General features: G+C 39.6%; 2 protein-coding genes, 1 non-coding gene and 2 pseudogenes across 7 annotated transcripts; 1 reads left to right on the top strand and 4 right to left on the bottom strand.

Moving 5' to 3' along the window:
* The first annotated feature begins 518 nt into the window (after positions 1 to 518).
* LOC131923819 (cation channel sperm-associated auxiliary subunit beta-like) lies at positions 519 to 171,418 on the top strand. Of its 5 annotated transcripts, none has more exons than XM_059279004.1 (27): positions 521 to 686; positions 5,705 to 5,783; positions 12,333 to 12,421; positions 18,641 to 18,781; positions 26,035 to 26,095; positions 36,781 to 36,876; positions 51,132 to 51,281; positions 68,508 to 68,603; positions 68,731 to 68,849; positions 69,742 to 69,774; positions 82,334 to 82,400; positions 82,758 to 82,804; positions 83,458 to 83,607; positions 84,958 to 85,116; positions 87,973 to 88,117; positions 104,479 to 104,633; positions 106,358 to 106,512; positions 112,739 to 112,932; positions 129,560 to 129,742; positions 144,334 to 144,473; positions 145,818 to 146,015; positions 147,278 to 147,388; positions 153,021 to 153,131; positions 167,114 to 167,249; positions 169,925 to 170,025; positions 170,596 to 170,670; positions 170,956 to 171,418. In XM_059279004.1, exons 2-27 carry the CDS (start codon positions 5,705 to 5,707, stop codon positions 171,145 to 171,147), a joined length of 3,183 nt encoding a protein of 1,060 aa, XP_059134987.1. In that variant the 5' UTR covers positions 521 to 686; the 3' UTR covers positions 171,148 to 171,418. The 5 variants fall into 5 exon arrangements, 4 of the variants coding, with proteins under 4 accessions (XP_059134989.1, XP_059134987.1, XP_059134986.1 ...); XM_059279003.1 differs by having other exon boundaries at positions 129,407 to 129,742; XM_059279005.1 differs by lacking the exon at positions 129,560 to 129,742.
* LOC131924844 (U6 spliceosomal RNA) lies at positions 98,623 to 98,729 on the bottom strand. Its single transcript, XR_009383098.1, has one exon. It is a non-coding gene; the product is annotated as a U6 spliceosomal RNA (small nuclear RNA).
* LOC131923824 (14-3-3 protein theta-like) lies at positions 138,064 to 138,752 on the bottom strand (annotated as a pseudogene).
* A 13,647-nt stretch (positions 171,419 to 185,065) lies between the features above and the next one.
* LOC131923927 (protein disulfide-isomerase TMX3-like) lies at positions 185,066 to 193,904 on the bottom strand (annotated as a pseudogene).
* A 17,973-nt stretch (positions 193,905 to 211,877) lies between these two features.
* LOC131923815 (chromosome-associated kinesin KIF4A-like) lies at positions 211,878 to 216,139 on the bottom strand. Its single transcript, XM_059278995.1, has one exon. The coding sequence runs from the start codon at positions 216,065 to 216,067 to the stop codon at positions 212,381 to 212,383; it is 3,687 nt and encodes a 1,228-aa protein (XP_059134978.1). The 5' UTR covers positions 216,068 to 216,139; the 3' UTR covers positions 211,878 to 212,380.
* Positions 216,140 to 243,793: the final 27,654 nt, after the last annotated feature.

Below are 243,793 nucleotides of genomic sequence, written 5' to 3'. Positions count from 1 at the left end.
CTTTACATTCATTTGTGACTATCTGGTACTGGGGAAGTCGTTCAGATTCATTCTGGCAACCCGAGTCTGACACCCAACAAAGAGCATCCACACAGCAGTGAATATGGGAGAAAATTAGCAAATTCTATGCACACACAGCTCTTTATAACCTTTGCACCCTGTGTGTTTACTTGTTTATCTTTCAGTAAGTTCATTTGTCAGTCATACCTTTTAAGTCCTATTTATTTTTCAAGGCTAGTGTGAAGCTCTTCATGACAGGTTGCCTTGAGTGTCAATGTACAGAGACAGGATGACCTTTTGACTGTTATGTTTTCCCTTATGTACTCAAATAAGCATTTGAACACTCTAAGATGGATATTATATTAAAGATGATAGGTTTGGAAAACTACTACTTCTCATAGATTTTCAAAGAAAATCTGCTATACTCTTGACGGAGGCAGTTAGTTGGAAATTCCAACTGCCTATCCTTTAGATTTTTCTTAGCAGGCTTCTGTACTTAGTAGCAGCTGATTGGCTGTTACCAAAGTTAAGTGGACTGTTAAGGTAGTCAACTGTAAAAACTCAGCTAAGGCAGTCAACTGTGAAAACTCAGCTCTTGATAGTTGGATCTTTAATCTATACAGAAGAAACAAGGCTAAAATGTAAACAACAAAACAGAAGACAACAAGGGAGACATACAATTAAAGGTAATTATAGTAATGAATACTAAAATAAGCTTCCTGCCATAATATTAATTGATGTAATCACTTTTCTGTAACAATCAAATAGCTACAAATGAGACAAATGGGGAGGAGACAGGCTTGTTCTTTGGTTGAATTCACAATGTTTGTTGTCACAGACTAGAAACACCCCAAACACACTGTCTCAGACAGTTGTGTAAATTCAGTTCTTGATACTGTCTCTGCAGTCTGCAGTATAGACTCTACACAGAAGAAACAGGAGTAAAACATAAAAAGAAAAGGCAACCAGGGGGGAATTAGAGGTAATTATTATAATAATGAATATTAAAATAAGCTCCCTGCTATAATATTAATGTGGTGTAATCACTTTTCTATGACAATGGAATAGTTACAAATGAACTGGGTAGGGAGAAGGTAGGATCCATCTTTGATACCATTTGCAGTGTTTGGTGCCAGAAAAGAGGGAAATTCCAAATGTCTGGTTTGTCGTAGACAGGTATATAAAGCTCATAATAAGTAAAGGTATGGGTAACTAGAGATGTCTAACTGTTGTCAGTTTAACTGTTAAGTGAGTTGAAAAAAAAGTAAAAGACATTGCCATTTACAGTTCTGTAGATTCCAAGTTTGACTCTGACTAGTAACAAAGATAGTATAATTGTCTGATGAGACATCTGAATTTAATAAATTGAAATTTATGTAACTGAAGAAAGAGGTTGTAGAGGTAATCAAATACTTCCCTGTAAAGAAGCTGTCAGATATAATAAGCACAGACAGTGTAGAATAACTATGATATTAATCTTAATTAATATTAATAGTAATACTCAGTATTGCTATTAATACTGAAAAAATGTGAACATAGAGAAACAACTAACTGAAAAAAATTTCAATTTTGTTCAAGATTCACTCAAACTAAAATCTCTCTAGATACGAGGTGCCAGTTGAAAAAAAAGGGAATATCAACTTAGGAAAAATGGTTACATTGAAGGAAAAATGAGATAAAGATGTGTATCACCAGTTAAATGATAGGTCAAATATAATTATTCCTGATACAGTTGAATTTTTTTATTTTGTGGTATCTTCATGTGTTAAATGAATCTGTTGAGTCCAAAGATCTTGTTTCTAAGCTAATCTGTCACTAGGTAGTAATGATCTTGAAACATGCTTTTATTAGTCACTTTTTTATTGCTGTGATAAAATGCCATTGCCAAAGCAACTTACAGAAGAACGAGTGTATTTGGGCTTCTAGTTCCAGAGGGTTAGACACTATGATGGCAGAGCAAAAGCATAGGGCAAGAGCAGGATGCTGAGGGCTCATATCTTGACCTGCAAACATAAAAGAGAAAAATTGAACTCTCAAAGCCTGCCTTGAGTGACATACTTCCTCCAACATAAACCTCTTAAACAGTGCCATCAATTGAGGACCAATTGTTTAAATGTCTGAGACTATAATAGGCAAATCATTCAAACCACCATGGACCCTAAAGTGTATTTTATCACTAAACTAAAAGAGTAAGTAAATACGGTTGAATCCTGAAAAAAGGGCTATGCAGTTAGTAACAGAGCCATAGGAAACCTGAGATCACTTCTGCTGTGTCTCCCTTGAATTAACTCTCTCAAACCTGTTTCCTCCCTGAGTGTTTAAAATCTTTCACAGTAAGTTCTTTGTTCTTTGGTCAAAGATAAACCATACCATGATTCTATAAAATTAAAATAACAGGGGCTGGAGAGATGGCTCAGTGGTTAAGAGCACTGACTGCTATTCCAGAGAACCCTGGTTCAATTCCCAGCTCCCACATGGTGGTTCACAGCTGTCTGTGAATCCAGTTCCAGGGGAGCAAACACCAACCGCAAAACACCAATGCACATAAAATAAAAAAATAAAAGATTTAAAAAAATAAAATAAAACAACAATTTTATGCCTACTTAATAAAAGGAATTAGAGAAATATTGGGGATAACAATAATATAGGTCAACCAACCTGGAGACCTAGAGTACAATGCATTTCTATTAAACTAATGAGCTTATGGGTTCTAATGGTGTTATATCATTTAATTTGAATGTTTAGGTAAACAATACAAGATTTTGATAAGAGCATTGTTTTCTAAATTAAACAATGACCGCATCTCAACTTAACACTCAGACTATTCTTACAAAAAAATATAATTGAGCAAGCACCATGCTGGTATACTTTATCATACTAGTTGTTTCCTCTTCCCTGTGACAACTTGTTTCTTAAGGTGACTGAAAGCATGGATTTTTTTAAATAAAAAAATGTTTTCATACAAAATATGATCACAGTTTACCCTCCCCCATCTCCTCCTTAATCCTTCTCATCTCTCCACCCAACTCCATGCCTTTTTAGCCTCTCTCCCTTTAAAAATTGGACAAGTAAATGAAAGAGAAAAAACACAAGAAACACACATATACAGATACACAAAACCATAAAACCCCAAAACTGGAAATCATAATATATAAGCCAAAGAGCAGTAGGACCAAAAAAAAAAAATATGCCTAAACAAAGCAATATGAGACCAAAAGTCCACAAAAAATGTCATTGAGTTTGTTTTGTTTTGTGTTGGCCATCTACTACTAAGCATGGGACCTACCCTTAAGTTTGGTTAATATACCTAGTGAGACTCCATTGAAGGAAATTAATTTTTCCTATGCAAGCTGATGTCAATGGGCGATAGCTTTTTGGTTAGGGATGGGAGCCCATGTCCACTCCCCTCCTTCATACTGGGATCTCATCTGGCTTAAACCTGTCCAGGTCCTGGGCATGCTGCCATAATTTCTGTGAGTTCATATCCTGTGGATCTGTTCTGTTGTGTCTGGAAGACACTGCTTGGAGTGATCCATCAGTTCTAGCTCTTAAAATCTTCCCACCTCCTCATGTGCAGAGCTCCTTGAGCCCTAAGGGGAGTAGTTTGATGAAGACATCCCATTTAGGACTGAATATTCCAAATTCTCTCACTCTCAGTGCATTGTCTAATTGTGACTCTCTGTGTTAGTTCCCATCTATTACAAGAGAAAGTTTCTCTGATGATGACTGAGTGAAGCACTGATCTATGGCTATAACAGAATGTTGATAGGAGTCATGTTATTGCTATGTTCCTTTAGCAGAACAATATTATTTGGTTTTACGGTAGGCCTATGACCTATCCAGTCTCAGGCTCTTGGAAAGCTGAGCAGTGTTAGGGTTCCATCTCATGGAGCAGGCAGATCACCTTTGTAGATCATAGGGTTTGTAGCTGGGTTCGTGGTTACCTTTCTCTACTGGTAGCTTGATAAGTACCTTTCAGTACCATGAACTCTAGAGAGCAGGGGTGAAATCTCTAGTTAGGATCAGCTCAACATATCTGTAGTCACTGAGATATGTAAGCATTGTCTTCAACAATAGGGCCTTGCCATTAGTTTGTGGAGAACAAATAATACATGAATTTTTCAATTTTTCCAAGGTTGTTGTGATGGTGCATGCCTTTGATCCTGGCACAAGGAGGCAGAGGCAGGAAGATCTCTGTGGGTTGAAGAACAGACTGGTATCCATAGTGACTTGCAGGCCAACACAGTGACACTCTTTCTCTAAAAATAATGAAGTAAAGAAAAAAATAGACCTTCCTGAAAAATATAAAAATGGTAAATTCAAAATCCAATGGATATTTGAACATTCTGCCAATAAATATTCCTAAATAAGCAAAGCAAATTTTGAGGGAGGGAACATACTAATTAGTTGAGATGTTATCAGGAGCCTGAGATTTCAGTCTACTTGAAGTTGTCAAGTCAGGCTTATACCTATTTTCTTGGGTCCTTACAATAGACATGAGATTGCTAGGTTAGAGACAAAAGGCATCATTGCTCACAGAGAGAAGCATAGCCAGAATATCAGCATGAAGCTCTTTCTAATTCCTTCACTCCCAAAGTCCAACAGCATTTCCTAGGGTTCCATAACAAAGTACCATACACTGGGTAGATTAAACAACAGAATGTTTTTTCACAATTCTGGAGGTCAGAAGCCTGAGGTCAAAGTGTTACCATGGTTGATTTCTACTGAGGGCCCTGAGAGAATGATCTAGTCTGGCCTCTCCCAGGAGTTTATAGATGATTGTCTTGTCCCTGTCTTTGCTTTATCTTCTCTTTTTGTAACTCTGTGCCCAAGTTTACTCAGCTTTTAAGGATACTAGACGTTTTCAGTTAGAGCATCTTTCAATGACCTCATTCTCTAAATAGGATCTCATTCTAGAGGTTAGAACTTCAATATGTGAGTTTTGTTATAAATGACTCAGTCTATAACAGATACTTACACAGGCCATGAGATGCATCACAGGGGAAGAACAATGACATTAGGAGAGTCCCCATGGAAACTGGCCTGCTGTTGCAACTCCCTCACATCTTTTGGCTGCAAACATAACCCTGAGAAAAGCCCTGGATCAAGAGCACCAGAGACTTGCATTCTTACTATACTCAACAAGAACATGCAAGGAAGCTTGGGATCATGTAGACTGCCTCTAAATCTAGGTGTTCAAAATATCGTCAAAATAGTAAAAGAAAAAAAAAGATTGTCAGTTTTATCATCCTTAGAGCATTTACTGATCTAGGCCGGTTCTTGATCTTATAGTTAACCTATAAGATCACGAATCTTATATCATGAATCTCACTTCTCCCACTGTTACCTATATTGAAGAAAATCTCAAGCCCCAACCTCTCTGTCTCTCAGGATGACCATATTTTACATATTTTAAATACACAGTAAGAGATAAACTAGAATGTAGTCATGTTGCGTGTCTATTTCAGGGATTTATTGGTTGGCCAATTGTTAATTGGGCACTGGGGATTAAACCCAAGGTTGTGTGCTTGCTAGGCAAGCACTCTACCTCCCTCTTTATTATCTGCTTTTGTCCCATGATAAAAAATATTATTAACTTGAAAGGGTGTTTTCTTCACCTCTCTGTAGTTGTTTTTATGTCTAAAAATGCAAAATAATATTTTCAGAGTAACTGAATAGAAATAACTTACATTTATTCCAACAGATGGAATCACCGCTTATATATATTATGATTTTACTTTTGAATGTGTTCGAATTTTCATCAGGAGTGGCATATAATAAACGTAAGTATCAGACTGTCTCCTTTGCAGGAGTTTTATTCATAACCTTTCCTCACTTACAGTTCAAATATTGTCCATTTAATATTTTTTCTTGACAATATTTTCCCATTGTTTTCATGTATTACTTATTTGCTCTGGCCCAGGTATCTAGTAATGTCATTGTGAACCCATTATTACCAAGTTGTATATTCAAACTTCTTTTAATAACACTTTGTCACTTCCAAGTCATAGAATGTTCACCATTAACAGCAGATTAATCATGGCAAATATTTTATTATTTAAACAGATATAAAATTTTTCTTTGATGTATGAATTCTCAGGCTATTAAAGTAAAAGGAAATTTTCCTGAAAAAAATACGTGGATAGAATTAGTTCACAAAACTTTAAAAACAGAAAAATTTTGTTAAGGAAAAAAATCTACTTCCATTGTATACACATTTTTGAGATCTTTCTGCATCCTAGAATGCATGCTAGAATACAGTAGTGTTTGATAAATGGATAGACAGAAGAATTCAGACTATCTATTCACAAATGTGTTGCAGAATTTGATGAGATATGAATTGTTCCAGTTCTTAGTTCCAAACATTGTAGTAGGGGATTTCTGACATATCTGTGGATATAAGCCAACATTGGAGAGTCACAGAAGGAGAGGTGTCAGAGAAAAGAATGATTGTATCTGGCTGTGGAAAAGCAGGTTGTTAGGGCCAGCTTTATATAAAAGCAAACAGTCTGTCTAGGTCTTTAAAGTGGGTAAAATTTGCATATGCATGTATGAGAAAGTGTATGTTTCAAAAGCAATATCAGGACACATGATAAACAATAGTTTGGAGATAGTAAATTGAGAATATGTGAGGGAAGCAGTGCATAGTTCAATCTGATGAGAAAGAAGGGATACAATTAAACTATTCTGAAAGACTGGGAGCAGTGCATTTCATAGAGGTGCTTGCACGTGAGGCAAAGAAATACTGATTTCAAACTATAATCATCAGGAGGCATTTACACGGACATGCTTACATAGACAAATTTAATAATAACACTGAAAAATTATGTTGTACAAACAATATGCAGTATAAAGTAAACTTATTCTTAGTTCTTATGTAAAACTAATTAAGTAGGTGGAAGAGTAACATACTAGAGCTATAGTTTGGATCAATATGGCAGAATAGGGTAAGGAACACTTTTATCCTGTCCTGTTAGATTCTATGGCTGATGTTTGTGATCTAATGAAAGACAGACAAACAGGAGAAAAAGCATGTAATTTCACTTGATTTCAACATTTTATGTGTTATTGAGATCTTTGTAGAAAGAAGTGAGATTCTAAAGAAGTGGTTAAACCCATGGGTTAATGTACCATTATCAATGAAAAGTAACAAGTTGGGGAGAGAAGACAAGAAAAAAAAAGGGTTTGGGGATGATAAACAGAGGAAGTCTGTTAGGAAATATATAAAGATAAACACTTTTAATACATTTGAGCAGACTCAGTATCAACTCTCTTGCTGTTGATGGGGGAAATTTGGTTTCTTTTAGCTTAAAATCATCCCAGTGGTAAAGTGCCTTATGTGCAGGGTAGCGTGTTTGATCACTTCCAGCAGCAGTATGTGAACTAAATTTTTGATGGGAGGTGTTTTGTTGTTTCTGGTTACATCTTCATTGCTATACCTGTGTAACTGTGAGCAGAACAATGAGTGCATATAATAAATGACACTGTTCTACAAGTTTGTCCCAGAGTGTCTCTTTATTCCATTTAGAGCAGACACACCCTCTTTTGTGATGTCTAAAAATGTTAAAGATGCCACATCTCTGGTTCCATCTTTCTAGAGACACTTAGATATTATTGTTATGATCCTAGTGTTAAAGTCTAGCAACTCTATGCTCTAAGAGTTTCTAGACAGAAGGATCCTTCAGGCAAAGGCACACACAGAGTTGGAATTTGCTTCCGTCTCTGGCCACATTTTTTATGACTTCCCCTGACTCATCTTTTATAACCCAACATCTAAAGAGCCTGTTGATGTGACATTTAACTCACAAAATGATACAAAAGTCAAGGGCTATCAGTTCATTTCATTGAGACAAATTGGAAATAGCTTTTATTTGAAGGAGCTCTCAAAGTGAGTTAAAATCTGAGCAAAGTACAAAAGTCAAAAGAATCTGTAAGCATTGTGAATGGGCTTGAGTGTAGGTTTAGTGCAAGACAGTGAAAAGAAGGCCTGGTTGTTGAAAGGTTGTCTGGGAGAAGAGATGAAGAATAGACCTTTCTCTAGTCTGACTTACTGTCAGATATATAACCTGTGACCCCAATGTCCCAAATCTTGGTTGCTTTTTAAAGTGGTAAGGTGTAATAAAGTATTGTGGGGATATTGTAACATGGCATGTAAACCCTGTGGATGGCTCAAAGTATGTAATTCTGAACAGCTAGGCTTTTTGTTTGTTTTTCTTCTCTTTTTTTCACATTTATTCAATAAGTATAATCAGTGAGGTTTTTTGTTAGTTTTTTAGCAGAGAAAAAATTTGGACTTTAGAATTCTATTATAGCTTAAAAATAAGTTTGGGAGCACTTTCAAAGATAGATAAAGGAGATAAATGTATGATCTGAAAGTGCTTTGAAAACTGCTTAACATAACTCTTAGACACACTTTATGCTGTACTTGCCATGCTTACACTGATAGTCTGACATACACAAATTCACAAACAGCATTGAAACATTTATGTTGTCCAATCAATATGCAGCATAGAGTAAATTTATTCTTAGTTCTTACTAAAATCTAATCGTGAGTTTTATTCTAATTCTGTTTTAATATTCAGGTCCTTCCTGGGAATGTTTTGTTGTTTTTATTTTTTTAACAATCCAATCCTTTTCCAAGCAATGGAAACATGAGTTTGAGTTCTGGTAGTTGGGACTACAGTCTCTAATCTGATGGAACAGTCCAAAGAAAACTCTGTTCTGTAATAGAGGCTTTTTTCCTCCTATTTGGACCATGCTGCAAGAAGCCTGAATTGTGCCTTTCCTTCTCTGTTTAATGTTTCACATCCACTTCACTTTCTGGCATTAAACTTCAAACTTTTATGCTTCACACTGTAGGGAAGGAGGGAGAAGCCATAAATTACCCCAGGCCTTACCTAGCAGGCCCTGAGATGACTACAACACAACTGTACCATCCAGATCCAGGAGATGTAAAGCTTACCCTTGATCTGTAGTTGTTTGATAGGTCCTTCATACCCCCTTCAACCCTACTGTACTATGCCCTACCTACAGTATTTCCAACAAGGACAAAAGCAATTCCACAGCCCTAATAGTCATATATTCTTTCATCAGCTCCTAAGATATATTCATCCGTATCTTGAAATGCTTTCTGCTGAGGTCCAGCTATGATTCCAAAACTTCCATTTTAAAGATAAGGCATGCGTAAAGTATCTAGGCTGGCTTAATTCAGCAGTCCCTTCCACAATCCAGTGTCTCTCAGCAGCTGTCATTTTCTGTTCATTAGCATTCAAAAATTTAAAGTCAATAAAGCACCATACAGGATCCATATACCTTCTGTATTTCCCATCTTTATGTGGCTTTTTCTTATATATTATTATATTCTCTTTTTAAAGACTATATTATTTTAAACTGTTTTTTCTACAACTGTCTATACCCATTTTCATTTCTCTCTTCAGCATCTAAGCACATTTTTAAATATATTGTACCGTTTTAGGGGTTTCCTGTGTCTGTACCTGGCTTTACTAAGCATCTGCAGTGTTCTCTGATCACATGAGATGAATCTTAAACTGCTATGTCTTAAACTACTTGGCATGGTTCACCTTAGTGCATGGTGCTGGTGCATGGCACTGGTGGCCAACTCCATCTTGCAGGCAGTCTTTGTACAGTGAGCCTATCCAAGAAACTGTGTCAGCAGGATGCCCTGCCAGGAAGCTGAATTTGACTCAAAGTTTTGATTTTTTTTTTTTTTTTTAGCTTTCTCAGGCCTTATGCGGATATACTTGGTTGGATTTTAGACATCATATGTAGACAGATTTTTTTCATTGTGCCACCAACTCACAAAAAATAACATGAGACTTATTATTAATTATGAAAGCTCTCCCTTAGCTTAGGCTTGTCCCAACTAGTTCTTTTTTTTTTTTTTTAATTTTTCGAGACAGGGTTTCTCTGTGTAGCTTTGCGCCTTTCCTGGAACTCACTTGGTAGCCCAGGCTGGCCTCAAACTCACAGAGATCCACCTGGCTCTGCCTCCCGAGTGCTGGGATTAAAGGCGTGCGCCACCACCGCCCGGCCCAACTAGTTCTTATAACTTACATTAAGCCATATCTTTTCATCTACATTCTTTTACATGACTTTGTTACCTTTACTCTGTACTGCCCATCCGGCTTCCTCTCCATCTGGCTGGAGACTCTGCCTTTCTTCTTCCCAGAGCTCTCTGTCCAGAAGTTCCTGCTATACCTCCTGCCTAGCTATTGGCCACTTAGCTTTTTATTAAACCAATCACAGTGACACATCTTCACACAGTGTAAAGAAATATTCCATAACAAGGCTCCTAAAATAATAGTCTTTCTCACAATGCCATGCTTTGTCCTGTCAGACTAATCAACCCTGTTCTTTTGCTAAGTAGGAGTCCAAGCCTGTGTTTCAAACTATAGGGTTACATGTTACATTTTTCATTGTACCCATTACAACCTCTTTTCTCCAAGGTAAGATGGAAGGATCCTCTTTCCAACCTCTTCCTGCCAGTAGCTCTCTATGAGAGCAAAAACTCCATCTCTAGCCTGGTGTGATGGTTTAAATCTGCAATTCCAGCACTCAGTAGGTGAAGACAGGAAGATGGCAGTTATTTTGAGCACATCCTGGGTGATATAGCAAGTTCAAGACAATCCAGGACAAAATTATGAAATCCTGTCTCAAAACTTTCTCTGCTCCAGTTTTTAATCATCTTATGCTTATAACAAGAGTGAGGAACTGGAGAGTTTGGTAAAGTCCATAGTTTTTGTCACCTTCTGTATTCTTGACATCATGGTCTAGCATATCTTGCACTATATTTTAATGCTTTCGCCAACCCCTCCTTTTATGACTCCTAATAGCATATCTTTAAGAAGAAAAGAAAGTGCACAGTTTGGGTTTTCTCTAAACACAGTGAGTTCAAAATTACAATTCTGTTCTGTAGAGGATGGGAAGGTAATTTAGACAGAATCTCATGTAGCCTAGGATGGCTTCTGACTGTTGATCCTCCTGCCTCCATTTCTTGAGACCTAGAATTGCATATGTGCAACTCCACACCCAGCTTTAAATTTATAATTCTTTTCTTTTTCAAGACAGGGATTTTCTGTGTAGCCTTGCCTGTCCTGGAACTCATTTTGTAGACCAGGCTGGCCTCAAACTCATAATGACCCATCTGCTTCTGCTTCTTAAGTGTTGGGATTAAAGTCACGCACCACCACTGCCCAGGTTATAATTCTTATTCTTTAAAAGGTGACATCACCCAACAGTATTGGCACACACCTTTAACCCAAGGGAAGGAAGGGAAGGGAAGGGAAGGGAAGGGAAGGGAAGGGAAGGGAAGGGAAGGGAAGGGAAGGGAAGGGAAGAGAAGGGGAAAGGGAAAGGGAAAGGGAAAAAGGGAAAGGGAAAAAGGGAAAGGGAAGGGAAGGGAAAGGGAAGGGAAGGGAAAGGAAGGGAAGGAAAAGGAAAAGGAAGGGAAGAGAAGGGAAAGGGAAGGAAAAGGGAAAGGGAAGGGAAGGGAAAGGGAAGGAAAAGGGAAAGGGAAGGGAAGGGAAAGGGAAAGGGAAGGGAAGGGAAAGGGAAAGGAAGGGGAGGGGAAGGGAAGGGAAGGGAAGGGAAAAGGGAAAGGGAAGGGAAGAGAAAGGGAAGGGAAGGGGAGGGAATGGGAAAGGGAAGGGGAGGGAAGGAAAGGGAATGGAAGGGGAGGGGAGGGGAAGAAAGGGGAAGGGAAGGGAAGGGAAAGGGAAAGGGAAGGAAAGGGGAGGGGAAGGGAGGGAAGGGAAGGGAAGGGGAGGGGAGAGAAGGGAAGGGAAGGGAAAGGAAAGGGAAGGAGAGGGGAGGGAAGGAAAGGGAAGGGAAAAGAAGGGAAAGAAAATGGAAGGGAAAGGAAAGGGAAGGGAAAGGAAAGGGAAGGGAAAGGAAGGGAAAGAAAATGGAAGGGAAAGGAAAGGGAAGGGAAAGGGAAGGGAAATGAAGGGAAAGGGAATTGAAAGGGAAGGGAAAGGGGAAGGGAAGGGAAAGGAAGGGAAAGGGGAGGGAAGGGAAGGGAAAGGGAAGGGAAAGGAAAGGGAAGGGAAAGGAAAGGGAAGGGAAAGGGAAAGGGAAGGGAAGGGAAGGGAAGAGAAAGGGAAAGGAAAAGGAAAGGGAAGGGAAGGGAAGGAAAGGGAAATGAAGGGAAGGGAAGGGAAGGGAAGGGAAGGGAAGGGAAGGGAAGGGAAGGGAAGGGAAGGGAAGGGAAGGGAAGAAGGAGGGAAAGAAGAAATTGTGTTTTATCAGTTTGAAAAATATGGTACTTTTTATGTAAGTTCTTCTGTTTTGACCTGTTTCTTGTTGTTGTTTAGGTGAGAAGGAGAACCACTTTGCTTGTTCCAGTGAAGAGGTCCCCACAGACAATCAAATAATCAAGTTGTTTCTGTCCGTGGACAGTTTGGTAAAGTTCACTAACTGTATGTATTATAGCCTTTTGGGCCCTTTTAAGGCCAGATATAAATGCAATGGCACTGTAGTCTCTCACATGCCTTCTACTGTCCAGACAGGAAGGTGAGATTCTATGGAATTGTGTCTATAGTTGGATAGGTGTAGACAAATTTCTAAACAGTCTTGTTAAATAAGAAACACAGAGCCATGTACAGAGGTAATCGCCTCTGAACTAGCAAACAGCCACGACTACCTTATCTTAACATGTCTTTGCCATCACTTCCCCAGAGAGAGCTTTTTTCTGTGTAACCTGTGTTTTTATTGCCTTTCTCATTGGCTCTAAGCCCAGCCACATAACTTTTTTGTCACTGCCTGTCTATACAAACCTCCAGGTCTCTATGGTTGGTACTGGGATTAAAGGCTCATGTCATCATGCTTGACTGTGTCCTTCACCACACAGAAACTCTGACTGCCATGTGATCGGATTAAGGGTGTGTGCTACCACTGCTGGACTTCTGCTTATGTCTTGCTATGTGACCTCTGATCTCCAAGCAAACTTTATTTATTTACGTACAAATAAAATCACATTTTAGAACAATTAAAATATCACCACAGATAGGGTAGTATATTTCATTTAGTCACTGAGCATCCTGGGAAGCCATGCTATGTGAGCATTGTTAATAAAGGATGCCTACCTCCCTTTTCTAGACCAGCTGCAACAATCTTCAACTGATATGGAACCAATTTGTTCTTTTAAAGTTTGATAGAAGTAGCCTGTCAGAAATATACCTACATTGGTGCAAATATATACATGCATGCCTGATGCCCATGCAGGGCAGAAGAGAGCATTGAATCTGTTGGAGTTACAGAGCTGTCAGCCACAATGTGGGTTCTAGGAATTAAACAAAAGTTCTATGGAAGAGCAACAAGGCTCTTAACCACTCAGCCATCTCTAGTTTCCATTTTTAGTTTTAAAGTTAGTATTCTAGCCCATTTTTACATAGTTATAGTGAAGTATATGTCACCTTGGCATTGTTTTAAATCATTACTTACATCTTTAAAGTGTTTGTGTGTACAATCAAAGTGTTCTGTGTTCATTATGAAGCTTAATTTCATGCATGGCCTTTTCTGAGGGAAATCTTTTGCTCTGGTGACTCTATTAAAAATAGGACTTATCAGACCAGATCAGCAAGATATCTAGTAAGTAAAGGCAGTTGCCACCAAGCCTGATGACCTGGGTTTGATTAATAGATCCTATATGGTAGACAGAACTGATGGCCACAAGTTGTCCTCTGACCTCCACATGCATGCTGTGGCAGAGGTGCTCATACATGCATACGTGTGTACACACACACACACACACACACACACACACACACACACACACACACAAATAAAATGTAATTAAAAATTTAAATCAGATGTACTTCCTCAACAGCTGTGTTCCCACTCCCCCTTCACTGTTTTATTCTATGATTGATGTTGTATTTACTCTCTTGGTCTGTCTTTCCCTTTATCTATCTATAACTTCACCCACTAATCCATCTAACCAGATTGTCTGCCTGACAACCCACACTAGACTGTAAATTCTTGAGTGGCAGGGATTATGTCAGTTTATTCTCCTCCACATCCCTAACACCTTCTACTCTGCCCAACATATGGTAGATATTTTTAATTTTGTTGTCAAGCCTCCCCCTTTATTTTCATTATTTAGGCAGGACAAGGTCTACCACTTAGCTCAGAATAGCCTGGAATTGGGTATTCTTCTACCTCGACCTTCTGAGTAGTAGAATTATAGGTGTGTACCTCTGAGCCATTTCCCGATTTTTAAGGGAGAGAACTTGAAATTTAGGAAGCTCCCAAAGTATTCTTTTCTATTAAGATTCACTTATTTCATTTTCTGTGCATGCATTTTTTTCACTGCATGTATGTATGTGTATCATGTACATGCCTGGTGCTTAGAGAGGTCAGAAGAGGGTGTTTTGGTTCCCATTACTGTAGTTACAAACTATTGTGGACCTCCATGTGTGTGCTGTGAACAGAACCCAAGTTCTCTGCATGAGGAGCAAGTGCCTCTAACTGCCACACCATTTTGCCAGTCCCAGACAAAGTATTCTCAATTAGTAGGAGAGACAAGAGATAAATCTCAGTGTCTTAGGTTTTCAGTACAATTCAGCATTCATGATGTGACATTGCCACATTCCCTTTTAAAATTTTTTGTTAACGCACCTTTTTATTGATTCTTTGGGAATTTCACATCATGCACCACAATTCCACTTATTTCTCAGTTCCTCGGTATTAACTAAAAAAGAAATAATAAGATAAAATAGTAAATAAATAAAATAAATATATAAAAATAAAATAAAAATGCAAATAAGAATATTAATTTAAAAAAGAACAAAAGCAAACAAACTCCACTTCATTCCTCCATCTTTCCCACCTCTTCATTTGTCTTGGTGGCCTTGGTACCTGCTGTGTATCATACACTTTTGTCCAAACAGCTTTACTTGGCAAATTTAATTGTGTAATGTGTTGTTGGTCAGGTTCAAGGCCTCTGGCTTCTGATACTCCATCAATACTGGACTCTCAATGAAACTCCTCTCAGATATCCTGCAGTTATGATTCCATAGGACTAGTCCATTCCCATGCTCCAGGGGATTATACATGGGGTAGATTTTGGAGAGTGTCCACTCAAAGCCCTGGATGTGTGTCTGGGGGGTAGTCGGGTTATTCTGACTAGGCTGCTGGAACCACCCTCTGCAGCCTAGGAGTAGAGCTAGCTCTCCTACACCCAAGGTGAGGGGTGGGAGCAACTTTCCCAAGTGTGTGTATGCCAGGAGAAGTGGAGAGCAGGCTTTCCTATTAGGGGTAAGGCTAACTTTCCAGTGCTAGGGTAATCAAGGTCCCTTTACCCCAAGGCTGGCAAGGGGTGGGGCTAGCTCAGCTTGGGCCCTTGTACTTCAACATAGGTTTCAACACATGGTTCTTATAAGTAAATTTGTTGTAACTCTGTGGGTTTGGTCCCAGGTTTTGAAACCAAAATGTGAGTTTTGCGACTCTGAGGAAAGGTATCCTGACTACCTGGGAGTCCGGCAACACCTTGAGCTGCTTAGGACAGTTCTTGTGGCTGGAGCTACAAGGAGGCAGCCCAACCCTGGATGGGTGAGGTATCCTGGACACCTCTGCTCTGGCGGTGTCCTAGATACCTGGAGCTGCTTAGGACAACTCTGATGGCTACAAAGAAGCAGCCCAACCTAGGAAGGGAAATTTTCTGACTGCTAGAGAGAGTCACACCTGGAACTGCTTCAGCAGGGAAGGGTATCCTGACTGTTGGAAAGTCAGTCCTGGAGCTGCCAGGATCTCTGCAGGGAAGGATATCCTGACTGTTGGGGAGTCAGGCTATACCTGGTGTGATGGGGGATGGTCTCCCCACAGGACATAGCAATCCTGCTCCTCTCCTGGAAAGCCACTACAGCTGAGCTTTGCTCAGCCTCCACCTAAGGGGGTTCCCTAGCAGAGCTCTGCTTCTCTGGCCTAAGAAATTGCAAAAATGTAGTGATCTCCTCCGGCTCCAGAGGAAAGTGTTACTTTTTCAGCTCTCTCTTATTCTGTCCACTGAGAGACATCTCAGCAAGGATCTTCTGTTCAGCTCCCTCTTGCTCAGTCCACTATGGGACGTCTCAGCAAGGTTCTTCTCTATGCCAGTGAATGAAAACTCTTTTGAGAAAGAGATTTATTTGGGAAAGAAGAGTCCAGGGGAGTAGCTGCCTCTTCCAGGGTGAAGAAAACAGCTCACAACTGACCAGGCAGGGCGGTTTCTATAGGATGTCTTGGGGGTGGAGTCACCAGTGATTGGTTAGTTTTTTTACTGTCCAGGGATTGGCCAGTTTTATGGGCTAAGGACAGAGATGACCCCCATTTCAAGGCCAAACTGTATTTCTTTCACTGGCCTTTCTTGGCTTTTTGACACTACCTCTAAGGCCAGGGCACATTTCTTCCATTGACTCTGATTCTAGGGGCCAAGATTGTTTCTTTGGTACTGGTTTCAAAGTCAGGGCATGTTTCCTTGGTTCATTTCTCTGGCTCAGGTCCCAAACCCAGGCTGTTTCTTTCCCTGGTCCTGGGCCCCAGGGTCATGATTCTACTGCCTTGCTCTGTGATTTGTTGGTTTCACAAGTCCCTTAGCCAGGATCAGAGATGGCTCTGATTTGAGCCAAACTGTATTTTTTCACTGGCCTTATCTGAGCAGTCTTTCCCTAGTTCTGTGCTCTAGGGTCAGGGTGGGTTTCTTCTGCCAGCCCTTTTCCCTACATTTCTCATGGACCCCTGTGGTAACACAGGCAAGAGAGATCAACACAGACCCCAGCTGCAGCAGAACCATGGACCTAGATATGCCATCAGCCCCAGCTTAAACCTGGATGTTACCATGGCACTGGGTAGCAGTGCAGGCTTCTCAGATTGACCTGGTCCCCAGACTCCAACATGGCCCCATGTGTCACCTCAGACCACAGGCAGTGGCATAGCCTTCAGTGACCTCAACACAGACCCCAGCTGCTTTAGGATTGCAGACCCAGACATGGCCCATCCCATATCTTGGGCCCATACATCAACACTGTCCCCAGTGGCAGCAAAGGCCAGCCTAATCTGTTTGGCCCTGGTGGCAGCATGACCCACAGGAAACCACATAGCCTCGCGTGTTGGCCCATATCCCAGGCATCTGTACTGCCTTTGGTGGTAACCAGAGCCATGAACATCAATGCAGACCCTGGCTGCAATAGGGCCATGGGCCCAGACATGGCCCCCAGCAGCAGCTCATTCCCAAATGACAACATAGCCACTGGTGGCAGCACAGGCCACTCATGTCCACATGGTCTCAGCAGCAACACAGCCCTTGGACCCCAACATGGCCATAGGTGGCAGCCCAGAAGCTGGGCATCCTTGTGGCCTTTGGTGACAATGTGGGCCATGGACATCAACCCAGATCCCAGCTGCAGTAGGACCACAGACAGACCTAGATATGGTCCTAGACAAAAACCCAGGCCTGGATGCCATCATAGACCCAGGTGGCTTCAGAGGCCACTCAGATCTGCATCAATCTGGTGGCAAGGTGGCCCTCAGATAACAAAATGGCCCCAGAGGGGGGCCCAGACCCCAGCATCCACATGACCTTCAAAGGTGCCTTGGATATCAACACAGACCTTTGCTATGGTAGGTCTACAGACCCAAAGATGGCCCTCACCTGTCTCCATGGCTCCAGATGGCAGCCCAGTCCATGAGATTGGATGGCTTCTGCTGTGGCATGGCCCTCAGACACCAATGTGGCCATATGTGGTAGTGTTCCAGACCTTGGGCATCCTCAGGGTCTTTGGTAGTAACAGGAGTTATGGATATCAACATAGACTGGCTGCCGCAGGGCCACAAACCCGGACATAGTCTTTGGCAGCAGTCCAGGACCCAACACTACCATGGCCCCGGGTGGCAAGCAGGCCTCCTACAGTATCCTGTTCCTCATCGCCTTCACCTCTTCACATCTGTGTCTCTCCACCGGACAGGAACTATTCAGCCTCTCTCTCTCCCCCATATTCCACCATGTGTTTGCTCACCATAATTGTGCTCAACTGCCTGGCACAGTAAGGCACTGTGTGAGCCTGTAGTTATCTCTCCCTGTCTAGGGCAAATCACCTTAGGCAGGTGTGTGTGTGTGTGTGTGTGTGTGTGTGTGTGTGTGTGTGTGTCCATCACAGCCCACTCGGTCCTAATGGCACCTCTCAGGCCTATAGTTTCTTCTCCATGCCCAGGGCAAACAGCCCTGAGCAGGCATGTGTATGTCCATCTCTGCCTGCTCTCCATGTCCCTTTTAAAACTGGGAAGTGGACAATAAATTTAAATCTTTTTCAATTTAGTCACAAAAAAATACTTTTAATAAAATCATATTTTCTACATGTGAGACTAGTTGGTTTTCATTTTATAGTTATGAAAAATATAAACTTACCATTTTTATGACTAAAACATTCACATAAGGATGAATTGAAAAACCTTAGGAGACTAGATAGGTTACTGAGTTCCAAGGACATGCTTATAAAAATAGGTTTTCCTCACTGGAGATGGTAATTATCAAAGATAGAAATTTCTTATCAGCAATTATTTTTCTCAAACTTTTCCTCACTAATAATGTAATATGCTTCTCCATATCAATTTCTCATTACTTGTTGTATTTCTTTCTTCCCTAAAGAAAGTCTACTGTTTCTTTCGAAGTAAAAGCGAAGATACTTCAAGGGCTTTTTTGAGTGTATTTACATCAGGAGGCCTTGCTCCCAAACTGATAATCTCTAACAGTACATACCATGATGACTTCCACTTTAACTTATCTCTGGTAATTATGCTTTATTTTATACTATGTTATGTTAATGAGAAGAAGTATATTCTCACTTATTGGATATCTTTTTACAAGTTGGAAATTAAGTAATGTTGTATCTCTATAGATGTTTTAAATCCAATAACACATGTTATAGAATATTCACTTACACTGTGTGAAGATATGTTACTGTGACTGATTTAATAAAAAGCTAAATGGCTATTGCTTGGCAGGATTTGGGGGCAGAGATGATGCTGGGAAGAGAAGGGTAGAGTTGCAAGGAGATGTCAGGGATGCAGAGCAAGCAGCATGGGCTTTACAAAGTAACCAAACTACATAAAAGAATATAGACTAAAAGATATGGGTTAATTTAAATTATCAAAACTAGTTAGAAACAAGCCTAAGCTATCAGCTAAGCTAGCTTCGAAATTAATATGAAGTCTCTGTGTAGTTTTGGGAACTGGCAGGCAGGATAGAAAAATCTGCCTACAAATACAGTATAAGCTGTTAATTAAGAAGTCATATATTTTTCAAGTACCTAGAACACATTAAAAAAGAAAAAATGATGATGGTGGTGGTGATGGTGATGATGATAATGGCACATGCCTATAATTCCAGCATTCGGTAGGTAGAGACATGAGGATTGCTGTAAGTTCAAGGCCATTCTGGAATACAGAGCAAAATCCTTTCTCTCCACCCCCTTTAAAAAATAAATCACTTAGAAAAAAATGCATTTGAAGTAATTAATACTTCTGTTGCTTCTGAAGATCTGACATCATTTCTGCTAACTTCGATTTCTTCCAGCATTTTCAGAGGCAGTCAAATGGCAGTGAACTAGAGTTGATCTCTACTATCTGTAAAAATTGTACCTTAATTTTAAACCAATTTATCAAGATAAATTCACATACCATTCAACTCACCCATTGAAAGTCTATATATAGTTCATTGGTTTTTAGTATATTCAGAGTTTTACAGGCTCACTAGTATATAATTCCAGAACATTTCATCATCTTGAAAGACAACATGAAGTCATTAACTGTCACTCCTCACACTTCTTCCAATTTTCAGCCCTAAGCAACTACTATTCTGCTCATGTTCTCTCTCCCTCTTCATAGATTTTCTAATTCTTCATAGCCCATATAAATAAAATAAAATAAAATACCTAGTATTGGTAGCTACTTACTTCAGTTTTCATAGTGTGCTCAAGTTCCATATACAGCATGGGAAATGTCAATGCTTTGTTCTTTCTATGGGTAAATAATACTCTACTGTAGACGTAGCACATTTTGTTTATCCATCAGAAGGTGAATATTGGACTTCTTTCTATCTGTGGCTCTTATAACTGCTACTGCTATGTATATGGTTCTTTTTGTGGAAATAGGTTTTCATTTATTTGGAGACATATCCAGGAACGGAATTATTGGGTTTTATGGTGAGGATCTGCTGTTTTCCAAGGTAGTAGTACTCTTTTCTTTTCCTATCCCTGACTACTTGGTCACAATTTGTCTACATCCTCACCAATGTTTACTATCATCTCCAAGAATATATAAAATGCTACCTCATCATGGTTTTGATTTGTATGTATTTAATGCTGTCTATCACTTCTTGGGCTTATTGGTCACTTGAAATTCTTCTTAGGGGAAATGGTTATTCCAATTCCTTGCCCACTGTTAATGGGGTTTCTGTTTACATTGATAAATTATCACAGTTATTTATATATTCCAGGTACAGCTCGCTTATAAGATAGGTGATTTGCAAATATTTTCTTCTACTCTACAACTTAAAAGTTTTGTGACTTGTGCATTTTGTGTCATGTGTAGAAAAACCATTTCCTGATCCAAGATCTTAAAGGTTTACCCCTATGTTTGTTCCAGGATTCTATAGCATTTGCTTTCCTTTTTGCACATTGAAAACTTTGTCATCCATTTTTGTATACTACAATATATAAGACTCATTTTTGGAATAGCTATGGTTGATATATTTAACATTGAAAAATGAAAACAATTTTGGGGTCCTGTTAAAATATTTAAATTACAGACACAGTCAGGACAGGAAGGATCTCAGGCCAATTCCTGAGGTGGGGTGAAGGACTTGAGCCCAGCCTCCATCTGGAACAGGCTTCTCCTTCAAGCTGAGATATGTTCAAGAGAGGAAGACCTCAGCCCCATCTATGTGAGCAGACAACATTGAGAAGCTGCTATTGCTGGCCAGAGCTCATTTCTTCTTCTTCTCTGCGGCCTTATTTTCTTGGGATTCTGTTGCTCTATGTTTTATGTCTGGGAGATCTGAAGAAACAGCAAGAGCAGCCTTCCTTAATAGAACCTGATCCATATCAGGATCTTGGTATCAGAAGTGGCACAGACAGGGTTGAAGAAGCTCAGTCCTGGGGTCACCTATGTAGGATGCTCCACTTTGAAGGAGCTTTCAGAATCCTGGTTCCACTCAATAGTGCACAAGCTATCTTGTTCTTGCTGGCAGTTCTGGCACTTGGTGGGGTCACATCCTCAGGCCACACTGCAGTCCAAACCTTGTTTCCTGCACCCATTAGTGTTTGTTCCTATACCGTCCTCTACATGAACACTTTTGGATGGTCTTCCTGGACACCTTAGCCTGTTTCCTTAGTTTCCACTCTTCATCATTGGCCTCACCATCTTCAGACTCATTTACAGAATGCTCTGAAAGATATGTTAGATACTCAGTGTCTATGCTCTGTTCCAGGAACTTGTCTCCAACACGGGATGGTTTAGGGAGAGGTGGAATGTAGTCAAAGGAAGAATCTGGAGATTGAAAGTCATCCTTAGGAAGATGAGATATCTGGCCTTTGGCACCTTAAAAGATGCTATGTTTCTGTCTGATGGTTTCATTCTCTTGCAAAAGCTGCTGATTTTGCTCACATACTTCTTGCATTTTCCTAAACTGTTCCTCCTGACTCTGCAGTGTGTTCAGCAGCTGCTGCTCCATTCCACTGATCGACACATCCAGCTGCTTCTCTGCTCTTTGGCTTTGCTGCAGCTGACTGAGAAAGTTGAGCACCTTCTCTTTGTGCATTTGCCCTACCTTGAGAAACTCAGCTTTCCATTCTGTATCTACCACAACATGACTCTGCTCCTCAACCAGCACCTTCTGCATTTTAGAATAGCCGGCCTGGCTCTGTTTCAGTTTGCTTTCAAGCTTGAAGACCGACCCACAGTTTAGAGGAGACCAGCTCTCCAACCAAATATTTTAGGGCACATTTGGCTTCCAGAGTAGTAGCAATATTCTCCCAGTGTCATTTTGACCTGTCTTCACTTTCTGCATCCAGGAGCTTTTCCTGTAGGTCAGCAATCTGAGCACTCCTGAATTCCATTTCAGACTCTAGGCTTTTAATCTGCTTTGTCATAGAAACCTCTGGCTCTGAAACATGACCATATACTTCATTACTAGCGAATGTGCTCCTCTAGAGCTTAGGGTGTGGGTTCTCCCCAGGTTCCTTGTTTTTTTTTAAGTTGACCCACATCCAGAGCTAGGATCTTTCACTCTTCAGGAAGGTCATTCAGATGGTGTTTGACTTCCTCGGTACTGACCATAACTTCAATTTCATTTCTAAGCCAGTTCTTCACTCGTGCTTCTGTGCCTTCTATTCCATGGCTCTGAGTTTCTTTCCGTTTATCTGCGGCTTCCCATTGCTCTTGGAGAGCATCCTTGAGGCGCTTGTTGGCAGCTGCTGCCTCTTCAGTTTTCCTCCTGAGCACACTGGACTGTTTCTGGAAGTCTCTTTCAAGTCTGAGCAGCTCGTATCGCCTTTTACGGTCTTGATCTTTTAACTGGATTACTTCTTTGTCCTTTTGTTTCTTCCACTGTCTAGACTTCTCAGCATCTTCCTTCATCTCACACACTAACTTTACTCACTGGGTTTTCATCATCTGTATCTCCAGAGTCAGTTTGGAGACAGTCTTCTCAGTGGACTCTTTCAGTTTCAGAAGCTTGGACTGTTCGTTTAGTTTCTTCTTCAAATCAGCTATTTGAGTCTCCAGCTCTTGTAGACATTTGTTGTGTTGCTCATTCAACTTGGCCTGGTTGACATCCTTCTTGGCTGCCTGAAGTTCCAGAAGCAATTGTTCCTTTTCCTTCTGCAGACTGCTGACTTCTGATTCTAGACTTTTGATGTTCGCCTCATACTGGCACTGAGTGGGCTGTTGTTGGCCATCACTGAAAGTTATCTTCCTAGCTAGGGCCTCTTTCAGTGCAAGAGCTTTTATTCAACTCAGCAAGTTCCTTAGACTCTGAGCTTGATATAGAGTGTGCTGTGTGGTGAATGCATCTGAAGACCTACTAGTCTCTGGACTGATGACAACTTGACCATCTAGTTCCATTGCCGATTCTGTGGCTGCAGCTACAAAAGCAATAGTTTCATCCGATAGAAAAAAAATAACTTGTTGCAGACTGCGAATTAGCTCTGCACTTTCTATTAATTCCTGGTCTTCCAAAGTCTCTATTAGCTTTTGAAGATCCAGTTTACAGGCTGCATGATGCCTGAGCTCTTGTAGCTTGGTGTTACTTTTCTCATTTGCTTGTTCTGTAGCAATGATCCTTTCCAACATCTGCACTCTCTGACCAGCTGTCTTGCTCAGAACGTGACTTAAATTTTCATTCTCTTCTACCAGGGACTACTTCCTTTATATCAGAAATTGGAGAGTCTCTTTTGGTTCTATGTTTATAGATCCAGGCAGATTACTTACACGGGCCTGGAGCAGCAAGACTTGTAGCTGTTGAACCTGATACTTCAGATGATTAAGTTCAGCATATTTCTTTCACTGGCTGTGATTCTAGGGGCAAAGTATGTTTCTTTGGTACTGGTTTCAGAGTCAAGGCATGCTCCTTTGGTTCTGGGTTCTGGGATAAAGTATTTTTTTTCATTGTCTTGGGTCTCAGATCCAGGGTGTGTTTCTTTCACTGGTTCTGGGATCCAGGGTGAAGGTGGGTTTCTTTAGCTGGCCCCTTTTCCCTACAATCCATTACCTGTTAGCCAAACTGAGTCAATTGACTCTATATTTGCCCCCATAATATCAGTGTTAGGGTCCTGGAGAAGTCCCACAAAAGACCACCATCCACATATGCAATCAGCAAGACCATTTATTTTCCAGCATGCTGGGGCCATCCATCCTACTCAAAGGCAAAATGGCAATGACTCCAAGAGAAGCTCCCAGGCTTCTTTTAAGCCCAACCAAGGGGAGTTCCTAGGGCAATTAGTCATCTCAGATATGATTGGCTTAAGCAAGTGGCAATCATAGTAGTATGTTCTAATGGGCTAGGGCTAGTCACTGGCTGGTTAAGGCTACAGCTTTTCCTTTTGGGGGCAAGCCTGGATGAGTCCCAGGCTTTGTCCTTATTTGGTTATTACCTTGAGCTATTGACTGCAGAGGCTGGCTTGCCTAGTATGTGTTAACTGTTGAGGCTGGCTCAGGCCTGGTATGTACTATCTCCCTCACCCCTGCTGTCAGAGGTGTTGAAGATTGATTGTCCTTTGTTCATGGCTCTTGCTCAGAAACTACCTCCTCGGTTCCAAGAAGCAGGAACGGAGACCTAGTTCTTAACTGAGTTATTAGAGCAGGCTGTCATGATATTTGGCTGGCCCTCTCAATCAGTTACATTTGCCTTTTCCCCCCTATTGTCATTGTTTTGGTTGAAAACTGGACATGATAGGCAGCATGTGGCAACTCTGGATTCTGGTTCATTCTTCTAAAAAATGCTATTTTTTTAATTTTTTATTTCATAATTTAATTTAATTTAATTTTACATATCAGCCACAGATTCCCCTGTCCTCCCCCCTCCCTCTCCCCTTGTCTTCCCCCCAGCCCACCCCCCATTCTCATCTCCTCCAGGGCAAAGACTCCCCTGGGGATTCAGCTCAACCTGGTAGATTCAGTCCAGGCAGGTCCAGTCCCCTCCTCCCAGGCTGAGCCAAGTGTCCCAGGGTCCCAAACAGCCAGCTCATGCACTAAAGACAGGTCCAGGTCCCACTGGCTGGGGGCCTCCCAAACAGTTCAAGTTAATCAACTATCTCACTTATCCAGAGGGCCTGATCCAGTTGGGGGCTCCTCGGCTATTGGTTCATAGTTCTTGTGTTTCCATTAGTTTGGCTAAAGAAATGCTATTTTTACTGTTAGTCTAAAAAGCAGATAATTTCCTTGGTAAAAAAGAAAAAAAAAACTGCAAACTGTCTTACCTGTAGTTCTGATGGTTAATATCCTGGTAGTTTTTTGTTTTGTTTTGTTTTTTTCCTTTGCCTTCCACTGCTTTTTGTTAGGGTCCATGAGAAATCTCATAAAAGACCACCACTCACATATGCAATCAACAAGAGCATTTATTAAAATTACCAGCATATTGGGGGCTGACCATCTGACAAAGTGGCAATTGGTGAAACCAAGAGAAGCTTGTCAGCTCCTTTTTGCAGGGCAAGGGGAATTTCTGGGAGGAGAAATTAGTCTGGGGGATGATTGGTGGAGAAAAGATTATTCTAGGGGCTGATTGGTGGGTGGCTCTTGTGGTTAGGGACTTTCCAGCAACAGAGAGGGAGAGCCATCTTTAGCTAGCAGATGGCTGTGAGGTGCCTGTTGATTGGTTGCCCCTGAGTTGTGGTCTTCCTGAAAACTGTTTGTTCAACTTCAGTAAACCGAAACTAAAGCCTGGTCCCTGACAGGGCTATTAGAAACCTGTCATGGCTCTGGTCTGGCTCCCCCACCCTCTTAGTTTTCCTTTTAAAGCTGTTCTGGGAGTGTTTTCTACACTGGTGTAGCAGGAGGATTTAGACATGTTTTTTATGTGAATTTTAAAGCTCCCCATTCTTAATGCTCTCCTGTTCCTGGAATTTTCCATGTTAAATTTCCAAATGTTTTGCTAGCTCCATGCCTTGATTCTGTAATGATTTAGCTTTGTGCTTCCTAGGCTGTTCTAACATGTCTTACTAGCATTGCCAACAATATGCTATTACAAATAATGATGCAATATGTGTGTGTGTGTGTGTGTATGTGTGTGTGTGTGTGTGTGTGTGTGATTTCACTCATATGTGGGTGTAACATGGGGAAAATTCCTAAGAGTGAAATTTGCTATTGAAAACCCTTTATCTATAAGTGGATTTTTTATAAGTATATATAAGTGGATATTTTTTATAAGTATATATATTTGGGTATTTTTGACTAATTTAATTTTTAAATTATTGGACAGGATATGCCAAAGTAAGTGCTGTTATTAATGTTGTAAAATAATGTATGCTGATTTCTTCTTTCTTCAAGTTCAACAATCGGGCTCTCTGGTTCATTGATATTCCTAGAGAAAGCATCACAGTAAACACAGGTAAGAGGCATCTGAAGTAATTCTTGTACTCATGGGTCTGTATTGCCAAATTTAGCAAATAAAAGCATTGACTTCATGTAATAAATTACACCTTATCTCATGTGTTGTTGACAGACATTTCCTGGGGAGATGCAACACACGTGTCTACTCACCCCAGAAAGGGAGCCAGCAGCAGACCAAAGTAACTATTGTACCAGTGTCCATTTTGGGGAACCATTGAGTTTTTTCAGGGGCTTCCTAAACAAGTTATGAGGGGTTCCTCATGAGGAACAGGGATAACTCAAGTGTGGCTGCATCACCAGAAAGCTCATCATAACTTGGGTTGTAACTCCCCAAACCTGCAGCCCTGTAGCTTTCTACTAGCTTGCTGCAGCTCCACAGTCAGGACATCTTTCTTTCCTGGGATGTCTAGTCAATCTCTACCCTCTGCAAATGTTTACTCCCCCTTACATAGTTGGGTGGAGGCACGAAGAATCTTCCACAATTCTGTTCTGGATTTGTACCCTTTGGTTTACCTACTGAAACTGGTGAGCCAAGGCCTGCCCCCTTGAGGAAATGTTTTGATTTGGAGAGAACATTATAATTGGGAGGAATGTTCCATACAACATCATATAAATGCCTCATATAATGTGTGTGACATACTGATAATTATTTGTGGTTTATCTAAAATTCAAATTTAACTGGGCATTTTCTCTGGCAGTCTTACAAGTTGACTGGGCTAACATGTTTGTATTATATAGCAGTATGTATTTTTATACCATCCTTTATTTAAAACAAACCCATTTTCTAGAAGTTGGAAATTGTAATACTGAGAAAATTTGGCCTTGATATATGTTATTGAAGTGGAATTAATTTGAAAATGTTACAGGATGTAATATGTGATGTATTATTTTGTTATGGAATCTACTTATAAGTAGTGTGTGGAAGTAAGTATAACATCACATACTGCTATAAATACCCAGAGGGAGAGGAGGAGGAATATCAAATTCCAGGAGTTGAGAATATTGAGCTAGTGGACCAAATTAATACCTTTTCAGTTGTGGGATATACTCCCATATGTGAAAAATGGTGGGACTCTTATGATATATGCAAAATAAATACTGAATTAATTCTGCCTATAGAAAATAAAAAATATTGATTTTTTATTTTATTTTTTATTTCAACATCTCCCTGCCTCAGCCATCATAATTGTCTATAGCCATTCATCTAGGGATGGAACATAATTCTCCCTTCAAAAGTTGTCATGTGGACTGGTGCTGTTATTTATTATTCAGATTTGTTTTGGCAACCATATATTTGAGATTTCATGAGTGCATCTTTCCTGTCATATAGAAGATGCAATCTTGCAAGTAACATCCTGGTCCTCACTAGCTCTCACAATCTTTCCATCACCATACCAGTGGTTCCACAATGTTCTCTGAGCCTTAGGTATAGGGGTTGTGTTATACATGTAGCTGGGCACTCTATGTGCAGCCAGAAGTTTTCCTGTGTCCTGCAGCCACTTGGTTCCAAATAAACACACAGAGGCTTGTATTAATTACAGACTGTTTGGTCTATGGCTCAGGCTTATAGCTATCTAGCTCTTTCATCTTGTATTTACCCAATTCTATTAATCTGGGTATTGCCACATGTCTCGTGACTTTACCAGTGTTCCATTTCATCTTGTTCCCCTGGCAGCACTCAGTGTCTCTCTGACTCCACCTTTCTTCTCCCTGTATCTCTCTTGGATTTCCCACCTGGCTATATCCTGTGTTGCCATGGGCCAAAACAGCTTCTTTATTAACCAATAGTAACAACACATATTCACAGTGTACAGAAAGACTATTCCACAGGACCCCATGGTCTGTTGTTCTCTACATTTTGACCAATTATGACTTTCTCTAATAGTCTTTGCTGCAAAAAGAAGCCTCTTTGATAAGAGGCAAGAGCTACATGTATCTGTGGCTATAAGGAAAAGTACTAAGAATGCAGTTAGAAGTCAGCACTTTTAATCTCAGCACTAAGGAGGCATGGGCAGGCAGATCTCTATGAATTTGAGGCCAGTCTACTCTACAAAAAGAGTTCCAGGACAGCCAGAGCGGTTACACAGAGAAATCTGTCTCAAAAGGATGAGAAAGAGGAGGATGAAGAGGAGGAGGAGGAGGAGGAGGAGGAGGAGGAGGAGGAGGAAGAGGAGGAGGAGGAGGAGGAAGAGGAGGAGGAGGAGGAGGAGGAGGAGGAGGAGGAGGAGGAAGAAGAAGAAGAAGAAGAAGAAGAAGAAGAAGAAGAAGAAGAAGAAAAGAATACAATTAGAGATTATAGTGATTTGGAAAAATAGTAGTAATAGGTCCTCCTCTAGATTCCATGGCTTCATGAACCACAGGTAGTTAGCTAAGTGCACAATACCCAGCATTATTTCCCTACTACTGTGTGAGCTTTTAGTCCAATTAGTCAGCTGTTAGCTACTACCAAGATACAAGTGCCACTTTGGCACCTCTAGGGGTAGCTTGCTGTGCTGGTCATTGTTATGATTTGCAGGCATCACAACTTGGTAGAACTACTGATTGGGTTTCTCTCTTGGCAGTTTGCATAACTCCTTCCATTACTATGATGGGTAGTCCTCAGGGAGGAACCTTTGGATCAGATCCAGTTTTATTCCTTCAAGTTGTTTTGGAATATTTGTACACTGTGTGATGATATATTGCTGTGATTGATTTAATGAAGAGTTGAATGGCCAATAGCTTGGCAGGAGGTATAGGTGGAATTTCTAGGGAGAGAATGGAAGAGGAGAAGGAATCTAGGGACAGGAGAAGCCAAATACACAGAAGGGAAACAGGAGGTACAAGATGGAAGAAACATAATGCCATGTGATAGAACATAAATTAATATAAACGGGTTAATTTAAGTTATAAGAGCTAGTTAAGAACAAGCTTAAGCTATATAGGCTGAGCTTTCATAATTAATAAGAAATCTCCATGACATTATTTTGGAGCTGGCTGGTGAGACAGAGAAATCTTGTTACATATGACACCTAACATGGGGTTTGAATATCCAAATATAGGGCCTGAAAAAGCTAAGAAAAGTTCTGGACAAGGAGCCAGATGTGGATTCCTAGTCCTGCAGTCTCTCAGGTGGGCCAGTACTCAGCAACATACAGAGATTCCTGTCTGCTACCTGAAGCCTGGAGCTAGCTGCCATCCCCATGCACCAGTGCCAAGTGCTAAGCTGAGTCACTCAGCAGCTGACAGCAGTTTAAGATCTGTCTCATGTGGTCAGATTATGATGCAGGCACTTAGTAAAGCCAGGTCCAGATACAGCAAACCTCTAAAAAGGGACCATATGTATAAAAACGTGCTTAGATACTGAAGAGAGAAAAGAAAATGAGTATAAACAATCATAGAAAAAAATAGTTTAAAAACAATAAAGTAAAATTTTTAAAGAAAGAATAAAGTAATATAAAAAATAAGCCACATAAAGATGGGAAATACACAGAGCATCTGGATCCTGCATGGTACTTTGTTGACTTGGAATTTTTTGAATGTTGATGAGCAAATAACAGCTGCTGAGAGACATTGGATTATGGAAAGGACTGCTGGATTAAACCAGCCTATATATTTTAGAAATGTTTTGGCTTCAGGATGGAAGTCGAGAAATGAATTGTGTTAGGGGAGAGGTTATGCCTTTGTTTCCACAGGAAATGAAAGGCTGTGGATTCCTTCAAAGTAAATAGAGATCAGATTTGACCAAGGGGGACCTCCTGATGATCTTGGCTACAGACATGAGAAAGGAAGACAGAAAAGACAAGACAGGTGACATGTATGCTGATCCCTCAGCATGGGAACAGCTCTGAGACTGGATGAGACATGATGAATCTTGTTTGCTACAGAGTCATCATGACTTATTAATTACATGCCATCCTTTTATATGGATGGAGATTTATATTACAGTTTGGTTATCGGGTACAAAGTACAAACAAACTTGTAAAGTTAACAAATAACATTTACCTGCTCAAACATAAAACAAAAAAAAAAACATCTTTAGCTGACTTGTGCGCACTGTACATTCCATACTTGTACTAATGTGTATAATATATATATATATATATATATATATATATATATATATATATATCCTTTAAATATTTGTGTGTTGCTGGGTGGTTGTAGCACATGCCTTTATTCTAAGCACTTAAGGAGACAGAGGCAGGTGGATCTCTGAGTTCAAGGCCAGCCTTGTCTAAAAAATGAGTTCTAGGACAGATAGAACTGTTACACGGAGAAACCCTGTCTTGCAAAAAGAAAAAATGAAAAAAAAAGTTTGTGTGTTTTCAGAAAAAAAAGGACTTTACACCAATAAAAACAAGTAGCCCAGATGATATAGCCTCTCAGAATGCCTCAGTTGCAGTTTTCTCAGAATTCTGCATCCAGAACAACTTCAAAGCTGCTAGCCAAGATGGTCCAGCCTCACAGAGTATTCCAGCCAAGAGTTCAGATCAGCTCTACACTTTCCTATCACACAGAGACTAAACAACAAAAAAAGTAATACAACTAGTTTTCCCAGGACTTGACCATTATCTCCATTTTCTCAGAGTCCTCTAAAAAATCTATCATCCTCAGGCAGCAGGAAGTAATTTTAAGAATACAATGCCCACATACCAAAGAGGAGGGATGGGTGGGTTTTTGTCATTTGGTGGTTTATAGATGTTTTTCATTGTTTAGGGAAACTGATTAAAAGTTGTTATTGGTCATGGTCAGGAAAAGAAGCTGAACAAAGTAAATTAGATTCAGAGATCTAGTTCTGAAAAGAAAATGAGGTGATATAGAAATTATAGATAAAAAGGTAAGGGTGGACTATTGAATCTACTTTCAAACTAAAAAAAAAAACTACTAGTCTCAAATACTTGTATGGATTTTTGTGTATTGATACAAATTAAGGTTATTTTTGTCAGAACATACTCTACATATATTTCTACTCTTATTTAAGATATTTTTGTATATAGATAAAAATTTAGTTATTTTTATTATGAATGTGTGTGTGTTTCCACTTTTGCTTAAGGTATTATACTTATGCAGCTCATTTAACAATGTAATGTAAACTTCTAGTCCATGAAAGTTATTATTACAAACTATTAGGATAATTAAAAACCCATTTTAATAGTTAGTTATCTATAATAGTCAAACCTGTAATCATGTTAGGTATGTTTTCAAGGTCTAACAGAGATATATTTTAAATAGATAGATGGTCTTCAAACACTTCAATGACCTACAGAATATGACATTTAAAATGCTTTAAGAACAATAGGCTTTTCATGACAGTGAGATACATCTGTTCCTCAAAGCACCAATCTACTTCAAAAAAGGATAATGGGAATCAAAGAACCTCCATATGGAGTTTACTTTTATTGTGGCAAAGTTACCCACTGGGCAAGAAACTGCCTTAGCCTTGACTGCTGACAGTATGCTGTCCGAATTGGACAAGCAGGACACAAAAGAAGAATACAACTGACCTTTGTGAAGACAAGATTGGATAGTCCTTCAAAAGTTTCCTGATTCACAAAAAAGTCTGTCAGATAGTCTAAGCCTGTAGGCAAAAGATGGATGTCCCAACATTGCAGAGGAACCTTGGGTGACTGTCCAGGCAGCCAGCTGTTTCTGTCATTTCTATAGGTTTGAAAGTTGCTTGATTTCGTATTTACTTCGTATTTACTCAGGTAATGTATTTCTCTGGGATCTTTGATGGGGTCAAATACTATATAGTTATAGTTACAGTTTTTCTTGTTAACAAATTCAGAAAAGAAACTCAAAAAAGAAGTATAAAGTATATAAGGTTGAGAGGCATAAAAGATTGAATTGTTTATCTAAAAAAATGTTTTGGGGAACTAAAAACATAGTTTTAGGATGGTAATACAAGTTTTAATAGCAAATGGCTTAGGTATAAAACTTTAAATTCACCAAGATAGGATAGATAAAAATACTTTCTCCAAAGTTGCCAAATATAAGTGGAATGGGCATTATGAATGTAATTCTTACCTGATAATTATTCTTATTTTATATAGTCTTACTATGGTAGCATTAAAACCTTTCCTTTTTATTTAGATAAGAAGGGGGAAATATTGTGGGATATTTGTACACTGTGTGAAGATATATTGCTGTGATTGGTTTAACAAAGAGCTGAACGGCCAATTGCTAGGCAGGAGGTATAGATGAGATTTCTGGAGAGAGAAAGGAAGAGGAAGAGGAAAGGGGAAGGAGAAGCTAGGAGACAGAGAGAGGAAATAGAGGGTGCAAGATAGGAGAGAGGTAATGCCATGTGATAAAACGTAGATTAAGTTATAAGAGCTAGTTAGGAAAAAGCCTAAGCTATAGGCTGAGTTTTCAAATTAATAATAAGTCTCCATGTCGTTATTTTGGAGCTGGCTGGTTACACCAAGTCCCATAACTAAAATATGTGGTGTCTTCAGAATCAAGGACTTACCTTCAGATTCTGAGAGACAACCAAAGGCAACTGTAATAACCTATATTGTTTTGGGAGTTGCTTGGCCTCCTTAGACCAACAAAACCTCAAGAGGAAGTTTCTCATGCCTGGTTCTGAAGTTTTATTAGTCTGTGGCTAATGTGGAAAGCTTTAGCACCCCAAGTAGAGTAACTTCATTTATCCTATGTGTATGTGCATGTTGTGTGAACATACACTTCCATATATTGTATGTAATTCAGGCAAATGTAAAATAATATGATTCCCTATGGCTTTTTTAATCCTTGGTGTTATACCTCTTCCTTCCTTCTTCCCTCAGCATTGCCCTCACTCTGCACTCTGCAGTAAGGCATCCTCTCATTTTTTCCATTTTAAATTTATTTCATGTACTTATTTGCTTATATATTTTAGGGACATGATCTCCCTATGTAGCCCTGGCTGGCCTGGAATTTACAAAGGTCTGCCTTCATCTGCCTTCCAAGAGTACATACCACAGCTAAGAAGTTTTAGTTTATAGAAACCAATGGCAAAAATGCAGCCACGTTACACAAAGGAAATATAAATAAGAAATAGAAAGCAATCAAGAACCCAGGAAATACTGTCACCATGCCTTGCTTAACTTTTTATGTTTTCTAGAATCTATTTTCTTTCTCTGAAGACTGGCTTTCTAAAGCTAACTTAGTAGTTTTGAATCTTTATAAATTTTTCCTAGAGATCAGCCCAATTCCAGATTCCCAGGAGACTATAATCACTTTGCTCATTGTTGATCCAAAATTTACTTACGTGCCAATAAAATATGCATCCAAAGGAACACTGGGAGACTGGAATAGGACTTGTGCAGACCTACCTCTCTAACTATGGGGTAACAGTGTGCCCTACTAAATGAAGAGGGTGAGGATAGGGCAGAAGTAACAGATAAGGAAAGGTCAGCAATAAAGACAGAAGCTGTAGCTATGAGATGTAGCAGGAAATTAAAGGGTCTTATTAATTAAAAACAAACTTGGAGCCAGGTATTGGGGTGAATGTTGGAAGATGAGAGAAGCAGAACAAGCCACAGCCACCTCACCTTGCCAATTCCTCAGCTAATCCTGTTTTCTCAGACTGGAAGTCTCTGAGTCTTTATCCAGAATGAATCTCAGCTGAACTGCTTCTCGAAAACCTAAAAGCTTAACCAGCCTCTAGTTCCTCATCCTCACACCTTAAATACCTTTCTGCTTTCTGCCATCATTTCTTGGGACTAAAGGCATGAGTCACCATGCCTGGCTGTTTCCAGTGTGGCCTTGACTGCACAAGAGATCCAGGCGGATCTCTGCCTCTGGAATGCTAGGATTAAAGGAATGTGTGCCACTATTTTCTGGCCTCTATATCTACTGGCTGTTCTGTTCTCTGACCCCAGGTAAGTTTATTAGCATGCACAATATTTTTGGGAACACAATATCACTACAGTGAGAGATGACATGGACTATATCACTATCTTTATCTTTTATTCATCTACTAAAAATTGACTCTACAGTAAAATGCTTTCCACACAAGCATGAGGAGCTGAGGTCAGAGCCCTAACAGCCATGTAAAGCTTGACTTTGTAGTGTGCACCTGTATTCCAGTGTTCCCATGGAGAAATGGTAGTAGAGACAGGAGAATCCCCAGAGACTTCAAAAAAGATACCATGCTTCAAACAAGGTGAAAGTCACAGATTGAAACCCAAGGTTGTCCTCATACAGCCATACTGCATGGAACCTACAAGTCTGAACTAATGGAGGTTTTTTTTAATGTTTTGTGATTTATTCATTTATTTATTTTTACTAAAAGCTCATCTTAAATTTTACTCTTTAAATTGTACTTTCATTAGTGTAAAGTGAAATATTTTTTACTATAGACACAGTTTTGACAATTAGTTCTTCTATTGTGTATCCATAGCTTAGGCCAATCTGACAGGGGTAAGATAAAATCTGGAAGTAGATTTAATTTGCATTTCCCTGATATCTACATACTTTGAGCATTTTAAAGTATTTCTCAGCTATTTCTGTTTCATCTTTTGAGAACTCAGTTTTTCAATTGTTATTATAGCCCATTTACACTTAACGCAATTGTTTATTTGATTCTATTGAAATCTACCAGCTTGCAAATGGAACAAACAAAGTTTTACTTACCTGTTAGTTACCTTCAGATTTACTATTTCCCCTTTTATGTCTTCATTTTATGTAAATTTCTTTTGTGATTCCATTTTACCTCTACTATTGGGACATTATGTCTTCATTTTTTCAATGTTTTACTATATATTTTAACTAATTACCATCTACTCTTATACAATATATTTCAGGGATTTTATCCTTAGTGAAATATTAGCCCTTCATATTTTATTTTATTTTGAAACTGAGTCTAACTATGTAGCTCAGATTGACCTGGAATTTGGCTTTGAAGACACAGAGATCTTCCTGCCTCTGCCTCCAGAGTGCTGGAATTAAAGGCATGTGCCAAACACACCCGGCAGTATTTTATTATTAAAACAGCCTTACTGAACAATTGTACAATTATCTTTCAGTTCAATTTTACATCGTTTCATCACCAAGGGCAGAAACTCTATGGCCATCTGTAGACATCACCAAGTCTTCTCTCCTCACTACCTATCATCTCTCCCAAGGATATCTAACTCCAACAATATCTCATTTATTTCTGTCTCTGTTTATCTTCATATTCTGGCCCTTTCCATCCTCCCATCTATAATATAATAGAATAATTATGTGCCCATGACAACCTCCTATCTCTCCCTAGCACCTAACCACTCAATCTGGGAACCACCATTCAGTTCTGTCCTATAAAAGCAACTTCTTTATATTCTACATATAAATGAGTATGCCTGGGTTATTTCACCTAATATAATGTTATCTAGATTCATCCATATTGTCTCAAATAATAAGATTTCATAGTATTCATATGAGTGTGGGTATACTACATTTTCAGTATTCATGCCAATGAAAATGGATATTTTGGGTGACTGTTCTGATTATGGTGAATAGTACTACAAAAAAAGATGGCAGCAGACAGGCATCTCCTTGACACATTGATCTCACTGCCTTTGCCTACACATCCAGTGGTAGGATTGCTGGATTATTTTTAATATTTTGAGAAGTCTCCACACTGTTTTCCCTGATGGCTACATTAATTTACATCCCTATAACAGTGTTGAAGGGTTACTAGTTCCCAACATCCTTACCAACACTTATTATCTTTTGTCTTTTTGGTTATGGACATTCTATTATTCATAAAATGATATCGTGTCATGGTTTTGAATCACATTTCCATGGATATTAGTAATGTTTTATATACTAGCTGGCCATTTACATGTCTTCTGAGAACTGCCCATCTTAAAATCTATTTGCTTTCTTGTTATTGAACTATCATTGAAACTCTGAGATAAATCCAATGGTGAATGATCATTTTACTGTGCTAGTGACTTATGTTTTCTAGTATTTTTAAAGATTTATTTATTCTTATTTTATGTGAGTGTTTTGTCTACACATATGCATGTGAACCATGTGGGTATAGAGCTCACATAGGTCTGCATAGAGTGTTTGAAACCCTGGAAATGGAGGTACAGGTGGCTGTGGTAGCTCTGTGGTTGCTGCCAACTGAACCTGGATCCTCCAGAAGAGCAGCAAGTGCTTTTAACCACTGAGAAATCTCTTCAGTTCCTGGTATTTGTTTGAGGATATGTTACTTTAAGGTTCATCAGGAATGTTGACTTGGTGTTTTCTCTTTATGGTCTTCCTGTATCTGATTTGGTATCAGGGTGATACTGACCTCATACAAAGTGTTTAGAAGTATTCCTTCTTCTTCATTTATGGGCACTAATTTGATAAGAAATGATGTTAATCCTTCCTTACACATTTAGTCAAATTCATTACTGCCACCTTCAGGTCCTGTACTTTTCTTTGACAGGTACTTTAAAATAATATACTGTTTCACAAAAAAGATATGATATTTTTTTCCTCACTGTAGCTGTTGGAGAGAAATTAAGATCTAAATTTATTAGCACTAAGATATATTGCTGTGGTAGTAAAATCATTTCATGATTCCTTTCCATTATTTCATCAGAAAATAACTTTCAGAAAAATATGCAAAATGTGACACATAGATGTAGTGAAAATGATTGTAAAAAGAAAAAGTATTGTTGGTAGTGTTCACATTCTTCCATTTCCATGACATGTAAAAAGTTGTTTATCTTTTATTTTTAGACATCGCAGCTGTAGAAGAATGGACAATAAAGGTCACAATGCATAAAGGATTAAACATTTATGATACTGAAGGGACCCTACTGGATCTTGTCCGAGGTAAATATCAACACATAAAGTAGAAAAGAATTCACATACTGTTTGGACAACCTTTGATGACTACCACACAGTTCCAAACCCTAGAGGGTCACAACCACAGTCTGATGGCACAAACAAGGAATATACATACATACATACATACATACATACATACATACATACATACACACACACACACACACACACACATATGTATATACATATGGCAGTATGCAGAAATGAGATTAGTCTGTTTGAGGAGCTGAGAGGACCCCTTCTTGCTGAAGCACAGAAAATGATGGCATGGTTGGTGTCCCCTGAGTTTGAAAAGGCTGGCAGGGATTGTGGGAAAAGTGGGGGCTTTTTACTAGCTATAACAAAAAGGCATCAACTGAGTACATTGAGTAGGAAGGTGATACATTCTGACTTAAGCTTTGGAAAAGGTCCCAGGGTTGGGTGCTTGTCAGCCAGAGACCTACTCTTGGGGAAGGATGGCAGGAATGGAATAAAGGCCATGGCTAGCAGCTGTTGTATCACCACACCCAAGAGCTGCCTGTAAACCTCAGGCTGTGGTGCATGCAGTGCAGAAGGTGAGCAGTAGCAGCCCAAAGAATACACTTTGTAAGTAGAGCAGATGGGATTCCTGATAGCCAGGGATGAGGGAAGTAGGGCATCAAGGATGAACACTCTGCTTCTTCTGGAGCAATCAAGCAGAGCAGTATCAGTTCCTGGAAGTTAGAGATAGGAGGAGCAACACAAGGAAGTGGGAGTCAAGGAGAAAGGTGAGGGTGTGGTTCTAAGTCTTTATTCACTACTAACCTCACAAGAGATGCTTAAAAATCCTGTCTGTGCTGCTTCATATCTAATACAGACTGCAATAGACCCAAGCTGTGTGTCTAAATTCTGTGTCGTATACATAAACTGTTTTTAATCACAGGTCAATAGTGACCTTCACATTGGTCACTACTTTTCTCTCTCTCTCTCACTTGGCAGTAGACAAACCTTAATTGCTCTCTAGTTTTTTGGGGCTTTTTCCCCCAGAAACAGAATTGTTCTTTAATCAGAACAATTGAAGAGCCTCAGTCTCTGCAGGAGTAGAGACTGTGCAAGTGGCAGATGAGGGGTTAGGTACTTCAAACGACAAACAGGGGGAACTTTGGGAATGTAAGTTTCCATAGGCAAGTCAGTTCCCCTGCAGTTGAAAAGTGGTAATTACCAAAAAGGGTCAGTGTGTTGATCCTACCAGAAGCTTACCAAAGGTGTTTATCAGTCAAATCAACATTCCTAATCAATTTCTCACTCACCTGAGGCTTTTAGATCACTAACACTCTCTAGTTCTTACCACTTAAAATACAGCATCTGACCCCAAGCAGCTTTTCCTTTTTCTTCTTTTTTTAAATTTTCTTTAATTTTATAATTTGATTTAATTTTACATATCAGCCACAGATTCCCCTGTCCTCCCTCCTCCAGCCCCCCCCCACGTTCCCCCCAGCCCACCACCACCCCCCATTCCCATCTCCGCCAGCGCAAGGACTCCCCTAGGGATTCAGCTCAACCTGGTAGATTCAGTCCAGGCAGGTCCAGTCACCTCCTCCCAGGCTGAGCCAAGTGTCCCAGGTTCCAAACAGCCAGCTCATGCACTAAGGACAGGTCCAGGTCCCACTGGCTGGGGGCCTCCCAAACAGTTCAAGCTAATCAACTGTCTCACTTATCCAGAGGGCCTGATCCAGTTGGGGGCTCCTCAGCTATTGGTTCATAGTTCATGTGTTTCCATTCGTTTGGCTATTTGTCCCTGCGCTTTTTCCAATCTTGATCTCAACAATTCTTGCTCATACAATCCCTCCTCTTTCTCGCTGATTAGATTCCTGGAGCTCCACCTGGGGCCTGGCTGTGGATCTCTGCATCCGGTTCCCTCAGTCATTAGATGAGATTTCTAGCACGACAGTTAGGGTGTTCGGCCATCCTATCACCAGAGTAGGTCAGTTCAGGGTGTCTCTCGACCATTGCTAGTAGTCTATTGTGGGGGTATCTTTGTGAATTTCTGGGGGCCTCTCTAGCACTTTGCTTCTTCCTATTCCCATGGGGTCTTCATTTATCATGGTCTCTTTTTCCTTGTTCTCCCTCTCTGTTCTTGATCCACCTGGGATCTCCCGCTCTCCTAAGCTCTCTTTCTCTCGGCCCTTGCTCTTCATTACCTCCCCTGCTCACATCCAGTTCGCTCCTGTAGATCTCATCCATTCCTCTGTCATTGGGTGATCCCTGTGTCTTTCTTAGGGTCCTGTTTTCTAGGTAGCCTCCCTGGAGTTGTGAGTAGCAGTCTAGTCATCTTTTGTTTTACATCTAGTATCCTCCTATGAGTGAGTACATACCATGTTTGTCTTTCTGAGTCTGGGTTACCTCATTCAGGATGATTTTTTTCTAGATCCATCCATTTGCCTGCAAACCATGTGATGTCATTGTTTTTCTCTGCTGAGTAGTACTCCATTGTGTATATGTACCACATTTTATTTATCCATTCTTCAGTTGAAGGGCATTTAGGTTGTTTCCAGGTTCTGGCTATTACAAACAATGCTACTATGAACATAGCTGAGCATGTGCCCTTGTGGTATGATTGAGCATTCCTTGGGTATATGCCCAAGAGTGGTATATATATATGGTATATAGCTGGGTCTTGGGGGAGATTGATTCCCACTTTTCTAAGAAAGCACCATATTGATTTCCAAAGTGGCTGTACAAGCTTGCATTCCCACCAACAGTGGAGGAGAATTCCCCTTGCTCCACATCCTCTCCAGCATAAGGTGTCTTCAGTGTTTTTGATCTTAGCCATTCTGAGGGGTGTAAAGTGGTATCTCAGAGTGGTTTTGATTTGCATTTCCCTCATGATTAGGGATGTTGAGCAATTCCTTAAATGTCTTTCAGCCGTTTGAGCTTCCTCTTTTTCTTAAAGTCAGAGGCACTGTCAATCCAGAACAAATAAAACTTCCTTGTTCTCTAGGGTCTGGTATGAATGGCCTGCAAACACATTGCAGCCTATGAAGTCAGCTCCTTACCAGAAGATTCTCTGAAGTCCTGAGCAACTTCCTGCTGAGTTACTGTAGTTGACATTGTTTCTTTCCCCTTCTGGCTATAGCTAGACTGCATAATAAGCAAACAGAGAGAAATTGAACTGCTTTTCTCACTTTACACAAAGTAGAGGGAAGGGAAGAGGAAGTTTCCCAAGGTATTTGGGTCTAGACACAGTTGATTTTTTTCTGAAAGTTTGAGGAGCTAGAACTGCATTGTAGAATATAAACAGCTAAGAACTGATTATTAAGTTTCTCTGTTGTTAGAACTGCATTGTAGAATATAAACAGCTAAGAACTGATTATTAAGTGTCTCTGTTGTTAGAAGTTCTTTGACTGTTTTTTAAAATCACATAGTAGTATTCTTATAGAAGTTTGACTTTAGCTTCAAGTAATTTCATATCCATGTAGGTATTGTAAGTTTTAAAGTTGTAGCCCTTGTCTGATTAAGTCTTCCAAAGAGGATCATTGCCTACTCCAGCCTGGTAAATAAGAGTTCCAGTGATGCTCAGGAATACACTGAGATCCTGAGGAGAGCCCCACCCATTCTTGCATTTCATGGAGTGCTTCTCATAGAGGGAAGAACAGATATGGAGAAAAGCAGGAAACTTCTGAGTGAGAGCTTGGTGAAAACAAAAGCAGGGGAACTTAAAAAACAAAACAAAAACAAAAAGCACCTGATTTTCCATAGGAAGGTGATATGCAGTGTTTGATAGGCTGAAGATGTCTCACATTGGATTTTTTTTTTGTACTGTTAGTCCATTCACAACTTCTACCTATTCCCTAGAGACCTTGGTCTCTTGTTCACTGATGAAAACATCTCTTTTCTCTGTATATACTCTGGGTTTATTCTCCTTTTTATTTACCTACTGTTGTTTTGATGGGCTTGCAAAAGAAGAGAAAGAAAATGTATGCTTTTGAAACAGATCACTCAATTAAAAATATCCCTGTTCTGTGTTCCAGCTCTTGTAATGCTAAGCACAGACCATGTTACCATATATTTTCCATATATGGCTAAATTACTAATTTTCATCCTAAGTGTTCTTCAGCAGTATGACCTTTCTCCAAGGTATTATCAAGAGAATTTTATTCTTCCTCCTTTGCATAATAAAAACTGACCCATTTTTAACTGATCAAGACTGAATCATATTATACCAACATATAAAGTTTTTATGTTTATAAGTGTTTTCCCAGTACACATGTCTGTGCATCAGCTGTGTGCCTGGTGCCCTGGGATGTCAGAAGAGAGTACTGAATCTGCTGGAACTGGAGCTTCAGACAATATTGAGCTGCTCTGTGGGTGCTGCGAACCAAACCTAGGTCCCCTCAAAGAGCAGCCAGTGTCTTAACCACTGAACTATCTCTCCAGCCTCTACTATATCCCCTACCTGCTTTGGACAACCAAATATTTCCTTGTCAATGTAATTCTAAACGGTCTTATTAAATAAGAAACACCAAGCCAAATAAGAGTTAAAAGCCCAGAGATTAAGCAGTAGCCAAGAGCTAAGACCACCTTATCTTACCACTCGCTGCTGTCCTTCCCCTGAGAGAGAGACCTTCCTGTGTCCTGTCTTTTTATTGACTTTCTGTTCTGCCTTCTCATTGGCTGTAAACAGAAACACATGGCTTCTTCGTCACTGCCTGTCTATATAGAACTCCAGGTCTCTATGGTTGGTACTGAGATTAAAGGCATGTGTCACCATGCTGGCTGTGTCCTTGAACACATAGCGATTCTGCCTGCCATGTGATCAGATTAAGGGCATGTGCCACCACTACCAGACTCCTGCTTAAGGGCTTACTCTTAGCTCTGATCCCCAGGCAACTTTATTAACATACAAATAAAATCACATTTCAGCACAAATAAAATATCACCATATTTCTCCCTTCTATTCTAATAAAAAGAAAAAAAGGAAAAAAATTATAAGAAAAACTATATACAATAAGTACAATAACTATATACAATATATACAAGCAATAAATACCTAAACAATGTCTAGTCCATTTGCATTTGACAAATTCAGAGAAAATAATTCCATTATCTATCCTATTTTTGAAAGTCCAAAATGTACCTGACTCACTTTCTATCCTAACTTATATTACTAACAGAACTATCTTATAATGTCTTTCAAATTTATACACTTACACTTCTTTAGAGAGTTTCTTTTCTGAAATTCTTAACAAGGAAAACTATAACTATCTAATCTTTTAACTATAACTATAACTATCTAATCTTCAACTATAACTATAACTATCTAATCTTCAACTCCCTCAGAGACCTAAGAAGGAAATAATATTATCTAAAAAAAATAAAAACGGGAAGTGCACACAAGCAGCTTCCAAAAAACTTGTGAGTTGACAGAAACAGCCAGCTGCCTGGACATCACCTGAGGTTTCTCTGAAGCATTGGGGTATCATCTTCAGCCTATAGGCTTAGCGTATCTGACAGACTCATTTGTGAAGTAGAATGTACACAAGGCCAACAGTTCAACATCACATTTGGTAAGAGTAGTCCATGTACCAGAAACACCTGAATTCTACTAGTGTCCTGTCATGATTCAGGATTTTCAATTCTGGAAATTGTTGATGTTTTTTTAATTCAGTTGTCCATTGTTCTTGGCTTGTGTGTGTGGCTTCATCTTGGCATCCATCCTTCGCCGCATCCCTCTATTAAATGCCAGTCTACCATTGAGAGGTTAGACTCTGTCAGCTTAGTTACTCTTTCAAGAATAACTGTTTCAGCTGCTGTTGCACTGCACATCAGAAGCCATCAGTCCACTGCTGGTTCAGCTGCCTTCAAAGAAAGGGGCAATGTACCTTTTCCAGATTGTAAAGGCCACTTCAGGGATGGTACCATATTGTACTGGCCTCAGAAGATGCCTTTTGTTAAAGCCACCACCACACTTGTCTTGGCAAGAATCGGTGGTCCTTTGTTTCATGTCCTGTCTGTCCATTTTGTCCTGTTTGTCAGCAGTCAATTCAAGGATACTTTGTTGTCCAGTGGCTAACTTTTGCCACAGTGAAAGTTAACTCCGTACGCAGTTTCTTCAATGCCCATATTTTCTCTGAAGTAGATTGGTACTGCCAGGAGCCGACATGTCTCATAGTCATAAAAAAAAGAAAAAATTTCTAAGTTATTAAAACATTTTAAATGCCATATTCTATAGGTCTCTGAAGGGTTTGAAGATGACCTGTCTATTTAAATATATCTGCTCAATCTTGAAAACATACCTAATATGACTACAAGTTTGATTATAAGGTCTGACTAATAACTTTCATTGCTTTATATCCTAATAGTTGGTAAAAATAACATTCAAGAATCAGCAAATTGCATTACATTGTTAAATGAATTGTATGAGTACAATATCTTGAACAAGATTAGAAATATACGTATAGCATTTTCTAACAATATCAATCTCAATATACAATATACAAAAGTCCAATCCAAGGTAAAGTATTTAAAACTAGTAATTGTCTTTTAAAAGTAGATTCAATAATCTATCTTTTAATCTATATCATCTCTATATGTTCTCTTTATTTTTCTGAGTAGATTCAATAATCTACCCTCTATTCCATCATTTCCATATACCCTTTTTTAAAAAAAAGCAAGAACCTTAAATCTAATCTCCTTTGCTTAGCCCTTTTCATAACCCTTAACAACAACTTGTAGCCAACCCTCCTAAACAATGAAGATTATCCCAGGCCCAAAACCCATTAAAAGACCAAAAACCACCAGCCCTACGCCACCTCTTTGGGAATGTGGGCATTGTATTCTTAAAATTGCTTCCTGTTGGATATGGGTGAAGGTATCTTTATTCTGAAAAGAAAAATTTTGGGTTAATTGTCAAATTCTAGGAAAGGTAGCTATATCTTTTGTTGTCCAGTCTGTGCATAATGCCAAAGTTCAGGGCTTATCTCAAGTCCTTATTCAAGTAGTCTTTGAGACTGGATCATCTCAGCTAGCCCTCTCAGAATTGCTCTGAGCAGTTTGTAGTCCAAAGCTGATCTGTAGATGATGTTTGTCAGCTTAGTGTTATTATTATGGTCCATGTGGAATTGTTGTTGTTGTGGGGCCCCATCTTCTTCCTGGAGACTTCAAATCTGATGTTAGGCCTGGCCATGGTTTCCTGCAGAAAACTGATAAAGACTTGAACACAAAGACATGTACAGGCAGCTAATTGAAGACTTTTTTCTAGAATTAGTTAGTACTCTGTATAACCATTAATATCTTAACAAAGTTTAAAATATATATATTAATCTTGTAAATTTTGATATAAAATTCATATTTTAAGAAAAGTTTAAAGAGTCAGAATAGAATCAAAGAATTGAGATTAGTAGTAATAGAATATTCCCTTAAATTTATATTTGTTTATTTGTTTGTTTTCTCCTGTCCCATTATCAGAAGATGGCTCTTTCTTCTGGCATGATACAGGGAATTTGCATTTTCCTTTTAACAACATGATTGGGTTTAAAGAAGGAGAGGGCCATTCTCCAACTCCAAAGCCAGCTTTAATTTTAATTGAACTGGGACTACAAGAAGACCAATAGTGTTCAATGTCTTTAGAGAAGAGCAGAAACAAAAATTTAGAAGAGTTATGAAATTTTATAGATGATATACCAATAGGCCTTTTATCCTTTTTCTTGAGACATTTTTTAGATGATTTGTCCTTTTTCTTCACTTGTCTCATTTGTCCAGTGTTCTTCAGATTCCTTAGCTTTCATTCTCCTAAAAGACAAAAACAAAAGCCTTTCCCCAAGACTAGCTTCGTGGAGGTTCCCTTTTGGCAAGTTATATCTGATTAAATGAAAAGGCATGTGTTAATGGTATAAGTTAGTTTCAATTGGATGGTCAAACTGGATGATAAACTATCATCTCTTCTAATTAAGAGGTCTCTCTTGTTCAAATCAAATCTTTATCAATTTTGGTGATATCCACAGCTTATCTTCTCCTGTAGAAACAAAAGCAAAACCTCATCCCCAATGTAACACATATCCTGGTTTCTATTCTGATGTCAACACATCCTTAAAATATACAGGCTGATTTAATTCTATAGTTTTTTTTCTATTATCCAATGTCTCTCTGCAGCTGTTGTTCCTTTCTCATTAGCATTGAGAAAATTCAAAGTTAATAGAGCATTATGCAGTCTATTTCGGGGGGGTTTGTTACCCCTTTCTGTTTATTTAGCATATCCTTTAGAGTTCTGTTTGATCTTTCTGTAACTGCTTGGCTTGTAGGATTATGTGGTATACCTATAATATGCCTTATATTTTAATAACAAAGAACTGTTTCATTTTAACAGAGACATATGCTGGAGCATTGTTAGTTTTAATTTGTGCAGGTATACCCATGATGGCCATAACTTCTAGCAAATGAGTGATTATAGAATCAGCTTTTTCAGAACTCAAAGCAGTAGCCCATTGAAATCCTGAATAAACATCAATGGTATGGTGTACATATTTCAGTTTTCCAAATTCTGCAAAGTGAAACACATCCATCTGCCAGATTTCATTCCTCTGAATACCCTTTGGGTTACATCCTGCTGGTAATGGAGTCTAATTGTAAAAGGAACAAGTAGGACCTTTCCTTACAATTTCCTTGGCTTGTTGCCAGGTTACGGAAAATTCCTTTTTTAAACCTTTACTATTGACATGATGTTTTTTATGAAATTCTGAGGCCTCCAGCACATTTCCTATCAATAATTTATCAATCTCATCATTACCTTGTGCTAGAGGGCCTGGCAGACCGTATGGGATCAGATATGAGTTATATATAAAGGATAACTCCTAGTCGTGATTACATATTGTAACTGAATAAATAGTGAAGTTAATTCTGAAGCATCAGGGATAAATTCTGCAGTCTCTATTTATAATACCACTCTTTCAGCATACTGAGAGTCAGTAACTATGTTGAGAGGTTCTGAAAACTCCATTAATACTAACAGAATAACATACAATTCCAATTTTTGAACTGAATTATAAGGACTTTGAACCACTTTACTTAAATTTTCTGATTTGTAACCTGCCTTTCCTTTTTTGTTTGCATCTGTATAAAATGTATGAACTCCAGACATGGGTGTTTCCCATACAATTCGTGGCATAATCCAATCAGCTCTCTTTATAAGATCAATTCTATCGCTTTTGGGATATTTGCTGTTAATCTCTCCCAAAAAATTACTGCAAGCTCTTTGCCAAGGATCACTTACTGCCCATAATTTTTCAATGTCCTCCTTAGTTAAAGGTATGACAATTTCTGCTGGGTCTATTCCTGCTAATTGACGAAGTCTCAATTTTCCTTTGCAAATCAAGTCAGAGATTTTTTTCACATAAGTTTTTAATTTTTTATTTGGTTTATTTGGTAAAAAAAAAATCCATTCAAATATAATATGTTCCCTCTGCATTAAAATTCCTGTAGGAGAATGCCTAAAGTGTAAAATAACCAAAGTGTAATCCAGCTGTGGATCAATACAATCTATGTGTTCTTCATATACTTTCTTTTCTACCAGGGTAATTCTTTCTCAGCTTCAGGTGATAATTCCCTTGGACTATTTAAGTCCTTGTCACCTTCTAAGGTTTTGAACAAATTATTCAGCTCATTATTTTTTACCCCAACAATAGTTCATAGATGATAAATGTCTCCAAATTATCTTTGAAAGTCATTAAGGGTCCATAATCAGGTCTCAAGGAAGACTTATTCCCAATTTTCTGAAAACCGCCATACTGATTTCCAGAATGGCTGTACAAGTTTGCACTCCCACCAACAGTGGAGGAGTGTTCCCCTTGCTCCACATCCTCTCCAACATAAGCTGTCTTTAGTGTTTTTGATCTTAGCCATTTTGACAGGTGTAAAATGGTATCTAAGAGTTGTTTTGATTTGCATTTCCCTGATGACTAAGGATGTTGAGCAATTCCTTAAATGCCTTTCAGCCATTTGAGAGTCTTCTGCTGAGAATTCTCTGTTAAGCTCTCTAGCCCATTTTTTAATTGGATTGTTCAGTATTTTGATGTCTAGCTTTTTAAGTTCTTTATATATTTTGGAGATCAGCCCTCTGTCAGATGTGAGGTTGGTGAAGATCTTTTCCCATTCTGCAGGCTGTCGTTTGGTCTTATTGACTGTGTCCTTTGCTCTACAAAAGCTTCTTAGTTTCAGGAGGTTCCATTTACCAATTGTCACCCTCAGTGTCTGTGCTACTGGTGTTATATTTAGGAAGAAGTCTCCTGTGCCAATTCATTCCAGAATATTTCCTACTTTCTCTTCTATCAAGTTCATTGTAACTGGATTTATGTTGAGGTCTTTGATCCACTTGGACTTGAGTTTTGTGCATGGTCACAGACATGGATCTATTTGTAATTTTCTGCATGTTGACATCCAGTTATGCCAGCACCATTTGTTGAAGATGCTTTCTTTTTTCCATGGTACAGTTTTGGCTTCTTTGTCGGAGATCATATGTTCATAGGTGTGTGGATTAATATCAGGGTCAGTTATACCACTCTTGGGCATATACCCAAGGAATGCTCAATCTTACCACAAGAACACATGCTCAACTATATTCATATCAGCATTATTCATAATAGCAAGAACCTGGAAACAACCTAGATGCCCCTCAACTGAAGAATGAATAAAGAAAATATGGCATATATACACAATGGAGTACTACTCAGCAGTAAAAAACAATGATATCATGAAATTTGCAGGCAAATGGATGATACTAGAAAATAACATCTTGAGTGAGGTAACCCAGACTCAGAAGGACAAACAGTATTTACTCACTCATAAGTGGATACTAAATGTGAGGGAAAGGATGGCCAGACTGCGCCCACAACTCCAGAGAGGCTAGCTAACAGGGACCCTAGGAGGGACACATGGATGACCCTGTGAAGGAGAAGTGGATGAGATCTACATGAGTGGACTGGGTGTGGGGGTTGGCAGAGGATGAGGAGTGGGGGATGAGAACATAGGGAAATGGGAGAGTCAATTGGAACAGGGACAGAGTGGGAGGGCAGGGAGGAAGACCATGATAGATGAGGACATCATGGGAATAGGAAGAGGAGGATGCTGGGGAGGTTCTCAGGAATCCACAAGGTTGACTCCAACTTGGTCTGCTGGCAGTGGTCCAGAGGGTGCCTGGACTGGTCTACTCTGGTGACCAGCCTAGCAAATAACCTAGCTATCATCATAGAGCCTTTGCCCAGTGAGTGATGGAGGCAGATACAGAGATCCACAGCCAGGCACCAGGCTGAGCTCCAGGAATCCAATTTATGAGAGGAGAGATACTGCAGGCAAGGGATGTTGAGATCACGATGGGAGGACATGCAGAGATGACTGGCAACAATAGTGGAAGCCCATGAACTGTGGACTGGTGGCTGTGGAGCACCCATGGGACTGGATTAGGCCCTCTAGATAAAAAGATGGTTGTTTGACTCGAACTGTTTGGGGGCCACCCAGGCAGGGGGGATTGGGATCTGTCCCTGGTCTATGGGCAGGCTTCTGGAATCCAATGCCTGTGGTGTGACACCTTGCACAGCCTTGGTGCAGTTGGAAGGGGTTTGGACCTGCCTAGGCTCAGTGTGCTGGACTCTGCTGACTCCCCATGGGGGACCTTGATTTGGGGGATATGGGGATGTGGGGTGGGGTGGGAAAAAGTGCTTGGGGGTGGAAGGAGGGAGGATGGGTATCTGTGGATAGTATGTGGAATGTGTAGAAAATTTCTTAATAAAGAAAAATGAAAACAAAAAGAGTCCATAATTGATCTCTCCTAATTTGCACCTTTTGGGATCTAATTTTTTGTAGACCTATTTTATATCCTAAATAATTAATAGAATCTCCTCTTTGTATCTTTTTAGGAGCAAAATTTTCTTTATTTTTTCAAACATTCTTTCTAAAGTATCTGCATTTGAGTCAGCTAGTAAACTATCATCCATATAATGATAAATTTTGGATTTAGGAAATTTTTTACCTATTACTTCCATTGGCTGTTGTACAAAGTATTGGCACAGGGTTGGGCTTTTCAACATTCCCTGTGGTAGTACCTTCCAATGATATCTCTTAACCAGTTGAGAATTATAAGTAGGCACCGTGAAGGCAAATCTTTCCCTGTCTTTTTCTTGTAAGGGTATTGAAAAGAAACAGTCTTTTAAATCAATAACTATAAGAGGCCATCCTTTAGGTAACAGAGTAGGCAAAGGAATTCCATATTGTAGAGAGCCCATTGGCTGAATTACTTTGTTAATTGCTCTAAGGTCTGTTGCCATTCTCCATTTACCAGATTTCTTTTTAATAACAAATACAGGAGAATTCCAAGGGCTGGTTGATTCTTCAATATGCTGAGCATTTAACTGCTCTTCTACCAGCTCTTCTAAAGCCTGGAGTTTCTCTGTTGTTAAAGGTCATTGCTGAACCCATACAGGCTTGTCTGTTAACCATTTTAAAGGTAGAACTGTTGGTGTCTTTGGAAGATCAACAGTTGTTGTGCTCTGTTCTTGTACAATCTGGATGGCTGGTGACCGCTCATTAGAATAATACCTTCTAACATTTCTCTCAGAAACATATGTTACTTTATGGTTTGTTTCTGAGGTTGGAGGGATGTTAATCTGAGTATTCCATTGTTGTAACAGGTCTCAACCCCACAAGTTCATAGCTATGTTAGCCACATATGGTTTTAATTTTTCTCTCTGTCCTTCTGGACCTATACATTCGAGCCATCTTGCACTCTGTTTCACTTGAGGTAATGTTCCAATTCCTAACAGCTGAACCTTTACCTCCTGAAGAGGCCAAGTTGGATGCCACAATTTTGGTGCAATTATGGTCACATCAGCACCTGTGTCTACCAGACCAGACAACAAAACATCATTTATTCTTATTGTTAATTTTGGTATTTTTCATTTATAGAAGTTTGCCAAAAAATTGTCTTTATGTTTTCTCCTGAATTTTCTGTTCTCTCTGTCTCAGCTGTTCCATCACCCTGAGCAGCCTGGTTTATTCCAATAGGCATTTGGTTATTTAATTGCTCTGAGTAGGGGTTTCTTCTACAACTGCAGGAAAGGTCTGAACTGGATTTATTGTGGGGGCTGAGGCCTGCCTGAGGTCGCTCTGTGAGTTTCCTGACTGATGCAAAACAGCTACCTAGCATCCAAGATGGGAATCCAAAGAGCAAGGGAGAAAGAAAGAAAGAAAAAGAAAGAAAGAAAGAAAAAGAAAGAAAGAAAGAAAGAAAGAAAGAAAGAAAGAAAGAAAGAGAGATGGGGAGGGAGAGAGGGAGGAAGGAAAGAAGGAAGGAAGGAAGGAAGGAAGGAAGGAAGGAAGGAAGGAAGGAAGGAAAGAAAGAAGAAATGTAGCCACTCGTTCTGGCTAAAAGCTGAAATCCAGCCATGTGCTCCCACTTGAGCTGATTCAGCCTGAGCTGCGGCTTCCTTAAGCTCTGACCATGTGAGTTGGTGATTCGGCCATAAGCAGCTTCTGCTGCAGCTACATTCGAGTGCAGCTCTGAGCATGAACAGTAGCTCCGGCAAGGCCTAGGGCCTGTAAACTCTGACCGAGTCGGGGCCGAACAGGGCCGAGTCGGGGCCGAACAGGGCCAAGCCGGGCCGAACCAGACCGAGCTGGGCCTATAACCACCAACGGTTTTTAATAAATTCTTGCCACATTGGGCACCAAATATAGATGTAATTCTAAACAGTCTCATTAAATAAGAAACACCAAGCCAAATAAGAGTTAAAAGCCCAGAGATTGAGCAGTAGCCAAGAGCTAAGACCACCTTATCTTACCACTTGCTGCTGTCCTTGCCCTAAGAGAGAGACCTTCTTCCTGTGTCCTGTCTTTTTATTGACTTTCTGTTCTGCCTTCTCATTGGCTGTAAACAGAAACACATGGCTTCTTCGTCACTGCCTGTCTATATAGAACTCCAGGTCTCTATGGTTGGTACTGAGATTAAAGGCATGTGTCACCATGCTGGCTGTGTCCTTGAACACACAGAGATTCTGCCTGCCATGTGATCAGATTAAGGGCATGTGCTACCACTACCAGACTCCTGCTTAATGGCTTACTCTTAGCTCTGATCCCCAGGCAACTTTATTAACATACAAATAAAATCACATTTCAGAACATATAAAATATCACCATATTTCCTTTAACTAGTTATTCCAAAACATTTAAAGAAAAATACTGATGTTCTAGTTTCAACAGTACTGCCATGTTTAAATGCCTAAATTTGTCTTCCACAGAGCCTATTCTACAGTGGACTCTTGGATCTGAAATAAGTAACTCACAGGTCAAATTATTTCTTCCACATGTGATAGACATCAAAGTGGCAAAGTGCCCCTGCGCCAATGATGTGGCATTATTTGGCTTTATTTTGAACTCAACATATAATGGTAAGTTTACAGTCTGATTGGACGTTAGAAATAACCAGTTTTATATTTGTTAAGTGTGATTTTAAGTAGAAATACACAATAAATGCATACAGAGAGTAAAATTTGTTTGTCACTCCACCTCTTCTACTTGCCAGTGTAATATGCTAGGAGAGATACTCTTTTGTTGTGGCCTTTTGTCATTTGAATGGTAACTTCAAACTGGGCATGATGGTGTATGCCTAGAATCCCAGCTATTTGGCAGTCTAAGGCAGAGCAGTTGAGTTGAGTTTAAGGTTAACCTGAGCCACTTATTAGAGCTTGTTTCAAAACCAATTAACCAAATCAATCAACCATTCGGTAGCTACCTTGATTCACCTGTCCTCTGTTCTTTGTAAGCTTGTTGCATCTTCCCAGAGCTTGTTTATTGCTTCTAGTCTGTCTCCTTATTTCTTCTATGCATAAATCAATATTTTATTCCTGAGACACTATCTTATTGTATTTATACATATGTATTTTTCAATTATTGTTGAATATCTAATAGCATATGGAGGAAAAATAGCTGTTTTTCTCTAAATGCTTGTTTATCACAATTGTGGCATCAAATATATGGATTTCTCACACTGAGCAATTTTTCTGTTTAATGAAGATGCCAAGTGGGTATCCTGTGATTCACTTCAACTCTGGCAATAGGTAGAGTCAGCATCAACTCTCACAAGTTAAAAAGACTCTACCTCCTATTTCAGATTCCAGTAACAAGTGCCAGGTTGTGACCTGTGCTTCTAACCTGGCTGTTATAAATTGAAGAATCCCATAAGTCCCTTCTTAAATTCAAGATTTTGTTAGACTGTTCAAAAAACTTAGGGAAACTCTCATGCACATTTACCAGGGTATTGTCAAGGATGTTACAAAGAATGTAGGTGAAGTGGGACCAAGAGTAAGATCTAGACAGGTTCTAATCACAGGAGTTCTGTTCCATGGCATTGCATTACACCATCTCTCAGGACATGGATATGTATGTCAACCTAGAAGCTCCAAATCCTATAATTTACATAATCTCATGAAGGCTTCACTTCATAGGAATGATCAGTCATTGACTCAACTCTAACCTCTCTCCCCTTCCTGAGTCAGAATATGTGTGAAGCTACAAGTTTCAACTCAAGGTATGGTTTATTCTTGGTTGTATCAAAATGAAGATGAATATCTCCTTTCCAGTTACCAGTTTTTAGAAACTCATCAAAGTAGACAGTGAATGCAAACTTCGTACTTCCTATGAGAAGTACATAATCACAAAAGTTGCTGCTGGTGCTCTGGGTGAAGAATGAAAGGATTATATTATCATAATGACAAAGTTTTCTCATTAAGCAAAGTGTCTGGACCCATTGCAGAGTGTGCCTGCTGTTGAGTAAGGGGCATTCATGTTATAGGCCAAGAAGAATGGAGGAGAGAATGTGCAAATCTGTTCAGGGATGCTTTGTGGATGCCCATCTGAGTCTTATCAATTGGGAGAGACAAGAGAGAGAGAGAGAGAGAGAGAGAGAGAGAGAGAGAGAGAGAGAGAGAGAGACAGAGAGAGACAGAGAGAGATAGAGAGAGAGAGTTGGTCTGATGACACAATTCTACTTTTCCAGTTGAGGCCCTAAAGAGCTAGCAGAATATGTACACTTTTCAATCTCTCTAAAGAAGATAGTTTCCCTCAGTGTTGTGTCAAAAAGCCTTTAAACAAAGAAGGTAAGAAGCCTAGATTGAAAACTCCCAACATTCATTTCTTTTACTACATGTGCCCTGCAACAAAAACACTATGAAATTGCTATGAAGAACCAACACACCAAGAAAAGTGACGCAGAGGCTGTAGAACAAATAAAACTGTGGTATAAAAGAATGAAGAAAGTCAAAGAAAAATACCTGCAACAGATTTCCCGGAAACATAGATAGTCCTCAATGAAAGCTTTTGCTTCATTTGTTGTTGTTTTGAGACAGGATCTTAGTAGGTAGCCTTGGCTGGCCTGGAGCTCACTCTGCAGTCCAGGCTGGCTTTAAACTCAGAGATCCACCTGCCTCTGCTCTCAAGTCCTGGGATTAAAGATATATGCCACCAATCTAAGGAATAGTTTCTCCTTCTAAATCTGAATGCAGTCAAAATTAAGCATCTTTAACAGTAACAAATAAATGATCAAACCTTGAAAAAATTGAGAACAAAACATAAAACTTTCCTTAGTGTACCTTGCAATATAGTAATAGATTCAGTCAATGTATTTAGCATAGTAATAGAAAAATAGTCTTCTTCCAAATTAGTATGATTTCCTAATGTCTTAGAGTCTGTTACATACCTCTAGGTCTAAATGTTTTCTGCTTCTGAATCAGTTTAGTCATAAATCATGTTGTCTTACTTACCTCTGCTGTCCCTATACTAGACACTATGTCAACCCAGAAGGAAACTCAGCCCCTTTCCTTCTTTGTTCCATGGATACCTCTTTCTCTTTATTCAGCCACAGATACTAGCTGTCCATCCACCAAAGTAGAGCAGCCATGCTCATCTCCTCACGTTCTATCAGACTGTCTATGTGGTAGTGAGAGGAGGCAAGGACTAGTCTTGACTTCCTGAGTCCAACTCACCTTTTAAGAACATAATCAGCTTCTGTAACCTATTTGTTAGATAAATCTTCTTCCCCTGCCCAGATACCCACCACTGTTCTGAAGCCAAATCAAGTTGCCACAGCCTACCCAACAGTTCCTTGATGAGGCCCTGGTTAATCCTCTGACCACTTGGATTCAGTGGTGAGAATAGCAAACTTCTTACCAGCATTCCCTCTACAACACTCTTAAAATATCCCCTTGAGTCCCCCAGCAGTCACCACTAGAAATCTCAGCCTCTCAGATCACTTGCTACATCCCATTGCACATGGGGCATTCTTTAATCTGATTCACATTTCTTACCTAACTCGCTATTCAAATTCTTTCACTAGAAATTGTATTCTGGGAATGGGGCCAGGCTTATGCCTGCTGGCTGGCTCCTGGCATGGAGCCACTGCAGCTGTGACCAATGCTGCTTGCCCCACAGGCAACAAGCACAGAAGTCCTGCCCAGTGGTCAGCACCTATGACAGGGAGATGTCCTGGTGCTCACTCAGAAAAGTCATAACTGAATAGGACAGTCAACCCCCAGTACGGAGCCATTGCAGCTGCAGCCTGAGGTGCTTGCCCTGCTGGGAGATGGAGAGTGCTGGGTAACAGAGCTGCCTGCAGGCTACAAGCATCAAGGTCAAGCCTGATGAGCCTTGGGGTGGCAGACATAGAGGGCAGGGAAGTGTGTGACAGCCAGGAGCTTGCATAGAACCTGCCCCAAGATACCCTGCCTAGCTGCAACATCACCTTGACTCTGGGCAACAGCAGAATATCTGAAACTAGTATCTTGGCAATGGTCCAGTATTTATGGTGCTTCAGAAACCAGAAACCTAGACCAATATTTGCATGCAACTGTCTGTGATATATATATATATATATATATATATATATAATGTGATACACTATAGTTTCCCATGCCACTATGATGAATGAATATTTTCAGGGAAGGTGGGAAGATAGAGGAATGGAGTGGTGGAGAAAAGTGGAACTAGAGACTCAATAGTGGTGGTAATTGTGATAGAAGGCTTCAGAGGATGGGGAAACATGTCATGACTGAATAGGGCCAACAGAATGGTGTACAGAAGTCTGGAGCTTACATTCTTATTCAGCCCCTCAAGAGCTTCCCAGCCACATGATCATCCTGGTTCTGAGCAATGACAGGATTTCCAAGATGAAGAATGGTTCATTTTCTCATTTGGACCTCCTCAAAAGACCTCTATGGTCCATGATGGCCCTGGAGGCCACTTTAGTACCTGTGATCCACTGCCCCAGGCCCTGCTAAAGCTGGAGGTTCATGTGGGTGTCCATGGTCTTACAGCAGCTGGGAGCTAGGTTGATATCCCTGGCCAGAGATACCACTCAAGACCAGAAAGATATCCTTGGTCTGGTAAGCTGTCTAAGACTATTCTGAAGTCTGTGAGCTGTGCTTCCACCAGGGGCCATGTTGATGTGGGTAGTCTCTGCTGCCTATTGAAGCCTTGGTAATGTTCAGGTCTGGGCTGCCTCAGAGGGCCAAGTCTGGGTCTGTGGCCCTATGGCAGGCTAAGTCTGTGTTGATTTCTGTGACCCATGTTGCCACCAAAGGCCATGGGGATGTCTGTAGTGTGTGCTGCAGCTTGAAGTGATGTTGATATCTTCTGGCTATGCAACCGCTGGGGTCCATATTGATGTGGGTGGTCTGCACTGCTACCTAAGGCCATGGAGATGTTTGGGTCTGGGCTGCTGCCAAGGGCCATGTCTGAGTCTATGGTCCTACTGCAGTCAACATCTGTATTGATGTCCATGGCCTGTGGTACCATTGAAGGTTATGCAGATATCCATGGTCTGTGCTGCTGCCGAGGGCTATGATAGGGTCCATGGCCCATGCAATGTCAGAGGTCTGTTCTGCATAGAGACCATACTGAGGTCTGTGTCATGTGTGGACACTAGAGACCAAGGGAAAAAAGTGTATTGCCATTAACAAAGCTGAAAAAAGTTAGAGACATGAAGAGCTCTTTAACATCAGATATGGAGTTGCAGAGTTTGAAGTTTGCCCAGCTGGTTTCTGTTCTTGCTTTGGTCCAATATTTCCTTACTGTGCTCCCTTCCCTACATTGTGGAATGGTAATATGTATCATGTGCCATTATATGTTGGAAATATGTGATCTGTTTTTTTCTATTTTGATTTTATAGCAAGTTACAGTTAAGAGATTACATGAATCTCAGAAGAGATTTTGAACTTTGAACTTTTAAACATTGTTGAGACTGTTATAGACTATGGGGACTTTTGAAGTTTGACTAAATGCATTTTACATTATGATATTGTTACAGGCTTATGGGGGTGGGGAGTGTAATGTGGTAATTTGAATATAATTGGCCCCTATAAGCTCATAGGGAATGGCACTATTAGGAAGTGTGGCTTTGTTAGAGGAAGTGTGTCACTATGAGGGCAGGCTTTGAGGTCTCATATATGCTCAAGATACCACCCAGTGAGACACACCACTTCCTGTTGCCTGTAAGATGTAAGACTCTCAGCTACTTCTCCAGCACCATGTCTGCCTGCATGCTGCCATGTCCCACCATGATGATAATTGACTGAACCCCTAAACTGTAAGTAAGCCACCTCAATTAAATATTCTCCATTATAGGAGTTGCCATGGTCATGGTGTCTCTTCACAGCAATAGAAACCCTCACTAAGACAACTCTGTTATATGAGGATGGTATCCAGCACTCAGAGCCTGAAGCAGGAGTATTGTTGCCGGCAGCTTATCTGACTTAGTGAATTCTAGACTATGCTGAACAGTAAGAGGGGAAGAGCAAGCAAGTGAATGAGAATGAGAGAGAGAGAGAGAGAGAGAGAGAGAGAGAGAGAGAGAGAGAGAGAGAGAGAGAGAGAACAAATAGTATGAGAAGACAGGAGTGAAGAGAAAAGGATTTAGCAAATATCTTTCTTTCTTTTTGGAGTGTGTGTGTGTGTGTGTGTGTGTGTGTCTACATATTCCACTGTGTACAGGTATATATAGAGAGGCCAGAGATTGACCATAAGAAGTATACTTACTCAGTTGCTCTTCAGGTTATTTTTGAGACATGGTCTCTCACTGAACCTAGATCTGACCAATTTGGCTGAACTGATGATCCTTTCTGTGCCTCCCTAGTCTGGGATTATAGGTATGCCACTATACCTGATTGTTTTTTACGTGGGCACATGGGATAGAACTCAAATTATCAACCATGCATGGAAAATACCCTACTGATTGAGCTCTCGCCACAAATCTTTTTAATGTTTTTAATCAAAAATATTAAAATCCCTCTTTGATTTTCTTATTCAGTTTTTTTCCTTGAATTCTTGAACTGCTGACTAAATTGAATTCTTAAACTAGGAGTATCTTTATGTTTACAGGGGGAAAAGATTTTCTTTGTACCCATATGTGCACTAACTGGGGTCTACATATTATTATAACAAGATAGACTAACAGATCAAAGGGTACAATTTATTATGGATATTGACATAAACAAGAATTCACAGAAGATAAAAATTAAGTGATTAAATTTGAGTTTATGCATCACTTAAACAAAGGAAATGAATCTCTTTTGAAGGGACAGTATTTTGTTGATAGAAGTAATTTGTCCATATGTGAGAAAACTAGTGGAAAATACAGACATGTGTAACCACACCACTTGAGGAGTGATAATGAGAAGATCATGAGTTCAAGGTTATCTCTGCCTACATATCAAGTTTAAAGTCACCTGTAGCTACATAAGACCCTTCCCCTACCTCCCATGCTGACTGATTTCATGTTAACATAACACACCAAAGTTCATTTGAGAAGACGGCTCTCAATTGAGAAAATGCTTTTATAGGATTGGCCTATAGGCAACTCTGTTGGGCATTTTCTTAATAAATGGTTGATGTTTGAGTACTCAATCCACTGTGAGAAATGTAAACCCTGGGAAGATGGCCTTGAGTCATATAAGAAAGCAGAATGAACAAGCCATGAGAAACAAGCTGGTAAGAAGCACTTTTTCATGGCTTCTGCTTCAGTTTCTGCTTTCAAGTTCCTGCTTGAGTTCCTACCCTTATTACCTCTCAGTAATGGACTGTTACCTGGAAATGTAAGATTAAATAAACTCTTTCCTTCCAAAGTTGCTTCTGGCCAGTGTTTATCACAGCAAAAGAAACAGTAATTCAGATGCACACCATCCAAAAGATACTGATTTTTCCTCAAGAGGAAGGAATGTAGGAAGGAAAAATATAAATGAATGAATGAGTGAGTGGGAATTATTTTAGTAAAATCTGTTTATGCCAACTTGTCTTTGTGTCTGTGATATTTGAAATTGATTGATTGTTTAAAGTGAAGACATGGCTACTCAAAGTATAGTTGAAGTGAAGGTTTTTATTGTAGATATGAAGGAGAGTATAGCCAGAAGCATCTGCAAGAATAAAGAGCAGGAAGAGAAAGTAGTAGATTGAACATGGTCAGAAGAATGGAGCAGGCCATTAGAGGGGTTAGGAGAGAGCAAGAGAGGAGTACCAAGAGAAGGGGGTAAGAGAGAGGACCAAGAAGGCACATGGCCAAAATGTTAGGTTTATAGAGGAAGGAGAAGCTGGGAGAAGGGAAGCCTGTGAGCTGAAGAAATGTAGGGTGGAGGGAGGGTGTGTAAAGAAGAGTTGAGAGCTGGAGGAGTCAGCATGCTCTTTGGTATGTTGACAGGCATCACAGTTAGCCATTTGTTCCCAGTTTCTTTTGGACCAGACAGTGATCTTGATAAGATTTGGAATCACAGGAGGGATGAACCTCTGTGCATGCCCCTAAGGGATTACTTAGATTAGGTTAACTGAGGTGGAAAGATCCATCTGAGCTGTGGGTGGTACCATTCCACAGGTTGGGGTCTTATATGGAATAAAAACAGGAAGTAAGCTGAGCACAGGCATTATATATCTCTGCTTCATGACCATCTGCCTCTTCAAGTTTATTTTTCTACCATCAAATAAACCAATCTGGCCAAATAAACCCTTTCTCCCTTAATCACAGCAACAGGGAAAGTAAGTGCTCCACTGTCTATCCTCTGTGTCCAGAAATGAAAGTCCTCTTTATTTCCCACAAGAGGTAATTTATGCCATACTTTTAGGCAATAAAGAAGGTCAGAGCCTTCATCTCTTGATTCTGTTGCTTTTACCTCAAAATAGTCATTAAGCCAGAGTTGCATAGTCTGTAGTGGCACATTGTGGTCTTCTCCAACATAAACAAATACTTACTAAAATATAGCTTAAATGATATTTTTAGAATAAACCAATACATTAAAAGGATTTATCCTAAGAAAGTAGTACTCACAGAGATAACTATTCTAGGAATCAATGAGGTGATTCATAAAATCCTGTGGTGTACCGTGCAACTACTTCATCCTCTCAATGCGTTGGGAAGTGAAAGTGAGATTCAAAGACAAGAGATGAGGTTCTGTGATGGCTATTCTTGGTTGCCAACTTAACTGCATATGTAATTAACTAAAACCCAAGTAGATGGGTAATTCTGTGAAAGATTTTTCTTAAATAAATTATTGGAAGTAGCTAGACCCACCTATAATCCAGATTATGTGAGGAGGGAAGATCCACCTTTAATCTGGGCCATACCTCCTGATGGCAGCCTTTGTAAAGGACACAAAAGAAGGAAGTTTTCCTCCTTCCCAGCTTGCCCTTGCTGTCACTGTCAAGTCTATTCCTTCACTGACATTAGACCCCACTTCTTTAGGATTCTGGTATACACTGAAAACCAGCTGAGACATCCAGACTTATGGAGTAAACAACTACTGAATTCTTGGACTTTCTGTTGGTAGATAACCATTGTTAGACTAACTGCACCACAGCCTGCATGATATAGATAGATAGATAGATAGATAGATAGATAGATAGATAGATAGATAGATATAAAATATCTACATATAAAGTTTGGCTCCTCTAGAGAACCCTGACCAATACAGATTTTTATAACAGAAACAGTTCTAGAGCAACTGAAATAGATGAATTCTTTAAGTATGTGGAACAGGCTTTCCAATTTACTGACACCTACAGTTGCTGAAGGTTCCCCTAGAAGATCAGAGAATACTGAAAGCCCTGGTGTAGCTTGAGTTTTCCTGCCTGACCCACAATCAGGACAAATCTCTCTCACCTGCCAGTCCCACAGCCACTCAGACCCGACCAAGTAAACACAGAGACTTATATTGGTTACAAACTGTATGGCCGTGGCAGGCTTCTTGCTAACTGTGCTTATATCTTAAATTAATCCATTTCCATTAATCTATACCTTGCCACATGGCTCGTGGCTTACCGGTATCTTCCCATGCTGTTTGTCATCATGGCGGCTGGCAGTGTCTCTCTGACTCAGCCTTCCACTTCCCAGTTTTATTCTCCTCCTTGCCCCGCCTATACTTCCTGCCTAGCCAACGGCCAATCAGTGTTTTATTTATCGACTAATTAGCAACACATTTGCCATACAGAACTTCCCACAGCACTTCTCCCCCCCCTTTTTTTTTTTCAAAAAGGAAGGTTTTAACCTTAACAAAGTAAAATTACATATAATTTGGGAATTTGGGCGTAGCTTCTCTTACTACTTCCTGCTGGAGGGGGGCGCTGTATCTTATGGGGAAACAAAAAAAATTTTAGGATTATGGAGTAGTCCAGGAGGCTGTATTGTCTGAGCCAGTCGCCTTGAAACCATTCTGGATGTTGGATCATCTGGGCCATGGTGTCATCAGAGATCTTTCAGGGGGTCTTGGCTGGTCAAACCTGATGTATCTTAATCTTGAACAAATCCATAGCCTCTGGCTTTCTGTGGAAACAAAAGAGACTCTTTTCCAAAGTAACATATCCTTATATCCAAATTTTGAAGTCAAGGTACCTTTAAAATATACATTTTGGCATAACTCAACAGTTTTTACAATCAAATGTTTTTCTGCAGTTAAAAATCCCAAAGACAACACAATCCAGATTTTCTGTGTAATATCCATTTTTACGTGGCTTTTTTTTTATACTACCTTTACTGTCTCTTTAAAGACTTTATTTTTTAAAACTATGTATTTGTTTCTATAACTCTATATATCACCTTTTTTGTCTCTTTCAAGCCTACGTATCTTTTACGCACATTGTAAACTATTACATCTGAATCTGTCTTATTGTGAATCTCTTGCCTTAAACTGCAGCAGCTGTGGCTGCTGGCTCCGCCCACCTCAGCTTCCCAACATGGCTACATTTACCACCAGCTCTGGGAGCTATCGTGGGTCTATGCTTTTATCCAAGCAGCGTGTAGTCCAGAAACCTCTTTTTTTGTTTTGTACCTGCAAAGGCTAAATCCACCACACAGCTTAATGTGCCATTTGCAGAGGCCTCATTCCCGCCAAACTGCAGGTCGAGCGCACACACCAGAAACCCACAAGTAGCTCAAACTGGCAGCTGCCGCTCATTTGAGAGAGACAATTAGGAACTGTTTTTAGCTCCGTTTTAGAATCTTTTTTTCAGGTTTTAGATGGAAACTCTTGCCACCACGTTGGACGCCATTTGTAGCTTGAGTTTTCCTGCCTGACCCACAGTCAGGACAAATCTCTCTCACCTGCCAGTCCCACAGCCACTCAGACCCGACCAAGTAAACACAGAGACTTATATTGGTTACAAACTGTATGGCCGTGGCAGGCTTCTTGCTAACTGTGCTTATATCTTAAATTAATCCATTTCCATTAATCTATACCTTGCCACATGGCTCATGGCTTACCGGTATCTTCCCATGCTGTTTGTCATCATGGCGGCTGGCAGTGTCTCTCTGACTCAGCCTTCCACTTCCCAGCTTTATTCTCCTCCTTGCCCCGCCTATACTTCCTGCCTAGCCAACGGCCAATCAGTGTTTTATTTATCGACTAATTAGCAACACATTTGCCATACGAACTTCCCACAGCACCCTGGTGTGAATTATTTTACAGACTTATCAAGATTAATGCATTTAATTATACTGCTTTGCTGATTTAAGGAAGCAAGGAATTTCGTGACTATATAAAACTTCTGACAATTTGTGAAAAAAAAGGAAAATAATGATGCTGATTGGTTGATTCAAGATCTCTGGATAAATTGACAAAGGAAAAGAATGAGCTTTGTGATAAGATCAACCAACTTGGAGCATCTAGGAATGTGTTGAAAGACAGCAATGAACTAAATGTAAAATTGACTAACATCGGATGTGCATAAACAGTTTAAAGATTTCTAAGTTTGCCCTAGAAGAGAATCTTTTCTCCAGCAGTCACAGAGCTCAAGTTACAGAAAATCAAAATGAAGCCTCATCATAAGACTGACAGGATTACAACAAAAATTCATGTCCCAGCTGGGGGGGGGGGTGGGGATTGGTGATTAAAATAGGGGCATTAATTGGTAAAGAATAGGATCTTGTATCTTAGGATTGAGATGCATGGGAAGACCCTACTGAGGCTGGGAACTTTGAAGCCTCAGATTCTCAAGGGTTTATCTTACCCACCAGTGATCTTACCCAAGGAAGTAATCTCTCTACCCTCAGCAGAAGATATATTCCCACCCTAACCCCTCAAAAATTGCCTTATCCTCCTTTGAATGAGGACATTATTCCTTAATAGTCTGCTAAATCAGCAGTGACATTCCCTGAAGGAGATGCCAGGTAAGACATCAGGGTCCAAGAGTTGCCTCTAGACCTATAGCCAGATTTAGGGCCAAGCGGGCTTCTGGAGTGGAGGTAGAAAGTGTAGTCCATGAGGATGTGTTCTACATCAATAAAGAGCCTAATGAGTTTGCTAATTCATTCAATCAGAAGTCTAGGGAATATGTGTGGGAGGAGATTTTAAGGGTGTAGAATAATGGTGGAAGGAACATAAAACTGAATCAGGTTGAGGTTATTAATATTGGCCCATTGTGTGGAGATTCTAGATTTAATGTGGAAGCTCACACAGTTCAAAAGAAAGGTGTCAAATGTTTGTTTGAATGGTAGGCTGAGGCATTTGTCAAAGGATGGCCTACCTGAAAGAGGTTGGGGATGCCTGATACTGCTTGGCTTAGAGTTGATAAAGGGCTTTTAAGGCTGAGGGAAATTGCAATGTTAGAGTGGGTATGCTGTGTAAAACTTAATCCTTCACAATGGAAAACCCAGAATGCCCACCAGTGATCTTTTAAGATGTAAAATGGGGAGGGGGCACTGTAGATGTAACCAACCGTCTTATTAAATAAGAAACACAGAACCAATGCAAAAAGGAAAGCCAAGAGATCAGAGCTAAGAGCCTTACCCATCTGCAGCAGCTAACCTCTTCAGCCAAGAGACCTCTCCGAAAGAGACCTACTTCCTGTCTGTCTTTATATGGACTTCCTGTCCTGCCTTCTCATTGGTTGTAAACCCAACCACATGACCGCCTCGTCACTGCCTGTCTGTACAGACCTTCAGGTCTTCTATGGTTGGTATTGAGATTAAAGGCGTGTGTCTCCAATGCTGGCTGTATCCTTGAACACACAGAGATCTACCTAGTTCTGTCTACCAAGTTCTGGGATTAAAGGCATGCGCCACAAACGCCCAGCTCTGCTATGGCTTGCTATTAGCTCTGACCCCCAGGCAACTTTATTTATTAACATACAAATAAAATCACATTTCAGTACAAATAAAATATCACCATAGGGCACCAGCACATTTGAAGAGCTTTGTTGTCACCCTTCTTCTTGTGCCAGATCTTTGGGTTAGAAACATTGCCTGCTCAGTTGGATGAATTCAATGCGTGGGTTTAGTTGGGACTTGAGTAGCAGGGGGACTGGTAGCAGCAATGAATTGCCAAAGACAAGGCGATCGTAATTATCATAATGGACAGCATAGACAAAGCAATATCCATAATAACCTGACCCATAATGGGCAGCACAGGCAGAATGATTTTTATGATGGTATGACTGGTGTGGACCTTTAATACTTGCTAATCAATCATGATATTTCCAGGTATGAAATAGATAAGATGCCTACTGCAGTTTTGTTTGATCTATGTAAGTGGAAACATTCTCAAATGAAAGAAAGGCTACATTCTTTCTGGATTGTGGCAAAAAGAAACCCCGAGCTGATAACCAAGTTCCAGAGTTGAGCCAGAACCCCTTGAATGAAGGGAAGGCCAAGTCCTCCTTAGGAAGGACTTTGCTAAAATACCTAGGAGTTTTATGATTAGCCTTTGTCCAGTCTTTCCCCAAAGCAACATATGGCGTTTTTCAAGGACAACTGTACACTAGGGAAAAGAGAAAATATCAGGCTTTTCAGGGTCTATTGGATACTGGTTCAGAACTGACACTGATTCCCAGTGAGCCCATGAGGCATTGTGGCCCTCCAGTTAAAGAAGGGGCTTAGGGAGGTCAGGTGATTAATGGAGTTTTGACTGAAGACAGGCATACAGTAGTTTTCTGAGTCATCCTGTTGTCATTTCCCACTTCAGAATATATAATTGGGATAGATATACTTAGAAGTTGCCAGAATTCCCACTGGTTCCCTATTTGTGGAATGATAGCTATTATGGTTGTAAAGGCCAAATGGAATCCACTGGAGTTGCCACTGCCAGGGAAAATAGTGAATCAAAGACAATTATCACAGCCCAGGAGAAATTGCAGAAGTTAGTGCTGGTATCAAAGACTTGAAAGATGCAGGGGTGGTGGTTCCCACTTCATCTCCCTTTTACTCTCCTAACTGGTCAATGCAGAAGACAGATGTATCTTGGAGAATGACAGTTGCCTATCAAAAGCTATCAGTAATGACTCTGATTGCAACTGCTGTACCAGATATTGTATCCTTACTTGAGCAGATTAACACATCTCCTGGTACATGGTATGCATCTAAATGCCTTTTTCTTAGTACCTGTCCATAAGGACCACCAGAAGCAATTTGCTTTCAGTTGTAAAGACCAGCAGTATACATTTACAGTTCTGTCTCAAGGACATATTAACTCTCCCATCCTGTGTCATAACTTAGAAAAGATCTTGATCATCTGTCTCTTCCATAAAATATCACATTGGTCCACTATCTTGATGACATTATGCTAATTGGACCAAGTGAGCAGGAAGTAGCAATAATTTTGGACTTGGTGATAACACATATGCATATGAGGATGGAAAATAAATCCAATCAAAATTCAAGGGCCTTCTACCTCATCGAAATTTTTAGAAGTGCAGTGGTGTGAACCACACAGAAATATTCCATCTAAGGTGAAGGATAAGTTATTGTACCTGGCCCTTTCAAACACCAAGAATGAAGCGCAAAGTTTAGTGGGCCTCTGGAATCTCATTCCTCATTTGAATGTGTTATTCTTGCCCATATACCAAATGTCTCAGAGAGCTGTTAGCATTGTGTGGGGCCTGAAACAGGAGAGGCTCTTTAACAGGTCCAGGCTGCTTGAAAGGCTGCTCTACCACATGGACGATATGATGCAGCATACCCAATGATACTTGAGGTGTCAGTGGCAGATAGGGATGCTGTTTGGAGCCTTTGTCAGGCCCCTACAGGAGAATCACAGAAGGAACCTTTGGAATTTTGGAGCAACACTCTACTGTCATCTGTAGAAACCATTGTGTCTTTGAGAGACAGCTCTTGGCATGCTAATGGGCTTTGGTGGAAACTGAACATTTGACAATAGGCCACCAAGTTACCATGCAAACTGAACTGCCCATCCTGATCTGAGTGATTCACCAAGCCATAAAGTAAGATATGTACAGGTCAATCTATTAGCAAATGGTAGTGGAATATATGTAATCAAGTCTGAGTAGGTTGTGAAGGCACAAGCAAGTTACATGAAGACGTTTCCAAAATTCCTGTGGTTTCTACTTTTATCACATGCTACTTGCTCCTAAGTATGCTCCTACAGCTTTATGGGGTGTGCCCGGTGATCAGTTGAATAAGGAAGGGAAGACTAGGGCCTGGTTTACCAATGATTGTAAACATTATGCAGGCACCATACAGAAGTGGACTGCTGCTGCATTACAACCTGTTTGTGGGACAATACTGAAGGCACCAGCAAAGGGAAATCTTCCCAGTTGACCGAACTTCATGGAGCACACATGGTCATATATTTTGTTTGGAAGGAGAAATAGCCAGATGTGTTATTGTTCACTTGTTCATGTGCCATAGCCAATGGATTGGCTAGATGTCAGGGACTGGAAAGAGGATGGTTGAAATCTTTGTGAGAAAGACATCTGGGGAAGAAGTATGTGGATAGATCTCTCCAAATGAATGAAGGATGTGAAAATACCTGTATCCCATGTGAATGCCCATCAAAAAGTGACTTCAGAAGGGAGGAGTTCAATAATCAAGTAGATAGGACAATCCATTCTATGAACAGTTAGTCTCTTTCCCCTTCCAATCTTGTCATTACCCAATGATCACATGAACAAAGTGGCTGTTGTGGTAGAGATGGAGGTTATACATGAGTTTGACAACATGGACTGCCACTCACCAAGGCTGACCTGGACACAGCTGCTGCTGAGTACCAGATCTGCCAACAGCAGAGAACAACACATTGCCCCACATATGGCAGCATTCCCCAGGGGGAGCCCCTATTGGCTGGTGGCAGATTGATTACACTGGACAACTTCCTCAAGAGAAAGGACAGAGTTTTGTCTTCCTGGAGTAGGTACTTATTCTAGCTATGCATTTGCCTTTCCTGCATGCAATGCTTCTGCCAAAACCACCATCTGTGAACCTACAGAATGCCTTATCCACCATTATGATATTCCACACAGTATTGCTTCTGACCAGGGAACTTACTTCACAGCCAGAGAAAAGTGACAGTGGGCCTATGATCCTGAAATCCACTGGTCTTAACAGGTTCCTCAGCATCCTGAAGCAGCTTGCCTAATAGAATGATGAGATGGCCTTTTGGAGACACAGTTATAGCATAGATTAGGTGGCAGTAGCCTAGAGGGCTGGGGCAAGAATCTCCAGAAGTTGGTATATGCTTTTGAATCAGCATTAAATATATGGTATGGGCTCTCCCATAGTCAGGATCCATGGATACAGGGATCAGAGGGTGGAAAAGGGAATAGTACCACTCACTATCACCCCTAGTATCCCAATAGGAACAATTTTGCTTCCTATTCCCATGACCTTAAGTTCTGCTAGCTTAGAAGTTTTGGTTCTAGAGGGAGGAGTGCTCCTGCCAGAATGCACAACAAGCATTCCACTGAGCTGAAAGCTCGGGCTATCCCCTGGCCACTTTGGGTTCTGATGCCCTTAAGCCTACAGACTAAGAAGGGAATAACAGTGTTAGCAGGGTGACTGATTCAGATCACCAAGGGAAAATTGGATTGCTTCTTCATAATAGAGGTAAGAAAAATTATGTCTGGAATGCAGAAGATCCTTTAGGGTGTCTCTTGGCATTACCATGTCCTTTGAATAATGTCAAGTGGAAACTGCAACAACCTAATCCAGGCAGGTTGATGACAAAGGACACAGGACCTTCAAGAAGGAGAGTATAGGTCAATCCTCCAGGAAAAGAGCCAAGGTTTATAGGAAATACAGAAAGGGTAGTTGATGAAGACAGTTATAAATACCAGCTATGGCCATATGACCAGGTGAAGAAACAAGGATTATAATTCATGTTTCTGTGATATTTTGTTAAGAATGTATTTTGGCAGATATTTGTGTTTTCTTTCTTGATTTCTTTATATGCAATATAACATCAATTAAGAAATATTAACGGTTATCATATTTTTAAGTTTTGAGATACTAAAAGAATGTCCCTCAAGAGCTATTACCACCTATCCTAATATTTAGAATGTGTTTGCAGTTGTGTGAGGCATTATTACAGCATGTTAGGACTAATTATGACCTGGTTAAATATACAATGTGTTTGTGGTTGTGGGTGGAAAAGTTATATCATGTGAGGCATAATTATGACCTGGTTATTGGTTTCATTTGGAAATTAAGCATGACATAGGAGATATGAATGTTTATGAAGTTGACAAGGGGTGGACTCGTGATGGCAATTTTTGGTTGTCAGCCTCACTACATCTAGAATTAAAACCCAAAGTGCCAGGTATACCTGTGATGGATTACTCTTAATTAAATCATTTGAAGTAGTAGACTTACCTTTAATCAGAGCTACAACTTCTGGTGGCATCCTATATAAAAGACATGGAAGAAGGAAGCTTTTGTTCCTCGCCTACTTGCCCTCACACTTGTAGCAAGTGCATTCTTTCAGTGGCATTATAGCCTATTTCTTCAGGATTCTGGCATATACTCAAGACCAGCTGGGACATCCAGCCTGGTGGACTGAACAACTACATTTCTGTACTTTTTGTTGGTAGACAGTCATTGTTGGATTAACTGGACTACAGCCTGTATGCCATTCTAACAAATCCCCCTCATATAATATGTATGTATTTAAAACTGTACACATATGTTTGTTTTCATTTGGAAATTTGGGTTTTTGATGGCTAAATGTATATTCCATAGATAGATAGATAGATAGATAGATAGATAGATAGATAGATAGATAGATTCATTTTATCAATTCTAGAGAACTTTGACTAATTCAGAATGGAGGAACCTGGGTTAGAAGATGGAGTAGGTTTGTGTTCACAGAATTGAGGTCTGCAAAATTGCCTGACTATAATTTCTTTTTCTTTCATGGTAGGTGTTTACATAGGCAAAACCATTTATGGATTTAGGAAATATAATGAAACCACATGGCATAACCTGACAGATATCATCTATTCACAACTTAAAGATGGTAACTTTTCTGGCTGTCTTTATCATCATCATTTTATTTATTTTGAAACTCATTCAGTATTTCTGAAATGTCATTCTAAAGATCTCTCTGTTTCTAACCTATTGTGTGATTTGATTTCTTTCTTCAGAACACCAAGGGCTTACAATAATAGATATGGTTTTAACAAATCATTTTTTAGTCATCCTCACCTCGTTGGGTCTTTATGTAAGCAGTGATCTTCGTTATCCAGTCACTTCACACATACAGGTATGAAAATTTCTTTGTAATCCATTGATAACTCTTAATATCTTCTGTGGTATAAAAAGAAATAGTTTTCAATTCAGTTATGAATGGTATATCTTAGAACTAAAATTAAAAAGATGCAAAGCATGATATCACAACCTTTTCCTTTACTTCATAGAATTTGAAGTACATGTTGAAATTGGCATTAGTTTTATTGCTGTACCATTTATGGTAAATTTTAAACATATACAATGGGAAAGACATCATCTATCTGTGTATTTATTTATTGGATAATATGTTTCCAAAATGCTATAGGGTAACTTATATTGCTAGATGTTATATTAAAATTAACAGAAATTAAATGTCAAAGAAATGATACTAGCCTAAGATGATGGAGATGCCAACTACCCTGATAATTACATACTGTACAAAAATATTGAAATATCATGCTGTCCCCATGCATGTGTAAAATTACAAGTTAATCAAAAATAAAGCAGACCCCAAAATTCTTCATATACCTGAGAATCAGTCCTGTTGGGAAATTTGTGATAGGGCAACTGAAAATTATTTGACAAGGAAACAAGGAAAAGTGAGGTTGAGACTGTTTATCCAGGCCTAGCTACAGGGACTAGATAGTTTCCACAGGCAGAAAGACAGAGGAAGAAAAGATAACATAACTGTGGGACAAAGAGAAGAAAAATATACATACCATGAAGTTCCATCAAGAGACTGGAGAAGAAACTACATTAACGTTTGGCCATATACCTGCTGGAATACAAAAGAAAACAAAGGGTGTTTTTGTGTGAGTGTGTGGTACAGCCTGAAATACAAAGGTTTGTTACACCTTTTGAAAAGCACCTAAATTTTTAACTTTGTTTTTTTTTCTTCTTCTTTCCTCCTCTTCTTCTTCCTCCAGCTTTCAAGAGCAGACTTTTGTGGTTTTGAAAGGGTAAGACTTTTTATTTTCTAATATGGTTTAGAAGATACATATTCACTTGGTAACTTGCAAAGCAATAATTCACAATCTAGATATTTCTTGCTACCATAAAATTATTTTCAGTTTAAACTAAAAACATACTTCCATAACTATCAGGCCCTGGTCATTTCAGCGGGCATCTTTCCTCTAATGGGTTCTCTCTTGGCTTGTGGAGATTGCTCAGGCCATGTTCTACACAAAGATGACCAGAAGGAGAGGGTGAGGCCTGGAATCTGGCAAAAAGTTTTACTTCCCAATCCACCTGCCCTGACTCTATCAAGGAAAAGGAGCCCTGCCATTTTGGACAAAAACTGCCATGGGATCTGACCACAACTCTACTTCTGTCCTTTGGGGCACTCTTTCCTCTATTAGTTTGCTTCTCTGTTACAAAATCAGTCTGCCATATAAGGCCATTCTCAACACATAAGCATACATGTCAGTTTTGAAACTGCAAGGAAAATTATAAATATTCATTCCCAGGCCTTGAGATGTCCCCTTCCATTCTGTCCTGTGTTGTACACAGTCGCTACAAGAAAGAAACCAAACTTACTTCTCAGGAGCCAAATAGAACTAATTGTGATATCTAAGTATTGGTGGGAGGAAAAGTGAAATAGAGAACTGGGAAATCAGTAGAGAAAATAAGCAAATGATGGAAAGAACAAATGGAAATATTTTATCTCTTATCTCAAATTCATATGCTCAGATTCAGGCAATGACCAATCAAAATGTTGTGTGCTAATAATATAGCCTTGCATGCTTGGGCTCTGAGTTCAATTCCCAGCAACACCAATGTACTCAGTGTATGCAAACATTGACTTGTGGTTTTACTGAAATAGAATGTGGAAATTATTTCCCCAAACTCAGGGCACTCTGTTTAAACAGTAGAATATGAACTACAATAATGAGATCATGTCTCGTGGCAACACAGGGCAGCAAAGTCAAGGCAAGTAGAGGATCCTGCAGAGAGAGCTCACCCACAGAACTCCAGGAACTATCAAACTGTTTTTCTTATCAATGGGGGGGGACTTTGAGAGACCAGAGAGAAGACTGCTAGAAAGGAGAGCTGAGTTTTTTTTGGAGCCTCATGTGACAGGCTGAAGGACACCTTCAGGGAAAGGCTTTCCATGGTGAAATTCCAATGTGTGGAAACAGCCACTCAAAGAAGTAGAGAGCATTGCCTTCTCACATTCAGGCATTGCCAGAGTTTGATGTATTCTGAAAAGCACTCTTGAGTTCTCCCTTCAAAACTATGTCTGAGCTCATCTGGGGTTCCAGCAGAACACAGTCATTAAAATCAAGGATGTTTAAGAATGGTAGTGGTGAAGTAGAGCAACAAAATTTAGCTAATAAATCATGAGCATACACAGAGTAACTACTATGCTCATTGTTATTGACTCTGAAATGTTAAAAGAAAATAGGAACACTGAGTACTACCATGTTCATTGTTATTGACTCTGAAATGTTAAAAGAAAATAGAAACACTGAGTTATTACTATGCTCATTGTTATTGACTCTGAGATATTAAAAGAATAAAGGAAGCATGACATGGTGGCACATGTCTTTAATCCAGTACTTGGGAAGAAGAGGCAGGCAAGATCTCTGTGAGTTCAAAGCCAGCCTGGTCTCATCTACATGATGAATTCCAGGATAGCCAGGACTGAAACACTATCTCAAAACAAACAAAAAAGAAGAAGCAGAAGAGAGGAAAAGAAAGGAGGAACAGAAAAGAAAGGCAACCAACATGCATTAGGAGTTCTTGTAGCACAAAAAGACATTCTGGGACTAAATTCCACAATTAATTAAAAGTAAAATAAAATGATAGATAGCATAGCCATTGAGTAGATGCAGACTAGTGCTACAGAAGGTGAAGATGAAGAAACATCTCCATGTTTGGGGGAAGTTGCTAGAAATTTCACAGCAGTGATGATCCTTCAAGAAGTGGTCCAGAAGTTCTACAAAGTGAGTGATACAGTTCTCAGAAGGGACACCAGGTCCCTCACACCTGAGAACATCATAAAACCTTTGCTTGCCTGTCTCTGATTTGAATATGATTGGAAGTTCTTTCTCCCTGCATGTTGGTTCTTTTATGTTCAAGTAGAAGAAAAAGTGTCTTTTTCCTTCTTCCTGTGAATTACATCTCTCTCTGATTCTTGTGATGATGAAGGAACCCACTGACTTGGCAACAGAGTCATACTAAAGTAAGCACTCAGTAAACATTGTTGAACAAATAGATTAGCAGTTTACTTTGGAAGAGAAATAGAATTTTCAGAAAGAAAAGAAAACAAAGAGCAACAAAATAATAGAAGACAATTGCAGTGAAATTGAAAATGATCCAAGTCTAAGGATCTAGATCAGTTGGTAGAATATGTGGCTAACATACACTAAGCCCTGGGTTCCATTGCCAGGACTTCATATATTAGGCACGATTATGCACAACTGTGATCCCAGCACTCAGGATTACAAATTCATCCTCATGGCAAGTTAAAAGCCAACCTAGGCGACATGAGATTCTGTCTTTAAAAATATTAAATGAATGGCAAGCTTGGGGAAAAAAAGCATATATACTCAAATTCTAGTAATTCTCCTAAACTGGAAGATTAGAGAGAAATGGTACACAAGTTTACTGTGCTCGTTGATTTTGATTGTTAACTTGACTGATATGATAGATTCCTAAAGCACTTGGTAAAGCACACTTCTCGATATATCTGTGAGGGTGTTTCCAGAGTGCTTCAGTGCAGATCCTAGAAAGGGGATAGCCACCCTGAAGGCATGTCGAGCCATACAGTACCCTGGGTTGAACTAAAAGTAGGAAAGACAAGCTCACGTGAAGACAGGCTGGACTCTTCTTGGTGGGGAGCAGGTATTTGTGAATTTTTTCTCTGCCACCATGGACTATAGGAGAACATCAGATAGCAGATTCTCCAGCCTGTGAACATGGACTTGAATCAACAATTCCCCAGGTTGCTTCCAAGTCTTCTCTTTGGACTTGGGTTGTGTAATTGGTCCTCTTTTGTTCTGAGGGTTCCAGCTTCTTGGCCTGAGAAACAACTGATTTTCTAGCTCTCTACTATGTGGAGCCATGGGGGACAAATTAGTCTGTGACTGTATAATCCAATCTAATAAACTGCCTGTTGTGTATGTTATATTGATTCTGTTCCCTTAGGAAACCTCACCTAATATTGTTCTAAATAGGGAGAACAAACACAAAACATGCCTCACTGTTAGATCCCATTAAAATAATCGCTGACACTCAAAGACAGTGAAATCAGTATCTACACACTATTGATACAAAAGAACAAAGTCCAGAACAAAAGAAATGAATGAGAATGTGTGCTTCAATTAAGTAGAAGGCAAAAAGTTGAGGAAATAGTGATGAGCAGTGACTGGCTGGTTCAGTGTCTGGTAAGGGACTGCTTCCTGGTTCACAGACATCTGTCCCTTCCCTATGACCTTACTTGGCAGAAGGGGTGGGGATAGATCTCTGTATTCTCTATAATAAGGGCACTGGTCTCCTTCAAATCAAGAAAGGCATCAAACTCTTCTACCTAATCACCTCCCAAAGGCTTGCCTCCAAATATCCTCTTGAGGACAAATGACAGAAACCAAACTAAACTGATTTCAGCAAAAGAGAGGTAGCTGTTGGCTCTTTGAAATCATAGGGAATTTAAAGGGTGAGTCTGACTTCCTGACTAGCTGGATTCCCTTGAATATCAGATGTCCATGGGTCTCTGTCCTCAAATTTGGCTTTGCTGTTCTTTACACTAGCTTTATTCTAAGTAACTGTGATGTCCACGGCTCTCTGTCCTCAAATTTGGCTGTGCTGTTCTTTACACTAGCTTTATTCTAAGTAACTGTGATGTCCACGGCTCTCTGTCCTCAAATTTGGCTGTGCCGTTCTTTACACTAGCTTTATTCTAAGTAACTGTTCCCCATCCATTAGTAAGAATAGCTGCCAGACTTGTAGCTACGTTTGGCTGTCCCAAAAGGAATAAAAAGTCTTTCCTTCATCTCTAAGGGGGGTTTTGATTGCTCATGTGATCCAAGTCATGTGTTTATTCCTAACATGCGACTCTGGGTCAGGACAGTATTCTGGACTCATCCTTGGCATGAGGTCAGTCTCATATAAATTAAATCATCCCTAAGGACAATCACTTGGCTGTTTCAGTTTTGATTCATGTAGAAAAATGCAGGAATAATCTAAACAGAAGGAAGAGGCATAATTCAATGCCCAAAGGGTTCTATAATAATTTCCCAGATTAATAATAAAAATACTATCCTGAAACCTGAAGTCTTTTATGAGAATCCAAAAGTTTTATTTTAACAGCTTAATTTGAGTGATGATATAGCATAATATAAAAAAAGTCATGGGCCATTCACTCTTAAATGGCCTTTTTGTTTGATTTATGTTTTTTCTTTAACTTCATCAATATTTTTTCTATTAAGAAAATTTTTTCATTCATTTTACACACCAATCAAAGACCCCCCTCTTCCCTCCTCCAGCCCCCAAGCCTCCCCCCTCACAACCTACGTGCCCCATTTCCCCCCACATGAAGGCAAGGGCCTCTCATGGGGCAGCACATCCAGTAGGGGCAAGTCCAAGCCCTTCCCGCTGCCTCAAGGCTGCACAAAGTGTCCCATCATAGGTAGTGGGCTCTGGAAAGCCTGCTCATGCACCAGGGATGGATTCTGATCCTACCACCAGAGGGGCCCCCAAGCAGATCAAGTTACACAACTGTCTCAACATGCAGAGGGCCTAGTCCAGTCCCATGCAGGCCCAACAGCCATTGATCCCCCTTCATTAGTTCCCACTAGTTTGGTTTGGTCGTCTTTGCAGGTTTCCCCATCATGATCCTGATGTACTTGCTCATAGAATACCTCTTCTCTCTCTTTGGCTGGACTTCTGGACTCTGCATGATGTTTGGTTGTGGATCTCTGAATCTGTTTCCATCAATCATTGGAGAAACGCCCTGTGATGACAGTTAGGTTATTCACCAGTCTGATCACTGGGGTAAGCCAGTTCGTTTCAGGCACCTTCTCCACTATTTCTTATAGACCAAGTTGGGGTCATCCTTGGGAATTGCTGAAACTTCCCCAACCCAGTTTCTACATCCCCATGATATGTCCCTCTATCATGGTATCTCTTTTATTGCTTTCCCACTCCATCTCTGTTCCAGCTCAACCACCCCTTTCCCTTATGTTCTCATCCCTTATCCCCTACCTTCCATTGCCCACCCCTCATCCCCAGTCTACTCATGGAAATCTCATCTATTTCCCCTTCCAAGGGTAGTCCATGTATCGCTCTTTGTGTCATCCTTGGTAGCTCACTTCTCTGGAGCTGTGGCATATTGTCTAGTTTTCTTTGCTTTACATCTAGTATCCACTTATAAGTGGCTACATACCATGTTTGTTTTTCTGAGTCTGGGTTACCACACTCAGGATGATATTTTCTAGTTCCATCCATTCGCCTGCAAATTTCATGATGTCATTGTTTTTCTCTGCTGAGTAGTACTTCATAGTGATATGTACCACATTTTCTTAATCCATTCTTTGGTTGAGGGGCATCTAGGGTGTTTCCAGGTTCTGGCTATTACGAATAATGCTGCTATGAACATAGTTGAGCATGTATCCCTGTGGTATGATTGAGCATTCCTTGGGTATATGCCCAAGAGTGGTATAGCTGGATGTTGAGGAAGACTGAATTCCAATTTTCTGAAAAACTGCCACATTGATTTCCAAAGTGGCTGTACAAGTTTGCACTCCCACCAACAGTGGAGGAGTGTTCCCCTTGCTCTACATCCTCTCTAACATAAGCTGTCTTCAGTGTTTTGATCTTAGCCATGCTGACAAGTGTAAGATGGTATCTCAGATTCGTTTTGATTTGCATCTCCCTGATGACTAAGAATGCTGAGCAATTTCTTAAATGACTTTTGGCCATTTGAGCTTCTTCTGTTGAGAATTCTCTGTTTAGCTCTATAGCCCATTTTTTTTTAATTGGACTGTTAGGTATTTTGATGTCTAGTTTCTTGAGTTATTTATATATTCTGGAGATCAGCCTTCTGTCAGATGTGGGGATAGTGAAGATCTTTTCCCATTATATAGGCTGTCGTTTTGTCTTATTTACTGTGTCCCTTGCCTTACAGAAGCTTCTCAGTTTCAGGAGGTCCCATTTATTAATTGTTGCTCTCAGTGTCTGTGATACTGGTATTATATTTAGGAAATGGTCTCCTGTGCCAATGTGCTCCAGACTATTTCCTTTCTCTTCTATCAGATTCTGTGTAACTGGTTTTTATGAGGTCTTTGATCCACTTGGACTTGAGTTTTGTGCATGGCAATAGATATGGATATATTTGCAGTCTTTTACATGTTGATGTCCAGTTATGCCAGCACCATTGTTGAAGATGCTTTCTTTTTTCCATTGTACAGTTTTGGCTTCTATGTCAAAAATCAGGTGTTCATAGGTATGTGGTTTTAGGTCAGGGTCTTCAATTTGATTCCATTGTTCCACATGTCGATTTTTATGCCAATACCAAGCTGTTGTTATTACTATGGCTCTATAGTAGAGTTTGATGACACCAATGGTGATGCCTCCAGAGGTTGCTATGTTGTGCAGAATTCTTTTAGCTATCCTGGGTTTTCTGTTTTTCCAAATGAATTTTAGTATTGTTCTTTCCTGATATGTGAAGAATTGTGCTGGGATTTTGATGGGGATTGCATTGAATCTGATGATTGCTTTTGGCAAGATTGTCATTTTTACTATGTTAATCCTGCCTATCCATGAGCATGGGAGATCTTTCCATTTTCTGATATCTTCTTTAGTTTCTTTCTTCAGAGATTTAAAGTTCTTGTCATATAAGTCTTTTTCACTTGCTAATTTAGAGTTACCCCAAGGTATTTTATATTATTTGTGTCTATTGTAAAGGATGATTTTTCTCTGATTTCTTTCCCAGCCCATTTATAATTTGTACATAGGAGGGCTACTGATTTATTTAGCTAATCTTGTATCCTGCCACATTACTGGAGGAGTTTATCAGCTGTAGGAGTTCCCTGTTAGTGTTTTTGGGGTCACTTATGTACACTATCATATCATCTGCAAATAGTGAAAGTTTGACTTCTTCCTTTCCAATTTGTGTCCCCTTGATCTCCTTTTGTTGTCTTATTGCTCTAGCTAGAACTTCAAGTACTATATAGAATAAATATGGGCAGAATGGACAATCTTGTCTTGTTCCTGATTTTAGTGGAATCGCTTTGAATTTCTCTCTATTTAATTTGATGTTGGCTGTTGGCTTGCTGTAAATTGCCTTTATTATGTTTAGGTATGTTCCCTGTATTCCTGATCTCTCCAAGACCTTTATCATGAAGGGGTGTTGGATTTTGTTAAAGGCCTTTTCAGTATCTCATGAAATGATCATGTCATTTTTGTCTTTCAATTTGTTTATATGGTGTATTACATTGACAGATTTTTGTATGTTGAATGAACCTTGCATCTCTGGGATAAAGCCTACTTGATCATGGTAGATAACTTTTTGATGTGTTCTTGGAGTCTGTTTGCCAATATTTTATTGAGTATTTTTGCATCAATGTTCATGAGGAAGATTGGTCTACAATTCTCTTTCTTTGCTGCATCTTTGTTTGGCTTGGGAATCAGAGTAACTGTAGCCTCATAGAAGGAGTTTGGTTACGTTCCTTCTGTTTCTATTGTGTGGAAGAATTTGAAGAGTATTGGTATTAACTATTCTTTGAAAATCTGGTAGAATTCTGTGTTGAAACCATCTGGTCATGGGCTTTTTTTGGTTGGGAGACTTTTGTGTTTTTTGTTTTTTGGTTTTTGGTTTTTTTTTTTTTTTGGTTTTTCGAGACAGGATTTCTCTGTGTAGCTTTGCGCCTTTCCTGGGACTCACTTGGTAGCCCAGGCTGGCCTCAAACTCACAGAGATCTGCCTGGCTCTGCCTCCCGAGTGCAGGGATTAAAGGCGTGCGCCACCACCGCCCGGCGGTTGGGAGACTTTTAATGACTGATTCTATTTCCTTAGGGCTTATTGATCTATTTAAATAGTTTATCTGGTCTTGATTTTACCTAGGTATGTGGTAGCTATCCAGAAAAATTATTCATTTCTTTTAGATTTTCAAATTTTGTGGAGGACAGGCATTTGAAATATGACCTGATGATTCTCTGGATTTCCCCCATGTCATTTGTTATGTCTCCCTTTTCATTTCTGATTTTGTTAATTTGGATGCTCTATTGGTGAAATTATTTAGGCCACTCTACGTAGTTAAAAGGAGATTTATTTAATGGCGTAACTTACAAATTAAGGGATAGGTAGGTCGCGGGGTCTGGGGAAGGTGTATCATAGTCCAGCGGTGTTCTCTGGAGCTCTCCTCTGTTCACCTCCACCATCCAGCGTCCTAGAACCAAGAGAGCGTTCACCGATCCCGATCTCGGGTCCCCAGGCGCCTCCCTTGGCCCCGCCTTGTAGGAGTGACAGTTGCCGAAGTCTCAATGGGGGTTGGAACTTCGAGAACAAAGCTGGAATGGCTACCCACTACAATGCTCTCTCTGCCTTTTGGATAGTCTGGATAAGGGCTTGTCTATCTTGTTGATTTTCTCAAAGAACCAACTCTATGTTTTATCAATTCTTTGTATTGTTCTCTTTGTTTCTATTTTATTGATTTCAGCTCTCAATTTGAATATTTCCTGGCCTCTATTCCTCCTGGGTGACTTTGCTTCTTCTTCTGCTTCTTCTTCTTCTTCTTCTTCTTCTTCTTCTTCTTCTTCTTCTTCTTCTTCTTCTTCTTCTAGAGCTTTCAGGTATGCTGTTAAGTCACTAGTGTGAGATTTCTCCAACTTCTTTATGTGGGCATTTAGTGCTATGAATTTTCCTCTAAGCACTGCTTTCATAGTGTCCCATAAGTTCAGGTATATAGTACATTCCTTTTCATTGATCTCTAGGAAGTCTTTAATTTCTTTATTTATTTCTTCCTTGACCCATTAGTGATTCAGCTGAGCATTATTCAGTATCTATGAGATTGTAGGATTTCTGTAATTTTTGTTGTTGTTGAAATCTTACTTTAAATCATGATTGTCTAATAGAATATAGGAGGTTATTCCATTTTTTTGTATCTGTTGAGATTTGCTTTGTGACCAAGTATGTGGTTGATTTTAGAGAAGGTTCCATGAGGTGCTGAGAAGAAGGTATATTCTTTTTTTTTTTTAGGTTGGAATGTTCTGTAGATATCTATTAAGTCCATTTGAGTCATAACATCAGTTAAGCCCCTTATTTCTCTGTTATATTTTGATCTGGCAGATCTGTCCAGTGGTGAGAGTAGGGTACTGAAGTCTCCCACTATTAATGTGTGGAGTTTTATGTGTGATTTAAGCTTTAGTAATGTTTCTTTTACATATGTGGGTGCCCTTGTGTTTGGGGCATAAATGTTCAGAATTCAAACTTCATCTTGTTGGATCTTTCCTGTGATGGGTATGTAATGTCCTTCTTAACCTCTTTTGATTGATTTTACTTTGAAGTCTATTTTGTTGGATATTAGGATAGCTACACCAGCTTGCTTCTTAAGACCATTTGATTGGAAAGTCTTTTCTCAGCCTTTTATTTGAGGTAGTGTCTATCTTTGATGTTGAGTTGTGTCTCTTGTGTGCAGCAGAAGGATGGGGCCTGATTTCATATCCATTCTTTTATCCTGTGTCTTTTTATAGGTGAATTAATTCCATTGATATTAAGGGATATTAATGACCAGTGATTGTTACTTCCTGGTATCTTTTGGTGTTCGTGTGTGTGTGTGTGTGTGTGTGTATTTCTTTTATTTGGGATTTACTGCTGTGGGGTTATCTATTGCCTGTGTTTTCATGGGTGTATCTGAATTCCTTAGGTTGGAATTTTTCTTCTAGTGCTTTCTATAGGGCTGGATTTGTGGACAGGTATTGTTTAAATCTGGTTTTGTCTTGGAATGTCTTATTCACTCTGTCTAAGATGATTGAAAGTTTTTCTGGGTATATTAGTCTAGGCTGGCATCCATGGTCTCTTAATGTCTGTATTACATCTGTCCAGGTCCTTCAGGCTTTCACAGTCTCCATTGAGAAGTCGGGTGTTATTCTGATAGGTCTGCCTTTATAAATCACATGGCCTTTTTCCTTGCTGCTCTTAATATTCTTTCTTTATTCTGTATTTTTAATTGTTTAATTATTATTGTCAAGGTGACTTTTTGGGTGGAACTAGTCTGTTTGGTGTTCTATAGGCTTCTTATATCTTCATAGATATTTCTATCTTTAAGTTTTCTTCTGTCATTTTTTTGAATATATTTTCTGTGCCTTTGAGTTAGTATTCTTTTCCTTCTTCTATCCCTATTACTTTTATTTTTGGTTGTGAGCCTAGCCTTTAATGGCTGAGCCATCTCTCCAGCCCTCCCTATTACTTTTAGGTTTGACCTTTGCACGGTGTCCCAGATTTCCTGGACATTTTGTGTTATGATTTTTTGGCTTTGGCTATTTTCTTTGACTGACAAATGTATTTCCTCTATTGTATCCTCTACACCAGAAATTCTCTCTTCCATCTCTCAAATTCTGTTGGTTATGCTTGCATCTGTGTTTCCTGTTCATTTACTCAGATTTTCTATTTCCAACATTCTTTCTGTTTGTGTCTTCTTCATTGTTTCTGTTTCACTTTTCAGGTCTTTAATTGTTTTCCTCACATGATTAATTTCTTTTTCATGGTTTTCTTGGCTTTTTTTTAAAGGTATTTATTGATTTCTTCCAATTTTTTGTTTGCTTTTTCTCAATTTCTTTATTGATTTCTTCTAATTTTTTGTTTGCCTTTTCCTAAATTTCTTTAGGGAAATTTTTTATTTTTTCTTGAAAGACCTCTACCATCTTCATGAAGCTATATTTATGGTCGCTTTTTTCTGCTTCTTCTACATTGTGATGTTCAGGTCTTGCTGTTGGAGTAGGGCTAGGTTCTGGTGATGCTGTATTGCTGTTTATGTTGTTGTATATATTTTTGCATTGACATCTACCCCTCTCTTCCTTTAATAAGTATAAGAGGTGACTGTGTCTGAACAAGTTGCTATTGGTCCACTCTTGTGTTATTGTGTGTCTGTATCTCAGGGGGCCCTTCTGGGTCCAATCTTCACTCTTGGTCTAATTGGAGCTGGCAGATTCTGTGTCTCAGAGAGCTGCTCATAACTCAACCCAAGTTAGTTGATTCTGTAACTCATGGAGCCATTCTTGGTCTTATTAGGGCTCTTGGTCCATTCAGAGAAGACAGAGTCTATGTCTCAGGAAGCCTCTCGTGGTCCAGTGAGAGCTGGCAGATTCTATCTCTCAGAAACCACTCTTGGTCTAATGAGGTCTGGTGGATTCCCTGTCTCAGGAAGTTACTCTTGGTCCAATGTTAGCTGGCAGTGTGGTTTCCCTGCCTCAGGAAGTTACTGGGGTCACAGGTGGTTGGGTATTGGGGCAGGATGTGGAACTTGTAGATTGCAGGGTCCTATGGGGGGGGGGGGGGTGTGGGGTGTGGTCTTCCCACAGGAGTTTACCCTGCTGGCCAGCAACTAGGGCAGAGTTGGGTAGGAATTCCTAGGGAACTATGTCCCAGGGCCTGGGTCCAAGGGGAAGGACTCTCTGGGTTTGAGAAGAGTCACTCACCTCTTGGTCCAATGAGAGCTGTTGGTTTGGTTTCCATGTCTCAGGAAGTTACTGGGTTCACAGGCAGATGCGTATTAGGGCAGGGTGTATAGAATACAGGGTTGGTTCGATGGGGGGTTTTGGTGGGGGAGGCTTCCCGTAGGAGTTTACCCTGCTGGGTGGCAACTGAGGCAGAGTTTGTGGTGAAAAGTTTAAGGAGTTTCTTGTGGGGGAGTCAGAAAGATAATTCATAGCCAAGAATATCCACATGCCTTTGTATTTCCTTCCATGACTGGTGACAATGTGCATTCCAGTTTCTTGCTCCCATTCTGCAATCTCTTACATGTGTACAGTTTTTCTATCTTAATTTGCCTCACGGCCACAGATTATCAAAACCTTGGAATTTTTAAAGTAAATTTATAACTGAAAGTTTTCCTGTGTCCCACCTGGCCTGCAGTCAGGACAAATGTCTCTCACTCACCAGTCCTGCAGCCACTCGGACCCAAATAAACACACACAGGCTAATATTATTTTTAAACTATGGCCATGGCAGGCTTCTTGTTATCTAGTTCTTATATCTTAAACTAACCCATTTTTATAAATCTATACTCTGCCATGTGTCTTGTGGCTTACCAGTACTTTTACATCTTGCTTCTCATGGCATTGGCTGGCCTTGTCTCCTCTGCTCTGTCTTTCTCCTTCCTCTCTACCTGTTTGGATTTTCTGCCTGGCCTGCCTCTAAGCTGCCATGCCATAGGCCAAATGGCTATATTTATCCACCAATCAGAGCAACATATTATCACAGCATAAAAGAAAGACATTCCCCCATCATAAATTTCTTTCTGTTTAAAATCCTAACTTCAGATATGACCCAATTACTATTTTCATTTATGTATTTTTATAGGTTGACTATATCAAAGGAAAACTGTGGTATAATGAAAAATGTTTTGCAAACAGAGAAAGTTTTGAAGGTAAATTTTATGTCATTAGTAGACTTTTATCACTATAGATTACATAAAATGCATTAAATTCAAAATTTAATAAAATGTGATAATGATTATATATGAATTAGTGATCTGAAAATGTGAAAGCCAGGCTTGGTAGTGGTTTATACTTGTTATTCCTTTAACACTCTTGAGGCTACCCTGGGCTACATACTGACAGCTTTTCTAAAAATGAATGGGAATGACACTCCTGCCTAAATGATCCATTAATAGATGGTGCACAACTGGCATTGGTTTTATGTGGGCAGCTTTACTAACACTAACTCTTCCTAAAGCTGTACGTGTAGATATCATTCATAATTTCTTCACCTTTGTACTTTACAGTTGATTATGTTACTATCACTTTTGACAGAAACAGGACCCTAAGTGAGGTATGATATAGAACACTTTCAAAGGTAGGACATTTTGTTAAGCGTAATTTCAAGAATTGTTGTTCATCTAAAATATGGTACTTAAACACACAGAAAAACTTAACCACCCCCAGTGGTGTCTCCTGGTAGACTTAATAGCAGATACCTACTTTTGTTAAAACCCAGTGACTTTAGCCAAATAATCCATACCAGAGAAGAAAGTTTCTTTAAAATGTCTTCTGAAATTGAATCCACCCCAAAGAAAGCAATAGATATTAAAGAATTAAAACTATGATTTGTGAGCCAGGTGTGGTGGCACACAGCTGTAATTCTAGCAATCAGTAGGTGGAGGCAGAAGAATCACAAATTCAATATGAACTTGGATGAAAGAGTTCTAGGCCAGCCTAGGTTCACATAGTAAGAACATGTCTTAAAAAGCCTTTGTATGCTTGTGTGTGTGTGTGTGTGTATGTGTGTGTGTGCGTGCGCACGCATGCACACACACATGCACATGTACATGTGAGAGAGAGAGAGACAGAGAGACAGAGACAGAGACAGAGACAGAGTGACTGATTTATATGTGGCCTGTCAGAACAACACAATGATTCATTAGCTTATTTTCTACAATAACTAGTTGTGTTAACAATATTAACTCCTCTTTTCTCTGTTTATAGTCCAGTTCTTGTTTTTATAGTAAAGAACCATTTCTTCACTGGTTGCCTTGCTTACCTTCTACTTTTAAAAGAGCAAACTTTCTTCCACATGTGATAACATTTCTTATTGACCAAGAAACTAAAACTGGAATTTATCTCTTCCATGATCAGGTAAGTCTTACAGCTCAGAGCTGTTTGCTCTATCACCAAGCACTTCAAATTGTCTTAGCAGACATCATTTCCAATTTGTCATGATCTCAGGAATAGAAACTGATAAAATTACTTAAGATCTATAGAATAGTTTGGCACTGAAGTTTTTTTTAATTATTTGTCATTCAAGCTGATGAAAATTAAAGTCATGATGCCAGTTGCTTCCTGATTGTTCTACACTCATTCTCCAGGGGAGTATACAATGAATATTTTCCATATAAATCTAAACTTCCTTGAAAGGGTTAGTTTAGATGAACAATAACAAAAAAGGGAACCCACGCCACAGATACATATTTTCTGTTGTATAAGTCCTTAAATGTGGCTATTAATTAGAATTATTCTCAGAGTCATTAGAAAATTTAGGGGTTCTCTAAGTGGCTGTTCACTCATTTCTAAGTGAGACATATAGATCACCCCTCAAAAGCCCATGTAACAATAAAATAAGCTGTTTTTTCAGCTGCATTGTTTTCAAGGTAGGGTCTCCCTATGTAGCATTGGGTATCCTCGAGCTCACACTGATATGCCTGCTTCTGAGTCTGAGTGCTAGGATTAAAGGCATGTGCCACCATGCCTGCCTATGATGAACATGCTTTAGATTAAACTGATGTTTTCCTGGGGGTAAAAGTTACTTTTATGGTAGAAAGGTTTCAGGAGAACAACAGGAAAGGGGCAGGTAGTAGTGTTTGTTCATGTAGGTATCACTCTCAGAGCCATAAGACTCCCCTGGAAAAAAGATTTAGGAAAGATCTTATTTGCTCTCTTTTTTTTCTGAGAGTAGATCTGCTGTGGAAATGGTTGGCAGTTTCATTTTCAAGAATTTGCTGCTTTTAGTCAAACAAGAAAAGAGCTAAGACAGCTTTCCCCCGCTGTGTATCAGTGAAAGTCTTCATCTTAACTTTATCTTTATACCAAGATGGCATTTATAGGGTGTCACAGTCTTGTTCCTTCCAAGACTATGACCCAATAGAATTGGGATTTTTGCCAGGTACCCACATGTGTCATGAAAGGCATGAACATGGACAGTGAAGTCTATCTAGTTATTTTAGTAATGACTTACAAACCTCTCAATGCCATTTATTATACAACTTTGAACAAATTCCTGAGTTTCCTATACTACATCTCAGCATCTACAAAATGGACAGGAGGGGGAATGAGTAGAGTTACCAGTGATTGCTAATCTTTCCATTTCTTTGATGTGATAAAGGGTATGCCCCGGTCTTAATTTAAACTGAGTCATGAGAAAGTCTAGAAATTATTACATGGACAAAGAATGACAGAATAAGTCTTATGACTTCCTTATGTTTTATCTAGAATTCCAAAAGAACCTCTGTCTCTGTGTCAGTGCTCAAGAATGACATACCAAATTCTCAACCAAAATTTCCAAATTTCCAATTTCCCTCCTCATTCTCTTATCCAGTTGGAATGGTGTTCCATCCCCGAAGCCACTTTCTGTATGTTTATGGCAATCAGGTATGAAGCCATAAAATTATTCTTTTGTAATTAGAGTAAGTAGTCCTGCTTCTTTAGACTGGGTGACTATGTACATAAAGAACAGGAGGACTCTGCTGATCTGGAGGAGAGAAGTAGACGGGAATACAATACATGTTTATCCCCTGTTTGTTTGGGTTAAGCTTAGTGGTCTGTAGTCAGTTGTAACCTTTCAATTTGTTTACTGGCTGATAAAAATGAGCAATGGAGCACCATGGTTCTGAATATTGTCAGGTGTAATCTATTTACAACTCTAGGACCTAGATTTTGCCATTAATCCACTGAAAGTATGTTTTATCTGGTATTTCTGGCACTTGACATTGCCTTCTCTCTCTCTCTCTGACTTTGTCTATGCATTCTCTTCTGACTCTACTGCTATCTGAGTTCTTTCTGGTGATGTTCTCTATTCTCGGGCCTCCAGTCTTGGTAGCCTGAAAGCTTTGTAAAGCTTGGCAAAACACCTCTGTCAACAAAGTCAGGAGCACAAAATATGACACATGAAGAAATTCAGTACCAAGAAAGCACTGTGGTGACTTCCAGTGAATGCACACAGTTCACTTTCACAGTGGGATTTCTCCCCTGGAAATGAAAATTATGATGGCTGCAGTTGGCTAAAGTCAAGAAAGGGAACAGAGTTTCTCTGTGAGATTGTGAGATCCACATGACAGGTTACAGTTTTATTTCAAAGATACAAGCTCCTCAATCATTAACTTCAAAGTGTGATTTCTATTTTGATAGAAAGTAGCTAAAGACTCCCGAGATTGACAGTCTAATCTAGAATTGCTGTTCACTTGATGACTATCTCAGGACATCTATTGCTTATGAATAACTCCCTCTAGCAATCACACATATGGAAAGACAAGCAGTACCAATTTAAACTCACTGAAAACAATCAGGGAAGCAAAACACAGTGACTCCCACCTGGGATCCCAGCAGACTGGAGGCTGAGGTGGGTGGACTGCTGTCAGTCCAAGGCCAGTTTTGGCTCCAGTGTGAGATTCTGTCTCAAAGAAAAACAACCTGGGCAACAGACAAGGCCTACCAAAATTTGTTCAGGTTGATTTTTAGCACCTTACCTCATTGTTAATTCATTCAGTCTCTGTCACCTTGACATAACACATACTTGATTTCTACTGAATCTGTGCTTCCCAACTTGCAAATCTAGTGTATATGTGCATAGAAACCATTTTTATTTTAACAGTGCTTATGATTTCTTGTCTTACAGTCTCTACTGTATACAGAATTGCAGATGTATAAGGTGACATCCTGGCATTAGGGCTTCTTGAAACTCTTTTATTTTAGTTCCTATACTAACAGTTCAGAACCTCTAAGTTCTCCTCTGGCCATTGTCGTTTTTACCCATACATCCTACTGTGTCTAGATTGCTTCACACATCCTTTAAGCAAATGTCTAACACCCCTGAGCTTGCTTTATCTCAATCTCTGTCCATTTTGATTTTTCTGTATTACCCTGACTGAGGTAGAATTCCAACTTTAGCTAAGTTTGCTCTCATTTTTTGCCTTGTGACTGCTTCATGGTATTTTGTTCTAGAATTCTTAGGCTGTGTGTATAAAACTGATTTTGGAAGAGTTTACTGTACCTGTCAGATTTCATGGCTAGAATGTATGTAAATCAGGGATATTGTCAATAGACTCTATGATTCAAATTTTTCATATGTGTATTTTGACTATGGGCAATAAATAGCTGGAAGTGAATAGGCTTTAGATGGTGTTCATAAAACTAGTCTAAGAAATGAGACAGGGTCTCATCCCTCATAATGGACTGAGGAATTAAGAGACCAAACAATCAGAACAACTTTTGTGGAAACAAATATGTAATGGCTAAGATTGATGTGATTTTAAGAATGCTGGCCAAAAAAGCCTTGTTAACATAAGCTATAGTGTGAGTGATACTTATATTGGGAATAAAAGAGCTGGTGTATTACTAGTCACTTGGGCTTGTGTTCCTATATTTTGTTTTTCTTTGAGACAGAGTATTACACTCTAGTACAGGCTAGCCTGGACAGCACTATATAGATGAAGCTACTCTTGAACTTGCCTGCTTCAGCCTCCCAAGTGCTAGGATTATAGAATTGTACCTCTATCCCTAGCTTGGAGAGATGAAAAACACATATAGATGCCACAATATTTAAGGAATACAAGGATATAGGCCTGACATTGGAGGGGAGAATTAAAAAAATAACAATAATGAAAGAATTCATGCAAAATATTTTTAACAGGAAAACCTAATAGCTAAAAGAGAAATTACAAGAAGAGGCATTTCAGTGAAATGAAGATAGAAACAAACATGTGAAGAGATGGTACAGTTCCTAAGTATCGTAAAAATATAAATTGAAAATGCAGTATGTGGGGCTGGGAAGTTGGCTCAGCTGGTTTCACTTGCTCTGAAAGCATGAGGACCTGAGTTTAAATCCCCAACACCCGTGTAAAAGGCATGTAAAAAGTATGACTGTGCATATATATAACAACTGCATTAGGAAGCAGAGACAGACAGATCCAGAGAGGTCACTGTCCAGCCAATACGTCCAAAGACTTTGTCTCAGTAAGGTAGAGCGCACAATAGAGGAATCCATTGAATGTCATCCTGTAGTTTTCCCATGCATGTAAGACACACACACACACACACACACACACACACACACACACACACACAAACACGCCCGCCTGCCTGCATATGCGTGACTGAGTTGGTGATGGATATAGAGATATGAAGAAAATAGTACTGCATGGTTTTTCTTTTGTAGGAAAACTAGGCTAATAGCTAATTTTGAAAATTAGAGGCAGTTGTTAGCAAGGTATTATCTCTTTATTCCTTTAGGTATGGATTTCAATGGATGGTGGCAATACTTTTGAATTAGTGTGTGACTTTCTAAGTAACTATGTAAGGAAGACTGCTCATAGTTTTTATACTTCAGAAATATCTTTAATTACAAAAAATGGAAGGATTTACATGACAAAGGCAGGTAAGGAATTTTCAATTTGGGGTTCTAAATTCGTTGAACATGTGGGTCACAAATGTTTAAAAAACATATTGTATTAATCAACTAATACTAAGGCCTCAAATATAGTGGGTAATGGATTCGTTGGATCCACAGAGACAAATCATATGAACAGCCATAAAAAAAGAAGAACCCTGGGTTAGCATGCTGTATTCTCAGTGCTGTGTACTTTTCCCAAACCAATAATTGTGCATGCCACAATGGAGATAGAATTTTGCTCCACATGTTATAGACAGCATATCATTTAATACTCACGAACACAATGCAAAAGAAGGTGGTGTTTGCTTTGAGCTTGCTGATAAAGTAGATCATCTTAGGTCACAGAAACTTAAGAGGTGCACTATATGAGTGATTGTTGGCCTCCATCTTCTCACAGTGCCCTTGATCAAGCAACAAGGCTGTCAGCTAGTTGCACAATGAAAGAAACAGCTAGTAGTGACTGACCTAACCTACCGTTGCCTGTTCCCTTCCAGTACAGTTGAATGCTGCCAACCAAACTCGGGACCTGAATCATGAAGGGAATGGTCCTCATATCTCAGTATGCCTCTGATCTGCATTTTCATTTTCTCATTCTCTCATTGAGTTTTTGAAATCTTCTTGCAGTGAATTATTTTTTCTATTTTGTTAATGATTTTTATTAAAATATGATTACATGGTTTTCCCTTCCCTTTCTTCCCTCTAACCCCTACCATGTATGTTGCCCCTCTTTCTCTCAAATTCCTATCTTTCATTAAGTGTTGTGAAATATATACCCATAGGCACACAATCTGTTCAGTCCATATACGGTATATAATAATATATAATATGATACTACACACACACACACACACACACACACACACACATAATTTCGCCACTAACCACTTGATATGGACAAACGTATCAGGATACTCTTTCTTGGGGAAGGCTATTTCTCCTTCTCTCAGCATTCCTTACTTGCCTGTAGTTCTTCCTCTGTTGGTAATTTGTTCAAGTCTTGTTTGGGAGTCATATTGTTGGGACTTCATAGGTATATCTCCCCTGATATTTCTAGTGGGTACACACAGAAGATACCCTGACTCCCCTTTCTGGCTCTTCTACTCTTTCTTCCACAATATTACCTGAGCCTATGGTGCAAGAGTTGTATTGTCAGTGTATCAGTTGTAGCTGAGAACCACATGACCATTGTTCTCTGCCTTTTGATTAGTTGTGCTTCCCTGTAATGGCTGTCCATTGAAAATAGAAATTTCTTTGACAAGGGGTGAAAGCTACTTTTAACTATGGATATAATGATAAATATTTAGAATAGAATTAGGAATTATGCTGGTTTAGTAAAGTGGTGGTTATAAATTCCCATCCAAGATCCATGATCTCAGAAACCCAGAGTAGTTACTTAGATTTCTACCAGTCGTGACTTCCCTCTTATTGATAAGAATAGTAAGAGAGCTGTTGATTACCACCAAGGTATGTGTCTTAGGGATTCTATTGCTGTGAAGTGACACCATGACCAAGGCAACTCTTATAAAGGAATACATTTAATTGTAGCAATTCATTTACAGATGAGAGGTTCAGTCCATTATCATCATGGTGGGATATAGTGGCATGCAGGCAGACATGGTGCTAGAGAGGTAGCTCTTGCAGACAACAGGAAATGGTCTGACTCACTGGGAGTAGCTTGAGCATAGGTATAGACGAAATTCTAAGTGGTCTTATTAAATAAAAAACACTGAGCCAAATATAGGGGTGAAAGCCTTAGAGATTAGGGAAATAGGAATAGTCACCAGCTAACCTTACTTCACCACTCCACAGCTTCCAAAATGAGTTACTTCCTGTCTACCTGCGCCTTTATTGCCTTGCTGTTCTGCCCTCTCATTGGCTCTTAGCCCAGCTACCTTACTTCCTTGTCACTGCCTGTCTGTACAGACCTCCAGGTCTCTATGGTTGATACTGGGATTAAAGGCATGTGTCACCCACCACGCTTGGCTCTGTTCCCTAATATGGCCTTGAACACACAGAAACCCTGCCTGATAAGTGATCAGATTAAGGGCATGTAAATGGCTTGCTATTTCCTCTGATCTCCAGACAAACTTTATTTATTAACATACAAATAAAATATCACCACACATAGGAGACCTAAAGCTTACCCCCACAGGGACACACTTCCTCCAACAAAGCCACACCTCCTAATAATGCCACTCCCTTTGGAGGCCATTTTCCTTCAAACCACATGCCACTATTGTACCCTTAGGGTTATCATGTCATGATGGTAATTGTTGTAATTCATAGGTTTGATAGCTGTGTGGAACTAATGGCTGCTTCCCTCCCTTGGAAGCTTGCATGGTACCTTCTGGATGCTTTCAAGTCAGATCCAGCATGGATCCTCTGTTCAAACTGCAAGGTGACTTCAGCAATAGGACTTACCATCACCTCTGGGAAGCAACCAAGGGCAACAGCAATAGCCTATAATGCTTGGGAAATTTTGGGGCTTCCCAGACCAACAACTTGAGAGTTTCTCATGCCTAGTATTGGGGTATTTGTTAGATAGTCTGTGGCTCTTGGAGCATTATCAGCCCAGCAGCCCAGGTGAGAAACTTCATTTCAAAAATTATATGTATGTTTAGATACACACACACACACACACACACACACACACACACACACACACACATAATTTTTGGTAAATAGATAATAATATGATTCCTTATGATGTGGTCATTTTAGAAAAGCTTTCATATACTGCTGAGTAGAAAATGTATTCCTCAGTGTTTAGACAGAATGTGATGTAGAGATCTGTTAAGTCCATTTGATATATGATGTCATTTAATTCTGATGTTTCTGCATTTATTTACATCCAAATGACCTGTCTGTTGGATAAATGGGTTTTGAAATCACCTACTATGGATGGATTGATGCTAATCTGTGTCTTTAATTCCAATAGTATACTTTTTATAAAAGTGTATGCATTTGAGTTTGGTATGCCTATGCTTAGAAGGATAGTATCTTCTCAGTTAATTGTGCCCTTGATTAGAATGAAATGTCTCTCTTTATCTCTTCTGGTTAGTTTTAGTTTCAAGTCTATTTTGTCAGATATTAGTATGGCCGCTCTTACTTGATTCCTGGTCTTATTTGACTTTCTATCACCATTTCACTTTATGGTGGTACCCATCTTTAATGCTAAAGTGAATTTCTTGTAGACAACAAATAGGTGCATTTTGTTTCTTGATCCATTCCACCAGCCTCTATCTTTTGATTGAAGAATTTAAGCCATTAATATTTGAAATTATTCTTGAAAAAAAATCTATTTGTTGTTTGCAGTGATACTGTTTGTGTTTCATGTTTCACTAATTATAGCTTTTTTTACTTTCTTTGTAGAGTCTCCTGGCTGTGCTTATTCCTCTCTTCAGCTGAAAGTATTGCTTCCTGTATTTTGTTTAGGATTGGTCCACTGGGTATAAGTTCTTTAAGGCTGTTTGGATTACAGAAAGATTTTCTTTCTCCTTCAACTATGGCAGCTAGTTTTACTGGGTACAGTAATCTATGCTGGCAGTTGTTGTCTTTTGGAACTTAGAATATATTGCTCCAGGCTATTCTGGATTTTTAAGTTACCCTGGTAAGTTTTCTTTTATATGTGACTTCTTTTTTTCTCTCTCTCTTGTAGGTTTCAATAGACTATCTTTATTATGTATACTTAGTGTTTTAACTATAATACGCTGTGTGGATTTTCTTTTCTGGTCTCTTTTGTTGATTTGGTGTTCTATGTGCTCCTTGTATTTGTATGGGTGTGTCTTTCCTTAGTTTGAGGAAGTTTTCTTCTATGATCTTATAGACGATATGGTCTATACCATTGACCTGGGATTCTTCTCCCTTATCTGTTCTTACAATTCTAAGATTTGGTCTTTTCATAGTGTCCCACGCTTCCTCTACATTATTTTCCTGTGTTTTTAAAATGTGTTCCTGTTTTTTCTTATTTGGTCTAGATCCTCTACTTTATCTTCAAATCCTGATAGTCTGTCTTCTGCTTGATTCATTCTACTTGCAAGACTTTACAATGTTCTAGTTGTGTTATTGGGTTTTTCAATTCCATAATTATTTTAGCTTTATTCCTCTTCATTGATTCTCTTTATTGAATTCTGTTCTCAAATTCTGGGTGTCCTCATCATTTCTACAATCCTTAATGTTTGTGTTTTCTTGGCATCACTCAGGCACTTACTCTCTTAGTGTTTCTCTATGAGTTTACCAATCAGTTTGTGTGCCTTCTTTAAACTCCTTGAACTCTTGGTGATGTTTATGATTGTCCTTTTAAATTCTGTGTCCTGGGGTTTGGCTAGGTAATTTTTGTTGGACAACATTTCTATGGAACTGGTGGATTTGGGAGAAGGAAATACTGCCCTGATCTTTCATAGTATGTGTTTTTGCAATAAGATCTAGACATGTGGACTTCTTTTGTTAGTTCTGTGTCTATATTAGATGTCAAAGACTATTACAGAATACAGAATATGTGTGTCAGGTTTAGGCTGCAGATTGGATATGGCTTAGATGGAATGAATTCAGAACTCAGGGGCAAGGCCGCTGTGCAGGATGTACATCCTGGTTCAAGCCTATAGTTTGGGGGTAGACCTGGGGATTGGGGAGGGTGAATGGAAGGAAAAATCAGGTGTACTCACCACTTAGTCCCTGTCATAAGATGTGCAGGACCTGGTTGAGTGAAGAGGTTGGTTGTGGCATAAGAGGTGTCAAGGTCCTCTATATTGAATTCATTAATGAAGGTCCTTTGATGAAAAATATTGAGGAAAGATTACCTTTTATTGTGGGATATACTTGGTCTCAAATTGACTTTTTATTAATTAATTAATTAATTTTATTAAAAATGTTAACATACAAAATGTGGTACATATAAACAATGGAGTACTACTCAGCAGCGAAAAAAATGACATCATGAGGTTTGCCGGCAAATGGATGGAACTTGAAAAAATCATCCTGAGTGAGGTAACCCAGACTCAGAAGGACAGGCATGGTATGTACTTACTCATAAGTGGACACTGGATGTAAATCAAAGGATAACCAGACTGCAACTCACAACTCCAGGGAGACTACCTAGTAAAGAGGACCCTAAGAAAGACACAGGGATCACCCAACAACAGAGAAATAGATGAGATCTACATGAACAAACTGGGGTGGGGGTGGGGTAATGGAGGGCAAGGGTCATGGGAAAGAGAGCTTAGGAAAGCATGAGGTCCCAATTAGATCAGAAACAGAGTGGGAGAACAAGGAAAGAGAATCCATGATAAATGAAGACCCCATGGGAATAAGAAGAAGCAGAGTGCTAGAGAGGCCCCCAGAAATCCACAAAGATACCTCCACTGTAGACTATTGGCAATGGTCGAGAGAGTGCCTGAGCTGACCTGCTCTGGTGATCGGATGGCCGAACATCCTGGCTGTCATGATAGAATTTTCATCCAGTGTCTGATGGAAACAGATGCAGAGATCCATGGCCAAGCCTCAGGTGGAGCTCCAGGTGTCCAATCGGTAAGAGAGAGGAGGGATTGCATGAGTGAGAGATATCGACACCATGATTGGAAAAAGCACAGGAAAAAAAGCCAAACTAGTGGAAACACATGAACTGTGAACCAATGGCAGAGAAACCCCCATGAAACTGCACCAGGCCCTCTGGAACAGTGAGACAGTTGATTAGTTTGAACTGTTTGGGAGGCCCCAGGCAGTGAAGCCGGGACCTGTCCTTGGTGCATGGGCTGGCTTTTTGGAACCTGGGGCCTATGCTGGGACACTTTGCTCAGCCTTGGTGTAGGGAGGAGGGCACTGGACCTGCCTCAGCTGAGTCTACCAGGCTGGGCCGACTCCCCAGGGGAGACCTTGCCTTGGAGGAGGTGAGAATGGGGGAGTAGATTGGGGGGGAAAGGCTGGGGGGTTGGAGGAGGGAGGACGGGGGAATCTGTGGCTGATATGTGAAATTAAGTTAATTATAAAATAAAAAGGGGTTGGGGATAAGCTCAGTGATAGAGCACTTGCCTAGCAAGCGCAAGGCCCTGGGTTCGGTCCTCAGCTCTGGAAAAAAAAAAAAAGATAAAATAAAAATATTATAAAAAAAAAAGAAAAAATGTTAACATACAAAATATCTTATTATATTCTTTACCTTCCCCAACTCCTCCCAGATTCTATCCACCTCCCTACCCATTCAACTTCATGTTCCTTCTCTCTCTCTCTCTCTCTCTCTCTCTCTCTCTCTCTCTCTCTCTTTCTCTCTCTCTTAAAAAACCCAAAAAATAAAATAAAAATTAAGGCAAAATACCAAAATGAAACAATAAACACACACACACACACACACACACACACACACACACACACAAATGGAGTCTGTTTTATGTTGACCAGTACTCCTGGGCAAGGGACCTGCCAGAAATTGGATAGAATCTAGATGTTCATCAACTGATGAATGAATATTGAAAACAAGCAACATTTGCACAATAAAATAAATATTATTCAGCTGTTAAGAACAATTAAATTTTTAGAAAACCAGATGGAGCTAAAAGAATCATTCTGAGTGAGTTAACCCAGAACCAAAAAGACAAATATAGCATATTCTCCTTTATATGTGGATGTTAGCTTTTAAGCTTTGGACATGTTTGTTTCAACTTGAATAACCACAGAGGTTAGGTAGCTATTAAGGGAACTGGTGGGAAAGGAGGTCCAATTTCTGGCTATTATGAATAGAGCAGCAATGGACATGGATGAGCAAGTATTTCTGGAGTAAGATATAGAGTCCTTTGGATATATGCCCAAGAGTGGTATAGCTGGATCTTGCTGTAGATCTATTCCCAGCTTTCTGAAGAACTGCAACATTGATTTTCATAGTGACTATACATGTTTGCAGTCCCATCAGTAATGATTAAGTGTTCCTCTTTCCCCACATCCTCACCAGTATGAGCTGCCATTTGCTGTATTGATGTTGCCCATTCTGACTAGTGTAAGAGGAAATATCAAAGTAGATTTAATTTGTATTTCCTTCATGACTAAAGATGCTGAACATTTTTAAAAAGGTTTTCTCAGCCATTTGTGTTTCATCTTTTAGAATCTCAAAGTAGTTTTGATTTGCATTTCCCTGATGGCGAAGGATGTTGAACATTCCTTTGTGTGTTTCTCAGACATTTCTGTTTCATCTTTTGAGAAAACTGTTTAGTTTTAATATGCTTTTTTAAATGTTTTTTCTTGTTGAAGTTTTTTTTTAGTTCTTTATATATTCTAGATACTTACCCTCTATCAGATGTATAATTGGTTAGGATCTTTTTCCATTTTGTAGACTGCTGGTTTTTTCTAAATGATAGTGTCCTTTGTGATACAAAGGCTTCCAGCTCCACAAGGTCCCATTTATTAATTGTTGGCCCTAGTACCTGTTCTATTAGTGTTCTGTTCAGAAACTCTTTTCCTGTGCCAATGAGTTAAAGCATCTACCCCACTTTATCTTCTTTGAGGTCCCTGATCAATATGGAGTTGCGTTTTGTACAGAGTAATAAATATGGATCTATTTTCATTCTTCTACATGGAGCTATCCAGGTTGACCAGCACCATTTATTGAAGATGCTGTCTTTTCTCCTCTGTGTATTTTTGGCTTCCAATTTTGTAAAAAATAGGTGTTCATAAGTTGTGGAATTATGTCTGGGTCTTCAACTTGATTCCATTGACCAATGTGTCTGTTTTTATTCCAATACCATGCTAGAGCTCTGTAGCCCATCGTGAAGTCTGGGGTGCTTATACCTTCAGCAGTTCTTATATTATTTAGGATTGTTTTATCCATCCTGGTTTGTGTGTATGTGTGTGCATGTTTCTATATGAAGCTGAAGATTTTTCTTTCAATTTCTGTGAAGAATTGTGTTGAAATTTTGATGGGGATTGCATTGAATCTGTAGATTGCTTTTGATAGGATAGCAAAATTGTTTTTACTATGTTGATCCTACCTATCCATGAGCATGGGAGATCTTTCCATTTTCTAATATCCTCTTCAATTTCTTTCTTCAAGGACTTAACGTTCTTGTCATACAGGTCTTTCACTTGTTTGGTTAGAGTTACACCAAGGTATTTTATGTTATTTGTGGCTACTGCAAAGGTTGATGTTTCCCTGATGTCTTTTTCAGCCCATTTATCATTTGTATATAGGAAGGCTACTTATTTTTTTTTATTTAATCTTGTATCCCATCACATTGCTGAAGGTGTTTATCAGCTGTAAGAGTTCTCTGATAGAACTTTTGGGGTCACTTATGTATACTATAATATCATTAGCAAAATGCAAAAGCTTGACTTCTTCCTTTCCAATTTGTATCCCCTTAATCTCCATTTGTTGTCTTATTGCTATAACTAGAATTTCAAGTACTATAGTGAGTAGACATGGAGAGAGTGAGCAGCCTTGTCCTGATTTTAGTGGAATCATTTTGAATTTCTTTCCATTTAGTTTGATGTTGGCTGTTGGCTTGCTGTAAATTGCCTTTATTATGTTTAGGTATGTTCCTTGTATTCCTGATCTCTCCAAGACTTTTATCATGAAGGAGTATTGATTTTGTCAAAGGCTTTTTCAGCATCTCATGAAATGATTATGTGGTTTTTTTCTTTCAGTTTGTCTATATGGTGGATTACATTGACAGATTTTCAGATGTTGAACCAACCCTGCATCTCTAGGATGAAGTCTACTTGATCATAGTGGTTGATTTTTTTCTGACATGTTCTTTGATTCAGTTTGCCAGTATTTTATTGAGTATTTTTATATCAATGTTCATGAGGGAGTTTTGGTCTGTAATTCTCTTTCTTTATTGTGTCTTTGTGTGGTTTGGGTATCAGGGTAACTGTAGCCTCGTAAAAAGAGTTAGGCAATGTTTCTTGTTTCTATTGTGTGGAACAATTTGAGGAGTATTGATATAGTTCTTCTTTGAAATTCTAGTAGAATTCTGCACTGAAACCATCTGGTCCTGTGCTTTTGTTTGTTTGTTTGTTTGTTTGTTTGTGGGATGTTTACTAGATGCTTCTATTTTCTTAGGGGTTATAGGTCTATTTAAATTGTTTGTCTGGTCTTGACTTCACTTAGGTATATGGTACCTATCAAGAAAATTGTCCATTTCTTTTAGATTTTCCAACATTATGGAGTACAGGTTTTTGAAGTATGACCTAATGATTCTCTGGATTTTCTCCATGTTTGTCATTATGTCTTCCTTTTCATTTTTGAATTTTCTTGATTTGGGTATTCTCTCTCTGCCTTTTGGTTAATTTGGATAAAGGTTTGTCTATCTTGTTGATTTTCTCAAAGAACCAACTCTTTGTTTCTTTGATTCTTTGTATTGTTTCCTTTTATTGATTTCAGCCCTCAATTTGATTGCTTCCTGCTGTCTACTCCTCCTGGGTGAGTTTACTTCTTTTTGTTCTAGAACTTTCAGGTGTACTGTTAAGTCAATGTTGTGGGATTTCTCCAAATTCTTTATGTAGGCACTTAGTGTTATGAACTTTCCTCTTAGCACCACTTTCATAGTGTCCCATAATTTGGGGTATGTTGTGAATTCATTTTCATTAAATTCTAGAAAGTCTTTAGTTTCTTTCTTTTTTTCTTCCTTGACCCAGTGATGATTCGGTAGAGAGTTGTTCAGTTTCCATTAATTTGTAGGATTTCTGTAGTTTGTGTTGTTGTTGAATTCTAACTTGAAACCATGGTGATCCAATAGAATACAGGTGGTTATTCCAATTTTTTTATATCTGTTGAGACTTTCTTTGTGACTAAGTATGTGGTCAGTTTTAGAGATGGTTCCATGAGGTGCTGAAAAAAAAGGTATATTCTTTTGTGTTTGGGTGAAATGTTCTGTAGATGTATATTAAGTTTATTTGAGTCATAACAACTGTTAGTTCCCTTGTTTCTTTGTTAAGTTTCTGTCATACAGACCTGTCCATTGGTGAGAGTGGGGTGTTGAAGTCTCCCATTATTAACATGTGGGGTTTGATGTGTGATTTAAGCTTTAGTAATATTTCTTTTACAAATGTGGCTGCCCTTGTATTTGGGGCATAGATGTTCAGAATTGAGATTTCATCTTGATGTGTTTTTCCTTTGATGAATATGAAATGTCCTTCTCCATTTCCTTTGATTAATTTTAGCTTGAAATCTATTCTGTTAGATATTAGGATAGCTATACCAGCTTGTTTCTTAGATCCATTTGTTAGAAAATCTTTTCCCAACTCTTTACTATGAGGTAATGTCTGTCTTTGAAGTTAAGGTATGTTTCTTGTACACAGAGAAGGATGAATCCTGTTTACATATCCATTCTGTAAGCCTGTGTCTTTTTATTGGTGAATTGAGTTCATTGGTATTAAGAGATGTTAATGACCACTGATTGTTAATTCCTGTTATTTTTTGGTTTTGGTTCTGGCGGTGGTGGTGGTGGTGTGTGTGTATATGTGTGTGCGTGTTTCCTTTCTTTGGGTTTTGCTAGTGTGTGATTATCTATAAAAATATTGAATGCTTCACAAATTTCTGTGTCATCCTTGCACAGAGGCCATGCTAATCTTTTCTGTATCGTTTCAATTCTAGTACATGTGCTGCTGAAGTGAGTAGCATTTTCCAGTCTTGAACAGTTTTTTTGTTTGTTTTTTGTTTTTTTGTTTTTTTCCAGATAGGGTTTCTCTGTGTAGTTTTGGTGTCTGTCCTGGATATCGCTCTGTAGACTAGGCTGGCCTCAAAATCACAGAGATCTGCCTCTCGAATGCTGGGTTTAATTTGTTGCCTTCTTCTATTTGTTTGTGTTTTCCGGGAATTCTTTAAGGGATTTATTCATTTCCTTTTAAAAGACCACTATCATCTTCATACAGGCAGTTTTAAGGTCTTTTTTTGTGCTTCAGCTGTTAGAATATTAACAGCCTGCTGTGGTAGGGTTGCTGGGCTCTTACTGGAGAATATTGTTCTGGCCATTATTGATTATGTTTTTACACTGGCATTGCAGCTTTTGGGATTGGGATAATTACAGGTCTAGGTGGTGATTTCTGATTGTCTTTGTTGGGTGAGTGTTTTGTTCCATATCTGTTTCCTCTCTGGATTTTAGGAGGGTGTGATGGCTGTGTGTTATCTGGTACAAAACTTTCTGTGAACCTCATAGGTGTGGGCACTGGGGGTTCCAGGTAAATGTGTTTCTGGGTATTGGGTGCTGACCTTTAGGAATGAGGATAGGCTAGGGGTCTGAAGGGTTTCACAGGAGAGAGCTGAACAGAGTCTTCAACCAGGCTTTTCTTATTTAGTCTTCTTGGAATGGGGGTAAACAGTGAAGAGAAGTCACAGAAGGTCTGCTATAGTGCTGGGGATGAGACGGGGGAGATTGGATCTGGAGAAACAGAAGGAAAGGGGAAGATAGATCTACAGTCAGCCTACCTACTTCCCTGGCAGGAATGGCCTGTAGGTAATCAGGGAGTGCCTGCTGAAGTTGCAGGCTGAGATAAAGCAACAAGTCCAAGAGGGGCATTAGGAGGGGAAGATCTGTGGGATCCACAGTAGATGGAGGTGGTGGGAGAAAAGTGCTACAGCAGGTGTTCTAGGGATGCTGAGCTAGGGATGAGACTAGGAGATAGGATTTGGAAGAGAGAAGGGAGTGCTGAAGGTCTTCAGTTAGCTTACCCAATTCTACCACATCCAAGTCCCATGTGAACATTACAAGTATTTCAACTGAAATGATACAGCTGATAAAAAATGAATTTAACAAGCAAATAACACCAGATGAGTAAATCCCAATTCAATAGCATAAGAAACACACAAACACGTGACAACATAACTCAAAATTTCTTAATCCTACGGTTCTGGCATCTAATTAGAGTGAGTTATTTGAATTCCCAGACAGAGAATTCAAAAGAATGGTTTAAGTATGTTCAAAGAATAAAATGAGTTCCTGATTATGTACAAAAAAAGATGAATGAAAATAAGGAAGGCAATACAAGATATAAAAGATGAAGTCAACAATGGTAGTAAAACAATCTGAATTGCCAGAAATGAAAAACATAAGTCAAATAAAAAGCCCTCCAGAAAATCTCCCCAATAGAACAGATCAAGAGGAAGATGAAATAGCTGAGCTTGAAGACAAGTGATAAAACTAAAACACTAAAACAAGGACAAAAATGAAATAATAAAAGGACAACAGTTGCAATTTCAAGATATATAAAATACTCTGAAAAAGACAAAATTTGTTGATAATAGGCATAGAAGTAGAAGAATCTGGTTCTAAAGACATAGAAACCATTTTTAAAGAATCATAACAAAAACTTTTCTGAGGCAGGCAAAGAAATGGCAGTCTTGATGAATGAAGCATTTAGACACTAAACAGACAGACCTGAAAGGAAACTCCCCATCTCATTGGTAAGATGTATTGTAAGCTTTAAAAGACAATAGCAGCCAACCCCAGACTACTATTTCCAGCAAAGCTATCTGTAATAATTGCAGGAAAAAAATAAAACTTTCAATGATAAAAAATAGGCCAGCATAGCATATGACCACTAAGTCAACTCTACAGCAAATACTTGAAGTCCTTCATACTGAAGAGTCTGGCCCCAGACATCTCCCTCTCTTTCTCCCTTGTTCTCCTCCTCTGTTCTTGAGACTAGATTCCTCTTCCTATTTATTCTCTCTGCCCATTAGTCCCACCTATCCCTCTACTACCTAGCTATTGGCCATTCAGCTTTTTATTAGAATAATCAAGTGCCTTAGGCAGGTAAAGCAACACATCTTTGCATCATTAAACAAATGCAGCATAAACAAATGTAACACACCCTTACACAGTTAAAGTAATATTCCACAACATACATCAAACAAATACTATTAGCTGTTAAGCCACAGATTAACCCTAGAACAAAAGTAGAGGGCAACTTCTCTAGCTCATTCTTGCCAACTGACAAGTCTTCCCAACAAAAATTAGACAGAAAAGCATGCAAATTCAATGACACCATAGGTCAAAAGAACTGAGCAGACAATGCAGAATGTCCTATCCAAATGCTTCAGAATACATTCTTCTCAGCAATCCATGGAACTTGCTCCAAATAAACCACACAAAACAATCTCAACCATTACAGGAAAACTGAAATTGTTCTATGTATTCTACCTGATCACAATGGAATAAGAATTTGAATCAACATCAAGAAGAACCATAGAGCATACAAAAACTAAAAGACTAAGTAACATACTAATGAATGAAGAAAACAAGAAGAACATTTTAGTTTTTTAATTTGGATTTTTATAGTTTATCTGTATGGGTGTTTTGCATGCATGTATATCTGTTGCACGCATGTATATACAAGTTGCATGTCTGGTACCCACAGAGGCCAGAAAAGGGTCTTGGACCTCTTGGGACTGGAGTTACAAATGGTTGTGAGCTGTCCTGTAGGTACCAGGAATCAAAACTGATCCTTATGGAAGTCCAGCCAGTGATCTTTTATCACTGAGCCATCTCTCCTGCCCCTATAAGTAGAAAAAACTTTAAACCCTAGAATCAAATAAAAACGAAAACATAGCATATCACAATTTATGGGATACAGTGTTTCAAAGAAAATGGTCCTAACTGAGTAATTTATAGCTCTAAGTACCTAAAAACCAGAGAGAGTCCTCTTTGTTACCTAGCTTCTCTGGAACTGTGGGTTGTAGTCTGGTTATCCTTTGCTTTACATCTAGTATCCACTTATGAGTGAGTACATACCATGTTTGTCTTTCTGAGTCTGGGTTACCTCACTCAGGATGGTATTTTCTACTTCCATCCATTTGCCTACAAATTTCATGATGTCATTGGTTTTTTTACTGCTGAGTAGTATTCCACCATGTATATGTACTACATATTGTTTATCCATTCTTCAGTTAAGGGGCATCTAGGTTGTTTCCAAGTTCTGGCTAGTACTGCTATGAATATAGTTGAGAGAGTTTCCTTGTGGTATGATTGAGCATTCCTTGGCTATATGCCCAAGAGTGGTATCATTGGTTCTTGAGGTAGATTGATTCTCAGTTTTCTGAGAAATTTGCACTCCCACCAACAGTGGAGGAATGTTCCTCTTGCTCCACATTCTTTCCAACATAAGCTGTCATCAGTGTTTTGGATCTTAGCCATTCTGACAGGTGTAAGATGGTGTCTCAGAGTCATTTTGATTTGCATTTCCCTGATGACTAAGGATGTTGAGCAATTCCTTAAAAATGACTTTTGGTCATTTAAGATTCTTCTGTTGAGAGTTCTCTGCTTAGACCTGTAGCTCATTTTTTAATTGAATTGTTTGGTATTTTGATGTCTAGTTTCTTGAATTCTCTATATATTTTGGAGATCAGCCTTCTGTCAGATGTGGGGTTGGTGAAGATCTTTTCCCATTCTGTAGGCTGTCATTTTATCTTATTTACCATGTCCTTTGCCTTACAGAAGCTTCTCAGTTTCAGGAGTCCCATTTATTAATGGTTGCTCTCAGTGTCTGTGAGGCTGGCAGGGAGCAGGAGGAGGGGTGAGGGAGATATCTGTAATTGGTATGTGGAATTAATTTTAAAAAGTCTTAAATAAATAAATAAATAAATAAACAAGTAAACAAATAAGAGAGGTCTCAAATAATGATACAATTTAGGGCCCAGGAAAAACAAAAAGAAGGCAAACCCCCAATCAGTATACAGAGAGAAATCACTAAGATCAACACAGAAATTCATAAAAATGCAAACAAACAAGTGCCAAGAATCAATGAAACAAAGAGTTGGTTCATTAAAGAAATGAGCAAGATTGACAAACCCTTAACAAAACTAACCGAAAGAAAGAGAAGACCAAAATTAGAGACAAAAGGGGGTGTTACGACAAATACCAATGAAATTCACAAAATTATCAGGTCTTACTTTAAAAACATATATTCTACTAAATTGGACGATCTAAAGGGAATGTTTAAATTTCTGGGTATGTGTAATCAACCAAATTAAGCCAAGATGAAATACACAATCTGAATGTATATAACAAGCCATGAGACTGAAGCAATTAATAAAAAGCTCCCACAACAACAGCAAAATGTCCAGCCCCTGTTGAACTGACTGGTTTGTTTTCCTATACCTTCCAAGAACTAACACCAATGCTTCCCAAACTAGTCCATAAAATGGAAATGAAGAAATGTTACCAAACTTTCTCTCTCTCTTTCTCTCTTTTTAAAAACAGGGCCTCATTTGATGTAGCTCTGGCTGACCTGGAACACAAGAAATATACCAGGCTGACCTCAACTCACAGAAATACACCTTCCTATGCCTCCCAAGTACTGGGTTTAAATGTGTGCACCACTATGCCAAGCCTTCTCAGTTCCTATTGAAACTGGTATTCCCTGATAACAAAGCAAATAAAGATACAACAACAACAAAAGCACAAATTTATCTGATGAACTTAGACTAAAAAAAAAATCTCAAAAAAGTACTTGCAAACAAAATTTAAGAACTCATCAAAAATATTGCTCACCATCATCAAAGTTGGTTTGCTTCAGAGATTCTGGAATGGCTCAGTATATGTAAAGCTATAAATGTTATGAATCACATAATGGACTCTAGTATAGAAATTACATGGTCACCAGACACACACAAAAATTATTTGACAAAATCCAACATCCCTTCATGTTTAAAGTCCTAAAAATCTGAGAATAGAGTGAACATATATCAATATAATGAGGAGTATATATAAAAAGCCTATGGGCAACATATTAAAAAATGGAAGAATCCCATTCATGGTAGCCCTATGTTGTAATAAATCTAACAAAGGATGTGAAGGATCTCTACAATGAAAATTTTAAAACACTCAAGAATTAAGTTGAGAAAAACACTAGAGAATTCTCATGAGAAAAACACTAGAGAATGAAAAGACTTCCAGTGCTCATGAATTAGAAGAATCAATGTTTTGAAACTGGCTATCCTACCAAAAGCAATCTACATATTCCATACAGTCACTTTCAAAGTCCAGTTCTGTTCATCACAGAAACCAAAAAAAATAAAGTTCATACAGAAGCACAATGGATCCTAGATAGACAGAAATCTAATTTGATAGTTTGGGGAAGAGGAAACACCACCAAGGGAGACTCAACATCTTTCTTCCATATGCTTTGATTAGACAACCCCTTTGTTCTGTTCTACCTGCCCACATTGCTGGACATGTTCTGTAATGAAGTGGAACTGCAAAAGACTGTCCAAGAATGTAACAAAGTAGCATGTATTTTTACTAATTTAGAAGTCTCAGAGCCCTACTCTCGCCCTTAATTTAAATGAGCAAATTTTTACAGGTATAATATAAAATTTCTTCTAGTTATATTTTAGCAGTATCAAGAGAGTTCTGTTTGTTTCCTAACAGGATTAACAAGATACACTAACAGTGGAAGATTTTCGGATAATATTTTCACATTATACTATGATCATTTGGGATTCATACACAAACTGACTCCAGAACGCTTTGACACTGATTTATCATCTTCAGGCTCTGGAACGTCTTCTACTATTTTTGGAACGGTCAGTAACGTGATGCACTGAAGCTGATTGCCTTGTTTTGAGAACAAAGATGCTACATTCTATGTGCAGGCCAATGAGACAGTGTTTTCCTTAATACAAACCCTTCTACAGTTTTTAAATTATATATGTGTGTGTATGTACATATAAGGACAGGTGTTTATTTGAGGTGATGGGTCTGCCCTAAAGCTGGAGTTACAGGCAGTTGTGAGCCACTTGGCAGGGTACCTGCAAACCAAACTCAAGTCCATTGCAAGAGCAAGTATGTACTCTTAACAGCTGAGCCATATCTCCAGACCCGTCAGGACAAACACTCTTTGCTAAGAGAAAACTTTGTATGTAACATTGAACACCTCCAAAATCTATAAGCCCCACGGGTGTCCTTATACTAGATTTTGTAGCAGAACAACAACATGTCTAAAACAGATCTGTTACAAACAACTCAGCTCCTGGTGGAGTTTATTTTCTACCTTCCAATGTTAGCCTTGAAGAAATATGATTTTAACTCAACTTTCACCTTGCGTGTTAAATAGCCCTGCTCCCTAGTTTATTCCTTGTTTAATGCTGACATAGAGCCCAGTTTTTCTGCCCTTCAATGATGATAATAGATACCTATTTTTTTTGTTGTTTTTTGGGGACAGAGTTCCTCTGCGTAGTTGTGGTGCCTGTCCTGCATCTTGCTCTGTAGACCAGGCTGGCCTTGAATTCACAGAGATCTGCCTGCCTCTGCCTCCCAAGTGCTGGGATTAAAGGCGTGTGCCACCACCACCCAGCTAGATAAATATTTTTAATAATTACAATGTAAAATATGCTATTTATGAATATATATATATGAGAGAGAGAGAGAGAGAGAGAGAAAGAGAGAGAGAGAGAGAGAGAGAGAGAGAGAGAGAGAGAGAGAGAGAGAGAGAGGAACTTATTACTGGCACATAGATAGAAAATGAATACTCATCAAGAAAGCCACCAAGAGTAAAATGTGTTTCGGTAGGGGTTGGTAAAACTGTTATTTGTCTTTAAAAAAAACAGAAAATAGAATGGGTCTCTTTATAAGTCAGTCCAGGCCTAGAGAGGTAACTCTGTGCCTAAGAGCATTTGCCGCTCTTCCAGAGGACCAGAATTTGGTGCTCAGAAACCACATGGTGACTCAATCATCCATAACTATAGCTCCAGAACATCCAATACACATTTATTACCTCTAAGAGCAGTAAGTACACATATGTGGCACATATATGCAAGCTGTGCTGGTTGGGTTTTGTCAACTTGACATAAACCCAGAGACATCTGGGAATAATATCATTTGAGGAACTGGTTACATCAGACTGGCTTGGAGCCAGGTCTTTGAAGCATTTTCTTGTTAACTAATTAATTTGGGCAGCCACAGCAAGAAGCATTATTTTACATCCTCTGCTTCATTTCACCATAGATGACCCAACTCTAGAATCTGCACCTCCAAACTCATCACCTCACCTTCCTACAAAGGGCACAGGAACCTCAAACTGTGTCTTAATTATCAGACTTCCTTTTCCTCCACCACAGAAAACTGAGTTTTCCTTTTCACATATATAGATATTCAAAGATATCCAAAGAGCATATAGGTATATTGCTCCAATCAATAAGTAAAGCAGAATTATTTTGATATGAATGGAAAACAAGTTTGCTATTCGAATTGCATTATAATTGAAGCATAAGACATTCAACATACAATACTTCCTTTTCTCCAATTTCAGCCACCTGATCTGGGATTTGATACTGCACTAGCTCCACAGTTTCTCTCCCCCAATGAAATGATTTTCTTTGCATACGTACCTCTGAATGAACCTAAACACAAGATATACAAAAGGAAATTCAAAAATATTCACATTGGGAAAGTGATAAGCTACAGGTAATTGATGATTTGTTCACACTTACTTAGAATACATACTGGTTTTCAGATCTAAAAGTTTAACCCATTTTTTGAGGATTTTTTATTTTAATAAGTTTTTTAATGTCTTTCATGACAAAATACATTTGAGACAGATTCTCACTATATAGTCTTTGCTGACCTAGAACTTTCTATGTTGACAAGGCTGGCCTGAACTCCCTGAGATCTCCCTGCATCTGCCTCTTACTGGATCTCCTTGGCTTTTGATTATCTGTGTGACTATGGGATTCCGTTTGTCAGGTTTCTATAAAGGAAAAAAAAAGTCTCTTAACAGGAATTACATCTTGAAGCAACTAAATTCTGCTTTATGTCTGTAATTAGTTTGTGAGTAGAATTTATTTATCTTTCTCGTGTCTTAATCATTCCATTTAATTATATTTCTTTTGTTTTGAAATTTTTATTCTCTCTCTGAGTGTGTGGTGTGTGTGTGTGTGTGTGTGCCACATGTGGGATCAGAGGACAACCCACAGGGATTCAACTACTGAGCCATCTTGCTGGCGGCTAATTCTACTTAATTCCCTTAGAAAATTAGAAACAAGACACATTCCTGATACTCTTTAGTGGGTCAAGAATTGTGTTACACTTCCCTCTTCTGTAAAGTGTACTAGCCTGTGCACTCCAGGGGACTGTCTTCATTTTCTTACACCATCACTTACAGTATCCTCTTCCTAGGGAAGAAGGGCAGGGGGAGGAGAAAGGCAGAGTTGGAGAGAGAATCCTCAGACAGCACTGTTGACTTGCTGAAGCCTGTGTTCAAGTTTCTGATACCCAATACTCTGTGGATTACTGGTTTTGCTTTCCATGAAACAAAGTTCAGAGAATCAGGTGATACAGTAGCCTGCTTCTTCCTGTTCTCTGATTCTCCCCAGGTTAACTGTGCTGCCAGTGTCTCCAATCACTGTCTTGCCCCAGTCTTTGTCATGAACCTGCAAAGGAAACCCATGGAGCTTTCACTGAGTACAAAGTCCCTTTGCCCAAGTGCTGTAGCCTTTCCAGACTCACATGTTGGCACAGACTTGGCCTTTGGCATTTGTAACAGTTTAGGCTGATGCTTACTTTCTTGTGTCATGGTCAGCACTGTTTCCTTTCCCCATGCTCTTCTTCCATGGTGGAAATGATCCTAGTGTTTGGTGTCTCCCTCCAGTTGCTAATCCCACTTTATTCCAGGTTAGTTCTGGCTTAGTTCATTTCCTATTTCTATTAAAAAAAAAAAAAAAACACTTGAAACTGGGTGATTTATAGAGAAAGGTGGTTTACCTGGGCTTTTGATTCTAGCCACTAGAATATCCAGGTTAAGATGTCTAACTGTGGTCAGGGAAGTGGCCTTACTTGATGGTGGAAGGTAGATTGGAGGACAACTAGATGTTTAAGAAACAGAAAACTGATGTTTCTTCCTAACCATTCCATTCCTTAGATAGGGCTGTACTGCCATGATGCAAACACCTCCTGTATTAGTCAGTGTTCTCTAGAGGAACAGGACTTATAGAATGGGTATTAGAATGTCTTACAGGCTGTGGTCCAGCTAGTCCAACAATCTACTAATGGAAGGTTCAATAATCCAATAGTTGTTTCAGCCCACGAGGCTGGATGTCTCAGATGGTCTTCAGTATATTCCAGAATTTCAAAGAAGTACTCTCTATTGCCAGGAAGATATGGACTTCCCAATGAGAGCAAGAGCAAGCAGGCAAAAAGCTAAAGTATTTCTCTTCCATGTTGTTTTTAAAGGCTGCAACCAGAAGGTGTACCCCTGATTAAAAAGTGTGTCTTCCCACCTCAAAACATCCAGATTAAAAATGAGTCTTCTCACTTCAAATTATTTAATTAAGAAAAAATCCCTCACTGGTATACACAGCCACTTGTGTTTTAGTTGATTACAGATGTAGTCAAGTTGACAATAAGAAAAGCCATCCCATCTCTGTGGTGGTATTGTGTTCCCCAAAATATTGTGCACCCTAATAAACTTATCTGGGGTCAGAGAACAGAACAGCCACTAGATACAGAGGCTAGAAAATGGTGGCACTCACACCTTTAATCCTAGTATTCCAGAGGCAGAGATCTACCTGGATCTCTTGTGTTCAAGGACACAGCCAAGCATGGTGACTCACACTTTTAATCCCAGAAAGTGAGCCTTTAATCCCAGGGAGTAATGGCAAAAAGCAGAAAGGTATATAAGGCATGAAAACCAGAAACTAGAATCTTTTAGCTGGGTAAGCTTTCAGGCTTTGGAGCAGCAATTTAGTTGAGATTCATTCTGGATGAGGACTCAGAGGTTTCCAGTCTGAGGAAACAGGATCAGCTGAGGAATTGGCAAGGTGAGGTAGCTGTGGCATGTTCTGCTTCTCTGATCTTCCAGCATTCACCCCAATAACTGGCCTCAGGTTTGATTTTATTAATAAGTACCTTTAAGATTCCTGCTACACCATCTCCACTGGACTCCACTCTACAGTACTGCTCTGTGGAGGATAAAGTCTCAGCATGAGTCTCAGTCTCGGTGGGCACAAATAATATTCAAAGTATGTCTATCTAATGGCTCTATGGGAAGAGACTAGTTAATATTTTCTTTTCCTATAATTGAAGTAAAAGCAAAAATTTCATTTCCCTTTATATGGTAATCTTGTATTTGCTAAATTCTTTTAATAATTCTGGTGCTTTTTCTACATATTCCATTAGATTTTCCTAGTAAGCATAGACATACTTCTAAGTAAATAATCACATCACCTGCAAATAATTTCTGCTTCTTTCTTAACATTCTCAGCATATTATAACTTTTTCCTATTACAGTCTGCAGGTCTAATAATAAGCACCTTAAGTAGAAAATATCTGGCTTCCTTGTTGCTCCTGATTTTTAAAAGAATAGTTTAAACATTTCACCATGACATGATCTTTCTACAGTTTTTCACCCTTTAAAAAGCTTTCTCTTGTTAGGAGACTTGTGATTTGGTGGCTGGAAAGATGGATCAGTGAGTAAGAAACTTGCTGAACAAGTATGAGGGTCTGAGGTCAGGTCTCCAGCAGTCATGTGAAAAACCAGGCATGCAATGGTGTACCTGAGATCCCAGCTCTGGAAGGCAGAGGCAGGGGAATCCCAGAGGCTCACTGGCCAATCAGTCTAGTCCATTCATAATCTCTACTTTCATGGAGAGACCCTGTCCCCTCCAAAAAGATAGACGAGGCTGGAGAGATGGCTCAGTAATTAAGAGCTCCCACTGCTCTTGCAGAAAGCCCGAGTCTAGTTACTAGTTCCACGTCATGCAGGAGGCAGCTCACAATTGCCAAAGATTTGGATATTTGGGTTTTTAATTTTTTTAAGCATATGTTGAGCTAATCCACTCAATTTTCCCATTTAGTTTTGATGAATATTATGAGATATAGTATGAGTTTAACGATGTTATCTTGGTCATTTTGTGTTATCTATCATATACTTATGGACTAGTTTGCTAACATATAGAATTTGAGATCTGTGTTCAAAATTGAAGGTACAATTTTTCACATATATTTTTGCCCTTGAAATATTTTATGGTCTGTTATAAAGATTATAAAACCTCATAAATATTGTCTTCTAGAAAATTCTTAGGATAGTAATTTTCTGTGCTTTGAAAGTTTGCTTTTGGAAATTGATTGAAATTTACTCTATGTCTTGGGAATGAAACTATTATACAATCAATTATTGTGAATATATTTGAGGGGAGTAGTATTTTTCACTTCTGCTCTTTTAGGAATATTTCATATATAGGTCTAATGCAGTAAGACTTTTTCTCAATTAGTGATTGATGGGGGAGGGCCCAGCCCATTGTAGGTGGTGCCATCCCTGGGCTAGTGGTCCTCAGTTCTATAAGAAAGCAGGCTGAGCAAGCCAGGGGAAGCAAGCCAGTAAGCAGCAGCCCTCCATGACCTCTGCACCAGCTCCCATCTCCAGGATCTTTCCCTATTTGAGATCCTATCCTGACTTCCCCCAATGATGAACAGCAATATGGAAGTGTAAGCCAAACAAACCCTTTTCTCTCCAACTTGCCTTTTGGTCATAGTGTTTTGTCACAGAAATAAAAACCATAACTAAGATAGATAGTATAGGCTACATGAGGATGCCATCAGAAACCATTGTAAAATGTTATGTTGGAGAATGAAACGTTCGCATTTTTTGAAAATTCACTCTGACTGTAATGGAAAGGATGAAACAAGATAAGAGTAAAAGGCGTCTGACGCCTTAGGACCTATGAAAAGAGAATTAATGGTGCTGAAACAGGTGCGTCTGTGAGAAGGGAGGCCCTGGTGGACTATGATAGTTACGAGAAGAAGAGTCAAGAGCCATGTAGGTGGCAGACAAGATGGAGCAGCCAGTAAAACACTTGCTGTACAAGTCTAATGACTTACACTTGATCTCTGTAACCCGCAAGGGATGGAGAGATGGGAAAATCACCTTCCTCAGGCATGAGCCCTTCAGTTGGTTATCCAATAGCAAGTTGTCAGCCTTGACATCATGTACATACTAAATAGACTAAGCAGATTATAAATATACAACAAATAGAGGAAAAGAGGTAATGAATTTGAAAGGGAGAAAGATGAGAGAGGAGCTGATGTGAGAGGAGTTGGAGGGAGGAAAAAAAAATGGGAAATGATTTCACTATATTTTAATTTCAAAAAATTAAAAGATACCTATTACCTTCTAATGACTTGATAATTATTTAGTGATGACTAGTATTCCATTGTCTGTTTGAAACCGTTATATAAGTATTCACCCATTGTTTTAATTTATTTTTATTGTTTTATGTATGGGTTTTTTGCTTATACATCTGTGCACTATGTGCATTCAGTACCCATGGAGGCCAGAAGAGGGCATTGAATCTCCAGGAACTGAAGTTACAGATGTTTGTGAACTGCCATGTGGGTGTTGGGAATCAAACCAGGTCCTCTGGAAGAGCAGCTGGTGTTCTTAAATGCTGAGCATCTCCCCAGCCCCAACCTATTCACCAAGTGAAAGACATCCCAGCTGCTCCTGATGAACAAAATGCTAGAAGTATACACATGCAGACTTTGGTATAGACATATCTTTTCAGTTCACTTAGGTAAATACCCAAGAATATTGCATATGGTAAGAATATGTTTGAAATTAAAAGAAAATGCCTAACTCACCATACCTTTCTACATTTCCACCAGCAATGAATTAGAATTCCTTTCATGCATCCTTACCAACATTTGACATTGTTAGTGTTTAAGGTTTGTTATTTTAATTCCCAGTCCCCTGATGATGTATGATGTATGATGTTTACTTGAAAACATCTACCTACTCTCTCTCTCTCTCTCTTTCTCTCTCTCCCTCTCTCTCTCTCTCCTGCATATGTGGGGTGTGTGTGTGTGTGTGTGTGTCTGAACCCATCTCCTCGGTGTTGGGATTATAAGACCTCTCTGATTTACTCTGTTTGCTCCCTCTTTCTTCTCTTCTCACTCTCCACTCTCTCTTTTTTGGCCATGTTCAGTTTGGACCCTTCCAGATGCCTCTGATTATTCTCTCCCTCTTAGCTACAATATGTCTCCTCCACCATACCTAGGAGCAGTCATGTCTCTTCATTTTTTATTTTTTTCATTCAAATGTAAAGTGTCAAATTGCTTTCTAGGAAACTTGTCTTAATTTACAATCACAGCAGTAGTGAATGTGCAGCTATTTCCATTCAAATATCATCTCTGTGGAATTCTGACAGCTAAAAATATTTATAGGCTGGGGATGTGGATCAGAGGTATAGCACTGGCCTAACAGTCATGATGTTCTAGGTTTGATCTCCAACACAAAAGAGATGATAGATAGATACACAGATGAGAGAGAGAGAGGGAGAGAGAGAGAGAGATAGATATGATAGATGATAAATAGATGATTGATAGATGGTAGATGGTAGGTAGATAGATGATAGATAGATAGATAGATAGATAGATAGATAGATAGATAGATAGATAGACAGATAGACAGATAGATAGATAATCTTTGCCCATTTTAAGTGTGAAAATGTTGTATAGGCCATTTTCTTGGCATCTAAAAACTTTGAACAACTGTTTGCCAAATAGTCATTTGTTAGCTGGTATATTCCTATCATCAATCCTAGTATTGGTATATTTTATTTGTAAACTATATGTTAATATGTCTGCTTATTTAAGCCACTGAGATATCCATTTTATATGTTTGTCATTTTGCTTTTAGTAAAAATGGAAATGCTTACATCAGAAAATTGCTAGTACATGCTAATCGTCCTTTGGGATTTCATACCTCGGTTCTCACAGAAATAATAGAACCTTTTGGAGTAGAAAAATTTTCAGATAGTGCTTCTGTATATGGTTCTCTTAAAATTTATTATACTGGAAATACTTTTTACCACATTGAAATTACAACAGCAGGTAAGTATAAAAATATAATCTATCTCTAATGGTTACAAAAAATAAAGTTACCTTTTGAGAAGACTTCATGTTCCTTTATGTTCTAATGTGTTTGTACGTGTGTCTGAACATTGAACCTAAAGCCTTGAATATACTAGGCAAGTGCTCTACTACTACAGTACTTTTCTTACTCTCCAATTCTAGTTCTTTATCCAAAGTTTCCAGATACTTAGGTTGCAGGATCAGTTGTGCATAATATAACAAAACATACCTACAACTTCACTACTATGTCCTCAGAAGTAGTGTGTATTATTTATTACAGTGACACTTATTTTGTGTTAAACAGTGATCAGAAGAAGTAAGAGAAAATAGGATTTTTGTGTCAATTAAAAATACATTTGGAATGCATTGTTTTAAAAAACTTTTTAAAAAGAGGCCAGGAGTGATGATGTAACACCTTTAATCCAAGCACTTATGAGGCAGAGGCTGGCAGATCTTTGTGAGTTTCAGGCCAATCTGATATAGATATAAAGTTCCAAACTAGCCAAGGAGGTATAGAGAGACTTTGTGTCAATTTTTTCAAAGAATATGACAATTTTGCCCTACATAATCAAAATGAATTTGAACAGGGTGGTGGTGAAGCACGCCCTTAATCCTACCACTCCGGAGGCAGAGGCAGGGATATCACTGTGAGTTCAAGGCCAACCTGGTCTATAGAGTGAGTTCCAAGACAAACAGGGCTACACAGAGAAACTCTGTCTCAAAAAACAAAACCAAAAGTGAAAAAAAAAAGAGAGAGAGAATTTGAATCTTTGTCATAAAGGATGTTTCTATTTCTAAGTATTATCTGACAGATACACAAACAAAGTTAATAGGGTTTGGGGCTAGATAGGTAGCTCAATGATTGAAAGTATATACTGCTTTTGTGGAAAACCCAAGTTCAGTTCCCATCACCAACCTCAGCACTCAGAACAACCTGGAACTCCAACTCCAGGGGATTCAATGCCTCTGCTCTCTGAGGGCACCTATACCCACGTACACAAACGCATAATAACTACACATAATTAAAACCTTTTTTGGGGAGTGTGTTTCAAGACAGAGTTTCTCTGTGTAACTATGAAGCCTGTCCTGGAACTCGCTCTGCAGAACAGGCTGGCCTTGAGCTCACAGAGATCTGCCTGCCTCTGTCTCCCAAGTGCTGAGATTAAAGGCATGAGCCACCACCACCTGGCAAATTAAAACCTTTTTAATTTAGTGAAGGATTTAGTTTTCACTCTGAGTAACTGTGAAGGTTTTGCTAGAAAATGACTGGTCTGATTTGAGTTTAACAAGATCATTTTGCCTTTGTGACTAGGCAGGAGACATAGACAGGCCACAGAGGAAGGCAGAGAAGCCAGCCAAAGGCAAGACATTGGGTGGGAGATCATGTCAAACCTTAGGTTCCTATTTCTTCTCCAATTGTCAAACCTGCACCTTGTCAAGCCAAGCATGCACAAGGCTCTGAGTTCAATCTCCAGCACACAAAGAGAGAGGTAAAAGAGAGGAAGGACTGTGGTAAATCTGAAGGCCACCAGGTGGTTCACTTCTGAACTCTAGCACTTGAGATTCTGAGACAGGAAAATCATGAATTTGGGGTGAGCCTCAGCTACATAGCAAGAACCTGTATTGTTTTTCTTTTTTATTGAAAAAAATCATAAAATATATTTTGATCAAGTTTCCCTTTTCCCCAGTTCTTCACAGATCCTCCCCAGCACTCTATTCTTCCAACTTCATGTTCCTCCCTAAAAACAAACAACAAACACATAATACTTCTCCACAAAACAGAAACCAAAATACACAAACAAAAGAACAACAATACAAAAAAATTCCCAAACAAAACAAAATAAGACAAAAAAATCTACAAAAATACCATTGAGTTTGTTTTGTGTTTGCTGACTCTTCCTGGACATGAGACCTACCCTGCCTGAGCAGGCTCTGTGTGTGTGTGTGTGTGTGTGTGTGTGTGTGTGTGTGTGTGTGTGTGTTTCCATATCTACTACAGGAAGTGTCTATAGCAGTGAGGCACTAACACATGTGTATAGAAGAATGTCACTGAAAGTCATTTTATTGCTATGTTCCTTTAGCAGAATAATAGTATTTGATTTTCCCCTAGGCCATAGCATATATAGTCTCAAGTTCTTCACCACTTTATCAGTGTCAAGTGTGACTTCTATCTCAGAGTGGGCCTTAAATCCATTCAAAAAGTGGTTAATTACTTCCATAATGTTTGTGGCAGTGTTGTGCCAGTATGTCTTGCAGACAGATCACTGTTGTAAATCACAGTATTTGTAGCAGGGTTGATAATTAACTATCTCCTCCGGCAGCATGCACACAGAGTACCTTCTAGTACCATGAACACTAATCAGTAGGTATGAAGCTTCTAGTTAGGTACCAGCTTGACTTCTCTGTGTTTAATGAGATATATTAAATGTTGTCTTCATCATAGGCCTCACCAGCAGTTTGTGGAGAGTATCCAATGCCCTTAGTGATAGCCTGTGATGCTTGTGGCTTTTCATGGGGCCCTTTAGCCAACAACTCAGCAAGATGTAACCCATTCCTGGCACTGGAGGTTTTACATGGTGGCATAAGATGTCTAGTTGGAACATTGTCCTCCTTATTATTTGGTGACTCCATTTAGATTCCTTTTATATATGAATATATTTTAGGCACAGTAGTAGTTTTCCATATGATTTTTAAATGACCTTTGATATTGATTATTCCTCCCGTGTATTCCCTCCTTTTACTCTTCTCTTGAATCCATATCCCTATTTAATCCTCCTATTTTAGTTTCCCTTTGTCTCTCCATAACAATATATTCTATATATTTGGATCTCCTTTCTCCATCTTTTAGTTAATTTGGCTAATGATTTTTCAATCTTCTATTTTCTCTAAGAACTAACTCTTAATTTCAAGATTTTTTTGTATTGTTTTTATTGTTGTTTGTTTTTATTTCATTGATTTCAGTCCTGGGGTTGATTATTTCTTGCTGTCTGTTCTTTTGGGCTGTTACTTCTTCTTGTTCTAGAGCTTTCAGCTGTGCCACTAAGTTACTAATATGAGATCTCGCCAATTTTTAATGTAGGCACTTAGTGCTGTGAACTTGCCTCTTACAACTGCCTTCATTGTGCCCCATAGGTTTGGGTATGTTGTGTTTTCATTTTCATTATTTCTTTCTTAATATCTGTCTTGACCCATTTTTCATTCAGTGGTGAATTAGTGTCCATGAGTTTGTATACTTCCTGTTTTTGTTGATATCCAGCTGTAATCCATGGCAGTCAGATAGGATGCATGGTGTTACTTCACTTTTCTTGTATCTGTTGAGACTTTCTTTGTGTCCAAGTACGTGGTCAAATGTGGAGAAAGTTCATGAGCCACTGAGAAGAAAGTATATTCTTTGTGTGTGGGTGAAATACCCTGTATATGTCTGTTAGGTTCATTTGATTTATGATATTTATCTCTAGCATTTCTCTGTTTATTTTTTTTTCTGGATGACCTGTCTATTGATGATAATGGGGTATTGAAGTCACCCACTATCACTGTATGGTGGTCAGTATGTGATTTTAACTGTAGTAGTTTTTCTTTAATGAACTTGAGTGCTTTGTGTTTCATGCATAAATGTTTAGAATTGCTACACCATCTCAGTGGATATTTCCTTTAATGAGTATGTAGTGTCCTTCATTATCCCTTACAAAAAGTTTTAGTTTGAAGTACATTTTGTCTGATAATAAATTCCTACACCTGCATGCTTCTTAGGTATATTTGCTTGGAATACTCCTTTTCATCCTTTTATCTTGAGGTGATGCCTATTCTTGATGGTGAGATGTGTTTCCCAGATGCATTAGAAAAAGTAGATTCTGTTTTCAACTCCAATCTGTTAGTCTGTGTCTTTTTATTAAGGAATTGAGAACATTAGTGTTGAGAATTATCATTGTGCAGTGTTTATTGATCTCTGTTATTTTGTTATGATGTGGGTTCTTTCTTCCTCTTTTGATTTACTGTTCTGGGATTATTTATTCCTCATTTCTTCTTGGGTGCAGTTAACTTCTTCAGACAGAAGTTTTTCTTCTAGTGCCTTCACTAGATCTGGATTGGTAGATAGAAATTGCTTAAATTTGTTTTTATCATGGGATGTTTTTCTTTCTCCATTGATTGTGAATGATAGTTTTGCTGGACATAGTAGCCAAAGCTGGCATCTGAGGGCTCTCAGATTTTGTAGAGCATTCATCCAGGCACTCTGGCTTTCAGAGTTTCTATTGAGAAGTCAGGTGTTATTCTAATGGGCCTGCCTTTATATGTGACTTGGTCTTTTCCCCTTGCAACATTTAATATCCTTTCTTTGTTCTGTACATTTAGTGTTTTGATTATTATGTGTCATGAGGAATTCCTTTATTAATAGATGTATCTCCTTAAAGTTAGGGAAATTTTCTTCTGTGATTTTAAAATATTTTTGAAAAGTATTTCGTGTCCTTGACCTGAGTTTCTTCTCTTTCTTATATACCTGTTATTCATAGATATGGTCTTTACATAGTGTCCCAGATTTCCTGGACATTTGGGTCCTGGGTGTTTTTATGTTTAACATTTTCTCTGGCTGACCTATCCATTTATTTCACTGTGTGCACATTTATTTCAACACCTGAGATTCTCTCTTCTGTGTCTTTTACTCTCTTGGTGAGGCTTATCTCTGAGGCTTTTGTTTCACTTCCTAAATTTTTCATTTCCAGTTTTATTTGTTTGGGTTTTCTTTAGTGATCCTATTTCTATGCTAAATTCTACTTTCATGTCTTGAATTTTTTTCATTATTTCATTGAGCTGTGTTTTCACAGATCTTAATAAGTGTTGTTGGATTTTCTTTTACTCTAACCCCACGTTAGAATGCCAAAATGTTCTTGGTTGGTTTTGCTCTCTTGGGGGGCCCACCATCCAGCTCCCAAAATAAATCACACACAGAGGCTTATTCTTAGTTAGAAATGCCTGGCCTTAGCTTGACTCATTTCTAGCCAGCTTTTCTTAACCTAAATTATCCCACTAGCCTTTTGCTCTGGGCTTTTGCCTTTTTCTATTTCTATCTTACTTTCTTTCTTACTCCGTGTCTGGCTGTGTAGCTGGGTGGCTGGCCCCTTGCATCCTCCTCCTTCTCTTGCTCCTTCCTTTCCCTTCCCCCAATTTCTTCTTCCATCTAGTCTCTCTGTTTGCCAGCCCTGCCTATCCTTTCCCCTGCCTCACTATTAGCTATTCAGCGCTTTATTAGACCATCAGGTGTTTTAGATAGATACAGTAACACAGCTTCACAGAGTTAAGCAAATGCAACATAAAAGAATGCAACACAGCTTTGCATCATTAAACAAATATTCCAACAGCATAAACAAATGTAACACATCTTAAAATAATATTCTACAACAATTAAGGAATTTATTTATATCCTCTGTAAAGTCCTTGAAGTTATTCATAATTGCTGGTTTTGAAGTCCTTATCTTGTGTTTTAGCTATATTGCATTTCTCACGGCTTAACTATAATAGGGCTACTGTCTTCTAGTGGAGGCATATTGTCTTAGCTGTTCATGTTTGTGTTTTTGTGCTAGGGTCTAGATATCTGGAGTTATAATGTTTGAGGTGTTTCTTAGTATCAATATCTGGTCTTGTCCTTGTTGGGTAGGTGTTCCAGATCACGTGTGGTGGCTCTGGGGTCCCTGATACAGAGTGTTTTTGCAGATTGGCAGGTGGCAGAAAGGAATGGAGATGGGATAGGTGGAAAAACTTGAAGAAGCTGTAGGAAAGAGCTAAATACCAAGAGGTGTAGTCCCCAGGGAGTGGAGGTGGGGTAGGGGTAAGGGTTTCTACAAGCAGGCTGCAGTAGGACCAAGAATAAGTCTTGTGATACAGGAATAAAAGGGCTGGAGGAACCCTGAGTCTGCACCAAGAGGTGGAGTCCCCAGTGACTGGATTGAGGTGGGAAGAGGAGCTCCTGCAAGCAGGCTGCTACAGGACTAAGTGTAAGTCTGGAGTGATCGAAATGGATGAAAGGAAGGAAAATGAAAATCGTCTTCCTGAGTCCCCAGCCTTGTGTAGCCACTGGTAATCCCTTGGATAAAGTGTTTCTGGGCATCAATGGCTGACACAAAGGAATGGAGATGAGCTAAAAGGGATGGCTAGGATTGGCAGGAAAGAGCTAAGCTGGGTCCACACCAAGAGGCAGAGTACCCAGGAACTGGAGATAGGGTGGGAGGAGGGGCTCCCACAAGCAGGCTGCTACAGGACTGAGAGCGAGACTAGAGAGATCATGGAGGAGGACAGGAAGAACAGTGAAAATCACCTGCCTAAGTCCCAGCCCTGTGTGGCAAACTAGGGCTCTCTGGTAGAAAGTGTTTCTGGGGATTGGCAGCTGACACACACCCACAAGAATCTGTTTTAAAGTGTGTGTGTGTGTGTGTGTGTGTGTGTGTGTGTGTGTGTGTGTGTTTACAGTAGGCCTAGCATGGTGGCTCATAACATTAATCCAAGCACTTTGATAGTAGGGGCAATCAGATCTCTGAGCTTTAGTCCAGCCTGGTCTATGTAGTGAGTTCCAGGTCAGCCAGGACTACATAGTAAGACTCTCTCATTTTAAACAAATAAACAAACAAACATACTCCCAAAACAAAACAAAAGTTTCATGTGTATAATTATCTGCATTTGTGTGTCTTTCATGCAGAAAAATCAGCAGATGCATAATAGTTAACAGTATGAAAACACCTGTAAAATGAGTGACGCTAATAAAAGAGAGGCAACTAACAGCTACATCACTAGCCTATATTGTTTTGGGGCTCATTTGGACAACCCTAACCAGCCATTTTAAATGAGATTTCTCATGCCCAATACTGGGGTTTTTGTTAGACTATGGTTTTTGTGGGGAGCATTGTTAGCCAAAGTGGCATGACTTCTTTTATATATATTTTATCTTTATGTATTATATGTAATTTTAGGTAAGTATAAAATAATATCATTCCTTGAGGTTTTATCAAACAACCTTGGTATTATTTGTCCCTTGTCCTTTCTTCTCCTTCTATATTGACCTCCCTCCTCGACCCCCAATTGGAGCTCCCTTCCCAGTTTTTCATTTCCCACTTCTTATTATCAATATCCTAACTATTCTTCCTCTCAAGCTCTCTGTTCCCTGCCCACTGCCCCATGCCTATGGTCCCTTTATACTTTTGTGGTTACTTCATGTTGTATACTCACATCTGAAGACTTGGAACTAGGAACCAGAAATGACAAATAATATGCAGTGTTTGTCTTTCTGCATTACACTTTATAGTGTAATATAGTCTTTTCTAGGTCCACCCATTAACTTGCAAATTTTATGACTTCACTTTTCTTACAGTTGAATGGTACTCCATTGAATGGAGTACATTTTCATTATCCATTCATCTGTTAGATAGGTTTCCATTTCCTAATTACAGGGACTGGAATAGGACAAGAATGAACATTGCTGCACACATCTCTATGAAATAGGATGTTGAATTTTTGGGGCATATGTCAAGAAATAGAATAGTTGAGCTATATAGTAGAGTAGATTTGTTTTTAGTTTGGGGAGATTCTCTGTACTGATTTCCAGAGTCACTACACCAATTTGTATTCCCATCAACAGTGAATTTGTTGTCAGTTCTTTTGCTGACCTTAGCCATTCTGACTAGGACGAGATGAAATCTCAGGTTGTTTTAGATGTATTTCCCCAATTGCTAAGGATAATGAATGCTTTTTGAGGGTTTTTGTTGTTTTGTTTTTTGAGACAGAGTTTCTCTGTGTAAGTATTGTGGCTGTGCTGGAACTTATTCTGTAGACCATGCTGGCCTCGAACTAATGGAGATCCACCTGCCTCTGCCTCCCAAGAGCTGGGATTAAAGGCATATGCCACCACTGCCTGATTTGAGGTATTTTTAAGTCATTTTTATTTATTCTATTGAGAACTCTGTTTAGATGCCTAGCCCATGATTGAATTTGGCCATTTATTTCTTTAGCTATTTGGTTTTTGAATTTTTGTATATTGTTGGTACTAATCCTCTATCAAATATATAGCTGACTAAGATTCCCATTCTGTGGGTTTCTTCATCATTTGATTTTTTCCTTAGCTGTACAGAAGCTTTAGTTTTACCTGGTCCCATTTGTATTTGTTGGCCTTAGTAGCTATGCAAATGGAGTCCTACTCAGAAAGTCTTGTAAGGTACTGCCTATGTTTTTGTTTTGTTTTGTTTTGTTTTGTTTTTGGCAGCTTTAGTGTTTCAGGTTTCAAATTGAGGTATTGAATCCATTAGATCTAATTTTTGTGCAAGATGATAATGCACAATAATTATTCTACATTGTGGACATTCAGTTTTCCCAGAACCATTTATTGAAGATGCTTTCTTCTATCCAGTGTTACTCATGTTTGGGTCTTCTGTATTATTCCATTAGTCTTTATTTTTGCTAATACTATGTTTTTTTGGCATACACAGACACACACAAAGGGGGGTGTGTGTGTGTGTGTGTGTGTGTGTGTGTGTGTGTGTACACAACTGCAATTTAAAATACCTTGAAGTCTGGAATAGCAATGCCCAAGTATTGTTTTTGCTCAGGGTAGCTTTGGCTATCCAGCCTCTTTTCTGGTTCTCTATAAACTTTAGGACATTTCTATTTCTGTAAAAAATTGTTGTGGGTATTTTGGTTGATATTACATTGAATCTGCAAATTGCTTTTCCTAGGATTTTCAAAATATTAGCTGAACCAATCCATTAATAATGTGATTTCTTTCTATTGTTAGTGTCTTTCTCAATCTCTTAAGAAATTTGAAATTTTCATTGTCTTTTACCTCCTGGGTTAGCTTTATTCCAAGATATTTTGTTGTCTTTGATGCTATTGTAAATGGGAGTATGTTCTTGGTATTTTTGCTGTTGATGTATAGAAAGGCTACTGACTTTTGTAAGTTGATTTTGTGCCCTTCTGCATTACTGAAATGGTTTATTGTTTCTAGGAGTTTTCTGATGGAATTTTTGGAATTTCTTATGTATAATATCATATTACCTAAAATGGGAATCATTTGACTTCTTCCTTTCCTATTTGTATCGCTTTAATTTCCTTCTCTTGGCTTTTTGCTCTGCCTACTACTGTCAGCACTGTATTGAAAAGGAGTAGAAATGGTGAACAATCTGGATTTGGTGAGAATGCTTTCAGTTTTGTGCATTTAGGATAATATTGACTGTGGATTTTTCATATATGGCCTTATTATATTGAGATATGTTCCCTCTAGTCCTACTCTCTGTAGAACTTTTCTCCTGAAAGAATGTTGGATTTTATCAAAGGCTGTTTCTGCATCTACTGAGATGATCATGTGATTTTTGTCACTAAGTTCATTTGTATGATTTATTATATTTATTGATTTACATATGTTGAACCAACCCTGTATTTTTAAATAAAGCCAGCTTGATTGTGGTGGATATATTCTTGATATGTGCATCTATTAGGTTTGCTAGCATTTTATTAAAGACTTTTGCATCTGTGTTCATCAGGGACATCAGTCTGTAGTTTTGTGTGTTAGATCTTTACCTAGTTTGGGTATTAGAGTAAGGCTGATTTCATAAAATGAGTTGGGAGTGTGACCTCGGCTTTTATCCTTCTGAAGAGTTTAAGAAGAATTAGTTATAGTTCTTTGAAAGTCTGGAAGAATTCTACAGACTCCATCTGGACCTACACTTTCTGTGTCCATCTCCTCCTTTGTTATGGGTCTGTTTGAGTTGTTGGTCTCTTCTTGGTTTAATTTTGGTAGTTTGCATGGATTCAGAAATTCATCAATTTCTTTTCCATTTTCTATTTTAATGGAATACAGTTGGGTTTTGTTGTTGTTTTTAAGTATTCCATACTTCTTTGGTATATGTTGTAATGTTTCCTTATTCATTTAATGAGTCTATTAATTTAGAACATCTCTTTCTTTTGGTTAGTTGGACCAAGGGTCTGTTGATTTTATCTTCCCCCCCCCAAAAAAAACAGCCCTTAGGTTCATAGATTCTTTGTATTGTTTTCTTTGTTTCTATTTCATTGATTTCTAATTTGACTATTATTATTTCTTCCATCTGCTGGATTTAGGTTTGTTCCCCTCCCCACCAAAAAAAAAATCTTCACTTGTATCATTAAGTCATTTATTTGAGTTCTTTCTCCTTTTTATTCTTCTCTCATATATTACATTCTGACCAGAGTTTCCTCTCCCTCTACTCCCTACCAGTGTCTCCCGACCTCTCCTCTCCCCAAGATCCACTCCTCCTCTGTTTCCCTTCAGAAAAGAGCAACCATCCCAGGGATATCAGCTCAACACAGCATAGCAAGTTACAATAAGACCAAGCACAACCCCCATATTGATATTTTTTTTTAATGTAGGCACTTAGAGCTACAAATTTCCATCTTAGGATTGCTTTTAACGTGATCCAAGTTTTGCTTTGTTTTTTTTTTTAGTTAATTCATTCATTATTTATTTATATGTATGGATGTTTTACCTGCATATATGAATGTACACTGTGTACATGTCTGATGCCTGTGGAGACCAGAATAAGTCATTGAATTCCATGACACTGGAGTCACAGACAGTTGTGGACTGCCATGTAGGTGTTAGGAATCAAACCAGGATTCTCTCTTCTGATGAAACGTTTCTCCAGTCAAGTCCCAGAGATTTTGTATTTCATTTTCATTTAGTTCCAGAAATATTTTCATTTCTTCTTGATTTTTTTCTTTGATCCATTCATCACTTGGTAATGAGCTGTTTAATCTATAAATTTATACATTTACTGGAGTATTACTTCCTGATGATTTTCAGTTCTATTGTAAATGATCTGATAAGATACATGGAATTTTCATTTTTCTGTATTTGTTAGGGTTTGTTTTGTGTCCCAGCATATGGTCTATTTCAAAGAAGCTTCCATGTGTTGCTAGGGAGAATGTATATTTTTTGGCATTTGGGTGAAATATTTTGTAGCTATTGGTTATGTTCATTGTATTTAAGGTGTCACTTCTAAGTTTTCTCTATTAATTTTTTTATAAATATTTTTATTTTATATTTAATTTAATTTTTCATATCAGCTACAGATTCCCCTGTCCCTCCCTCCTCCCACCCCCCAGCCTTTCCCCCCCAACCCACCCCCCAATCCCACCTCCTTCAAGGCAAGGTCTCCCCTGGGGAGTCAGCCCAGCCTGGTAGATTCAGTTGAGGCAGGTCCAGTCCCTTCCTCCTTGCACCAAAGCTGAGCAAAGTGACTCAGCATAAGCCCTAAGTTCTGAAAAGCCAGCTCATACACCAAGGACAGGTCCCAGTCCCACTGCCTGGGGGCCTCCTAAACAATTCAAGTTCATCAACTGTCTCACTTATCCAGAGGCCTGGTCAAGTTCCATGGGGGCTCCTCAGCTATTGGTTCACAGTTCATGTGTTTCCGCTAGTTTGGCTATTTGTCCCTGTGCTTTTTCCAATCATGGTCTCAATATCTCTTGGTCATACAGTCCCTCCTCTCTCTCACCGATTGGACTCCTGGAGCTTCACCTGGGGTTTGGCCATGGATCTCTGCATCTGCTTCCACTAGTCACTGGATGAGAGTTCTATCATGACAGTTAGGGTGTTCGGCCATCTGATCACCAGAGTAGGTCAGCTCAGGCACTCTCTCTAGTCTATAGTGGAGGTATCTTTGTGGATTTCTAGGGACCTCTCTAGCACTCTGCTTCTTCCTATTCCCATGGGGTCTTCGTTTATCATGGTATCTCTTTCCTTGTTCTCCCACTTTGTTTCTGATCCAGCTGGGACCTCCCGCTCCCCTAAGCTCTCTTACCCCCAACCCTTGCCCTCCATTATCCAGCCTCAACCCCAGTTTGCTAATGTGGATCTCCTCCTTTTCTCTGTTGCTGATTGATCCCTGTGTCTTTCTTAGGGTCCTCTTTACTAGGTAGCCTCCCTGGAGTTGTGAGTTGCAGTCTAGTTATCCTTTGCTTTACATCTAGTATCCACTTATGAGTAAGTACATACCAAGTTTGTCTTTCTGAGTTTGGGTTACCTCACTCAGGATGCAAACTTGTGCAGCTGCTTTGGAAATCAATATGGTGCTTTCTTAGAAAATTGGGAATCAACCTCCCTCAAGACCCAGCTATACCACTCTTGGGCTTATACCCAAGGAATGTTCAATCATACCACAAGGACACATGCTCAACTATGTTCATAGCAGCATTATTTGTAATATCCAGAACCTGGAAACAACCTAGATGCCCTTCAACTGAAGAATGGATAAATAAGACATGAGAAAAATAATGACATCATGAGGTTTGCAGGCAAATGTATGGATCTATTAATTTTTTGTTGAGAGACCTATGTATTGGAGAAAGTGGAGTTTTGAAATTGCCTACAATTGTTAGGTTTGTGTTAATCTGTGTTTTTAATTCCATTAGAATGTTGTTTATGAAATTGAGTACACAAGAGTTTGGTCCACGTATGTTTAGTATTGTAATATTTTCATTATTAATTAACCTTGGTTAGAATATTTGTCTCTTGTTGTTTCGTTGTTGGCTATGAATTTTTGAGGCTGTTTATGCCATAGAAAATTTTTCTTTCTCCTTGGAGAAAGAGAAGATAGTTTTGCTGGGCATATATAATTTTTTCCTTGGAGAAACAGGAGATAGTTTTTCTGGGTATAGTAGTCTAGGTTGGCAGTAATAGTCTTTGAGAATTTGGAGTGTATTGCTCCAGAATCTTGAACTTTCAGGGTTTCCATTGAGAAATGAGCTGTTATTCTGATGGGTTTACCTTTACATATGACTTGCACTTTTTATCTTATAGCTTTTATTACTCTTTCTTTGTTCAGTGTATTTAGTATTTTAAGCATAATATGCTATTGGGTATTTCCTTTCTGATCCTGTCTAGTTGGAATTCTGTGTACTATATATATGTATGTGTACATTTTTCATTAGTGTAAGGAAGTTATTTTTTCTATACTCTTGTTAAAGAGCTGGTCAATGCCATTGACCTGGGATTCTTCTTCCTCATCTATGCCTATTAGAAGATTTTGTCTTTTGACCAAATGTGACCCACACTTCCTGCATGTTCCTCTCCTGCACTTTAAATTTTCTAATATTCTTTCTTATTTCATCTAGGTCCTCTACTTCATCTTTGAGTCCTGTGTTCTATCTTTTGCTTGGTTCATTCTACTTGTAAGACTTTGCCCTGGGTTTTCTAGTTGGGATATTGAGTTTTTCAATTCCATCTACATTTTAACTTGTGTTTTCTTCAATATTTCTATCTCATTATTGGATTTGGTTTTCAAATCCTGAATTATCTCTATCATTTCATTAAACTGTATATTTGTATTTTCTTGTACATCACTCAAGCATTTATTGTTATCTTCTTGGAGTTCAAGAAAGTGATGTTCTTTGAATTGTATGATAAAGGTTATGACTGTTCTTATAAATTCTGTGTTCTGGGATTTATCTAGGTAATTCTCATTAGGAAACACTTCAATGGGACTAGTGGGTTTGAAATGAGACTTGCTGTCTTGGTCTTCATGCTGGTTTGAATTGCAGTTTGACTAAGCATGTGGACTTCTTTCTTTGGTTGTGTGTCTGATGTGATAATTTGACCTTCTTTAGATTAGGCCAGTTCAGGAGATGTGTGATCTGAGCTAGGTAAAGCTGTTAGATGAAATGTTAATTGGACAAGGAAAGATGACTCTCAACTATGGATCTGGAAATAGGCCTATGTTACAGAGATTGGTAGCGATCAGAAAGAAAAATGGGAGAGAAAAGGAGTGTCTCACTCATTAAAGATAGTTGTCAAAGAAAGAATATTCAAAGACCACAGATCTTGAGCTAGGCTTGTAAATGTAGAGATGGCTGTAAGCTGGAGAAGGGGGTACTGCAAGGAGATGTAGGGGTTATTAGTGGAAGTATTAATGCAACTCTATGTAATTAAAAGGGAGGTTTATTTTGTGGGGTAACTTACAAGTAAAGGGATAGGTTACAGAGTCCAGGAACGGTGTAGTGCAGTCCAGCAGTGTTCTCTGGAGAACTCTGTTTGGTCTACCTCCAGTGTCCAGGATCCAGGAAACAAGAGAGCCAGTACACATGGATCTCAAGTCTTAAGAGCTCCTGTCTTGGCCCCACCTCATAGGTGTGACAGTTACCGGAAGTCTCAATGGGGGTAGTACTTCTAGGTCAAAGCTGGAACAGCTACCCACTACAAGGGGTAGAAGCAGATTCCCCAGCAAAGGTGTTTCAGGAACAAAAAGGGTCCGTGGGCCATGGACTGAACTAGGTTTGTGGCTTTACAGATGTTGGCAAATTGGGGAAAGAGAAGGCAAAAAGAAGAAGCAACTTGAATAAGGAGGGTTTAGACTGGATCTAGGCTTGTAGGTTAGCACATGACAGCAAGCTGGAGAAAGTGATGGCAAAGGGAAGAAGCAAGTAAGCATGTAAATACTCAGAAAAGGTGGCTCATGAACAAAGAGGGTTTGCATGCCACAGGACTGGAACTAGGCTCCTGTCAGTTAGCAGAGGCTGAATTCTTTATGAGTCTTAAGAATACTTTGTATATATGATGGGGCTGGAGAGATGGCTCAGCAGCCAAGAGCACTGACTGTTCAATCATGAGGACCAAAGTTCAGATCCCAGCACCCATGTCAGTAGTCTCACTACTGTCTGTAACTCAAACTCCAAGGGATCTAATGCCCTCTTCTATCCTCTCTGGAAACCTAGACACACATATATGTCTATACACATGCAGAGGCACACAGATGCACAAGTAAATAAAATTAATTTTCAAACTTTTTAAAGAATTCTTTGTATGTTTGAGATATGAGTCTATTATCAGATATGTGTATTGCAAATTTGTCCCAGTCTATGACTTGTCTATTAATTCAATTAACAATGTCATGAAACAGAAACTTAATTCCAATGAAATTAAGTATCTTGCTCATAGACCTGTTGTTAGCTGTCTATCTGTAACCTTATTGCCAAACTAAAAGCTGTCTTGAGTTTCTATGAAAAGATCTAACTGTGTCATTTCACATCTAGATTTATGGTCCATTTGAATAAATTTTATGAAGTTGTAAGTTCTTTATCTAAGTCATTTCTTTGCTTCTGCATATCCTAGTCTTCCTGCCATGTGTTAAGAAGACTGTCCTTAATCTCTTCAATTTCCTTTGCTTCTTTCTGAGAGACTAGTGTCTGTATTTGTGTAAGTTTACTTCCAGATTTTCTGTTCAATTTCCTTAATGTCTGCTCTTTCCCCAAAAACACAGTCTGAATGACTGCAGCTATATGATAAGTCCTGAAAGTGATAGTAACAGTTCTATAAATTTATAAAGCAAGTTTTTATAAATTTGTAGAATTACTATAATATTATAGTATTATGGTATGATATTATGTTAACCATTCTCATCTTTTGCCTGTTCATGTAACAACATTTATAACTAAATTTTGAATATTGATAAAAATTAATTTTTAGGATTTTAGTTGGAATTGTTTTAAATATCAATCTTTCAAACTCTCCCTCTCTCCCATATTTTTCTTATTATATAGCCAAGGTCAACCTTAGAATCAGATTCCTCTACCTTCTTCCTTTTTCTTGATGGTACATGATGGATGCTACGGTTTTTAATTTGAAATCTAGAGCTAGAAAGTTAGCTGAGCAGTTTAAAATATTTGTGTTTCTTACAGAAGACCCAGTTTGATTTGCAGCACCCACATGGTAGCTCATAGCCATCTGTAACTCCAGTACCAGAGGACCCGACATCCTCTTCTGCCTCTGCTAGCACCAGGCATGTACATAGTATACTTACATACATGCAACCAAAACCATAATACACATAATAAATCTAATTTTTTCATTTAAATTAGAAGTCTAAATATTCATGGTTGAAATACAGGAAATTATTGACAAAGAACAAAAGAAAGGAAGGAAAAGACAGGTAAAGAATGAAGGAGGAGAGAGAGAAGGAAGATTCTTCTGGTCTTTTTCCCTGCTATAAACTTGCTTTAGATTTATATCTTTCAGCTAATGTGTACGCATTTTGCTTGCACATATGTATGTGTACTATGCACACAATACCTGTGGAAGTCAGAGGAAACAGTTGAGTCCCCAGGACTGGAGTGACAAATGGTTGTAACCACCATGTGGCTTTTGGGAACCAGACCTGGGTCCTATGAAGAACAGCAAAAGTTCTTGACCATGGACCCATCTCTCCAGGCTTTCTGCTGAGAATTTTTATAGAAAAATGGTACACATTAAAGTATAGCTTTGTATGCCACATATTCTTAATGAATTTTCTACAAAATGCTGTGTTTTAATTGTAACTGAAGTTTGGAAAATGTGTTCTCAAGCCATGATCATATTTTTAAATCTCAGATGAAACATTGTTAATTATGGTCACATTTGCTGAGTCAACATTAACTGTTTTCTTTTATATGAAATCTTCTATTTTATCTCCAGGTTATTTAGCACAATTTTCAGGTGCAGATATAGAAAAGACTGTGATGAGACCTGGCTACAGCAGCTTCATGATCACAGAAATTATAGATATAAAGAATGTATTATCCCTGGCTACTATGCCTCATAAAATAAAATCACCTTTGCACTTCCCAGAACATTCTTGGTTCTTAATCAGCTTGGGCTCAACAAAAGGACGGAATTGGACCATAAGTTTAAAACCATGTAATTATTGGGTTCAACAAGATGAGCATGAACTTCCATCCCTCAATGTTGTGAAGTATCTTGATGTGGGAAACGAAGCAAATTATGAACTTAAGTTGATCCCTAATACAAGAGGTAAATTCTCTTTTATAGAAAAAGTAAAAAGGAGTTATTTCTTTTCTTAAGTATAAAACATAACTCTTTGATATTCAGTTTGGCTTCTGTGATTGCTAGGATTCTACTACTAACAGAGTTAATTCTAATTATGGTTAATGACAACATTCTAGGCTCTGTATTAAATGTTTTATAGACATTTTAATGTTTACAGTCACCCTAAAAGTCTAGATAATAATAATCTTATAAATAAGGAAATGAAAGTAAATTGTAGCATAGTTTTTTTGTTGTTGTTGTCCTTCTAAATGAAACCCTTTTAACTTCTTTGTTATGGCAATAATTCTCTTAGGTATTTTTAAATAGATTTATTTTTATTTTGTATCTATGAGTGTATTGCCTGCAATATCTGCCCCGTATGTCTGCGCATGGAGGCTAGAAGAGGTTATCAAATCCCCCTGGAACTCAGTGACACATGTGTAAGATAACTTGTGAGTGCTAGATATCAAACCAAGTTCCTCTACAAGAACATCAAGTGCCCTTAACCACTGAGCTGTCTCTCTAGCCCCTATTTCAGGTATTGAATTCAAGCCAAATGGATTTTACGTAAAATGCTATATTACATCTTATATTTTGGCATATTTATTATAAAATTATGTGAAGCTAGGCTGGTAGGATGTCTCAGCAAATTAGGGCACTTTTTTTGGTTTTATAAAATGCAGTTTTATTTTGTGTGGGGCGTTTACCCAACCACCCCCACAGTTCCCCAGAGTTTTCTTGAGTGCGAGCAGCAGGAAATATTAGATAGAAGGATTTATTGCGGAGAATATCGCGGAGATAAACAGATAGAAAATAAAGGATAGCCTCGAGAGGGCCTGGAACCTATTCCAACGGGCCCCGACTGTCTCTGCCCCAGGGTTTTTATAGAGACGCCAAGGGGTGGAGCAAAAGACCTCCTCCCCCAGCACAGCCAAGTGCAGACCATCTCAGACACCTGCACTTAGGCCCGTGGTCTAATCATCCTCTATGAGGACCTGCTGGGTAAAGCCACGAGGAACCTGAGAACGGGCTCCCACAGGTCCCCCTTTCTTAATATATAAAAAAATCACTAATAATGGCTTACAGCAATATCCATAGCTGTTACACCTTCCAGTATGGGAGTAGAGGATGATATAGATGGCATTTCTCTTTTGAATTAGGTCCAAGGTGACTACAGCAGTCTTAGCTGCCTCAAGCCCTTTCTAAGCCAAAACTCTTAAGGTGACTACAAACTTAAAGAATCCCTTAGCTTCATCATTACCATTAACAGGTTAACATAAATATTGCTATACATAGTCACAATTCTCTCAATCTTACAACTCAAAGCAAACTCTTAACAGAACCATTTGAATTAGCATATATGGTGCTATATATAGTTAACAATTTTCTCCATCTTACAACTTTAACTCAATCATTTGAATTTTCTTGCTAACAGAACACAGGAAAAACTTCGATGTATTCACATCAAACTTAAATATTTCTTAACTCCACAAAACCAGGGTGCATTAATATCAATAGGGTAAATATAATTTCTGCAAACATAATTCAACCTCATAACTCCTCCTTTTTATAATTTTTTAAACAAAATCTCAAACCTAGTTAGAAAAACCCAAACTCATACAATTCCTACAAACTCATATTGAAAAGCAATCTTCTCAATCTAACCATTAACACTTTGAAAACTTAGCAAAACATCCAAAAGCAGTTTCTTAATAAAACTCTTTATACTTTAAAAGTAGTCTCTTAATATACCCCATTTGCATTTCTTACTAACAATAACATGACATTAATCCACTCAAACAACTTTTGAAATTAGACTAAGGAATATTAACTCTCCCCCTTTTCTTTATAATTTAAGCAAAATCTCAAGCCTAGTTAGAAAACCCAAACTTCTGTTTAAACAGTTCCGTTTGTAACACAAACCAGTTGCATAAGTAATTCCATTTTACATAAACAGTTCCACAAAACAATTCATGAATCACCAGTTAATAAAGCATATATGCATACACAAAACTGCATCTTGATTCTAGGTAGAAATAAATTTCTTCATTTAAACAGTTCCATTTTTAACCCAATTCCAGAAAACAGTTCCTAGGTCATTACTATAAGTAAACTCAAAATTGTCCCATTGCAATGAAATCTCTACTGTTCATTTCATTTCTTAAGTCCCAAAATTCACATGATAAATTCTGGTACGAGCCTTCCAAATATGAAGAAATCCATAACCAAAATCTTTTTGTAGTTTTATCTCATTTTAAGTTCAAAAAGTTCAAACAAATAAATTCTGGTATTAGGCTTTCACTTCAAAATATGAAGAGACGTTTTTCAACCAAAACTTTTTGCAGTTAACAATTTTTGTTCAAACAAGCGTCTCTGAACTTATTCTCAAGCCAGGGACCTTTTTAGGTACAGTAAGTAGTATTCTAAACCACACCGTTTTTGATGTTAGCTCAGGTTTTTCTGTGTTGCGTTGATTTTCCATGAATCTCAGCTGCGGATGCCTTGTGCTGGTTCTCGCGTCCGCCATTCTTAGCGGCTTCTGGAGCTTTTGAAAAACCGCTCAGACTGCCTGCTTTGCAGTCTGCTAGGACACTAACTTCTGTATGTCTCAGGTTCTTTCACCATATACATTAAGAATAGACTCACACTTAACATTTACACTTTACAAACTCACATATAACCTTTTGCCTTGCAAAGCATTTAGATTCATATTCAACATTTACACATTTTTACAAACTCATATAACATTAACATCTACTTATTTAAACTCCTTAAGGAAACTATAGAACTACTTTAGCAAATATATTTCTTATTACTTCTTATGTACTTATTTAAACTTACATTTACAACTAGCATCTTTACTTCTTACAAGCTTATCACTACATGTCTTAAGACTACCTTAGATACTTCTTGCAAGCTTATATTCTTAAAGGATCTATAGATCTATTTTACAAACTTATATAGGGCTACCATTACCATATATTTAACTTAGCAAACACCTAAAGATTTCTTAACACAGATCTAACGAGAATTTTTACAAACTCACATATCTTATTTTCATCTTTTTCTATTTCTTACTCTTAATTATTATCACTATCTCTATTAGAAAGATTCTTAACTAGACAGGAAGTACGTACATCATTGCTAACGTTTAGAGTTTATAGTCAGCTTTGTTATAAAACACTGGGATTTAGTGAGTGTTGTTATAGAATTGTGATAGTTGTTGTTAGGGGACTGTAACCTTCCCAGGATGACGCCACACTCCAAAGTTGCCAGTTCTCTCAGCCGTTCCGGACTGGCAGGGATGCACTGTCAGCGGTAGGCGGTTTTTAACTAGAGGTGTCCCTTCACCCAAATTCATAGTAGCTCCCCTAAGTACTTCAATTCAGACAAACGTTTCTATTACAGCAGTACTTTTGGTTTGTTCTACGGAAAGACTTCAGGCTGAGGGTGAAATTACCGTATTTAGCGGCTGTAAGGTCTTTGCCAAATACCGCACAGCTATTAGGTGATATAAAGTATTTTTCCAAAGGAGCTAGTAAAGCCAAAAGCGGCACAGCTCCAAACTATTTCCTCACTGTTAGCATTAACCAGTGACAAAACCTCAGAAACACTGATCGAGCCACTTTCATTCTGGTTCCATTGTAGGAACATCATTGGAGCTGACCTTTCTTAGTTCCAAGCTCCTTACGAAACGCTCCGGTAATCACCGAGCTTCATTCTCCTCTTGTGAAAAAACACAAACATGTCCTCGACCCCATATTAACACAGGATCGGGACCCTTCCACAATCCCGAGCAGGGATCTTTCCATTTTGCATTACCCTCAGCTAAAGGACCAGGAAGATCGGAGTGAACTCTAATATGGCCCACAAAGCATGGCAGCTTTCTTTTGTAGATAGCATAAGTTTCCTTCATATCTAAGACAACGTTCAGTGTATAAACTGCTCTCTCTTGCTTTAAGGATTTTAAAGTGGCTTGTTTGATCTTATAGGTAGCTTTCTGTCATCCAACTACCGTTAAAACTTTGCACAGCTATTAGGGTAAATAAGTCATTTTACCAACCCCCAAACCGCGAAGTGCCTAGTTCCATATCCTTTTAATGTTTCATTGGAACTGACACTTAAAACTCTTAGATGATTTTCCTCCTTATTCTTTTAAAAGCTGTATTTTAAAGTTTACCATGAACGTATTTTCGAGCTGACAAAAGTGTTTCAGGGCAATGTTGCCATCTTTAGCGAAAAACTACCTTTCCCAGAATGCATTTCCCTTATATCAGTCCATAATAGTATCAGTCCCTTAAATCAGTCCTTTATATCATTTCCCTTATATCAGTCATTTCCCATAGTTCTTTTTGGGTCTGAGAGTCAACTTTTAAGTTCTTTTTCACCAGACTTGCTTACAAATTCTTGCCCGGGAGGTTTGAACAAAGTTTTTTGCTTTTGCAACGGAAGATTTGAACAGGCATTTTACATTTTTAATTATGGGACATTGGGAGGTTTCTGGTCTCTCCTCAGCTGGCTTTAACAGGTGTCTCTCCTTTAATTGACACTGGCCCCCAAATCAGAACTGCACCTGCCTCGTTAGCGCGCATTGAGGTTGGCAATTTCTGATAGCAACTTTCCTCGGGGCTTGTGTTTGTCTTAGCCAGTCAGTGAAAAACATTCACAACACAGTTTTTTCATAGCTCTTTCAGAGAGATTTTCTCCCACTGATCTCTCTCATTTTGCTTGTTCCTTCCTTCCCCAGATGCAGAGCTTCAAGTATCTGCGGCTCTGTACCTCTGCTAGCTGCCCTTGGAAGTAGGGGCTTTTTTTTCTCCCCCCGAATCTGCCTCAAATTCTAGCAGCTTTTTCAGGTCATATTTTTCTGGGGAGGAATCGGTCCCTTCTGTTTCTGCAGAGTCTTTCTCCCAGACAGTTCCCAGTTTGGTCTCAGTTTATCCCCTCTACCCCAGAAACAGTTTCCGACACTACAGTGGCGGCTTTCCCTGCTACTGAAGGTAGGGGCTTTTTGTCCGTTTGTTTTCTGGGTCTGTGTGGTTTGCGTACAGACTGAAAATCTAACAAGGGAGGTTTTTGCCATTTCTAAACTCCCATTAGGACAGGTGTTTTGCCTTATCAGACCTTCACCTGGCCCAGTCCCCCAGTGGGTTGCATTTGCTTGTCTGGGTGCTCAAGGACAGAGCTTATGCCAGAGGCAATCACCCCTCAGGGCTACACTCCCTCATCTCATGGGAGTCAGTTGAAACAAAGCTTTTCTCTAAGAGGTGCTTTCTCTGACAGAAAAGAAAGCTTTACTCCTGGATAGTTCTGTTCTGCCCTGGCTGGGCTCTTTCCCCAGACAGCATTCTGACTCAGCAGCACAACTGCTTCAGACACAGTTCAGCTTTACTGTTTTCCCAGAAAGGTCCTTTCTCTGATAGAAAAGTTTTCTCAGGTCTTTTTTTTTTTCCAGCTGTGGACCTATCAACCCGGGACTTGTAGACAACTTGTGGACAACTGTGCCGTTCTCACTGGCTTTAGTTTTGTTTATCAGCAATCTTCCCCTGGGTCCTGCACCTTCCTGCCTCAGCTCTGTGCTCCAGGAAGTCTACCACTGCAGGAACCCTAGTATCCCCCAAATGCACACCAACTCAGAGACGCTGGCCAGTCGCCTCTGGGTTTTTGGTCAGAAGCAAAGATACAATGCTTCAGGGGATCTTTGATTTAGGAGCACCTTTTCAAAGACGCTCACTCACAAACAAAACCCTTGATGCCTCAGCTCGGCTGTAACTGAAAAGCTTGGCTTTTTTGCTTTTCTCAGGTAAAGTTTCCTGCCCTTTTGGGCTCTCCGTAGCTCTTTACCCACACTCTCCCAAGTGTTTCCCTCAGGGTACTCTGACCCACTGTCTTTTACTTGCTTGAAGAGACAGAGCTTAGAAGAGGTTTTTAGGAACTTGTCCCTGCCTCCTGCATTGCAGGGAGGATTTTTAAAGCTTGAAAGAGAACTTGGAGAGGTTTTGCTGTCTTAAGAGGTTTGTTGTTTTCCCTTAGAGCTAATCACAGGTGGTCCCCATACTAATCTTCAGGTGATTCTAATTTTTGTCCTTCTGAGATAGTGAGTTCTGAAAGGCTTTAGTTTTTAAGTTTAAGAGAGCTTTTAGTTTGAGAAAGATTAAGACTTTTTAGAGAGTTTTTTTTCCCCAAATTTTTCAAGAAAAGCTTTATAGTTTAAAAGATTTTTTCCCCCCAGGAGAAAGACTAACTTTTCCCAAAACTTCCCAACTTTAAACTTTGGCTTTTTACACCCCCATTTTTGCCTCAGGGAGAAATCACTTTTTCCTGCCGCTTGGACTTAGCATTTCAGCTGTCCCCAGGACAAAAGCTTCCATAGGAAACTTTTTCTTCCCCATAAGCTCAAAGAAGAGCTTTTTTTACTACCCGTAAAGCCCCAAAAAAGATTTTTTTTCCCAGTTTGCGTTCATAGCCCCCAAAGTTAGAAAATTGAAGAGTTTTTCTGTCTAGTTGCCTATTTTTTTCTACACAATCTTACACTTCTAAGTTTTTCCTAAACTATATTACTACCCTATGCCTTATACTTATTTTTCACAGATAGAAATTGAGGGATAGAAGATAGAAAATTTTGACAGAAGAGAATTTCGCTGCAGCATCGGACATCCTTCCAGTCCGCTTTCCTTTTCTCTCGAGGATAAAACCCCTGCCTCTCAATATATATAAAAAATATATATTTTCCATAACACCGGCATGCCTCATCCACTGGCAGGGCTGAACTCAGCACTTTCGCCAAAAACTCTGTAATAAAACTATTATTTTCCTTTATCTTTAGTCCCTATTACTTTGTCTTTAGTCCCTGTTCATTTGTCTTTAGTTCCCCCCTTTTTTTTTAGACTCCCTTTTTCTTTAGTCCCCCTTTTTTCTTTAGTCCCTGTTCATGGCGCCATTCTGTGGGGCGTTTACCCAACCACCCCCACAGTTCCCCAGAGTTTTCTTGAGTGCGAGCAGCAGGAAATATTAGATAGAAGGATTTATTGCGGAGAATATCGCGGAGATAAACAGATAGAAAATAAAGGATAGCCTCGAGAGGGCCTGGAACCTATTCCAACGGGCCCCGACTGTCTCTGCCCCAGGGTTTTTATAGAGACGCCAAGGGGTGGAGCAAAAGACCTCCTCCCCCAGCACAGCCAAGTGCAGACCATCTCAGACACCTGCACTCAGGCCCGTGGTCTAATCATCCTCTATGAGGACCTGCTGGGTAAAGCCACGAGGAACCCGAGAACGGGCTCCCACAATTTTGTGTTACTCTGCTGTTACATAGGGCATACCATTTTCACAAGGCTTTTTTTAGGGACTACAGTCAATGATTAGCAAACACAGCTCTCTGAAGAACAGTCATTGAACACACTGGACACCCTCTCACATGTGCACAAATCTGCATGGAAAAGTACTCAACTTTAGACTTGAACGTGTGTTCTTATTTCCTCTTTCTAGTGGATTAAGAAAGGACATGCATTTTAATTTGCCCAAAGCAATGCTTATGTTCTGGCAGCAACATGCTACTTCTATTACAAGGTAAAGTAAATACCAGAGCTACAAAGGGAGGAGGTGTAAGTGAATTTTTATTGGGAAGGAAGTTGTCAACTCAAACAACAGCAAATGAAGAATGCATAAAGGAAACTCCCTGTTGTCACAAACAGACATGACCCCAAGAATATGTGACACAGGAGATATTTCCATCTGTGACCTCAAGACTGGATGCATTAAGAGTTCTTTCCATTCCATCTAACACTTCTGGATTCCTACTAAAAAGGAGTATGCAGGAAGAGTATGGAAAGGTTGCTTCTGAAAGAAATCCCCAAAGAAGGGTCAGAGAGAGAATATAGAAACCAGGAAGTTATTATTACAATTACTTTCAATTGTAATGCACTACATTTCCACATCTCCACAGTAATACAAACACGGCCACTTGCAGAACTGGTTCAGATGCCTTAAATACCAAATGCACTGTCAGTCCTCTGCACAAGTGTCTGGAAGTTACTCGTGTGTGTATTAAATGAAGCTATTAATACTTTTCTACAGCAGTAACTGCACACCAGGAAGGCTGAGCAGCACAGATCAAGGGATGGAGTTTTCCCAAAGCTGAAGTGTAAAAAAACTATAAACAGTTGATCCCATACACATGAATGGGCTTCCTTGCTAGTGGAATAAGGAATGGAGATGTAAAAAGGTTTTCTTGAGGGAACAGAGGATGACACCTGAAATGCCTTTAGTTTTCTGCCCCCTCCACTGCATCACATTCTTCTCCTGTCCTATGTCCATAATGTTAAGTTGTCTCTAAGCAACTGCATGATGAGGGTGCTGTCTCTGTAGGAGTCTTCATTCAGTGTATCAAGCTCTGCGATAGCCTCATCTAAAGCCGTTTTAGCCAATGTGCAGGCAAGCTCTGAATTATTAAGGATCTCATAGTAAAAAACAGAAAAGTTAAGAGCCAGCCCCAGGAGGATTGGATGTGTACATTGCTTCTGTTTCTTGCTTATATCAAATGCCTCTTGGTAGGCTCCTTGGGAATTATCTATCATTTGTTTTCAATCATTGCCACATGCTACTTCAGCAAGATACTGGAAATAATCTCCCTTCATCTTCAGATAGAAGACCTTACTCTCTGGATTAGCTGCATTGGCTATTAAATATTTATCCAACAATTCCAGGACCATGGTGCAGATGGACCTCAGCTCTGACTCCATTTTCTCTCGATAGTCCTTGATCAGCTGCAACTTCTTGTTGGAGGTGTTGGTCTTTTGCTCGATGCTTGAGATGACCCTCCAGGCAGACCTGCAGCAACAGACCATGTTCTTGTAGCCACCGACAGCAGGTTGCATTCATTGTTGGACAGCTTGGCCCCATGCTCAGTCACGGCTTTCATGCAGGTGGCCATGCTGTCATAGTGCTTGGCCTACTCAGCCACCTTGGCTTTCTGGATCAGCTTGGTCTTCTCCATGGTGAGCGAGGGCTAGCATCGAGCCAGATCTGGAGTCCTCCTAGTCTCCATGGCTGAGACGCGAGTCCCAAATTAGGGCACTTTCCACCAAGACTGTTACCTCAGAACCTACACAGTAAAGGGAGAGAACTAAGAACCAAGTCCCACAGGTGGTCCTCCAACCTTCCAAAGAGCACCATCTCATGTACAGATCCACATTAATATGCAAGACACACACACACACACATATTACTAAATAAGTAAATAAATAAATAATAATACAATAATAATGTAAATCTGAGGGTTAATGAGATGGCTCAGTGGATATGAGCACTTGCCATGCAACTCAGACAACCAATTTTGACTTCTGGATTTCACAATGGAAAGAGAAAATTTACTCCCAAACTTTTAAGAATTAAAGTATGAAAAACCAAAACTGTCAGAGCTAAAGTTTCTCTGTGGTAATAGGATTTGTTGAATCATTACAGATACTAGCCAGCAAAGGACCAAGTCCTGGGACAACTACCAGCAGCAGGGCTAGATAGCAGTTGGAGAAAGGAAATCATAAGTTCTGTACATTGAGCCGGGCGGTGGTGGCGCACGCCTTTAATCCCAGCACTCGGGAGGCAGAGCCAGGCGGATCTCTGTGAGTTCGAGGCCAGCCTGGGCTACCAAGTGAGTTCCAGGAAAGGCGCAAAGCTATACAGAGAAACCCTGTCTCGAAAAACAAAAAAAATAATAATAATAAGTTCTGTACATTGAAATGACATAGATTATAGATAAGAGCAGTGAGAGAACTCAAAACAGGGGCAGTTTTTGAGGGAAATCGATCATCAACAAGAAGTACTTGTTGCTTGAGGTTGCCAGACCTCTTTGCTGGTTAGAGTTAACAGCATGGAAATTATATCCATATGCAGGACAGAGTTGCACCTGCTGGTAACCATTATGATTTAACTAAGTTTCCAATGTATATGCATGTATTGTCATTGTGAAAGAATCTCCAGTGTTCAGAAGACAAATGTTGGTAGGTAAGAATCAGGTTTATTATATACCCTGAAGAAGGAAGAACTAGTTTCTTAAAGCTGTCATCCCAGCTCGGAGCTTGTGATGGTTTCTGTTGTCAACTTGACAAATAAGATTCACCTGGGAAAAAGGCCTGAGCAAGCATGTGAGGGATTATCTTGATTACCTTAATTGATGTGGGAAGACCCATCTTAATTGTAGGTGGACACATTCACCTGGACTGTGGGAAGTCGAGCAAGCAAACTGAGTACCGGTGTGCGTTAGTGTACTCTTCTCTGCTTCTTGGCTGTGGATGAAATGCCCAGCTGCTTCAACTTGACTTCTCTACCAGGATGGACTGTACCTTGAGCTGTGGGCTGAAATAAACTCTTCTTTTTGTATGCTGCTCTTGTCAGAGTTTCTATCATAGCAACAAGGAAGAGCTAAGACAGGGCCAAAGGATGTTTTTATGGGCAGAGTCAGTGAGGCTGAAGGCTGGACAGGCTTGGTAAGGAATAGTCTGTGTCTTCTCTAGAACATCATAATGGATTTTGCCCTTACTAGTTTGCTAAGGAAGGGCTAGAAGTCTAAATATGACTAAAGAGATGAGTTCTGGAGAAAGCAGAAGAGAGATGTGCAGTCAATGTGGCACATTGAGAAGAAAATAGATAAACATGCCTAAGTCCAGTCGTCCAGAGGGTGCCTGGACCAGTCTACTCTGGTGACCAGCCTAGCAAATAACCCAGCTGTCATCATAGAGCCTTTGTCCAGTGACTGATGGAGGCAGATACAGAGATCCATGGCCAAGCACCAGGCTGAGCTCTCGGAATCCAATTGATGAGAGAGAGGAGAGATACTGCATGTGAGGGACGTCGAGATCATAATGGGAGGATGTGCAGAGATGACAGACCACACTAGTGGAAGCACAGGAACTGTGGACTGGTGGCTGTGCAGCCCCTCTGGACATGGAAGACGGTTGTTTGGCTTGAACTGTTTGGGGGGTATCCAGGCAGAGGGATCTGGATCTGTCCCTGGTGCATGGACAGGCTTCTGGAATCCGGAGCCTGTGGTGTGACACCTTGCACAGCCTTGGTGCAGTGGGAAAGTACTTGGACCTGCCTAGGCTCAGTGTGCTGGGCTCTGCTGACTCCCCATGGGAGACCTCAATTTGGGGGATGTGGGGATGCAGGGTGGCTTGGGAAAAGAGGGCTGGGGTGGGAGGAGGTAGGAGGGGAGAACTGTGGATGATATGTGGAGTGAGTAGAAAATTTCTTAATAAAGAAAAATGAAAAAAAAAAAAGAAGCCTAAGTCTGTCTTTGAGTACTGACATGTTTCAGGTTTCTGTAGAGGATGAGTTGGAGCAGTAGAAATAATCTAACAATTTCAGTCAAGATGTGGTCTGGTTGTTCATCCTCAGTTCTGGGCCTACATGTTCCTTTAGAGTTCATACTTCTGCCAAAGCTGTAAGAGACAAACCAGTTCCTGTGAGATGATTGCTCCTGCTTGTGTGCACAGCTCCTGTTATTCCCAGTAACGTCAGGTTTAGGACAATGATTGGGAATGGAGTTCTGGACAGCACATGGAAAGGCTCAGGGAAAAATGCTTCAGTTACTCTTACTTCATCTTTGAAAGGGCCTGAGACAGATTAGGTGCTGTGGGGTTTCAGGCCTCCTGCCTCATAATAACAGGCCCTGGAGATGCAGTGAAACTCTGGCAAAGTCAGTTGCCAACCCAAAGTGGCAGGTGCTACACTGAGTGTGAAACATCCATTCCATCGCTGAGTGCAAGTCCATTCCCCCTCTTTCCCATTGGTTGGATGTTACAGAAGATAAAGACTTTCCCATTTGACATCTCAGCTTCATCATCCCTCATGCCCTCATCTCTCACCATTCCAAATTCATTCCCTAATCCTGTTTTGCAGATGTTGTAGCAGGAATCTTAAAAGTTCTTATTAATAAAATCAAATCCAGCCAGGTATTGGGGTGAAGCTGGAAGATCAGAGAACCAGAACAAGCCACAGCTAACTTCACCTGGCCAACTTCTCAGCTGATCTTGTTTCCTCAGACTGGAAGCTTCTGTGTCCTCATCCCAATGTCTCTCAGCTGAACTGCTGCTCGAAAGCCTGAAGCTTAACCAGCTAAAAGCTTCTAGTTTCTGGTCCTCACACCTTATATACCTTTCTGCTTTCTACCACCACTCCCTGGGATTAAAGGCTCGCTTTCTGGGATTAAAGGCATGTGTCACCATGCCTGGCCATTTCCAATGTGGCCTTGAACTCACAGAGATCCAAAGGGATTTCTGTCTCTGGAATGCTAGGATTAAAGGTGTGAGTGCCCCCATTTTCTAGCCTCTGTATCTAGTGGCTGTCTGTTCTCTGACCCCAGATAAATTTATTAGGGTGCACAATATTTGGGGGAACACAATACCACCACAAGATGTTCAGTCTTATAAATCAGCTGTTGTGAAGTTGTCCTGTGATGTAACTGCCCCAGCATCTGCTTTAGTCATGCCCCCACCCCTGGCCTCTTTTGATGCATACACTTAGTCACATAGTAGGCTATCTGGATTTTTTATTCTATTAAGCTGCATTTTGTTTGTGTTTGTGAGGGCATATCATTCCACACATGGACTACAGTGCATGTGTGGACATCAGGGAACAACTTTCGGGAGTAAGGTCTCTCCATCTATGCTATGGTTCCCTAGAATGGAACTCAGGTCATCTGTATTGTAAAGGGCAAGTTCCTTTACCCCAACCCTGTATTTTCCCACTAGAGATAAACCTTGAAAGAAGTTCACCAAAAGGCACACAAGCGGATGTCAGCCTTTGGGATGGGAGACCCAGCATCTGATGTTTCTCTGAAGCCATAAGACATCGGTGTATTGAAAATGGAACATCATCTTTTCTTATAGTATTGCTAATTTGTTTATGTACACTCTTTGAATAATTAAATGTTCAATATAAAGTTAAACAGGAGTCTGGTGATGTTGGACTTTCTTTGGACTGCCGGGTTCCATATAATGACTTGGAAACTTTTTATTAATTATGAAAGCTTGGCCTTAATTAGGCTAGTTCCCAACTAGCTCTTATAACTTATTAACTGATTTATATTAATCTACATTGTATCATGTAGCTTATTACCTCTCCTCTATCTACAACCAAATTCCTCGGTGTCTAGATGGCCAATTCCATGCACCTCAGACTCTTTCCCAGATTTCCTTTCTCTGTGTGGAAGTTGTGCCTATACTCATCTGTCTACCTATTGGCCAGCACTTTATTATATGATTCAGCTCTTTATTAAAACCATCAGGTGCCTTAGGCAGGCAAGGTAAAACAGTGACACATCTTTACATAGTGTGATTAAATAGCCTGCAACAGTCTGGCCCAAAGTAAAGGACAGATCTGAAATGAAGATGGGAGTGCCAGGCTTTTGTCTTTTTGGTTTCCTGGTGGACCCTAGTGAAAGTTGATGCTTTATAACAAAAGCAGTTTCTAGGTGCCTGTTATCCGACAAGTCAGAGATGTCAAACTTTTTATCCCATTTGAGTCACTCTTCAGATGTCTGCAAGTTCATGTGAAGACTCAATGCTTTTAGCCAAGCTTTTAAGGCCCTACAAAGTGGCAAGCACAACTGTTAGAGCTCACATAGCAGAGGTCTTATCCACATAAAGACAAATGTGAAGACACTAATGTATGACATCCAAAATTCATAATATCTTAATTTCTATAGGTGCCACTTATCTATTAAGAGGTAAGGGGCCCAGAGTTTCTTTGTCTTCTATCCCCTGGCTGTCACTAACTGCCTTGGCTTTGCCTCTGAGTGGGTACAAATCCAGTAAACAACACCAGGAAAAAACAGAGTGAAGGAAAGGCTTTCTTCTTCCAACAAGAAAGAATACACTGAGAATAATTTCCAAAGCAATTTCTCCCAGGGGAAAAAAGGCAAAAAGCTGTACTTTTCCTTTACTGAGAAAACGTATCCATACTTTCATAGGTGTGTTGTTAGATGGAAACATCCTTGAGTATGCTCAGTTCAAGTTCAAGGTCATGCGTTGTTCAAAAGAGGGGGTGGCAGGTAGGAATTCCATAGGGCAGAAAATGTAGTATTACAGTGAGCAAAGTTTACCCTAGGTTGCCTAAAAAGAGTGAGTCAGAGAGACTGGGATGTTTTCTGATTCCTAGGTTTCTCTGGAGGAGATTTTCCCAAACCAGTAAATATCACCTACAAGTCTCTGAAGGAGCACTAGAGAGACGGCTCACATGGCTCTTTATAGAACTGAGTTCAGTTCCCAGCACACACAAAAACTTTGCAGGGATATCAATAGTCATTTAAAGGGCATCAGCTTCCTCAGCTCCATAGTTGTATGTAATTGTACCTACAAATACCTGCCTAGTACCAAACATAACCAGTAGTACCCAAGTGACCTTGCTATCCATTTGAGAACCTGGATGAGAAGTGAAGAGTGGAAGGGAAGTCCATGTTCTGAGGGAAATATCTGTGAAGGTAAAGTTTTCTAAGAACTATTAAATTGCCAATCATTATTGAGTTGTTTCTACAATTTTCATTATGTAATGTTATCTATTGGCACTGTTTTCCTTAGGTATGAAACTGCTTCAAGTCCCACCAGTCATTGTGGTTGTTGGAAACCCAGCCTTACTGGAAGTTACGACGGAAGGCTATTTTGATGTCACTGATATTTACCATTTGAATACACATATAGCTAGCAAATTTTTCCATAAAGTAAGAGTTTTTTACATTACAAAACAATCTAATAAAAATAGAAAATATAGACTTAGTAGCTATAAAAGACAAACTTAATCCTTCCATCAAGAGTGTAAAGTACACTTAACATGTATGATATTTTATAAGGCAGGGTGGAGGTTTTGATAATGGTTAGACATATGAGTTCTGATCAGGAGTGTTGTACATCTTTAATTTCAGCACTCTGGGGGCAGGAGCAGGCAGAGATATCTGAGAGATCAAAGCCAGCCTGGTCTATATAGTTAGTTCCAGACGAGTCAGGGCTATGTAGTAAGAGAATCTTAAAAGAATAAAAAATAAGGGGTTGGGGATTTAGCTCAGTGGTAGAGCACTTGCCATCAAGCGCAAGGCCCTGGATTCGGTCCTCAGCTCTGAAGAAAAAAAAAGCTCTTGCTCTTTTCTGTCCCTCCAGTTCATTTTATCTTTCTTTTTTTTTCTTCTTTTTATTTCTTTTTCCTATCCCCTGACCCTTCCTGTTTCCATATTTTACCTTAAATGTTTTGAACCTCAAACCACACTCCACATTATTTTTGGCCATTTTATTTTATATGGTTATTAATAGCATAGTACGAGGCTTTAATATGTTTTGTTATATTCCTATATCTGATTTAGTTTGGTCATGCTACTCATATGTCAGTTTATTTCCCTCCCTAAGTGCTGCTAGGGTTTAACTACCAGCTTGACATAATCTATAATCACCTGGGAAAGGTGTCTCAATGATCTTGTTTAGATCACGTTGGCCTATGAGCATACCTAAGAAAAATTTTGTTAATTAGGTTAACAGAGGTGGTGATACCCACCCTAGATATTAGAAAACAAAGAAGCAATATTAACAATCATCAACACAAAAACACTTGGGTTTGGGAATGTGGCTCAGTTGGTGCAGTGCTTGTCTGGCATGCATGAATCCTGGGGTTACGTATACCAGGTATTATTGCATACTTATAGTCCCAGCACTTAGAAGGTGGAGGCAGGAGAAAATAATCAACTTGTGCAAGTTGTCCTCTAGTCTGTACAACACACACACACACACACACACATACACACACACACACACACAAATAAATGTAGAAAAAACTAACCACAAAGCATGAGACTACCTCAGTCAGTCTGTGTCAAGGGTTTTAAATAGCTCCTTTAATGTTGTTTTGCATCTACTACTTGTTGATATTTATTCTCTTCCTTTGGCTGACTAGCTCTATGCTTAATAAACTCATTCAATCAAAACCAAAAACACAACTATCATGATCATTCTCTGGATCATTAAAAACAATGTATTGAGGTGTTCCCAGGATTCTAACCTTCATTCCTTGATGTTTCCAGGGTTCCACTTCACTGTCACTGATTATGTGGGAAGCCTCAACATCGTGCTCCGTAACTACAATGTTGCCCATCATTAAGAGCAGTTGCAGTTACCTCAAGACTCTACAGCACATTCCTGGCAGACAAATACCACCTGAAGACTGGATTAGTGGAGTTCACAAGGACAGTCAGGGTTTCAATATGATCAAAACTCTGCCGGTAAGAAATCTAGTTGTAGCACCTTTAAGAGAACAAGTGATGTACTTCTCCTGTGTGCTCCCATGGGCAGTCTGTGTTAGCATTTCTGCTCTGAGGTGCTCTAGCACTGCCATCATTTTCAAACTGTGGGTCATTTTGAGAACACGATAGTGAGGATCCATTTGTAAACTGAGAAAACATTCTGAACTAACTGTGTTTCTTACTAACTTCTCTCATCACCATTAGTATCATCATATGATGATGGTATAATCTTGGGCTTTTGTGATACGTGCAGCTGTTTTGATTTACAATGACGTGTCTCAAACTAATGCATCTGATTGGTCCTATTTCTCTTTGGGTTTAGGTTTGTTTGGTTTTCTGTTGTTGTTGTTGTTTCCTCAGATAAAGTTATAAAATGTTGAGCTTGAATGTTCAATTCTGCTGTGGACAATCTCATTTCAATATAGTAATTTTTGCTTTTGTTTTGTTAGATCTATGAGTCTTTTAATTTTGTTTTTGTGTGTATGAGAGTGGCCAATATGCACGTGTGCAAGTGTGTGTACAGTTATGTTTCAGCAGGTATGCTTGCCCAAGTGGTGTGGCCAGCAGTTAACATCAGAATGTCTTCCTCAATTGTTTCTCTTCCTTATTTCTGAGGCAAGATCTCCCACTGAGCCTAGAGATCACCCTTTTCCCTAAACTGGCCAACTAGCTCCCAGGATAGGCCTGTCTCTGTTTTTAGCATTGGGGTTACCAGTTCATACTGCCACAGTTGATTTTCACCTGGGTACTAGGATCCAAACTCAGGCCATCACAATTGAGTAGCAGACACTAACAGCTGACACATCTGATCAGCCATTTTTGTTGTATTTTTTTTTAATTTGGGGATTCTTATGACCATTTTAAAACTAAAAATTAGCTGATACACTACTTTTAGTTTTGTGACAGAAAAAAATAATAATAAAATTTGAAGGTGTGTTCTAAGTGCATCAAGGAGCCTCTTCTGTAAAAGGCTTAGACACACCTGCATCAACTTTATGACAGCTGTTTTGAGTAGTGAAAGTCATTTTCACTTCATTACAGGTCAAGATTACATCATTACAAGGGAAGGTTTTTGAAACTACAGAAACTTAGGAGTACAGATAATGAAGAGGAGAAGTTTACTGTAATGTGTGGAGCTGAATGTGAAATATTTGCATGGAACAGTTGTCTAGAAAAACAAAATATTTGTGCCTTGATGAATAATAACACGTGGCCCTCTTTCTTTGCTTAAACACTTGCAGGTAAACTACAGACCTCCATCCAATATGGGAATTTCTATTCCACTCACAGATAATATTTATCATGCAGACCCTAGCAAACCCAGACCAAGAAGTCTATTTCACAAGTCAAAGGTAAATAATTTGTCTCTAAATGAACTAATGCAGTGTTTGTTTTATATTTAAGAAATCACTGTGCTGATTACATGGGTTAGCTGGTAAAGGCACTTGACATCAAGCCTGAACCTCAGTCTGACCCCCAGGAAGTAGTAGAAGGAAAAAAATGATTCCTGCTAGTTTTCTCTAAACTCTACCCACTTCATGACATATGCACCTCACACATACATACAGATACACACCTGATACATACATATTAACAAATATGTATATATATATATGTATATATGTATATATGTATATATATTTACTTGTTTACTTGCAATTTTAAAAGAGATACCCTTTATTTCGAGTGTACATGGGCACAGTTATGGGAATTTAATGAAAAAGTGCAGCCATATTTATTACTCCAGGACTACTGCTGTCCCTTCTTCAGCTACTCCTGCTTTGGCCCTTTCAGCTACTCTCACACTACTTTCCAGCTGTGGTACTTTTTGATTGAAATTGGCCCCCATAAGCTCATAGGGAGTGGCACTATTAGGAGATGAGGCCTTGTTGGAGGAAGTGTGGTCTTGTTGGAGAAGGCTGGATGATACACACCTTTAATCCAGACCTTAAGGCTAGAGGGCACACCTTTAATGTGGGCCACACCTTCTGTTGGAAATGTGTCACTATGGGGGTGGGATTTGAAGTCTTTTTCTCAAGCTTCACTCAGCGTGACAGTCAGTGGACTTCCTGTCCCCTGCAAGATATAACACTCTCAGTTCCAGCACCACATCTGCCTGCATGCTGCCGTGTTCCCCTTCATGATGATGATGGACTGAACCTCTGAACTGTAAGCCAGCCACCTCAATGAAATGTTTTTCTTTATAAGAGTTGTCGTGGTCATGGTGTCTCCTCACAGCAATAGAACACTGGCTAAGACAGCAGCCAAGAAGCTCATATGGACGCTCTCCTTGACTTCTCAGCTCCCATGTAGGTTTCAAAGGACACAGGTAGAGGAAGAGCCTTGTGTTTTTAAATGAAAGGGGGAGTTAGGACTGTCTCATGTCTTTCATCCTTGTAAAAGGAATGGTGTCCAAAAGGAAAGGCCACCCTTTGTCCTAACATAGGCACATTAAAACTCCTGCTATGTTATTAGGAGAAAGTAGGCTGGCTCCCTGGAGTTGGCTGACACCTACCAGGAGGTGAAGTGAGCATGATAGAACACAGGGAAGCATTAGGGGTCAGAGAAAAGGTGTATTATCTGGGGAACACCTATGGTGCCTGGTATGCAAACACACATGCACAAGCACTACACAAATTAGCACTTCTCTTGCTGAAAACAAGTCAACATCTTCCCATTGCTTTCAGAGGGAAAACATGACTTTGGCATCACACCTGACCCTTGTCAATGAGAGGCAGACAGACAAAGCCTGAGGACTTTCCCCTTAGGGACCTCCACTAAGTGAAGCTGAAATCTTGACTATGCCACAGAAGAGCATTCCAGGATGAATCAGACCCAAGAAGACCTCAGTTTGGACAGTGAAATCAAGACATGTTGCACACCTTGCTTTAAGCATTGTTAAGCACTTTTGCTCAGAGAGAGGGACCTGAGGTGTCATATGCATGATTCTGTGGCCTGCAAAATTACATTGCTAAAAGATGTGACTTACAGCCATGTCAAAGACTCAGTAAAATTTAAAATTAGGCCAAGTTTTAAAAGTAAGCTTTTAAAAAGCATATGTACTTGTTGGTTTATCTCCCTTATGTATTTCTTTTTGGCCTGATGTGTTGGGACCAACATCCCAGCATGTTAGAGGCAAAGGCAGATGAATCTCTGTGAGGTGTCAAGCTAAGGCCTTGACCAATCCAGCATAGTCAAGTGAGAGAATTTCCTTTTATAAATGAAATGTTAAGATGGTTTGTGAGGTTCCTTGTTCAAGTTTCAAGGTGAGGATGGTGTGCTACTATAGTTCCACTCAAAGGGCACATTAGTTCTGGCCCTAAGCACACATGGCCCACTTGTTTCAATATTCTGGTGTTGTGTGATTTTGTTTGTGTTCTGAGAAATAAAGCTTGCCTGGAGATCAGAAGGTGGAGCTAGCCACTAGTTAACCATAGAGGCCAGGCAGTAGAGGCTCTTGCCTTTAATCCCAGCACTTGGGAGGCTCATGCCTTTAATCCCAGCACAATCGGGAGGTAGAGACAGATCTCACCCCCAATCGGTCTGAGGATTAGTAGAGGAAAGAAGTCACTAGCAGCTACTCCTTTCCTTCTCTGATCTTTCAGGTTATTAACCCAATATTTGACTCCTGGTTTTAAATTGATAAGACTAAATAGAATCACACTTCGTTCTGGTATGAAAGATCACTCAGAAAAAGGATTATTGTCTCTGTACAAAATTCATATAGAGATGTGATTTTTTTCAGATGTATCGAAGTTCTTGACACTAAGCCAAAGACAAACACAGATTAGGTTCTGGGGTGAGGGACTTCCCCTTCCCCTGTTTCCTTAATATTCTCTATCCTTGCACCATGCTTCAACATGAGTGCCTGAGCTTACTCTATCCTAGCCATGTTGGCCTCTTTTTCTGTTTCTCTGATATGTTTCACCTCAGGCCTTTGCAGCTGCAGGAAAGCCTTTTATCTTCTGTCAGATGTCATACCTCACTGTCACCTTTGACAGGTTTCCACTTTAATGCTCTGCTACAGTGAGGCCTTCCCTGACCAATCCACACAGAAAGATAACCCTGCCTCTACCAATCCTGGTTCCCCATTTCCTCCTATTTTCTCCATATCATGTATTACTTGTCTATACATTTTATTTGTTTGCTTTATTTTTGTGCCTTCTGACCCCACAAGAAAGTAAGCTAATCAAACAAGACTGATTTCTTTTTGGTTTGCTTTATTTTCCTGATACTGAAGGTCAAGGCAAGCCTTGAACATGCTAGTCAGGGTTTTGTTTGGTTTTGACCTGTTCCTACTATATTCCCAGTATCAGTATTCCCAATGAGCATCAGACAAAGGAGTGTTCAGAAATTGTTGAACAGGTGTATCATGATGGCACACACATATGTAATCTCAGCAGTTCAGGAGCCAAAGTCAGGAACATAGGGAATTTGAGGTTAGCCTGGGTGATACAGTAAATCTGAGGCCTCTTTTAGTTACATTATTAGACACTGTTTCAAAAAAAAAAAAAGAACAAGAGTTGAGCAAACTAATAATACACATTGTATGCATGTTTTTATATATACAAAATATTCAGAGGTAAATAACATAAGAAAGACACCTTATGCTGGAGAGGATGTGGAGCTAGGGGAACTCTCCTCCACTGCTGGTGGGAATGCAAGCTTGTACAACCACTTCGGAAATCAATATGGCGCTTTCTTAGAAAATTGGGAATCCATCTCCCCCAAGATCCAGCTATACCACTCTTGGGCATATACCCAAGGAATGCTCAACCACACCATAAGAGCACTTGTTCAGCTATGTTCATATCAGCATTGTTTGTAATAGCCAGAACATGGAAACAACCTAGATGCCCTTCAACTGAAGAATGGATAAACAAAATGTGGTACATATACACAATGGAATACTACTCAGCAGAGAAAAACAATGACATCATGAGGTTTGCAGACAAATGGATGGATCTAGAAAAAAATCATCCTGAGTGAGGTAACCCAGACTCAGAAAGACAAACATGATATGTACTCACTCATAACAGGATACTAGATGTGGAACAAGGATGACTGGACTGCTACTCACATCACCAGGGAGGCTACCTGGAAAACAGGACCCAAAGAAAGACACGAGGATCACCCAATGACAGAGAAATGGAATGAGATCTACATGAACAGCCTGGACATGAGTGGGGGTAATGAAGGGCGAGGGTCGAGGGAAAGAGAGCTTGGGGGAGCGGGAGATCCCAGCTGGATCAACAACAGAGAGGGAGAACAAGGAATAGGAGACCATGGTAAATGAAGACCACATGAGAATAGGAAGAAGCAAAGTGCTAGAGAGGCCCACAGAAATCCACAAAGATACCCCCACAACAGACTGCTGGCAATGGTCGAGAGACAGCCCGAACTGACCTACTCTGGTGACAGGATGGCCAAACACCCTAATTGTCGTGCTAGAAACCTCATCCAACTACTGAGGGATCTGGATACAGAGATCCATGACTAGGCCCCGGGTGGATCTCTGGGAGTCCAATTAGCGAGAATGAGGAGGGTTTATATGAGCGAGAATTGTTGAGACCAAGGTTGGATAAAGCACAGGGACAAATAGCCAAATGAACGGAAACACATGAACTATGAACCAATGGCTGAGGGGTCCCCAACTGGATCAGGCCCTCTGAGTGGGTGAGACAGTTGAATGGCCTGATCTGTTTGGGAGGCATCCAGGCAGTGGCACCGGGTCCTGTGCTCATTGCATGAGTCGGCTGTTTGAAACCTGGGGCCTATGCAGGGTCGCTTGGCTCAGCCTGGGAGGAGGGGACTGGACCTACCTGGACTGAGTCTACCAGGTTGATCTCAGTCTGCGGGGAAGGCTTTGCCCTGGAGGAGATGGGAATGGGGGGCGGGCTGGGGGGAAGGTGAGGGGGGCGGGAAGGGGGAGAACAAGGGAATCTGCGGCTGATATGTAGAACTGAATTGTATTGCAAAATAAAAATTAAAAAAAAAATCTGAGGCCTCTTTTAGTTACATTAATAGACACTGTTTCAAAAAAAACAAGAGTTGAGCAAACTAATAATACACATTGTATGCATGTTTTTATATACACAAAATATTCAGAGGTAAACAACTCCTTGCTGAGTCTTGGATTTAAGGGCAAGAAATTCTGCTCCAAGCAGTGAGCCACTAAGACACTGAGTTCTCCAACTCCATTTTCTCCAAAGATAAAACCTGTTTTGTTACTGTAGCATTCCATCTATGGACATAAGACTTTTTTGCATGTATATCCTTACATTCCTAGGGTCCCCCTCCTCCATGGTTTCCCTGTGCTAAGTAGGAAATATGTCTAATTCATACCAAGTAATTAAGAGGGAGATTTGACCCTTTGTTTATTTTGTTTTGTATAGTTGAGGAAGATCTTGCTGTATAGTCCAGGCTAGAAGAAACTTGCTGTACAGTCCACGCTGACTTAGAACTCCTGATCAAAGTGCTGAGTTTGTTGACATGTGTCGCCACAGCTACCCCCGAAGAGGGTTTTTTTTGCAGGATTTGGGGGCTGTGACAGCTGTACATGTCAGCACTTCTGGTGTTATCAGGCACTGATCAGCATTCTCTAAGTTACAGCCCTGCACATGCATGACATGTGGTATCTTTATGGGCTTTCACTCTAGTCAGAGAAACTCGCTATGAAATGAAGTTACCAAGAGGAAGTTGTGTTTTTTTGTGAAGTGTTTCTGAACAGAATGTCTATGTGTAACCTCATGGAATTGTTAAATTACATTATAGAAGTATTGTTGCATTACGACTTTCATAATCTCACCTCCTGGACAAGCACTGTATGCAGATCTATACTCTCAGTGCCTCTTATTTTATCATTAATGAATTTTCTTTTCTTCTTGCAATTTTATTATTTGGATAATAAGTATTTCCTAAACACTTAATTTGGAAAAACTCTAAAGTATAAAAACAAGTCAACCTATGTTCCTCTGTCTACAGGTAACAGGCCAATTCAAGCAGTGTTATAATGTTCCCAGTCGGGAAATGTGCAACTGCACAGAACATCAAAAGTTTTCACATGCTGTTGCTTTCTCAGACTGCAAAGAAAAGGTAAAACAATTTGTAATTACCTGATGATGGAGTTTTATGAAAATCTTCATGTTTTATGTAAACTGCACAAATGACTACAAATAAGACTCTGATTTTAGACGACATATAGGGTTGGGCATAAAGTTAGCAATCAGATATCATGATGGTTGTCATTTTACACACTAACTTAAATTAGTATTTCCTTTGTTATCTGTGTGTGGATGTGTGATGTAGTGTGCATGTTTGCACATATGCTGTAGTACAGGTGTGGTATTCAGAAGACAGCCTTGAGTGTCAATACTTACCTTCCATTTTGCTGTCACTTGTCACTGCACATGGAAGACAAGCTGTCCCTCAAGCTTCTCAGTGTTCCCCTCTGCGCTTCATTCCACCACAGCAGCACTGGAATTACAGACTATAGGTGGGTGCTGGGACTCCAAACTCAGGTCCTCATGATTATACAGTGAGCGTTTTACCCACTGAGCCATCTCTCCAGCCCTGTTCTTTTGTGGTTTTGAGATAGAGTTTTGATATGTAACCCAGGCTGGCCTTGAATTCTTTTTTTTTTTTTCTCCTTTTTTTAAAATTGTTAACAAATTTTCTATTCACTTTACATACCAACCACAGATCCCCCTACCCCACCCAGCCCTGTCTTCCCTCTTTCCACCCCTCAGCCTTCCCCCCAAACCCATCCCCTATTCCCACATTTTCCAAGTTAAGGTCTCCCATGAGGAGTCTGTAGAGCCTGGCACACTCAGCTGAGGCAGGTCCAAGCCCTTCCCCTGCACCAAGACTGTGCAGAGTGTCACACCCTAGGCACTGGGCTACAAAAAGCCTGTTCGTGCACCAGGGACGGATCCTGATTCCCCTGCCTGGGGGCCCCCCAAACAGTTCAAGCTAAACAACTGTCTCTCGTATCCAGAGGACCTAGTTTAGTCCTATGGGGGCTCCACAGCTATTAGTCCACAGTTCTTGGGTTTCCACTACTGTGGCTAGTCATCTCTGTGTGTTTTCCCATCATGATCTTAACATCCCCTGCCCACAGAATCCCTCCTCTCTCATTGATTGAATTCCCGGGAGCTCAGCCTGTCGCCTGTCGCCTGGCCATGGATCTCTGCATCTGCTTCCATCAGTCACTGGATGAAGGCTCTGTGATGACAGTTAGGGTATTCACTAGTCTGGTCACCAGAATAGACCAGTCCAGGCACCCCCTCGATCACAGCCAGTAGTCCAAGGTGGGGTCATCCTTGTGGATTCCTGAGAACTTCCCCAGCACCCTGCCTCTTCCTATTCCCATGATGTCTTCATTTATCATGGCATCTCACTCCTTGCTCTCCCACTCTGTCCCTGCTCCAGCTTGATCCTCCTATATCCTTATGTTCTCATCCCCCATTCTTTGCCCTCCATTACCCACCCCCACTCCCAGTTTGCTCATGTAGATCTCATCTATTTCTCCTTCCCTGGGCTATGTGTCCCTCTTAGGGTCCTCCTTTTAGCTAGCTTCTCTGGAGCTGTGGGTTGTAGTCTGGTTTACCTTTGCCTTACATCTAGTATTCATTTATGAGTGAGTACATACCATGTTTGTCCTGAGTCTGGGTTACCTCAGTCAGGATGATATTTTCTAGTTCCATCCATTTGCCTGCATATTTCATGATATCATTGTTTTTTACTGCTGAGTAGTACTTCACTGTGTATATGTGTCACATTTTCTTTATCCATTCTTCAGTTGATGGGCATCTAGGATGTTTCCAGGTTCTGGCTATTATGAATAATGCTGCTTTGAACATAGCTGAGCATGTATCCTTGTGGTAAGATTGAACATTCCTTGGGTATATGCCCAAAAGTGGTATAGCGGGGTCCTGAGGTAAATTGATTTCCAATTTTCTGAGAAACTGCCATTCTAATTTCCAGAGAGGCTGTACAAGTTTGCATTCCCACCAATAGTGGAGGAGTGTTCCCCTTGTTCCACATCCTCTCTAACATAAGCTATCTTCAGTGTTTTTATCATAGCCACTCTGACAGGTATAAGATGGTATCTCAGAGTTGTTTTGATTTGCATTTCCCTGATGACTAAGGATGTTGAGCAATTCCTTAAATGCCTTTCAGCTGTTTGAGATTCTTCTGTTGAGAATTCTCTGTTAAGCTCTGTAGCCCACTTTTTAATTGGACTGTTAGGTATTTTGATGTCTAGTTTCTTTAGTTCTTTATATATTTTGAAGATCAGCCCTCTGTCAGATGTGGCGTTGGTGAAGATCTTTTCCCATTCTGTAGGCTGTTGTTTTGTCTTATTGACTGTGTCCTTTGCTCTACAAAAGCTTCTCAGTTCCAAGAGGTCCAATTTATTAAATGTCGCTCTCAGTGTCTGTGCTACTGGTGTTATATATAAAAAGTGGTCTCCTGTGCCAATTTGTTCAATACTACTTTCTACTTTCTCTTCTATCAAGTTCATTGTAACTGGATTTATGTTGAGGTCTTTAATCCACTTGGACTTGAGTTTTGTGCATGGCAACAGATATGAATCTATTTGCAATCTTCTTCATTTTGACATCCAGTTATGCCAGCACTATTTGTTGAAGATGCTTTCTTTTTTCCATGGTACAATTTTGGCTCCTTTGTCAAAAATCAAATATTCATATGTATGTGGATTAATGTCAGGGTCTTCAGTTTGATTCTATTGGCCCACATGTCAGTTTTTATGCCAGTAACAAGCGTATTTATTACTATAGTTCTATAGTAGAGCTTGAGATCAGGGATCATGATGCCTCCAGAGGTTGCTTTATTATACACGAGTCTTTTAGCTTTCCTGGGTTTTTTGTTTTTCCATATAAAGTTAAGTATTGTTCTTTCCAAGTCTGTGAAGAATTGTGTTGGGATTTTGATGGGAATTGCATTGAATCTGTAGATTGTTTTTGGTAAGACTGCCATTTTTACTATGTTAATCCTACCTATCCATGAGCATGGGAGATCTTTCCATTTTCTGATATCTTCTTCAATTTCTTTCTTCAGAGACTTAAAGTTCTTATCATACAGGTCCTTTACTTATTTAGTTAAGTGTTATCTCAAGGTATTTTATATTATTTGTGACTATTGTAAAGGGTGATGTTTCTCTGATTTCTTTCTCAGCCCATTTATCACTTGTATCTAGGAGGGCTACTGATTTTTTTTTTTAGTTAATCTTGTATCCTGCCACATTAGTGAAGGAGTTTATTAGCTATAGGAGTTTCCTGGTAGAATTTTGTGGGTCACTTATATATACTATCATATTGTCCGCAAATAGGGAAAGTTTGACTTCTTCCATTCCAATTTGTATCCCCTTGATCTCCTTTTGTTGTCTTATTGCTCTAGCTAGAACTTCAAGTACTATATAGAACAAATATTGGGAGAGTGGACAGCCTTGTCTTGTTCCTGATTTTAGTGGAATTCTCTCCATTTAATTTGATGTTGGCTTTTGGCTTGCTGTAAATTGCCTTTATTATGTTTAGGTATGTTCCTTGTATTCCTGATCTCTCTAGAACCTTTATCATGAAGCGGTGTTGTATTTTGTCAAAGGCTTTTTCAACATCTAATGAGATAATCATGTGGTGTTTTTTCTTTCAGTTTGTTTATATGGTGTATTACATTGACAAATTTTCAGATGTTGAACCGTCCTTGCATCCCTAGGATGAAGACTACTTGGTCATGGTGGATAATTTTTTGATGTGTTCTTGGATTCAGTTAGCCAGTATTTTATTGAGTATTTTTGCATCAATGTTCATGAGGGAGATTGGTCTATAATTCTCTTTCTTTGTTGCATCTTTGTATGGTTTGAGTATCAGGGTAACTGTAGCCTCATAAAAAGAGTTTGGTAATGTTCCTTCTGTTTCTATTGTGTGGAACAATTTGAAGAATATTGGTATTAGCTTTTTTTTTTTTTTTTTTAATCTGGTAGAATTCTGTGCTGAAGCCATCTGGTCTTGGGTTTTTTGTTTTTTTTTGTTTTTTTTTGTTTTTTTTTGTCATGAGACATTTAATGACTGTTTCCATTTCCTTAGGGGTTTTATTGGTCTATTTAAATAGTTTATCTGGTCTTGATTTAACTTTGGTATGTGGTACCTATCAAGAAAATTGTCCATTTCTTTTAGATTTTCTAATTTTGTGAAGTACAGATGTTTGAAGTATGACCTAATGATTCTCTGGATTTCCTTGTTGTTTGTTGTTATGTCTCCCTTTTCATTTCTGATTTTATTAATTTGGATTCTCTCTGTCTCTCTCTGTCTCTCTCTCTCTGTCTCTGTCTCTCTCTCTCTCTCTCTCTGCCTTTTGCTTAATTTGGATAAGGACTAGTCTGTCTTGTTGATTTTCTCAAAGAACTAACTCTTTGTTTCATTGTTTCTTTTATTGTTCTTTGTTTCTATTTTATTGATTCTGGCCCTCAATTTGATTATTTCCTGCCATCTATTTCTCCTAGGTAAGTTTGCTTCTTTTTCTTCTAGATCTTTTAGGTGTGCTGTTAAGTCACTAGTGTGAGATTTCTCTATCTTCTTTATGTTTACATTTAGTGCTATGAATTTTCCTGTTAGCACTGTTTTCATAGTGGCCCATAAGTTTGGGTATGTTGTACATTCATTTTCATTGAATTCTAGGAAATCTTTAATTTCTTTCTTTACTTCTTCCTTGACCCATTGGTGATTCAGTTGGGCATTATTCTGTTTCCATGAGATTATAGGCTTTCTGTAATTTTTGTTATTGTTGAAATCTAACTTTAAGCCATGGTGGTCCAATAAGATACCAGAGGTTATTCCAATTTTTTTTTATCTCTTGATATTTGCCTTGTGACCAAGCATGTGGTCAATTTTAGAGAAGGTTCCATGGCGTGCTGAGAAGGTATATTGTTTTTGTTAGGGTGGAATATTTCATAGATATCTATTAAATCCATTTGAGTCATAATGTCTGTTAGTTCCCTTATTATTATGTGATGAGGGGACTTTTTTTGGATCCAGTCTATTTGGTGTTCTGTAAGGTTCTTGTGTCTTTATAGACATTTCCTTCTTCAGATTGGGAAAGTTTTCTTCTATGATTTTGTTGAATATATTTTCTGTATCTTTGAGTTGGTATTATTCTCCTTCTATCCCTATTATTCGTAGGTTTAGTCTTTTCATGGTGTCTCAAATTTCCTGGAAATTTTGTGTTATGACTTTGTTGGCTTTAGTGTTTCTTTGACAGACGAATCTATTTCCTCTATCATATCTCTCTTGCATTCTGTTGGTTATGCTTGCATCTGTAGTTCCTGTTTGTTTACTCAGATTTTCCACTTCCAGCATTTCCTCAGTTTGTGTCATCTTTATTGTCTTGATTTCAGTTTTCAAATCTTGAAGTTTCCCCTCACCTGTTTAATTGCTTTCTCTTGGCTTTCTTTAAGAGATTTACTGATTTCTTCCAATTTTTTGTTTGACTTTTCCTCAATTTCTTTAAGGGAATTAATTTTGCATGTCCTCTTTGAAGACCTCTATTATCTTCTTAAAGTAATTTTTAAGGTCAATTTCTTCTGTTTCTTCTGCATTGGGATGTCCAAGTCTTTCTGATGTACATTCAGATGGAGCCATATTGGTCTTTATGTTGTTGACTGCATTTTTGCACTGGCGTCTACCTATCTCTTTCTCCACTTAGTGCAAGCAGTGTCTGTGTCTGAGGGAGTCTGATCGATACTCTTGGTCTGATCGATACTCTTGGTCCAGTAGGAGCTCTTGGTCTAGTTGGGACTCTTGGTCTAATCAGTGCTCTTTGTCTCAGGGAGTAGCTCTTAGTCCATTTGGTACTGGTGTGCTCTGTCTCAGGGAGTAGCTACAGTATGAGAGGGTGGGTGAGTTTGGGAGGGGTGGGGCTTGTGGGTTGCAGGGTCTGGTGGGGGATGGTGGTAGTCCAAGAAACTGGGACTGCAATAGGTGATGGTGTGGGGGGCACAGGGTTGTGCCTCTGGGCCCAACTTAGACAAAAACTCACCTCTTAGTCCAGTTGGCGCTGGCAGGCTCTGTCTCGGGGAACAGTCACAGTCTTGGAGGGTGAGTGAGTTTGAGAGGGGTGCGGTTTGTGGGTTACTGGGTCTGGTGGGGGATAGTGGTAGTCCAACCTGTCTGCAGGAGGTCTGCTGACTTGGCCTTGAATTCTTTTTTTTTTTTAAGATTTATTTATTTATTATGTATATAGTGTTTTGTCTGCATGTATCCCTGCCTGCCAGAAGAGGGCATCAGATCTCATTACAGATGGTTGTGAGCCACCATTCGGTTGCTGGGATTTGAACTTAGGACCTCTGGAAGAGCAGCCAGTGCTCTTAACCTCTGAGCCATCTCTCCAGCCCTGACCTTGAATTCTTAATCATCTTCTACAACCTCCTAAATCGAGAAAGAATAATCTACCTACTATACATTTCTTCAAGCCTCCCCTGTAATTTATCTCTTTGTATTTGAGTTACAGAGAAAGCAGACTGAAAACGATTCTGAGTTGTTGTTTGTTTTTTTTTTAATATTGGAAACTTTTGGGGTCCATCCTCTAGATAGTTTCCTCCCCAGGGTTCCAGAAGAGACGCTGATGTAACACAAATCTTAAAAGTCTTACAATAAAAAACCTGGAGCCACATATTAGGGTGAAAGCTGAAAGATCAGGGGAATAGTGTTAGTTATTTGGCAGCGCTCTTACCCTGCGAGGAAATGTCACGAAACATGACAGAATCCACTAACAAGAGTTTTATTACGATAAGAGAGACAGACAAGTGCTCAGGCCTGCGGAAAAGACACGTGTGTGGAGAAGACGAAGGAAGCCGGGAATATGGCACCGGCTTATAAAGGCTGGGTGGCGCACATGTACACAGGTCGATGTGGCTACTCCACGCATGCGCGTAGATCATATGGTTGTGTTGAGTGCTCTTATGCAACCATGCAAAGCCACGGGGTCCTGGTCATGCGAGACGCCTTGGCCCAGAAATGGCTATTTTGACCTGGAACTTGCTAGGCGGAAGTGTCTAGGTCTGCCAGACATGCCCAAACGGGGGGGTGGGGTGGGCTGGGGGGTGTTTCGTGTTGAATCTATCAACTAGAACAAGCCACAGCCACCCTCACCTTACCAACTCCTCAGCTGAACCTGTTTCCTCAGACTGCAAGCCTCTGAGTCCTCACCCCAAATGGATCTCAGCTGAACTGCTACTTAGTTCCTTTCTCCTCACGCCTTATATACCATTTTCCACCCAGCCATGTCACTTCCTGGGATTAAAGGCATGTGTGCTTTCCAAGCAAAAGCATGAGATCTCAATTGCTGGGATTAAAGGCTTGTGCCACCACTGCCTGGCTCTGTTCCCAGTGTGGCCTTGAACTCACAGAGATCCAGATGGATCTCTGCATCCCAAGTGATAGGATTAAGGGTATGTGCCACCATTGTCTGACCTCTATGTCTAATCTAGTGGCTGGCTCTGTCCTCTGATCCCCAGATAAGTTTATTAGGATGCACAATATATTGGGGTACACAACGTATCACCACATGCTACCAATGGTGCAAATAATCTGAGAGAATGAATCTAAGTACACCAAGCTCTTTCATCCATCCACTTTATTCCTCTGAGATTAAATTCTATTCATCTGTCCACTTTATTCCTCTGAGATTAAATTCTATCTACACAGCTTCAGTTCTGTACTCATACTTAGCTCCTCTCTGTCCCTTTTCCTCCTGTCCTATCCTAGTTCTAACTAAGCTCTTTTTGCCTCATCCTCATCTTCATCTTCATGTCTCTCCATCTTGGTTCCTTCCCCTTCCTCTCATGGAACCAGTCTACCACCTTGCAAGCAGTAAATCTCACAACACAATGCAAGACTTCCAAGGTCCCCACAAGAGCAGTGAGTCAGCTTCATTTGCAACCCAAAAGGAGTGTAAATAGAGGAGGTGGGGTTAAAATAAGGCCTAGAATGAGTCAGAAAGGAAATTTATGTGCTAAAAATATATTCTTATAAGTGGTTAGGTGAAACGTTATAAGTTTATCATAAATGTACTCCAACTACACTCTTACAGGTGGTTAGATAAAAGTCTGTGAGTCACTAAAATAAAACCCGCTCTATTTTTCTATGTCACTGTTTTTTTGTTTTTTTGTTTGTTTGTTTGTTTCCTGGCAGGGCAGGGTAACTCTGGTCTGGGCTAGGAAACTGGACTCATAGTTTCATTGCCCCTGGTATGCAAAAAATCCTTTTGTTCTGAGTCAATTGCCAGAGGGTCTGAGCTTAATTTGCACAAGAAACAAAGCTATGTACCTAAAGTTTGCATGGCCTAGGAGATAGGCAATGTCTCAGTAAGGGTGTTTACCTTAATTCAGGAGATCAGCAGTTGGTCTGAAAAGCTTATTCTGTCTGCCATTTGGCTTTGGATGCTTGAGAGGTATTTCAGATAAAATACAATTAGAAGTTCTTGGGGAAGTTATGAGATATGAGAGCACACATGAAATTCATAGCAGGAAACAGCTGATATATTAAAAGCCAAATAATATCAAATACGCCTTTAGATTTGGCTTTTCCTCTCAAAGAATTCCTTGTTTCTTCCAGGTATAGCTTTACCATATTCTGCTTAATTCTTACTACATTCCTGAGGCTTGTAGCAATTTAATTATTTTTTTCATTTATTTTACATACCAACTATAATTTCCCCTCCCTCCTCTCCTCCCATCCCCTCCCCCACCTCCCATCTAACCCCTTCCCCATCCACTCCTCCTCCATCTCCATTCAGAAAGGGGCAGGCCTACCATGAGAGTTAACAAAGCATGGCACATCAAGTTGAGGCAGGACCAAGCTCCTCCCCCTGCCTCAAGGCTGGGCAAGGTAATCCAGCATGGGGAATAGGTTCCCAAAAGGCAGCTCAAACACTAGGGACAGATCCAGATCTCATTGATAGCAGTCTTACAAACAGACCAAGCTATACAACTGTCACACACATGCAGAGGCCTAGGTTGGTCCCATGCAGGCTCCCTAACTGTTGTTCCAGAGTTCATGAGCTCTCACGAGTTCAGGTCAGCTGTCTCTGTGGGTTCCCTTGTCATGACTTTGACCCACCTGGCTGGTACAATCCCTCTTCCCTTGTGCTTGGTCCAGTGCTTGTGATCTGCATCTGATACCATCAGTTACGAAGTGAATGCTCTCTGATGACAATTAGGGTAGTCACCAATCTGATTACAGTAGATGGCTAGTTCAGGTACCATCTCCACTATTGTTAGGGGTCTTAGCTGGGATCATCCTTGTGGATTCCTCGGAGTCCCCTGGCACCAAGTTTCTCTCTAACCACAAAATGCCCCCCATCAAGATGTCTCTTTCATTACTCTCCCCCTCCATCCTACCCCCAACATGCCCCCTGCACATAGCCCACCCAACCTGCTCCCTCAAGTTCCCATCCTCCCATCCCTGCCTCCCCACCCTCACCCCTGGTTTACCCTGAGGAGCTCTTCTATTTCCCCTTCCCAGGAAAATCCATGCATCCCTATTTGGGACCTCCTTGTTATCTAGGCTGTCTGGGGCTGTGAATTGTAGACTGGTTATCATTTGCTTTACATATAATATCCACTTATGAGTAAGTACATACCATGTTTGTCTTTCTGGGTCTGGGTTACCTCACTCAGAATTATTTTTTTCTAGTTCCATCCATTTGTCTGCAAATTTCTTGAGGTGGTTGTTTTTTTACAGCTAAGTAATACTCCATATACATTCTTTGGGGAACCCATACTGTTAACAGGCACCAAAGCTCAGTTTGAATGCTGAATCCAAAGCCTGAGTTACCAAGTATGTGTGAGAGATTGTGACAAGCAGAGACATAGGGTAAGGTGTAGGGAGACAGGCAAGACTTAGTTGATTGAAGGCCTTATAGGATATGATTTAGCCAAAATAGGTCAAGTTTCTTCATAATAATCACTGTGTAAAAGGAAAACAAAAAGTTATGAGTTTCAACACACATGATGACACACACCTGTAGTATCAGCACCTGGGAAGCTGAGATGGGAGATTGAGGCCTACATAGGCTACCTAGTGAGCTACAGTCCAGCCTAGACTACATTGCAAGACTCTATCTTAAAAGACCTCACCTCCCGTAGGATATGGGGGAATGAGAACATAAGGGAATGGGAGGTTCAAGCTGGAACAGGGACAGAGTGGGAGAGCAAGGAAAGAGATACCATGATAGAGGGAGACATCAAGGGAACAGGGAGAAACAGGGTGCTAGGAAAGTTCCCAGGAATCCACAAGGATGACCCCACCTTAGACTACTAGCAATAGGGGAGAAGGTGCCTGAACTTGCCTACTCCAGTAATCAGATTCATGAATTTCCTAACTGTCACCATAGAGCCTCCATCTAGTAATTGATGGAAGCAGATGCAAAAATCCACAGACAAGCACCAGGCTAAGCTCCAGAAGTCCAGTCAAAGAGAGAGAAGAGGGATTGTATGAGCAAGGGGCATCAACACCATGATAGGGAAATGTACAGAGACAACCAAACTAGCAGGAACTCATGAACTGTTGACCAATAGCTGTGGAGCCTCCATGGAACTGGACTAGGCCCTCTGCATAGGCGAGATAGTAGTTTAGCTTCACCTGCTTAAGGGGTCCCTGGCAGTGGGATCAGGATCGATCCCTGCTACATGAGCAGGCTTGTTGGAGCCCAGTGCCTATGGTGGGACACATTGTACAACCTTGGTGCAGGGGGAGGGGCTTGAACCTAGCTCAACTGAATGTACCAGTCTCTACTGACTCCCTACAGGAGTCCTTGCCTTGGAGGAGGTGGAAATGGGGGATGGGATGAGGGGGAAAGCCTGGGGGGCAGGAGGAAGGAGGAGAGGGGCACCTGTGGTTCATATGTAAAATGAACAGAAAATTTCTTAATAAAAAAAAAAAAAATAATAAGACCTCCTCTCCAAAAAGTTGTTTAGGGGATTTCTAGATGAGATGACAGATTAGAAAATACCTCTGTGTGGCCTGGTTAAGGGGAAGAGTCAGCAAGAGAAATACTAGACTCCATTTCCTAAGAAGTTATCAAAAGTTATGAAAATTCACAAAGCACACCTACCAAGAAAAAGATGAGTGAGTGATACAATGGAAAAAAGCCAAGTCACATGCAGTTCCAACTATGGCGTCTCAGCAGGGAGGGAGGGGACAGAAGTCTCATCTAAAAGTGGTATTGGAAATTGAACCCTCAAGTGACAGCTGATCAAATCCATTCATTGGTGACTGATGCCTGTACACTCAACTTTAAGGAGATGGATACAGGAGGATTAAGAGTTCAAGGCCAGCCTTGGCTACATAGCAAGTTCAAGACTAGCCTTGTCTATATAAGACTGTATGCATCTTTAAAGAGGGTGAGGAAGACTGAGATTTAGTTCAATGGTAGAGTGCCTATCTAACATGTACAAAGTCTTGGGTTCTTGGTACATGCCTTTAATCTCTGCACTTGGGAGGCAGAGACAGGCATATTTCTGAGAGTCTGAGGCCAGTGTGGTCTATGTAACAAGTCCCAGGCTATCTAGAACTACATAGAGAGAACCTGTCTCAAATAAATGAATATAATGGGGGATGGTCTAGGAGGTGGCTAAGTCAATAAACTTTTCCTTGCAAGCACCCACTTAAAAAAATCCTAGGCATGAGGGCACTCACCTGGCAAGACAGACACAGGAGGATCCCAGAGCCTTGCTGGCCAGCTAATCTAACCAAATCAATGAGGCCCAGGTTCAATCAGAGACTCTTCCTCCAAAAATAATATGGGAGGAAGGTCCAGTGTTTTTGAATAACACTGGACCTTGACTCCTGCCATCCACACAGAGACACCTGCACACAAGTGCACAAATACACAAACACATATACATATGAACACACAAAGATGTTTTGTTTGAGATAAGCTTTCACAGTGCAATTCTGGTTTATTATACCAATAATAAGCTTTCTGAGAAAAAAAATTCCTATTTATAGTATCTGAAGAAACAAAGAAGGGGGAGGGATGGAAGGAGGGAGGGAGGGAGAAAGGAAGGAAAGAAGGAAGGAAGGAAGAAAGAAAGGAAGGAAGGAAAGAAGGAAGGAAGGAAACTTAACCTAAGAAGTAAAAGAGTTCTTAATTAAAAACTTATAAGACAATGAAGACTGAATCTGAAGAAGACACCAGAAGATGGAAGTGTCTCCCATGCTCATGAACTGATGTGATTCATGTTGTGAAATGGCTTTTACCCAAAGCAGTCTACAAATTCAATGTAATCCCCATCAGAATCCAGTGACGTTCTTTACAGAAGTAGGAAACAATCCAAAAATCCATAGGTAAGCTCAAACACTCTTGAATAGCCACAGGCATCTTAAGCATAAAGAGCAGTGATGAAGAGACCATAACGCCTCATCTCAGTTCATATTAAAATCAGTACTGATGAGTTAGCTCAGTGGACAGGGGCATCTGTTGCTTTTGTCACCAAGGCTGACAAGCTGAGTTCAGTCTGTGGGATCCACCTGGTAGAAAGAAAGATTTACTTCTCCAAGTTACCCTCTGACCTTCACATGCATTCTGTGACACTTGAGTACTTGGGCACTTGCACACACATGAATACACACACAATTAATAATAATAATAGTAATCAATTAATTTAACTTAGTGTAATTGTTAAGAACCGTGTGATCCAAATGTACCACACCTGGATAGACACCCAAAGAACTTAGTCACTATACCACAGAGATGCATGCACATACATGTCTATTACTGCAATACTCAAAATAACTAAGAAATGAAAACATTGACACATGGATAAACAATATGTTGTGCTATGAGATGTCTTCCTGAATGCTGTGAATATGTGTTGCTCCTATTGGCTAATAAATAAAGCTGTTTTGGCCTATGGCAAGGCAGCTTAGAGGCAGGTGGGAAATCCAAGGAGAGAGACAGGAAGACAAAGATGGAATGGGGGACAGGCTAGCCAGCCACCCAAGGAGCAAGATGCCAGCAGACTAGTAAAGCCACAGAACATGTGGCAAAACATAGATTAGTAGAAAAGGGGTAATTTAAGATATAAGACCTAGCTAGCAATTAATTAATATTAAGCTTCTGAGTAATTACTTTATAAGTGGCTGTGGAACCGCAGACCAGGCAGGACCAGAGAAACCTTCCAGCTACAATGTTGTACAAGTGTATTTTTCAGTCATAAAGAAACATTAAATCATGACATTTGCAGGAAGATGGATAGTACTGGTCCAGCTACAATGTTGTACAAGTGTATTTTTCAGTCATAAAGAAACATTAAATCATGACATTTGCAGGAAGATGGATAGTACTGGAAATCATTATGTTAAGTAAAGTAAGTTCCACTTAGAAGAGAAGTGCTATGTTTTTCCTCATACAAAGACTCCACACTTAAATTTATATTGGGGGAGTAGAAAGTAGAAAAGAGACTGCACAAGAGGAGGAAGAGATCATAAATGGGGTGTTTCAGAGAATTTATGTGACCTAAAAGCAGAAGAGAAGTCAGGTGGTGGTGGCACACACCTTTAATCTTAGCGCTCTAGAGGCAGAGACAAGTGGATATCTGTGAGTTTGAGGCCAGCTTGGTCTACAGAATGAGTTCCAGGACAGCCAAGGCTACACAGACAAACCCTGTCTGGAAAAATAAAGAAAAAGCAGAAGAGAAGTCTGTCTGGAGAGAAGAAGGGGACCTGCAAGAGGAGTGGAAAAAAAAAACACCTAAAGTATAATGACTTTATTTGTTCCATGATATATATATGAAAAATTCTATAATGACACCTATCATTTTTTATACTAACTTTATAAACATTGTTTCTTAAAGTTGTGAATCTCATTACCATGTTTGCTGCCTTGGAATGTATGGATTGTGTTGTGATAGATTGTTTTCATGTCTGAAAGACAGAGACCCTAAGAAGCATGCCTCTTAGAATAGCCAAGATTCCGTGAAAATGTCATTCATTTCTTGACCAGGAATAATAGTATTGAGTTCTCCAGACTCATATGCATTCATGGAATTTATATTTTAGGTTCATCGTTTCAAGTTTCCAGTCACACAATACCCAGTTGCTTTGGAAATTTTCACTGAAAATGAAAAATTCGCCGTGGAACCTCCATATTTGGTTACCATGACCGAAGTTAATAAGAGGCAAAACTGGCAATTAAGTATGGTTTTCTGTCTCCTATGCTTATCTCACAAGCCATTTTATCATTAGTGTGTTTTTAAATGAGTGGATTGCAAAGCCTGTTCACAGGGAAAATAGCCAGGAGTTTTGTAGAAAAGGATTTGAATCATTGGCATGTTGACATTTACCTCTGTCATCTCCTTTTATGTTCTCATCACTTCCAGTATCCTGGATTCAGTGGTATACGGCCAGATTTTTTTATTTGAACTGCAGGGCTGAAGAGATACTCAGTGCTTAAAAGAGTATAATGCTCTTGCAGAGGACCCATGTCAAGCAGATCACATAACTGTAACTCCAGTTCCAGGGCACCCTATGCCTATATATCTGCAGGAGCCTGTACATACCCACATACAAACATAATTACAAATAAATCTCTGGGACAGGAGAGATGTCTCAGTGGTTAAGAGCACTGGCTGTGCTTCCAGAGGACCTGGGTTCAATTCCCAGCACCCACATGGCAGCTCACAACTGTCTGTAACACCAGTTCCAGGGGATCTGAATCCTTCAGACCAATGCACATAAAATAAAATTAAATAAATTTTAAAAAACAAATAAATCTCTAACAAATAATTTGTAGCACAAAATGAATCTGAAAGTCCTGTTGTGGATTAGTAGCAACAATGATGAGGTTTGTGCTGTGCACCAGTTGAGTGTCTTTATTATTCACTACGACAACAGTTAACTAAATGTTCTAGGTGTTGCCAGATATTCTGTAAAATAGGTTTCTAATTACATAAGTGAAGTTTGGTGACTGTGGTTTTTGGCTGAATGTGGTACTATGCAGTGGTAATCCCAGTACCTGGTAGGTAAAGGCCGGCATTCAAGGACAGTTTCAGTTCTATAGTGAGATGGGACCAGCCTGGGGTACATGAGACAGTGTCCCAAAAAGAGGAAAGAAAAGAAAGAAAGTGTGGCTTTTATGGTAAAGAGCTAAAAAGAGACAGACATATTTTACAACACAAAAGGACATTTACTTAAATTCTGTTTTACCTCAAAATACAACAATTAGTTATATATTTTGTGCTTATTCATGTGTGAATATTTTCAGGTGATAGATAGATAGATAGATAGACAGACAGACAGGCACACAGACAGACAGATATGTAAGGACTGGGCCTGTAGCTCAGTGGTAGAATGCTTGCCTAGAATGTTTGCAGCCTTAGGTTTAATCCCCACTGTCCCACAGTAAGACAGGGAGGTGGCAGATAGGTCTGGTGAAGTGGGTAGATGAAGTTAATTGGAGTTTTGATTAGTCATCACTGTATCACTGAGTTTGCAGACATTTGGTAGTCAGTGAGTCTTACTCTGATAGATTTCATTTTTATCCTTTTTCTCTTTTCCCCAGCCTCATCACAGTTTCCCATCCCTCCTCTCCTCTCAGTCGCTCCTCACATGATCCCCTCTTCCCCCACCATCCACTCTTTCTCCATTCTCTTCAGAAAAGTTTGTCTGCAAATTTAATACCTTCTTGAAGTGAAAACTCCAGGAAAGAAAGTAAAGCTCCCATGTTCCATGATTAATATTTACAGTTTCTGTGGTATCCTGGTGGCTCTTACCAGGTTTGGAGCATTGACTTTTAAATATGGAAGCATTTTACAAGCTGACTCTGAAACTATTAAGTTAGTCATGGTGAGAATATTCCCAATGGAAATTAGCTAAGGAGACAGTCAGGGCTTCAGTTATTTTCTTTAGCTCCTCTCACCATTATACCACCAGAATTTATAACACCTACATCAGCTCACTTGTTTAGAAAGAATGACAAGGTAGGTGTGAAGAGCTGCTTACTTCTCCTGGAGAGCCCTTAAGCGATCCTATGGTGCAACTCCTCTGCCATCTTAGGAAAATCATTTGCCTACCACTATGAAAAACACAAACCATGACGTGTCAGGATTGGTTTCTCATGAGTCAGAGGCTAGAAGGAACTCAGGATGCAGCTAGGTCGTCAGGCACTCTCTTCTTTCTTGAGGAGGGCACTGGAGCAATGGGAGGCAGTCAGTCTAATCTCCCTGAAGAGAAGTAAGGATGAAGTTTGGTGGTAGAGTGCTTATCTAGCGTGAACAAAGCACTGGGGTTCAATCCCCAGTACCAGAATTTTTTAATTTCATTTTTATGAATATGGATGTTTTGCTATATGTCTGTGCATCACTTGCATCCCTGGTACACTCAGAGGCCGGAAGAGGCCATCTAGAACTGGAGTCACAGATGATTGTGAGTTGCTACATGGCTGCTGGGAATCAAACCCAGGTCCTCTACAAGAGCAGCCCATGCTCTTAACCACTCAACCATCTCTCCAGCCTCTAAGTACCAGATACTTTTTAAAAATGAAAATAGGAAATTCTCCCTTGAGCCCATACCCACACTTGGGTATATCTTATTTTCTGTAAATCTTTGAGATGTTCATGACCATGCTCTGGGTTACATATTTTTCTGAGTGTCTCCTTTTCTCTCTTAACCCTTCTGCTTAAGCCTATATTAAAGTATCTTTAGGAAAAACCCAACTCTAAATGTACTTACAAAGTCAGCCAAAACTAAGAGCATGAGTTACCTTAGCAACATTACACAACAGAACCTTTCATTGTATCTTACTGTACATAAAAACTTTCAGGCAAAATATGAAAATGTAAGTGTGCTTTAAATGTATTTCATTTATTTTAGAACACCATATGCCAGAAAACGTTAAGAAAATGAAGGATTACTTAGAGCCACTGCTTAACACTCCAGTATATAATCCTTTAGGTCTCAACCTAAGTATAAAGGTGAGTTCACAGCTTTTCATTTTTACCATGTAGAGTTTAGAGTTAAGCATGTATGCTAAAGTAAGAATTAACATTTAGATGTTGGTGATCGGTGGGAATAGCAGGTTTAGATATATAGAAAATGTTTCTTTTTTCTTTATTCCCTTGTCTTATTTCTAAAAGAATCTGAATGTTGAACAAAACATCAATTTACTGTTTTCTAAGAGATAGGCCAGATCAATTGGCTTAAGGGAAGCAGAAAAGTTGTTTCCAAAAGTTGAGGTCAGAGGGATAACTAAAGCACAGGTAAGTATGAAAAACAGTGAAAATGCAGAGATATGTTAAAACCACAGATATGAAGGCTAGCTCAAAGTGTTTGTGAAAGCCAAATTGTTTTATGTTTTAGTTTCATTCTGAAAATAAAACTATGTCATTGAGTTCCTGTTTTAATTCCTCTTCATTTCATATGTGATGTTCATGTCAGAATCCTTGACACTCCTTATAAATGACATCTATGAATGTAGCTCCCATCGATATTTTTGTTTAAAGGAACACACATGTTGATAATGACCATCTGTGTTTGTTCCATAGGGCTCTGAACTGTTTCACTTCAAGGTGTCTGTGGTTCCTGGGGTCAGCTTTTGTAACTTAGAAGAAGAATTTCAGGTACAGTAAATGCATAAAGTATGGAATGAGATGATGACTGAGAAAATGACACAGCACTTGTCAATCCAAGTTATGGATAAGGATGAAAACACGGGCAGAATTTGTGTGCCACACACAGCTTGGCCAGGCTGTAGCCACAAATAAGAGTGTGGGTTAGTAGAGGATGCTTAATGTCCACAGAATTCTGGGTGGAATTCTTCTGTGTGGTTTATTGTGGTATCACAATAACCAGTATTTTACATTACCACATCCAGAAAATGTAACCACTTTGCTTTCTCTTTTCAGATTTATGTCGATGAAGTACCGTTGCCTTTTCCAGGACATACACTAATTGCTGTTGCAACATCCGTAGTGCTAGGGGGATTAATTTTTGTATCATTTATATTCCGACTGCGTAACATCCACCCATTGAGAGCATTCCGGAGATACATTAGAGGAAATACTGCAAACCCATCAACTATGAGTATCAGCTCATAAGGGAAAGTCTGGATAGTGAACAAATGATATCTCTATTTTCTAGTTCTATTAAACATGTCCATACAATATATTTATATTTTAAAAATTCACATTAGGCACAATGCTATAGAGTTATTATACTATTATAATTCTAGTTGCTGTTAGTCAGTAGCTCCAATTTCCATTTTCTTATTTTCAATACATAGAAAATTACTTTAGCACTTACGTGGTTTTGTTCTATTTTTTTAGATGGTTTTGGAAAATATAAAATGATAACCAATTCTCTGTGGAATGGGTTTTCTGCATTATTCAGCTCATATGATCTAGAGTTCATTTTGTAGGGTCAGGTTCTAGATAGAATAGTGGTACAATGAGGGTACCATTACACCATGGGAGTCAGACATGGAGAGACTAATCAGTGGATATGTTTTCAGAGCCTTGAAGGAAATAAAAAAGAAGAAGTCATTTCGGTTTCTTAAAGATGGCCAAACGGTTTGTGGTACCTAATAAGAGGGGACGATGACTCCATCATGGAGTACTCGAAGAATATAGTGGTTGAGCCGGGTGTTGGTTTTAAACATGCAGCATACAGAACTCCAAAGGATATGCTTCTGTGTGCTTCTGGTGAACTTGTCCCCAGGATCCAGAAAGTGATGGTTACACCCAGGTATCAGACCTGGCACACATGGCAGAGGTTTGTGAGGGAGGAGAGTGCTATGGGTTCATTTGGGCATGGAGGAGGAACAGGGTGAACTACTCAGAACCCTCAGGGACTATAAAGTTTAAGGTCAGGAGCATTCCCTTGTTTTATAATCACCTCTTACTAAGAAAAATAAGATTACCATGAATGAGAAGAGATCTCAGAGCCCCAAGTGTCATGGGCACTTAGTAGAAAGAAAAGCTTAAGGAGTGTTGGTGCTGGAGTGATGGCTCAGTGGCTTAGAGCACCTGTTGCTCTTGCAGAGGGTGTGGGTTGAATTTCAGCACCTGCGTGGTAGCTCACAACCATCTGATTCTTCTTTATTCTAAGCATACCTCACCGCTTGCCTCAGCTATGTTTTCTCATCATAGTGACTGGATACCTGACATAAACAAACGAAAGGAAGAAAAACTTCCTGGGGCTCACAGTTCCCTAGGGTAGTCGAGCATGCTAGGGAAAACATGGTAGTGAAATGAGCTCCTCTCCATGTTGGCTGGAGAATAAAGCAGCTGGTCCTATCAACAGATGTGTAACAGAAAGTTAACCACAAGTGTGGTCTATCTATAACCTGATACTGTGTCCACCATCTGTGCCCTGTGTCCAAACATTTCCTCTGCTCCCAAAACAATGCTAGCAGCTGGAAACCAGGTTATCAACTAGAGGCCTGTGAGGGACTTTCAAAACACAATCCAAATCATCAGTAAGTAATTCAACAGCCCCGTTTGGTCTTAACTATGGTTTGTTTTTTATCACTTTTGCTAACATGCTCATTTGCATTGGACAATCACGTAGAACCATCCTGCTACTGGGTGCATACCATGTTTTGAGATCTTCCCAGAATCCTTCATAGTAAGTTTATTTAATTTTCCCTTACCTGTATGGTGACATAACACCTGGAATCCCAGCACTCAAGAGGCTAAAGCAGGAAGATTTGGTGACAGCCTAGACTATACAATAAGCCCCTGTCTCAAAACTAAAAAGAAAAAAGAAAAAAGTTTCGTTGTTATTTTTTAAACTTTTCCCTGACCTAGTTTATCTCATTTTATATATTCTGGTACCTGTCATTGAACACTCTCAGAATCTAATACCATCACTACTCTCCTCTCTCCTGCCAGTACATGCTGACACAGTTTTTGTAAAATAGGTATCTGACAGAGAATTTATACTGTAGTGGTTTGAAAGAAAATGGCCTCCAAAAGGAGTGACACTATTAGGAGGTGTGGCCTTGTTGGAGGAAGTGGGTCACTGTGGCTTTGAGGGCTTATATATGCTCAAGCCATGTTCAGTGAGACAAAGTACTTCCTCTTTCCTGCAAGATGTAGGACTCTTAGTTACTTCTCCACCATGTCTGCCAGAACGCCACCATGTCCCAGCATGATGATAATGGACTGAACCTCTGAACTGTAAGCGAGCCACCCTCAATAAATGTTTTCTTTGTAAGAGTTGCCATGTTCATTGTGTCTCTTCACAGCAATAAAAACCTAACTATGATAAAGTACCTGATGAAATCTGGTAGCTGCATTTTTAAAAATTATGAACATTTTCCCTGAGCACACTGTCAAACACCTTTAATCCCAACACTCAGTAGGCAAAGACAGATTGAATTTTAGGCTTAATTTTTCAGCTTCATGGAATGGCCTCTTTGAGGCTCCTAGTAGGGAAACTATATAGTATTGACTATACAAACATACACACACACACACACACACATACACACATACACACGCACACACGCATGTGCACACGTACACACACACTTCATTTTTAATTTTTAAAAATTTATTCTATGTATCTTTCACATTATGTATCTTGATCCCACTTATTCACCTTCCCTTCCCATCTGCCCTCTGCCCTGCTCCCCACACAAATAAAACAAAATTCAAGTGAAAAAAAGAAGATAAAATGAAAATAATAAAAGACAGTAGGAATTAAAAATCATCATGGGACGCTACAGTGAGACCCAGCAATTCACACCATATACCCCTTTGTCCATACATCTCTGCTTGTAAGTGTTCATTGCGAGGAGTCATTGGTCTGATTCAAAGCCCCTGGTCTCCACTACACATTTGATGCTGAGCCCCCACTAGGACTATTTCTGGACATCCTGCTGCTGCCCTGTATTGGGGGATTTATTAAGGAAACTCCACGTAGTTAAAAAGGAGGTTTATTTTGTGGTAACTTACTGTCAGTAAAAGGGTTGGTTACAGGATCTCGGAGAGGTGAGGTGCAGTCCAGTGGTGTTCTCTGGGGAACTCTGCTCAGTTTACCATCCAGCATCCAGGATCACAAGGAACCAAGAGACCTGGCACTTCCAGATCTCAGGTCTTAAGAGCTCCTGTCTTGGCCCCACCCCAGGGGCAGGTCAAAGGTAGGTGTGGCAGTTATAGGAAGCCTAACTAGGAGCAATACTTCCAGGTCAAAGCTGGAACAACTACCCACTACATCTCCCCCTTTTGTCTAAATAAGAAAGTTCTAACCTAATACAAAAACTATATACAATAGGAATGATTATCAAATATTGTCCAGGAGGAATAAGGGATAATGACCTAGACACAATGGAACTACAAGCAACACAAACAATCAAACAAGAAACACATACTAAAATACTAAAATCCAGAGAAGTCTGGAACATAGGTAAATGGCATGTTACAAAGATTATTCCAAAAGCTGTCCTATCCTAAAGAACCTAAATCTAGGGTTGGGGATTTAGCTCAGTGGTAGAGCACTAGCCTAGCAAGTGCAAGGCCCTGGGTTTGATCCTCACCTAAAAAAAAAAAAAAAAAAAAAAAAAAAGGAACCTAAATCTAATACTTAATATGTTTTGGCTAAGATACAAAAAGATTGTAACTATAACTGTTAGTCTTCAATCCTATCAAAGACCTGAGAAGGGATATAATAATACCTTAGAAGGAATATAATAATACCTGAGAAACTGGAGAAGGATGCAAGCAACTCAGGAGTCCTGTAAATGTAAGAGTAGACAGAGACAGCTGGCAGCCTGGACAGTCACCTAATGTTTCTCAGCATTGTTGGTGCATTCAAATTGGCTACAGTCCTAGAGTATCTGTCAGACCATTTTACTGTCAGCAGTCAAGGCAAGGACAGTTCTTTGAGCAGTAGGCTTTTTATGCCTAGGTGAAGACAAACTTCCAAATGGAAATGTCTCAGAAGCCCAACATTCTCTCAGGATCAGATTGGTGCTGCCAGGAGCAATTGCATCTCACATCAAAAGAATTCCAAGTTATCAAAACATTTAAATGCTATATTATCTAGGTCTATGAAGTGTTTGAAGACTACCTATCCATCTGACATATGTTTCTGTAAGTCTGGAGAACCTAACTAACATAACTATGAAGATGACAAGCCTAGGTGTCTATAAATCTGTAAATCTTATCTACCTAGATAACCTAAGGACTAAGGCTTCATGTAAACAGGGTAAACAGTCTGTAAGCAAATGTACAGTAAAAGGACAATGGCTTCAAAATTGTGACAATACACAAAATAGCTAAAGCAGAGGTAGTACAATATGCAATATGACAATAATCCTAAATATATATCAATATACCAAATATCCTAAACAGAGGTAGAATATACATACAGTATGACAAGTATAATTTTACATTTGTATCAATATACAAAAAATTTCAAATAAAAGAAGGAATATATTACATTATAATAAATATGGTTCTGTATTTGTATCAATATACAAATCTGGAATAAGAATACAAAAATAGTTTACATTTGTATCAATATACAAGAATCCATAACAAGTGAAATTTATCTAAGGCTGATATTTTACTAAATTAGTTTACTAGTATATACAATAATCTACCTTAATATCCTATACCTATCCATTCCCCTTTTTTTCCTTTTCTTAAGGGGAATACTGAGTCCAATGTTTTCTTCCACCCCCAATCCTATAACCATCATCCATAACCCTCAGAAACATGAAACCTTTGGGAAAAGGGGTGTTGTTTTCTTGTAATTGTTTCCTGCTGTTCAGGAGGCAATGGCATCTCTGTGGGGTTCTGTAAGAAAGCTAAGATAGTTAAGCCTCAGTTGGACTAACTTAGATTCTGCAGCCAATCTCGGAATAATGGGTAAGGTTGTATGAGATTCTGGCTATATGTATAATATAATGAACCATCTTATAATGGGATTATCTTGGAGAGTTTTCAGTCCAAGGTTGATCATTGAGTAATGTTTGTGACTACCATGGCATCATTCTGGACTGGGTAGAGTTGTTGTTGTGTGGCCCTATCTTCTTTCTGGAGACTTCAGAGATTGCTATTGGAAAAACTTATTTTTTACTGTAAAAAACTTGAACATTATTAATATCAAAATGGAAAGTTTGAATTTAGAGATGGCATGACATGTAAGAAAGGATTCTGAGAAATCAAGAATAAACATGGAGAGAATTAGAATCTTGAAGACAATGGTCCCTTTTTATTGGTTTTCTTTGTCTCACACCAAATGACTCTTCTGATATGAGACAGAATCTCTCAATCTTTTTTTTAGAAATATTCAAAGCCAGGTTGGTATATAATTGAATCAGAACCACAACTTTTCTAGAATTAAAGAGATATAGATGGTAGGCAGTGAGATATTACCCTGTGTAGACTGGTACCAATAGATTCTTTCTTTCTGCTATAGACATCTGGATATCCAAGGCCTTATGATTTCTGGAAGATGCATAGTTCTATTATCCTGTAAAGACAAAAACAGAACCCTACCCCACCATTGTTTGTTAAATTTCTCTTACAACTTGTAGAGATGTCACATTGGTGGATGAGCATTTACTTCTCCTCATCAAGGGATTTCTCCTGTTTGAATCAATTTTTTATTAATTTTGTTGGTGTCCATAGCTTTTCTTCTCCTGCAGGAACAAAAGCAAAACCTCTTCCCCAATGTAGGACATATCCTGGTTTCCATTCTGAGGTCAACACATCTTTGAAATAAACCGGTTGATTTAGCTCAGAAGTTTTATCTGTCATCCAGTGTCTCTCCACAGCTATTGTTCCTTTCCATTAGCATTGAGAAAATTCAAGGTTAATAAAGCATTATGCAATCTATTTCTAGGAGTCATTGTTACCTGTTGCTATTTATTTAGCATATCCTTTAAAGTTTGATTGGATCTTTCTATGACTGCTTGGCCTGTGGGATTGTGTGGTATACCTGTAACATGCTTTATATTGTAATAAGCAAAAAAAACTGAAAAAAAATAAGCAAAAAACTGTCTCATTTTATTGGAGACATATGCTGGGACATTGTCTGTCTTAATTTGTACAGGTATTCCCATGATGACCATAACTTCTAATAGGTGTGTAATCACAGAATCAGCCTTTTCAGAATTCATAGGAGTTGCCCACTGAAATCCTGAATAGGTTTCAATGGTATGGTATACAAACTTTAATCTTCCAAATTCTGCAAAATGAAACACATGCATCTGCTAAATTTCGTTTCTTTGTATACCTTTTGGATTGCTCCTTGAAGGCAAGGGAGTTTGGTTATAGAAGGAACAAGTAGGACTTTTTTTACAATATCCTTGGTTTGTTGCCAAGTGATGGAGAAGTCCTTCTTCAAACCTTTGCTATTTACATGGTATTTCTTATAAAATTCTGAGGCTTCTAGCATGTTACCCATTAGTAACTGAGCAATCTTATCATTACCTTGTGCTAGAGGTCCTGGCAGACCCATATGGGATCTGATAGGTGTTTTACATTTTTTTCTTTTTTCTTTTTATTTATATTTTTATTATATATATATATATATATATATATATATATATATATATCATGTTCCTTATTTCTGATAATTTCCTGCAATTGTATGACTAAGGAAGGTAATTCTGTATTATCAGGAATAAATTCAGCAGTTTCAATATGTAAAACCACTCTTTGAGTATTGAGAGTCAGTGACTATATTGAGAAGTTCTGTGAAGTCCTTCAGTAGCATAAGAATAGCAAATAGTTCTGCCTTTTTTACAAAGTTTCATGGACTTTGAACCACTTTACTTAAGCCTCCTGATTTGTATTCTGCTTTCCCTGATTTATTTTACATCAGTATAGAATGTAAGGACTCCAGAAATTGGCTTTTGTCATACAATGTGAGGAAGGACCCATTCAGTCGTCTTTATGAATTCTATTATCTTGCTTTGGGGATAATGGTTGTTAACCTCTCCCAAAAAGTTGCTGCAGGCTCTCTGCAGGTATTCATTATCTTTCCATAGTGAGGAAATTTCCTCATTTGTTAAAGGTACTACAATTTCTGCTGAATCCATTCATGTCAACTGATGAAGTCTTAATTTTCCTTTTTGAATCATATCAAAGATATTTTCTATATAAGTCTTTAACTTCTTATTTGGTTTATGTGGTAGAAATATCCATTCCAATATAATATCTTCCCTCTGCATCAAAATACCTGTGGGTGAATGTCTGGAGTGGAGTAGATCCACATGTGCTTCTCACATTGTCTTTTCTACTAGAGCCAATTCCTTCTCAGCTTTGGCTGATAATTCTCTTGGACTATTTAATTCTTTGTCCCCTTTTAGAGTATTGGCCAAATTTTGTAGTCCATCATTGAGTATTCCTATGATACCCAGTAAGTTGGAAATGCTTCCTAACAATTTTTGAAAAATCATTAAGAGTCTGCAATTGATCTCTCCTTAGTTGTACCTTTTGGGGTCTAATTTTTTGTAGCTCTATCTTATATCCTAAGTAATTAATAGAATCTCCTCTTTGCATTTTTTCAGGGGCAATTTGCAGTCCCCAGTGAGTCAAAACTTTTTTTATTTCTTCAAACATACTTTGTAATGTGCCTAACTTTGGATCAGCTAATAAGATATCATACATATAGTAATAAATTATGGATTGTGGAAACTTCACATGAATTATCTCCAATAGTTTTTGCACAAAATATTGACACAGGGTAGGGCTGTTTAAACATTCCCTGTGGGAGGATCTTCCATTGATATCTTTTGACTGGCTGGGAATTTTTATAATTAGGTATTGTGAAGACAACTTATTTTCTATCTTTTTCTTGTAAGGGTATATTAAAGAAACAGTCTTTTAAGTCAATAACTATTATAGGTGATTCCCAGTCTGTAGGGAGCCCATAGGCTGAATTACTTTATTAATAGCTCTCAGATCTGTCAGCATTCTCCAATTAACCAGACTTTTTTTAAAATAACAAGTACAGGAGAATTCCAAGGGCTAGTAGATTCTTCAATATGTTGAGCATTTAACTGCTATTGAACCAGCTGTTCTAAAGTTTGTAGCTTCTCTATTGTCAAAGGCCATTGTCCAACCCAGACAGGTTTATTAGTTAGCCATTTTAAAGGTAAGGCTGTTGATACTTCTGAGAGTTCAACAACAGTTGTGCTCTGTTTGTGTACAGCCTGAACAGCTGGTGACTGTTTTTTGTAGCATGTTATGATATTATTCCTAGAAACATGCGTTGTTCTGTATTCTTTTTCTGAGAGTGTAGGAATTTTAATCTGGGTATTCCACTGTTGTAACAGATCTCAGCCCCAAAGATTCACTGCTACATTTGCTACATATGGCTTCAGCCTTTCTCTCTGTCCTTCTGGCCTATGCATTCAACCCATCTCAAACTCTGTTTTATCTGAGATAGGGTTCCAATCCCTAGAAATTAGACATCTTCCTCTTGAAGAGGCCAATTCAAATGCCATGATTTTGATGTAATTATAGTCACATCCACACCTGTGTCTACCAGGCCCTCCAGAACAATGTGATTAATTTAAATTCTAAGCTTTGATATTTGTTTATTTCTGGAAGTCTAGCAAAATATTCATTTTATTGTGTTCTTTGGAATTTTTTGATTCATCTATCAGAGCTGTTCTATCATCCAGTGCAGTATTGTTCTTTACATTAGACATTGGTTTATTTAATTGTCCTGGAGAGGAATTTCCTCCACTGTGGCTGGAAATGTTTGGACCACGTTCAATTTGGGGGCCTGCAAGAGGTCCCCTGAGGTGTTTCCCACCGGTAAAGGGTTGCCTTGTACATCTATTATTGATCTGCACTCATTGGTCCAATGTCAGCCTTTGCCACATCTTCTACATAATCCAGAAGGTTGGGGTCTCCTGTTTGGGTTATTTCTAGAAGGAGTATTACTTCTAGGAGCACCCCATGTACAGTTTTTACTTACATGACCTGGTGTACCACATTAAAACATTTGGTACCACGGGGCTTTCTTCCACTTCTGGGAATTGCTTCTCCTATGCAAGCCTCATTAATATAGTTAAGAGACTCAGCACTGTTAGTATACTAAATCCATTATTCCAAAGGAGCTGGTCTGACCTTTAATGGTGTAAGTATTATTTTGCATTTTGTATTAGCATTGTCAAATGCCAAGGACTCAGTTAATACTTGTCTTAATTCTTTATCTGACACAACTTTTGTTATAGCTGTGGTCAGCCTTTGTAAAAAAAATCAGTGAAAGGTTTTTGTGGTCCCTGAAATATCTTTGTGTATACCTCAGTTGGTTTTCCTGGTTCTGGAATTTATTCCAAGCATTTAGAGCTGCTGTACAGCATAGGGATATTGTACACTCATTATAAGTGCCTTGTACATTCCTGTCAGCAAAATGTCCCTCACTAAGAATTTGATCCTGGGAGATCTCAAAACCTCTGAGTTTACCTTGTTGCTCTAAATTTCTTGCCTCTTCTCTCCATTGTAACAGCTTTTCCATTGTAACTGCTGGCTATATTCTATAACAGCTGAAATTAACTGATTCCAGACATCTGGAATGATTCTATGTGAAGTAGATCACGAATTTAACATCTGTCTTACATGTGTTGATTGTATTCCATACGTGACTATCACTTCCTTCATATTTTTAAAAATCTCTCATCGAAAACAGTTGTAATGTATATTTCACATATGGCTCAGGGTGTCTATCATCTGCTGGCCTCTCATTGATGACGACAGGATAAGCCATTGTATGAGAGTCATCTGGAGATGTTACAACCTGTATGGTCTTGCCCTTCTGCTTATTAGGTCCCTTGTCATGTTTACTGAGAGTTTCTTCCAAGGCTTGCAAATGAGCACCTAGGATCTGTTCTAGGGAGTGAACTTCCTCTCTTGCAAGGGATTCCAGATTTCTCATGGAATCATGCAACTTTTTATGTTCTTCTGAAACACATGATTCCATAGACCTTATTTTATCAGTTAACGATAATCTTGCTTCCTTATAAAGTGTCTGAGTAGTCCATTAAGTATTCTTATTTATTATCAATAAAATCAAATTTGGCTATACATTTATTATTAATGGACTGAAGTTCTTGTATTAAGTTGGCAGATTCCAAACTAAGAAGCCTTTTCTGTACATCTTTATTACTATCTTGCAAATCCTGTTTAGCAAATTTCAGAGGAAGAGTCATTTTATGTAAGCTTTCGTTGCTATCTTTTAAAACCTGTATCAGTCCCAATAATGACTCATCTTTGTTATTATTATTAAACCAGTATTTGGATGCTGTATAAATTATTTCAGTAAATGCCAAAATGCTACAGGCCAGATATGCCTTAGGAAGGTATATTTCCAGGAAAATGCCATTCATCATGGCGGCAGCTGCAGGTGGGAACAAGTGTCCTGTGTGTACTTGTGGAGGAGCTTCGGGCAGCAGCAATGATGCAGTGTAGGCAGATCTTCCTATGACTCCCTGGAGCTTCAGGGCCCAGCTTGGCTTTTGCGGTCTACCTAGCCCTTCAGCACCCTTCCCTCAGCCAAAAGGCTGGTGTGTGGGGTTGAGTGGTCTGAGCTCAGGGCACAGAGAGCTCCAGGCAGCAAGGATGATGGCTGGCAGCTGCAGCTCCAAGCCCCTCTCAGCACCTCTGAAGCTGTGGGAGCAGCACCCTCAGGGAGCTGGCTGGAAGGTGGCAGCAGCATCTATTTTACCAGGCAGCCTCTGAGCCGCTTCTGAGAGACAATGAATTGTACTCACTCACAGTGGCTCTCACTGGTCTGGGGGCTAAGCTTGCCAGGAGAACCAGGACTCAGACTCAGCTGCTCCCTTGCATTGGGAATGGAGCCAGACTCACTGCAGAGGTGTTCCCTGACTATACAGAACTCATTAGGTGGGTGCACATGCCTGTGAGCCAGGGAGGAGGAAGGAAGGGAAGGGTAGGAGCAGTACTGTGTGGTTATGGGATAAACGGGTAAACACTTGGTCCCAAGGAGAGCCAGGAATTTTAAAAAGAGACAGGAAAGAAGAGACAGGGAAGTGTGGAAAACATGCCACAGAGGAAGCTGAGGGCAGAGGCCACCCAGGCATTTGGAGTTTGCCCCCTTGTGAGCACCAGATATTGGGAGATTTATTAAGGCAACTCTGTATAGTTAAAAAGGAGGTTTATTTGGGGGTAACTTACAGCCAGTAAAGGGGTTGGTTACAGGATCCAAGAGAGGTGGAGTACAGTCCAGTGGTGTTCTCTGGAAAACTCTGCTTGGTCTACCATCTAGCATCCAGGATCACAAGGAACTAAGAGATCTGGCATATCTGGATCTCAGGTCTTAAAGGCTCTCATCTTGGCCCCACCCCAGGGGCAGATCATAGGTATGTGTGGCAGTTCTCAGAAGCCTCAGTAGGGGCAGTATTTCCAGGTCAAAGCTGGAAAAACTACCCACTACAGCCCTGTGTTGTGAAGGGTCTGTGGGTCAGGTCCCTTCACATGCTCCAGCAGATCATAGATGGAGTGGATATTGAGGTGAACCAAGTCATAACCCTGGTTCTGGGTCTGAGCACTTGTATGGTTGGTCCACCAGATGGAAAATGGGGACAGCTCTCCCATGCTCACATCTTCCGGGCTGGCTCACTCACATGTGCGCTAACAGTGTTGGCTCTACTATGTTCTCCCTAGTGTGGCAGCTGGTGGGGGACAGGGACAGCTCTCCTACTCTTATACCACAGGCCAGCTCCCCCACCTGCCCCAGGTGTTGCTGGGAGGGAGAAGCCTCCCCCAACCATGCCTCCACAAGATAAATATATAATAGGGACAGTTCTCCTGTGCTCACAATTTTGGGACTGGGTCACCCACACCTCTGCTAAAAGGGTTGGCTCTATTATGCTGCTCTGGCAAGGTACAGGGCCTGCTCTCCCAAATGCTGCAGTTGTTGAGCATCAGGAACAGCTCTCCTGTTCTTATGACCACAGGGAATCTCTCCCACATCCCCCAGGCTTTGATGGGGGGCATCTTTCCCCAGCCCATGCCACTATGTGGCAGATGAGGATTGGGGCTAGGTCTATCATTTTCAGGGTTGGCTCACCTGTCTTCTCATCAACAAAGTCATCTCTGCTGTGCTGCCCAGACAAGGTACAGGGTTTGCTTTCCTGTGTGTTGCTGATGGTCAAGGGGTTAGCTCTCTTACCATCTCAGTCCACTTGCTTCCTCTCCTATCTCTTCAGATATGTCTGTCCACAGCTCAGTCTCTCTCTCTCTCTCTCTCTCTCTCTCTCTCTCTCTCTCTCTCTTTCTCAAGAGTCTGGATACTGTATGTTATCGTGCTGTCTTTAAATTCTTTGACTACTAATGAGCAAATGATAACTAATAAGAGACATTTAGTTATGAAAGCTGCTAGATTAAACTAAGCTATATATTTTAAAAATATCTTGACTTAAAATTTAAAAAGTCAAAAGATATGTTACTTTGGAAAAGTGCTGTGGGGTGGTCTGTATGTCAAGTGTGTTGCTGATTGGTCAGTAAATAAATCACTGATTGGCCAGTGGCTAGGCAGGAAGTATAGGCGGGACAAGGAGGAGAACAAAGCTGGGAAGTGGAAGGCTGAGGAGAGACACTGCCAGCCGCCACGATGACAAACAGCATGTGAAGATGCTGGTAAGCCCCGAGCCACGTGGCAAGGTATAGATTTATAGAAATGCATTAATTTAAGCTGTAAGAAATGTTAGCAAGAAGCCTGCCACGGCCATACAGTTTGTAACCAATGAAAGTCTCTGTGTTTACTTGGTCGGGTTTGAGCGGCTGTCGGACTGGCAGGTGAGAGAGATTTGTCCTGACTATGGGCCAGGCAGGAAAACTTTAGCTACAGGAAAGAGGTTCTGCTTTTATTTCCACAGGAAATGAAAGACTCTGGATTCATTCTGGGTTAAGAAAAATCAGGTTTAATGGAGGAAGAACACCTGAAAAAATCTATAATGGGAATGGATGGCCCAGATGACCCAACATTTCAGAGTGCCTCTGTTACAGTTTCCTCTGAGTTCTGCATCCAGAATGGCTTCAAGGCTGCTGGCTGAGATGAGTCAAGCTCATAGAATACTCCAGTCAGGAGTTGACCATAATCCTGAATTTTCTCAGGGTCCCCCTAAGATTACCAGTACTCCTAATCAACAGGAAGTAGTCTAGAAAACTATGCCCACATTCCCTTAAAAACGAGTTTGGGATATGTATTATCATTTTAGGGGGCATGGTTACAAGTTGTTATGAATAATGGTCAGGAAAAAAAGCTAAACAAAGGAGATTAGACAGGGATCTTCTTCTGAAAATAAAAAGAAGAGATATAGAAATGATAGTATAAAAGGGTAAATTATTGAATCTACTTTAATCCCCAAAACAACTATTAACTTTACATATTTTACATTGGTATGGATTTTAGTTTATTGATACAAATGTAAAGTTAACTTTGTTATAGGTATATTTCTACTCTTCTTTATGACATTATGTCTATGCAAGTCATTTAAAATGTAATGTATAATTAAGAAATACAGATTAATAGTTATGTTCTATAATAGTCAAACTTACAGTTATATTAGGTTTTCTGGGTATACAGAAATTATATTTCAGATAGATAAGTAATCTTCAAACACTTCAAGGACCTACAGAATATGGCACTTAAAATGTTTTAATAACTTAGACTTTTCATGACATTGAGACACATCTGCTCCAATGTACTCCAGAGAAGGTGATGGGCATCAGAAAAACTCTATATGGAGTTTGTTTTGTTTTCTTTATGGCAAATCTAGCCATATGGACAAAGAAATTGCCTTTGCCTCATTTCTGACAGTTACTGTCTACAAGGAGTAATACAGACCTTAACAAACTTAGTCCCAACTAGAAATTATTTTGTTTTTGTTTTTGTTTTGTTTTGCTTTTGTGTGGGTTTGGGGATTTTGTTGTTGTTTTTAGTTCTTTTGGGGGTGCTTGGCTTGCTATTGGACTCAGATTTTTAAAATGCATACTTATAAAAATCAAGTGACAAGACCATATCCTAGCAGAAGGCTCGTACTCCACCAGAGGCCTGGCCAGCATCCTGAACCCCAGGTTCTAGAAGCCCCTGCACAGTGAGGAACTGGGAAACTAGAAGGGGAAGAAGGAGAAGGCAAACAAAGGTATCAGTCTCCCACCCAACTACTAAAGAGACTGCTCCAGCAGATGCCACACACCCAGGAGCACACATAAATTGTACTCTATGGGTTTTTTAGTGGGGGAGGACTCAGTTTTCTTTAAGGGACTGACCACTGGGAATTTGATCATGCCCCAGTGAGTCTATAGGCAACCCAAATTGGACTTTTCTTCTTCTTCTTCTTCTTCTTCTTCTTCTTCTTCTTCTTCTTCTTCTTCTTCCTTCTTTCTTCTTTCTTCTTTCTTCTTTTTCTTGGGGGCAGTCACAAAGGTTGAGGGGGCAGAACTGGGAGGACAGGGAAGTTAGTGTGATCGGAGTACATTATGTGAAATTCCCAAATAATCAATAAAAAATATTACGTTGGGAAAAAAATAAAATGACAAATTTAACCCCTCCATTTAGTTAATAATCTAGACATCACACATTGGTTTATTTTAACAATTTCTGCATTAAAAGAATGATTTTCCCTGTCTACTTCACCATGAAGCAATGACAAAAATATTTTTGAAGACTAAAATCAAGAGCCACAAAATCAAAATACCACAAACATCATGAGCAATAAAATCCATTAAACAGAAACAATAGGCATAATTGCTTTAACTACCCATGAAGACCTTTCCACCACCTTTTACTCCCTTGGCACATTTTATATTGAAGACCACTTCTAGGAAGTACTATGCATGAGGAAGAAAAGAAAAACTATAAGTCTAATCCCTGACAATTTTCAGACAATAAAAGCCACAAAAATATTGATGTCCACAATGGAGAAGGATGTCAGGATACAGTGTGCATAAGATACTTGACTAAAAGATGCACATTCTCTGAAATATTCTTAGATGTTGCTGAGTACCAGATTCAACCAAGAGCTACAACTTTAAATTTCAGAAATCAAAGACAACTTCATTGCAAATGAGAGAAAAGGTGGAATGCCAATTTCCTGAAGAATTCTGTTATTAGTATTTAATCATGAGGCCAATCACTGAATTAGAATATCAATCTTTTTCTAGGTTAAGAGATCTGCTTTGATTTTGAAGTATTTTTCTCTTGGAAAGCAGTGTTTAGAACACTGATGTCACATTGAAGGGATGCACAGCAGTGAGCAAATTTTAAAATCTGTTGTGAGAGCAATCTGACAATGCAAATGAAAACATTAGAAAATAGAAATGGGTTAAAAAGTAACACTGTAACACAAAAAGAAATAAAATTATTCACTTACACATTTTGTTTTTCTCAATGAATATATTTTAAAAATGCAAATAGAATATGAGGATCAGAATAAAACTTTGAAAAGAACAACAGAGAACTAAAGTACTTATTCACAAAAGAATCCCAGAATACAGTCATCACTGTTTATTGATGCAAATTTGCTTTGCAATTGTTCCTATTGAGGTCTTATTTACAAGCAGAGATTGACAAGACATATAATGCTTGATAATGACCAAACAATAAGAAATAGTATTAGTGGTTCTTTGTTTCCTAATGTCTCTCTCCTTACTAGAGTCTCATAAGTAAAGTATCTGTATTTACCTAAGGTTTTTCTTCCTGTAAAACAGGCTTGACTATTTGCCTTCCCAATGAGTCCTCCTTATTATTTGGAGGGGAGTCTACTAGTTACATTAATACCACTTATCTCCAGTTTCCATTTGAGAATATTTAACTTCAGTATCTCCTGAAATTCCTCATGACTGCATATTTATACCATTACCAATAACTTTAATAATGAAAGACTGGATATTGAAATGGGTGGTTTTTAAATATGAAAAGTATACATAGATACAATAAAACTATGATTAACAATTCCCTAGCTCTACAAACACATGATTTTGAGTTTAGTGCTGATTAGTATTACAGCAGAAACCAAAGATCCCCTGGCAACCAAAGCAAAAATTCCTAAGTAGCTTCAGTTTTAGAACCACAAACTATCATTGTAAATGATCAGTGGATCCATAACAATAGATTCTAAAGTACTCAAAGAACAAACACCTGGATGTTTATCTAATAAAAATTCTAAAATTTTGATGGTTAAAATGAAACCATCAAAACTAACAAAATAATCTTCAGTAAGCATGTTTATCACAAAATACCCACTCTTAGACATGACTTGCATGACTGAAGTTTGATGAAAGATGAGAAGTCATGACTTGGTGGCAAAGCTGAGAGACTAAAGAAGAAAACATAACTCTCACTGTTTATGACATCTGAGTTTGACATTCGATTACATCACAGACATATCATGATATGAGTTAATAGAGGTGTGAAAATAAATTTTATGTGTGTATATGTGTGCTGGTTTCAAAGAAAATGGTCCCCAAAGGGAGTGGCATTAATAGGAAGTTTGGCCCTTAGACCCTCTGCATATAGGAGACAGTTGTGCAGCTGGGATTGTTTGAGGGGCCCCTGGCAGTGTGATCAGGATCTATCCCTAGTGAATGAGCTAGCTTTCTGGATCCCATCACCTATGGTCAGATACGTTGCTCTGGGGATGCAGTGGGGAGGGACTTGGACCTGCCTCAACTGAATGTACCAGGCTTTGCTGTCCCCTCATGGGAGAACTTACCCTTTTGGAGGAGGGGATGAGCAGTGGGTTGGTGCGGGAAAGGTGAGTGGGGGGGGGGGTAATGTGAGGAGGGATGAGAGGTGGATCTGTGGTTGGTATGTAAAATGAATAAAAAAAAATTTAATGAATGAAAAAGAAATGTGGCCTTACTAGCATAGTTATGATCTTGTTGGAGGAAGTGTGTCACTGTGGAGGCAGGCTTTAAGGTCTCATATATGCTTGACCCACACCCAGTGAGACAGTCTACTTCCTGTTGCCTGCATGTCAGCATGTAGCAGCTCCTTCTCCAGCACCATGTCTGCCTACACACTGCCATGCTCCCCACCATGATGATAATGAACTAAACTTCTAAAATTGTAAGCTGTCATCCCAATTAAATGCTTTCTTTATAAGAATTGCCATGGTCGCTTTCTTAGAAAATTGGGAATCAATCTCCCCCAAGATCCAGCTATACCACTCTTGGACATATACCCAAGGAATGCTCAATCATACCACAAGAGCACTTGTTCAGCTATGTTCATATCAGCATTGTTTGTAATAGCCAGAACATGGAAACAACCTAGATGCCCTTCAACTGAAGAATGGATAAACAAAATGTGGTACATATACACAATGGAATACTACTCAGCAGAGAAAAACAATGACATCATGAGGTTTGCAGGCAAATGGATGGATCTAGAAAAAATCATCCTGAATGAGGTAACCCAGACTCAGAAAGACAAACATGGTATGTACTCACTCATAGCAGGATACTAGATGTGGAACAAGGATGACTGGACTGCTATTCACATCACCAAAGAGGCTACCTGGAAAACAGGACCCAAAGAAAGACACGGGAATCGCCCAATGACGGAGAAATGGAAGAGATCTACATGAACAGCCTGGACATGAGTGGGGGTAATGAAGGGCGAGGGTCGAGGGAAAGAGAGCTTGGGGGAGCAGGAGATCCCAGCTGGATCAACAACAGAGAGGGAGAACAAGGAATAGGAAACCATGGTAAATGAAAACCACATGAGAATAGGAAGAAGCAAAGTGCTAGAGAGGCCCACAGAAATCCACAAAGATACCCCCACAACAGACTGCTGGCAATGGTCGAGAGACAGCCCGAACTGACCTACTCTGGTGATGGGATGGCCAAACACCCTAATTGTGGAGCTAGAAACCCCATCCAACGACTGAGGGATCTGGATGCAGAGATCCATGGCTAGGCCCCAGGTGGAGCTCTGGGAGTCCAATTATCGAGAAAGAGGAGGGATTGTATGAGCGAGAATTGTTGAGACCAAGGTTGGATAAAGCACAGGGACAAATAGCCAAACAAATGGAAACACATGAACTATGAGGGGTCCCCATCTGGATCAGGCCTTCTGAATGGGTGAGACAGTTGATTGGCTTGATCTGTTTGGGAGGCATCCAGGCAGTGGGACCGGGTCCTGTGCTCATTGCATGAGTTGGCTATTTGAAACCTGGGGCCTATGCAGGGTCGCATGGCTTGGCCTGGGAGTAGGGGATTGGACCTACCTGGACTGAGTCCACCAGGTTGATCTCAGTCCGCGGGGGAGGCTTTGCCCTGGAGGAGATGGGAATGGGGAGTGGGCTGGGGGGAAGGTGAGGGGGGGTGGAAGGGGGGAGAACAAGGGAATCTGTGGCTGATATATAGAACTGAACTGTATTGAAAAATTAAAAAAAAAGAGTTGCCATGGTCATGATGTCTCTTCACAGCAATAGAAACCCGAACTAAAACAAGTTGGTATAAGAAGTAGGGTAACAAACCACACAAAGGTGCAACAAAGAAAGAGAATTACAGACCCATCTCCCTCACGAACATTAATGCAAAAATACTCAATAAAATATTGGCTAACCAAATCCAGGAACACGTCAAAAAAATTATCCACCATGACCAAGTAGGCTTCATCTCAGAGATGCAAGGATTTTCAACATACGAAAATCTGTCAATGTAATACACTATATAAACAAACTGAAAAAAACAATAACAACACATGATCATCTCATTGGATGCTGAAAAGCCTTTGACAAAATCCAACACCCCTTCATGATGAAGGTTCTAGAGAGATCAGGAATACAAGGAACATACCTAAACATAATAAAAGCAATTAACAGCAAACCAACAGCCAACATCAAATTAAATGGAGAGAAACTCAAAATGATTCCACTAAAATTAGGAACAAGAAGGCTGTCCACTCTCCCCATACTTATTCAATATAGTACTTGAAGTTCTAGCTAGAGCAATAAGACAACAAAAGGAGATCAAGTGGATACAAATTGGAAAGAAAGAAGTCAAACTTTCATTATTTGCAGACCATATGATAGTATACATAAGTGACTCCAAAAATTCTACCAGGGAACTCCTACAGCTGATAAACTCCTTCAATAAGGTGGCAGGATACAAGATCAACTCAAAAAAATCAGTAGTCCTCTTATATACAAATGATAAATGGTAGAGTAAAACCATTATACTATACCACTATATTATAATAGCCATAAGCTCAGGATTTTAAATTCCCTTTAGTTGCTTAAAATGACTCAAAGGCGTGAGTATCCTGCCTTTTCTACAATGTGGATTTCAGTACAGATTATAAACAATGGGAATGCTAATGTGTCTAAAACTTATCTTTTTGCAAACTCAAAAAATTCTTGTAAGTTCCAGAGAGTTGACCTGGAACCATCTCAAACAGGTGAGATTCACTCCAGATAAGTACTGTCACGTTTCTCTGGTCTGGGGACTCCCCTCCCTCAATTACCAGGACCTAAGAAAAAAAATTTTTCCCCTAAACTTATCTTTATCTTCTGCCCTGCCAGCGTTTTACCAGGTCCCAGTGGCACCAGATGGTTCCACAGAGCCTAGTCAACAGTGAAACAATCAGCTATCCCAGGACACCATCTCAGCATCCCAGCTTTCTAGGTCCCCCAAAGATGACCAATGCCACTCAGGTTAGAAGGAAGCAGTCTTGATAACTTGGCGCCCTCATTCCTACCTCAGCTGCTACCCATTTCTAACTCCTCACATTTTTATAATAAACAAACAGGAGGAATATTAGCATTCAGGCATCTGCATTGGCCTCCTCTTGGGGACCTGGCAGGATATATCATCAGCTACAGCCACTCCCTGTGTGGATGAGCTTGTTGGCATTCAGGCGTTATGCTGGCCTGCTCAGGGTCCTCAGCTGCTGCGGCAACTAAGAGTACCCCTTGTGCACTTGTGCTTGTCAGAACTCAGGCAGTTATGCTGGACTGCTCAGGGTCCTGACAGAATATGAAATCGGCTACAACCACTACATCACTATGTAGTCCCTGTGCACATGGGCTATACCTCCTTAAAAAGCAAGCTCCACCTCTTTCCTCCACTCCTTTTCTCCACCACTTCTCCCCAGAGACCTGTCTCTGAATCCCTCCCCTCCCCCAGTAAACCTCCCATGTGAGTTCTGTTGCATGGTGTGTCTTCTCTTTCCTGCTGCCACTAAACCACAATAGCTACAAGTCTTTGGGGGCCAGGGAGTAGACTGTGGTGGTTTGAAAGAAAATGGCCCCCAAAGAGAGTGGCACTATTAGAAAGTGTGGCCTTATTAGAATAGGTGTGGTCTTTTTTGAGGAAGTGTGTATGTCACTGTGGAGGCAGGCTTTGAGATCTCATATGTGCTTGGGCCATGCCCAGTAAGACAGTCTACTTCCTATTGCCTGAATATCAACATGTAACAGCTCCTTCTCCAGCACCATGTCTGCCTGCATGCCACCATGCTTCCCACCATCATGATAATGGACTAAACTTCTGAAACTGTAAGCTGCTGCCCCAATTAAATGTTTTCTTTTACAAAAGTTACCATGGTCATGGTGTCTCTTCACAGCAATAGAAACCCTAACTAAGATAACATGTATATACCCACATTCTAGACCATAAATTATTATTAAAGTTTACATAATTTAATAAACATATGATTTATATACATATATGTATATAACTTTTGAAAACATCTCTTTTTATTCATAGAAATTTTAGAAGTAATGTCAATATTTAAAGTAAAAGTGAAATGAAACAAAATCCTAGGCTGTTTTGGCTAAGGTAGGGTGGACTAAAGGACCTCTCCTTCCTGCAGTGCTGAACGATCTGCCCACTGAGTGCTACAAAGACATGAGCTGAAGCTGCCACTCTCTGTATAGCCTAGTCAGTTTACATAGATCAATCACAGGACTATTCCCTCATTTTGTGGGTCCATATGCCAATATTATAACAATAAAACTAAGTATAATGTTAAAAAGTAACCATTCTCCTTTTAAAACAACTGGTAAGATAAGCACTCTATGCCATTAAAAAACATCACAACATTTTTAACCTCAAGATCTTAAATTTGACTCAGAAAAAGTTACTAGTTTTTTTTAAGTGCTTAAATTTTAAACACTTGATTTTGTTTGTATAAATTTTATCTTAAAAAAGGAGAATTGATATTGTAGGTGGAAATACTATTTTTCTATAAATCACATTTTTGTATTATTACTATCATTACTATTATTTTGATTTTTTGAAATCAAAATATATAGCCCTGCCTGTCCTGGAACTAACTGTGTCAACCAGTCTGGCCTCAAGCTCTTCTGTAAATAGATCATGATTAAATGTCTAAATTCAATAAATAGACTCTAATAATTTGAAATCCTATCAATATTTCTTATCTGTAAAGACTCAATATTGCTTCTTTTCTAATATATCCTTGGACTCTGCAATAGAGGTCCTCCACTGCGTGACTATTTTTTTCCCTCTTCTATGTGTTCCTAGTCTTTCACTGAGCCTTTAGACAGATACTTTAGACAGATATCACTCTCCTGTCAGCCTTCCCCCTGTATTAGCTGTGAACATTCCCTAGCACATGATGCTGATGACACCCAGTGGCAAGCCAAAGAGAACACAGCCCATAAATGGACAGTGTAACCAGAGTCTTCCTGCCTGGCCCACAATCAGGGCAAATCTCTCTCACCTGCTAGTCCCACAGCCGCTCAGACCCGACCAAGTAAACACAGAGACTTTCATTGGTTACAAACTGTATGGCCGTGGCAGGCTTCTTGCTAACTGTTCTTACACCTTAAATTAATCCATTTCTATAAATTTATACCTTGCCACATGGCTCGTGGCTTACTGGCATCTTCACATGCTGTTTCTCATCATGGCGGCTGGCAGTGTCTCTCCTCAGCCTTCCACTTCCCAGCTTTATTCTCCTCCTTGTCCTGCCTACACTTCCTGCCTAGCCAATGGCCAATCAATGTTTTATTTATTGACTAATCAGCAACACATTTGCCATACAGAACATCCCACAGCAGCTCATGAATATAGATGCAGTTGAAGCTTTGGCACCAAATACTATTATTTTCAATCTCTGCAAAATGCTATCCCTTCCTTGGACTGGTGCTGTGCTGTCCAAAATGCTCTTAATGAACTGGACCCTGTCACTGGCTTCCTTACCATGCCTATGTAGCAAAAAGTATTGTTGGTTTGAAGTGTTCAGTACAACTGCAGTTGGGATTGTCTTGTCAGTTCACCCTAGAGTAAGGTGATATATAGTCATTTCCACCCATATGACCAAACTAAAAACCTCTATGGAAGTAGTCTCTGTTATCCCTAACATCTTCCTGAATAACTGAATTTAGTATGATATATTAGAGAGATGTCTTTTTCTTATCAATTACTACAATGAACACAAGCTTTTCCAAGTCTCCAAGATCATACAGGAAGAAGCCATCCATAGTTAGGTAGTTCTGGAATCAAGTAAAATCCCTGCTGATAGATGGGATCCATCTTCATACTCATTGTATACAGGGTAAACAAGCACAGCAGCCATCTATTTCAGTGCCACATCTATTTCAGGAGCTTCTGAGACAGAAGTATGCAAACACAATTCCCAAACAGCATCTATGTATTTCTCTTTCAAATGTGATTCTCCCACCAATATACACCAAAAACATATGATGTGTCTTTGACGCAAGGACAAACATTTGCTGATGTGGAAGTGACTGAATCAGCATCCCACTCTGTGAGCAAACTGAATAATGTATCATCTTTACTCCATGGCCCTTTGTAATTATACGTCAAGTCTCACTTTAATAGTTTATTGTTGGATAACTCCAAAATCCAAACTCTGAAGCAATGTATCAACAAGCCGAATGCCATCTTTTCAATTATCTTTAAATGATTCATGTTGAACTCTACTGGCTGGTTTTGTGTGTCAACTTGAATCAAACTACAGTCGTCAGAGAGGAAGGAGCCTCAGTTGAGGAAATGCCTCCATGAGATCTAGCTATAAGGCATTTTCTCAAGTAGTGATCAATAGGGAGGTCCCAGCCCATGTGAGTGGGCCATCCCTGGGCTGGTGGTCCTGGGTTCTCTAAGAAAGTAGGCTGAGCAAGCCAGGGGAAACAAGCCAGTAAGCAGCACTCCTCCATGGCTTCTTCATCAGCTCCTGCCTCCAGGATCCTTCCATGTTTGAGTTCCTGTCCTGACTTCCTTCAGTGATGAACAGTGAATCAAATGGTAAGACAAATAGACCCTTTCCTTCCCAGGTTGGTCATAGTGTTTCATAGCAGCAATAATCACCCTAACTAAAGCAAGAACTTCTACAAATTCTTTACAGACACCCAGGTCTAGTAAAATAACTACAGTGCAAAGGGGTATCAAGCTCCTCCCTCCACAGTACTCTTGGCTGAGTGCAACATAGACTGATCATGAAAGGAAAGACAGAAACACCTGTGCCAGGCACCTGCCAGTCAGGAAATGGGAAAAGGAAAACAGAGCAAGGAGCCCTGATGTGTGTAAAGAGCTTGGCACAGAAATTCCTTGTTTTTGAAAGAGGAAATTTTCCTAGTTGTTTTTTTTTAATTAAGAAAATTTTCCATTTATTTTACACACCAATCAAAGATCTCCCTCTTCCCTCCTCCCATCCCCCCAGCCTCCTTCTCTCAACTTACCTCCACCCCACCCCCAACAAGAAGGCAAGGCTCTCATGAGGAGGCACATCCAGTAAAGTTAAGTCCAAGCCCCTCCCACTGCCACAAGGCTGCACAAGGTGTCCCATCATAGGTAGTGGGCTCCATAAAGCCAGCTCATGCACCAGGGATTGATTCTGATCATACCACCAGGGCCCCCCACCAAGCAGATCAAGCTACACAACTGTCTCACCATGCAGAGGGCCCAGCCCATTCCCACGCAGGCTCCACAGCCATCGATACAACTTTCATGAGTTCCCACTAGTTTGGTTTGGTCATCTCTGCAAATTTCCCTATTATGATCTTGATGCACTTGATCATAGAATCCCTCTTCTCTTCTCTCTCCTTGACTGGACTCCTGGAGCTCTGCCTGATGCCTGGCTGCAGATAATCTGCACTCCTTCCATCAGTCACTAGAGAAAAGCTCTGTGATAACAGTTAGGGTATTCACCGATCTGATCTCTGGGGCAAGTCAGTTCAGTTCAGGTACCCTCTCCACTATTTCTAGTAGTCATGTTGGGGTCATTGCTGGGGATTCCTGGGAACTTCCCTAACACCTGGTTTCTCTCTATCCCCATGATGTCCCTCTATCATGATATCTATTTTACTGCTTTCTCACTCCATTCCTATTCAAGCTCGACCATCCTGTTCCATTATGTTCTCATCTTCCGTCCCCTATCCTCCATTGCCCACCATTCATCCCCAGTTTACTCATGAAGATCTCATCTATTTCTCCTTCCCAGGGAAATCCATGCATCCCACTTAGGGTTTTCCTTGTTAGTTAGCTTCTTTGGAGTTGTAGGTTATAGTCTGGTTATCCTTTGCTTTACATCTAGTGTCCACTTATGAGTGAGTACATACCATGTTTGTCCTTATGAGACTGGGTTACCTTACTCAGGATGATATTTTTCTAGTTCTATCCATTTGCCTGCAAATTTCATGATGTCCTTGTTTTTTTTCTGCTGAGTAGTACTCCATTGTGTTTATGTACCACATTTTCTTACTCCATTCTTCAGTTGAGGGTCATCTAAGTTGTTTCCATGTTCTGGCTATTACAAATAATGCTGCTATGAACATAGTTGAGCATGTGTCCTTGTGGTGTGATTGAGCATTCTTTAGGTATATACCAAAACATGGTATAGCTGAGTCCTGAGGACAATTGATTTCTAATTTTCTGAGAAACTGCCATACTGATTTCCAAAGTGGCTGTATAAGTTTGCACTCCTACCAACAGTAGAGTGTTCCCCTTGCTCCACATCCTCTCGAACATAAGCTGTCTTCAGTGTTTTTGATCATAGCCATTCTGAGGTGTAAGATGATATCTCAGAGTCATTTTAATTTGCATTTCCCTGATGACTAAGGATGTTGAGCAATTCCTTAAATGTCTTTCAGACCATTTGAGATTCTTCCTTTGAGAATTCTCTGTTTTGCTCAATGGCCCATTTTTCAATTGGATTGTTCAGTATTTTGATGTCTAGCTTTTGGAGTTCTTTATATATTTTGGAGATCAGCCCTCTGTCAGATGTGGGGTTGGTGAAGATCTTTTCCCATTCTGTAGACTGTTGTTTTGTCTTATTTACTGTGTCCTTTGCCTTACAGAATCTTCTCAGTTTCAGGAGGTCCCATTTATTAATTGTCGTTCTCAGTGTCTGTGCTACTGGTATTATTTTTAAAAAGTGGTCTCCCGTGCCAATACATTCAAGAGTACTTCCTACTTTCTCTTCTATCAGGTTCAGTGTAACAGGATTTATGTCAAGGTTTTTTGATCCACTTGGATTTGAGTTTTGTGCATGGTGGTAGATATGGATATATTTGCAATCTTCTACATGTTGGCATCCAGTTATGCCAGCACCATTTGTTGAAGATGCTTTCTTTTTCCACTGTACAATTTTGGCTTGTCAAAAATCAGGTGTTCATAGGTGTGTAGGTAAATATCAGGATCTTCAATTCAATTCCATTGGTCCACATGTCAGTTCTTATGCCAATACCAAGCTGTTTTTATCACTATAGCTCTATAGTAGAGCTTCAGTTTAGGGGTGGTGATGCCTCCAGAAGTGGCTTTATTGTATAGGATTCTTTTAGCTATCCTGGGTTTTTTGTTTTTCCAAAAGAAGTTGAATATTTTTCTTTCCAGGTCTGTGAAGAATGGTGTTGGGATTTTGATGGGGATTGCATGGAATCTGTAGATTGCTTTTGGTAAGATTGCCATTTTTACTATGTTGATCCTACCTATGCATGAGCATGGGAGATCTTTCCATTTTCTGATATCTTCTTTGATTTCTTTCTTCAGAGACTTAAAGTTCTTGTCATACAGGTCTTTCACTTGCTTAGTTAGAGTTACCCCAAGGTATTTTATATTATTTGTGGCTATTGTAAAGGGTGATGTTTCTCTGATTTCTTTCTCAGCCCATTTATCATTTGTATCTAAGAGGGCTACTGATTTTTTTTTTTTGAGTTGATCTTGTATCCTGCCACCTTATTGAAGGAGTTTATCAGCTGTAGGAGTTCCCTGGTAGAATTTTTGGAGTCACTTATATATACTATCATATGGTCTGCAAATAATGAAAGTTTGACTTCTTTCTTTCCAATTTGTATCCTCTTGATCTCCTTTTGTTGTCTTATTGCTCTAGCTAGAACTTCAAGTACTATATTGAATAAGTATGGGGAGAGTGGACAGCCTTCTTGTTTCTGATTTTAGTGGAATCATCCTGAGTTTCTCTCCATTTAATTTGATGTTGGCTGTTGGCTTGCTGTAAATTGCCTTTATTATGTTTAGGTATGTTCCTTGTATTCCTGATCTCTCTAGAACCTTTATCATGAAAGGGTGTTGGATTTTGTCAAAGGCTTTTCAGCATCTAATGAGATGATCATGTGTTTTTTTTTTCTTTCAGTTTGTTTATATGGTGTATTACATTGACAGATTTTCATATCTGGGATAAAGCCTACTTGATCAGGGTGAATAATTTTATGATGTGTTCTTGGATATGGTTTGCCAATATTTTGTGGAGTATTTTTGCATCAATGTTCATGAGGTAGTTTGGTCTGTAATTCTCTTTCTTTGTTGCATCTTTGTGTGGTTTGGGAATCAGAGTAACTTTGTAGCCTCATAAAAGGAGTTTGGCAATGTTCCTTCTGTTTCTATTATGTGGAACAATTTAAAGAGTATTGGAATTAGCTCTTCTTTGAAAATCTTGTAGAATTCTGCACTGAAACCATCTGGTCTTGTGTGTTTTGTTTTGTTTTGTTTTGTTTTGTTTTGTTTTGTTTTGTTTCAGTTGGGAGACTTTTAATGACTGTTTCTATTTCCTTAGGAGTTATTGGTCTATTTAAATTGTTTGTCTCATTTTGATTTATCTTTGGTATGTGGTGCCTATCCAGAAAATTGTCATTTCTTTTAGATTTTTCCAATTTTGTGGAGTACAGGCATTTGGTTGATGATTCTCTGGATTTCCTCATTGTCTGTTATTATGTCTTCCTTTTCATTTCTGAATTTGTTAATTTGGATTCTCTCTCTCTCTCTCTCTCTCTCTCTCTCTCTCTCTCTCTCTCTCTCTCTGCCTTTTGATTAGTTTGGATAAGGGCTTGTCTATCTTGTTGATTTCTTAAAGAACCAATTCTTTGTTTCATTGATTTTTTGTATTGTTCTTTGTTTCTATTTTATTGATTTCAGCTCTCAGTTTGATTGTTTCCTGGCATCTATTCTTTCTGAGTTTGTTTCTTTTTGTTCTAGAGCTTCTAGGTATGCTGTTAGGTCACTAGTGTAAGATTTCTCCAACTTCTTTATGTAGGTATTAGTGCTATGAATTTTCCTCTTAGCACTGCTTTTATAGTGTTCCATAAGTTTGAGAATAAAGACTTCTAGGAAGTCTTTAATTTCTTTCTTTATTTCTTCCTTGACCCATTGGTGATTCAGTTGAGCATTATTCAGTTTCCATGAGATTGTAGGCTGTCTTTAATTTTTGTTGTTGTTGAAATCTAACTTTAAGCCATGGTGGTCCAATAAGATATGGGAGGTTATTTCAATTTTTTTGTATCTGTTGAGATTTGCTTTGTGACCGAGCATGTGGTCAATTTTAGAGAAAGTTCAATGAGGTGCTAAGAAGATATATTCTTTTTGTTAGGGTGGAATGTTCTGTAGATATCAATTAAATCCATTTGTGTCATAACATCTGTTAGGTCCCTTATTTCTCTGTTAAGTTTTGATCTGGCAGATCTGTTGTACATTGGTGAGAGTGGAATGTTGAAGTCTCCCACTATTAATGTGTGGGATTTTATGTGTGATTTAAGCTTTAGTAATGTTTCCTTTACATATATGAGTGCCCTTGTATTTGGGGCATAAATGTTCAGAATTGAAACTTCATCTTGGTGGATCTTTCCTGTAATAAGTATGTAATGTCCTTCTTGATCTCTTTTTTTTCTTTTTTCTTTTCTTTTTTTTGTTTTTGTTGTGGTGGTGGTAGTGGTGGTTGTAGTATTTGTTGTTTGTTTGTTTTGTTTTTTGTTTTTCGAGACAGGGTTTCTCTGTGCAGTTTTGGTCCTGGATCTCGCTCTGTAGATCAGGCTGGCCTCGAACTCACAGAGATTCACCTGGCTCTGCCCCTTGAGTGCTGGGATTAAAGGCCTGTGCCATGACCACCCGGCCTTGATCTCTTTTGATTAATTTTAGTTTGAAGTCTATTTTGTTATATATTAGGATAGCTACACCAGCTTGCTTCTTAGGTCCATTTGATTGGAAAGTCTTTTCCCAGTCTTTTACTCTGAGGTAGTGTCTGTCTTTGAAGTTAAGGTGTGTTTCTTGTATGCAGTAGAAGGATGGGTCCTGATTTTGTATCCATTCTGTAGCCTATGTCTTTTTATACGTGAATTAAGTCAATTTGATATTAAGGGATATTAATGACCAGTGATTGTTAATTCCTGTTATCTTTTGGTGGTCCTGTGTGTATATTTCCCTGTTTGGGGGACTTACTGCTGTGGGGTTATCTATTGTCTGTGTTTTCATGGGTGTATTTTACTTCCTTAGGTTGGAATTTTTCTTTTAGTGCTTTCTGTTGGTCTGGATTTGTGGATAGGTATTGTTTAAATCTGGTTTTGTCTTAGAATGTCTTGTTCATTCTGACTATGGTGATTGAAAGTTTTGCTAGGTATAATAGTCTAGGCTGGCATCCATGGTCTCTTAGTGTCTGCATTACATCTGTCCAGGACCTTCTGGCTTTCAAAGTTGGGTGTTATTCTAATGGGTCTTCCTTTATAAGTCACTTGGCCTTTTTCCTTTGCTGCTCTTAATATTCTTTCTTTATTCTGTATGTTTAGTGGTTTAATTATTATGTGGTGAGGGACTTTTTAGGGGGGTTAGTCTATTTGGTGTTCTATAAGCTTCTTGTATCTTCATAGATATTTCCTTCTTTAAGTTGGGAAAGTTTTCTTCTATGATTTTGTTGAATATATTTTCTGTGCCTTTGAGTTGGTATTCCTCTCCTTTTTCTACCACTATTATTCTTAGGTTTGACCTTTTCATGGTGTCCCAGATTTCCTGGATATTTTGTTTTATGACTTTTTTTAGTTTTGGTGTTTTCTTTGACTGATGTATCTATTGTATCCTTTATACCAGAGATTCTCTCTTCCATCTCTTGTATTCTGTTGGTTATGCTTGCATCTGTGTTTCCTGTTTATTTACTCAGATTTTCTAGGCTGGCATCCATGGTCTCTGATTCCCTCTGTTTGTGTCTTCTTCATTGTTTCTATTTCACTTTTCAGGTCTTGAACTGTACAGATATAAATATTCCAAGGCCCATACCATTAAATTGGACATCACAGAATTCTGTGTGGGTGGACCAGTGGCCTATTATAAATTATCAATTTAAATTATCAGCGTTGAGAAAGTTAGTTGAATAGCAATTGTCATTGAGCCATTTTGAACATTCCCACAGTAGATTTAACACCCCCATTTTTGTAATTAAGAAAAAGTCAAGAAAATTTCACCTTCTGCAAGATTTAAGACAGATAAATCAATGCACAAATGAAAAAGATGGGCTCCCTCAGGCAGGGCTACCATACCCAGGTGTTATTCCACCAGGATTGCATATTCTTGTAATAGATAGTAAAGATTATTTTTCTTAATATCGCTGGCCCCAGAGGACAGAGAGTACTTTGTGTTCACTGTCTGGGAGCCCAATGTTCAAAAACCTGCTTCCCATTATCACTGGAAGGTGTTACCACAGGCTATGAAAAACAATCCAGTCATTTGCCAGTTATATATGTTCAACAGGCCTTAGCTAAGGTCCCCAGTGAGGTATTAATAATCCACTATATGGATGATATCCTGTTGGCCCATCTAAGCAGACAGAGACTTCAGGAGTTATTGCCCCGACTCCTTGAGGACTTAGGAACCCTTCGCCTCAAGGTAGCCCTGGAAAAGATACAATGGCTACCCCCATTTGCCTTCTTGGGTTACAAAATCAGCCAAGTCATCCAACCCCTCAATGCCTCTATTATAATACAAGGGTCCTACTCACATACAGACCTCCAGGAGCTCTGTGGCACCGTTAATTGGATCAAACAATTTCTCCCAATTACCAATGAAGACATGAGACAACTGTTCTCCCTTCTTGAAAGGCATTCCTCCCCCTCTGCAAAAATACAATTGACAGAGGGGGCCAGGGATCTCTTAAAGAGGGCTAGTGAACTTGCCTATAATACCTCCCTGAGAAGACATGATCCAAATGTTCCCCTGATAGTCCTAGTCCTTTGGACTAAGGGCAGCATATTGGGAGCATGTGGCAATCAGGCCCCCTAACCTGGATACATTTATCACATTCTGAGCTATCCCATATCACCTTGAAGTTTCATATTGCCTTTGAGATAGGCATTAAAGCAAGAGCAACTGCAAGGACATTAAGATGGCTGGTAAAAGAAAACTGTGATCCTCCATTTTCCTCCTTTTTGTTTAACCCCTTACCTGGGTCTCAAATATAACACAAGCCAGGAGTCCATTAAGGGAAATCATATTGTGACCATGGAGCAAAGAGTTTTTAAACCTTATAGTACAACTCTCTAATAAAATTTTAAGGCTGAACTCCATGCATGTGAAACCACTGGAGGTGTCTACAACATTCTTTGCTCAAATTTGGGATCACATAAAATCAATCCTTGACCCTTCAAAAATTATAGCGTGGGGAATGATAGGGAATGGTACTCTTAATAATTCTGTTGTTTAAGTGTTTCCTACAACATGTTCCCTAGCAGCACCACATCAACAAAACAACCCTACAACTGCTAATGGCTATGGAAGGCCCTGATCATGCCCCCCCCAAGGAAGTAATAAGAGACTGGTTCATGGAAATTCCTGATGCCTCTGTCTAATGCTCTCTCACACTACATGCTCTCTAGGGACCCACTCTTCCAGGACTAGTAGTCAATGATAGGTAAGAGCCTGACAGACAGGCTAACCTAGGACAGACACAGTCCAAATGCTGGGTGGTCCCTGATGAGGAGACAACAAGATTAGAGCAAAGAACTCTGATTCCCACTAACAGCCACAAAATAAAATAAAAAGGGTGATATGAGGTAGGTAAGGCTGAAGCACTGGGCCATGCCTTAAGCAAACAATGAGCTGACATACACAGCAAGCATTCTGGCCAAAGAAAATCTGACCCATAAACTCCAAACTGGAAAATGATAATGTGAAGCCCAGAACCAACCAAGAAATGTCACAGCAGCTATAAGCAAAAGCCTGCCAAAAAGATATATATATCTCAGCCTTTCGTTTAATAAACAAGATTGCTTGCAACCTCCTGGGGTCTGTGTCATTGACTCTGTGTCTACTCATCCTCTGCCCCCAGGTATCAGGAACAGCAAGACCCAAGCTGAAGCACCAGTGACACTACACCACTTAAGAACTTGATGAATTTGCTAATTCATTTAAATAGAAGCCTGGAGAATATGTGTGGGAACAGATTTTAAGGATGTGGGTAATGGTGGAAGGAAATAAAATTGGATCACATTGAATATATTGATATAAGCCCACTCAGTGGAGATTCTAGGTTTAATATGGAAGCTCATATAGTTTTTTAAAAAAGGATGGGTGTCAAAAGTTAATTTGACTAGTTGGCAGAAGCATTTGTCAAAAGATGGCCTACTAAAAGGGGTTTGAGATGGCTGATATCCCTTGGCTTAGGGTTGATGAAAGGATTTTAAAGCTCAAGGATATCACAATGCTAGAGGGGGTATATTGTGTAAAACCTAATCCTCTGAGGGCCCAGAAGACATACCTTTCACTATTCTATAAGATGCAAAATCATGAGAAAAGCACCAGCACATTTGAAGGGCTTTGTTGTTATGTTCTTCCCCGTGCCAGACCTTAGGGTGGAGGCACTCCTGCTCAGTTGGATGAATTAAATTGAGCATTTAATTGGGCCCCAAAGTAGCAGGGACCAGGTGGCAGCACTGATCACCAAAGAAAAGGTGATCTTGGTTATCATAATGGGCAGCAGAGACAAAATTACAATTCTGCTGCAGAATGTCATTCTGTATGCTATAAATGTGTGTTGCTCTGATTGGTTGATAAATAAAATGCTGATTGGCCAGTAGCCAGGCAGGAAGCATAGGCAGGATAAGCAGACAAGGAGAATTCTGGGAAGAGGAAGGCTGAGTCATGAGTCGCCAGCCAGACACAGAGGAAACAAGATGTGAAGGCAGAACTGAGAAAAGGTACCAAGCCATGTGGCTAAGCATAGATAAGAATTATGGGTTAATTTAAGTGTAAGAGCTAGTCAGTAATAAGCCTGAGCTAATGGCCATACAGTTCATAAGTAATATTAATCTCTGTGTGTTTATTTAGGTCTGAGTGGCTGTGGACCGGGTGAGACACAAGAAAACTTCCAACTATACAATTCTGTTCTGTGGAGGATGGGAAAGTAATTTAGACAGACTCTCATGTAGTCCAGGAAAGCTTCTTATTGTTGATCCTCCTGCCTCAACTTCTTGAGACCTAGAATTGCATATGTGCATCTCCACACCAAGCTTTAAATTTGTAATTCATCTTTTCTTTTTCAAGACTGGGTTTGTTTTTTTTTTGTAGTCTTGCCTGTCCTGGAACTCACTTTGTAAAACAGACTGGCCTCAAACTCTTTTGACCCATCTGCTTCAGCTTCTCAAATGCTAGAATTAAATGCATGCACCACAACTGCCCAGGTTATAATTCTTATTCTTTAAAAAGTGATTTATCACCCAGTAGTGGTGACACACACCTTTAACCCCAGCACTTGGCAGATCTCTGAGTCCAAGGCCAGCCTGGTCTACAAAGTGAGTTCCAGGACAGCAGGGGATACACAGAGAAACCCTGTCTTAGAAAAGAAAAGACAGCCGGGCGGTGGTGGCGCACGCCTTTAATCCCAGCACTCGGGAGGCAGAGCCAGGCGGATCTCTGTGAGTTCGAGGCCAGCCTGGTCTCCAAAGCGAGTTCCAGGAAAGGCGCAAAGCTACACAGAGAAACCCTGTCTCAAAAAAACAAAAAAAGAAAAAAAAAAAGAAAAAAAGAAAAGAAAAGACTGTGTTTTATAAGTACTTTTAATGTAAGCCCTTCTATCTTGACCTGTTTTTTGTTGTAGTTTAGGTAAGAAGGAGAACCACTTTGCTTGTTCCAGTGAAGAGGTCCCCACAGACAATTAAATAATCAAGTTGTTTTTTTCCACAGACAGTTTGGTTAAGTCCACTAACTGTATGTATTATAGCCCTTTGGTCTCTTTTAAGGCCAGCTATAAATGCAATGGCACTATAGTCTCTCAAGTGCTTTCTACTGTCCAGACAGGAAGGTGAGATTCTATGGAATTGTGTCTGTAGCTGGATAGGGAGGTATATTTCATTTAGCCATTGAGCATCCTGGGTAGCCATGCTCTGTGAGCATTGTTAATAAATGATGCCTACCTCCCTTTTCTAGACCAGCTGCAACAATCTTGTCTGATATGGAACCAATTTGTTCTTTTGAGGTTTTACAGGAGTAGCCTGTCAGAGAAACATACCTTATATGGCCTTAAGAAATAGTCCTTGTATAACAAGGACCATGTTGCGGTTGTCATTTTGTGTAAGAGATGGTATGACCTTTTCATTCAAATGATGGGAGATTTTTAAGCAATCAACAAAATAAAATAAAAGAGAATATTAACATAGTCATAGGCTAAAGCCATGTATAATGGCTCAATGATAGAGTGCTTGCCTACCACACTCAAAACTTTATGTTTAATACACAGATACGCACACTGAAAATCCATGTGTCAATTGCTAACAAAAACAGATATTAATTTTAAAAAACACACACAAATTATCTAAAAATCAATGACAAATACAATAAAAGCACAGAATAACATTCCTCAAAGAAACATAATTTATCCCTAAATCTCCTTTAACTTGGGTCTTAATTCCTGTTTGATATACCAAGTATATACTTCATTTAAGTTTTGAAGTAACAACTCTTGAGAATCCTGTGCCCTTTTTGTTTGTGATTTTTTAACTATAGGAAAGGGAAGGTATACTTACAAATCTGGGACAAATCTTGGGCCTGCTATTTATGGCTGTATGCCCTGACACAAATTGCTTAACACTTTGGTTTTAACTTTTTAATTTAAAAAATTATTTGTAGAATTATTTATTTTATTTTGTTTGTATGGATGTTTTGCCTGTATCTCCATATGTGTACTACATAGGTACACATATATACATGCATGCCTGATGCCCATGCAGGTCAGAAGAGGGCATTGAATCTGTTGGAATTATAGAGTTGTTAGCCACAATGTGGGCTCTAGGAATTGAACAAAAGTCCTGTAAAAGAGCAACAAGGCTCTTAACCACTGAGCCATCTCTAGTTTCCATTTTTAGTTTTAAAATTAGTATTCTAGCCCACTTTTTACATAGTTACAGTATAGTGCATGGGTACTGGCATTGTTTTAGGGTTTTTTTGTTTTGTTTTGTTTTGTTTTTTGTTTTTTAGAGACAGGGTTTCTCTGTGTAGCTTTGGAGCCTGTCCTGGAACTTGCTATGTAGACCAGGCTGGCCTTGAACTCACAGAGATCCATCTGCCTCTGACTGGCATTGTTTTAAGTCATCACTAATGTTTCTAAAGCAATTCTTTATACTAAGTGTTCTGTGTTTATTATGAAACTTAATCTTCATGCATCACCTTTCTGAGGGAACTCTTTTGCTCTGATGACTCTGTTAAAAATAAGATTTCCAAGACCAGACCAGCAAGATGCCTGATGAATAAAGGCAGTTGCCACCTAGCCTGACTTCCAGATCCCACCTGGTAGAGAGAAATGACAGCCAAAAATTGTCTTCTGACCTCCACATGCATTCTATGGCATGTATGCTAATAGATATACATGAGTACACACACACACACACACACACACACACACACACACACGCACAAATGTAATTAAAAATCAGACATCCCAACACCTGTGTTCCCACTCCCCCTTCACTGTTTTATTCTATGATTGATGCTGTATTTACTCTCTTGGTCTGTCTTTTCCTTTATCTATCTATAACTTCACCCACTACTCCATAAACCAGTTTGTCTGCCTAACAGCCCCCATTCGACTGTAAATTCTAAAGTGGCAGGTATTATGTCAGTTTATTCTCCTTCATATCCCTAACACCTTCTACTCTGCCCAACATATAATAGATATTTTTAATGTTGTTGTCAAGGTCTCCCCCTTTATTTTCATTATTTAGGCAGGATCAGTGTCTACCACTTAGCTCAGACTAGCCTCGAATTGAGTATTCTTCTTCCTTGACCTTCTGAGTACTAGAATCATAGATGTGTACCTCTGAGCCATTTCCCCATTTTTAAGGTAGAGAACTTGAAGTTTAGGAAGCTCCCAAAGTATTCTTTTCAATTAAGATTCACTTATTTTATTTTTTGTGCATGCATGTTTTCACTGCATGTAGGTATGTGTATCATGTACATGCCTGGTGCTTAGAGAGGTCAGAAGACAGTGTTAGATCCCCATAACTGTAGTTACAAACTGTTGTGGACCACCATGTGTGTGCTGTGAATGGAACCCAGGTTCTCTGCATGATGAGCAAGTGCTCCTAACCAATGTACTATCTCACCAGTCCCAGACAAAGTATTCTTAATTAGTAGGAGAGCCAAGAGATAAATCTCAGTGTCTGTCTTAGGTATTGTGGGATATTTGGTCATACTGTGAACCCTGAGACTACAATAATTAAATAAAATCAACCTTGGGTCACAAGGCAGAGCCAGCAACTAGTTGACAAAAAGTAGTCACAGAGAGTCAGAGGAAGTCTGAAAGATGGATAGAGAGAAGTAGCATGGTGGGACTTTGATTGTGGCGGTCCTTTTTTGTTTGGAGCAGTGGAAGAAATGCTCTCTTGCTGGGTCACTTGCTAAGGAAGAAGGTCAGTTCATTGCTTCTTAGCCTCTCTGAGATAGCAGGTTTTCACCCCAGTATCTGACACCCGAGTCTTCATTAGTAAAATAGAATAATAGAGACTTAGTTAAAAACTATATTAGGCTGCAGCAGCAGAAGCAGTTCCAGTGAAATGCAAAAGTCCAGCTGGGCCTCAGCCTGAGCAGTGTGGCAATGATTGCAAAACTGCCATCAGTAATTGAAAGAGCAGTAGATTCAGGTTCAGCCACCATGCTGACGATAAAACAACATTTAGATTTTCATTAAAATTAGGCATTCAGGACACACTAGTGGAAGCCCATGAACTGTGGACTGGTGGCTGTGGAGCCCCCATGGGACTGGACTAGGCTGTCTAGATACGGAAGATGGTTGCTTAGCTCGAACTATTTGGGGGGCACCCAGGCAGAGGGATTGGGATCTGTCCCTGGCCTATGGGCAGGCTTCTGGGAATCCAGTGCCTGAGGTGTGATGCCTTGCACAGCCTTGGTGCAGTGGGAAGGGGCTTGGACCTGCCTAGGCTCAGTGTGCTGGGCTCTGCTGACTCCCCATGGGAGACCTCGATTTGGAGGGTGTGGGGATGTGGGGTATCTTGGGAAAGAGGGCTGGGGGGTGGGAGGAGGGAGGAGGGGGAATCTGTGGATAGTATGTGGAGTGAGTAGAAAATTTCTTAATAAAGAAAAATGAAAAAAACTAGACATTCATGGTGTGACGTTTCCACACCTATTTCAAAATCATTTTTCATGATTATGAAAAATATGAACTTGCCATTTTATGCCTAAGAACATCCTCATAAGAATGAAGTGAAAAACCTAGGATACTTAATAAGTTACTGAACTCTGAGGACATGCTTATAAAAATAGGTTTCCCCCACTGGAGATGGGAATCACTAAAGATAACAGTCTTTCTCAGCAATTATTTTTCACAAATTTCTTCTCACTAATAAGTTATTGTAAAATGCTTCTCCATATCAAATTCTTGTTGGGGAATAATCCTTCTGTACACTGTGAAGATGTATCTTTGCCAAGGTGCCTTCTGATTGGTTTAATAAAGAGCTGAATGGCCAATAGCTAGGCAGGAAGAGGTTATGTGGGACTTCTGGGCAGAGAGAAAAGAAGAGGAGATGAACCAAGGTGTGGGAGATATGTTAGAGGAGATGGAGAGGAAGCAGGACATGAGCCAAGATAGAAGAGAGGTAAAAAGCCAAGAGGCAAAACACAGATTGATATAAATGGGTTAATTTAAGTTATAAGAGCTCCTGGGACAAGCCTAAGGTGTAGGCAGCACTTTCATAATTAATAATAAGTCTCCATGTCAGTTTTTGTGAGATGGTGGTGACAATGAGAAAGTTCATCTACATATGGATTCCAATGCAAGGGCTCAAATATCCAAACACAGTGACTGAGAAAGCTAAGAAAATTTCTGAACAAGGAGCCAGATGTAGCTTTCTAGTCCTGCAATCTCTCAGGTGGGCTGGTACTCAACATGTAGAGTTGCAGCTACTGGCTGCTGTCTGTGGGCTGGAGCCAGATACCTGTGTCAGGCACCAGTAACATGTGCTGAGCTGAACCACGCAGCAGCTGACATGTAGTTTAAGATTTGTCTCATGCAGTCAGAGAATGCTACAGGTGCTCAATAAAGACAGATCCAGATGGGGAAAAATTTTTAAATAGGTTACAATATGTTTAAAAAAATGTGCATAGGCTTAAAAAAGAAAAAAAATGAGTTTAGACATTCATAAAATAGTTTATAAAAATAAAATCTTTAAAGAGAATAAAATAATATGAAAAGGATAAGCCACATAAAGAAGGAAAATACATGGAGAGACTGGGTCCTGTATGGTGTCTTGTTGACTTTAAATTTTTGATTGCTGATGAGAGAATGACAGCTGCTGAGAGACATGGAATTGTAAGAGGGATTAATTAAATAAACTGCCTAGATACTTTAGAAAAGCCTTCACTTTCAAATGGAAGTCAGAAAATGTATTGCTTTGGGGAAGAGGTTATGCCTTTGAATCCACAGAAAGTGAAAGGCTGTGACTTCATTTAAGGTTTATAGAAATCAGGTTTGATTGGGGGAGACCCCCTGAAAATACTGGCTACAGACTTGAGGGAGAAAAACAGAAAAGACTACAAGACAGGTGAAATGTATGCTGATCCCTCTGTGTAGGAACAGCTCTGAGACTGAACAAGACATGATAAATCTTATTGGCTACAGAGTCCTCATGATTTATTACATGCCATCCTTTCATATGGTATGGATAGAGATTTATACGACAGTTTAATTATAATGTCCAAACAAACTTATAAAGTTAACAGATGCCTTTTACCTGCTCAAACCAAAAAAAAAAATCATCTTTAGCTGGCAAGTGTAGTGTGCACAAAAAAGACAAAAAGGGGGAAATGTTGTGGGATAATCTTTTTGTACACTATGAAGATGGATCTTTGCCAAGGTGCCTATTGGTTGGTTTAATAAAGAGATGAATGGACAATAGCTAGGCAAGAAGAGGTCAGGTGGGACTTCCAGGCAGAGAGAAACAAAAAAAGAGATGAATATAGGCACAAGAGAGATGCCAGCAGAGACCAAGAGAAAGCAAGGCATGCAGGAGGAGAGGAAAAAGCCACAAGCTAAGATGGAAGAGAAGTAAAAGCCACAAGGCAAAAGATAGATTAATATAAATGGATTACTATAAGTTATAAGAACTCCTGGGACAAGCCTAGGATATAGGCAGAGCTTTCATAATTAATAATAAGCCTCCATGTTGTTTGTGAGCTGGAAGTCCCAATGAAAAAGTTCATCTACAGATTCTCATTGCTTGTTATATTTCTTTCTTTCCTAAAGAAAGTCTACTGTTTCTTTGGAAGTAAAAACAAAGATACTTCAAAGGCAGTTTTAAGTGTTTTTAACATGAGCAACCCTTGCTCCCAACCTGATAGTCATGAATAGGACATACCATGATAACTTCCACTTTATCTCTGGTAATTTTTTTTTTTTTTTTGGTTTTTCAAGACGGTTTCTCTGTGTAGCTTTGCACCTTTCCTGGAACTCACTTTGTAGGCCAGGCTGGCCTCGAACTCACAGAGATCCACCTGCCTCTGCCTCCTGAGTGCTGGGATTAAAGGTGTGTGCCACCACTGTATCTCTGGTAATTATATTGGATTTAATTCTATGTTATATTGTTGAAAAGTATACTCTTTCTGGTTGGATGTCTTTTTATAAGCTGGAAAATCCAATAATGTATCTCTGCAAATGTTTTAAATCCAATAATACAGTATGATATAAGTTGTTAATTAAAGAGTCACATATTTTTCAAGTAACTAGAACACATTAAAAAATGTGATGGTGGTGGTGATGATGATGATAAAACAAATTAGTCAGGCATAATGGCACATGCCTATAATTCCAGCACTCAGGAGGTAGAGACATGAGGATTGCTGTAAGTTCAAGGCCAGCCTCAAATATAGACCAAACCCTTTCTCTGCACCCCCTTTAAAAAAATAAATCACTTAGAAGAAATGTATTTGAAGCAATTTATTTCTATTGCTTCTGAAGATCTGACATCATTTCTGCTAGCTTCAATTTCTTCCAGCATTTTCAGTGGCAGTCAAATGGCAGTGAACTAGAGTTGATGCTCACCATCCATAAAAATTGTACCTTAATTTTAAACCAATTTATCAAGATAAATTCACATGCCACTCAACTCACCCACTGAAAGTATATAGTTCATTGGTTTTTAGTATATTCAGAGTTTTACAGACTCACTAGTATATAATTCCAGAACATTTCATCATCTTGAAAGACAATATGAAGTCATTAATAGTCACTCCTCATTCTTCCAGTTCTTCAGCCCTAAGCAACCACTATTCTGCTCATATTCTCTCTCCCTCTCCATAGATTTTCTAATTCTGCATAGCCCATGTAAATACAATACAATACCTAGTATTGGTAGCTGCCTACTTCAGTTTTCATAATGTGCTCAAGCTCCATACATAGCAATGGAAATGTCAATGCTTTGTTCTTTCTATGGGTAAGTAATATTCTACTGTAGACATAGCACATTTTGTTTATCCATCAGGTAAATATTGGACTTTTTTCTATCTGTGGCTCTTATAACTGCTGCTGCTGTGTTTATGATTCTTTTTGTGGAAATAGGTTTTCATTTATTTGGGGCACATAGCCAGGAATGGAATTGTTGGGCTATATAGTGAGGAACTGTTTCCCAAGGTGGCACTTCTTTTTCTTTTCCTACCCCTGACTACTTGGTCACAATTTGTCTACATCCTCACCAATGGTTATTATAATCTCCAAGAATATATAAAAGGCTACCTTATCATGGTTTGGATTTGCATGTCTTTAATGCTGTCTATCACTTCTTGGGCTTATTGGTCACTTGAAATTCTTCTTAGGGGAAAGGGTTATTCCGATTCCTTGCCCACTGTTATCAGGGTTTCTGTTTACATTGATAAATTATCAAAGTTATTTATATATTCCAGGTACAGCTCGCTTATAAGATATGATTTGCAAATATTTTCTTCTACTCTAAAAGTTAAAAGTTTTATGACTTGTGCATTTTGTGTCATGTGTAGAAAACTCATCTCCTGGTCCAAGAGCTTACAGGTCTACCCCATCTTTGTTCCAGGATTCTACAGCTTTTGCTTTCCTTTCTGCACTTTGAACAACTTTGTCATCCATTTTTCTATACTACAGTACATAAGAGTCATTTTTGGAATAGCTAGGGTTGATTTATTTAACATTGAAAAATGAAAACAATTTGTGGGTCCTGTTAAGACATTTAAAATACAGACATATTAGGACAGGAATTATCTTAGTCCAATTCCTGAGGTGGGGTGAAGGAGCTGAGCCCAGCCTCCATCTGTAACAGGCTTCTCCTTCAAGCTGAGACAGTCTCAAGACAGGAAGACCTCAAAGCCACCTCTGTGAGCAGATGGCATTGAGTGACCAAAAAGAAAGAGCTGCATTGAGTGAGGATTGGTTCCTGAAGTGTCTCTGGGTCTTCTGCAGCTGGCTTCAATTCTGAAGAAGAAAATAATGTTCCTGGATGGGGGTCTAAAGACAACACTCAGTAGAGGCCCTCTTTCTTTGAGGAGCACTTGTCCCTTTTTCTCAATAGCAAGAAAACAAAAATCCAGGGAAGTCATTATAAACAACACTCTCCTTGAAAGTGTCTGCCAGGGCAGATGAAGAGAAGAGCTGACTACACTCTCAGTGGGCCTCTTCTTTGGTAGGAGAGCAGCCAGAGAAGAAGCTGCTATTGCTGGCCAGAGCTCGTTTCTTCTTCTTTCCTGTGGCCTTACTTTCTTGGGATTCTGTTGCTCTGTGTTTTATGCCTGGGAGGTCTAAGGAAACGGCAAGAGCAGTCTTCCTTAACAGAACCTGATCCATATCACTCATCTCTTTTAGGATCTTGGTATTGGGAGTGGCACAGACAGGGTTGAAGAAGCTCAGGCCTGAGGTCACCTCTGTAGGATCCTCCAGTTTGAAGGAGCTTTCAGAATCCTGGTTCCACTCAATAGTGTCCAAGCTATCTTGTTCTTGCCGGCGGTTCCGGCACTTCCTGGGGTCACAGCCACAGGCCACACTGCAGTCCAACCCTTGTTTCCTGCACCCACAGTGTTTGTTACTGCACCATCCCCTGCAGGAACACTCTTGGATGGTCTTCCTGGACACTTTAGCCAGTTTCCTTGGTTTCCACTCCTCATCATCAGCATCACCATCTTTAGATTCATTTGCAGAATGCTCTGAATGATACGTTAGATACTCAATGTCTATGCTCTGTTCCAGGAACTTGTCTCCAACACGGGATGGTTTGGGTGGAGGTGGGATGTAGTCAAAGGGAGAATCTGAAGATTGAAGGCCATCCTTGGGAAGATGGAATTTCTGGCCTTTAGCACCTTGAAGGAGAATCAGTTTCTGTCTGATGGCTTCATTCTCTTGGAGAAGCTGCTGGTTTTGTTCACACAGTTCTTGCATTTTCCTAAACTGTTCCTCCTGACTCTGCAGTGTGTTCAGCAGCTGCTGCTCTTTTCCACTGATCGACACCTCCAGCTGCTTCTCTGCTCTTTGGCTTTGCTGCAGCTGACTGAGAAGATAGAGCACCTTCTCTTGGTGCATTTGCTCTACCTTGAGCAACTCAGCTTTCCATTCTGTCTCTACCACAACAACATGACTCTGCTCCTCAACGAGCATCTTCTGCATTTTAGAATAGCCAGCCTGGCTCTGTTTCAGGTTGCTTTCAAGCTCACTGACCAGTAGTTTGGAGGAGACCAGCTCTCCAACCAAATATTTTAGGGCACATTTGGCTTCCAGAATAGTATTGATATTCTCCCAGTGTTGTTTTGACCTGTCTTCACTTTCTGCATCCAGGAGCTTTTGCTGTAGGTCAGCAATCTGAGCACTCCTGAGTTCCATTTCAGACTCTAGGCTTTTAATCTGCTTTGTAATAGAATCCTCTAGCTCTGAAACATGACCACATACTTCATCACTAGCGAATGTGCTCCTCTGGAGCTTAGGGGGTGGGTTCTCCCCAGGTTTCTTGTTTTCTTTAAGTTGACCCACTTCCAGGGCTAGGATCTTTCGCTCTTCAAGAAGGTCATTCAGATGGCGTTTGACTTCCTCAGTACTGATCATAACTTCAATTTCATTTCTAAGCCAGTTCTTCACTCGTGCTTCTGTGCCTTCTGTTCCATGGCTCTGAGTTTCTTTCCGTTTATCTGCGGCTTCCCGTTGCTTTTGGAGAGCATCCTTGAGGCGCTTGTTGGCAGCTGCTGCCTCTTCAGTTTTCCTCCTGAGCACATTGGACTGTTTCTGGAAGTCTCTTTCAAGTCTGAGCAGCTCGTATTGCCTTTTACGGTCTTGTTCTTTTAACTGGATTACTTCTTTGTCCTTTTGTTTCTTCCACTGTCTAGACTTCTCAGCATCTTCCTTCATCTGTCGCATTAACTGTACTCGCTGGGTTTTCATCATCTGTATCTCCAGAGTCAGTTTGGAGACCGTCTTCTCGGTGGACTCTTTCAGTTTCAGAAGCTTGGACTGTTCGTTTAGTTTCTTCTTCAAATCAGCTATTTGAGTCTCCAGCTCTTGTAGACATTTGCGACGGTGTTCACTCAACTTGGCCTGGTTGACATCCTTCTTGGCTGTCTGAAGTTCCAGAAGCAGTTGTTCCTTTTCTTTCTGCAGACTGCTGACTTCTAATTCTAGACTTTTGATGTTAGCCTCATACTGGCACTGAATGGGCTGTTGTTGGCCACCACTGAAAGTTATCTTTTTAGCTAGGGCCTCTTTCAGTGCAAGAGCTTTGTTCAACTCAGAGAGTTCCTTAGACATCTGAGCTTGATGTAGAGCATGCTGTGTGGTGAATGCATCAGAAGACCTACTAGTCTCTGGACTGATGACTACTTGACCATCTAGTTCCATTGCCGATTCTGTGGCTGCAGCTAGAAAAGCAATGGTTTCATCTGATAGACGAATAATAACTTGTTGCAGACTGCAAATTAGCTCTACATTTTCTATTAATTCCTGGTCTTCCAAAGTCTCTATTAGCTTTTGAAGATCCAGTTTACAGGCTGCATGATGCCTGAGCTCTTGTAGCTTGGTGTTAATTTTCTCATTTGCTTGTTCTGTAGCAATGATCCTTTCCAACATCTGGGCTGTCTGACCAGCTGCCTCACTCAGAGCATGACTTAATTTTTCATTCTCTTCTATCAGGGACTGGTTCTTTTCCATCAGAGATTGGAGAGTCTCTGATGGTTCTGCATTTATAGATCCAGGCAGGCTACCTCCACGTGCCTGTAGCAGCAAAACCTGTAGCTGTTGAACCTGATACTTCAGATGATTAAGTTCAGCCATCTGGGGATCAGTATTAATAACAGGTTTGTTCTTGATTTTTCTAGCTCTGTCAGCATAGCGTAGGGTATTTAACGTTTCCTCTAGACTGGAGTCAGCAGGACTCACACAAGCAATCATAAGAGTGTGGCTGTTGCCTCCCAGGGAATCTTGAAGCAGGCGAGTTAACCTGGAATCTCTGTAGGGCACAAAGCTACCCTTTTTGCCATCTCCAAGAGCACTGATTACATTTCCCAAGCATAGGAGTCCTCGGTTAATATGAATACCCTCTTTCAGGCGGTCCCCTTCGGCCTTGGTTTTCTTCTGTCTTTCTGATCCAGCAAGATCTACAAGACACAGCTTAGAGTGAAAGCTGCTATTCTTGTCAGTTTTCTTGCTTTGCCTTATGGAAATTGTGAAGATGGCATGAGATCGGGAAGACTGTGAATTCATAGCTGTGGCAGCCACGGTCCTAGAGTTGTTTCCTTGCTCCAAACAGGAAACCATGTCAGAGGCTGCTGAAACCGTCTTCTCGGTGAGTCCCACAATCTTTATTCCTGCCTTGGGATCCTCCCGGATATGTATTTGAGAAGCTTTCTCACAAGGTGAGCAAAGAAGATCCAAAATTTCTTCATTGTAAATCTCCAAGTAAGACACTCTCAGTGTAAACTCAGAGTCTTTCTCTTCATCCATTTCTTTAAAAAGAAGTTGTATTACCCTAGGAATGACCCCGATGGTTGGTTCGTTGTCTTGGTCTGCACTATATGCGCCTCCCATAGAGTAGGTTTTTCCAGAGCCAGTCTGTCCATAAGCCAGGACAGTGGCATTGTAGCCTTTAAATATGCCTTTAATGAGTGGTGCTACTGCTGTGTTGAAGACCTCCTCCTGTTCAGTGAAGGGGTCAAACACAAAATCATAGGTAAAGGATTTATCAGTACCAATCACCACCTGAGGCTTCCCAGGCACAAAGGATAAGCACATCTGACAGCCCTCGCCAATCTCTTTAGGGACCAGAGGGCGGCAACGCAAGGCTACTCTCACAGGAATTCCCTTCACCTCTTCCTTCATGATCCTAGTTGAGCATCTGCTCAAACTAATCGCCCTTCCCTTAGTCTTCTCTGTCTCCTGGGCCCCTCCCAACTGGAGTTTTAACCGCTGTTTCTGCCAGCCAATCAGAGAGCAGATACCTGTGGGCGTGGCCCGAGTGCTACAGTTATTGTTTTGCGTGCACTCCAGCACCTTACATTGAGGAGTGTTGTTTTTTCCTGATAGAATTATTTTAGCATCTCTGTCGAAAACTACACTACTGCTTTGATCTGTGATCCTAACCTTTATGTTAATGCCACACTGTCTTGATAGCACGGCATTGTGCTAAATTTGGAAGAAGCCTCAATTCACTTTTCTTCAATTGACTTTTTTTCTAGTCTGAGTCCCTTTGGTTTCCTTAGTTTTAGAATAACCGTACCAGTGACTACAAAATAACCTGCTGAGATTGTGTTCAATATGTAAATACGTTTGGCTAACATTGCCATTTTAATAATGTAGTTTCCAAATGGTAACCATGTGACATCTTTGCATTTATTTAGATCTTTGATTTCTGCCAACAATGTCATGTGGTCGTCAAGAGTATACCTTTTATATTTGTTCTTTTAAATCTACTCCCAACATTTCATTTTTTGTATAATTTTCTTTCATTGTATAATTTTACTAAACGTATTGTGAGTTCTAACATGTTTATTAGTCACCTAAATTTCAAAAGATAATTTTTCAAAATATACCATTCCTCGTTGGCTTAATTTTCTTCCAGAATTCGGAACATTCTAAAGTCACATAGCACTATTGTTTCTAGATAAGAAGTTAGCTTTAAATTGCAGTCATTCTCTCTGTATGAAATGTGTCATTCTTCTCTGCACATGTTTACAGTTTTCTCTTTGTACTTTCCTGACTGGGTATCTGAGCTGCGTATTTTGTGTCTGTCAAATTTTGAAAGCCTTCAGCAATTATTTCTGCATTGTTTTTTGCTCCTTTGTTTGTTTGTCTTCTTCTTACGACTCTTAATTATAAAAATCTCGGAAGGCAAGATATTGTCTCACAAGTTTCTAAAACTATTAAGTTTCTTTAGTCATTTTCATTTATTTCTAAATTTAATTGATACATAAAAATATAAAAATTGTATGTATTAGTGGCATATCAGATGGTATTTTAATATATGTACATATTGTATAACAGTTGCATTAGATTAAATTACTCTCAAATATGTATCATTTTTGTTCTTGTTTTTGTTTTGGGTTATTGTTTCTTTTATTTGTGATAGCATCTCATGGCTTATGGTAAACATATTAAAGTCCTATTTTTTAACTTTTTGAAATATATAGTATATATTATTACTATCTCCAGCCACGCTACTGCTTCCTTCTCCTTTATGATTGAGTCAATTGTATATCCCTGAATTCCCTTTTTCCTTGTCTATCTTATTCAGTCTTCTATTGAGGCTACTTAGTGTTTATTTTACTTCAGTTGTTCTACTTACAGCCTTATTTTTTGCATTTATTTTCTTTATGTATCTTTTCTATTCTGTTTGGAATTATCTATGCATTTACTCATGGGGACAGTTTCCTTCAGGCTATGCACAGATTTGTAAAAATAGTATTTAATCCATTGCCTGTTAGCCAAACTGAGTCAACTGACTGTCTGCATTTGCCCCCATAGTGTCAGTTACATTGGCCTATATATTTTCCTGTTCTCATTGTTTTGGTTGAAAACTGGACACTGAAGGTAAGACGTGGCAACTCTGGATTCTGGTTCATTCTTCTAAGAAATGCTATTTTTATTGTTAGTCTAAAAAGCAGATAATTTCCTTGGTGAAAAAGAAAAGAAAAACTGCAAACTATCTTACCTGTATTTCTTATGGTTAATGTCCTGCTAGTTTTTTTGGGCTTCCACTGCTTTTCTTTCTTTTTTTGTTTTGTTTTGTTTTGTTTTTTGTTTTTCTTGTTTTTCGAGACAGGGTTTCTCTGTGTAGCTTTGCACCTTTCCTGGAGCTCACTCTGTAGCCCAGGCTGGCCTCAAACTCACAGAGATCTGCCTAGCTCTACCTCCTAGAGTGCTGGGATTAAAGGCCTGTGCCAGCACCACCTGGCCCCAACTGCTTTTCTTTTTAAAGCTGTTCTGTGCATGTTCTATACACTGGTGTAGCAGGAGGATTAAGACATGTTCTTACTGCTCTCCTGTTCCTGGGATTTCCATCTTAAATTTCCAAATGTTCTGCCAGCCCCATGCCTTGACTCCAAATTATCTAGTCAGTAATGCTTCAGCTTTGTGTTTCCTGGGCTGTTCCAACATGCAGCCATAAAATTATATATATCTTACTAGCATTATCATCAATCTGCCATTACAAACAGTGATTCAAAATATCCTTGAATATATGTATGTGTGTATGTGTGATTTCACTCATATGTGAATGTAGCATGGAAAAAATCCCTAACAGTGAAATTTGCTATTGATAACTCTTTATCTATAGGTGTACATATGTATATATATTTGGATATTTTTTACTAATTTTATTTTTAAAGTGTTGGACATAGTATGCCAATGTCAGTGTTGTGTTATTACTAACATTGTAAAATAATGTATTCTAACTTCTTTCTTCAAGTTCAGCAATCGTGTTCTCTGGTTCATTGATATTCCTAGAGAAAGCATCACAATAAACATAGGTAAGTGCCCCTGGCCAGCAGGGCGTCAACAAGAACTCGACCACCCTAAGGACGGAATGATAGGGATAGGAGACACAAAGGAATACACCAAGACAAAATTCTGATCAAGGTGCAACTTTATTTTTCTCCAGGAGGGTTTATATAGTTCCTGCAGGGTGGGGGGAGCAGGAAGCTGTTATCTGCATAGGGTGGGGCAAGCTAACAGGATGCTTGTGTAGAATGTTTATGCAGGATGTTGACCGGGTGAAAAGGTCAAGGGCTCTGACTCAATGTCCTGTTGCTAGGCAACCTGACGTAAGATGTTCTAGTTCTCTGTCTTATTGGGGTCTGTATTTTTCCATTAACTAGAGATTCTGTCCTTGTCCCTGACAGGTAAGAGGGGATCTAAAGTAATTCTTGTACTCATGGGTCTGTATTGCCAAATTTAGCAAATAAAAGCATTGACTTTATGTAATAAATCACACCTTATCTCATGTGTTGTGTGACAGATGTTTCCTGAGGAGACACAACACACGTATCTACTCACCCCAGAAAGGGAGCCAGCAGCAGACCAAATTAACCATTGCAACAGTGTCCATTTTGGGGAACCACTGAATTTTTTCAGGGGCTTCCTAAGCATGTTGTGAGGGGTTCCTCATGAGGAACAGGGATAACTCAAGTGTGACTGCAGTGCCAGAAAGCTTAGCATAACTTGGGTTGTGACTCCCCAAACCTGTAACCCTGTAGCTTTCTACAAGCTTGCTGCAGCTTCTCAGTCAGGACACCTCTCTTTCCTGGGATGTCTAGTCAATCTCTACCCTCTGCAACTGTTTACTCCCCATTACATAGTTGGGTGGAGGAATGAAGAATCTTCCACAATTCTGTTCTGGATTTGTACCCTTTGGTTTACCTACTGAAACTGGTGAGCCAAGGCCTGCCCCCTTGAGGAAATGTTTTGATTTGGAGAGAACATTATAATTTGGAGGAATGTTCCATACAACATCATATAAATGCCCCCATATAGTTGTGTGGGACATACTAATAATTATTTGTGGTTTATCTGAAATTCAAATTTAACTGGGCATTTTGTCTTACAAGTTGACTGAGCTAACATGTATATATATATATATATATATATATATATATATATATATATATATATAAAACCATCCTTTATTTAAAACAAACTCATTGTTCTAGAAGTTGGAGATTGCAATATTGGGGAAATTGGGCCTTGATACATTTTACTAAAATGGAATTAACCTGAAAATGTTACAGGATGTAATATGTAATATATTATTTTGTTATGGAATCTACTCATAAGTGGCATTTGGAAGTATAACATCATATACTGCTGTAGATACCCAGGGGGAGAAGAGGAGGAATATCTGTTGTAGAATATTACTTTAAGTCGGGCAGTGGTGGTGCATGCCTTTAATCCCAGCACTTGGAAGACAGAGCCAGGTGGATCTCTGTGAGTTTGAGGCGAGCCTGGGCTACAGAGTGAGTTCCAGAAAAGGCACAAAGCTACACAGAGAAACCCTGTCTCAAAAAAAAAAAAAAAAAGAAAGAAAGAAAGAAAGAAAGAAAGAAAGAAAAAGAAAAAGAAAAGAATAAGGAAAAAGAAAAAAAAGAATATTAGTTTAAGATGTGTTACATTTGTTTATGCTATAGAATATTTGTTTAATGATGCAAAGATGTGTTGCATTCTTTTATATTGAATTTGCTTAACTCTGTAAAGCTGTGTTACTTTGCCTGTCTAAAACATCTGATTGATCTAATAAAGAGCTGAATGGTCAATAGCTAGGTAGGAGAGGGATAGGAAGAATGCAAATTAATATTAACAGGTTGATTTAAGTTTTAAGAGCTAGTTGGGAACAGACCTAAGGTAAAGCCAAGCTCCTACAATTAATAAGAAGTCTCTGTTTCATTATTTGGAAGCTGGTAATCCAAACAGATTCCGACTATAGGTAACACTGGCTTGCAGAATGTGTTTAGAAGTAATCCTTCTGCTTCATTTATGGGGACTAGTTTGATAAGAAATGCTATTAATTCTTCCTTACATGTTTAGTTAAATTTAGCGTTGCCACCCTCAGGTCCTGTACTTTTCTTTGGCAAGTACTTTAAAATAATATTATACTGTTTCACAAAAAGGTTATAGTTTTCTTTTTCCTCACCATAGCTGTAGGAGAAAAATCATGATCTAAATTTATTAGCCTCAAGATACATTGCTATGGTAGTAAAATAATTTCATAATTATTTTCCATTATTTTATCAGAAAGAAGTTTGCAGATAAATATATGAAATTTGACACATAGATGTAGTCAAAATTAAAGGAAAAGGAAAAGGCATTGTTTTGGGTAATGTTCACATAGCTTCCAATTTCACAACACAACATATAAAAAGTTGTTTATCTTTTATCTTTAGACATTGCCGTTGTAGAAGAAGGGATAATAAAGGTCACAATGTATCAAGGATTAAACATTTATGAGCCGGGCGGTGGTGGCGCACGCCTTTAATCCCAGCACTCGGGAGGCAGAGCCAGGCGGATCTCTGTGAGTTCGAGGCCAGCCTGGACTACCAAGTGAGTTCCAGGAAAGGGGCAAGGCTACACAGAGAAACCCTGTCTCGAAAAACCAAAAAAAAAAAAAAAAAAAAAAAATTTATGATACTGAAGGGACCCTATTCAGTATGATATTCCATGATAAATATCAGCATATAAAGTAAAATGGAATTCACATACTCTTTGAACAAACTTTTTTTTTTTTTTTTTTTTTTTGGTTTTTCGAGACAGGGTTTCTCTGTGTAGCTTTGCGCCTTTCCTGGAACTCACTTGGTAGCCCAGGCTGGCCTCGAACTCACAGAGATCCGCCTGGCTCTGCCTCCCGAGTGCTGGGATTAAAGGCGTGCGCCACCACCGCCCGGCTCTTTGAACAAACTTTGATGACTACCACACAGTGCCAAATCTCAGATGGCCAAGACCACAGCCTGATGGAGCTAATATGAATATATATATATATATATATATATATATATATAATTTTTTGTTGTTGTTTTTCAAGACAGGGTTTCTCTATGTAACAGCTCTGGCTGTCCTGGAGCTCTCTTTGTAAAGCAGGCTGGCCTTGAACTCACAGAGATTTTTCTGACTTTGCTTCCCAAGTGCTGGGATTAAAGGCATGTGCCACCATGCCCAGCTTTATATATGAATAATTTTTAATAGAAGTCTTCACAGAGGATTAAAAATATAAAAATTATATTTACCTATGCCATCTATGGGGTCTTCTAAGCAGTATTGTTACTTTTTACATCTGTATTAAGCTACTTTTTACATCTTTGATCTGAATCTTAGTTAAATACTGTTCATTACATCACAGTCCTTTTTAAAAATATGTGTGCATTCTCAAGCACAATTCTGGAAGGTGGTTTGTTTGGTTGGTTTGATATTTTTTCATATGAAGGTTGAACCTAAGCCTGGAAGACCTAAGCATTGCCAACAAGAACTTTACCACTGATCTGCATCACCAGCACATTGGCAGTATTTTTCTATGAGAATCAACAATAAAGCATCTTGTTCAGTTTAGTCAGAACAGTTTAAGCCTTCCCTGCTTTTGTTTCTCAAGACAAGATCTTACAGTCTGGCATGAAGTTACCACCTTCTTGCCTCAGCCACTCAAGAGTCAGGTGCCATCGGGACCAGCAGAATAACTGATTTCTAGAAATAAAAATTAGCTGTTTTAGGGGCTGGAGAGATGACTCAGTAGTTAAGAGCACTGCTGCTCTTTCAGAAGACCTGGGTTCATTTCCCATCACCTACATGGCAGCTCACAGCTGTCTGTAACTCCAGTTCCAGGCAATCTGGCATCCTCGTATAGACATACATGTGGGCAAAACACCAATGAACACAAAAATAAATAAATCTTTTTTTTTTAAGTTAGCTGTTTTAAGCTCATGTACACTGAGTTTTATAAATTCCTAGGCTTCTCTTTTTCAGTCAACTGACATGAAATTAATAGCTTGATATTTTTCTGAGACATGATCTCATTATATAGCTCTGGCTGGCCTGGAACTTGCCCTGTAAACCCATCTGACCTCAAACTCACAGAAATCCACCTGCCTCTGCCGTAAAGCACTGGGATTAAAGGTGTGTGCTACCATACCCAGCCCTAATTTTGTTGATCACCTGTAGCAAGTACTGTAGTTAGTGTTAAGTTTTAAAAAAAAAAAATCTTCAAGTTCTATTTCCAGTATTTTCTTACCTTCTCCTATTGCTTTTATTATTACCAGTCTGATATAATGCTATGTAGACTGTAGAATAAAAATAAATAAAAATTACATTTTATGGAAAAATACATGGGTAGCCTTAAAAAAAGCAATGAATTACCATCAGCCTCCATTATACATACACAAATTAAAATCTGTCTCTATAGATAGCACCAGACAACTGTAGTTTTAGCAAGTCTTCCTCCATAATTACAAAATGCAATTAAAATTGAGAGAGATTCTAGAGGAATGTGAATTACAAGCATGCCTAAGAGACCTGTGTGATGGTTTGAATGAAAATGGCCCCCATAGGCCTACAGGAAGTGGCATTATTAGGAGGTGTGGCCATGGCTAGCAGCTGTTGTATCACCACACCCAAGAGCTGCCTGTAAACCTCAGGCTGTGGTGCATGCAGTGCAGAAGGTGAGCAGTAGCAGCCCAAAGAATACACTTTGTAAGTAGAGCAGATGGGATTCCTGATAGCCAGGGGTGAGGGAAGTGGGGCATCAAGGATGAACCCTCTGCTTCTTCTGGAGCAATCAAGTAGAGCAGTATCAGTTCCTGGAAGTTATAGATAGGAGGAGCAACACAAGGAAGTGGGAGTCAAGGAGAAAGGTGAGGGTGTGGTTCTAAGTCTTTATTCACTACTAACCTCACAAGAGATGCTTAAAAATCCTGTCTGTGCTGCTTCATATCTAATACAGACTGCAATAGACCCAAGCTGTGCAATGCTTTTGCATTACCATATCCAGAAAGCTCAACCACTTTGCTTTTGCTTCTCAGATTTATGTTGATGAAGTACCATTACCTCATATACTAATTGATGTTGCAACATCCACAGTGCTGGGGGATTAATTTTTATAGCATTTGTATTCCAACTATGTAACATCCACCAACTGAGAGCATTCCAGAGATATATTAGAGGAAATACTGCAAACACATCAACTATAAGTATCAGCTCATAAATGAAAATCTGGATAGTGAACAAATGAGAATATCTCTATTTCCTAGTTCTATTAAACATGTTCATACAACATATTTACATTTTAAGAATGCACTTTAGGTACAATGCTATAAAATTAGTATACTGTTATAGTTCAAGTTGTTGGTCAGTAGCTCCACATTCCGTTTTCTTATTTTTAATATATAGAAAATTTTAATATATAGAAATCTGGAATAAGCCCAAGGGTCTCAATTTGTAAAACAACTCTTTCTGCATATTGAGAATCAGTAACTATATTAAGAGATTCAGGAAAATCTAGTAATACCTTAAGAATGGTGTATAGTTCTGATTTTTGAACTGAATCACAAGGGCTTTGAGCCACTTTACTTATTTTTTCCTGACTATAACCTGCCATTCTTGATTTATTTTCATCAGTATAGAATGTAGGGGCTCCAGAAATTGGTGTCCCTTTTACTATATGAGGGGAATACAATTAGTTCTTTTTATAAACCAAAGTCTCTTGCTTTGGGGATATTTGTTGTTACTCTCACCAAAAAAAATTACTTTAAGCTCTTTGCCAATGTTAATGTTCTGCCTATAATGAGGCAATTTCAGCATTAGGAAAAGGTACCACAATTTCTGCTGGGTCTAGTCCTACTGATTGACAAAGTTTCATTTTTCCTTTCAGAATCAATTCAGAAACCTTTTCTACATAGGTCTTTAATTTTTACTCTGTGTGGTAAAAATATCCATTCTAAGATATTATCTTCTCCTGTGGGAATTCATGTGGGAGAAATAGAAGGCAAAATAACTAAAATATAATCAATCTTTGGATCCAAGCAATCCACGTGTGTACCCTGTAATTTCTTTTCTATCAGAGCCAATTCTCTCTCAGCCTCAGCTGATAATTTTCTTGGACTATTTAAGTCTTTGACTTTGTAAGGTTTGAAATAAATTACATAGCCAATTAATATCTCTCAGCAATTTTTGAAAATCATTAAGAGGTTTTGTTTTTTTGTTTTGTTTTGGTTTGGTTTGGTTTGGTTTGTTTTTTTGAGACAGCCTCAAACTTTTTGGGTTGAATTTTATATAAACCTATCTTATATCCTAGATAATTGATAAAATCTTCTCTTTGCATTTTTTCAGGAGCATTTTGTAATTCCCAGCAAAGCAATACTTTCTTTACTTCATCAAACATTATTTTTTAGGTATCTGCATATGAATCAACCAGTAAGATATCATCCATATGATGATAGATTTTAGATTGAGGAAACTGTTTATGAATTATTTCTACTGGCTGCTGTACAAGACATTGACACAAGGTGGGGCTGTTTAACATTCCTTGTGGAAGAATTTTCCATTGATACTTTGTAAGAGGTTGAGCATTATTATAAGAAGGCACTGTGAAGGCAAATTTTTCTCTATCCTGTTCTTGTAAAGGTATAGTTAAAAGGCAGTCTTTTAAATTAACCACTATAATAGACCATCTCTTAGGTAATAAAGAAGGCAAGGGAATTCCAGGCTATAAAGAGCCCATTGGCTGAATCACTTTATTTATGACTCTTTAATCAGTTAACATTCTCCATTTTCCAAAATTTTTTTAATGACAAATACAGTAGAATTCTAAGGACTGGTCGAATTTTCACTATGTTGAGCATTTAGTTGCTCCTGTACCAGCTGTTCTAGTGCTTGAAATTTTTATGATGTCAAAGGCCATTGTTCCATCCACAGAAGTTTGTCAGTTAACCATTTTTTTAAGACTGATTTATGTACTATGTATACAGTGTTTGCCTGCAGGCCAGAAGAGGGCACCAGATCTCATGATAGATGGTTGTGAGCCACCATGTGGTTGCTGGGAATTGAACTCAGGACCTTTGGAAGAGCAGCCACTGCTCTTAACCGCTGAGCCATCTCTCCAGCCCATCAGTTAACCATTTTAAAGGTAGGGCTGCTGGTACCTTTGAAAAACCAACAGCTGTTGTACCTTGCCTATGTACAGCCTGAATAGTCTGTGACTGTTCTTGATAATACCTTTTAATATTTTTATCTGAAGTACTCTTTTTTTAATGATTTATAAATCTTTATTGACAAATTATTCACATAAGTATACAATTTGCCTGTTTGCACAATTTGATAGACTTTAGTCTAGCATCCTCATAGGCCCATGATACCATCACCACTTTCTATTTTAGAACATCGCTGTCTTCAATTTCATACACACATATAATGTATGGTGATTACATTCCACCTTATTTTTTTAATGAACGTAATATTTGCAATTGTAACCATTTTTAAGTTCACAATTCAGTGGTATGAATTACATTCAAGATATTAATTACACTCATGGTATTCATTAATTATACTCATGATATTAATTACATTTGTGGTACTCATTGATTACATTTACAGTATTCATTCAATAACTATATTTATGATATTCATTAATTACATTAATAGTATTGATTTATTACATTCATGATATTATGTCCTGTGGGGCTCTACTCCACCAGAAATTTAGATCACCTCTGAGGAGGTGGTCTGGAACTGAGGAAAGGTAAGTGTTCTGATCGCCGTTTCCCACCTTTCCACTTACCCAGAGACAATCAGACACAGTGGGGAGTCATGTCAAGCAGGAACTCATTTATTACTATGCAGTAAGCATCTTTTATAGCAGAAAACCTCAGAACCCTAGGAGGGGGTGGAAGGAACCAACCAATCATTTTAAAGTTCACCCTATATTCATTCCTTTGTCTACGAGCTGTTTATGTACTGACATCATCCTGCCTGATTTTTGTGTCTAATCTCAGTGTAAACAACTTGGGCTCCATCTGTCCAACTTCCTCTCAGCACCATCTTTGCAGCCCATCTATGCCCCACAATGTCCTGATACTACTGTCCATTTGTGGGGCTTTTCCATCATACAAAACAGAAACTCTGTACTTAGGAAATCATTGCTCTATATTCCTTTCTTCTCAGTCTTGAGATGTCTAATCTTTCTGTCTCTATGAATTTGTATATTCTATATATTTCATGTAATACAATTCTGTAAGTACTCTTTATTTTAAGGTTGTTTCTGAAATTCGAGGAATGTATTTGAAAGTTTTCTCTGGTCCCAAATTCCTCTGGTCCCTCCCGGCCCCATTGTTCCTTAGCCACTTATGAAATAATCATTCAGAGGCTTAATATTATTTATAAACTGTATAGCCTATGGCAGGCTCTTGCTAGCTAGCTCTTTCATCTTAAATTAACCCATTTCCATTAATCTATGTTTTGCCATGTGCTGTGGTGTTACCAGTCTCCTGGCATCTTGTTGTTTCTTTGATGGAGGCTGGCATCTCTCCCCACTCCTCTCCGTGTATCAGCTTGGATTTTCCTGCCTGCCTTTAAATTACCTTGCCATAGGCCAATGAAGCTTTATTTATCAACCAATCAGAGCAATACATATTGACAGCATACAGAAAGACATCCCAAACAGAGGATTGTTAATCTATCTGTCTTTCCATTGCTACAACAAATCAAGTCCCCATAAATTCATGGCTATATTAGCCTCATATGGTTTTAATTTTCCTATTTGTCCTCTGGCCCTACACACTCAACCCATCTTGCACTTTGTTTTTAACCTAAAATAAAATTCCAAATCTCAAAACTGATTGTTTAGCTCCTGAAGAGGCCAATCTGAATGCCAAGATTTGGGTGAAATTATTGTTATATCTGCCCCTCTGTCTACTAAAACTACAATTTCAATGCCATTTATTTGTATCTTTAGCTTTCGTCTCTAATCATTTATAGTAGTTTGTTGAAATACTTGTTTTCTGGTGGTTCTTGAAATTTTGTTTTATCTACTGAAGTTGTTCTGTCCTTGATTACAACCAGAGTATTGCTGTTTTTAACAATAGGCATTAAATCTTTTAATTACTCTGTAGATGGGTTTCTCTGATGCTGACAGAGAATGATTGAACCAAATTTGATCTTGGGGCCTGCAGGAGGCCCCCTAGGGCATTCCCTATGGCAAAGGGTTACCTTGCCTGTCCCTTGTTGATCTGTGTTCATTGTCCAATACCAGCCTTTGACACAACTTTTGAATACTCCAGAAGGCTGTGGCCTTCTGTTTGCATTATCTCTAGGAAAAAACATGGTTTCTAAGAACACCTTGCCTACCAGCCCTTTGCAAATGACCTCGCTTACCACAATTAAAACATCCAACATTTTTATTTTTTTTAAACTTTTAGAAATTGCTTCTCTTATCAGAGTAGCATCATAAATGTGAGATTCAATATCAGCCTTATTTCTAATCCATTTATCTATTGGTGCTGATCTTGCCTTTAAAGGCACAATCACCCTTTTGCATTCTGAATTAGCTTTTTTTTTTTTTTTTTGGTTTTTCGAGACAGGGTTTCTCTGTGTAGCTTTGGAGCCTTTCCTAGAACTCACTCTGTAGCCCAGGCTGTCCTTGAACTCTCAGAGATCCACCTGCCTCTGCCTCCCAAGTGCTGGGATTAAAGGCATGCATCACCACCACCCGGCCATTGAATTAGCATTTTTAAAATTTTAAAATTTGATTAATATTTGTCTGACTCCTGGATCTGATACTATTCTATTCACAGCTAAAGTCAATCTTTGCAAAAAATCAGTGAAGGCATCTTTTGGGCCTTGCACAATTTTAGTAAATGATCCAGACCTCTTTCCTGATTCTTCAAACTTGTGTCAAGCATTTAAAGCTGCTAAATGACATAGTGCCAAGGTGTGATCATCAAATTCAAGCTGCCTTTGTAACTCAGCATATTGGCCTTCACCTAGAAGTTGGTCTTTGGAAGTATCAATACCTCTAACACTACTTCGTTGTTCTATGATCCTAGCTTCCTCTTTCTACCATGTTTACCATTGTAATTGAGGACCAGCTTCCAATATTGCTATTATCAAATCTTTCCAGTCCTGGGAGTTGCCCATGAATTTTATATCTGCCTCACATAGGATGAGTGCCTAGCATATGAAATGACTGCTTCCTTAAATCTCCTCAAATCTAATATTTCTATAGTATTCCATTTAACTTCTTAATAACTTTGGGGTGCCTATCATCTGCTGGTAGTTCTTGTATATTAAATGGATGAACTAAGGTTGGTTTCCTAAGAACCTAGGGCTGCCCCTCTTCAGTTTCATTATGTGGTGATGCAATAAGCTCTTGTCTAAATTCCTCTGTATCTGAGTATTTTTCTTATTTTTGTTTATAAGTCTTTCTAAGGCTTGTATCTTATCAGTTTACTTTTACAAAAAAACTATTATGGCTATTAAGGATAAAATATGAATTACCAGACTGATAGTAATAATAATTGGTATTATGTCTATCTCAATTAAGTCATTTATCTTTTCATTTTCTGCTTCTATCTTCAAGCCATCAAAAGTAGCACTGTACAGGGTCCTAACACCTTGTATTATGATATTTCCCATCCTTAAGGTAAGAAGGATTTTTCCTTTTAATATTACTTAACTCTCTCCTTGAGGACTTCCTGGGTGTCTTACCCAATCTGAATATCTCTCAGTTTGTCCACAGTTGATGTGCTTTTTCTGTCCATATGTTTGTTTCATGTATTGGAGCACCAAATATTGTTTTTAATGAGCTCTTTAATTGTTAGATTTTTTTTTTTCAATAAAGACTCAGAAGCCAGATGCTGGGGTCAAAGCCTGCTAACTCAGAGAAGCAGAGAAAGCACCCAGTTGACCTTCCTTCTCTGCTGACTTCCCACCACCTCTCTCTTCTCCTCCCATCCCAAACAAGTCTCCTCAAACTCAATGTCCTTCCCGTCTACTTCCTGTGCATTTCTCTATCCATCTTCCTGACTCCCTCTTACACTCTGCGGTTTTTTTCTTGTTCACTTCTATCAACTGGTTGCTTGTTCTGCCTCTTGACCTATGGTTGATTTTATTTAATCCTGTTTACAATATTCAAAAAGAAAGCTCTTGGATTAATGTGGTGATGTATTGTATCCCCCAATATTGTGCACCCTAATAGTTTATCTGAGGATCAGAAGAAAAAGCCAGCCACTATAGTAAACATAGAGGTCAGACAATGCTAGCACATACCTTTAATCCTATCACTCAGAAGGCAGAGATCCTCTGGATCTCTGTGAGTTCAAGGCCACACTGGGAACAGGGCCAGGCATGGTGGTAACATACCTTTAATCCCAGCACTAACCATAAAGGTCTGGAGGTCTGTACAGACAGATAGGAAGTGACATCACTGGGCAGGAAGAGGAAGTGATGTAGTCAGACAGAGAGAGGAAATGAGGTGGCAGAACAGAAAGGCATATAGATGTGGGTATACAGGAAGTAGCTCTCTTTGGCTGAGGCTCTCCAAGAGGTGAGATCGTAGCTGGCTTCTTTCTGCTTTTCTGATCTCTCAGTTTTAACCCCAATATCTGGTTCCGGATTTTTTTATTAATAAGATAGTTTAGCACTTTGTCTTACAGACTAAAGGTGAGTGCTAGGGCTGAGTCTCACCACAACTAGAAACAGGTTTTTCCAGTAAATAATGCAATCTCGGGGTTAACAGTGTAATCAAATATTCTGCAACAATCATTCTGGTAACATATTGGTTTGTGTCTTTCCCTGATTGGATTGTCTGATTTTCATTGCTGAATGTTTAGCATTCTTCATATATTCTAGAAAATAGTTTATCAGATATATGATTTTGTAAACATAATGTTCCAATATTTAGCATATCCTTTTATACTAGTAACAAGATATTTCACAGAGGAAATCTTAAATTCTTATAAAGTCCAGCTCATTAATTCTTCTGTTGGTGGCTTATACAGTTAATGTCAAGTTCAAACGTTCTAGAAATAAATGCATTAGACATTATTTCTCTCCTAGTTTACCTTGAATGTCTAAATACTTATCACTAGATCAAATGTTTTACTTACATCATTGTTCTCACAGTAGATTTAAAATAACTAGTTTTGGGCTGGACAGATGGCTCAGAGGTCAAGAGCACTGGTCGTTCTCACAGAGGATCCAGGTTCAATTCCCAGCACCCACATGGCATCTCACAGCTGTTTGTAACTCCAGTTCCAGAAGATCTGAAGCCTTCTTCTGGCCTCTAAAATCACTGCACACAGGTGATGCACAGACATAGATGTAGGCAAAACACACATACACATAAAATAAAGAATTTTTTTTAAAAAGGAACTAATGCTGGGGTAGGCATTTCCTAGCATTCACATTTCCCTGGTTTTAATCTCTAGTGCCCCAGGGGCTAGGAGAGAGGCTATGTCATTCTCTCTCTTTGCTCCTGGAACCATCTATCTGTCTGTCTGTCTACCAATCTGTCTGTCTGTCTGTCTTTCTGTCTGTCTATCTATCTATCTATCTATCTATCTATCTATCTATCTATCTTTCTATCATCTGTCATCTATCTACCTATCATTCTGTCATCTATCTATCAATCATCTCTCTCTGTTGTCTGTCTGTCTCTATATCTCTTTTGTATTTTTGAGGCAGTTTCTCACTATGCAGACCTAGCTGGCTGGGAGCTTGCTATGTAGACTAGGATGGCCTTGAACTGACAGAGATCTTCCTGCCTCAGCTTCCCAGAGCCATGCAGCATACCTGGGATTTCTGAGGGCCAGGAGGAAGCCTGTACTTTCTTTTTTTAAAAAAAAATATTATTCATTTATTTTTATGAGATTTTTGCATATATGTGTCTATATACAATATGTATGCCTATGGAGGCCAGAGGAGGGCATCAGATCCCCTGAGAATGGGAATGTGGGTCCTCTGGAATAGGAGTTAGTGCTCTTTACCACTGAACGATCTCTCCAGCTACACCCCATGTCACTTTTCCCCATACTTTCTTCTCACCATTTTATCTTACACATACTCAGAGCTGAGAAAACTAAAACTGCCATTGTACAGTACCAAGTTCCCATCAATAACTAAAGGCAAAGGGGTAAGATGGTTCACAGATGGATCTGGAAGCCTATGTCACATAAGTCTCACCATGGTTAATGGAGGAAAGCATTGGAAAGAAGGAGAGTTATCCTGTAGAAGACACAAGTTGATAGAAAAGCTGGCCCCTGGCCTTGTTATATGACATTACAAAGCTGCTCTTTTCCTTTCTCTGTCTGCCTAGCTCTTCTCTGTGCTCTCTCAGCTGGTGGTTTAGCACTCTGCTCAGCTCTAGAATTCTGCACAACCTCCTAAGATCAGACTTTGCTAAGAAACAGATTCTTAGACCATGACCTCTCTCTTCCCACACAAATCTTACAAGTGTTCATTCTCAGTTTAATTAGCTCTGCATGGAGGCTGAGAAATGACATTGACCTTTAAGTAGTGCTCTGAGAAAACAGTGTTCCCATTTAGTCGGGGTTAAACAAGAAGATTCTATACTTGCTCTTTTTAAATTTGTATTGATTTTTAAAAAACAGCTGTGCCTGGGAGCTGGAGAGATGACTCAGTGGTTAAGAGCACTGGCTGCTCTTGTGGAAGGCTGGAGTTCAGTTCACAACACCAACACTGAGATGCTCACAACCACCTATAACTCCAGCTCCAAAGGATCAGACAACCTCTTCTGGACCCTACAGACAGACAGACACACACACACATACACAAATACATATACATACCCACACATACACATGCACATACACACACACACACACAAAACATGCATATACACATACATATATATACACATGCACACTTACACATAAAAATGAAACAAACCTCTAATAAAGGTAGCGTCTGACTACATAGCCCAGGCTGGCCTTGAATTTTCAATCCTCCTACCTCAGCCTCCCAAGTGCTGGAATTACTGGTGAGTATCTTGCCCAATGCTCAATCTATATCACCAATTCTTCATATTTTCCTTTGATCCAACTTCAAATACAAATAACATAAGTAAAAGATAAATTCCACTGCCTGGTGTGGTGGTGCCTTGCCACCCACCTAGTGCAGGCCCAGCACTCAGGAAGCCGAAGCAGGAAGTTTACAGCAAGTTCAAAGCCAGTCTGAGTGACATGAAGCTCTGTCTCAGACTGGTCTCCCTACCGGCAAAAAAAAGAAAGTTGAATCCAATTATATTAGAATTTAAAGGTCAGTCATATAAAAACAAAAACAAAAGTAGCACAGCTCTTTAGTACAAATATCTGTATTTGTTGTGTACAGTCGGCATATCTGTACAATTACCATAAAGTTGGTATGATGAGACCTGCTTTCCACCAAATCAAAGTCCATTTCATAGCCAGGTTGTGCAGATCTGTGACTCCAGAACTCTGGAGGCTTAGGCAGGAGAATGGCAAATTCAAGGAAAACCTATCATATATAATGAGTCTGTGGCCAACCTCGGCAGCCTTTTCTTAAAATAAAAGAAAAAATAAATAAAAATTTTTTAAAAAATTAAAGACTGAGAATATGGCTAAGCAAAATGGCTCAGCAAGAAAAAGTGTTTGCTACGATGTAAACCAGACAACTTAAATTTAGTCCCTAGAACCCAAGATGGGAAAGGAGAACCATCTTCTGAAAGTTGTCCTCTAAACTCCACAGACATGTATTGTATGTGCCACATGGATGCATACACATCATACACACAATATGTTAAATAAATAAACAAACAAATAAAAGACTGGGAATATGGCCTAGTGGTAGATTGCTAGACTAGCATGGGAAAAGCCCTTAGTTCAATCCCCATTACTAACAAAGGAAGAAAATCCATTGCATAAAAGCACTGTATATATTACCAGCAGTTTTTTTGTCATGTGTGTATGTGTGTGTGGTGTGTGTATGTGTATCTGTACATGCAAGTGCATAGCATACATGTAGATGCCAGAAGTCAACATTGGGTATCTTCTTCAATCACTCTCTATCTTAGTTTATTTTTTATTTTGTGTGTGTGTGTGTGTGTGTGTACATGTATGCAGATGCCCATGAAAGTCAGAAGAGGATATCAAATTCCCTGGAGCTGGAGTTACAGGCATTTGTGAGCTGCCCAATATGGATGCTAAGATCCGAATTTGGGTCCCCATGACAGAAGCAAGCACTCTTGCTTAGCTGTCTTTCCAGTCCCTTTTGAAATCTGTCGCTGAGCCCAGAGCTCACTAAATGGCTACACTGGCTGGCCAGCTGGCTCCAAGAATCTGTCTATCTCCAGTCCCTCTGTACTGGGAACACAGGCATAAGCCACTACATTTGTCTTTTAAAAGGATGGGTGCCAGGAATCCAAACTCAGGTCCTCATGCTTTCTCAGCAGGCATTTTACAAATAAAACTGGGAGGGCAGCTCACGGTAACTGGCTAGCATGCACCATCCATGAGTTAGAGCTCTAGTACCACAAAACAATAAATAAAACACATACTATCTAGATCCCATTTATTCAGTCCTGAAAAAATGTATTTCTACCCTCTTTGAAAGGAGGTCACCTGGGCGTGGTTATGCACGCCTTTAATCCCAGCACTCCAGAGGCAGAGGCAGGTGGATCTCTTCGAGTTTGAGGCCAGTCTATAAAGGGAGTTCCAGGACAGCCAAGGCTACACAGAGAAACCCTGTCTCAAAAAACCAAAAAAGAAAAAAAAAGTAGACTTGGTTATACAGATAACAGTCTGCTTCCTGTTGCTGTGTTGTCGTACCTTACCTCCAAAACCAGTTGCTGTGGAGCAGCTGTTTTAATGTGCTTTGGACTTTATGGATCAGGAACGGGGAAGGCTTGGCTGGGCGGTTCCTGGCCTGAGGCCTCTCCGGCAGTTACAGTGAAATCATTGGCAGCTGCACTGTTCTCTAATGAAACACTTATGGCAACAACTGTTGATAGCTGTCATCTGGAGCTCAGCCAGGGCTCCCTCCACCTGCGCAGCCACGGGAGGCCTTTCTGGTGGGGCACTTGTTGAAGCCTTACCTGGTGACTGGCTTCCCCACAGAAAGCATTCCGACAGAAGCAGGCCACAGTGCTTGCCCTCTCCGTCCTAGTCTCTGATGTCAACAGACTCAATCCTGCTTCACTCGGCTGGGCACACACAAACAAGTTAGCGGGAAACCTGCCAGGTTTGAGGAGCGAGGTTGGTGGTGTCGTTGCTTTTGTTTGCTTTAATTTGTTTGGTGGTTTGGGAGGATAGGTTTTAGAAAGTTCAAGGCCTACCTGGGCTACAGAGACAGGGTCTCATTATTGAGCTCCTGCTGGCCTCAAACTCACTATGTAGTCCTTGATGTCCACAAATTCATGATCCTGCTGCCTCTGCCCGCAAAATGCTGGGAGGCATGTGCTACACAGCCGTCTGGAGACTAATGTGCTGTTGGGAGAGGTTCTTATAAGGCATAGGAGGGCCCATACTTGCTGTGAAGCCAAGAATGATGTTAAATATTGGATGCTTTTTCCTTCAATTCCCAAGTGCTGAGGATTACAGGCATACTCCACCATGCCTAGTCTACGAGTGTTTGGGATTAAATCCAGGTTTTTGTTCATGCTAAGCAAGCATTCTGCCAACTAAGCTACATATTCACTCCCAAGACTCCATTTTGTTTGTTTGTATTTTGATTTTTGGAGACAAGGTTTCTCTGTGTAGCCCTGGCTGTCCTAGAACTCACTCTGTAGACCAGGCTGTCCTTGAACTCGGAAATCCTCCTATCTCTGCCTCCTAAGTGCTGGGATCAAAGGCGTGCGCCAACACTCCCGGCTCCAAGACTCCATTTAAAAAAAAAAAAAAAGATTTATTTATTTTATGTGTGTGTGCCTGAGTGTGAATGAATATATATATACCATCTTTGTACAGATGCCCATAGAGGCCAGAAGAGGGTGTTACATCACCTGTAACTGAAGATACAGGATTATGAGCTGCCCAGTGTGGATGCTGACAACAGAATGTGTGTTCTCTGCAGGAGCTAGTGCTCTGCAGCACTCTCTCTCTCCAGCCCCAACCAAGAGTCCATTAACCCACAGAAATCCATCTGCCTCTGCCTCCCTGAGGGCTTGGAACAAAGCCATGCACTATCACAACCAGCAAAGACTCCACTTTTGGAGTGTTTGGAAAATGTCTTAGAGCCCTTGAAAAATGTCAAAGAACATGAAAGTAACTTTTTTTAACATATATTTTGTTTCTGTGGGAGGGGAAGGGGTGTGTGGCTGTCAGAGAACAATTTGAGGGAATCGGTTCTCTCCTTCCATCATGTGGGTTTCAAGGACCAAACTCGGGTCGTTGGGCTTAGCAACAAGTGCCTTTCCCCACTAAGACATCTCAAGACCCCTTTGAGCGTAACTTCAAAATCATCTTAGGTGTTTGGAACTAGAAAGACAGCTCAGCGATTATGAGCACGTGTTTCTCTTGGAAAGGAACCAGGTTTATTTCATCACAACATGGCATCTCACAGCTGCCTGTAATTCCAGTTACAGGTGCTCTAACACTCTCTTCTGACCTCCAAGAGCATCAGGCACACACATGGTGCACATATATACTTGCACACAAACACATTAAAATAAATCTTCTTTTCAAAAAATCCTCTTAGCCAGGCAGTAGTGGTACACTCCTTTAATCCCAGCACTCTGGAGGCAGAGCCAGGTGGATCTCTGTGAGTTTGAGGCCAGCCTGGTCTACAGAGCAAGATCCAGGACAGGCACCAAAACTACACAGAGAAACATCGTCTTGAAAAAAAAATCCTCTTAGATGTTTATTCATGTGATTGTTAGAGGAGAGGTTGCACCTGCATGCAGTGAAGCAAGATAAATTTCAGAGGTAGGAGGTGAAGCAAGATAAATTTCAGGGTACAGATAGGAAGGAGAAATCCAGCTCACTAACAGACCACAGGAAGGAACTGCTCTGTTATGAGAGATATCCTGAGCCCCCACAGAATGTTCTACTTTCTTCTTAAGGGTGCAGACATTTATTTACATCAAGGATGGAGTCGTGGGTACATGATATACACATCCCTACCCCTTTCCCTCAGTAACAGTCAGAGAAGTGTAGTCTCTATATCTGACTGGCCTAACTTCTGTCAAGTGCAACCCTAGCCACTGTGACCAGATTTTTTTTAACTTTTTTATTTTTATTTTATGTGCATTGGTGTTTTGCCATGGGTGTCCAGTCCCCTGGAACCGGAGTTACAGACAGTTGTGAGCTGCCATGTGGGTGCTAGGAATTGAACCCAGGTCCTCTGGGAGAGCAGTCAGTGCTCTTAACCACTGAGCCATCTCTCCAGCCCGTGACCAGATATTGAGGTACTGGATTCTTCAGTTGTTTAAAGAGCATCATATTAGCCCCAAATTAAAAAAATCAGCAAGAGTATTTGAAATTACAAAAACCAGGTCACAATCAGTAGGTCATTTAAAGATAGCTAAATAAAAATGGTCTACAGTATAGTGATGGTGCATTCCTGCAGTCAGGAGGCAGAGGCAGGAAAATGGAGATTCCAGGATGGCCTGGTCTACATAGCAAGAACATGTTGATTTGTTTTTTTAAAAAATCAGTACTTTCATATCCACCATCCTTGCCACTTTGGATTATCAATGGTGGAAAAGAAGCCAGGTGTGGTAGCACAGGCCTGTAATACTAGTACTCTGGAAGTAGAGATAGGAGGACCAGGAATTCAAGGTTATTCTTGACTACATAGTGAGTTTGAAGCCATCCTGGACTACATCAGATCCTGTCTCAAATCAGGGAAGAGAAATGAGTGCACGGACACTTGTATACTCAAAAAAAGACAAGTTATTTTTCTCTTTGTCAATAATAATAATATAATAATAACCCACCACAAAGTAATACTTCAAAATAAGAAGTTCTCTGTCATCTGTAAACCAAAGATGTTAAACTGAATACAACAGGATTGGGAGAATAGTAAAGTGCTAGACATAAAAGAAAGTTGAGATTTAGCCAGGCTGTGGTGGCACACGCCTTTAATCTCAGCACTTAGGAGGCAGAGGCAGGTGGATTTCTGTGAGTTCAAGGCCAGCCTGGTCTACAGAGTGAGTTCCACAGGCTCCAAAGCTACAGAGAGAAACCCTGTCTCGAAATTCCCCCCTAAAAAAAAAAGAAAAAGAAAGAAAGTAGAGATTTGACATGACCTGGAAAGGATCCAGTTCTCCCCATGGAAGCAAGAAAGATATATGAGCATTTTTTGCTGATTAAGGCCTTCTCAAAACTTGAGCAAATGCAAACTTTATTTACTTTTTTTCAGGAATCAAACTTACTATGTAACCAGAGATGACCTTGTACTTTTGATCTTCCTGCCTCTGCTTCTGAAGTACTGGGATTAGATATTAAGGTTTTCAAATCTAAAGAATGGATTGTTTAGAAATTCATCTATTGCCTGAATAAATTCCAAGTTAGGTCACTAACCTGAGATATGTAAGACCTGTCAGAGAAGGAGAAGGGAGCAGAAAGAAAGGAGGAAGGGAGGAAGGGAGGAAGGAGAGGATTAAAAAAGGTGGGGGGGGGAGGCTGGGGATACAGCTCAGTAGCAGAGTGCTTGTCTGGCATCCACAAGGCCTTGCAATGGAACCCCAACATCATTTAAAAAAAACCCACTTGGGAGGCAGAGGCAAGTGGATCTCTGAGTTCAAGGTCACCCTAGTCTAAAGATCAAGCTCCAGGACAGCCAAGGCTACACAGAGAAACCCTATTTCAAAGAAAAAAAAAAGAAGAAAGAGAAAAAGATAAATAGATAATAATACTCAGAAAATACAGGTAGTGGCCTATCGTACATGTCATTTTATTATTATTCAATAAACTGAACAACATATTCCCATATTTTTGTGTATATCTAATACTTAGCAGATAGGCTTTAGACTGCTCTGATAAATCTCTTTATGACAGGAAACTTGCAACTAAAAAGAACAAAATGTGGCAAGCCAGCCAACCACAGTCTGCATCTGGAACTTTGCTTTTTACCCCACAGGTGAACTTGGTACTGCAAATAATCTAGAGGAGGAAGAGTTGGCTGTGTGCACCAGGATGGAAGGCAAAAGATTGCTTCACATTCCTCTAATCAAACATCTCACGTGCCCTACTTAGCTTTAATTGTCAACCTGATACAGCCTACAGTCATCTGGGAGGAAACACTCCAAGGAGGAATTGAATAGCTCAGACTGCCCTGCAGGCGTGTCTGTGGGGATTGATGTCTGTCTGTCTTGATTGACAGTCGATGTAGGAGCACCCAGCCCACAATAGGCGGCATCATTCCCTAAGTAGGTTGTCCTGGGCTTTACAAGAAAGCCAAGCATGAGGAAACAAGCCAACAAGCAGCATTTCTCCGAGGTTTCTGCTTCAGGTTCCTGCTTTGAGTTCCTGTCCTGATTTCCCTCAACAATAGACTGTAACCTAGAAGTATAAGCCAAATAAATCATTTTCTCTTCTAAGTTGCTTTTAATCAGAGTTTGTTTTCTGTTCGATTGGGTTTGTTGTTATCTTTGATACTGTTTTCACAGCAACAGAAAGGAAAACAGAATATAGTTTTCTTTTGGTTTTATTTTGTTTTTGAGCCAGGGTTTCACCATGTAACTTTGGCTGGCCTGGAACTTGATATGTAGATCAGGCTTGCCTTGAACTCAGAGAGATCTTCCTGCCTCTGCCTTCTAAGTGCTGGGATTAAAGGTGTGCGCCCACCACACCAAGTTTAGAATGTATTTTTAACTTTGTAAATTGCTGCAAGCCACAGGAAAATGGAATGGAATCCAGCTGCTATCACAAAAGCTACTACTTGGAGAGGTCAAGGACTTTTCCAAAGGTCAAGCCATGGCTTAAGTCTTGGTGATAGTTTAGCTTTTATATATATTGGTGATATATTAGCTAGTTCCTACAATGATTTTCTTGTATGCTATATGTGCTTCCAAGAACTCCTAACAGTGTATTTATCTAAAATACCTATCAAGCATCCAAGGTCAAACGATCTCCTGAACTAAAGTAACACACTTATGTCTCCTAGGTCAGGTGGGTAGCTTTATTTCTTGTGCAATTTAAGCTGAGATCCTCCTTTCTTATAGAGCCTTACTAACATTATAGACTCCTAACATTTTTACCTAACCACTTCTAGGAATGTAGTTTGAGCATATAAATTCCCTTTTTCTGATATATTAACTGATTTTAGCTCTCAGTTGACCTCCTCCTTTACCAATCCCTTTTTGGGTTGTAAAATAAAGTCTCACCGACTCAAAATGTTAGCATTGCTGACCCTGGTGTTGGGGTATATGGGTGACCTAATTTTCTTCTGTACGCATTTCTATAGTTTGTGTTTTCCTTCCTTCTTTCAAGACAGGGTTTCTCTGTATAGTCCTGGCTGTCCTGGAACTCACTCTGTAGACCAGGCTGGCCTTGAACTCACAGAGATCTGCCTGCCTCTGTCTCCTGAGTGCTAGGACTAAAGATATGCACCACCATGGCCAGCAGTGTGTATTACAGTATTTTGTTTGTTTACTTTTTGGGGGGGGGGGGAGACAAGGTCTGATATAGCCCAGGCTGGCCTCCAACTCACTAGGTAGTAGAGGCTATCCTGAAATTCCTAAACTTTCTTCCCTCTACCTCTCAAGTGACGATATGAAAAGGCATGTGCTATTATACCTGGCCAAAACAAATAAATAAAAGCAGAAAAGGCAAAAAATAAATAAATAAAAAATAAAGTCTCATAGTCACTACCTGAGGAAATATCTGGTCTGCCTTTATGACCCTGTAAGAATTCAAGCCTGGTGACCTGGCTGGAGGGGGAGGATTGCTATTGCTTGGGTTTGTAACAGAAAACCTCAGAGACTTGGGGAGAACTGAGAGGTATAAAGAGACTTAGAGGAAGATCTAGAGAACTTGAAGATGAAAGATGAGGAAGAGCCAGATGGAGAAGTACTAGATAGGTAAGAATGAGACGACAAGAACCTAGACGAGGCAGAATTAAGATGAAAGAAATAAGATAGAACTTAGAGGGGACAGCAGATAAAGGTAGAGAGAAATCAGGCAAGAAAGGAGCTAGGCACCAGAGCAGAACTGAAGTTGTGTAAATAGGGTTTTATCCCAGAAGAATAAAGTAGATGGACAAAGAGCTTGGTGTACTTAGATTTATTTCGCAAAAATAATTCTCACCATTCGAAGCCTCTCTTCTGAGCCCCTGGGAAGAATATTATTAAGGCTGGTCTATAATATTATTCGAGAGTAAATTATTCACATTACTGCCAAATTATCTCCTGTGAACTATTTCCCATCCCCAAACTGTTGACTGTGTACCTAAAATCCTAAAATGGCTTTTTTTGTCAGTTCCTCTTTTCTGCACGCATCCCTGCAGGCCAGAAGAGGGCGCCAGACCTCATTACAGATGGTTGTGAGCCACCATGTGGTTGCTGGGAATTGAACTCAGGACCTTTGGAAGAGTAAGCAGTGCTCTTAACCTCTGAGCCATCTCTCCAGCCCCCAGTTCCTCTCTTTTCAAAACTCCACTTTAGTTATTACTGACAGCCTCTAACTGGCTATTTCACAGTTTTTATGAGAGTCTCCCACACACCATTATGTTGATATTGTGTGACCTGGCCCTTGGTGCCACCCTGTGTCCTGACGTAGAAGCCTCTTCTTAAGGAAAAACACCTCTTTATCACTCTCTCCCTCCACTACCACAAGGTGCGCACCCCTCAACCTCTCTCTCTCTCTCTCTCTCTCTCTCTCTCTCTCTCTCTTTCCCTCTCTCTTTCTCTCTTCTCTCCCTCTTTCCCACCTTCTCTTCGTATCTCTATTATAATAAACCATTTCCACATAGATATAGCATCTGGGTTGTGAATGTCCACCCACAGCCACACCACTATGCCTGCATGGAGGGGTCACCCCCCAGCCTGACCGCTGCATCCACAGCAGCATACCAGCGTGGTCCCCTGCATGCATGGGATACCCTGGCGGGCCAGCTGGGGGTTTCCCATGCATGCATAATTCATAACAAGTAGTTTTCCTTCTCCCATCCATCTTCAATAATACTTCCAGAATTCCACTTCTATTTATATTTATTCTATTTATAATAGTGGCTGTGTGTGTATGTGTGTGTGTAATGAAATTTATCATTTCAATAATTTGGAGATGAAGGCTTTTAGTTATTTTTAACAAGGTTTTTGTTTTTAACTTTTAAATTATACCTTTAATTTATATGTGCACATGTGTGTATATACCCACATATAGAGCCAGTTCTCTCTTTCTGTTATGTGTGTCCTGGAGGGAGCAGTATTGGCTCAAGACACCCTGAGACCAAGTTCTCAGCACAAAGGAGATTTGTTTGCCACAGAGGGACAGAGGTCAGGGAAAAAGAGACCAAGATAGGAGGTAGAGGATGAGGGAGAATGGGAAAGGAGACAAGGGAGAAGGGGAATGGGTATTTGTTCTAGGCGGTGTAGGACGCAAAGGACTGCCTCTGGATGAAGAGGAGACAGATGTGGCCCATAGGCACATGGCAGTTTCTAAAGGTAAAAGGGGAAATCTGTGTTAGAATGAGTTGGTTTCTTTTGACAGGTATGTTAATTAAGGTGGCCAAAGGGGCTTTGATTGCTGGACTTCAGTACTTGGATAGCTGGACCTTGGTAGCTAACCTCAAGAGGAGAAAGTGACCAAATAAGGGAATAGACCTTGATGGCTGGCTTTAGGAATGTGATCTATCAGTGTTTAGCAAGGCAGAGGGAATGGGGGAGAAGGACAAGGCCTGGCACAACCTTGTTTGCCATGCTCAGGCCAGCTAGAGTCCCTCCATGTCCCAAGGATCAAAGTGAGACTAGTAGGCTCGGTGGCAAGCATCTCTACCCACTGAGCCACCTCCCTCAGCTGTTATAGGTAAATGGGAGTTGGCTGCTTCTTCAGAGGACCCACATCTGGTTCACAGCACCCACATCTGGGGACTAACAACTGCTGCAACTCCAGCTGCAAGGGATCTAATACATCCTTCTGGCCTCCATGGGCACTTGCATGTATTCACTCCGAAACATACACACACACACACACACACACACACACACACACACACACACACACAAATAATAATAAAAATCAATTTTTTTTTTTTTGAGACAGGGTTTCTCTGTGTAGCTTTGTGCCTTTCCTGGAACTCGCTTTGGAGACCAGGCTGGCCTCGAACTAACAGAGATCCGCCTGCCTCTGCCTACCGAGTGCTGGGATTAAAGGCACACGCCACCACCGCCCAGCTAAAAATCAATTTTTTTAAAGATTTATTTATTTATTATGCATAAAGCATGTATGCCTGTAGGCCAGAAGGGGGCACTAGATCTCACATAGTTGGTTGTGAGCCACCATGTGGTTGCTGGGAATTGAACTCAGGACCTCTGGAAGAGCAGTTAGTGCTCTTAACCTCTGAGCCATCTCTCCAGCCCATAAAAATCAATTTTTAAAAATAAATATTTTGGGGGGTTGGGGATTTAGCTCAGTGGTAGAGAGCTTGCCTAGCAAGCACAAGGCCCTGGGTTCGGTCCTCAGCCCTGAAATAAAAAATAAAAAATAAAAAATAAGCTGGGCAGTGGTGGTGCACGCCTTTAATCCCAGCACTTGGGAGGCAGAGGCAGGCAGATCTTTGTGAGTTTGAGGCCAGCTTGGTCTACAGAGCAAGATCCAGGAAAGGCACAAAGCTACACAGAGAAACCCTGTCTCAAAAAAAACCAAAAATAAATAAATAAATATTTTTGTATATACTGAAGGTATCCGGTTGGATGTCATAAGATACACATGTATATATAGCAAAATGGTTAAGATGGTAAAGCAAATTAACATGCCCATTAGCGCATATAGTTACTCATTATCTGCTCTGTGACAAGCACAGCTATAACTCTTGACCATCCCTTTTCCCAGTCCCTAGTTGATAACTACAGTTCTACTCTCTGTCTCTATAAATGTGACTATTCTTGACATCTGGAATATTCTCTTTGTGTCTGCTTTATTTTAGTTAGCATTATGTTTCAAGATTCGT

The sequence above is a fragment of the Peromyscus eremicus genome, chromosome 14 (assembly GCF_949786415.1).
Source record: "Peromyscus eremicus chromosome 14, PerEre_H2_v1, whole genome shotgun sequence".
Taxonomy (NCBI): Eukaryota; Metazoa; Chordata; class Mammalia; order Rodentia; family Cricetidae; genus Peromyscus; species Peromyscus eremicus.
The sequence above is the reverse complement of the archived record's forward strand: the minus strand, read 5'-3'. Positions and strand labels throughout refer to the sequence as shown.

Excerpts from the sequence above, each read along its gene's own strand:
- LOC131923819 (XM_059279003.1), top strand. The coding sequence starts at position 5,705 with ATGGAATCACCGCTTATATATATTATGATTTTACTTTTGAATGTGTTC. Across the intron at positions 83,608-84,957 it reads TTTATCTCTTCCATGATCAG|AATTCCAAAAGAACCTCTGT; the intron begins GTAAGTCTTACA and ends TGTTTTATCTAG. Across the intron at positions 88,118-104,478 it reads GATTTACATGACAAAGGCAG|GATTAACAAGATACACTAAC; the intron begins GTAAGGAATTTT and ends GTTTCCTAACAG.
- LOC131923815 (XM_059278995.1), bottom strand. The coding sequence starts at position 216,067 with ATGAAGGAAGAGGTGAAGGGAATTCCTGTGAGAGTAGCCTTGCGTTGC.